Raw genomic sequence first — 288,358 nt, forward strand, 5'->3', positions numbered from 1 at the left:
TCTTGCATTACTTCTTCATTCCATTGTTTGGGGTTTGCCAGCTCACTTGATTTTCTTGTTTGAGTCATGTGAATTAGGAAGGCTTACTTGTAGCAGGCAAGCCTGCTACTCCTTGCTCATGCTCTTCCTGGTATCCATGGTTATCATTTACTTTTTCTACTTTTTGACAGAATAGTGAGAAAGTACTTGGGAAATAAGCTTACACAGTGAGTAAATTACAATTTATTACTACATAGTTACATAGGCCATCTGATGGTTAAATAGAAATACAATTACATGACTTCTCTAACCAACATATTTTCTTACTCCACCAAAATTTGCAAATATTCACAAGTGTCAGTGAAAAGGATGCTAAGAAACAGGCGCTGAGGAATTTAGCAGACTTTAAAGTAATGAATCAAATAGAATTCTTGAATAATATCATGAGCTGCTCCTCCAGAGAAAAGGGATATAATCCATTTAATAGGAATATGTAATATTTTACTTGGTTCTTAGGGGCAGATTATAAACTAAAATGCATTTTGTCATAAAATTGCATGTAAGACAGTTGGTATGGAAAACCGAACCATGCGTTTTGTTATACGACAAAACAAAATGTATTATATTTATGAATATTGACACATTCAAAATTATACACATTACACACAATTACACATTGCTTTCCTTGAATAGTACCCGTTCTACATGTCACAATCCAGGGTTCCTTCTTTATCATTGTTATTAAAAGAAAATGGAAGATTTTATAGAAGTAGTAGGGAATGAGATTTAAGTAATTTCTAAAAAAGCTTTTTTTGTTTGCAAGCATGCTTTGCCTCAAGATTATATGCATTTTATGAATACTGAAGTGTTGGATTGATTAATTTCTTTTATTGATTTCATTTTAACAGAAAAAAGGAATACATGGATCTACAACGAGTATGAAAAAAATGATCTTTAAAAAATATATAGGTAGCAAATAAATTCAACCTAAGGCATGTTTGGAAGGCATATTGTATTATGCACGACTCTGTCTTGCAAGAACTAGCTAAAACCAGGCCCACCAGCTTCACACAAAGAAAGACATTTCAATTTCTGACTCCAAGTAGCTTAAATAGCCTGCTGATTAGCAAGGTACTTAGGCAGGTAAGTAGTCTCAGTGAGTATCCCCAGCAAAGCTAAATATATTTGCCAAATCACTTACCTAAGGGTATCTCCTGAATTTTTTGAATTGTTGCATTGTTTACCCTGCTCTAGTTTCTACCAAGAGTGACTCAACAACAGTTGAGCAGCTGCTCGAGTAGGACACCTCTCTATCATACCAAACCCTGTACTTGGCCAATTTTTCATTGTTCCTTTTAACTCCGGTCTTTAGGTGCAAAGTGGGGATGGGGGTTGTAGGTTCGGTTTTTTGGGTTTGGGTTTTGTTTTGTTTTGTTTTTTTTTCAATCCACCCATTCCTTATCTGGTATTTAACTTGTAATGTTTGGCCAGGGAAAATCTTTTGATGTCTTCATCACATGTCATTAAGAACAGGTTAGACCAATGCATTAGGAGTGGGATAGGTGTTGATCATCCTGCCTTAAAGGAGGGGGGGTGGACACAGATGGCCTCTTCACCTCTTTCAGCCTCGTGATCTTGTTGTTTCTTTTTTTCTGGATTCAGGGTATATATTTAACCAACCCAGCTGTATTTAAACTAAGAGGGAATGTGATAGTTTTCTATATAGAAATTAAATTCCTCCTCATACTTTGGCACTCTAATGTAAAAAACGGACACCTTTGTCTTAGCTCAGTCTGTGCTTCATAGGACTTTTTCTCCCTTTGGTAAGCATATGGCTGAGACTGTGGATAGAGGAATATACAAAGGACAATTGGTTTTGGAAGCCTGCACCCCAGCAAGCACAGTATCTGTAACCATCTCATCAAATACACTTGAACTATCTAACGCAGGATCTTTCTTAATTATAAGAGTTAAAATGGGGAGGGGAAAGCTTAGGCTGCAACTTTCTTCTGCGAGGGCCAGCATAGCAAGGGCTGCAAAGGCGGGGTGAAGGATAGCGTTATGCCACTTCTCTTCCAAACATTACGGCTACAGTGGCTCTTGCAAAACACTTGTTGATTTAAACAGTGCAAGCAGAACTATTGACAGAGCCCATTACCTTAGCTGTCAGGTTGGAGTAACCAGACAATGGTAAGGTTGAGTTGGTTAAGTTATGTGTAAGTACACACATGGTTACAAATTGTGCTTTTCCAAACCATTCAGTGCATTTGCATCATCTTTCAAGCACCTATTCAAGCATGTGTTATCTTACAGCAAATACAAGCCCCAAGTTGGTTTATCCATTTCTCTCAGTTCCTTTTCTGTTTTTAATGTTTTGGGGGTTTTTTTGAAACAGCTTTACTGTTTAATATTTGGTTTTGCAACCATTATGATAATTATTACAAATGTATTTGAGAAACTTAAAAGTGGAATGTCTGGAGTGGGATGGTATAAGAAAAAAATATCAAAATGTAATACAATTGTAGCCTCTTCCACCTTCAGCCTTTGCTAACCTTACTATTGCCTGATGAGCCATGATTAAATGTTATATATAAACAGGCACATGTAGTAAAACCAAAAGCAAAATCTCTGTCTACAAAAACCAGAGATGCGTACTATGATCGTATCACAACTTCAGAAATGTGAACTATCTGTTACTGATATAGAGCTGTCTACTTAAGTATACAAGGAAGCTGGAGCTGAGACTCATTTTGGTGAGGTGCTAATTCTGATGCCCAGTGATTATTCAAAAATCAACACTGTTACCTCTCCTTCCTGATACAAGAAAGGAGAAAGAAAACCATAGAATTGCTTGCTATATTGTGAGCAATGTGTCATCTTGGTCCTACACGTGGAGGAATCATGTGGTAATAGTATCTGCTACTAAAGCCCAAAAGTGGGGTAAGCCAGTTCAAGGAGACCGCCAGAGTCTGCAAATCCAAGGAGCTGCTTGGGGAAGGAAAGGACAGACGCCCACAACTGATCAGGGAAATCTTCACCTCTTCTGGTTGCTCTGCATTCTCTGGCTCAGTCTTTAAGAATGACTGTTCCCCATCCCTGATGCCTTCGTCTGGTGAGTCAGATGAAGCTGATGCTAAGGTGCTTTCAGAGGGCATGCCATTAGGGTGAAATGGAGGTAGTCTCGGGGAATGGAAAACCTCTGTCCCACTACATAGCCCAAAAGGCTCAGGGACGATACTTTTTTTCTAATATTTGTTAGATTAAAATAATTCCATACAAAACTTTGGTTATTCAGAAGTTTAGGGTTGGAAGTTGAACCAAAAACATGCGCTTAAGAAGCTCTAATGAAAATGTAATTGTTTTAATAAAAGTAAATTAAATTAAAATATAATAATATTTTTAAAAAGCCAGCAAGCAGCTGAATGTCTGAATTTACAGAACTTGAACTTAAAACTCTTAACTCTATCCTGAAGTGAAGCCAGTCTCCTTATATTTCCTTCTTTATACTTTCTGGACTTTATTTACTTCAGTTAAAAGTTTGTAAGATCAAGCTTCTGTGCTATCTGTAAATCAGAAAGCTATCTATGGCCTCAAGTTTGGAAAGCTATTTAACTGGTTCTGTGACTAAATCGCTGTCATCCTTCCATCTTGATTTCATCTCTTTCATAATGGCATTAAGAACTTCAACATAGAGAGGTAGATCTTAAGTCTGCTGCATGAAATGTGCTACTTGTACAGACATGCTGAGTTTTTGCCTGTTAAAAACATGCTTCACCACCACTCTGATTTCTTTTTATATCTTCTGCGCTCTAATTACATGAGCTAGTAAATTTACATATGTACATAACTCTAGATTCACATAGTAAGTGCCGATGGAGAACACAGATTGATCATCCTCAAGGTGTAATCAGCTTAACAGTGAATCTAGAAAGTACATTCAACATAAAAGATGTAGGGCCACTTAGGCTGAGGATTGCACAATCATTATGATTTAGGAGGAAAGCATTCTAATATATGTGGTCAGTGATGAGAAGTAATTGTTAAATATGAATTAATAATGCTGCCTTAGAATAATTTTTCGGAGGACATCCCAAAGAGAGCAGCACAAAGGGTGTGTTTCAGGGCTTGTTAAAGTGTACATCTTACACTTGCTAATGGTGGGATGGCTTTTAATTCTGCCCTTCCTCAGCAGTGCTTTTTATTATCAAATTCTTGTGAAGGTACAAAAATTTATGCATTCAAGCACAGGAAATCAAGGGAAGATGACAGTACTGCACAATTCTAAACAAAAGGTAAGTTAACACATTCAACACTGTAGTTACAAGGGGAAGAGAACATCGCTCTTTAAACAGCAAAACTATAATGAAACACTTCTGGCTCTATTTCTTATATGTAACTCAGTTATACCCCTTAAGGTGTATGCTTGAGGGCTGTTTACAGTTTTGGTTAAAGTCGGAGTGTAGGGGTTAGCTGGGCTTTTTTCATCCTCAGTAGGAGGAACAGCAATGTCTTTTTGAATAGACTGCATGAATATACAGAGTATGTTGTAGCATAACTATTGTTGAGCACATGCTGCAGGATGAAAATATGGGAGAGACTGAGAATAAAAAAGACTAGCAAAAATATAAAAGGGAAAATAAGGGGAAAAAAAAAACATGGTTAAAGAGAAGAGAGATTGGAGAAGTTGGGAGAGCAGTGTGAAATAAAGCAGAGTAGCAGAAAGAATTTTGTTTTCCACAAAAAGTACCACAGAGCCACCAAATCTCTGAGGCTGGAAGGGACCTCTGAAGGTCATCTGGTCCAGCCCCCCTGCTCCAGCAGGGTCATCTCCAGCAGGCTGCCCAGGAGTGCCCAGCGGGCACTATCCCTTTCCTCATGGTTGGAATGTGGTACCACCTGTTCAGCAGTCCCATCACGGTGTGTGAGAAGAATTTTAGGGGCAGAGTTTGTTTGTCTGATCCAGCACTTCATGTGGGCACAATTGCTATACGTAGCTGAAGGAAAGCGGCAGAAGCAAGTGGGCTGGGTAACTGGAGGTGCAGGTCCAGCAGGGTCAAAATGCAAGGGTTTTGGTATGATATTACAATACAAGAAAACTATATACACTTCTGGTACTACTACAGCAGTTGTGCTTTAGCTCTACAGGTGTATTACCATCAGTTGAACATTATTTCGTCTTAGCACGAACTGCTACCAAAGTAGCATGAGTAAAACGAGTCATTTACTCTAGTATAAAAATATTTGCACAAACAGTGATTAAAATTCTAATTCTTACCCTATACATTTGTAACTTCCTTCAAAACATTTCATAAGCTGAAATTGATCTTGCTTGATTTCTTGTATTAAAAAAGTATGGAGCTTTCAAGGTTATCTGATTTTAAAAAATTAATATGAAGCAAATTATTGAATTAATAAGACATCAACATACAAGAAGATGTTTGATTAGCCACTTCTTAATTTACAATTTTGTTATTTGAGGTGCAAAAAATATTTCTTTATGTCAGAAGATTTTCTAGGACAAAAAAATATCTTCTTTTTAGTTTTAGCACATAAGCACTATATGCCTAGGATATATTCTTCACCGCAAGCTCTTAATGAGTCCGGTGTATCACTGTGTCAAATGCAAATAAAGCCAAGGTGCTGTTGAAGGATCTGATCCAGATCCTAGATGCTTTAAAAGAATATAGCACCATATAAGTCAATGTCTTATTTTGAGAGGGCAGAACTTGGTAAAGGGCTAATGGAAGGAGGATAATCAGCAATAGTTTGGAGATGCAATGCAAGGTCACAGGGGCACAGTAATTGTAGTAACAACAGGCTCTGTGTATCGTGACAGGTTTGTGTGTGTATTGTCTAAAGGTGGCGGTGGCTGGGGGAAGCGCTTGGTGGCTGGAAAAAGGCAAATGTGTCCACCTTCAAGAAGGGAGATCCAGGGAACTACAGGCCAGGCAGCCTGACCTCAGTCTGTGGGAGGATTAAGAAGTAAATCCTCCTGGATACCATGTCCAGGTGTTTAAAAGACAAGAAGGTGACTGGGGACAGGCAGTAAGGGTTTACAAAGGGCAAATTCTGCCTGACAAATATGACTGCTTTTTATAATGGGATAATTGAGTCTGTGGAGAAGGGGAGAGCAGTTGATGTCATTTACCTTGACTTTAGGAAAGCTTTTGACACAATCACCCATGGACCTCCTTTAACCACATTGGGGAGGTATGAAATAGGTAAGTGGAAGATAAGTTGGGTGGAAAATTGGCTGGACTGTTGGGCTCAAGGGCTGTGATGAGCAGTAGCAGGTCCAGCTGGTGGCCAGTATGCTTCAAGGGTGGATACTGAGGCTGAGACTGTGTAACATCTTTGTCAAAGACCTCAGGGATGAGATGAAGTGCAGAAGACAGCAAATTGGGAAGGAGTGGTCACTGCACTGAAGGAACCTCAGCAGGCTAGAGAAATGAGATTCCTCATGAAGTTCAACAAATGCCAGTGCAGCATCCTGCATCTGGGAGAGAATAGCCATCCACTTGATGAGCTGGGGGCCAAGTGGATAGAAAACAACTTTGCAAAAACAAGGATTTGGGGATCCTGGTGAGCAACGAGTGACCAGCAGCGTGCCAAGGTAAAGGGCATCCTGGGCCACAATAGCAAGGGAAGAGCCAGCAGGTTGAGAAAAGCAATTATTCCCATCTATGGAGTACTTGTGAGATCGCATCTGGACTACTGTGTGCAGTTTTGAGCTACCCAGCACATGAAAAACATGGACATAAAAAAGCAAATCCAGAGAAGGGCTGCCACGATGGTGAGGGGGCTGGAGTACATGATGTACCAGAAGAGGCTGAGAAGGTCAGGCTGTTCAGTCTTAAAAAGAGAAGGCTGATGGGAATGTTATTGTTCTCTTCAGCTACCTAATGGATAGGTTCAAAGAACACAGAGCCTTCTTGGAGGCCCACAGTGGCCTTTTCGCTGTGAGAGGCAGCACTCACAAGCTGGAACAGACCTATTAGATGTCAGGGCCAGGGGATGGGGGGTGTGTGGTGTGTCACAAATGTGGTCAAAGACTGGAACGGGTTGCCCAGAGAGGCTGTGGAATCTCCATCCTTGGAGACAGTAAGAGCTCAGCTGAATATGACCCTAGGAAATCTGGCATAACTTCAAAATTGGCCCAAATTGGAGCTGAGGGTTCACCAGAAGACCTTAACAGATCCTCCCCACCCCAAAGAGGATGAAGATGATATAGCAGGTTTAAATGATTTTAACTTTCATTTTGTTTTCCTTGTGGGTTTGAGTTAGGTATATACTGTGTCAACGAAAATCTTATTGGTTTCATAAAGACCATATTTAAATCCATTTGGGAAGGATAATGAGTAAGTAGGGACTCAATTCCCCATAAAGGTAGACAGAGTGATTCTACAGGGTAAATGCAGCTGCTCATGAAAAAGGCTTTGTGCACCACCAGCTGCGTTACATATAGCCCTGGCGTCAGCAGGTGCACATAAACCCTTCTTCACTACGTGTTAAAGCTGCAGATAGAGCTTTATGAGACAGCAGGCATACCTGAGTGGCCGACCAAGTTCATCAGCATTCGACAATTTGTTCATAACCTTTCACCTTATGGAAGAATAACTTTAACTTACTTGAAAATCAGTTAGAAACACACCTCCAAATGCTAGTTTCACTCACAGTACCCCATGTACCAATTTTTTAAGAAATACGTTACATAGAAAAGGTAAGTAAGAAAAAAGAACATTGACAATATATGGTTATACTGATCAGGAAAACATGGTTGCGTTCAGATTCGGACTTTTTTTCCTGCTGATTTAGAGAAAAAAAAAAGTTACGAGAGGAAATTTAACCAAACTTCACTGAAAATTCAAAATAATTAAAAACTCTCTGTGTTAAATTTCACACTAGGAAAGGTTTGTAGATCGCAGCGAATGATCAAGTGAATGTATAAAGTGATGCTGTGAACAAAATAGCCAGCACAATTAGAAGTATAAATGGGAGGAAGATGCATATGAGAAGATGACGGAAAGTTTGTATTACTCTTGTTTAGAATGGATGAAGCTTCTGTTGAAAAACTAAGCCCAGCTCCAGTCAGCACAATGCAGCAATGGTGGCACTGGAGAAGGTTCAGAGAAGAGCTGTAATGCTGAATAAAATCTGGCACTGAAATGAGTTTGTCAAATCTGTTTCCCATCTGGAAGATGGTGCTTTCCCTTTAAAGAATAGCAGTTAGGAGTAACGTAATTACTGGTCTTCGCACAGAGTGATATTTGTAACCAGGGGTTTGGGTTTTGGCCTTAGATGACAAAATGTATTTGGTCGTGAGTTAGAAGCTTGTAACAACTTTCAGTGGGTCTGAGCATATGTGTGTAGTTAAATGCCCTCCCTCACCCAGTTTGACAAGGACACTCAGCCGCATCAGACTCGGGCGGGTTTTGTCAATGTTGAGACCATAAACTTTGTGTTACGTGGGCTTTTACGTTTGTACTGCAGAGAGTTAAAAGGCCTTCCTTGCTCTTCCCGGGGGATTTAGGTACTCGTTTAATAAAGACTTTTGGTTATGTTAAAGGAAGTGTGAAGTTGGAAAAAATCGACCTTTTATAAATAAGAAATGCTGGAATTAAAATTACCTGTGCGGTTCTAAATTGGTCTGCTCATGGTCATAAAACTAAAGACATACTTTTTTTTTTCTTCCAGCAGACCACTGTTTCACTTAGCATAGGAGAACGAATGAATCACGACTGTGAGGTAAATGAGATTATTGCCTGTATAACTGTTAGCTTATTTGCTACGGAGATTTGCACAGATATAACAAACGAGGCCAGAGGAAAAAGCTCTGTCTCTCCAGAACTCTTTGCCCCAGGTTTTTTTCACATACAATCTACTCTCATTTGCCACGTTATTTCAAGGTGATATTCTGATTTCTCCACACCCCAGACAGAATTAACCTTCAATCTCTTTGCTGCCTGCCAGTGTACAGGCAGGGTGGAAGAGCTTCCTGAAGACAGAGTTAATGTCTCTGCCGAGTGCGACTGATGGGGAGGAACGCTGAGAAAGGTTGTCCCCTCCAGCTGCTGCAGCCCAACACTGGAGCGTGCTCGCTTGTCTTCGGGAGATGATGCCCGAAGTACTCCCCCTAAACCAGTGGTATTTAATGTAGGTAGGATCTCTGGTTAATTTAGCAGCAAAGCTCTAATTGAGCATACACAAACTACAATCCTTCCACCTCCATTTCCTAATGGGACTAAGTTCAAGTAGATCTCTGATGGCCATCCCTCCCATACCCGAGTGCTTTCTCCAGAAGAGGGAAATATGACAAGTTTTCAGTGACTTGGTTGCAAAGACTTTTTTTAACATGGGGGAGGAGAGCGGGAAAGACAGTTTTACTTTAATTTGTTTGGAGAAACAATTGAACTATTTTTTCCTAATGAAAGAAAAAAAAAGCTTAAAAAAAATTGAGTCAGACACAAGTATGGGAAATTGTATGCAGCACAGTAGGGCAAAATGTAACCATCTGAAAAATAAGGGTTATGATCAAAAAAGTACTGGACGAGGCTAACTGCAGGCAGAGTTAGCCATACCACCAGTACCAATGTATAATCTGTGGATAGCTGCAGAAAAACTTGGGGCTGCACACCCATGTGAGACAATGTCAAAAATAACAATAGTTACAGTGTGTAGAGAATAGCTCGCCATTATCGACACATGTGAAAATGTAAAGCTTTTCTTTTAAGACAGAATTTCTGCGTTGTGGATTGCTTCTTGAACTAAAAAGCAATGTTTAACAATCACCCTCCAGCCCTTAATAATTTTTAACTCACGCATTCACTCCTCCAACCTAAGAAAAGCCTGCACCTTCATCCCCTCGCTCTTGCGAGAGCGATACAGTTGATGCTGTGTATTTGTGACACAATTTTCAGCGTGTTTTCGTTTCTTTTTTTTTTTTTTTTTTTTTTTTCTCCCCGGGGGCAAAGAAAGGAAATAAGACTGTTGCCCCGTCCCCCTGTTTTTGTGAATACGGGCCACCGAAAGCCTCGTCAGGGCTGGTTGCTCCGGTCCGCTTGAGAGCGAGGTTCCTCCGAGGGCGGACGGCGAAGGGCCACATTTAAAGTCTCGCCCTCCGAGGGCGAAGGACTTTTTTTTTTTTTTTTTTTCCCTCCCCTCCCTTCCCCTTCCCCTTTCTCCCCGGTTCGGGTGCCGAGGAGGAGGCTCCCGGCAGCGCTGCGCAGGGCTGGGAGCGAGCGGGGCGGCTGCCATTGTCCCTGCGGGCGGGGAGCGGGGCAGCTCCGCGCTCCGCCGGGCGGCATCAGCGAGGGGCGGCGGCGCCCCGGGCCGCGCCGCGGTGCCGCCCGCCCGCCCCGGCCCGGCCTCCCCCAGCGCGGGGCCCGGCCGCTGCCGCCGTGCCCGGGGGCAGGGGGGAGTGACTTGTGCCTCCCCCCGCCTCCTCCCCGTCCGGCCCTCCGCTGGGTAGAAGGAGGGGAGGAGGAGGAGGAGGAGGAGGGCGAGTGGTGGGAGGGTCTCCATTGAAATAAACAAGCAGGCAGTTATTAAAACGGGAACATGGCGGCCGCAGCCCCAGCTTCAGCTTCATCTTACAAAGCGAAGGTCAGCGCCGGCGGCAGCCGCGGCGGGAGACGGCACTGACCCCGGTAACGGCTCCCGCACGCCCCCTCGGCCCCGGCGCGGCGGGGGGTGTGCCCGAGCCCCCCGCGCCTCCCCGGCCGCCTTGTGTAACGCCGGGGGGACGCCCGGGGCCGCGCCGGTGCGCGGAGGGGCGGCGTTGGCGGGCGGCACCGCGGCCGCGGCGAGGCGGCTTCCCCGGCGGCGGCGGGGAGCGGGGCGGGGGCCGCGGCCCCTCCGCGGGGAGCCGGGGGCAGGGGACCGCGGGGCCGCCCCTCACCGGGGCATCGTGCTCGCAGCCCCGGGGCGGGGGGTCGTGGGTTTACTTCCCCGGGACGTCCCCCGTTTCGGCGGAGCGGGGCGAGGGTGGGGGGGATAGGGCACTCCACCCTGCCGGGCCGGGGGGGGCTGGTTTCCTGCTCCCAGGCCAGGCGGAGGTCGGGTGCCGCCTCTCCGCGCCCCTGGCTGCGGGCGGCAGGGGGAGAAAGTGCGAGGAGCCGGGGAGGCGAGGGGTGCTGCGGCTGGTCCGGGGGGCGGGGGCTGCCCTGCCCGCGCGGGGCCAGGATGGGGCAGCTGGGGCGCGGGGGGCGATTTTCAAGGGGTTGTTCGGGACGTTCCCCCCCTTGCCCCCGAGTCCGCACCGACATGGAAACTTGGAGGGAGGGTCTCTCCCCGGTGACAAAAGGGGTGATTTGGGGAGCAGGGCGGTGTTCGCCCCCTCCCCTTCCCCGGCTGACAACGACTTGGTGCGCAAGGTTGCGGGCCGCTCCGTTTTCCCTCCGCGGGGCCGAGCCGGCGGCCCCCTCCCCGCGCCGGGCAGGGGCCGCGACGCCCGCTGCCCTCTCCCCTTCCCCCTGCGCCGGGGCCGGGGCGCCCCGCCGCCGCTCCGCGCCCGCAGGAGACGCGCGGGGAAGGAGGGGGCAAAGCGGGCAACTTCTCTAACTTTCTGCGCGGGGGTTGCGCCTGCGTGTGCGCGCCGCGCAGCGCCGAGCCGAGCCGTGGGGGCGGGCGGCGGGGCGCCGCAGCCGCGCAGGCAGGCCGCGGTGGCACAGCTGCGTGCGAGCGCAGCCCGGGGCGGCCCGGCCGCCGCCTCCCCGCGGCCCGGGGAGGGGTGGGGGCCCGGCCGCCGCAGTGCCGTGTGTCTGCGTGTGTGTGCGCGGGGCGGGGAGCGGCGGCAGGAGGAGGAGGAGGAGGAGGAGGAGGGGATGGCAGCCGGCTGGGCGCGGGGTCCCTGGGCGGGTGCTGCTGGCGGGGCGGGCGGCGCCGCTCGCTCCTGCTTCCCCGCCGCGGGCGGCGGCCGCGGGGCTGCGCGCAAGGGGGAGGCGGCGGCGGCGGCGGGCGGGCGGGCAGCTCCGGGCAGCCCCCGCCGGGAGCGGGCCCCCGGGCGCCTGGGGCGATGCCCCCCGCCTGCGCGGAGGACGGGTGCGCAGGCCCTCCCCGCCTCCGCGGGGGGCGGTGTGTGCGCCGCGGGGACCGCGCCGCGGCCGCGCTGCTCGGGGGCTCCTGGGCGAGGTGAAACAGGAGCCTCCTCCCTCTCCCGCGCTGCCCCTCGCTCCGTCGCCTCCGCTTGGGCCTGAGCGTTTACCCCCAGCCCGGGAATCACATGGTTCTCCGTCCAGAGAGGGGCGTTCAGGCCGTGCAGTTTGTCTGCAGGAAAGCTGCCCGAGAGCCTGGCAAAAAAGATTGGGGAGGGGGAGGGGGGGAGAGAGGGAGGGAGGGGAAAAAAAAATGGCAAGGAGGCTGCTGGTAATCACCGGGAAATAATATCTGAATCTTAGTTTGTGTTAGCCTCTCTACTTCTGTCCCAAGTGTGCGTATGTGGGAGCCCACTGTCTAAATGCACTTGTAATTTAGCCAGGAAAGTCTCCTTGTAAAAGGAGAACAGCCTGCTTCTTCAGTAGTAATCAATTGGTTTTGTATTTCTTTTTTTTTTTTTTTTTTCCTTTCCCTTTTCAGAGTAGTAGGAAGCAGGTGAATAGGCTTTAGAACTGAACTGGCAATATTTTTATGGTATTTAAGTATAGTTTGAACTAAGCATATAGCGTCTGGCTATGACAGTTACAGCAGAGCTCTATTGCCGCTGTAAATAAGTAAGCAGTTTAAGACTGCCAGTCTTTTTACTTAAAGCATTTTTTTTGTTCTTAGTTTGCTGCCATTGTGGCTGAAGGCAGTCATTTGTTTTTTATCCCTTTGGGTTTTTATGTACTGAACTATAAAATCAACTCTAGCCAGTTAATTTCCTGGCTTTTTACAACCCGATAGTGGCATTGGGCCACCTCGTGGGCTCCTCTCGTGGGGGAATCCTCTGCCAGTGCGTAAAGGGAGGGAGCTGCTGGTCCACCCTGTTGGATGCTCTCAGAGAAATGACAGTGTTGCACACCATCGTTAACATCATACTGAAACTATTATTCCCCAAAGCAGGGCCCTTGTTTGCTTACATGCAGCTTAAGACCACTGTGAATGGAAACCGGTCGTTTTATCGCAGTTGGTGTAGGCACTGCACCTCCTACGTAGTTTTCAGGACGCTTGCTTGTTTACGTCAGCGGTGGTGTCACAAATAGGATATACCAGGCTTGTGCATATTTGCACGTACAGATGTGTACGCAGGCACGTATGGACGCTCGTGCATTTGTGTCCCTTATTTTGGCATTTGCGATACAACTACTTGGGGACTGGAACATAGAAGTCAGCTCCACTGTGTCACATGAGATAAAGAAAGATGTAAACTTTCCCCGAATGGTTAATCCTGAAGTTTGAGAAGTGCTGTGATAAGCTTAATGTTCATAGCCAGTCTTGGTCATCTATGGTCTCGAACAAAATACTTTGTCATGGACTCAACCCTCAGAAATATCGAGAACAACTTTAAAAAGAAAGGTTGATCTTTTTAACATCCTGCAAATATTTGATGAATCACGTAATTTTTAATATGCTTGTATCTCGTTTTGGTGAGCATTATGCAATAAATGCCTGACAAAGGTGGTGTAAGCATCTCATTTTTTTCAGTCACCATACTCTTTAAAATTTCACATAAAAACTGAAGATTTCTTAACTCTGTATTTTCTCAAGCTTGTGGCCTTTGCTAGGGAGAGGATCCCTGTGTGACATCCTTCATCAGTATCTCTGCAATGCCTGAAGACACTTCTTTTAGTAAATCTGTAAATCTCCTTGTGTTCCTTGTTGTGCATCCTGGTGGTGTCGGTGCTAAATTTGAAACTTGAGACGTTTAAGGACGGAATACTTTATTGCTATCAAGAATGATACTTTTGGAATAAGACAGTTCAGTTTAAGTTTTTAAACTGGAACTACATTATTTGCGATAGAAAACAGTCAAAAGATTATGCCTGGTGGAAAAATGAGAAAGTACTAGGGATTTACTCACATATAGTGTAGTGTATTGCGTTAAACTGAAGCTCTGAAGTCAAAATTAATTATTTAAGAATAATGTTTGTGTTTTTATACTCATTTAGAATGTAGCTTGCTCACTGTAAGGCTGAAAGGCTCTGTCGAAAGAGGCATGTAAGCAGTCTGTAGTGTTGATGTTCCCAACTTTTCCCTCCACCTTCAAAAAAACAAAACCCAGTAAGAGCTAGTCCATCTGCAGGGAGCCCAGGTTTTGCGGCAGGAAGAACAAAGTCGGTGAGCGAGCCAGCTGCTGCTGCAGTGCCCACTGTCTTCTGCTCCTTGCCTTTGTTGCCGATGTCACTGTCTCATTGGCAAAACCTGGGCTTCTGCGCTCAGGCCGAGTTTCTCTAGCACCTTACACCAGAACTGCAGAAATTGCAGAGGCTTATGAGGTCTAAGCCTTGAGGATGCTGTCAGTTCACGTAAAAGAAAAAGCCGAACTAAAGACTGGTACCAAATTCAAGTATAAACGTAACTCTCTTTGTCTGCTGAATGCTGATAGATTGTGCCTTGGAGAGAGGGAACACTGAAACTGTTCTTGCCACGTTCATTTTTTGTCCGTTTGCTATGGTTGTCCTCGCTAAACAATGCAGTTCGTATGCAAGTAGGTATAAAGTATTAAAAAAAATTCCACACATTTCTTCACTGTTCTTATAGATGTTAAAATGCTCAGAATTCATTTATTTCTATGTTTGGCTTTGGAGGTCAAAGGTTAGATGTGGTGTTACAGTATATACTCTTCTGTGTGAAACAACATTTTAAATTAAGAACAGAGTAACACTGATATTTACTTCATAGAAGGTGTATTACAGCATCCATTCATCCACCCATTTTCTACTATTAGTTAATTTAGTTACAGATGGCTACTCTGGCAGGATCTCTTCTTTATATTTTTAAATGAGATGAAGTTCACTGCACTACTTTATTTTTGTTAGTTGTTAAAACATTCTCATGCTCCTGGCGGCAGATAATGACGAGTCCTTCAATGTAATGCTGGGAGCAAGGGAGGCGGGGAGGGAGAGGGGGGGAAAAAAACCCTCCTGAGCATATGGAGACATCCAGAAAAAGATGTGCATCGTCAGCTGTGATTCCATTGTGTGCTTGCAGACGGGATCAGAGCTCTTCTTCTCTTGGGAATTTAAACCCTACAGAAGTATTCTTCGGCTTTTACCCGTCAGGATAATCGAGCTTAGATAAGATATATTTCACATATTTATTACAGATAATATTTTGATAATATTTTAAGATTTCAGGGAATAAATACAGTTGCCAGGAGTCCTGCTCTGTGTTGGAATAACATTTTGAGGAGAGGCATACATATTGGTGCAATGGCAACTTTGAGTAGTAGTTATTATAATTTGTAATATTACATCAGTGGTTACATATTACTAAGGCATCTTACCAGTTCTATGGTTAGTAGTTTGTCAGCAGTATTTACATTATGCAAACACTCCCTATTTTTAATGATTCAGTAGCTTAGCCTTTTCAAAACATAACAAGTAGAAATGTGACATGAAAAATGGCAGCTTGTATAGTTTAATCAATTTAGGATACAGAATAAAAAAAAAACTGGCGAATTTTTTAAACAGGGTTTTAAAACAAAGCTATTTTGTCAGTGTTGTGAGTATTCAGAAATAGTATTTACATGATGAAAAAACTGAGTGGAAGAAATTAATTTTCTTTTATTCAGTCCTGCATTTACCTATTACCTAGAGCAGTGTTTCCTCTCCTGAGCATTTGGAATACTTCTGCTGATTTTATACAATTATTCTGAGCTGATGAATAGTTTGAAAAATAGATCTTGAACGTGGTGGATTTACTGCATTGCATTTTGTTACTGTTTATGATTTTTCAATCTTGTTCTATGGAAATTGCACGTTATTCAAGTTAAAGACTAATGGAAATTTTACTTAAGAGTTTTATGGAAATAAACCAGGCACAATTCCTATGGAAAGTGTATGGTCACTGGGGTGCTTGGCATTTTGAAGTTTGAAATTAGTTCATTAATTTAAATGTCTGAAGCTATACAACAACATATTAACAATACACACATTTTTTTCTTCTGCAGCTGCATCATTATACCATTCCAAGTCTTGCATTTCCTTAAATGGCTTCCATAACAATCTCCCATTAATACAGTTGCTGGCAGATATTATTCTTGCTTTGCTCTCATTTTAGCAGTTACAACTGATAGTAAATTTCACTCTTTCTGTGAGCGTGCTCCCATTACTTAGATATTCAGAAGCCTCTTTGTAATGTGCATTTGCTTTTTGCAGCTAAGATGCAATGCCCTCTGTAAAGCCTAATTACATTTTTCTGTTTGTTTTTGAACTTCAAGAAGTTGCTTGCTGTTTGGAAAGGATAACTGTATTTTGCTAAAACAGTCCACATTATATGGAAACCATTAATGTATTAATGAAAGGGCAGAGAACACTGAATTTGTTGATTTATCCATAAATCTTAGGTAGTATGGATCACATGAGCTTCTATGGGGGGGGGGATCGTGGGACATAGTGAGAACATATATCTGATGTAGTGATGACTGAGAGTTGCTGTTTTGATGCTTTTTTAGTGAGCTATGTAAGACATATTGTTGCTCTTTGGTAGGATTTATAGTGGGCATATCACAATTGGCTGCTTTATTGGGTGCCTCAGTGGAAAAGTCTGGGATTGAAGAATGGGCATGGAAAGTGAAATAACATTTTACTTGTTAGGTCAGAATTATTATGGAATTTCACTCTTACTCTGCCCATGCTGTAATTCATCTGTGTGTGAACGGATTTAGTTTTTCATTGCTGTCAGTATTGATCCCTAATGAGCCTTGCCCATGGATTTTGAAGAAAATCACTCCAATTAAAAACAATGCAGTATGTCACCTATTTGTACCTCACAGATTATGTAGGAGGTACTAAATTGCATTTAAAAAGAAAACTTTATGAGGATGGAGGAAAGTCTGCCTATGAATAAATTTGATAGTATATACTGACACTTTTACTACAGGTATTTTTAAGAACTTACAAGTTCATCATATGCCTGTGTGATGGAATCAAATTAAAAAACAGTCAAACAAAAAAAATCAAAACAAAACAACCCCCCAAAAAGCTAAACAACAACTCAAACCCCAAAGTCGTATGTTTTAATACTTGTGCAAGTAAGAATTCAGATGTCACCTGGTCTACGGTGGAGATTACTTTTCTTCATGCTTCTTCTACCATGCTTTGAGTTCACAAGGTAGCTCTTCAGTCCTTATTCTTTACTATTTCAAAATTAGTGTCCGGACTTGCTGACCAACCACTTGTTTTATTCTCAGAAATAAATGTGATTATTGTAAACTAATTTCACTTGCTACCCTTACACAAATTTATACCTGGTCTCCAGAGATATAAGCAATGTCCTCCTCCTTTTCTATCAGTTTCCTAAAATAGATTCTTTGTGGAGGAAGATTACGAGTGTATACAGATAAATACATTATTTATTGTAGCAGATTTCAATTACATTCTCAAGGAGAAAAGCTCTTATTCAAGTCTAAATCTTCATATTTTTTCCAAAATGAAAATTTACAACCAGAAATATACTATTTTATTTCAGTGTGGCCAGAATACTTGTTGCCTTCATCTTAAAAGAAAAAGTCAACCAGTTGATACTTTACTGGCTATAAAATGTAGGTCTAATAACATAGTTGAAAGCTGCTTTTTTTTTTTTTTTAATTGCTTTCCAATTTGTGTTGGCATTTGCAGTGCAAACATACTTTTGCTTGCTTTGCTGTTTTTTTTTTAAGGATCATGGCTTACTTTGACACAAAGATACTGAATTTTTAATGAGGCCTCAAACTATTTTCTTGCTACAGTTCTGTGTGAAATTCGTGTTAACTGCACAATGGTGCGATCATTTGCGGCACCTTTTCTTCTTACTATAAGAATGAGGGAACCTGAAGACCGTATGCAGATGAAAAAATAAGTTCACTAAGCTTGCACGCTGTAGGTGATGGTCTCTTCTAAGTATGTCTGAAAGTGGTAGTCGTTCCCTCCCTTTTGTCTAAACCATAGTTTGTAGAGTTGATATTGTGTGTTTTGTTCACAACTTACAGTTTTTATGGGGTGAGAAGGTAACACATCTTGGGTACGTGGAATATAGATGTCCCTTTGCACTGGAAAAGAAAGAAATGACTGTGCATGAATGGAAAATAAAGACGTAAAGCGGTCTGAACTCAGAGGACGGTGTGGTGTTCTGGGCCCTATCAGTTGCGTTTAACTATTATGTTGACCTTTAAAAACTTTTCTTTTACCCTTTGGGGGAGGGAGGATTGAATGGTGATGTTGGAAAATGGCAGGTGTGGAGAACGATGTCTGTGCTGTATTCTTTTTTTATATCGCAGCTAATGCTGATAATTGTGTACTGTTTGAGGCAGAGACCCGTTCTTCATGTAGGCCTTTGTGAGGCCTACCTACAGGCCTTTGAGCACCACCATTAACAGCATTATGTTCCTGTGAAAGCTGGCTTTATGCAAGAGTGGTTTCTCTTGAGTTTTGAGGAGCATCCCAGGAACCTCCTGATTCTTGTGGGAATTTGCATGGGAATAGGTACTAGCATTGCCTTTTGTTGCAGTGTTAGTTTTCCTTTATTTCAAGCTTCAGAAAGGGTTTGAGAAGGGAAGGCAAGGACTAATAGGTAGTTTCACTGTCCCTCACTTCATGTTCTTCGCTTTTCTTCACTGATAGTCTAGTTTAGTTAGAGGAATAAATCTGGAAAATACCAGGTTGGGTACGTAAGCTTGTCACTAGTTGCTGTGTAATTCAAGACTTTTACTTGGGAAGAAAGATCTCCTTAGTATTTTGAAGGTCATGCTTCTGCTGTGAAACTATCATGTATTGTCTTGGTTTTCAGACAGTATTTTTAAATGTTTTATTGAATAGAAGAAATGAAAATCAGCAAAGCTTGTACTTTCCATCGTCACTATGCAGAGCCCTGTGGGCTGCAGCGTAACGGTCAGGAGCCACGTTACTCATGTGCAGACTCTTCGAGCTGCAGTGCTGGAGGCCGCATAGATCAGGAGGTGGGACCCAAAATAAATCAGCGGTAGGAAAATACCAGTGAGCAGCCACTCTAGTTGTCAAGAAACAAAATGGCAGTAGTCATTCTCATTTTGCTGGCATGCAGCAGCTGAAAGACAGGAGCTGAGTGGGAAGCATTTCTGTCTACACAGGCACTCTCGTCATTATGGCTCCCCTGTAGAAAAGGGCTCCCCACCATGGGCTGGGGCTTCAGCCTGCATCTGCGGGTGAGGCAGCGGCTTCCCTTCGGCATGTCTCTCTGAACTGCAGGTGTCTAACAGACACTGTAAATCTCACTAAATCACCAAAACATCTAGTAGTGTTTTACTTAAAATTTTATTCTAAGACAAGGTGATGTTTTCTGTCAGTGAGGACCCACTCGAAGCCCATGTTTGTGATCTCTAGAGCTTGTGTGCTTTTTGGGCATTCCTGAGGAAATAATGTATTCCTATCTTCTGTGTATATATTTTATATAAGAATACTTCTTTGTTAGTGGTGCCCCTGAATAGCCTGTTACTGTAGTGGTATCCTGCCTGTGATTGAAAATACTTAGGCAGAGTTTGTTTGAAGAAGGTTTCTGTGAGATGGCAGAAACGACAGAAAGAATTGCGTTGTTTCTAAATTCCATTTCTCTTGAGGCATAATTAGTGTGCTTTTTTTTTTCTGTTGATGACTCTTGTAGTGTATCTTTAATTTTCTTTATGTTCTACCTTTTTGTTTGTCAGAATAAAAACATAGAAAACTCTTCTTTGGTAGCTTGCTTGGATACATTTGACATAAACTACTGTTTGACCTACAAACAGAAATGCAGGTATAATATTTATGTGGGTAGTGGCATGCTCCTCTTCCCTGAAGAAATGTGTGTTGCTGTGCAATGTATGTCCTCTGCTCTACTGGACTCTTAAGCTCTATACTAATGAAGAGCTTTCAATTTATTTGTCCACTGGTAATCGTCACTCGAGTCAGGAGTGTTGTAAGTGGAGATTCAGAGAAGAAACATGCTTCTGTACATACAACTTTTAATAATGGTTGAAAGACATTTTATAAGAACATCAGTTTCTCCTTTTTAGAGATTTGAAACTAACGTGTTATAAAGTCAACCAGCCAAGCAGTCAACCAAAAAAGGAACCAACCACTTTCACAGAGGGTTCCCACAGATTCTTTTGTGAAAATAAAGGCTGTGTACGGTGTAAGTTAATGTAAACATCTTAGTTGCTATCACTGTGTATTTGCAGTAGGCAGCAGGTAGAGAGGAAGTTGTGTGCCTGGAGTGATTGCGCAACTAGAAGGGGGTGGTAGTTATGTCTGGAAAAGCAGATAATGCTCTGCAAAGTTTATGTTTCCCTCATTGTGTTATGCTTAAAAATGCGATGTGCTAAGCATCTTATTTTTCTATGCCTGTCTCCAAAAAAAAGGCTAATATTTTTCTCTCAATTTTGTTCCTAGCACGCTTGAGATGTATCTGAGTAGTGAGGCCCGCTGCATGCACAGCCCGTAGAAATCATTGCCTGCCTCGCTGAGTCTTGGTGAGTTGTCTATATCCTATTGTGTTTAATTGGACTGTGTTACAGTTTTATCTTCTTCACTGGGGAATTTGGTGTGAGATGCCATAAATTGCTTGTGCGGATACAGCAGAACAAGCCTTGGTTTTAAGTAATGTATGATATTATACAGTGAGTCAAAATACAAACATTTTAGAGACTTTCAAAAATAATGCCCAGACTAGTTATGGAAGCAGGGACCTTGCTTTAGTGCCAGGACCAGGAATGGGACTCTCTGCTGAGAAGGGCTGAAGGGATCAGCATGTGATATTCTTTCACGTTAAGTTTGTTTGATATTTTATACTGTAACTAAGGAATTGACATTTTTTCAAATGTGCTGATTATGGTCTGTCGTATGGCAAAGGTTGAGTATGAAATAATACAAGCTTTTCCATCCAACTATCTGCACTAATAAATTACTTAAATTGAGGGTTGAAATTGGTATAATGACACTGATGACTTAAAATCCTTGTTGCTCAAGAATTACTGTCTGATGACTCCATCAGGCAGTGCTGTGCCTGTTTAACTCTGCTCACAAGAGGGGATAATACCGCTGAGAATTAGAAAAAGGGACCCCTGCGGATTGTTTAAATGCAGACTAATAATAGTTTGGTAGTGCAGTGCAAGAAAGTAGAATATAAATGCTGTGTTTTTATTTTAGGTATGTTTAATATATCAATATACTCACTTGGTCTAAATCTTTTACAAATATGTGTTTGAGATTTTATGTGAGAACCTTTTCAGGGTACTCATGAATAAATGTTGTCTTTTAACATGTGGAGTGACTTATTAAGGTCAGAAATATGTGTTTTTGAGGCTTGCGTGCTAAATATAGAGGTGGGAAATGAGCCCACTGAAAAGGTTTTTAGTTGTTTGGGGGATAACTGTTTATAAAATGCCAACCGTTTATGGGTAAAATTATGTATGTCCACATCAAGTATCATTTCCCCTTTTGTTAATTATGTTGAGCAATTTTTGCAAACTAATAATGCTTTTCTTTAAACTTACTGAATTTTCTAGCATCAGTGAATGAAAACAGATTAAGAAGCTTTCCACTGCTGCTGTTTTTTTCTGCCTTTTCCCTTTGCTGTACTGATAAAACAACTTGTAGTTCATTGCGTTTGGTGAAGTTTATAATACTGGTTAATAGTTTGTTTATGTATTATATTAACTTGAAAATGCTCAGCCACATAGATGTTATTACTTATTTACACTTATTACTTATACTATGTTACTTATTATTTATTTACACTACTTATTTGGGGTTTGTGATTATCATAATGTGCACGTGCAGGTCTTCTCAATAATAAGCTGCTTTTGTGATCATTTAAGCAAAAAAAGGAAATCGTAAGAATCCAAAATATTTTTTTTTCTAGTCACTGCCAGAATTCTCCAAAGTGAACATGAAATTTTGTTGTCAAGTTGATAGTATGTTTTCAGTTGTCTCAATTGTAATTTTCCATTAAAAAAGGAATGCATTAGGTAAAGGCTGGGAAAGGTAAATATTCAAATAAAAGCAATTTGCATATAATTGTTTTTTTTCCTAATTAATGTATGTGGGGAAAAAAAACCAACCCTTCTCTGTTGCTTAGTGTTGCTACATTCTGCACCAACATTATAAATTTGGTTGTTAGTGTGCCAGAAAGTAAACTAGTACCTTTACAGATGCTGACTAAAACATAGTTGCTGTGTTTGAGAAGTTCAAGACCTTTAATAAGAGCAAATAAGAGAGAAATGTTTGTATATGAAGTCTACGGTGATGACAGGGAGGAAGAAACCACTGTAAAAAATGAATGTCGTGAAAGGATTTAGAGGGCAAGGATGAAGTAGAGAGGTAGTTCTCCACTCAAAATATCCTTTTGCTCTAAAGTGGGTAGTTACCCATGTGTTCATGTGATAGTTCAGCAAAAGTAAGTTGCATAAGACAAAGAATAGTTTCAAATTTTGGTTCCTTTGAATCCTTGGAAATTCTTCCATTGATTTCTGAATGTCCAGGATTTCAGTCCTATCTTTGACATACTCAGATGTTCACCTTTTCCATCACAAGATCAGAGAGGTGTAGCTGTTTATTTTAACCAGTATAGCCATCTGAAATTATACTAGCATCTGAAGGATATATCAGCTGGAGTTTCATTTAAGAAATCCTGGCCTTGGCTTTTGACTGGAATTGCTTGTGGAATAGGTGTTGGGTTTGACTGTGTGTTGCAAGACTGTACCACCACTGTGACTGAAATTGTGCGTGTTCAGCCTGTCTACCACTGTATTAAGTTTTTTTGAAAGTGAAACTACTGCTCAATACTTACTGGATCTATTTTTATATGATATAACAGATAAGAGTGTGAATCTTGGACTGGTTAAATGGCTTTAGAATATGTGTGTATGGACTGATAAGAAATAATGTAAATGACAATTTGTGGCTGCTTCCTTGGAACGTTGTTAGTTGCAGTGGTGGGAAGTAGCTGCTGTATGCTACCAAAAACCCATGCAATTAGCATGGTGAGAAGTTTAGACTTTAAAAAAAAAAAAAAAAAGATAAAAATACTAGCTTTAGTTCCTAGTCTAAAAGTTTTCAGTCAGAACATTTGGGTTTTTTTCTGTTTCCTTTTCTTTTTCCATAAAATGGTTTGCTTGCTTTGTAAGGAACATTTCTCTGCACAAAAAGAACGTAGATTAGAGAAATCTCAGTTTTCTGTTGCTCTGGATCTGGAAAGTCTGTTTCAATCTAACTTTGTAGTGATTTCATTGGCGTTTGTGTTGTAGTTAGTGTCAAGTGTGATAGAGAATATTTGTGTGCCTGTTTGTTCTGAGTTATAGTACTCCTTATTGTTGTTTACAGCAGGAGTAGATAAAGAAAATTCTGACCGATGTCTCATTTTTGACTGTGTCTTCCTAATACATGTGTGTGTAAATGGAATGCTGTCGGAAAATAAAGTGCAATACTGAAAATAGAATGCCTTATATTGAAATGAGTTTTAAGAGCCTTCAGTATTAGTTAAAGGATGCAAGTGAGGAACCTACAGTAGGTTCCAAGTGTCAAATCTGAATGAGAGAGAGCTCATTTCTATCAGCATGCAAAGCCATGCTGGGATGGTGCCTACCTAGTGGCCTGGAGTGAGTTCAGAGCACCTTAATTCCCACAGGAGCTGTGTTTCTGGAATACCTGAAATAAAGTACAGGTATTGATGACAGGTGTGGATAGTCTTACTGAATCAGGTCATCTTAATTGCAGAGGGATCTGTGAGGGGTATTTAATCTGTGTCGAATTGGTTTGTGATAAATAAAGGGAATGTGTTCCCATTCCTAGACCTTGAAATTGGAGAGTTGTGTTTTGCATGAAATATGATCAGATTTTTCTGTTTTCAGTCCCTCCTGTTCAGTAGCAACATTAGTTAACATGAATTGCCTATAAAGATGCCTGTAAAAGTGTATGCTTGATTATAGTGAATTTAATGCAATGAGTGTTAAAATGATACTCCTAATCTGAGAGTGAAGTTCTGTGTGGGTGGTACAATGAGAACAAATGTATTGAGAAATGAGCATCTATTAAGATTTATGCAATTGCACCCCACAGATTTTGCCCCCCCCCCATGGAAATGGGAGCTTATGGAAATCTTTAGGTTTTATTTTGTGGAAAAGCTGAAATTTACACAAATGTAATATATTGCATTTCCTTTAAAACTGATGAAAATTGAGGGTATTGTAGAGAAATCTAATCATGCTTGCAACTAGCAGAACTAGATTTGTTAATAATGGAAGCAGTTTTAAAGTATTTTCATAGTTTTGAGGCCACAACACTGAAATTTATTCTAAATCTGCAGTAAACCATTCTTAAATATGTAAAACTCATTAATTACTGTGAATGGATTTAAATGGAGTGCTCTGTCAGTGAACTTTTTACGGATTTGATGGAACCAAACTTCCTATATATCCAGGACTGTTGAAAACACTTCCATTCAATTGATTGAAGCTTGCCTTTTGTGTGTAGCTATATCCTGGGAGATTATTTTAAACATTTCAGTTTCAGTGAGATAAATAAAAAATATTTAGGAAATGAGATTGCTAACTTGATTTTATTCACTTCTTAAATATTGGTTTTGACTTAGTAATGGGCTTTGCTAAGATTTTTTCATTTTTTACCTTGATAGAACCTTTTCATATGGGCAAAGGTATAGTATATAAGCATTTGCAGAAGAAATAGCTGTCATTATCATCCGTGGAAAATCAATATATATTTTAAATATAGATTGATGACATGGTACCACCAGTATTGGAGCCTGGGAATTCTAGAGGGGTCAAGAACAGGACAACGGAGCACTTGCATCATCAGAGAAGATGAGATGCATTTACTTGGGCAGATTTTCCTCTGGGCCTGTCTTTAGCCCCTGAATTGGGAAGAGTGAAATATTTACCCGGCTTGGCTCTTGACAGTAAATAGTATTAATTAAATACAGGGCTTGAAAATGACACTGGTATTTCAGATTAAGGGCAGTAGTTTTTGCCTTGGCTTTCTGGAAATTGAATTCCAGTAGTCTGTTTATTTGACAGCATTATAGTACAATAATTTGAGGTTCATGGATATTTCTGTACATTAAAGTGGGTGAATTTTTATAATGTCACAATACTGGGATGTTAGGCTCAGAAGACTTATGTGACTAGAATAGTAAGCAAATTTGCAGCTAGTTAATATAAAGTGTGGCACAGCGTGTCTCGTTTCCATCTGATTAATTTATATTAAGTGGATGGGCAAGAAATTACAGGTTTTCTTTTTAAAACGAACTTTGGATGTTGAAAAATTCAGACGAATGGTCTTAGATAAGTTGCAGATGTTAAGAAGTTAAGTATTATTGAAATACTTGGAAATATTGGTGAGTTTTACAATATCATTGTGAAGGGCTCTAACTATTCAAAAGGTCTTACAAAATCCTCCTCTAGTCATCTCACCACAAGCAAAAAGGCGTAGTGACACTCCAACATATACAATATCTGTCAGTGTGTAAATGTGTTGGTAAAGCTCTATGTACAATTGTGGCCATGATAAACAAAGAATATGCTCTGTTCTCCTGGTCTGACATCTCTGTTTTTATGGTCCAAATTCTTTCCTTCTTTCGTTATCAGTACTTTTGTTTCTTCAGTAATCCCAGTTCAATAAACTACAGCATTCTGTGTACACCAAACTCTGTATCTTTCAAGATGACAGCAACAGGCAATCTAGGAATACTTAAAATTAGAATTGAGAAAAGAATTAGTTTTATAGTAGGTATTGCAAGTCAGTTCATCCTTGAGGAGAACAGTAGTAGTGTCAGAGGGAGTTAAAATGTTTCCATTCATGTTTTTTCAGGGTGTTTTTCTTTTGGTTTTATTTGGATATTCTCACTTAAACTTTGAATCTTCATCCTTACAAGTAACACAAGGAATTGAAGATCCTTTTTTGTATTGTATTCCTTTGTCCTTCAATCTCTAGGTACCTGTTTTACAGCTATAAAAGAGTGAGATGTCTCCTGTATTTCTTTGTTCAGGTTGTCAGCTTGAAGCTCTACTCTGTGGTGCCACAGTTTAGTAGTATTTTAAAATGGGATAAAACCATCTACATTTCTCTACAAGTAGGTGGCCAACACATATGAAATTTCACTTGGGTTAATTTTTATGGCCTTTCAGTTTTCAGTTGTGGTTTTTTTGCTTGGCTTCTCTTCACAAATCCTGGTTAACTGTGTTTTTATTGCTCAGTCCTGCTGAACAGACTAATGTAAAACTTCTTCTGTCTGGAGTTACAGTATGTAACTTCCAGAATGTATCCTGCAGTGGAATAGGGTTTGTGTGCAGCTGATGGTACATGAAGCTTGCTGTGTGACTGCTGATGTTTAAAATATTCCTTGTCTCTGACTGTGATTATAGTCTTTCCTTCCTTATGAGCTCACTCTTTTGTTATTATCCAAGTTCTAGGCTCTTGATCAACACTGAAATATTTGAGGAATCAATACATGTGAATCTATTGTATAACACTATGGTTGCCACACTTAAAACATACTTGACATGAATCCACAGAAGCAAAAAACCCAAAACACCCCAAATTAGGCCGTTTTATATGAAATATCACATGCTATTCTGCCGCTATCACACCCCAAACACACTACCACTGCTACTGTACACCACAGGCTATGTACCACAACCTAAGGGGTTAAATCAATTTGTTCTGTTAATTTTCTGGTTTTGTTGGTTAGTGTCAAATAAGCTGTGTGTATAGCACATCTGATTCACAATAGTATGTGTTTATTTTTGCATATCAGCATGGAACCATGCATATGGTGCTCTGGTCCAGTTTTAGGTACTGTGGGCACTTCTTCAAAGGAAAAAAAAAGTATCAGCTTGCTGATGATGAACTTGATTCCAGTAACAGTAGTTATCAAAGTTGCCTCCTACTTAGTCTTCCTCCTATTTGCTTCATCACTCCATTTCTGAGCTATTTCCTTCCGCCCCCAGCTTCCAGGAGAAGTGTTTCGTGTGTTGTGGCCTTCTGATACAATCTGATAAAGCTTTGGGATAGTCCATCCTCCTCCACCTTTGCCATCAGTCAAAGCACTCAGGCAGCAACATAGGAGGAGCGATGTTTTGGGTCAGAACAGCTTGATCCATGGTTGTGAGATTCACTAATAAGGGTTGGACATATTTGTGCGTATGTGTGTATTTTGAGGGGGAATTACTTAACTGAAATTGTATTTTTGGCTAGCTTGAAGCTATTAATGAGTTGGCTTGAATTTCATAAGTAGCTTTGTTAAGGAAGGGGAAAAATTTCCTGCTAATGAGATATGCTGTAAGGGCTCACTTAGGAAATTCTGAAATTAAAAGTTCTGGATTTCGAAGCTAGATTGACGGGAAGAGTGTAATGGTGTATAAGCCACAGGGAAACAGCCTGGCTACGGGTTACGGCTCTGAGTGAGGAGCTGCTGCGGGTGTGCGAGGTGAGGGCTTTTGCTGGGCTATGGTTTCAGTGGCACAGCCTGTGCCCTGGGTAGAGGGACAGCTCGTGACAGCTCGGATAGCTTGTCTGCTTCCCAGTGTCTGGTCTCGTTCCCCGGCCGCTGCAGTTTACCTGCTGCTCCTGAGTCCAGGGTCTCTCCCCATTGCACCAGGCTGGGGACGGGCAGGTTGCCGGTGTTTTACAGCTGTGGCAGAGAGTGGCTCCCAACATCACCCGCTTCACCTGGGATGGCTGCAGGGGCTGGGGAGCCCTTTCCTGTGCTCACATGGGCACCAGCACGCAGGGAAATGGGTGGTACGCCTGTCTGCGGTTGCCGAAGAGGCAGGAAGGCAGACAGCTGCATGCTGCCTCCTGAACATCAGACATGGGTGCAACAAGATGGAGGAGGGAGTCACGATGCTCCTGATTTGGAGCAGAGGTTTGCATTTGGGTCTTCTGCCTCTTAGGAGATTGCTGCTGTCTCTGGGCCGCTGAATGTTTTTGAGCAGAGCCTTTGTCAGAGAACTGAATTTCCTATGTTGGTGGCGAGTGCCCTGTCTGTTGTGTGTGCCCCACAGTAAAGGACAGTAGTTTCTTTACTGGCCTACTTTTATAGATCTGCTACCTATAAGGTTGTTGTCTCAGACAAGGTACTGCAAAGAAAGCTAAGGTGTACATTCATAGATATATTTAGCAATTAAATCCCCTTGTGGATGCTCTTAATGCTTTGAGATAGCTTGCTTCATGTCAAAGTAGGGTAAGCTATCTGAAACAAGGGCATTTTTCCTGGTGAACTGAGAATTTGTGCAACTTGAAACAGTTTTAAAATACGTAATTTTTTTTTCCTGTTCAGTGGCTGAAATGAAAAATCCATTATAGGCACAGCTCTGTTCCTCGTATCAGAGGTATCATTGTCCATAATTAAATGGATACATTTGACTACAAAGGTATGATACAAATTAAAGTTTCACATGATTGCCACTGCATATGCCATCTTTCTTTCCAAATCCTTTGATAAGGTCAGTGTGAAGTATTTACCATGTAAAACTGATGAATTCTTGAAAACCTGAAAAGATCAAAATGAGACATATTTAGATCTTCCAGAGCAAATGAGAAGTAAAAAATGTGAACAGTATATAATGTGTCTGGCAAAGGTAGAAATAATCCCTTAAAAATTTAAAACTACTAATTAGTGAGTATTTTGTGTTATGGTGGGAAGGGCCGTATGCCATAACTTTTCTTGCTGTTGACGTGATTTGGGGACTGTTCTTACTGTTCTGATTTTGTGGAAATATCATTGTATAAGCATAGGGGTAACTTTTTCATAATGAGCTGTACTCTGTTCTGTTACGTTTGTGTAAATAATTTTTGCTCAAGTTGTATTGCAGAAGCTGAGAAAGGAAGACGGCAAGCCTGCCCTTAGAATTTCCTTGGGGGAGGAGGGACTTTTTTAGAAAGATGAGATTCTGAGAAGCGAAATAAGAGGGTTTCTTGCAGAAAGGTTGAGCTAACTAGCAGTACAAGAAAGGTGAAAATGTAAGATCCAATTTTGGGTCAAACCTTCTTCTGCTAATTGAAAATATTTCTCACTTGCATTAGCTGAATGTAAAGATGACACTGTGTTTTACTGTTTTTAACTGATTTTGCCTACCACTGGCAGGGAAGGAAGTCACTAAGAGGGAACTGGTGTTTTCTTACACAGACTGTGTCTTGAGGAGCAGAATAAATTAGTGCAACATGGTTTTCTGTGAGGGTGCATACCTGCAACAACATGCAAATTTTTTATTTAATATTTTAATAATTGAAAATATGTGGGGTTTTTCCTGTGTGTGTATGTTTGCTTCTATGCTGTAATTTGTACTGATTGTATTATCAGTTTTTAGCTTTGTCCTGTTGCTTTGTTCAGGGTACCAGGTAATATCAGCCACTCTTAATGCCGTGCTGGTGATGGGCTCTGTGGCTCTTACTGTGCCAAGCTTCGGCTGTTCTTGTGTTGTGTTGACGAGGCATTTAAAACGATTTATGCAGGCTGGCTGAGGGTCGACTACAGAAGTTGAATATATTGTTACCTTGGACAACTTTTTTTTGTTTGTTTAGTAAACAAATAATTCAGACAAGCTGGCAGGAACCATTTGTAGAATTTGGGGACTTACAATGTTCGCCCCTGCATGTGATGGAAATTTCCCTATAATTATGCCCATGGGAATGATGGTACACGGGTAACAACAGGGATATGGAGCAAGTCCTTGTGCTAGAGAGCCAGGAGCTTACTCTTCAGTGCCAGGTTTGCCAAAGGTGTACTAAACAAGTCACTTGAGCTGTAAGTCCCTCGCTTTCTTAGCTGTAAAGTGGGGTCAACTCTTGTTATTTTCTCCATGTGCAGAATTCAGGTTCATTGGTGTTTGTGGATTGCATAGGGAAAATAAATAAAAACATATTTATGTATTTCATTTCCTCAAATGTAAATAAAGTGCCTGCTTCTATCTACCTATGTTGTAAATTAATACTGAAATTGTAAAAACTGCTAGTGAGAACTCGCCTATTAAAATGCTGAAGCAGTGGCCTTTTGCTATTTTATGAAACAAGAATCAACCCAGATTGTTTTGAGTTAGCAGTATTTTTGTCTGCTTATGTTATGAGATAAAATATCGAGTATTGACTTAACTTCACATTTCACAGAGGAAGAATTAAAAATTATCCCTGTGAAGGGTGAACTATGGAGTTACTCTTTGAAATTCTAATTTAACACTTCAGTAATGGGTCAAGCCTGCTCTGAATCCTCTGTGGGATTATTTGATTTGCTGTCTGGTTAACCTCAAGGAAAATGGGATGTCTTTAAATTACTAGAGGTGCTAGCTATCACCTTATAATGGAGCCACATGGGGGAATTTGTTGTTTTAAATTAGGATTGTCACCTGATGACTAAGGGATTATATGAATGGGGTTTATTTTTAAAGTCTGTCTTGAAGTTGAAAGTTGCAATTTTGTTTTCTTCTTTTACTTACCATTAACTGTATAATTGGAGATTGATATAATTGAGGGATAAGGGGAAAATGTCTTGTTTACCTGAAGGAGGGGGTGGGGTTAGGGTTTTAGTATTTGTTCTGTCTTTACTGTTATTTATGCATGGAGAAGTTTTGCTTATGTGTTTCTTTCATTTGCATAAAAGTTTTGTGCCCCAACAAGAAGAATATTTTTATTTTTTTAATTATAAAATTGATTATTAAATGACATTCACGTGACTGTGGAACTGAAGGGAGAAGTTCTGCTTTTTATAAGTAGACAAAGAAGCAGCTTGAATATTTTGCAAGCTTATGCATGTAACGTTTATTGTGCCAAAACCTTTAAAATTAATTTACAAAAAGTATTGAAATACAAGTACTCAAATGTTTTATGCTGTGTCATACATAAAGGGAGTATTTGGCAGTTAATTAGTATCTTGAATTTGATGGGTTAAAGGCAGGATTTCAGTTAATAATGAATTCACTCCATTTTACTTTTCACTCTATGTTGGATATTCTGTGCATATTGCCGTTATAATTTTTTCAGCCGCAGTTCACCTTTGAAAGCCATATAGCATACCTAGTCATATTTTAGCAGGTTACATATTTCTCTGTCTTACAGATTAAATTGAATTTTTAAACATACATAGTTTGTGATGTCATAGGGTATAAATTAATACAATGAAAAGCTTAACATAATACATCATGTTAACAGCACTTAGTGTCTCTTCAGGAGTACTGAATGGAGACAAGCTGTGCGGTGTGCATTGCATATACTGAGAAATTTCACAAGACTTTCTGACATCAGTTTTGAAATGAGTCGTGGGCTCAGCTCCAGCGCTGCTCTGAGCGTAGCCTGTCCTGCAGAACTTTCCATTGCCAGTCTGTCACATACCACGTGCCTGTATTTCACCTAAGATTTGTGATTTGAGTAACTGCAGCTATACATTGTTTGAACTGCATATTTAACAGAATTTAATTACTGTTTCTTCTGAGTATTTTGTTTTGTTCTTTTTTTTAACAACACAAGTATTCTTATTCTTATACACTTCCATGAATATCAATTTGTAATCAATTTCTAATTTGTATATCAACATGTTGTGGCATGTTTTTGAAGTTGGTAATAGCTATAGAAATGTAAGTCTTGACCAGGTCTGAGGACTTGCAATTTTGGGAGGAAATACTGGGTAAAACAACATAGTCATCAGCTTTGTACATGTGTAGGGGAGGGAAATTTTTTAGGATATGAAAGTTATTCTGTGCTTTCTAGGAGCTGAGAGAGATGTGAATAACATAGTGCAATAAGGATTATAAGGATAGAAAATATGCAGATTTATTTCACCATATTTCCATTAAAGGCTTGTTTACAAAGGCAAAAAAGCCCTTCTTCTGTCTACTGGATTAAAGTGCATATAGCGAAGTGCTAGTTGCAGCAGAAGCAAGCAGGGCTGGGCTTGCAACCCTCTATCTGAAGAATTGCTAGCATGCACGAGTTGAGCTGCTTTGCCACTTCAAGCTGGATAGCTTTCTGGTGATAGGAGAGGTCCTACAGCTACCCATTTGTTAGTTACTAAAAATAGTGGTGCTGGAGTAAGGAGAGTACAGCAGCACAGCACCAAAAAACCTCCCCAAGATGTTACCAAGTAAATGCTTAAGCAAAACACACCGTCTCCCCATGGTAGGCAGAGTTGCAGGCCAGCTCATCCCAAGTCTGCAGCATGCCCTGAAGGTCATTCGGTTTGAGCTATTTGGAAAGAGGATGGATTCAAGATGTAGAGGTAAAAAAGCTTTTGTAGGGAGTGCTTGATTTTGCTTCTCTTCGTTTTCCTAGAGGGGAAATATAAACTGAAGTGTCTTCTGACTCCAGCTGTGGTAGGGGAGTATGGGAGTTCACAGAGGCAACTTCCAGACAGAAGCCTCAAATACAAAATATTATTGTGAAATAATTAGAAATCTTTAGATCAGGGCTGCTATCAAGTGTGAAGAAGAGTGCTTTTATTATTGGTAGGTGAAGTGCATCATCTTGATTTGTCTTTCCCTTAACCCTGAGGTGACCCTTTGGAAGGCGAAAGGTGGTTCAAACTCCTATTAGCTGAGATCTGGAGATCTCCTGAATATAAACTTGTGTGTTTTGCCAAGTTGTATGGCCACAAATCATCAGGCTTTCTCTAGAATTTCAACTTGGCCTAAAGCTGGGGCTCGAATAAGAAAAAAAGAATAGCACTTAAAAACATAATTTACAGACTATTTTGCGTGACAACATTTTGCTTTTATTAGCTACTGTTTTCTCTCTATTTTTTTAATAGTAGCTCGGTGGTTTAGGCTGTATGTCAGATATGTCTTCTCTTCTGTATTTATGTACAAAATGCCACTAAGAATAAAGGAAGAGATACAGATTTTTTTTCAAGCTTGCTTATAGCATGCATGGAGAAGTGATAAATGTGTTCAAAGTCCTAATGGAAAACTTCTTCAGTATTGTAGGGGATTTTTTCTGATCGTGGTTTTGAGGGGTCATTTGCCATGAAAGAACTAGTCACTCGGCAAATCTTCCACGAGTAATTTGGATTGTATTTTGGTAGGTAATTCATAAGACATCTTCTCTTTGTGATCACATCATTTCCCCCAATGTCAACAACAACTGCTTTCATGGGAAACCAGTAGTAAGAACACGGATTGATGTATTTTTAGTTTTCTTTAATGCAGTTAAACATCTGGAAGTAAGCAGAGCCATCATCATGTGAGCAGCCAGCTTTCTACAGAATCTCAGGAAATACTCTTGACCGCTTTTTGCAAATGGCTGCTACAGTTATCTGGTGTCTATTTTTTGTTGAAGATACTCAGTTTAGTGGCCTGTACACATTGTTAGGGTCAGTTTGACATCTGGCCAATATTCCTTCCTGCTTACTATTAAGTACTTATTATTGTGCTTGCTGCTCTGTGTGAAACTAAGCTTCATGATGGTCTTGTGAAGTAGGGGTTGTACAAGAAAGTTGGTGTCAGAAATCAGGGTAAGAACCCAAACTGTGCGTCTCCCAGATATTAATGGGAAAATCAGTAGGCTGATTGCTAGTTGCAAATAAGATAGTCTAATTTGTAAGCATTGATAATAGCTCAGTCCACCGAGTTTCATTTGTAGAAGCACACTGACTGTATCGCAGAGTGAGAAGTTGGTAACTGAGTAGTGTCTGTGTAAATAAGCTCTATCCTAGTGAACTTTTTGCCTTCAGACCTGTGCTGTGTTTGTATTAGCTGGGTCTTTAAATACAGAATAAATGAACACGAAAAATAACTCTGGCAACAACTAAGATGAACACTTCATAAGGTGTTTAAGAAAAACAATCTTGATTTCCCTCTCTCCCCCCCCCGCTTCTCTGCCTTCACAGTCTCTGCTTTCTGCTCATGTCCGGCTACGATAATATAGTAAAGGTCTGAGCTCTCGCAAGTAAGGCTGTCACATTGATGTTTAACTGACTTTGAAGCAGTGCAGCTGTAAAGGGGAAATGAATTCTGTTCTCTGTCAAAGCCTGTAAAAGAGTGTTTGTTTTAGCAGCTACTGAAGATGGAAGTGTTTATTCCATGACTGCGTTGGTTGTCAAAGCTGGACATATTTTCCTGTATTAATAATGTTTGGAATTTTTCGTTAGTTATCATTTCCGGTTGGTTCTTGAAGGGAGTATTGAGATGCTGATCACTGTCCCAATCTTTTTAGCTCTTCTTTCTGCATTTGAATGGAAATCTTGGAATTCCATGGGGGTGTGGGGGTGTGTGTGGTGTGGTTATGTGCACGCATGCATGTGTAATTACGTATTATATAAAACTTTAAAAACAGTTGCAAGTGTCTGATACTTTTTGATCCAAAAAGGCAATAGGTTTTTGTACAAGAGACAGAGGGGGGCAGCTCTTCCAGTTTGTCAGGTGATGGAAGACTGTACCTAATATGCATGAAATGCAACTGATTAGTCATCTTCTTGCTTTTTTTTTTTTCCATATGACTTCTGTGACCGGCTTTTGTTCCTGATACACAGAATTCTCTCTTGATATGAAAATACTGACTAGGATCTGGATACTTACTGAAACATATGTTATTCTGTGTAATTTATTTCAAAAGTAGCTTGTCACATGCACTTACCAAATCTTAGCCATTCAACACAAACAAAATCCTCCTGAAGTGTTTCCAACACATTGTTGGTGTAGTGAGGGGGGGGGGGAAGGTGAAGTAATGGGGTTGGAGTATTTTTGGTTTGTTTGGCTGTTTAAGATAGATCATCTAGAGCTGAAACTTAATTAAGTATAAGGGTTTGAAATTGGAAACAAAAACCAGGCTAAGTAAGCCTGTCATGATCTTGGCATCGTTAGAAGAGAGAGCAAGTGTTGAGGGAAGCTGAATTTGTGCTGGTGTTGCTTACAATGGTATGTAACTTACTAATTACCTTTGCTGTAAAATGGTTGGTAAGAAGCCAAAATACTGCTTCCCCAGTTCCCTAGGATCCTTGTTTTGAGAGGATTGCACTTCCCGGTGTTTTTACAAGAGTTACATGGATGCCAAAATGTTTCCCAAGCTTCTCTTTGATGATCAGTACAATGTAACAGGGAAGGCTGACCAAAAATTACTGAGGAAATGAGTAGGAGAGAGATACAAAGGTGCGAGAATAAATGAAAATGATAACTACGTATTTATTCATCTTCCCTACCCTCCTCATTTTTAGTCTAGTTTCTAAAGGAAATGAAACTCATGTGATGATGACTGAGACAAAACATGTTTATGTGCGCTTGTGGGGTAGTGTGTGTTTGCCGTTTCCTTCCTCTGCCCCACAGCCACTGTGCTTCTACAGGTTGCGAGAAAATACGTGGTCAGGTAGATGACTGCCACCCTGTTAGTGAACAAAGGACTTTACCTGTTGACAACCCTGATTCGGCATCAGAAAGTCATTATGGGAGAGCAAAATTATGGATGGCTGAGGGCACAAAGTCGGTCAAGTGCAGAGGTGTTGGCGTGTTTGTCAAACTAAATTTCCATGTGCCTTACTCTTTCTGCTTGTCAGCTGGAGATGGAAGCATCTTTTGATGCAGAGGAATTGTAAGGTTTAAGACTTTTATATTAAAAAACAAAAGATATGTTTTATCAAGACACTGTCTTATGTGCTTTAAAATCTATCAGTAGAAGTCATGTACAACGTTAATATAATCTTCTGAGTTATATATGGGTAGTTAAAATTTAGAACTCCCTTTCTTTAAAGAAAAGTGTGAAAAGCTTTACATACACTGAGAAATTCAGGTTGAATATGCAGATTACAGATCCTTCCATTGTACTATAGTTATTGCTGATACTTGTAGTTTTATTTTTTTGTCTGTGGGCTGGCCGTAATGCCATGTCTTAACATCCGTTATTTTTTTTATAAGTCTCTGTTGATTTTCAAGGTAGAGGCAGGAGGAAAATATACAGTGTTCTCTGGCAGTGGGGCAGTGCAGGCCTTCATTTGTCCTTCCCCATGTCTAACATAATGATTTTGACTGTCAGTTCTGCAAGTTGTTTGTTTCAGCCTCAGATAATCAATCTGATTAAGTATCTTGGCAGTATTTGATATTATACAGAAAGCATTTGAAATGGCAGTGACTGAGCAACTGCTCGTGTGGAAAGCTTCATTTTAATAGTCTTGGTAAAAAACCTTACTGAAAAGAGTGAGTTGGGTATAGATATCTGTATATATATGCATGTATATATCTTCTAGCACGAGTGATTGTAGACATAAACCACTATGAGAATTTTTTCTTACGTGCTTAGTTCCTGTTTGGATGAGTGAAAGCAGTGAGATTTATGTAGTTAGTCTATTTTAAGTGTTACTCAATAAAAAGATTGAGTAGAACGTTTTCTGAATGGTAACACGGTATAGACAGGTGTCCTAAACTCTAGCTGTTACTGTCCAGCTTTGTGTTCATCAGAGATTTCTGTGACGTAGAAGATGCCCTCGGTCAGGTCTGACGCCACTGGTGAGACCAGCTGTACTTCAGGAAAACTGGAAAATGCAATGTCTTCTTACTTGCCCTGAACAGAGGTTCTTCAGCATGATTGCAAACCAGCTTTAACCGAGGCTTCATTAATTCCTAAATTCAGTGGTTGGATGGCTTTGCTTGAGTTTATTTTGCAAAATGACACCTAATAAAGTGTCAGAAAAGCCCATCACTTGCCAGCTCCCACTGGGACTCACCAAGTCCAGTGCCTGCTGCAGTGTCTCTGCTAGCCAGGAGTCTTACTTTCATCCCTTTTGTCTCACCTGTCTTCATTCCCTTTCTCACTGTAGAGTCAGCGTAAGAAAGGCTAAAACTTTTCTACTTAATAACATCAAGGCAGAAATTAACTTTACAAAGAAAAAAAAAACCCAATCAAACTGTAAATAAATTTACTTTCTAGGGAAAACTTTCTTCATTCACCTTTCTCAGCATTAAAAGTGAAATGGCACAGTGTGCCTGGTATGTGAGTAAATGCAAGCCTGATTTAGCTTCCTGACTACAGCAGAAAAAAATTCAGGCATGCTTTTTAAGGAATGGTTATTTAAAAATAATGTGTTTTTGTTGCAGCATGATTATATATTTAACAGGAAACTAGGTTGCAGTCTTTATGACTAACTCTTATTACTACTGCTCCCTTGGTTTCCAGGAGATGATGACTATAATGCTATATAAAATCTTCAGGTATGTAGCATCATCTCAGACAATTTTCTTTTTTGTTGCATGGTATTTGTTACTGCTCCATCATTATTTTGTAAGGAAATGTATTAAATTCAAACCCTGTATTAATATAATGTTTTCATTTTCCTTCTAACTCCTTGTTGGTCTGGCTGGACCATAATGGGACCACATCCTGAGGTTTTTTTGGTTTTTAGTGCTTCATATGCACAAGTACAAAGTGTACCTGGAAGTTGTGTTTTACATGGAAGAAAAACACGGGCTTTTTAAATCAGTAAAATATACCAAAATAATTCACTTTTTGAGATGAAATCAAACAGGGAATTATTGAGAAGAATTTTTTTCCTGTTGCCTATATTTTTAAAAGTTTTTTTTTTTTATTGACAGAGGTAAGTATATAGTGAATAGCATTTCTCAACCCTACGTCATTTGCTGCATAGGAACAGTGTTTACTTACAATAACTCTATAAAGGATTGCATGTGTAATTGCTCAGAACTCCAGGTAACTTTTCCAAAAAGGTTTGTTTGGGAAAGAAGCAATTTGGGTCCCGTCCTGCGCAGACTTCCATTTGAGAGTTAGAAGCATTAAGCATTCGTATTTTTCTAAAGACCACCAGCACTGTTTGGTTACTTGGGTAGCAATGCAGGTATTTTCTTATAGCTGCATGTATTTTATGATTGTTCTTTAAAATACCAGGAATGTTGCTGTCAGCATGCCTTTTAGCATCGTGTATTACCATGATTTGACAGCTGACAAAACAAGCATGCGAAGGCTGACATTTGTGCCAGATGTCTTTCATTATATATTTTTATAGGCTTAATTTTTCATGTGTGCACTTTATATATTGGCAGCTTTAATATTTTTTTGCAGATGAAGCTTAATTGTCTTTCTTTTATGCACATTTATATTTTAGTAGATTAAAATTTTACCGCAAAATGTAATTTAAATTGCTGTGCAGAAAGTAAAAGCTTACTGAAAAGGTGACCTAAAAAGGTCTGACCATTCTTTAGGCTTTAGAAAAAAGAGTTTAAAGCATCTTATTCTGATAGAGAAGCTTTTGACCACCTGAGGAGCTTAATGCTGTATTTTTCCTTTCATAGCCTTTTGGTGGCCCTTGAGAAACTCTTGTGATGCTGCTTTAAGGAGCAGACAGAGTCCTGTTATCCATAATCAAGTGTGTAATTTAAATTTTTGCATAGACTTAGCTAGATTCTGATGATAGGTGTTATTTTATGGCAGTCTCTGAATCCTTGACAAACAAGTGAAGTACTACTGAAGCCTGAGTTGTCTCTTGGCCTTGGCCCTTCTGCCACTTGGTTTTCTAATGCATCTGGGAAGCATCTCCCAAGGAGGAACTACACATAATGGAGTCCTCCGATGGTCCCATAGCTCATTCACAGCAGCTGTCAGCCCCTTTTCACAAGACTATCTTAGGAAATGGGAGTGAAGGGAAAGAAACATGGTTTAAGGCTTTAACAAGTGTCAGAATTTAAGCAGGGTAGGGCTAAGCCAGATTTTTATTTTTCTTTTCTCAAAAATAGTGAGATATCTGATATGTGCTTGCTACATATGAGGATGATATTGTGGTTTCAGAATTTTTTCAGACTGTGTAGATGAAAGAGATTCTGAAATAACAAATAGCCAGTGCTATGGCATTTTCCTCTGGTGACAGGGACTTGAGTTGTAAAATTGCCAACTTGTCCAATTCAAGTTAGGGTTATTACTATATCTGTAGTAAGCACTAGGACTGTTCAGTGGGTGGTTGTCTATGCTCATCATCACTCAAAGGTTCATCCTGAATCTTATTATAACAGGACTCTCTTAAAACTGGAATGTTCTTGCAGAGGAACTGCTTTTGGTAAGTTAGTGGTTTTTGATGAACACTGTCTTAGAAAATGAGTGCTGCTAATCTGAAGTTCAGCATTCTGCAGTTGCAGCGGTGCCCCCTTCTCCCCGCTACCTTGCAGTGGGAAGATACATGGAAAGGAACAGAAACTGGGTGCCATCGCTTTTGCCCTAACGAGATTATGATCTTCTTCCAAATGAGATTTGATTCTGGAGGAAACAAAATGGTGGGGAAAAAGACCAGTGGTGACAGCAATAAGATGGTGAGGGAATCCAGTAAAGTCTGCTGAACATGATGGAACAAAATTTCACGGGTATTTTTAAAACAATAAATATAATTGTTGACTCATTTATGTATTTCCTTTTACATAATGTCCCACCCACCCACACACACTTGTTTTGCTCCACTGTACTTTACAAGACTCTCTGTGTTTGTGTGTAATGTCGTTGCTGTAATCCTGTCCTTCCCTCTCAACTTCTCCCTTAAGAGCTTTCAAATAATGGTTTGAAATGTTAACATTGCTCTTTTTCAAAAATATTTTTCCTCAGCTTTCAAATGAGCACCACTTTGAATTGTACTTCCGATACTTTTCATTTTTCTCCATTTAAGAAAATGAATGGAGTGCTCTCATTCTTTGTTTTCCTTTTGGTAACAGAAACCATAAAAATGAATAGGACCTAATTTGTGCTGGCATTACAAAACTGGTAACTTTACGTGCATACGTTTGAACACCATTCAGAATTCTAGTTTTATGAAAAACCTTCTCTCATCTCCCTTTACCAAATACAGAATTTACATGCATTTTAATACAACATAGTCTTGGAGATAAATGAAGAGAAGCATGTGGATGTGGAAGGGCAATAAAATGAAAAATTTGAACTGCAGAAGGCTTTAAAAACTTAAGATACTTGTTTATTCTACTCAAGTGACAAATGTTTTTGGCAAAGAAACTGTTATGGCATGTTAGTTCAGTTGTAAATGTATTAATTTGTATATTTGACTACAAATACTATGATGGATATTTTTATAACCATTCGTTAAGAACATATTTTATTTTAAAATATTACAGTCTCCAAAAAGTACATAAATTTCTGTTGCGCTGTTTACATCAGTAATAGCCAGGAAATTCTAAATTAAGACATACTCTTTCTTTTCATGCACAAGGTATATTCTAAGGTTTCTTGTCCCAAATCTCCTAAATCTAGAGCTAAAACAGTGACTTCAACAGTCACAAATTTCTGTGTTTGTTTTAGTATGGACAACATGTATGGCATTGTTTAACATAATTTTGTGAATTAAGTGTTTATATACTTTCCTTATATCTTGGGATTTGGTCAACAGAAGTTAAAAGTCCAGCCTCTTGTGATTCAAATAAAGAAGTAAATAAATAAATTGTCATAAACTCTGGCAGAAGCTGAAAGATTGGGCTATTGCATCCAGCGCCGTTCTACAAATTAAATGAGTGTTTAGCTGTCTCCCAAGTGTAATACACAAATGGATGTTACTAAAATATGCACTGTTATTATCAGGCAAAAGAGTTATGAGAAAAACCCTTTAGAGTAACAATTTTAGTTTTCACATAAATGCGTTTTATTCCTCTCCTACATGTTGTTTTCCTATCTTTTTAGGCTTTTTCTGTCTACTGGTGTTATATCACTTGCACACTTGGGTTTTAAAATGCTCTTGTGAAAGTATCACTCTATTACTTCCAGCTGAGTAAGTACTCAGTTGCACCTCATAAGCTTTCCAAGTCACGTCTCGCAACAGTGACAACCCTGTTAGGAAAACAACTGAGTTTTTAAAGCCCCGTTCTTGTTCTCATGCACCACGTTAGTGATGCTTGGAGCTGATTGCGGGCCTATCGATGAATGGTGGTGCAGTAATTTCAATTATTCCATTCAATGGTGATGTAGATGTTGATCGGTTTTCAGATACTAATCCTGTTCCTTAATATAGCAGTTGGCCACATGTGCGAGCTCGTCCCATTAAGGAACAGCCTTCGGGGAAAATGAGTCCTGAAACATTCAGGCCTGGAGTTTATATGTTTCCTGGGAACTGGAAGGTAAAGAAGAAATGGGTGGACAATTTCAAAGGCAATGACAAAGTACCAATGGCCTGTGCCAATGAAAAGCAACTAAAACATCAGGCTTTTGTAAGGCAGAGTATAAGACTTATTTTCTCGATGGCATTTTATGAAATTTGTCTTGTACTTAAATTTTTAAACAAAGTTCTTGGGCCATTGAAGTGCTGTCTGTAGTGAAAAAATGTTGGAAGGATATGCAAGACTGTTTTTATTCTAGCGCCAGTTCTACTATTCAACCTTAATGTCAACAATGTTTGTCACCAGGAATGTAATATAACCAATAGCAGAGTAAAATCTCAGCTCAGCTGTCTGGGGATGATTCCTCTGCTGTTGTAAATTAGCGGGAATTCTTGTGAAAGAAGCTTTCCACATCGGGAGTGCTTTGGAGAGTATCAGCACAGGCTTCAGCTGCCTTTCATTTGCCTGCCTTAACTGTATGTCATGTCCATCTTTGCTTCTAAAAGTTGTGTGTAAATAATTACCTGTCATCCTACAAATAGCTCAACAGAGCTGCGATTGCAAAGCCAGCTTTGAATGAGCTGTACACAAAAGGACAAGTAGTTTTTCTGTGCATTTGGTTGTATTTGAAATTATTTTTTGCTGGAATTTTTCATTGTGCTGTTGTTATTTGGCTCTGTAATTTCAGAAGACTACTATACCTAAAGTTCACATCCTTATGTAAACTATTAGTACTATTATAAGTCCATTTATTTTCTAACATTTTAACATTTTCTGCTGAGTTATGGATGTTTGGTTTAGTTATCTTGCTTCAGCTAAACATTTTTGTCTGATACTGCCAATTTCATGATCTGTAGGGAAGGTATGTTTAATTTAAGATCCAAGGACACTTGTGAAGGGCTTGTGTGTGTTCAAAGGCAGAATTAAGAATAAATCCTCTGGGTTTTTTCTTTTTGGCCTTTTTAAACTACAAAAATGTGTTTTAATGGGTTTCCTCAATGCTGTAATGTGTGGAAGCTTTGTATTTTTTTTTTTTCTACCTTGTTCTTAACCTGCTTTTTGTTGCATCTTTCTTTTAGTTTGGCTCCTATGAAATATGAGAGTCAGATTTCTAACATACAGCGTGTTGGAACAGGTTTTACTGCATCTCCTTTCTTCTCATTTGTGTGTTTGGGTACATGCAGGTTTGAGAATTATCTACCTTCGCTTGCTGACCAGAACATTTAATTTCTTCACAGGGTTAAAAAGAAAACCTACTTTGGTAAATCAATACAAATTTACCTGTCTTCAGCTTAAGCTGTAGTTAGTAGTTTTGTACGTTTGATAGACTCAACCTGCTTATTTTAATTAACTCTTGGAAGACAACAGTACTGAGAGGGAAAGACCTCAGCCAAACCAGGTGTGTATTCCAACTGATGGGGTGGCTAACATTTTCTGCTTACTGTCAGAAGTACTTCAGAACTATGTTACCTTGTTTTCACATTAAAACTAGGTTCAAGGCTACAGCCTTGAATACTTGTTCTTTTTTTTTTTATATCTCTTTTCCTTCCCTCTCCTCCTTTTTTAAAAAATAATAGTATTTATGTATGTTCATGTAGAAAACCTCAATGAATGAGGCTTCTAGAGTTGAGAGGTCAGGGTACTCCTCAACTGTGCAGCAGAATTGTGTATTTTAACAGTTTTATGTGAATTAGATGTGAAGAGTATCTTCTTTAATTATAAATTGTGGGTGTGATAGTGTTTGTTTCTGGTGGGATTTTGAGCAGATCTACTGACATAAGGGTATGCTTGAGGTTTTGGGTTTTTTTTTTTTAAGCATTAGTTGAAATTTTTTTGACACTAAAATATTGTACTATGGCTAGAAAACAAAAAATAAAACCTGTCAGCCAATCAAGATTTTTTCAATTCTGTTGAAATTAATGAGGAAATTAGAAGAAATAATGAATTCCAAGGGCACCTCTAATATATATGCAAGACCGTTTTAGGCCTGATTTAGTAATCTGTGATTTTTGTGTTCTGAAGGACTGCAAGGAGAAATGTTCTTAAAATTCATTTTTATAGTTCTTCTCTCATGATGTTTATACATGTTATTTCCTAAAACCTCTCATTAGCTGTCTTAAGATAAGGCAGAGGAAAAAAAAAATCTGATAATGGTCTGTAACTTCTTAAATTTTGCTTTATGGAGTTAGCTGTTTAGAGGACTCATGTTTTATATTGTTTCACAGAAGCAAAACAAAATCATGCCATCTTTTTAATAAGAATGGTAAGTTCGACAGTTGGAGCAGTTGCTCCAGTTGTCTAGGTTTCTAATGCCCATATCATGCTATCTGGTTTTGTGTGAGCTTCTTATTTATTTTGGTTTACTCATTTATGCATTGTTTTTTTCTTTGAAAATTTCCCTTTGGAGATGTGTTCTCTTTGCTGAGCTAATAGAACCACAAGAGAAATGCTTTCTTTTTTGAAAGAGATACAGTGTCACATTTTAATTCTCTTTTCTTTTTTCTTCCCCCCCCCCTTTTTTTTTTTAACTGCCAAGGTTCCTCAAAATGGAGACAGTAATGGTTTGTTACTTGAGAAACTTTTTTGTGCTCTACTGGGGCATATATATCTCTTGAGAGAACTTTACAACACTTCTATAAGTATAAATGTGCATCGCTAAGTACCATCAGTTTTTCGTTTAAGAAACCAGGAATATACATGTTTGCTTCTGCACCAGCATTGAACTGAAGAGTTGCTGGATACCAGTTCCATGCTTAGTTCCCTAGGTCGTGCTGCCTGTGCAGAAGTATTGATCTTTAGGGTGTTTAGCAATCTTTGCGAGTTGCCCCTGTGTACATTGCAGGATTTGTCAGACATGAGATATATTGCTCTGGAAGAGGGGTCATTTGTCACGAGGCTGCATGTTCTCCTGTTTGGGGCTTTTCCGAATGTTATGAAGCACAATTTAAGTTTTGCAGGAATGCTCAGCCGGTAATCTCAGTTGTCTAAGTTTTAACATATGTCGTATTATCTTTTTAATACATAAGATGAACCTGAATGTTTCCAGCTGTTACTTGAAATCCTAGTTCACAAGGACACTTGTTTCAAGAACTGAAATTTATTGCATTTTTGTGACAAGGAATAGAAATAAATATGCTACCGTGTATACTTGTTTACTAATAGCATAAATTTATGGAAGCACAGCGTTTATGTAGAACAGTACTACTTGGAAAAACATTTAGGGGAAACAAAATCTTCTTTTTATTTTATTTTTTTTTTACAAAAAATTATGAATACTTAAACTGAGGGATTGCTGATGTGCCTTTTCACCATATCACAGAGTAGGGAACCCCTGTTCTGTGCTTTTTTGTTGTTGTTGTTTGGGTTTTTTTGTTTTGTTTTTTTTGTTACATTCTGCACAAATCCTGTGACTTCTTGATTTCCCGAATTACCTTTTAAACCTTTTTGGCTGCACGGAAAGGGCGCACTGACTTGGCACTTGCTGCGGTCATAGGAAACCCAGAAGAAGATGCTTTGCGTGGTAAAGTGGAACCTGCTGTGTGTTCTGTTGTTAACAAAACTTAAAAGCACAGATGTCTAACTCTCCAGTTGTAGCTGGTGTTTGTACGGTGTATGTGTTACCTAGGGAAGTTGTGCTGGCGGTGGCAGAGTACACAGAGCAGCATTCCACCGAACTTGTGACTTTGTACCCTGAAAGTGTTTAGCAACCTGTAGAGATTATAACAGTAAACATTTTAACCAACTTTGAAAAAGTTGTTATTACAGGAAGAAAATAATCATTTAACCTTAAATAAACACTTTCTGAAACTTGTTAGCAAAAAAAAAAAAAAAATACGGTTTTATTCTTATTTTGTGGTTTTGTTTCTGGGTAGACTGTGCACACGTGCAAAGGTTTTGCCTCCTCTTTAGTATAATAGTTCATCATGTTGGCCATACTGGGCAGTTGGTAGCAGCAGCATTTTATGTGTAGTACAACTACATAAATTCCAATCGAGTTATAAACAGCAAAAAAAGTTAGCTTAAAATACAGCTGAGTTAGGAGGAAAAAACAGATTTTGACAGCACAGTGTAAATCTGACTGTTCTGTACAAAATACAGTCTGGAACATACATACCTACTTATTGCCAATCTTACGCGTGTGTCTTGGCAAAGTGCATTGGCTTTTTATCAGGTGGACAAAGTAAAAAGTAAACTTAATAGGTATCAGGAAGGCTAGAAGCTCAATTCTGGAGCAATATATGATTGCCAGGATGTAGTTATTATGAGGCCATAGTAAGTTTAATAACAATAATAATAGAGAAATTGTTAACAATTTGAAATCCCTTAAGCCCATGTGGAGGTGGGTGAGGCTATATGAACAGCATCCTTTTTTCTCTCCTTATAGCTCTGTGAGTATCTTTGGAACAAGCTTGCCTTATGTGTGACTGAGTTGGCTTTAGTGGTTGATAGGTTTTGAATGTGATATACTAGAGGAGCATGTTGTATTTTGGCTATTTTTGTTTTACTGTTTCTGAAGGTGGACCCTTTAACATGTGTTTATTTGTCAGCCATGCATAAAATTGTGGTCCACTACGCACTCTAGAGTATATATAGATCTATGCCACATTCAAATGAGCGTTGTGTCTACGTGAAAGGTTGGCATGCCAGGTTAGCTCAAAAATACATGTTACGATACAAATTTAGGTGTTTCCTCAATTTTTGCAGTGGGCAGAAATGGCCCCTGTGCTTGGGCTTGGCTCAAGTTAAGGGAAAACTTCCTGCTTCGATCCTGCCCTTGTGTCTCATGTTTGACTCTTGGTAAATACAAACCAGTCCATTTCTGACAAATATCTTGCTTTATATTCTCACTTTGTTGCAGGGTTTAAGGGTGACTTAAGGAACAAAATGATGCTTCTGATTTGTTTGCCAAGGATAATAAATTCTGCTATAGAATTCCAGTGAGTCGTTGAAACTATAAACTTAAGTATTGAATAGAATGGTGTTTCCTAAGCAGTTATTTAAGCAAAACATTGTCTGAGTGATGCTCAAAAAACATCTTTTAATTGGCTTAGAAAGCTAATTAATGAGAGGGCCTTCAGGTCTTGAAAAATCCTGAGAGTTTATATTTGCTTTTCAGATGTGAAAAAGGCTTATATAATTGATTAGTATGAGCAGCCTCAGCCTTTCAGACTATAAATAAGGAACATAGCTCCAAAGACACCAATTTGCCAAAATAGCTTGGATATGTTTGAAAACACTATTAAATAATTACTAGTTTTGACTTAGGTACTGTTTCTATAGAACCTCTAATGGGTATTGAATAGATATGAAAGGAAAGGTTAACTGTTTGACTTCTTAAACATATTTATTTCTTTTTTTAACTTAAACTGAGCCAGGGTTTTCCAGGGTTTTTTTTTAGCAATGGAACAGCTCTCCTCCTTCAATATGTTCAAGACCACCGTGCACTTCTAATAGAGACTTACAGGGAAAATACTCTAAATAGGACCATGTGCTGACCGTGGCCTTTTCGACCACCATTTGGAAACTGCTGCTTTTTAATATTTATTTGTAAGCCTATAGTATAACTCTTTTGGCCACAGCATGAACATGTGTTTTAATAGTGTTGGTACTGTAAAAACCGTAACACTGACTGTCATGATTTTCTTCTTAGATAAATATTCCACTATTACTGCATTTTTCCATCTTTTCCATATTTGATCTGCTGTATTGGAAAATGTAAGTTTTTACACTTGAGTACCTGTACATGTGGAATCATTTAAAAAAACAATAAATACATTTCCACATATGGACTTTTCATGGGCCCTGATTTTCAGAACAGCAATTAAATACATGCTCTCTTTTTAAGAAAACATTTACATAACATTTAACTGAGTAACATACGCTTTGTTAAACAGGGGTATCTCCTGAGCTGGAAATTAAACTCGCTAGAATTTTTTTCTTTGATTCAGTCTTTATGACATGTGAGTAAGCCCAGCTTTTGTAACTGATTATTATGGACATATATCAACGTGGATATTCTTAAAGTACAATTGCAGAATTGCAAACAGTAACTGTAAAGTTAATATGGTTAAATTTATTCTCATGTTCCGGCTAAAAAGGGGTTGAATGAAATCTGAGCTGCTTTTATACTGAAAGCTTTCAGGTTTTGGTTGATGGTTTCTTACACGTATTTCATCAAGAAGACTATAAATACTTGCAAATAGCAGCAGTGAGTTAAAGAGTTTTTTTCAGTCTAACCATATTGCTGTTTCTGTGACATTAGCAGACCTCTTGAATCTAGTGGCTTTTGGCTTTGATTTTTAAAGGCGATTTCTTGTTACGGAATTATTCCATGGTGTTCGCGTTCAGCTGAAACCTGGCACACAAGGTGCGTGCCCAGATTGCCTGCAGTAGCTGTACGTCCAGAATACCAGATGTGCGTTGCTGCCCGGGGATGGTACATGTGCTTTGCCATCCAGCGAAGATACAGCAGATGAAGCAGCATCATCTGTGTCTCTGTCACAGATAGCTGCGCTCTCTTCTTTACCTGAAGGTAATTAGGAGTTACTTTTTCTAGGGAAGTTCTAGTTAAGCTCTTTGGCTTTTACCATGATGTAAGGCATAAATCATTGGGTTTTATTTTTGTTTCTTGGTACCACAGTCTGTGTTTGGTGCCAATCAGTAGGTGCTTAGCCTGAGAACGTCCATATGTACAATTTGCCCTGCAGACTCCCCTTTTCTAGTGCACCGCTGCCTTGTGAGCTGCCCAGGCCATATGTCTTCCTGTGCCAATCAAGTGCCAGGCTGCTGAGATGCTTGAGGTTTTGTGTGTGTGCTGGAGGGTGCTCTCTGGCTGCACTTGATTTTTGTGTCTCATTATCAGCAGAGCGAGCATGTCCGGTCTTGTTGGTGGCCTTGGGGCAGCTCTAAAGCAGCAGGGTAGTTAAAACCAAAGTGTTTGGTCTTTGAAATGCCTCTTGCTGTATGACAGTTGTTCAGAGGGCCTGTTTTCTAGCATTCCACCCCTCCTCTTTTCTAAACTCTCAATGGAGACTTTGTGGAAAGTCTGTGAGGCTTTCTGAGACTTCTGTGATACCCGTCTAAAATGATTGTTAATGCAAAAGCTCATGAAGAGCTGGTGTGACTCTGAGATGCTGTTCTCAGTAGCAGACTCCTGCTTTGAAGTTCACTCTGTCACATGTTATGGCTGCAAGAGCCAGCTCCAGGAGACAGGAGATCTGTTGATTGAAAGAAACTTCATGCCATGAAGAAATGCTCTGACCGACCATCCACCTGTCTGGGCTGGCGGTTATTCCTTCTCCCTGAAGCAGGAGAGATCAAAGATTCCCAGGCATGGCCCAGCATTATTTGCTTTCACAGAGCTGGCTAAACAGGGGTATGAGAGAGTTCATGAGGGTTTCTCTAAGCAGGGACACCTCCTGTGTCAAAATTACATCAGTTCTGTGAGATTGTAAGGCTGGAGGATTACATACCTTGGAGTCAGTACTGCATCCTTCATCTCTGATTGAATTAAAATATGACTGTTTCTGCGATGTTAATGTTGGCATACTGGTATTTCTTGGTAAAGATGATATTTTCTTCTACCAAGACTGCTTGGTGTCCGATGCAGGTCTGAAGTCTTCCACCAAGGTAATTTTATTCTCCATGTATCTCTGTAATAATAAAAAAGTGCTGCTTTTTCTTCTTAGCGGATTTTTTCTTTCATTTAGGTATTCCTTGAAGAAATCTCCTTGTTAAAGGTTCTTTACTTTGAGAAATCTTCCCACTTTCCTCTCTTATTGCATAAGAAGTGCTGATGGAACACAGGACTGAATTCATTTGCCATGAAAAATGATCAGCCTTTCTCCTTGGCTTCTTGGTCAGTTCCATCCAAAGCAAAATCAGTTATCCTTGAAAGGTCTAGGAAGGTTCCAGCATCTTGTTTGCTGAGGCTGTCTCTCTGATTGCTGTATCCAGGATGTTGTCAAGCCTTCTGGAAATTCTTGTTGAGATGTCATGGATATCATATGGGAAGATCTCAGTTTTCTTTGATATTCTGCAGGTGAGCTACCGAGTTACTCAGGTCTTGTTTAGCTGTTCTCATTAATGTGCATAGTATGAACTGTAGCAGGTCTCTGTCTCCCTTCTAGAGTTGCATAGAAGGGCAGATAGCAGTTACCAGTTTTTCTTTAAAAGGTGTAAACACTTCTTTGAACATTTTAATCAAACCATACAGAGCCACTGAGCTCTCTAGCCTGTAGATAGATTAGGTGAATATAAATAGAGTTGGGAAGAAGTTTTGCTTGCAGAGCCTGGTGACTGTGCTCACGAAAGCCTGTTTCTTTCACGTGGCTTTAAGACATGTATAATCCCAAAGCTGGATGAATCTTTCATGTTCCGAAGTGCAGCAGGGCAGGAATGCCCAAATATAGTGTTTGGATGGGCTCATCATAAGTGAAAAACTACGTAGACTTTGGTTGTTGCCTTGAGAGGTTGCACAGAAAGGCTAAGGAGTCTCCATCCTTGGCGATATTCAAGACCCATTTGGACATGGTCCTGTGCAGCCCACTCTAGCTGACCCTGCTTTGGGCAGGGGGTTGGACTAGATGATCTCCAAAGGTCCCTTCCAATCTCAGCCATTCCGTGATAGTGTCACAGTGATTCCAGTGTAAATTTCCCAAGTTTGGGGATGAGGGTAGGATGATGGGGTAACTCCATGCAATTCGAAGCAACAAGTATAAAATTTCAGGCAGTATCTCCCTTTGAGATTATCTCTGGTTGGGTAACGTCTGCAGCTCTGGGCCTTCCTGAGGTAGGATCAGTTGAAAGCTGCAGCTGTGGATGAGGGCTGGGCTAATTCCCACTATCTACCCCTCTTATTTCTCTCAGTGTGATCAGTTGCTCTTTTGGGTCTGAAAATGGACCACTTCTGTCTGGAGAAGAAATAGTTGTCTGTCCTATGGCCAGAAAGCATAGGATAGAGGTTGATAAGATCATGAATGACACGGGAGATTAATAGGCGGACAATTGTCAGTTGATTCCCCCCCGAGCCCAAGAACTAGGGGCACTAAATAAAATTAGCAATGGTTCTTTATTCAGAGTGTGGTAATTAATTAATTCAAAAAACTATATAAGTCCTTCCTTTTGAGGCAGAGGGATGTAGTTTGCCTTCTGCTCTGGTGGTGCCTTCATTTGTGAACTCTATTGTAGCACAAACCTTTGTTCTGTGCTTCTCTATTCTGAAGTGGGAGGGGAAACAACAAAGCAAAAGGGAATTCAGAGTTTGCGGTTCTTTAGACCAAAGCTGCTTTTTCTCATTAATACTGAAAAAATATTTGGTATCTTGAGGAAGACTAGCGTATTACCAGAAGGAATCTTCCTGTGGCAATGAATTGAGAGTATGTGAATGAGAGTGTATTCTTCATCTGGAAGTTGCTTCAGTGGGAGGGTCCTGGTCTACTTGTATCTGATTGCTGTACTCGTTTGCCTTTTTTGAGACATTTGTATATTGTTTTTCTTCGCAGTAAAGAAGATAAAGTTAATGAAACAATAGTATTACATAAGTAAAAACCTCAATCATAATGTGTTTGCATGACACTAGAATATCCAAAGCAGCACTGATGACTGTCAAGCTACCATTTCCCATGTTTCAAAGTCTTGAGTGCGTAACCTAAATTGTATAGGTTAATAACTAATAACTTGTGTGGGAACATTCCTGTGTTTAATTAGTGGGAAACAATAAGGTGGTAATTTTGAACTGCAGCACTGATGTCTTAGAGTATTTGACTGAACTACAAAATTGTCTGCCATCAGTCTTCGGTACGATGGATAGTTCGATTTAGGTTTTAAGTTGTTTGGATGGGCAAGAAAAATTCTGGTCATGACTGGTCGTGCAGCCTTTTCCCTTGTCCAAGACTTAATAAAATGATTCTCTTTGTTACTCCCTTGTGGAATATCGGCCACTGTAGCTGCACGCTGAATATGGTTTTTTAGGATCATTGTGCCATGCCTGGAGGTAAGGGATCCTCTGACCTGAACGGTGACTTCTGGAAACTAAATTGAGAGGACACAGGAAGAAAGAGTTTTCTGCTGACCAGTTAAAGTGATTCTGGCAATTCCATTGCTGCTTTGGTGGTGAAGTGAGCCTAGCTTTGTAACCGCTGGTTATGACTATGGTATGCTGCCAAACGTTCTGCAGGAATGCAAGAGAGGAGAAAAATTTGGACTTATACAGCTTATACATCATCCAAAAGTGAACGGAATTTCATGGGACAAAATGGAAACAGTTATATAGCCCACGGGGATTTCCTCTGCTGAATATCAAAGGTATACTGTAAACCACTGAGGTGTAGGCACTTCTGCTTGAAAAGGTTTCAAGATCCTTTATGATGAAAGGAGTTAGGGAGTTGAAGTATAAGGGTTACTAACAAGTCTCATTAGAAAGTACATAGCAGTGTTTTTTGAAATGTCCTATTGACCTCAGTAGGTCTTTGTTTTATTTCTTTTTTTCCATTGTTGCTGTTCAACATTGACACTGTGTTGAAAAGATACTGTGGTTTGATGTTTTTGGGTATGCCTGGCATTTTCATCTCAGTGACCTGGCTTACACTGGGCCAAATTCAACTTTGGCAAACAAATGTCCTGAAATTACTAGAAATTTTATTCTTTTAAAAGCAAGTCTTGAAATTACAGGAGTATGCACGTCACGGGTTCTGAAGTTTTTAGGCATAATGCATTTGTTGGTAGTTAAATGTGTTCATTCCAGTGCTTGTGTATTATGTACTTAACTGTTGGGCAAAGAATTATTATGATGTGTACTAGAAGATTATAGTATTTTCCAAATCTACAGAAATTCTAACCAGATTCTTACTACCCTGCAAACAGCAGTCTTGAGAATAATAGAAAACCCCTGCAGGGTGCTATTAACTTTCCTAGTAAACCTTGCAAGACAGAGGCTGTCACCTTATGTTTGTGTGGCTCGCAGAACAGCGAGGCTTTAATTCTAGATAGGATCTTTGAGAACAATTGAAATATTTGCTTTATAAAAAGGGGGGGGGGGTGGAGTTTGAGGATGTCTGAGTCACTAGCTCCTGATTTTCATTAAACTTCTCAAATATCTGGGATGCTCTTCTCCCTTTTTTAGCCTTGATGGACACTGGCCAATTGGGTCAAAATTTGTTAGGGAGAAGTCAGGCATGTTGCAATTTTGAATGTGTTGCTTCCCTAGGTACCCATATGGAAAACCAAAAAGTTTATTAAAATTGTAAAAGGCAAATACAGTTGATAACTTTGTAATGAAAATTTTTTTTGCTGTGTGTAGATTCAATCAGGATATGACTGGAACTGTCTTAATCTCATCTAGCAAGCACCTTCAGTGACTAATTGTAGCTTAACTTCTGGAGCTGCTGTTTAGAGACGTAAGAATCAAACAGTTAATGAAAAGCAATGTGATGAAAAGAGTGCAGTTGAAGACTGAGAAGTTTTCCAGTTCTCATTTAAAAGTGGGGGGTTTTGTTTTTTGTTTTTTGTTTTCCTTTTTTTTTAAAATCAGAATTTCTGAAAATGATAGTTCAGATAAATCAGGTGATTTTTTTTTTTCTTTTATGTTTCTCTGAAGTTAAATAAGTGGAGATACAAATGTTTGTAATAAATCTTAACTACTTAAAAGCTTTTCAGAAGGTAATATTCCTAAAGGTGGCAGATTTCACAGATGTAGCCATTCATATCAATACCACTGGTAAACAAAATACAGAAGGAATTGCAGGTAAAGAAAATGGAGTTCTTTGCCGGCAATGCCATCTTCATAGCTTTTCTCAGCTGAACTGCACACAGTGCTCCACAGTCACGCGGTGGAATAGCAAGTGGTTTTACTCCACCAGCATGGCCAATATAATCAACATTTACATGAACAAGTAACAGATAACTGCAAGAGGATTATCTCTGACATTAAACCTGTGATCTCTAGAAGCTCAGTGCACACATGTTGTCAAGAAACAGATGGCAGTACCACAGCCAGCCCGGGTACATAACGAGAAGTGTTAGTTGTGTGAGTGGAGCTGGGAGTGGAGGTTTGTTCCAGGCAAGTTGACTGTGGAGTCGCTGGAAGACATTTCTTCAATCCCCCAGTTTATGTTGCATCCAGTCGGGTGAAAAAGGAACTATATTCTTCAGCAGATGCATGTTGGGTTCCTCCTTCCCCCCATGATTTTTTGAAATACTGTGCATTTTTTGTGTTTTACATGAGAAGCTTAAGGGACTTGATTTTTTTTTTTTTTGGTATTGATTTGTTCCTCACCTGTGCACATTGTTCTAGGTATATACCTTATGAAAAAGTCAGTATAAGGACAAGCTAAAGTAAAAATAGAAGCAGTAGTATTGTTTTAGTAGAACATATTAAGATGGCAAAGGATGTAACAATAAGAGGCATAGTCAGAGGGTCTGTATACAGAGGTCTTGGCTCCCATTGCAGCTAGACTGGCTGTGGCATAGCAAAATTACATACAGGAATGTAAGGAATTAAAAGTCATAAGATTACCAGGAGTTATAAGACTCAACTGAGTCTAAGTATAGAAGAACATTTTAATGCCTTATTAAAATCAACAGTTAAACACAACATGCAGAAAAAACCCAAGACCTAGAAAGTCAACTCAATAGCACAAATTTTTTGAGCAACAATATATTAGTAAAATAAATTTTGAATCCATGCTCTTAATAATCCAGTGGTAGAGTTGTGTAGCAAGGGAAACCTCCTTTGAGACTTCGGTTTAGCAGCTAAATCTTTTAAAATTATGCATTACTTGATATATGAATCAAATGAAAACAAAAGGAAGTAGAGAATTAGAATAAGCAGACTAAACTAAAGTCAAGAATTGGAATAAGCAGACTAAACTGAACACTTAATACTTGTACTAACTTGAGTTCAGCACAGGTTCTGTACGTGTAGGACTGTGTGCTTACTAGTTGAGCTGTCTTGTTTGAAGCTAATGGTTAATAGCTTAAAAGTTGATTAACTTGTCATACCAGTCTCACCATACTTTTGTTTTTCTCAAACTAGATGAAAGGTTCATTTAAGTATGGTTACTGTAGTACTGCATTCCTGATGATGCTGGTAGCTAATGACACTCTTTGTTGTAGAAATCAGGAAATGTGGGTTGAGCCTCTGGGATCTGTGTGGCTGGAGTATGAAAATATTATGTCCTAAATGGCAAGGTCTTGCTGGAACAACTTGGTATGTAACATAGCTAATAATACATGTCTGTAGTTTTTGCTTTTCAGATTAATCTACTCACTTGCTGTAGTGCTACTTTGCTTCCACCCATGCCAAAATAGTACTTCTAAAACAAAAAAAAATCTTTTTGTAGTAAGACTTCTCTGCATTTCTTAGGGTGTTTAGTATAGGCATCTGGCTTCTGTCACCAGTACTGTCTGATGGCATTTTTATTCAAAATCTATTGGACACACAGGTTCTGGTTGGTTAAATGGGCTGATATTTAACATGCGTTAATTTCATTATACTAATTAAAACAACCGTTGTGGTATGCAGCCTTATATTCCATTTGCATTTTTAATTTAAATACAAAGAAATTATTCATAAACGTTTACATAATAGAATGTTTGCCATAAAGTGCAATTAATGTATGCCAAGCTCAAGCGTTCTTGCTGTGAGACTTTCTTGCCTGTTTGGCTTGGGTTTTTTTAAAGTGTTCAATGAAGTGTGGGTGGGCCAGAACTGGCACTGGAGACTAGAGAAAGATTTCTGGATTTGCGATTAATATAACTGAAATATTAGGATCCTTGTGTTCTTAGAAATTTCATTTTGATGATGTTTAATGAAAAGCAAGATGATTTTACTGAAGTGATGTTGACATGTTTTCTTAAATGAAATACGTGGGTAGTACGCTGGATGCTTATGGAAGATTTATCCTAGATTACTCGTTCTCTGTCCAAAGGAAAGAGTTGTCTGTGGAAATACAGCCCCTGACAAAGTATCTCTTGGGGCTGCTGCTTGGGTTGAGAGCATAACTTAGTCTCCTTTTCAACATCTGGTCTCCCTAGTAAGCATTGCAGCCCTTGGAAACTGTATTACGTACTGGCCTGTTATATCTAGCTGCATTAAGGACCAGCTCCTCAACCGTGATCACAGGGGATAATGTGGATAGTTCAGTTCTGCAGAAACTAATTTCATCTGATCGAGGACACAGTAGTTGTTCACATGATAGACGTTGCAGTTTAACTCCTGTCTCCCCATGTTGACTCTTAAGCAGTTGTTGTGCACTTCCATGTTCTAAGGCATGTCCTTTGGTACAAAAATGTAAACAGAAAGATTAAAACCATAGGTTTTCAAGCATGCCTGAACAGATTATTGTTGTTATGGTGTGTATACAGTCAATTTTGTGGGATGCCTCTTGTGTGTTCCTCATGTCTTCACAAGAAAAAGTCATCTAGTTTTAGCAGGATTAACTTACTGAGAAAACCTGGTGATTTTAGTTTTCGTGAAGACTGAAACATAAAGAGAATGTACTAAGGAGCAGTGATGAGTGATGGCATCCCCTTGTAACATACCTATCCTCTCTGGTCTTCCTGGAGATAAGGAATCATCCTTTCATCATTTTCTATAGGTTTACTAGACAGTGAGGTTTGAAGAATTATACAGTGGTTCTAAAATAACCTTTCAAATAAACTTTTAATATGAAAAGGAATCTGGAATTTCTTTAGTATCTTCTCCACCCCTGTGATCCTGTAGAGTGATGCAAAAATCCTAAAAATATATAACAACATTAAATAGTTAAGTAGACTTATTTAGCGAGAAGGCTAAAAATGTTGAAAGGGTGAATTCATCGCAGATAAGAATGGAAAAGTGGGTGAGTTAGAATATGGCAGTTGAATTTTTGGGAGTAGAGTGGAAAATTAATATTCCTAATTGTTCTGTAAACTGGCAACATGCCTATCCTTCTAGTCTTGTCTGTATTTGTTTATTCAGGTTTTAAGTCTTTTTGTTATCTCTGACAGGATTTTTAGAAAGCACTCGCTAATGTAACTGTGATTCAGTGGAGTAATGCTTTCTTCGTTTTATTGCCTTAAAAACAATTTTTTGCTGTCTATTGAATACCATCTTGGTTTCCCATCTGTGTTAAACAGTTGACTTATAAAGGTTGCAAGCGATGTTTGGCCATAAAGATATGGCCACATTAAAAATACAGCAGAATGCTTCTTTTGTTTTCAGTTGACTGAAGCATTTTTTTTAGCTACAACCACAATTTCTGTATGTTGAAGAGAAGGAGGGTGTAAGGGTGACTATTTCAGCTGTAGGCAGGGATGGAAAATGGTTACTGTTTCAGGATCTTGGTTTGGGTTTGGTTTTTTGGGGTTGGGGGTGGTGGTGTTTTGGTTTGTTTTTTTACTTTGTAGACCAATATATTAAAACCCAAACCAAAATACCAACACCCTCTTGCCCCAACCCCAAAACTGTTAGGCTTCAGATTATAACTTGGAGTTACAAATAGGTACCCCCTGATAATAGAATGAAGTATGTATATCTAGCATCTCTTAAATTTTCTAGAATGATATTAAATCTGCGAAGAAACAACAAGGTGGTGAATATAGTGCCTTTTAAAGGTTTTGTTTTCCAGTTTTTTTGCATTACTTTTTATCTTGTTTTATTTTTTGCTTCATGAATAAGAATCATGAAGTTATAGCCAATGTTAGAAAGTCTGGCTATTTTCAAATATTATCAAATCAAATCTAGGCATTCGTGAGGTTGGAGCCAAAGTTCCATGACTTGCCAAGGCAAGATAGATTCAGTAGTACAAAAAAGTGAGTACATTGTCTTCAGGAAAGCATTCAAGTCTCTGATAAGACTGGAATTCTGCTGTTGGTTACATCATTCCTGAGGAGCTACATGCATACAATGGGTATCTTGCCTTAGCTCTCCTAAGAGAAAGCCAGTCTGTAGAAATACTTTTTTTTTCTTTTTTTTTTTTTTTTTTTTTTGGCTAGAATACTCCTATGCCTTTTCTGTTTAATGTGTGCAATGCTGAAGCAAATCTGAAGGAAAATTATTATATAAACAGATCGTTCTAAAATATCATTTAGAACTATCAGGACAGGATTTTACCATAGTCTTTTGAAAATTCTCCTTTTAGAAAATCTGTAGTGTATTTGGACTACTTATTGGATGCGGAGAAAGAATAGAAAACTATTAAAGTATACATTTGTTAAGCTCTGTGTAGTGTGGTTATTGCATATAGTCCTGGGTTCAGACTCTGAAAAGTGGTAGTGCTGGTTAAGAGAGACTAAAATCAGGCTCCTGCCTTTTTTTTTTTTTCTAATCATCTACATTATTTTGGAAAAGTTAAGGGGAAATAATGGAATAATTGTTCAATAATTTAATTAGGATTTTAACATGACATTTTTAATATATAATCAGTGCTTTGGATTGATTCAAACTTGGAAAACTTTGCCCTTATAAGGGAGACGGATGGAAGAGGAGCCTAAAATAGGAGGCTTGGCACATGTTTAACATCTTCAGGGGGTATGAATGTAAGGACTGTTTCTAGCAAGATAGCCCTAGAAAAATCACAGCATTTTAATCTGTTCAAAGTTTTGGGCAGCAAGATTTCCCAGTTGTGTGATAACCTCAAATAAACCTGCTCAACTTCAAAAAGCTGGAGAACTCCTGGTGCAGAAGGTAATCTGGAATTGTTCTATCTAGCTTTTTTTAAAAATAGAAATATGAAGTTAATAAATCCCTCTTGTAATAATCTCTGAAGTAGCCTGTGCGCTGTCAGTGCTCTTATATCCTGCTGTTCTGGGATCTTTGCACCTTAAGCCATAGTAAAAAGAAAATATAGGTTATGCCTGCATGGCACCTACTCTTTCCCTCTCCTGACCTACTCACGTTGCTAAAATGTCCAAGGAGTAATGAGCTGCCCTTTTTTCTCAGTTAGAATTAAAGTCTTGCTTAGTCTGGAGTAAGGGAACTCACTCTGGTACAGTGCAAGCAAGTTATTGTTTGTCCATTAAACCTCAGTTTTCTGTGCATACTCTTACCCTGTTATATGTATTCTCCTTTGGCATTATTTGTGGTAACTGTACAGCATAGATTATCCCTCAGTAAAAAGTGAGACTATCTTACAGTGAATGCAAGGTGCTGTGGGTGTAATACCGTACACCAGGACTGTGTTTGTGCTGGCCACAGGGACCTTACATCCAGTACAGAATTGTCATCGCGAGTTCAGAACCAAACCCAGTTATGGATAATATCTTGCTGAAGGTTTCATCTAGAGATATTAGAGCTAGACCTTTATCATTTAAATAATGCTGGAAGATGGTAGCTTGTATCCAATTAAAGGAAAAGCGTATGTTGAGTTGAACTGGCATGAATTCACTTAGCCCAATGTAAGTGTCACCACTTTTCTTTGTTACAACAAACATTTAATCTGTTTATATTATTGCACTTTATAGGCGTTGATGCTTACAAGCCTAGTGGGATATTTGCTAGGCAGTTATGCTAATAAGCATGCTAATAAATCTATCCACTCAATATATATTAGGGTTAGGCCTTGGCTAGTCCAGGCTTTAAAGGTGTGATCCTGATTGATTTACCTAGCTCAATCTAATTAACACCTCTAGTTAATGGAGTTAAAGCCTAGGGGGAAGCTTAAGCATTAACTTGTGAGGTTTAGCACTTTTTGAAGAACAATTGCTTTGTCTTCGCTAGAGTTTTAGTAAGGAGTTAATTAGATCAAAACAGGTAACAGATCCAACATCACTCTTAATTTCCAGGCAAGGTAGTGCCTTAACTGTGCGCTTCCAGAATTTCAGGCTTTCCGTGATTCAGTGCAATTTCTTTGTTCTCATCAGCTTTTGAGACTTGTGGGTAATACAACACAAATGTGATGAAAGGTGCTATGCTTTCCCTATATACCAAGATACCCTTCTCTTAGGAAGGATTTAATGGCCATTCAAAACTCAGAAGTTAAATGTTTAAACTTGTTTTGCATTAAAAGCAATGATTATGATTAGGCTGTCTGCCTGTCTTAGGGTTTTGTCACTTGTTAGTTTTGAATTATTAGCCCTTTTCAATAAATGTTGGCAAGTATCTCAAAGGGAGGAGGAATAAACATTTCAAAGACATTTATAACAACAGAAAATCGAGGAAAGGAGAGAGACTTTATTAGTACCTGAACTGAGGAAGAAAAGGCGTTAGACCCAAAGGAGTTGGCATAGATTAGGGTGATTTCATAAATGTCTTGGGCATGCAAAGAGCTTTACAAAGTCAATCAACCACATGGCACAAACCTGTAGGAAAGTAGGCTTTTTTTAGTCACAGTGCTTGTTGTAGGACTATGTTTAGCAAGCACATGTTATTTTACAAACAGCTTTACCTTAAGCAATCTGCATTAAACAAGGTGGTGATTGGAAGTCAGCAATTCGTTGTGTGCATGTTGAATTAACTGATAAATTAATTTTACTTTAGATTTCAAAGGTGCATTCAAGATACATTACATTGTCATTAGTAAAGTCAAAGCTTAGTCTGAGATGATGGACTAAAGTTGATTCAGAACAAAAGTTAATTCAGAACAGGCTTGCAAATTCATTTATTTATTAATGTTATTTTGTAGACTCTTTAAAAGCTATTCTATAGGATGATTGAAACATCTCTTATTTGGGTGTAATCCTCCATATAAATGGTCTCATTTCTTTGCTAATAAGACTTTTCAAGTAACTTGTGTCAAGGTGTCAGATCAGAGAGGTTTTCTTTCCATATACAATAGTGGAAAAAATATTTAGGTGCAATTGTAGGGGAAAGATGCTTCAACTTTCTGGGAAGCATCAGTCTGTCATCACAGTTAGAGATGGTATATGAAGCTAGGCTAATCTAAATCTTTCATGTCCTTGTTGTTTTGCGGAGTGACTTGATGCCTTGATTTTCTCTATTTGGGAACACGTATAAGACTTTTCTTTGAGTCTTGACACCAATTAGAACATTGATTATATCTTTATTACTCTTCACTGTATATGAAAATGAACACGTGTATGTACATAAGGGTTGCATAATGGCATCAGTAGGCTGGTCACTTTTCTGATGTATGTGGAAGTGCTTAGCAAAGGGCATTTTTTAATGAGGCGTTTGTTTTCTTTTTCCCATAAGACTACTGCTTCATATTTGTAATGTTATCTGTTTGTTTAGATAATCGGGAAGAAGTGGAATTTTCTTTGCCTGCAAATGTGTTGTCTTTTCTGTTAATTCAGAAACTCATTTATTGTGTGATGAGATGAAGCCTCTTTGGCAAATCTCAGAACTATCTGATATCTGTTTCTAACATTGTAACTGCCTTGGAAAGGTTTTAATTTAAAGCATTTCTTATGTCAGTCAGAAATGCAAAAGTGATAAACTGATGTTTATTGCTTTTAGTTACAATTTTGTTAAAACTTTAATAAAATAAAAAATGTATAAAATGTCTTAGAACTGCTATAATAAAACATCTTTATAAAATTAGTCATCTTCTACTTTGAGAGAATAGCTTCATTTTTTCCTTGTTTCTCCTCTCTGCTTAATTAATGAAAGGGATCAGTATGGCTCCTGTTGTTTATATCTCTGTGGACTGAGATTATTTCTTTGTCCTGCTTTACTGTTTTATTCACTTTATTAATAAGGAAAATAAAGTTTGGTTTTTTTTTTAAAGTTATGTGGGTCAGAGACAGATTATGATACTAATTTAATAATGCCCTTTTTATGCGTGGCAGATCTTTATGCACATGAGGAGTAATGATGGAAACAGGCCAGGGTGGGTAACATACACTGGAGTTGGTGAGCAGAGGTGCAGGGTGCCAGCCATTCCAAGCCAAAGCATTTTTATTCCTGATGCCATCAGCAAACCAAACCAGCCACGTTTTTATGGAATTATGACCACATTCCACAGAGAATGTTGACAAAATTTAGGGATTTAATGTATCTTCGAAAAACAAAGTAAAATTATTTTGGAGAGCTTTAGCGACACTGGCCTTTAATTTGAGAAGAGTGATGGAGTTGTCGTGCCCTACGTGATGGTATGCAGATGGCAGTTCTGTAGCTGTGCTAATTTGAGTACAGCTGTGATTATCTTGTGCTGCAAAAAACTGAAGTAGTCCCCAGTTTTGCCAATTTGTGCTTCTCATTTGAAGAATTTTTTTTTTTTTTTTGGTGTTGTGGTTGGAGTCTTCCTGTTTCTATTTGGTTCACTTTCCATTCCAGTAAAATAAAGATGGTGGTGAAGGAAGTGAACTTTCTTCCCCAAAAGGCAGCTAGATGAAAATAAGCCAAGGATCAAGTTAAGGCATCTCTTGGGAAATCATTGTGGACTTTTTAGAGTGCTGTTCCTGGTATATGGACATCTGATCCAGGTTATAAATATATAGCAAAGAAGAAAAAAGTATGTATACAAACAGTGATTAGGTTTTTTCTCCTGTGTTAGAAAAGTGAACAATTTATATAACACAAAAAATTCCAAAGATCATGAAGCACTTGATGAGATTGTTTTGGGGTTTTTTGTTTTGTTTCTTTTGTTTGTTTGGTTTTTTTACGTTATTGACTGATACTTTTTTAGGTGGGGAAGCTATGGTAGTTAGAAAAAACATGACCATTAGAGATTTTGTCTTGTTCTTTTCAGTTCCCTGGTGAAAGGAGATTTTAAGGTTCACCTCTTGGTATAAGGGAATTGGAAGGTAGTGTGCAGTACTGCAAATTCAGTGAATGTTTTTGTGTGAAAAATGTAAGCAAAAATATAACAATGTTTGACCCAAAAATCTACTCTGAGGATCATTTGCTTCCCTAAGGGAATCTTTGAAAAACAAACAAAACAACAAAAAGCCCATCTCACATGCAGATTTATGATTGGAAAACTGAAACAGATCTGAGCATATTGAGAACATCTGACTTTGTCAGAAATGGTGTCATTAATTATCTGTGATTTTTCAGATGACCCCTGAGGGAAATTATTTTAAATGTTTATGACAGAGCATAAGATGAGGATCTGCTAAAGTCACACCACAGGTGAGAATGGTTGACCCTCCAAGAGATGAGGAAGAGGAGAAGAGAGGAGGATATCATGGGAGATTTCAAGCTGAGGAGTACATACTAAGTTTCTCTGCAGTAGTACCATAACTTTAGGCATTCTAAATATAGAGATGGCAACTTGCTTACGGAAGACGTTTTGCACCCTACTCTGAAAAAAGGCATTACATCCCATTGTGTGAAATAAAGAAAGATTGTACACACAACTAAAAAGTGCTGCAAGTTTAAAGGCACGATCAAGTCTGAACCAGTTGCGGGGGGGGGGGGGAGTACATATCTAAAACGAGGTGCAGATGAATTTGTGTATATTTGTGTATTTTACACTGCAGAAAGTGTGAAACACACAAATGGTAAGCCACATGATTTGAAAAAGAATTGGTTTAAAAAAACCACAACAACAAACCAACACTCTGCAGATGAAAAATGATGGTTTAAAAACCTTCAATATTATGAAGAGAATTAAGGGAGTTTGAGAATGGTGTGTAACAAATCAAAGTGGTGGGGGGAGGAAGAAGACAAATCTAAATCAGAAGCTTGTGGTTGTAGAAAGCAGCAAAAGGAAAAAGCAAAGCAACCCAAAGAGAAAATTGTAACTTAGCAATTAACAATACAGAAAATGAAGACTGTACTTCTCTTGTATTTTAGTTTAAAAAGAAAAAAAACACACAAAAAACCCAAACAACTACACAACCAAAACTCACTATGTTTTGATACCATGAGCTGATGATGAAATACTTGCCTTTCCTGTACTGGCTCAGCAGGCTATGAAACAGCAGAGTAAAGTTAGGCATACTGGGTTAGTTTGCCAACTTCTGTCCATAACTTCATGGGATGATCTGCTGAGCTGTCTGTACCGATAATGTTGATTTTTCTTTTTTATTCCATGCCCTCCTCCCTCCCCCAAAATTGTCACATGTGAAAAATTTAGATATACTTGGAAGAAATTTAATATTGTCTTGGGCAGGATGAGTTGCTTATTCTAGACTTAACAGCCTGACTCCAACCGTAGATAAAATCTCAAAAAGGCTGACCAAGGACTCGATTAACCAGGAATTAAAACACAGCAATATAATTGATGCTAGCTGATATAGTTTATTTGACAAGTTCATCTCTGATTTTACCTGGAGCAACAATTAGTAGTTTTCATGTAATATGCGAAGTTACAATATGTTCCAGACACAGAGCTCAGATAAACTTTAGGTGCCTAAGTGGAGAAGTTGCTGTCCAGCTCCTTCCTCTCCCCGGCAGCAGCTGTGCAAGGACAGTACAATGTTTCCTTAGGCATTTTAAAGAAATATTTTTTTTTTTTTTGTTCTTTTAATCCAAAGCCACTGAAAAGCAAAACAGAAACAGACCTGAGAACCAAGGGTAGGAATCAGGACTTTCTTCTTAAAAGAGCTCCCTAACTCTAGTCTTTTTTTTTTTTTTTTTTTTAAATCACATTTGCTATCACATTTTGCCCATGTTTCTTCGAGCCATTCTGCACAGTGAAATGCATATACAGAAGAGAGCAAATGTGAAGCATTTGGATGCTGCAGGGATTAAAGGTATAATTAGAACCATGACTGCCATTCATTCTGGATAAATTTTTAGATGGCCCTGTGGACCATACAGTTTGAGTTGGTGTTGCACAGCATTTTAAGAAATCAGAACAAGGCAAACTCGAAGTGATACATACCTGCTATGTTCTAAATGGAGAATCATTGAGCAACTAGTTTAGCAGAAAACAGTGTGATTTATTTGGTCATATGCCCTTTGATATTTGTGACACAAAATAGGACTTTGTATATGAAAAATGTCTGCAAATGATGAACAGTGAAGAGAACAAGCAACTAGTCCAGAGCCATATGGATCACTTGACAAGTGGTAGCAAGCTAACAAAATGTGCATTTGAATGCAGTCAAATATGGAGTCCTACATCCACAAACTAAGAAAGGTGGCTGTTGGAGGGGTGTTGGTGAATCCAGGAGCTGAATCCAGGAGTTCCCAAATAATCTTGGTGAAAAGGACTAATACAAATGTGGTTGTGTAAACAGAAAGCATGGAGCAGAGGAAACATGTGTTGCAGTAGTCAGGATGTTGTATAATTTCTGTATTAAGCTGTGGTAATTATTTAGTTTGCTGGCACCCACAAGTTGGGTTCATAAATTGGAACTGGTCCAAGTCAGATCTTTTAATTAAAGAATCAGAAAAGAGCTGAAAGAGGCGAGAACCTGGGTGTGCTTCCCTTCAAAAAGACAAGGCTAAAGTTGGAAGAGATGACCTGCCTCTGTGCTCCTACACAACAAACAGTAAGTTTGTAAAAAAGCCCGTAAGTTAAGCAAACAAATCTATAAGCAGATCCAGGGGCAGGGAAGGCTAGATAAATTTAATTCAGAACTAAAGGTGCAAGCTTTTATAGGAAGGATAACTACAGCAGAACATTACATTGCCATATATGGGAGTGGATTTCACAGCAATTTTTAATCAAGATCAGATGTCTTTCTATGAAGAAAAGCACTACTTCAAAGATTAATTCAAAAATTAATTTACTTTTATTGCCTGTAGTAAGATTGTTGGATCACAATAGATCATCTGGTTTACTAATCTGTGCACTGTAATGTGATCAGGTGTTTGCTTACTATACACATTAATAGTGTGAGTCTCCTTCTAAAGGAACCCAAAAGGGAAGGTGGAAAATGTCATCATATGAAATCCCCAGTTCCCCAGCATGATAAACATCTGGCTCTTCATATGAGACTTGAATTAGTTTATTATTTTTAGTTCAGAGACATCTTGAATTGGGGCTGTGTAATTTAAACATTACACTTGTATTCAAACTTGTGCTAGTAGTCCATAAATGAACAGTTCATCAACAAATATGATGCCAAAGAACCAGAGTTGCCTTTGCAGTATATTTTTAATATATTTCACATTTAATTGAGAAGTTTTAAATCAAATGCCCATTTTCCCAAAATGGATGCTTTATTCTTTCACACTTCATTTACTTTAACTTTAAAACAGTCCCTATCACCCCTCCCCAAAGTCTGATTTATTAATATTTAAATAAATTTTGGCTGTAGTCTTTTTATATATATATTTAAAACATAGAAACCTATTTATATATAAGATATATAAACATGCAGAAACATATACTTTTTATATATATATATATAAAAATAAAACTCAATGCATAAAAAATCATGGCCTGTAAAGCTGACAACCCACATAAAAGGGGCAAAGAGTTGGAGAAGGTAATATTTTAAGCCAAACTGTTAGTATAGTATCTATAATTTGTGCTGACAGATCTCAATATGAATATGAAATCTGATTTTCAGTTGCTTCCATCTTTGTCAAGTTTTTGTGGTAGATGTCTGCCTAAAGCTGAATTAATAAATACTTGTTCTGAATTTTTCTGTGGAAAATTGCTAGCTGTTTTTGTGAACAAGACTGGTTAAAACTGTATTGTGTCCTTTTTTAACAGTTCTGTAGACTGTGTGCTTTGGAGTGAAAATTTATAATTTTTTTTGAGGAAAAAAAGCCAACATTTTGTAATGCATTTTCTTCTGTCCCAATGAAAAAAACAAGCAAACTTGGCCAGGGCGTCAGTTTTTAAGATACTTTGATGTCAGTAGATGAAACATCAGAAGGTGTTGTCCTTAACAAGTATACTTGCACTTTGCTCAGCTGCTTCCATGAAATAAATGCATTATCTGCATGGACTAGCTCTGACCTCTTTTCTTTACATTTCTTACTCAGGCTGGGCTGTAGTGCTTGGCCAGGAGGCTGACGGCTGGGTCTGGGGCTGAGAAGGGAGGGAGAACTATGTTGGGTCGAGCAGCTGGAGAGGCATTATGGCCAGCAGACCATGCTGGTGCTGCAGGCTGTGCTGAAGAGGAGGTGGGGAGCATATAGTTTCAGAAAACAGTCTTATTTAGGAACGAAAACAAAGATTAGAGACTTACCATCTTTCTGCTTTTTGTGATATCTGTGAAATGAACTCATATTAGAAGGTGGCTGTCTTGCTTGCTTTTGCTTGACCCGTGAGCTCGAGGCGCTGGAGATCTGTTCTGGGACTGCAAGGTATTCGCTCGCCCTGTCTTCATCATGCTTGCAGTCATGATACCAAGTGATGATTTGTTATTGTTGCTGTTTCCAAAACACAATAAATGACACACCAAAAATAGTGGAAGAATACTAAAGGTGCAAAAGCTATGGAGCAGAACTTAGAAATGCTAAAATTCAGGTTATTTGTGCAAGCGTAGCTCAGTTCCCTGACTGCGCATGCATCATGCCACAGGCTTTGGCTTTGCCACTGCATACAATTTTACTACCAGGCCCCTGTTTTATTTAGCACATGTGATGGACCCGTTCTTCATAGGGTGCTGTTGGATTGCTGTCTTACTGGTAGGAGAAAATGGATGGCGAGAATGGAACAGGGCGAGGTTCGCAGTCAGCACATAGTCTCGTGGCCAAGGCAGTTGTGAAGACTTGAGTTCTGCCCTGGGCTCTCCCGCTTCGTGTGTGATGCTCACATGTCACTCGGCTTTTTAGGAGGTCGGCGCTAAATGTGCATCTTGCTTGTATGTGCTTAGCTTTGGACTGATTTGCAAAAATGCTGAGCATTCAGTCTTTTCAAGGAGAAGCTGTACTTTGAGTTAGGAGATGATGTGCTTTGAATATTTGAACAAATAGATTTCTTAAGTACTTTGGAAAGTAAGTACCTAAGTTTCCATAATAACCACCTACATTTATATACTTACCTGTTGCTTATGCTGGAAGCAGGCATAATGCTGATCCTAAATGTAAATGATGCTGTGAGTGAAGCAGGTCAACTTACTGATGAACTGCATAGAAAGTTCTCTTATGAAAATAATACTTGACACTGAACACTTCTGAATCCTGCAGTAAATGGTGCGTGCAGTCATGCAATGGGCAATGAAGGTAAGACAAAACATTGAATATAGTGAATGTTGTAGTGAAGTACAGAGGGCAGCACAGTTGGAAAAGGGCACGTGTGTGGTTAAATGCATTATAATTCATCCATGTGAGGAGACTGATTTGCTCAGGCAAGCAAAGTTAGGTCCTAACTCGAGAGCTTGATTTTCTGTTCCTGTGCTCTATTTGTTTGGGTTTTTTGGGGGTACATTAACATGGAAACAAAGTGAATGAGATGATAACCCTTGTTGTCACGTGAAACCCGTTTTTGATGGTGCTAAGGGATTTTGTGAGGGCTTTTTTGTGCTTTTTCCTCTCATGGTTTTATAACTTAACAATGTTGAACGCTGGAAAGTTTTATATGGATGGAAAGGAAGCAGTGTCTCTTCAAGACACAAAGGTAATAGCAGAAAGAAGTAGCCCTAGGATCACTTACTTCCACTTGCTGTCTGCAGATGGTTTTAATGGCTTTAGTCTCCTGCAGATACTCAGTTGCACTCACGCCAAATTAACTACTATCTTGTAACTGGTTATAAATACCAAGGGATAAAGCAACTCTAAAGAAAGCTAATTTATGGTTGGAACTCCAAATCTTCTCTTGTAAATATTACATGTTTTGTTTCATTCCCCTGTCAGTCTCAGTTCATTGCCTTCAGCCTTTTGTCAGCTCTTTGCCGTGAGGGAACCCAAAATGCATTGCCTGAGATCAAAGGTTCTGGGACGCGGCTAGGACCTGTAGGGGTATTGCAAACACGAGTAAGTACAGAACTTGCTAATACTCAAAAGCGCATGTAATGGAGGGGTTTATTCTGTCTCTGTGCATGATTAGTGCACACGTGGTACCTGTGGTGTGAATGCTCATGCTCTTTTTTGTGTTTGGGTTTTTATTTTGTTTGTTTGTTTGTTTGTTTTGGATTTTTTTGTTGACACCCCCCCCCCACCCCCCCACCCCCCGCCCCTTGTGTACTTTGAGAAAAGTCCTATAAGCTCAGAAATAAAATTAGTGCTTTGGAACTGAAATGAACCTTTAAGAATGGCCATTGTAGGAAAGATTTGTACAGCGTCACAGAGTTTGGTTAGAAGTTGATGTACCTCTTCCTTCCCTCTCTAATGAACAACCAAAAACTTCATTAGCTGCAGTACTTGGGCACAACCAGAAGTGAGTTATCAGATCATCTCAAATATATGGTGTGTATGTAGAAGAAAGGAAACCAGTCTGGGACAGATAGCACAGAATAATTTTTGTGCTCCCCCATGTGAAGGGGCTCTGCAGTTCCAGAAATCCAGATGTGCACACAGTAAATTAAAATGTATCGAATATCCAAACAGTAAAATGAGTAAACCTGTAAGCATTAACCAGTATCACTTGTGGTTTGGTCTTTCTGGTGTTTTTCTTCTGTTGGTGGGTTTGAGGGAAGGGAGAATTGGTTGGTTGGTTGGTTTGTTTGTTTTAGGGTGTGTTATTACTCGAAAGAAGGCATAGTGTCTGTGTGTTTTCCACTCTGAGATGGGGCGCGAGTGTTTTTTTTCTTGAAACCAAAAAATCAAGTTTGTTCTAAGGATATAAAAGTCCAAAGTTAGAAAGCCAAGAGAAGATGAGGGAATAAGCAGTTATAGTAACCATGAAAGATGATGTGTGCACTGGAAGAAGCACCATTCTTTCGATGGCTAATACTGTCATATATTGAGATCATATAATGTAATTTTATTATGTAAATTTTGCTGCTCCATTGTCAAACCAGTCTATTAAAAAGACAATTTTGTTTAACAAATAAAATAATTTTGCTCAGAAGAACTTCAGCAAATGGATAATTAACCAGCACTGTGGCAGAGCTATGCAAATTTTTGCATGCATTATTGATAGTGACAGCCAAAAAAATCCCAAGTAAACAGAAAGGGACAGTTGATTTGAGATTAATTGGTATACAGATACTTTTCTCTATAGACAGAAATATGGTTCTTGTATACTGAAAGCATGTTTTCAAGCAGTTGCTTGCTTTGTCATTTTAGGTAGCGTTACGGAATTTGATTCTAAATATGTTAAGAGGTACTGCTGGAAAAATACAGTTGTTAGATTCCCAGCAGTCAAACAGTATCAGTATTCCCAAAATGTGCCTTCAGATGTAAGTGTTTTCTTCTGGGTCTCAGCCTTTTCACTTAATGATGCTTGTGACCATGTGTTCTCAGAGCATCCCACTGCATCTTTCGAGATGATTTACATAGACCTAGATGTGTTTATGTCTATATTTTGAAACAGAAATAGATAAAGACTTACAGGTGCCTTTTTGGTATCAGTGCAGCTGCTTCTTGCAGGGAAAGTAGTATTGAGAAAACTCAGGGTCAAACCTCCCGAACTTATTTGTTGATGTTGCTGCTGTTAACTGAACTCTGTACAGCCACGTGCTCCTGTTGTGCGCTTAGTACTGTTCCCTTTCCTACTTGAGCTTTCTCTTCCAGCTCTGAGTGACTTTAGCATATCTCTGAATAAGGACTCAAACCCAAATTGCTACTTTTCTAAGCGAGAGATTTTGAGCAAGTGTCGTCGTGTGTCGTCCCCGTCCCCCCCCCCCCCCCCCCAGCTGTTTTAAAGACTGGTTTTAGAAACTCCATGTTGCTGCATCTTGGACAGAATATAACCTTTTTTTGGTCCAAGTCCATTGCCAACTTTAAAATTAAAATGAAAGTGAACATTTCTAGTCAGTTTAAATATCTTGTGGTTTTTTTAATGTTATATTTAAACATATATGTAATGACTGTTTAGTTTTGCCTCCCCTTTTTTCCTATTCCAAGGAAGCTCATATGGTCAGGTACTTAAAAATAACCCTCTGAGAAAAACTCCTGGAGTCATATTTACTCGTGCAAAGCCCCAGCTGAGATTGGCCTAACGTTAAGCTGTGGAAAGCGTTGGGTTGCTGCTTCCGCCTCCCCGGGGCCAGGCCTGCTGATGCTCCATGCTCATGCCCATCCGTCAGCCAGCCGCTGGCTCATCACAACAGCTGAGTTTTCCTGTGACAAGCACAATAGGTTGACTTTCTTTGCTTGTTTGTAACACCGTAGCTTTCAAATAACTTGTCTTCCCAGCTGGGCAATAGCTCTGCAGCAGCCTTCCCTATAGCCCAATAGCCTGCCCTATAGCTTCCCCTGTACCCTTCCCCACCAGGCCCCTGTCTGCTCCTTCCCTAAAAAAATGGACAGAATCTTCTTAAGACTTTTTAAGACATATGGACTATATTTCTGACACATTTGTTATTTAGAATATTTAAATTAATGCTTTAATGATATTAGTATTATTTGTCTTCTTCAGGGCAGTGGCTGCTAAAGTTGCTGCTAATTGCTGTGGAATTGGGGTGAGTGGAAGCCATTGCAGGGAGCCTTGTAGGACAGTATTTGGAGGTACTCGAGCAGTATTTGTTCTTGGATTTAGTTGTATGGTAGGCTTGTATTTGCATACAGATTTTCTTTGTTTTTCCATGAATCTGCTCTGACTAATCCTTTGGCCTGTATTTCATTAACAGTGTTGACTGCAGAATGATGGTTTTGGTAACAGATGAAACAAAACTTTTCCTTTTTTCCTTTGCGTGTGCATGTACAAAATAAAAAGTACAGGATGACCTTTTTTATTTGATAATTGAGAATGTGCCTGACTTTGTTAGGAAAGCCATAGTCTAAGAATACGATTCACTGGTCTTTTTATAAATTAATGTCAGTATGGTGTATCGGTTCTCACTCCCACTTATCCTCTTATTCTCTCCCCTTCCCATCCGCCACTACTCCCTCCCTATTTTTAGAGGCAACACAAAGCTGTTTTGCTTCAAGTGAGGGACAAAGATTAGGAAAGTTTTAATGTTTTGCAGCAGATTTTTAAAACGTAGATGAGCCACATTTGTGCTTTGTACTCCTAAAACGGTGCTAAATTGTTTCTATGTTGTATTCATGAATGCTGGATTTGTTTACTTCTAAAATTTTTACTCCTTACCCTCAAGCTATCAGCAAATTATGGCTGAAGTTTGAACTGGCAAATCTGTGTGCGAGGAGTACAGATTCACTCTTTCTCCATATGAGAAATGGTGCTGTGTAACATTCCCTGTGCTCTTTGTGCAAATAAAACTAAGTTCAGAGTCTCTGTGCTCCTGTGATCTGTAGGCTGCATAGTGAGGAGTATTAAAGAGGAACGTTTATGTGGCAGTGATAAAAATCACACGTACTTTCAGGAGACCTAAAGACCCTGCAGATTTTATTAAACTTTGAAGAAAATCACGTGCATGTTTGCATGTTTATCTGTATTGATAAATATATGTAACTTGCACGGAAGGGTATTGTTAAGACAGCTAATGTTCACGTTTGTGTCAGATGGAAGTTTGCAGCATTGCAAACCTAGTACTGAATGAGGATGCTAGACTTTTAGCTTATGTGAAGCACACCAAATGTTTCACAAGAATTGCTTGTTTCAATGGTAAAATAATTATTTATAGTACTTAATAATGTGGGAAACATTTGTGAGTTAGTTTGAAGTTCCTTGTATCTTAAAGAATGCAGTAGAATCCATTGCTAAAAAAATGGGAGAATTCAAGCAAATGCTGTCAGTATAGACAGATACAGAGCAGTCTTAGCATAGCAAGAATATTTCAGTTGAATAAAATGATTAATTAGTTCTTTCAGTTTTGAAGTCTGAGATTAAAAAGTGTTGCGGGTGCTGTTAGTCATAAACTTCTGCTATAGAAAATGTAAGAATGCCATGTTTGCTGTGTTTACTGAAAGTGGAAGTTTAATATTTTTCCCTGGATGTAATATTAGCATGCACCTGATTCGATGTGAGAAATACCTTTTTAACAAGGCAGCACATTTTAATCAGTTCATCAAAGCCATCTGGGAGTCTATCCTTGTTGTAGTTAAAAGCAAGTCAATCACTCCACCCTGGTAGTTTTCTTCCTTCCTGAAAGCCCTATCTTCTAAAGACAAGTTCATTTTTCTATCTCAGGTTGCCATCGGCACCCTTTCAGCTTAAGGCCTTGCCCTGTCTGTCCCCATGACAAGTTCTGGCTACCCTGCAGTCATGAGTGAGGTGATGAAACTGGCACTTTAAGTAGCATAGGTGCATGCAGTGGGGCTTGGAGCAATCAGAGTTATTAAAATTTCAATGGTTATCCAGCTGGCTTATCCACCATTGTAGGAGATCTCGTTTTGTATCCTTATACAAAGCTCACCTAGCAAAAAAACCAGTGAGATCTTAGATTTTAATGAGAGTTTAATTTGGCGCTGCCATTGGAGTTTTTTTTTCTTTCTGTGTTGAACTGTCAGTTCAGGTTTTTGCACCCTTTTTATAAAGGGTTGCAGTAACACTCGTTCGAAGACACCAAAGGTTTGTCTTTTGTGAAGTTGATATTGATAACAGGTTGTAAAGAATTAAGGAATCTACATATGGCTGAATGGATCTGGGCTTTTACAAAGCAGGTTTGACACCCGGCCAGTTTTGGTCTCTGCAGACCTAATAAATGAAAGAGATTTTTTCCACTGCCCTGTCACAGAAAACAAAAATGCAGCTTACTGAATTGGCTGTTCACTGCCAGTTTAGGAAAAAAATTGTCATTTTCTTGCCCTGTATAATAAAAGCAGTACTAATTAGTAGAAAGCACTAAAACAATCTCATATGCTTTTTGTCTAGTATTTGAAGCTTTAAAAAAATGCTCTTTTTTATGTATGATTGTGATAAGAACTTTTGAGAACTTCATGTTCTTAAACTTCAGCAATCAAACTGCATATTTTCAGGCAGCTCTTAGAGCAGACAGGAGTTGTTACAAGAGTCTCTTTCAGAGTTAAACTGTTGGTTTGCAAACTCTTTCTGACATCTCCTATGAAAGCAAAATAGTCCTTTTTAAATTCAAAATAAACCTATAATTGGTTTATAGGGCCTTGCACTCAAGTTGATGGCATTTCTGTCCGTCTGGGATGCAGAAGGAAGAAACGGGGGAAAGAGAGCCCCTTGCATCTGGTTAGCAGGCCCAGCTCTGTAATTGTCTGGAGATCAAAGAAGCATTTGATGGTGGCCGTTAACACCTTCCAGCATAATATCCCCAGCTCCCTCTCTGCCCGTCCTCCTAGGGCAGCTCAAAAAGTTGGCACTCTGAAAGACCTACCTCCTGAACAGAAGGAAGATAGATGGGAATGAGGATTTGGGGTGCATGGGAAGTGGGGTGAAAGAGGAGGTAGAAGAAATGTGAGGTGGGAAGCCCTGGTGTTACCAAAGGATGATTTTACAAAACCTTTTGCAAGCTATTGACAGGAATGGGAGGCTGACTGTCCTGCTGACATGCGAGAGGAGAAAAACAGAGTTAGGCATGCCAGCTGGCCAGTTACTTAAAAAAAAAAAAAAAAAAAAAAAAAAAGGATCTAAAGATGATTGGTTTGCGTGCTCAGATGCCCTGTGCGTGTGCGGTGGTATGAGCCACGCCAAGGGTACGCCACAGATGTGGTGCAAGAGCTGAGAGTCTGCAAGGCCATGGCCAGGCGTGCGCGCCGGCGTTTCCACACATCCCCTGGTGGAGTGGCTACTCAGAAAACTGGAAAATTCAGTCATCTCATTTGCAGTCATTAAGACAGTAGTAAAACTCGCCTGCCTGGTTAGAAACCAGTCAGGTAGCAGTCATATAAAAGGCCCTTAGCTTCCCAAAAAGTGGCTGAAGGGAGGAGTAGTGCTCATGTGAGTCAAAGAGTGGATGAGGTGGGTCAATAGTCTGTGAAAGAGAGGATGGAAATGTGGCATGGGGGTGTTCAGGGCGCTCTGAAGAGGTGCCATGAGTGTGACAGACAGTTGTACCAAAGTGTGAAGCGCTCTTTACCTCCTTTAATTTATGTGTAGTCAGAATTTCTTTGCACCCTACCTTGCATGAGAGCAGTACTTTAACTTGATGAAAGCTGTGGACTGCAGTTGCACTGAGCTGTAGATACGGCAGCTTTTCCATTTGCTTCCACTTGCACTTCAGGAACACTTGAAACAATTAAAATATTTTCTCTCTTGTGAGAGAAGCAACTTATTCCATTTGTGTTCAGCAGGAACAAAAGCAGTTTCCTCATTTTTGGGGGTGTCTACAGAAAGATCCTGGAACCAAAAAAGAAAATGAATCATCAAATTTAGTCATAACATTGTAGCTGTTTTGATTTTTAGAATAACCGAGTAGCATTTTTGGGGCAGCTTTTTTTAGCCAGCATTAGAAATGATATGTATTATATATGCTCTATAGTTTTATATATACATGTGTGTATATCTATATAAATACATACGCATAGTATCTGCTACCTGATTTTTCAGTAAATTGAGTAGAATTATCTCATTTTAAACTTGTATTTAAGTGTTGTACATTCTTTTTACTCAGAAATTCATGGGATCAATATATAATAATTCTTTGTTTTCTGTGTTGTAACTGCCACTGGAGGTAAGTATTAAAACCGTTACACATTTGGGGAGATTATGTGATAAAGAAGCTGTTTCTTCATCCAGGTTCCATAGTGAGTTGCTGGTGAGCTGGCTTAAAGGAAAAAAAAAAAAGGACGCTTGGCAAGAAATCCAAAAATAATACAAACCAGGCAGCTCAGTTTGAACCAAAATACTGAAGTTGCTGTTGTTGTTTTTTCCGCTTTGCTGAAAGACTTACAAAAACTTCCATAACTGCTGCACTGTCCAGCTTGAAGTGTATTAAGTGTGTGGTGTTCGTGGTGTCTAGCCACGCTGGCTGAAGATGAGCAAAGTACCACTGAGGCCACAGATAAAGAGTGGGGCTTGCTCTGGCCATTGACTCTACTGGGGGCTTTCTTCAGCTCTTGCACAAGGACCCAGGCCAGGCAAGGTTTATCACTAGGTGCTTCCCTAAGTTTTTGAGGGTGTTCCCCCCTGTTACTAAATTTTCTCACTGGCTACTGCTACAACCCTGTGAAATTGAGGCATTTATAATTATGGTGTATGATACAGTTCTGCCAGACTATAGATCACTTACCATGGCTATCGACCATGGATTACAGTTTGGAAACTGCTATTTGCGCTATTCAGAGATTCTTCACCCTCAGCAGGAGAGAGACAGGAGATGGCGATAGTCATCGGGCTGCAGGTGCAGAGGTACGTGGTTCAGAGGGGTTGTCTAGCTTAGACAAATACACTCACCTGACAGCAAACATGCCTGATTTCTAGTCTTTGGGCTAGCAAGTGTTAATCTATCTAAGCGAAGTGGAGAAGCATCAACAGATGAGTGAGGTGGTTTGGTATGGCAGGATAAGTTGAGCTAATCTAATAGGGGCAAAAAACTGGTGACTTCTGGAAAGTAAAGTCCTTTTCCTTTTCCCTGTCTTCTCCACAGTCTTGGCCAGGTTGTCATGTTGTCCCCTTGTCTTGCTGGCTGTAAAACTTCTCTCAGCCCTTGATGCAGTTTGCTAATATACAAAAAACCAGCGAACAGTTTTATGTCAGATTTTGTTAGCTGTTAGGTTGGCTCAACACCCTGGTGTAACAGCACACTTTGAACATTTCTGTCCAGAATAATGTGGTGGTGTTTGGGGTATTTCCGTGAGAGGAAGGATTTGTGGGTTCAAATAAGAGATACCAAAAAGGAGATTATTAAGTTTTACAAATGTAGCCCAGGGGGTAGAGGAGAAATCAGCATATTAGATCAGAGCTGTCAAGCTTTGAAAATACTCTCTGCTCCTTCTCATCGTGGGTTTCAGGCTCAAAACCTACAATTTCTGGAGCTAAGCACAATACTGGAATAGCAAGATGGTATAAAAAAGGATATTTTATTCAAAGAATCTCACAGATTGGGCACAAACAGTATAATAGAGTTTAATGATCATTGTTTTATTAAGGAACCTGTGTGTGACATGCATTTTTGTATGTTTAGGAGCAATAAAATTTCTCAGTTCTCCTATTTTTTATTCTCTGCTCAATGGAGAACTTTTCCTGTGTCTTTGGCAAATGTATTAATTTTATCATGTATTTTTGAATTTCTGAAAGTTATCTAGGTGAAAACTAAAGCATAGTTTAAAAATAGTCATAAAACCCGGTAGCAAAAAAGGTTTTTTCCTCGCAAAAATAAATGGTCACAGTGTATTCCTGTTCTAAGCCACGATAATAAGAGGGGGATAACTTTAAAAAGATTTGCTTTGGTGCAGTACTGTCAAACGTGTGCCAGGAGTCATCTTCACTCTGAGGTATGGCCTAAGAGCCAGTTCAGTGGCCAGAGAAAACTACAGGTGTATTTGCGTTTATTCTGAGGAATTTCTGTTAGCTTTCTATGTAAGATAGCCTTATACCTCTGCTGTTAGTCAGTTTTGCTTTGATTTAATAAAAAAGAAGTAGAATCACACATAGGTATGTAACTTCCAGTTTTCACAAATCTGAGACATAAGTGCATTATTTTGAAAACTTAACAGACTACAAGTAGATTCATTTTGATTGATACCATATGGATAACATACTACTATATACCCTTTACTATTTGCTCTGCAGCTATTTTTGGCACTGCCATTCATAGACTAAGAAAAACAAATTCTCTTGTAGAGTACATGAAGTGAGACGAGCTTAAATATTGGTATAAAATAAGCGCTTATGAGGTGACCAACTAAAACCAGTCAGAACAGTGCTTGAGGTGCTGGAAATTGCCATAGATCCTAAGAAAGTCAATGGGGGACATGACTTGATGTCCATAAAGCCCTGATACTTTGACTCACTTTGCACCCAGTGTTTCCCTGGATGCTTGGTAAAGAATGGAAGAGGCATTCAACCTTAAAAATATTTAATTGAAGCTAAATTCCCTTCGACTTGCGATGGTGCTGGGGATGGGATTAGCAGTAGAGGGTGTTGTGGGTGCTTCTTGTGTCAGACTTGGCTTCCAAGACACAGGCTTCTTTTCATACGATAACGAGCCGCATGATTAAGGATGCTGTGCCACAGCAGTGGGAAGTTCTAGGTGCTGTTGTCAGTATTGGTAACTCAGATTTCTTTTATTTTATTTTTTTTTTAAATAATATGCCTTAATTCAATAAAATCAATGGAATACAGGTATAACGTTGCTATTCCATTTTAATCTACTTTGCAATGTGAGGACAAGCTGTGAGGAGCTGTGTGCAATGTATTGTGGAGCAGTAACCTTAATGTGGGAGTCTGTTTATTTGCATAAGAACCATAATGTTTTATACTGAGCTCATTGTGTCATGTTACTTGAACAGATTGAAATAAAAGAGTAAACTACACTATACAAGTTGATCAATGCATAAAGTAGTTTTTGTGTTGATGCTAGGGTAGCAGTAGTTATATTGGATATTACAATTCTTTGAGATATTTCTTGAAATTAAAAAGGGAAGCATGATTTTGGGATTTTTGATGATTGAAAGATTGTAGTGTTGTAGGAAATTATGTTCCTTATGATAATTTAAAGAACAGCTTCCCTAAACAAACTTAATAACAGAATTAATTTTCCTATGTAGAAAAGAATCCCTCATCAAATGATGGCAGTACGTTGATTATACCAAATACGCTATTTGCATTGTAGTGTGGCTTTTGTGATAATTGTATTAGTAACAAAAAGCTGCTGAAGGTTTTCAGGGAGTAACTTGTACTACAAAAATGCTGAAAAGTACTTAAAAAAAAAAAAAAAAAAAAAAAAGGAGGGGGAGAATCTTACCTTAAAATGAATTAATGGTCTTGGATGGATCTTTCCTGTTGGGCGAGATGTTCAATACACTTCAGCCAGCTGGCTTAAGTCCTTGTAAGAATACACTTGTCCTAAGGAAGATTAGTCTTTTTGATGATTAGTTCACTGCACTGAGCCTCACCTTATTCTTGACGTATATAACCGAGTGTTTATATATTCACAAATCTTATATAAATACATGCAGTCCTAGAGCCTTTGCAAGCATTTCCATTATCAGTGTTTTATGATTTGTTTTACATTAAAGCTTTCCTACTTGATGTAGTGTTTTAGCCCATAAATATTGATTTCGATGACAAAATAATTAGGTTAGTTTACGTTAAACAAACAGATAGCATTTTTGGAGGTCTGCTGGCTTTTAGATTAATTTTTAGGAACACTATATAGTGGTTTGTAGGAACTAAATCTATTACAGTTGCTTATAGTTGAGAGACAACTACCAGTGCCTGATATTTCTCATCATTGGGCAATGCTGTATGAATGGAAGTACTTTCTTTTCCTTTTTCTTCATTGAAAAAAGTCCTTTGCTGACAGCAAATATGTTATACTCTGCCAAATGAAATAGTGCATGAAATTCTGCTCTCTTTTTTTAAGGAAGAAGTTTCGTGTCGTTTCCATGATTGTACATTGAAGTACTGAAGTTTCACGCAACCTAATTGTATTTTTCATCTTAACTGTAACTAGTGATCAGATAATTATTCTGGCCTTAAAAAAAAAAAAAAATCTAGCTATTACAGATGCTCGATGGCTGGTTTCATTACTTAAATTGAATTCAAGATATAATGAAATTATTTATTAGCATTTTTTGAAAGCGGAAATGTGCTTTTAATGCTTCATTTTGTTTTACACACTAATGTTGAAGCTTCTCGATTTATTTTCATAAGAATAAACATGGATGTTCTAGGAGTGTGCATGTGGGTCACATACTTTTTTTTGCCATAGTTAATAAGTGCTTTTTGAAAATTAGGTACATCAGATGTCTCTAGACTAAATACGGTCTCACAGGAATAGTTAGTCATTCCTTGGAAATAATTATTTCTTATTGAAAAATAAATGTCATAGTGCATTTAATCCGTACTATAATTTGCATCCATCTGTAAGCATGTGACATTGTTTTTCTCTTTTCTTCGTCTGCTCTTCTGGACCATGTTTGTACAGAAGTATTTACAAGACCCATTGAGAAATCGCTGTCTTGTTTGCTATTAAGAGCTCGGTAAAAAAAAAAAAAAATCTGTAAATTGGATTTTGCTCTAAAAGAATGTGTTGTCTGTTTTGAGAGGTTTTCCTCTTTCTGTATATTACTTGACAGTAGACTGCATTTGTTTTTCATGCAGGTATAAATAACTGCTAAATAGAGAAAAGGAAAGAAAAAGTTTCCCAGAGTTTCATACAAGAAGGTTATTTCCCTTCCAGACAGGGGCAGATGATCACAAGCAATAATATTGTACGAAGTTACCCTTCCTCTTTGTAACTGATACACGACTGCCCCTAATTTACTGCAAATGTGAAGTGAAATGGATTTGCTTAAATTATCTCTTGTTAGCTGTGCGTGGCCTTCATTGGGAATGAAGCTAACCCATTTTACTTCAGATTTCTGTGGCCTAGAAGTATTTTGTGAGCAGCTGTAGCGTTTCAGGCAAGCATTGGTACCTCTAGGATGAAAACGGTGGCATCCGAAGAAACGCTAGCTGGACTGTGTGCTGTCGTCTGATGATGCTGTTTGAACATCGGTTGTAGGCATGCAACAACACTGATGGTGAAGACAAAAGCAGCTCGCGTGGCGTTCGCTCTGGCACTGGGCACTGTCCACCCACAGCCGCTACTCCTCAGTCTGACCACTGGTCTCGGCTGTTAATGGTTGCACAGTTCTCGTTTCAGCGAGCTGAATGACCTAGGCTATTAAGGGCTGAAAGGGGAGTGACAGGAATTGCAGTAAGGAAGGCTGCCTGATGCTTCCCAGTATAAGATACTGGTTGGAGTTTTTTATAACTTTGAAAAACATTAGCCTTTGGGGCTAGGCAGTTGACTCTAGCTTAATTTTTGTTCCTGCCAAAATTATTTAGCTATCTGTAAGAATGTGTGGAAAAAGTTATTTCTCATTGTAGGTTTGTTTGGTGTTTTGTGGGTTTTTTGTTTGTTTTTTGTTTGGTTGGTTGGTTGGTTGGTTGGTTTTTTGTTTGGTTGGTTCCCCCCCCCCCCAAAAAAAAGAACCTCTCTTTGGAAATGCTCTGTGTGCCTCTGTCTGAAGCAGAGACCAGGCATTAGATGGCAGTGTGGAAAGTGCTGGTGATAGGCACTGGAGAAGAAGAGGGGCTTATGAGTCACGGTTTTGCCTTTGTCAGCACTGCAAAAATCTCAGATCTAACCAAACTGTAACCTTTTAAAGAAATCACAGTTCTTGCATGCCGTCTTGAGCATGTGAGAGCTGCATGGCCTGGAAGGAGAGGGGAAGCCGATGTCTTGTACCCCAGCACCTGAGAGCCACAAGCAGACCCATGGGGCACTGGCACGCACGAGGCCCTGGCGTGGTCCTGGCCCCCAAATACTGTAGACTGTGAACAGGGGAGAGAGACCTGGGGTGAGAGTGAGAGTTAACACAGCGGTGTGTTGGGGAATGAAGGAGGGAGGAAGGAGGGGGCGTCAAGGGGAGTGTGTGGCACTGCTGGCCAAGCCTGGAAGTGTCTGAGCCAGAAGAGGTGAAAAGCCTTGGGGAGTGGGGGTGAGGAGAGACTCGGCAAGGGCGCTGAAGGTGGGAATGAAGAAGGACCAGGGCTTGAATCAACATGGGCCAGAGGATATGGCTTGAGGAAAACAAGCAAACGAGTTTGTTCTGGAAGGTCCTTTTCTATAGAGATCTTTGAATATAAATAAACACTCTTTGATTTCAGCAGGAGCTCCTTGAGAATATGTTTTTAACCATCACCTATGGCTAGTCCCCATGCAGAGAATTGTTTTGCGTTTGCAACCAGTTTACTCCTTTGCCACAAGAGCTGCACGGTATACCTGAAGATTTCGACCCCACTGCTGTTCTTTGTAGGTGTCAGTGTGACCCCGCCGTACAAGGTCTGATGTCTCAATTTCTTTTTTCTAGACGTGGCGAATGCAAACATTTTTGCAGTGTGGCAGTGTCCAAGTCAAGGAATGTCAAAAACTGAGCTTGTCTTTGCAAAGCTCTTTCATTTGGCCCCTTGTGAGGAAGCTTTACAATTCAATGGTATTTAAACATGCGCTGACGTGCTGGTTTTTTTTTCCGCAGGACCCCTGCTTCGTTTCATGCACAGGATGGCCTTCCTCTGGGAATGAATCCGGTTGATGCGGTGGAGAAGGCTGTTCTCTGTAGTACCCCTGCCTCACTTCCAGCAGAAGTCGGGACGTGCGTGGCAGGCGAGGCAGGGGATCACAGGAGGCAGAAGCCGTTCTGGTGCTCTGCGCAGCTGCATGCTGCCCCAGCGAACGGGACTCTCTTCCTGGCTGTGCTGCAGACTTCCTAGGTGATGCTAGGTAAGTTGCTTAATCCTGGCTTTTCTCGTGTCTTTGCTAACTGTATGTGTCTTGCGGATGACTTGAGATCTTTGGATTTGATTTGGAAAAGTGCTGAGCACTGATAAGTGTGAGTGAGGCAGTGGGGGTTGAGGTTTGAAAGTGCTATATAAAGCACAATGTAATGCTAAGTGCTGTAAAAAAATTAGGTCTGAGTTTTGCCAAGCTGGAGACAAAGTTGTCTTCAGAATTGGAGAATCGTTTTGACCTTAAAGCTGTCAACGCTTTAGTTAGGAAGTTAGCAATAACACTGTTATTCTAAGTTAGGAGTAACAGAGTAATAGTAGGACTAACCATTATGTTGATGAAGCCCTCAGCTGCACCATTGAATTTACAAAGAAATTACTTGTTCTGTCTTCCAAAAAAAAAAATGTGAGTAGCATGCAGTAAATAAGGTATTGGACCATATGCCAAATACCAAGAGTAAAACAGATTTCTGTTTTGATTAATGGTAATTCTGTACGCTGAATGAAGCAGAGGTGCTGTGGAAATTGTGTGACATAACTGCGGTATATACCGTGCCACAGAAGTAAAAAAAGGCAAAGTTTAGGTTTCTCTAAAACTTACTTCTGACATTTTCTCCGGTGAGTGCTTGCTTCTGCAGATTGGTTTCAGGGTAGATGTTTGTATCACGTAATATGATTTGGGGTGCGAGAAGCACAGCGTTTTTAGATGCTGTCAACTCAGATAATATACATACATGAAACCAAAATGAGGTGTAAATTCATCATTCATCGCAGGCACATGCCTCCTGTGCCTGGTTATTGTATCGGATACAAAGGAGACAGTGTTTGTAATGCCCACTATCAGAATGGCTTGAGGTCAGAATTCCATCAGCGTTTCTTCAGGCTCAGGGTTTGTATTTTCCCAGTGTCATGTCCATAGCTAGCTACAATGCTGCTGTAATCAGTAGATAACAGAATTTTTTGGCCAAGGCATGGTTAAGCTAAATATTGTTTTAACTTAGCTAACCTGAATGCAAAATATCTAATGTTAGATCAGATATTATGAATTAACCAAGAGCGTGTGTTCGGTGCCTAGAAATGAGTGTGTTTGCCAGATAAGCTGTTACTCTCTATTGCAGGAGAGAGAGAGAGACAGTAAAAGCTATGAAGCTTTGATAATGGCTAAATCTTATATTAAATACACAGAGTAAGAATGCACGTTCCCCTTCCGGCCTGCTCATGGGGGATCTACTGTACATGGCTCTGTGAAAGGCTGCAGTAATGCTTTAGGCGCCAAGCAATATTTTTAAGTGCTGCTTTCTAAGAAAACCTGAGATATTTTTGTTTGACTACTGCCATGCAGTGCGAGTCGTTCTTTAAATCTTTAAATAACATCAACAAAAAAGGCAGGGGGGAGGGGGGAGCGGGGGAAACAATCTGTATTTCATGAGCAGGAGTTAAAAATGAAATTATTTGCTTTACCTAGAGCATTCAAAATTATGTTGCAATTAGACTGATGCAATAGCACACATTACGAAAGGATCGCACAATTTGCAGAGCCCGCTGGAGAAAAGCACGGGACTGGAACAGCAGGGGTGTTGTGGGCCTGCGGGGCAGCGCGCTGGCAGAGCTACGCGGGGAAGATTATCGGCTAATGTGGAGAGAGGAACGCCATGAAAAATAAAAACTCTGCCGTTCCTGCATATCCCATAAAACGGGGGGGCGAGGCGGGGGGGGAGGAGAAGGGCGATTTGTTTTATCAATGTGCCTACTTTATTTCGGTGGCACGTCTAATCCAGTATGGAAAATGTTTTCTGTTATGTGAAAGAAAGAAAGAAAGAATGGAAATGGAAGCTAATTTTGAGCTAATATCTTTTGAAAGCTGCTAATAATAGTGGAATTTTATTCAGCGTGCTCTATTTCTACAATAGAAAAGTAAAATTCCTTTGGGTTAACTGAAACATCTGTTGAACAAATTGGTTCAGTTTCATGAGTCTGTTACTAATTCTGAGAAGTAGATGGTGTTTTATAAAACCAGTAGAGTTGGGGGGTTAGTGCCCATATTCTTTCCATTTTTTGCTGTTATCAAAGTAGGTCATTTTGAAGAGTTATGTTTTCATGAATACAGTAATACTGTGGTTAATATTTCTAGTATTTCAAGCTTGACCTTTGCTTTAATGAGTTTTCTTCACCATTTTTAATCAACACTACTAATATTCTTTAAAGTCGTGGGTTTCCAGCTTTTTATCAAGTTCTTAGTAATGAAGTAACTGAGTAATTTTTAAAAAAAAAAAACCCACCCTCTTTCAGTGCATTTCTGCTTGTATTTCCTTGTTTCTGCCATTTTTTCTGCTGTTTTACTTATGAAGTTTGAATGTTAACAAAATTTAATTGCTCCTACTGCTGTGTTCTCGTTTGAAGTCATTATTCTTTGTAACTTCACAGTTGTGGGAAGAATACTGTAGGTGACAAATTGGTTTATGGCTTCGCATGGTGGAAGCTAAGAATGCCATAAGAGTTGATGAGCTAATGTCATATGCATTAATAAAAGAAGAAAAAGGGAGAAATTAAAAACAGTTCCTAAGATTCTGTTCCTATGTGTCAGGAATGCTCCAGTTTAATCTCATACCCATGCACGCGTCTTAAAGCAGTTTAGGTTTCTCAGGTACATCTCCTATCAATATCATCACTGAAAGGAAATCACAGGTGTAATGCTAGTATGCAGATCAAATTAAGTTCTGTGTGCTTTACTGTTACAGATATAAAATCAAGGCAAGTTCTTGTGTGCTGTATATAACTAGCTGTAATACTGTGACAGATTTAAAAGGAAAAGCTGAACTTTGATTTTAGACAATGAATATATATTTGTAGTGCATATATTATGTGGAAAATACAAGACTGGCATTAAGCATGTACATTGAACGTAGTTGTAAGTTACAGCATTTTCAGCTTCATGCTCTGGGTGTCTGACTGTTCAGGGTAACTCTGTGTATGAAGGATATGAACAGCAGTTGATAATACTTTCTAATGTTACTTTTACAGATAGTTTCCTTTACTTTTTGTTATGGCTGTTTTTGATGTTTTAATATACTTTAATTATGTGGTAATTCAGTTGTCTAATGTAGAAGATAATGCAGGTATAAATAAGGGACGGCAGTGTGGGATATCATTGCTTTTGAGGGATTGCTGGGTTGAGGAGGAATGGAGACATATAGTCGAGTTTTGTGAAGGTGCACGTGAATCTTGGCAGTGCGAGGAGCTGCCCCACTGTTGATAAGATGTTCCAAACAACCCTCGTGTCGGTTTTGTCCTTGGTGCAGCTCGCTGAAGTTTCAGATGACACGCATGAAATGAAGTGAGGGGGAAGTTTTGTGGCTGAAGTCTTGTGCCAAGTCTTTTTGAAGTTGTATGCAGCAGCTGTGCTGTAGCTAAAGAAAGGCTTTCTTTGCCTCCATCATAACATCTGCATGATCTTTAACAGAAGAATTATTCCACTATGACGTATCGTTTAGCTAATCTGGGTTGCCTTCATTAAGTCTTTTTTTCTTTTCCTTATTAGAAATGCTTGCATTACCTTTAGGAATAAGTTTGCAGAGATCTGGACTTGAGTGCTTCTGTGTAGAAACAGTAAGCTTCAGTCAAAAAAAAAAAAAATCAAAAGAGTAGTTGAGACTTCGAGTTTGAGTCTGTAGCTCAGTAAGGCTCTTAAGGTACTCGGGCAGCTTTAGACTGCACCCCATTAATTGAATTTTTCTATTTTCCTCCATCGTTTGGAGGATAGGGGATTGAACACAGGGCCAGTTTTTGCAAAGATGGCACAAATGCAGCGTCATTGCAGCTAACCTTGGTCTCACAGCTTCCAGAAGCGTGGCTTGTGCCCTCCCTGCTGAGGTATTACCCCGTCTCCCTCGTGCCAGCGCCGCTGCCACCACGGCTCTGGGGTGAGTTGCCTCAGGGAGCCAAACTAGTGGTCAGCTAACCGCATTTTTGGTTGGGTTAGTTGACTGGCTCCTTAACTCTGTGAACTTGCTAACTGCAGAGTTGGACAGATGTCTGTGCTGAAGATGGCCTGGAGGAGGGACAGCAGGACCAGCCTCTTCTAGTCACACATCAGCTTGTCTGACACTTCAAAACTGGGCCTTGACTTGAGGCAGGAAGAAAGCAATTGAGGGATGTGCTTTTTGAAGAAGTGCATGAGTTAAACTGTATACCATGTTTACTTTGAAAGTTAAGTGAAGAGAAATCAATAAATCAGGTGTAATTGAATTTGAAATTCTAGCTTTAGTCTTTCTTTTAGTTGAAGGTTTTTGCATAAGGACTTTTAAACTGAATCTTTATTTAATCTTCTTCCAGTTTGAGACTAAGAGGTCTGTTAGCGCTGCAAAGCTGGCAAGTTCTCACAGTTAAAGGGTGGGATCTAATGGTTATAAAGAAGTTGTGGTCTTGAAGAGCAAAACAAAGGTAGCAGAAATGCTGACACTTCTCTGTGTTAAGGATTTTGGTGATCTTGACTGTAACTGTCTTGCATTTATAGCGGGTACTTGACTCTCAAGCGGTGTGTCACAAACTAAATCTGGAGGAATATGTTGTAAATTAAATGTGGGTGGGTTTTTTTTGTAAGTAAGAATTATCACATTTTATCATCAGGAACTACTGGATATGCATTTGCTTTTCAGTTGAACAATCTGATCAGTCTTCCTGCTGTAATCTCTTAGGAAAATGGCTGTCAATGGAAAAGCAGAGTGCTGATTTATATAATTGTACTCATTGCAGAAGTTTGGTTTGTGAGATGCAATTAACATAAATAAGCAAAATAAGAGAAAAGGCACAGGAAACATACTGCTGCTTATTAGGGTTGTTAAATGGTATTTTCAAAATTATCTTCTAGTCAAATAATGATTTTGTTCAATTTATGCCGAGAGGACTGTGTTACTCCCCATACTCAATGTCTATGAAATTGAACGTATACTTGCCACAATGAAGAATTAATACCATACTGTGCAAAATAACAAAGCTGCTATTACAAATTACTTCAAATACTGTGTATTGAGGGGAAAAAGATAGATCTGCCGGCATGTGTAATTCAGAGCGCAGCCTGCTTGCTCAGGGGAACGCGATGCGCCTGCCTCCCTGTCCAAGAGTGACCGTGACCATGTCACTGGGGGCTGAGCACGCCCTGGGTGACAGCTGGGCGTTTCAGCCTCACACGTGGAAAACATATGTGTTTCCTAATGCCTAAGGAGAACGGTTAAGTCCTAGAAATAGAGATGCTTGACAGCAGTAGTCCAATATATGCATTTTATCTCCACGTTTAAAAATAGTTAGTAAAATAAGATCTTAAGATCAGTCTTCACAACTGAGCACATTTAATACATTCTGGTTCCAGCAACATTACTGTGAGGTAAGGCGAGCAGCCGAGGACTTGCTTCAAAAACAGGAAGTGCCCACATTTATATAAAATTGCATAGTTTCAGCTGTCATAAATGTGGTTTCAATGCAGTTGCAGGAGTAAAGCCCGAAGTAGTTATAACCAGCTTACTTCCTCTTCCAGTCAAAGTGCAAATAGCCATATAATTAACAATCTGTGGCTCATTTTCTCTAGCTGGGTTAAGTATTCTGTTTCGCCTGTTCAGTCGCTGTATAAACAGAGGGAACTTGAATTGCTTAAGAACATTTTAAAACACAAATATTCTTGGTCATAACCAGGTCTGCAGATTCACAAAACAGGATCTTCGATTGCCCCTCGAGCTTGGCAGCAGAAATGAGACCCGTGAGTGTGGCTGGCGCGCTGCCAGGCTCCTTGGAGAAGAGCAAGCCTTGCCAAGTTGGCTTCTTGCCATGGTAAACTGCATGGGGCAGCAAAACCTGCTGCAGAGCTGGTAGACAGTTTTTCTCTTTAGGGACTTCCCTTCTTACATTCCATTACAAATTGGCTTTATTCAAAGTCTTTTATCATTAATTTTTTGAGGACTGATTGCTCAGCTTTTTTCTGAGTTAATTCATCCATCCTGCCTTTGACTCTGCTCATGCACTTAGTATGGCAGAAAAGCATGAGTACAAAAGGGTAAGAAAGAGTTCCTCTTCTGCTCCTGTGCCCTCTTGGGTTGGTTCAAATATGTTTTAGGCTGCTTGGGGCCTTTGAGGAGAGCCCTAACTTTTCATCCAGAAAGGGCCTGTCATCACTTCTCTGTCTCTGCTGATATCAGGCACTTCAGCAGCAAATACCTACTGAATATTCCCTACGTACTCTGCTTGCTGGGAAGGGCCGGTGAGGTGCCTTTCCAGGGGAAAGGGAGCTCTCCCAGGAGAATTTTTCCAGGGAAGCTCTGCTTGGTTACTGAAGCTGCAGCACTTGCTGCATACGGGAACCGACAGTGGACCTTTATTTCTTGTGACAGATTCTTGGAGAAAGGCTTTTTTTCTTCATGTGAGGGGTAGCACTGCATTTTGCAAAGCCCTGTAAGAGTTACCTTTAGGCAGAGCTCAACAAACATTACACTGTCCTAAACATAATATGAAACATTTACCTTCCCTTTCCTAGCTTCCCTCTTCAACTATCAGATAAATAGTGGAGAATACTTACTCAAGACCTTATGAAGTATCAAACATTCATAGTGACCATCTTTTGACTTTATGCCAGAAAGCTAATAGTCCTTAAAAAGGACTATTTTAATAATAGTCCTTAAAAGAACTATTTCATCCTCTGTTACCCAAGGTTTTCCCTTCTTCAGGAAAAGCTGGCTAACCTGTTTTGTTGTTGTTGGAACAACGAGAAGAGCTACATCAATGACCAGAACCTTGACTCATCTTTCTGAATGAAGTTTTAAAAGCAGAAGCAGGCTTAACTGCCTCCATGTAAAAGCTAAGATACATCTGACAGCGAAGGGAACAGAAATCAGGACAGAGTTCTGTTTCGAGGGTCGTAGTGTTTTTAGCTGTAATTTATCAGGGGAGTCAAGGGAAGAACAATGAAAGTGAGAATTCCTTTGCGTCCTCTGAAAAACCATGGCTGTTAGATATATTCAGGTGTTTCTTTCATTCTAAATAAAATATGGAAACTTTCAGGGCACAGAAGGTTTATAACATTTTTAATTGTGTAAAGGATTCCTTCCTATTCTTGTTTTCCAATGTTTTAAGAGAACATACAGCTGCTGCTCTGAAGATGATGTTCACACAGCTGCTGCTGCTGCTTCTGCTTACTCTGTGTCTGTGTGTGTAGGTAATAATTTATTATAACATCAATATAACATTACCGTCAGTCATTCAGAAGAGCTTTATCTTAGATGCTTGCCAGAGTTACTCATGTGTTTCTTTGCTTAGCGTGACATGGCCATATTTTCCTTCATGGCTTAGTTCCTAGCCCAAGCAGAGGCGATGAAATGTGCTCACATTGCACTGTGTTTTATCGCTGAGTTAAGGGATTGGATGGAGTTGTGTTGTAAAAGAGGACAGTAGGGCCAGTCAGTTCCATGCAATGAATAGATTGCTCTTATTCGTAGAGGAGTATGGTCCAAACAGTGGTCTGTGGGCCAAGACCAGCCTACAGGAAATTTCCATCTGCTCTGCTTTTTACCAAAGGAGATGGAGAGCAGCTTTGCAGCAGCAAATGCTGCCCAGCAACTGGACAGTTGGAGGCCTGCCACAGTCCAATTTAGAGGGCTGCCTCCAGGGGAGTGGAAGAAGGTGGAGTGGAAGGGGCCAGGTAGAAGAGCCTCCCTTCTCTTGTGGTTCGGTCTTATTTCCATGGTGACATCTTGACAATATTTCTAGGATAGCTACCTGTGGCATGTGCAGGCTGGTCAGGCTGGTGACTACCCTGAGGACTAGGAAGTGAGGACTGTGAGAATTAGCTGGTGGGAGGATCTGCATCCAACCACCAAAATATAATTGCAAACCCCTCATAATAAGCGACCTCTTTTAACAGAAAACCGCATCCTTTAAAACAGTTCGTTAAAAACGCCCTTATCAATTACAAGCTACCATGCCATGTAAAAAGCATCTTATTTGCATATGAAGTAATTCAAATGCAAGCTTCTAATTGCCATTTGAGAAATCAAATACTAATTTTTGAGTGGATTTTGATATTATGGTTTTATATTGCCTTTTAGGAGAATTTCAAAATTAATTTGAGACTGTAACTATTAAACCTGAAAAGAACATGGGAAGCTGGCAAGCTCTGTATATATATATATATAAAACAATTTTTTTTTAAATTTAAAAATTGTACTTGTACTGTTCATTGGCATGCAGTGATCATCTATAAAGTTTTTATTATCCTGAAGTAATACACATACCCATTACATGAGAGCACTGAATACCTTTTTAATCTAGGCAGGTCATCCCAAACAAATGCCTCTGACAATTATCCCCATACTTGGTTGTGTATTTTGATCATCATAAAGTTAAATACTAAATGAACATTTAGATTTTTATATGATTTATATTTTTTAACTTTTGCATTTTTTCACGTTCACTGTTTTAAGAATTTTCACGCTTAGGAAACCATTAAGCTCTTGTAATAATGAAGATGGTTCAGGTGAAAATGAAATAATAGAAAAATCATGTACAAAGAGGGTGCTAGCTTTAAGATCTCAATTTACTATATTTCTCTCTTTCAGCGGATGGTAGAAAAAACTTTTAAGTTACTTTTGTGTATGTGTATTTATACAAATAATCTGGATTACTTCAAATACAGTCAAATAGAGAAATATATGCATTGCTGTAAACAGTCATTGCAATTAGCCTGGCCTCTAGTATGTATGACAGAATTGTTTTTAAATAAAAGTGCATGAAGACAACTCGCCTGCATCGCGGTTCCCTTGTGTCATTGCTCTATGGACCTACGTGAAATCCAGGTACTTGTAAATTCCCCTGAGCCTCATCAGATTCCTGTAAGGTTTCTGGCTCTGGAATGAAATACCTGTTTGCTGGGGACAGATTGTTTCTTCTTGTCAGGAACGAGGCCCTCATGAGGCAGCTAACCAAATCGCTAAGATCAGTGTTGAACTCTCCAAATTGCCCTAGTAATATGAAGAATAGTATAAATTCATGCTCACTTGCAAACTTTCTAAAATCATTTCTTGCACTGTAGAAAAATGAGAAGATAGGCACAAACTTAGACAAAATAGTAAGTGGCTTTATAGCGTTTCCATGCTAGTGGATCACCTTGGGGTTTGAGTCAGGTTTCCTGAGTTCTCAGCTTCAGTCCTTCAGTCTTGTTGTCTCTTGCAGTTGTTTGAGCTCTGCTGTTGATCAAACTTTTCTGCCAAGGTGAAAAATTTCCCTGTGTTCAGACATGTAGATACCTTTGCGTACCTTCAGCCTTCTCATTTGTGTTCTTAAGAGTCAGTTCTGTTGCCTTGTTTTCTTTGTTTCTTCTTTTATACCAGGATTTTTCCACTGTTCTTTGCCCATTCTGCTGCTGGTAAGTGGAGTGGGTTTCCTCTAAACATCATCCATCTTGCTTTCCCCTGGATGAAGGACTATTCACTTGTTTCTGGCCTGGATCATAGGTGACGCTAGTCCCATTAGCAGATGTCTGAATGCTGTGTGTATATGTGCACACATTTTATTTATATATATTATATATATAACATCTATGTTGTATATAATTTGATATAGTACCTAATAGCTAATGGCTGGTGTATGATTGTTAGTATTAATAATTTTGTAATTAATTATTTTATATTTATATATAAAATAACATCTGCCAACATGTTTTCCAGTTGGATAAATCTGTTCCATTGCTTTAAAATGTTGATTTCTATTTTACCTTTTTTTGTTTGTTTGTTTGTTTAGCAGAAATACAACATTACCAGCAGCTTTGTCCGTTTTCTAAAGATCAGGCATTGACTGAGACTGATCAGTTTATGGAAGTAGTATATGACTTGATGGATAGCATTCTAAAGAGATGTGCCTCAGTAAAGAGTGTGTAACAGCTTGGGTTCAGTTACTGTGTATTTTTATTCTGGTGGGACTCCTATCTAGCAATATTCTCATTTAGAAGATTTCTGTATGTTTTTACTCTTAAGGTTCCAGTTCTTACCTTTAATAATTAAAAGGTGGTCTCAGGGCTTCTCCCAACTTTTGTTTGTTGTTTGTTCTGTCAAATCTGGTTTCCATTTCAGATAGAGTTCTTACATTGTCCTACAGCAAGAAAAATTACAGGGTTCAGTAAAGTTGTGACACTTCAAAATTCTGTTTGTTTCTGCAGGATTTTAAATTAATATTCTGTCACTGTTGTTAATAAGGGACACAAAAATGCAAAAAAAAAAAAATCAGCATCTTTACGGGCATGTGGAGAATTATTCAAGTGTTAGGTAGGCATATAGGTCGAAGGTCTACCTTGTCTGGAAGTTTGTTAAAGCTTTGAGACATGAACGATGGCTTTTTGAGAATGGAACAACTTTTTTCTAACTGTATTTGCAGAACAGAGACATGGAAGTATCTGCAAGCACAAACACTGGTTTAGAAGTGCATATTTTGTTTTTTCTGCTTTTGACAATATATGTGTGCCCAGACATGGTTAGGTCTGAAACTGGTAACAACGCATAAATGCAATAAACTTTGCTGGCGGATGCCAGAGTATTAGACTTGCTTTAGGAGCTACTAAGTAAAATCCTGTAGTCTTTGCTGTACAAGAGGTGAGATGATGGACCGTTTTGGCCTTAGAATCTATATTTTGATTTATTTGTTTCGGGTAATTTTTATTCTGTCTTTTAGTAAATGATTGGGATTTCATAACTTTTTGAATTTTGTATGTGAACATATTTTATGACCTGCTTAGAAATGGTTTAATGCTGTTATTTGTTTCATTATTCTCTCCCATATATTACTTAACTGATCTTCTCATGGCATGGGTTTGCTTTTGTTCTCTGTTACATTTATGAAGGGTTTAGCATCTAAGAGTCAAACATGAAATGGAGCAATGCAACTATTCATGTGAGTGCTGACTTGTGTTTATATCCTTGGAGACAGAACACACTTGCATAAATGCTAGATTAAAAAAAAACCCAAAGGATTGCAAATCTATCACAATTCATAGATTACAGTAAAATACTATGGAAAAGTATCTCTTTATTTATCTGTATGTCCTGTTAGAAAATAAATGGGGCCTGTGTGTCTGTTTTGCTTTGAAAACTGTCTAGCAAAATCTACGAGACAGACTTAAATATTGTGATACTACTTCTAGGTGATCTGTTAGTATAGCCAGCTGTTTAGTTTGGTCCATCTAAATTAGCTTTCTGTGAAATTATAATAAGGTCAAATATTCTCCTTTATTTTTAGCCTCATTTCCTAAGGAAACAAGGCTCGTGAGGTTACACCGTGCACTTGTGTACATCCACACGCATCTCCCCTCAGTAACTTTTGAACCTATTGGTTATTTCGATCACATTTTGTGGCACAGCAGAGGTCTCAAAATTCAGATCCCACAAGTTTTGTGAAAACAAGTAGCTGAGTATAGGTGGAAGCACCTAAAGGTGGCTTGACAGAGGGAAAGGTTACAGCATGAAATAATCTTATTAGTTGCCTGGGAATCCTAGTGATGGGAAAAGAGAGACTTTAAACAAATGTCCCAACTGTGGGAAAAGCTTCATTCAAAGCTTTCACTTTTCTAGGCACCAAAGTCAACCAACCAGGAGGTGTAAATCTGTGGGAGACGAGGCTTTAATTAATTCTGTTGTTCATGGGACTGCTTGTTCCTTAGATATTTTAATAATAATAATAATAATAATAATAATAATAATAATAATAATAATAATAATAGTAACATAAATGTTTGCACACAATCTATTTTTGCATATTCATTTTTTAAGGTAAATATGTAGGAATATTCTTATGACAATCCTAATTTTCAGAGATAATTTTTGTTTTCACTGTGAACATTAATTTAAATGTTTACAGAGCATCTTCTCTCCCTATTAGGACAAACTGAGCGGTTGCTTCCCCCTGCTTTTAAAACGATGGGTACTGTGAATGCTATCCAGCCCTGTTTTGCATGTGCTTCTGGATTGCCACTAGCCAGAAATGCTGGAGCATTTTGTGGGGAGAATTCACGGCACTATGGTTGTGCTCCAAGGGAGTTAACTGGGAGGAACAAGGTTGGTACAGTATGCTTACTGAATATGGAAATAATAATAATTATTAAGCTAACCAACAAGAACTGTATTCTTAATAAACCGTGTGGGTTTTTTCAGTGTAGTCATATGACTGTATAATACAAAAATTGCTTTGAGAGTGGGTCAAAGATTACACATAGCAGAGACTTGTGTGATTGGTTATGAACAAGCGAAAATAGGGTAAACTTTTGACCCGGCAGCAGCAAATGGAACTGTGTAAAGCACCTACAGATGGCAGGATTTAACATATAGTTGGTCTCTCGCCCTTTCACAGCAATTATGATCATATTACACCAGGCACAGAGGGGAAGGCGCTCCGTAACTGTAATACAGTGCGTCTTTGAAAGTTTTGAATATGCAGTTGCATGTTTCATTTTTGTAGAACCATCAATTAGCTTAGCAAGAAGAATTCCACTTTTGTTGCTTGTGTTTGACTCGGCAAGCTCCTGACCAGCGTGCCAAGTCAACAAAAAAATCATTTGAACGGTCTGAATAATTTTGATAATTCAAACTGCAGCAGATTTATTGCTAAGCTTGAAAGACTCGGCGAAGGCTTTATGCCCTTGTGCTGCTGATGTGGGGTTGAAGGGACAAGGAGAACGTGGCTTCAGAGAGAGGTCTGGGAAACAACGCTCCCAAACCAGCTCCTTACGTCCTCGTGTAGATCTTCCTGGTTGAGTTTTAAGTTTGCAAAACTTAAATAGCAAAAAGACCAATTGATAAACTGTGTTTATTTGCCAGTATTGTGGCATTTAGACAATTCAATGGCTTTTGGTTTTGTTCGTACCTATGAAATATTTCACAAATCAGAAAAAGTGAAAGAATCTTGTGAATTAGAGACAAATGATTGCCGTTTTCCTCTGAACTTTTCAGTTAACAAAATCGGAAGCCCAGTCGCACTTTTGGCACAAAGTGATAGTTCTGAAGTCATCCAAGCATATTTCATGTAATTCACTGCCTTTCGGGGAACTGATTGAAGCAGGGGGGATGTTTGTGTGTCTGTGCGTGCGCGTGTGTGGAGTTCTCCCGTGTTTGGTTTTATTTATCACGCTTTGACGTATTGGCATTCGGGAAAAAAGTCTGAATTACAGAAGGTGTGCTTCCTTCTAGTTGTGATCCAGCCACTATCTCCCTTTCCGTCTCTTCGCTTTGCCTTCTGGCCTGTAATCTGATGCGTGTGCCAGATGTGGGGAGGTGGAGCAGAAGCGATCCAAGCTTTTAGACCATTTCATGGAGGGAGTTACTTTATTATATCTGCGGTTCACAAAAATTTGCCTTTGGTTTTCCAGAATGACTTGTCTGGAGAGTAGAAATTGCAAGCATATGGTAATAAGCTAAATAAGATCCTGAAAAATGCTTTTTGGAGGAAGGGAGAATTTTTAAATACTGATAAAATAGAGTGGTTGGTTGGGTTTTTTTCTTCTTAAATCATGCTGAAGCTTGCACTGTACATAGACGGCTGGGTTTAATTCCATTTCTTTTTGGAGACAAATTGTATTCATTTTAGCCATGCCTGTACCTGCAGCAGAGAGCTGCTGATGGAAGCTTTAAGGCACTTAAACGGCTCAGTGACTGCTACTACATGAGTTTGATCCAGGCCCACAAGATTTTGAAACTTTCCTGGTTGTTAAAATACAGTGAAATGAAAACTACTCTTCTCAAATGCCAAACAGCACACGCTGTCGTAGACTAATTCCTTCTACAGTTTTCTAACCCCTCCCCACACTGAAAAACCCACCACCACCAAAACAAACTTTCAGTCATTTAAAAACACCACCCGTACATTCCCCTCTTTTACTGATGAGCTGCCTTCAGATACCCAGGTTTGAGCCGCACGCGAAATTTGCCTGGACCTGTTGAAGCCCCAGCTCTTCAGAGGAGGCTCACGAGCCACGGTGCTGCCCTGCGCTCCCTGCCAAGGCTGCGCTGCAGGGGTTACAGCCGGCCTCTGCCAGAGGTAGTGGGTTGGCAGAGTTACCCACCTCGTTAAAACGTAATTGAGTAATCTTGATCTAAAGGTAGTAGTGTAATTCTTCAACGTGAGGCGGTTGTCTCTGTTGTGTTAATGACTTTTATGAATTAGGGCTGTTTGCGTGGCAGCTATTCCTCCTGAAAACAGGGGCAATTAGTGCCAGCTTTCCGCCTCCTAAGTACCAACTTCATAGAGGTATGCTGGCTTTGTTGTACTTGGGAGAAAAAATAAAAGCAACTCAGCAAAGCAAAAATGTTCTTAATATATGGAGTAGAAAGGAAAATGAATTAAAGAGATGGGTTTCATACTTGAGAAAGGAAGCGATTTTATCTAGTTATGTTCTTTCATGTTCTTTTTGAAGTACAAAAAGGTATTGAAATGTTTTTACTGAAATGTTATCATTGAAACATTATTGAAATATTATGGGATTATTCCCATAATTTCACTGATGAAAATAGAAATCTAATTGAAGGATGTGTACTTTTCACAGCTATTTTGTAAATAATAGACTAACTAGTTTTGTAATGCAGTAACTGAAATATCTCCAACAATTACTTGTACTTACTAAGTATGGTATATGCTTCTATAAAATGTAAAACATGTTAACACACCGACCAAACTAAGGGATATATTAGACTTTTAGTATACTATGTACTATATATGTAGTGTATACTACCAGTGACACATTCTTTGTAGTGCCTGCATTTTCTTCTTTTAAATTCTGATCGTTATTTCTTGCCACAGTATAACAGAGATGCTCATATTTCCTAATTGTTGCTGGAAATAAAATAGTTAAAATGACTCTTCTAGTATTGCTCAAAGCTAAGTACGAAGGTTTCCATTATGAGTTGCACAAAAAATTCTTATCTACCCTTTGGTAAGTAGGTGAAACGCCTGTGTGCAATACGCGTAAGCTTAGTTTCCTTTCAGTGTTATCTAAATATCTAATTTAGTTTTCCTTTCTATGTGTTCTGAAAGAGTAACTGACAAAAGCTATCATTTCTTAGACTGCATCTCACATACAGATACAAGTAAAGCATGACGGGCTTTTTCTGCTCCCAGAAGACAACTTTCTAAACCTGGTGTTTCCTTGTTGTCCTGTATTGAAGCATTGCTCACCCGTGTCCATACTTACCTGGTCTAACTCAGCTTTGAAATTAGTGTAGCGAAAGGGCACCATCACTGCTATACCAGTAATATTTAGGTTACTAGAAGTGAATTATTGTCACAGGAATATTCTGGATATTGAGATGTTTTTAACCTGTCATTAAACCATTTTATAATCGTTACAAACAAGTTAATACATAGATTGTAGTTATAGTATTTAGTACAACACCTAGTTATTTGCATGCTACTCACCAAACTAAGTGCTGGCTGTGTAACTGGAGAATAAAAGTAGTAATTTGCCCATACAGATCTAGCTAAAAGAACTGTTTTTACCGATACGTTTATTTTGCTACTGGAATAGTACACAAGGTGCAAATTTAGACCTTTTTTTTTTTTTTTCATAAAGCACCGAAATTAAGGTGAAATATTTATTACAAGAAAGTGTTGAATTTGGCTCTCTTCATTTGTAAATGAGTTAAGACCTCAAGAAGATTCCTGCTCCCGAGGTGTGTGATCTTCTGAGAGAGATTTTCTCTTCAAACAACTCCCCACCTAGGCTGTGGAGATCACTGGCTTTGCACACTGTACGTGACATAACAAATACCTTGAAAATGAAAAAAAATAAAGCACCTTTCCATAGATGTGGGAATTGGATTGATACCGGCCTTTAGCAGAAGAGAGGGAGGGAGGAACATGATTTTTGTGCCCCCACCCATTGGCTCAGGGTACAGTTTTGCCCTCCTGACAGCCAGCCCCGAGGCGCAGCGGGAGCACTGGTATGGTGCAGATTAGTGAAAGCTGATTGGCACCGAGCACCAGCCCTTCCCATGTTTGTAGACGTGACCACTTAGAGCTAATAAGCTTATAATAATTTCTGCTTAAGCAGAGGTGGTGAAAGTAGTAGCGAAAAAAAGGTAAGGAGCTTAAATACAGCGAAGGTATGGGGCAAATTGTGGTGAAACATGTGCTGTGTGTGGTAATCATAATTGTCAGGCTCCTTTCGCATGGGGGCTTGTGTTCATCCTGGTCCTCGATGCTGATATTCCTGTTTACACGTCAGCTGTAGGGGAATCGGAAACTGAACTCCACCAAGAAGCATTACTTATCTCTCCATTGCGTCAAAATATTTTTGCAGTTGGGCATAAATATCAAGACTTTCATCGGCTTCTTGTAAATCCTGCACAGGGAAATGTTTAGTGACCGCTTAGACACAAACAAGTCTATGGGGCCAGATGGGATCGACCTGAAAGTACTGAGGGAGCTAGCAGAAGTGCTCACCGAGCCACTTTCAACCATTTATCAGCAGTCCTGGTCAACCGGGGAGGTCCCCATTGACTGGAGGTTAGCAAATGTGACACCCGTCTACAAGAAAGGTCCGAAGGAGGATCTGGGGAACTACAGGCCTGTCAGCCTGACCTCAGTGCCGGGCAAGGTTATGGAGCAGATCATCCTGAGTGCCATCACACGGCACGTACAGGACAACCAGGGGATCAGGCCCAGTCAGCATGGGTTTATGAAAGGGAGGTCCTGCTTGACCAACCTTATCTCCTTCTATGACAAGGTGACCCGCTTAGTGGGATGAGGGGAAGGCTGTGGATGTTGTCTACCTGGACTTTAGTAAGGCCTTTGACACTGTTTCCCCCAGTATTCTCCTGGAGAAGCTGGCTGCTCACGGCTTGGATGGGCATACTCTTTCATATGATATATATATGATATATATATGATATATATCTTTCATATCATATGATTCTGTGATAATCTTTGCTGGGTAAAAAACTGGCTGGATGGCCAGGCCCAAAGAGTTGTGGTGAATGGAGTCAAATGCAGTTGGCGGCTGGTCACAGGTGGTGTTCCCAGGGCTCAGTATTGGGGCCAGTTCTGTTTCATATCTTTATCAATGATCTGGATGAGGGGATTGAGTGCACCCTCAGTAAGTTTCCAGGCAACACCAAATTGGGTGGGAGTGTTGATCTGCTGGAGGGTAAGAAGGCTCTGCGGAGGGACCTGGACAGGCTGGATCAATGGGCTGAGGCCAATTGTATGAGGTTCAACAAGGCTCAGTGCTGGGTCCTGCACTTGGGTCACAACAACCCCATGCAACGCTGCCGGCTTGGGGAAGAGTAGCTGGAGAGCTGCTCGGTGGAAAAGGACCTGGGGGTGTTGGTCGACAGCCGCCTGAACATGAGCCAGCAGTGTGCCCAGGTGGCCAAGAGGGCCAATGGCATCTTGGCTTGTATCAGGAATAGTGTGGCCAGCAGGACCAGGGAAGTGATAGTGCCCCTCTACTCAGCACTGGTGAGGCCTCACCTCGAGTACTGTGTTCAGTTTTGGGCCCCTCACTACAAGAAGGACATCGAGGTGCTGGAGCGTGTCCAAAGAAGGGCAGCAAAGCTGGTGAAGGGTCTGGAGCACAAGTCTTATGCGGAGCGGCTGAGGGAGCTGGGGTTGTTTAGTTTGGAGAAGAGGAGGCTGAGGGGAGACCTTATTGCTCTCTACAACTACCTGAAAGGAGGTTGTAGCGAGGTGGGGGTCGGTCTCTTCTCCCAAGTAACAAGTGATAGGACGAGAGGAAACGGCCTCAAGCTGCACCAGGGCAAGTTTAGATTGGATATTAGGAAAAATTTCTTCACTGAAAGTGTTGTCAAGCCTTGGAACAGGCTGCCCAGGGAAGTGGTTGAGTCCCCATCCCTGGAGGTATTTAAAAGATGGGTAGACGTGGTGCTTCGGGACATGGTTTAGTGGTGGACTTGGCAGTGCGAGGTTAACGGTTGGACTTGATAATCTTAAAGGTCTTTTCGAACCTAAATGATTCTATGATTCTATGATATGCACATTTTGTTTTACTGTCTGAAGGATTCCATTTGCACAGAGGAATGTATTTCATTTGGTCTTCTGAATGATTTTATATTTTGAAAGCTTTAAAAATTCTCTTCTCTAAACCAGATTGCTTTGCTGTGGATGACTTGATTGGAAAATAGTACATGCCTCCCTGCCTGCTTTGCATTTGTTGCTTAAATGGGGTAAATTCAGCTTGGAGAGGCTTGGGAAGAAGAGAAGGATTTAAAATTATTCCCCTTTAATTAATCCCAGGAAAATTCTGGCAAATCTGTCTTATCTTAGTGCATGCTGTATGTCTTTTGACTCCATTTCATTCTGGTCGCATAGACAAAAATCACTTTGTTGGTTTTTTTTTTCCTCGCATTGATGCTTTGGTTTGTCAATAGCCAGGTTTTGGGTTTACCTCATTTTAGCACATGCAGAATAAGCAGTGTGTGTGGTTTGTGATTTTTTTTTTCTTTTTAAAAGCTTGTTTTCTGTAAAGGAAACATTCCAGTGGTGGCGTTAGTTAAATCTAGCTTTGAAGTGCTGACCTTTTTAAATAGTGTTTTACTACGCATTGTTTTATGCCGGTGGTGATAACAGTGGTGATAATTTTTTTCCCCTGTAAAATATAAACCTTTGGTTTGTTTAAACATCATGTTATTTGAACAGAGTAAGCTCCCTCTGTGTCAGATTATTGTATGTTCTTTCTTTGGGGAAAAAGAAAAAGAAACAAACACAAGCCAAACAAAGAAACAACCCAGGCTTATTTCTTTGTTATCTTTCTTGGCTAACACATAAGGACCTTGGGTCCTACTACTGGTGCACTTCAGAGGGAAGCTAAACAGATGATTTATGCATGTTATATGTTTCTAAGTCCTTAGCAGTCTGAGACAACATAAGAACTCCATCCTGAAAAGTAAAGAACATTCTGATCTTACTCCAAGAAAACATTTGCACATAATCTTTACAGTTAAGGACATGAGTGGAGCCTTGGACTTAATGTTAGGTAAGACAGTTCAGAGAATTGAAAGATTAAGCATTTAATCCAAAACAGTATTGCTGTGGTGTTAACTAACAATTAAACTGTCTTCCCACAGTGGTACATTCTCATAAATATTCTCATATTTCTATATCATTTTGGGGTTGCAATTAAACAGTTTTCTATACAAACCTTTTTGCATGTTTATTTTTTATTTAAAGTATTTTTCAGAAGTTAAAGTGAAATATTAACACCAGGGAAAACACCACTTTTTAGCTCATGAAAATATAAAAAAGTATCTTAAATTGCCTAGAATTTTAAATGTGCCTCAGTTCTGTTTTACATAACTTAAGTCCTAGTAGTGTACCTTCTTCTGGTAATGTTGCTGTAAGTAGAATTAGTCTTTCTAAAATTAATTATTTTCTGGTTGGACTGTTCAAAAGGTCTCATAAAATCCACAGCAGAAAATAATCTGCTGAAGTACCTCTCTGTACAATTCATATAATAGTATACTACAACTACTACTACTTTCTTCAAGTTCCGTCTGGTATCTGATCTGGTCTCCAAGAAATTCTCAGTGTGAAAGAGGACAGTTTTGTTGGTCCCTGTTCAGTAGATCCTGACAGCTCTGCCTGTGGAGCCAGTGCCCTTTCCAGGGTGTTTGCACAAGATAATTCTGGGGCATTTCTGTACTGTCCTGGTACCACATTCCTAGAGTTAGTATTTTTTTTTCTCCTTTCCCCTCATGAATATGTTTAGACTTCTGTATTTGTAAAAGAACAAACATCCATCGTGCTTTCTTCTGAGTATTGTTGAAGTTCAAGGGGGTATCTGACTGTTTTCATAGTGTCACTGTAAGTTGCAACCTGAGCAAAAAGGCAGCGTGCCTAGTATTACCCACTTAAATACACCTGGCTTACTGAATGACCTTCAACAGGTCATTTTATTTCTCTGTTCATTCTGAGATCTATAAACTGCAGATAATAAAACATATATCCACCTTTGCAAAAGCTCTTTGAAATCCATGAGTAAAAGGTATCCCGTAAGGTCAAAATATGAATTATTTATTGCTACATGACATGCACAGCATGCAGACTGGAGGGTTATAGAAATCCTGTCTGTTCCTTTTTCTCCTGAGAATAGAAGTCATACCTTCAGAGCTCTACTTAGAGAAGAGGTATTCGTTGTATGAAATCTAATATAATCTTTATGTGTATGAGTATGTAATAATACTGAAACTTTGGTATCTCCAAAGAATTGGTTTCTAGTTTTAATACCCAGCTTCCTCTGACAAGTGCAAATGCACTTTTCAAAATAATAAACACTTTAAAAATAAAGAATGACTTATGAGAAGATTAGAAGGAATAGTCAGAGGTGGGGGGAAGATTGGGTTTTGAAGCAAAGGAATTAGAATGTCATGGCATCACAACTGTGGTAGGGTTACTACACGGTAACAGATCACTTCACTTCCAGGTGATTACGAATACTCGTACCCATGATCCATTTCCTAATATTTGAAATGCCAACAGTGTGCTTTGAAAGAAACTGATTTTTCTTTTAGCATGTTTCCTAGGGTTTGTTGTAGGCCCTACTTGTCATCAAAGTATAGATGGGGGAAAAAGTTGTGTGCTTACTATTTAAATTATTTATTTTATTAATTTAGGCATGTATTATTCAAGATAAGCTATATATATACGTATATGTATATATCTAGGTAGATATAGATATAAAACAATACAGAAAGCAAGAATAGGCATGTTGCAAGCCAGTTAGGGCTTTACAGTTCAATGTGAACATCTTCATCTGTACTTGGAAATCAGTAGGCAACTAGCACAGATTTTGAAGAGCCGGTATACAAGTTTCTGCTGAGATATGCTACTTTAATAATTGGGTTTCTTTATATCAGTTTTGGCCTCTGAAAGAGTTTAAGGAATGGACTTCAACAGAGCACACTTAAATTATCTAGCATTGAGATCCATGACATAGCATAAAGTGCTTGGCCTTTAATCCAAGTCCAAATATTAGGTCAGAATTGTACCCAGCTAAATCCAAAAGAGCTTTTAACTATTTGGGATAGGCCCAGACTTTCTAATTCTGACAACAGAGGCAAGAGGGTTCTTGCACAGGTTTTAAAACTCCCCTGGGGATAACAGACTCCTGGATAACTTTGGTTCTCTATGGCACTATTGAATGAAATGCAGTTGTTAGAGCTGAAGCCACGTCCGGTTGGGAAAGACTGGGGAGATGTTACTAGAAAGAAGGTTGTCGTGGAGAAGGAAAGCAGTGCTATGCCTAAGTAAGAGATTTTTAAGAAAATTGTTCAAAGAAAAATTACTTCTACATGTCTCAATACAGTTTGTTTAGAAGACTGTACTTTTAGACCATAGTAAATTGTCTGGTTAAAAGGAGCCATCTGCTTGGAAATATTTCCCTTCATGTTGCCTTCCATCTTGATTCCCTTCCATTATGCTTTAGGCATCACTTTGCTTGTTCTTTGTATTTATTTGATACTTTCATCTAGCCCTCTTCACAGCTGTAGAGTCTGAGGACTCTGCTAGTCTGATTTTTCTTATCTGCCCACAGCTCTGACTCTGCAAGTGGCTGAGATACTGCGGGCTATATATTAATAAAGGTAATTCATCTATATAAATTTACATATAATATAGATACTAAGTGAGTGTGATGTATTAAGGATTGCAGGGATCCTGTGTCATGGAAGCTTCCTAAGTGCCTAAAACCTAAATGGGTACTTTATCTCCTCCTCTTCTTTCTCCTTATTCTTCTCAGTAATCTCCATTGCAAATACAAATGTTAGTGTCAGTGTTATGTAGGCGTATACCCGGCCCAGTATTCCCTTTGCTGTTTTTTCCCCTTGTATTATGAAATATTTAAACGCCATGACAGTATTGCCATGACAGAAGTTTTTTCTAAAACCCTGCTTTATTAGAGAAGAACAACATTGCAGCCAGGAGCTGTAATCTCATATTGCCCGATTTTCTAAAATTGAGGCATTTTAATTGACCCTGTTACTTAATTCCCAACCCATCACTCATTACTTCCACTGGGGGCTCTCCCTTGTTGCTCCTCTCAGAAAGCGTTCTCACATATACCCCTCCTCAGTGCCAACTAGTCTATGCCTATATATAGTATGTACAGCTAGCATATTCAGAGTTGTGTTAAATCCAAAGTCTCCAGACAGCAGGTAATTTAAGAAACTGCATCTCTCTTGGCTAATAGGGACATAGATTTGCCGTTCTTTACTGGCCTCTTTCCTTGTTTTTTTAAAATTTCTTTTACTTCAGATGTCTTTGCCTACTGATCTGTAAGGGCTTACATTTCTGGATGGTAATCACTATATGTTGCACCCACTCCCATGTAAGAGTGAAAAAATGAAAAAGTTATTTTTTCAAGGCCTTTCAAGAAAAAAAATCCTTCAGCTGATTGCTAATACCTTCTTTGAACAGTAACATCAGCAAAAACAGTGTCAAGCATGCTGTCGCGGTTTCACCCCAGCCAGCAGCTAAGCACCACACAGCCGCTCGCTCACTCTCCGCCCCCCCCCGGTGGGATGGGGGAGAGAATTGGAACAGTGAAAGTGAGAAAACTTGTGGGTTGAGATAAGAACAGTTTAATAATTGAAGTAAAATAAAATAGAATAGTAGTAGTAGTAGTAGTAGTAATAAAAATAATAATAACCTACAAAGCAAGTGATACACTATACAATTGCTCGCCACCTGCCAACCGATGCCCAGCACGTCCCTGAGCAGCAATTGCTGCCCCCTGGCCAACTCCTCCATTTATATACTGAGCATGACGTCATAGGGTATGGCATAGCCCTTTGGCCAGTCTGGGTCAGCTGTCCTGGCTGTGCCCCCTCCCAGCATCTTGTGCACCGGGCAGAGCATGGGAAGCTGAAAAGTCCTTGAGCAGTGTGAGCGGTACTTAGCAACAACTAAAACATCAGTGTGTTATCAACATTATTCTCACACTAAATCCAAAACACAGCACTATACCAGCTACTAGGAAGAAAATGAACTCTACCCCAGCTGAAACCGGGGCACATGCTTTTCAAGAGAATCACTCCAGTTTGAGAACAAAACTCCCTTTAATATTAATTAATAGCCTTAGTTCACTTAAATTACATTCTATCCACCCCTGTTAGGCTGTTGTCTGGGAGAACAAGTGATTGTCCCTGAACCGTGGCTCTCCTGAGCTAAGTTAGAAGCCACTTCCAAAATCTGAGTGGCTATCAGAGTGTCTGTGTAGATGTTCCAAAACAACAGCATCCCAAACCCACACCTCCCATCGTATGCAATAAGGAGAAAATTAACCTTCCAATGTCCAGGACCCTACATGGCCTTATCAGTCAAAATTAGTACTGCAGCATCATCTGTAAATCAGTTGATACAAATGCACGTCATAGAACAAAACCGCAAGATGTTCTTGAAACATTGCTCAGCAAGCGAGGCAGGCTGGATTACCCTTGGGCAGTGGCAGTGGCCGTATACTTGGTGTTGAAGGTGGCCCCACGGAGCATCTTGCTTCTCAGGTGGAGGCGTAGTTCGGAAGCACAGAGCACATCAGTTCTCTCATGGTTGCTTTGGTTGTCTGTTGGCTTGTGGTTGAATTTCTGACTTTTGAAAGCCATATATGACTTTACGTCCAGATTATTTCACAGATCATCTCTGTCTTCTTTTGCCATACTGCTGTTAAAACTGCCAGCACAATGTTCTCTGTGGGGCCTTTTTGTCTTGATGTGTTGCATGCCCTGCCTATTTTCTCTGTAGTTTTGGGAAAGAAATTGCACAGGAGAAAGGACAGTTAATTTCAGGGACTTGGCTGATCTCTTCTCAGAAGGATACCCTCTTCACTCAAGGTAAATGGCTTATACAGTGTTATTTATTATTACGTTATTAACTTGAAGCTTAGAAAATGTGGGTTCTTAAGCACCTGGGACAGGCAATTTGTAAAAATCTAAATAACTTTTAAATCTCATATTAAGGGTGATTTGCTAAGGGTTTTAAGAAATAGTCCTGTGAACTGTGAAGTACTGCAGTTTCAAGATGAGAGAGTCATGACAACCATGTGTTTGAAAGATAAAGATGGGAGTCTCTTTGCCAAAAGCAAAGCAATGAAATAGCTGTGTATTCTTCCAAACTTGACTTTTCTCCCCATTTAACTGACTGTGTATCATCTCGTGCTTCAGTACAACATGCTCAAGTGCGGTCTTTAAGAAAGTGAAATGTGCTGTCCACATTGTGATATTTTTGTTAGATTAGAGAAAGGTAATGCTTTTGAGATTCAATTTAAAATGTGTAAACATGTTAGGGGCCGCTACTTTTACATTGAGGGAAGATCTGTCAGCCCTGCTATTTGCATTTGGAATCAGTTGTAATGTGCCTGCCATCTATTTTCAAAGATTGCGTTTGACTTAACTTTTCATATTGATGTACAATGTAACATTGATATGTGTGTGTAGGAGTTTCTCAGGATGGGACAGGATTTGCTATATGTTCTAAATATTTCAGATTAAAATGAGTGTATGCTCTTTCTGAGACTTTCCTTTCAGTCATACATATGCACCTACTTTGCAGTCCATTTTAGGGAAAACTTAAGACAAACTGAAGTTGAAAAGTAGATTTCTGTTTTGGAATTCAGTGTGTTGAACTTTTCTCTTAGAATAGACCCAAGTCCTGACATGTTTCCTCTTTTATCATAGACTTAAATATTTAATGCTAACCACACTGGGGGTTGTTTGAGATTGTGTAGCATTTCAGCTCAGAATTAGGTCTCTGTTAGAATGTTATATCTTGTTTCTACTGCAAATAATTACCTGCTTACCTAAATCTTGCTCTTACTTTATTTAGGTGAAATTAGTATTGTCTTCCATGTTTTAATGCTGCCATTTGTTATTACTGGCATTAGTTTGCTAACCTGCACTTTTGTCGGACGAGAAGTGAACAAGCCCGGTTTCTGTTGAACACATAGCTGTCATTGTTTTAAATATTCCTTAATACCCTGCATTCAGTGATTGCCATTGTATTAGCGCAAGGGGTTTTTTTATGTTTTTCCCTCACCAAGTAAAATTTGAAGTTCTTGAATTTTCACAACACTTCAGTTAAATCTCAATTTTGTCACATCAACCTTACTATAAAAAGGAGCACAGACCAATTGTCCTAAAGTTGATTTTTATTTCATATCAGAGTATTTAATTATTTTATTGTAAATCAAATGAATTCCAGCTGCTGCTAGTTTTCCTTTCACTTTTTTGTTTTTCTTCGTAGGCTGGAGTCTCTAGCTCTTGGTTTTCTCATCAAATAGTGTTATCTCTGACAGCCCTCGTAGTTTTCAGAAGTATTTGTGCTTGGGCTTAGTTAAACAGGGTTTTTTTCATGATTCTGTCTGATACCGATAGAAATTATCACCAGAACACTGTAAAGCTCTTAATAGAAAAGCTGACTTTCTTTAGTTTCTCTTCCGTACCTCATATCATCCACTGATACTCTGGATGTTTAATAATACCAAAATTTGGGGCATGACCCTGCTTTACTGTGCACTAAATTCCTAACAGTTAAGGCAAGAGTTCAGTCCTCAGTGTTTACTGTTCATCACTGTTCACCATCGAGCATTTACACTGACTTAGTGCTGTTTGACATGTTTGTAAGATTTGACTAGAGTGGGTGATGCAGCCTTAAATTAGCTTATCATTGATTCTCAAATTTGTAAAGAGTAACTGTCCCTGTGTTCCAGTGTCTCCCATGTGAAGCTAGTTGTAATCAGTAGTGTCTCCCTTCTTCAGTGAGGTCTCCTGGAGGGATGTGAAAGCCCAGAATTTCAGGGTCTGCAAGATGTAGTCTCTCTGTGTTTCCTCCTTGCTGCTCACGGGAACTGGCTTTTCAAATGCACAGTAATGTCGGCAAGCCACTAGCAGTTAGAAGGCGACTACTGACCATAGACGAGACATGAGACTTTTATGACTTACTGGGTAATGTTAACTTTCTCTTTGGAGAGAGGTCTAGGTGCAGAGACCCACGTATTCATCAGCAGGTATGGTAGAGTAATTTGCTGTATCCTGAACTAAAGGTAGAGGTCCCACTTGCATTAAACACAACAGCAACTTTCTGTTTCAAGGAAAACCACAGGCAATGTATCAAATCTTGCTGAGTTCACACAGTGTTGCTGTTACAGCCAGATGGAGCGTTACACTGTGCTGCCCTGCCTGGTTATCAGAGACCATGAAATTTCACCAAATGATTTCTTCCTTAATCCTCTACCTTGATTGAGCCATATGATGTCATTTAGAACGATATTTGTTTCTAGCTGAGACTACATGAAAGAAAACCTGCCTTATCCTTGAATGAATTAATATGATTTTATTCCACTATTAATAATAAACATTTTCTAGGCTGACTTTCATCTAATTTAAACTTGTGTCTAATTTAAATCTCAGCCATTGAGTCTTGCCAGCTGTTAGTCTGCAGGTTTCAGGAGCCTTTTGTTATCAGAAGTCTTTTCCCATATAAGTGTTTCTGTTCTAAGATGAGGTGAAAGAAAGAGTCTGAGCTGATTTTAAAAATATATTCACTGAAAGGCACCTTCTGTAGAGCTCAAAGTCCTTTCCTTAAAAAAAAAAATCCTGGACTCTTCATAATTAAGCTACATTCTGTTAAAAACGGATGGTAGCACTAGATGTTATTACATTTATGTAACGTATTGTGTTAATACAACATTTATTTCTGTGCTGTAGTATTTCTATTCTGGTTCTGGTTTTCTCTGCTTGCTCAACTTCCTGTGCCGAGTTCCTCTCCGTGTGCTGTCAGCGCGGGTGGAAGCCGCCCGCTGTGCTGAGCTTGGCCTTCTGCGGGTTGAGGTCCATCTTCACCAGGGAGCACCTCGCTGTGTACGACCTGTAGAGAGCACCAGCAAGCACCCCGAGGCAGAGGCTCTGAGGAGAGGATCTGACCCTTTTTTAGTTGGCAAGAGGAGAAAGAGCTGAGCCAGGAGCTGACCATTTCTCGATCACTCTGACAGAACCCCATTTTCTTCTTTCATATTCCTTCTTAATTAAAGGTAAGGGGGTGAAGCAGTAAAGATTAAAAAAAAAAAAAAAAAAAAAGAAATCCCAACCATTACTCAAAAATCTCAGTAAACAGGAGTCATCAAACTTGTATTTAGAAAAAGAAAAAAAAAAAGCCGCACAATTGTCAATGGACATGCCCATACAGAACTTAATTGCTATATATAGCACACACCACAGTATTGAATTCTCCAGTTAGATATTGCAGAAACTTGCACAGAGAATACTCTGAGTGGGTGGCTGCGTGCACACTTAGGAACTTAGGAGAGCCCTGGTAAGCTGTGTTCAAGAAGCACAGGCATTTTCATACTACGATGAGAAGTAAACAGTAATATCTCAGTGACTGAGAGAGCAGGGAGTGTCTTTTCATTGCCCTCATATGGACAGAAGTCGCAAGGTACTTAGCACCGTAGGTGTATGTACTGCTAATACAGAGATTGACTGTGCGAAATGCCAAGTGCTCCAAATTCCAGTGGAAGTACATTTGACACGATTCTTGTGTCCCTCAAGAGGAGATGCAAAGGTCAGAAAAACTAGATTTTTTTCCAGTATCCTATTTATTTTTCCTCAGCTGGTAAAAGGAAAAAGAAAAATCTATTTAGTTTTCAAGTAGTGGTGGATTAGGAGTTCCTGAACTGGTAAAATGTTAATATCATTGGCATCTAAGTCAACAGGTTTCCAGTTTTGACTTGTAAACCCCAGTGTTTTTGTTAGTGGTCAGATAGAGAAATTTAAAAAATTGACCTAATATTTGAAAGCTGTATGCTTGCTTCTACATTTATTGAAACAACACATGAAAAATCATTGCACTGTCTTTGTTCCTGACCTGAGCAGTAATACGCTTATTGTGCTTCTTGGAAGTCAGTCCTAGCAGTTTCTGCTTGTCGTTCTCTGTGCCGGTGCGGGGCTTTGCCCTTCCAGTCTTTCTCACAAGCAGTTCTTAATGCTGCCTAGTCAGCTTTCCTAAAAGTCAGCGGCCTCTTGCCTTGAATAAAGCCTAGCAAGTTAGCTTTGCAATCTTTCAAACACATTTTGAAGTGTCTTGCTATTCTGCCAGGTAAACAAGGGCCATCACTATAGCTGGTAATTATGGTACCCCTTTGGGTACTCCAAGCTGAGAGGACTGAGGGATTATGAAGGTGGAATTGGATCCTCCTGGATATGGTATAGAGGGTGAAAGAAAGGACTAAAAAAATCATGTTTTGGGACTAAAAAGACTGAAAAGATGTTTTGGGATTGCTTTACGAGTCCTTGCCTCAGGTGCAGGTGTGTTAGAAGACGGGCAAACAACGCCAAATTGTGTCGTGGTATGTCCTCGTCTCTGCCCAATTCACGCTTTCTTAAGGGAAAATAAAGGAAGAAAAAGAAAATACAAACTCAAGAGAACTGTGAAATGAATGCAATGAAAGCAGTTTTCTGTTTATCAGTTTCAATTATTTGATCATGCTAAAACATAAATTGTAAATGTTTTAGTGAAGGTGCAGCTTTCCTGAGTCTAGTGCAAAGCCGCCTGTGGCTGGGCAAACAAAATGAAGTATTAATTAAATATATTTCTTAGAGAAAACGTAGATGAACCTTTTCTGCTGTGTGAGATGTTTGTCTTATCCTAATATAAAAAAATCTGTAGTGTCAGAATTAGTTTTAAAGGTCACCTGCTCATCCCCAAATTATGTGTATGATTCCTGTGAAACTATTTAAAAGGAAGCAACAATTCTCTTGTTTCCATTGGAAGCATGTATTCGCTGCCTGATAAAAGCAAAAAGCCTTTCCTCCTTTGCACTTGCATGTTTCCTTATTTATATTCAGACTGGTGTTTTCTAACAGGAATATTTTTTTACTCATTTCTTCTTTCCCTTTTTGTCTACAATCCGTCTGTGCACTGCTGTGGTATGTTCCCTCTTCTCCATTCGCTGTATCTGTACTCTGCTCTTCACTAAGCAATCTTTTTAACAACATCTGTATACTTTCACTCCTATCAGTCTTCAGTTCGTATTTTATTGCTACAACGACCCTTTTTTGTTACCCCCTTTTTATTTACACATAATTCCTTCCCTAATGCTGTGATTATTGTGTTTGTGCTCACCATATTGTGTTGTCTTTGAATTTCTCATCTTATGGTTCCTGTAAATATCGGCAGTACAGTTCTATCTATGGTATCTGACTGGTATGCTCCCATTTTTAATTTTTTCCTTAGATCTGTACTTCACAAGTGAAGTATTTGTGTGTGTGTGTGTTCTTGTGAAAGCTTATTTTCCTTCTGGTGCTTGTCTATTAATATATTTTCTTGAACCATCAGAGTGGCTCTCTGTAATCCTCACAGTTTTTCCCACATTTGTATCATTTTTCCAATTTAACCACTATGCTTGATACACGTTCCTTCAGCTGAGGAATTAATAAGGAAAATGCAACTGGCAATTTGTTTTAATAAAAGAAAGTTAAGATTGCAAAGCATTTCTTGTTCTATTGGGCTTGAAGTTATAGGTAGCTTTGAATAATGTTCATTTTGCTTACCCTATATAGTGTGGTGCCTTGAGATGGAAGGACATACTTAGAAAAAACTGGCAAAAAGAAATTCAATTTAGTGTATATGTTTAAATGTTTTTCTGCTGAATATGGTGTATTATATAGTCTCCTTATGGAACCAGATTATTTCCTCCTGGATTTGGGATCTTTCTCACAGATTATCTCTAAAGCATGGAAAAGGGAAGAGTAGAAAAAAGGATTTGTGCTGCTGCAGTAGGGGCCCCGTTCCCATTCCGTGTCCAGCTCCTCTGCCGCAGAAAGGTTGTGCCTCAGTTTTGGTCGTAGCCCTGGAGTAGGGATCCCCCAGAGCCTTGGGCAGGGCCACTTTCCTGAGTAAGGCTGTCCCTAGGGAGAGGAGTAAACAGAAAAGGTGACAGGGCAATGCTGGCAAAGGTGGTGTGTACCGGATAGCCACTGTTCCCTCCAGTTTCCACCTTACTTTCCTATAAGTACAACCACAGTCTGTAACTTTTTCAGTTTCTGGAGAAACCGTAAGTTTATGATTAATGTTGTCTTTAAGGAGAATGATCTGGTGTAATGGGAAAAGATGGAAGTAGAAGGAGAAAAGGAGATAATTCTGTTTCCTAATCAGATTGGAAAAGAGTAGGTACAGGGCTGCAAAAGTTGTTTTGCAGACTTGAAAATTACTTTAAGATCGTTCATCTACAACTTTCTTAAACAGTTTGCAAACCCCAACACCGAAACATCAGGTGAAAGGCTACGCTGGTCCATGCCCTCCTGTTCTGCCCAGCACTGTCAGAGGGGAACAGACCGGGGGGAATAAATTGGATATCTTTATGCTATGTGCCAAGGTGACAGGGAAACGGTGTGCCAGTGTAGAGGAGGGAAGGTTTGTTCTGCTTTCAGTCTGTGAAATGCTTCAGTGAGGGTAGGACAGAGCACTATGTTTGCCTGTATACTTTGCTTTTTACAAGCAGGAAACCTTCTGAACAGTGAGGTGCAAACCCACCCCAGGACTGGCGCTCTCTGTCAGGAGGGATGGGAACTCTGAAGGTGAAGCTTAGGTGGGTTTCCCCACTGGGTGTATTTAAAAAATGCTTAAGATGATTGTCAGAGTACTGAGTTAAAGCAAGATAAAGGATGTTGCTTTTTTTTTAAAAAAAAAAAAAAAAAAAAAAAGGCAAGCACTCACACTGGAGGTTACAGCGCAAATCATTTCTTATTTGTGCTTTTTTGTATTTGCAGGAGAGTTGGGTGCTGGGAGGAGTTGAACCATAGGATGTTGCTGAGAGGAGAGTATTTATTGCAGCAGAACTAAAATTACAGGCAAAAAATTAAAGTACTCTAGGGGAAAAGCAGTAATTCTAGCATGCCAGATATTCAGTATTAAGCATGCTTAATATTCAGTTTAGTCTCATGTGACATGTTTATGACCAGTGTGTGTGCCCCAACGAAGGCACTGCCTAAAAATGTATTTGTTAATTAGTTTTGGCGCAAGAAGTAGAGAGAGTGCATGGATTCCTCTTTTCCGCCGACAGCACAATTTGCTTTTTGGTAGAGGAAGATGCAAAATGATTTCAAGTGTGCCGGGTTTGGGTTTCTCCTGGAGTCGTACCCTTAAAATCAGCAGAAGGGAGGGAGGGGAGTTACTCTGTCTATTATTATCAAGCTCTGCTAATGTAGCCCGGGCGCCACGTGACTGCAGAAAAGGCTATTATCTCAATGAAAAGGAAACTGCTTTTTAGAGCAGCAACAGAACAGAAGCAGGAGGAATTTTCGAGTACTCCACCATGCTGGATTGTCAAAGGGGGATCTCTCTGATCAGCAGTTAGGGAAGGATTAGCGTGGCCAGTTTGTCAGCTGTCATTAGAAGCAGATGACAGAGATGATAAGCTGCTGTGTGCGCACGTCCTCACTCAGCATGTGCTTTGGTTTACATCAAGACATAACACTGGTTTGGGATAATGGAGAGCTGATATTTTTAAGGCTGTAAATTTACTGGTAATTGTCTCCTTTTTTTTTATTTTTCCTTTTTTTTTTTCCCTCCTGTTTTTAATAAAAAGCCACTGTGATGGATGGGGAATTTATCTACATCTTGATCTGAAGACGCAGAAAAACTAGTGAGATCTGCCTTCAACTGCAAAGGCTTGAAGACGACAAGGTGTGTTTCTGAAGTGCCGTGACTTCATTGTTAGCGCTCTCTTTTTGCACGTACGTGTGCTCCCGCGTGTGCATCGTAGGTGTCTGGGTGTTGCGGGGGTGGGGGGGGGGAAGGGGAGGTGTCGGGTTGAGGGAGTGGGAGGAAGAGGTAATTTCTTTTTGAGCAAGAGAGTTTAAAGATAATATTTCTAAATAGCAAATACAAAGAAATAATGTAAATTTGATTCTCCGGTTTCTGTAGTTTCCCCCCCTTTTTAATGGCTACAGGTGTACTTGTGGTTGCCTGTGACAGTTTTATGGGTTTATAAGGCTAAATATATATCTTAGTCAGTGCACAGGAAATATTTTTGTAAGCAAGTTTTCTGGCATCCAGAATAACACACAAACCCATCTATATTTTCCCCCTGTCAAGAGGAGGTGGAGCCCGAGAGTGTCTTTTTCATTGCAGTAATTACTATTCAGTGTTCGGTAAATTTTATGCACATGAAAAAGTACAGAGTAAGTCAGACTGAGACATTTTTGCAATAAAGCTTTCTCTTTCTGACCAAGAGCTTAAGTAGACAAAACACACTGAAACATTTGTAGTTGTTATATAACTTTCTCTAATCTTAATAGTTTTCTTTACAAATATGTGAACCCGTAAACAGAATGACATTCAGTTAATCTTCAGACCTCCTATTTATCTCATGGTTATGCATGCTGATGTCATTAAATATCTTGGCACTATTTACCTTTCTTTTAACCTTGGGAGGGCAACATTTAATATTGCAGATTAATTAAATAATAATATCCTCTGAAAAACGTTATAGATGGTTACTTGTAGTAAGTGAAGATAGTATGCTGTCTCCCCTGCTCGGGAAGTTCTTGCAAGCTTGTTGGCTTTATTTTCCTGTCGTACACAGCATTAAGCCCAGCATTGCTCTTTACCTCACAGCAGTCATACTAATCCCGGACCACAAAAAATAGATAAAATGAACTGTTTGGATTTGCGTGGGAGTGCTGATCGTCACTTCTCTAGAATTTTGTCTCCAAAGTTAAGGGCAGGATTGCAAAGATACATATAACAGGTCATTACTGCAGTGCACTGGCAGTTTGCTGGAAGTGTGTTTTCCTGGATTCATATTGAAATAGTGGTGGTGACTATCATGCTTAGAATCCGTTTAATAATTAACTACATACATACAGGAAATGCCTTAGTTTATTTTATTTGGGACTTTGAAAAACTCATGCTACTTTGAGATAGGAGGGGGGAAGGAAAATATTATTGTTTTTCAAATTAATGTAGTATGTGTTTGAAGAGACTTTATTTCATACTGTGAGGGCAGAGCCAGAAAAGTAAACAAGTTAGCGCTATTTATTTGCTTGTTCTCTTTTGTCTCAGTTTGATTATTTTAATTGCGGTATACCTACATTTTGATACAGAGGCCTGGAGCAGGCGGTGCCGTTGAGTAGAGGCTTGAGAGCCCGTCACGTTCACGGCACCAAATGTCGAAGCCGCAAGAACAATGAAACTTCCTCTCTGCTTTTTGTGTTTTCTTCCTTTATTTCATTACGGAAGATCTAACAAGATAGTGGAGGCCGAGTAGCACTTACTGAAGTGTTGGCACTTACGTTATGTAGAAAAATAGGTTTTTGCTGCTTGTACAGTCATTTTGATTTGCCCAATGCCTTTTAGGATGTATTAAGGGGTGAAATTTGAACAAAATCAACCTTTTATGTAGACTGTGTTTTTCAAATGGCTCTGTGTTTGCACAAAACTCAAATTGGGGTGTTTTCTATCATAAGCAATTTCTTATGGAAGTATGGTATGTAGCATATATAAAACTTCAAGCATTATCTTTGACGAGAGTAGTTTTGTTTGCCTGCACTTCAAAATCCTGTATGCTACTGTAGTCAACAAGATTACACTAGTAATGTTCAAAAGGTGTTGCCCCCCCACCCCCTTGTCTTTTCTTCCCCTCTCCCCTTGTCATCTCTGTAAGGTAAATTGCTTGTGCAAGCAAGGAGGGAAGGCATGACTGCATTGCAAAATATGCTGTGTTGTAAGAAAAAAAAACGTTCTTGGAAAGTCTGAGCTAGAGGACTACTTTGAAAATTACATTTCACTCCAGAGTTCTAAGCATAACATTTAATAAGAAATGCCATTAGGAACTCAACTGGCTGGTTAGATTTTGCAGCACCATTTTATTTATTTATTTAGACTAGTAGCAGGGAAAAAAAGGAGGAAGGGCGTGAAAACAACCTTGATTCTTAGAATCTACTTCATTAATAAGTTGAATAAATTTGTTAGCACGCTACTATAGAATAGCCCCATAATTGTAACAAGAAAGTTGAGTTAAGGCTGAGGACTGTGTCTACAAGCCAAGTTGTCTGAGCTGAGTGAAGGAGAAGAACATCAGTAAGTTGATAATCATCGTACCTGCAAGGAAGTCCTGATGGAGTCATCTTACTGCCTGCATTCCTCGTTAGCTTTTCTTACTCGCACATGTTCAGCTGTGACAGGCCTAGAAGGATGCCTGAATTGCACTAAAAATTATTACTAGCAGGTAAAGCTTTAGTCTCTGAAGGTGAGGGGTAAGATTTGAAAGCCTGTGTCTTTCAGAAATGGGCTGCTCTCGATAGCCGCGAGTCTGTGGCTGACCCTGCGGATAGCTGGAGTTGTACAGTGAGGGACTGGGAAGGGCTAGCTGGGATGTGAGGATAGAGAGCATAAGGAAGACAGATGAGGGTCCTAAATGAAGAAGAAAACCAAAAGTTTATGATAAATGAACTTAATTTGCAGTGTGTGTTGTACCTGAATCTCCTCTTTGCTCTTCCCATTTCATTTTCTCGTATGCACACTGTCCCCAAACAAGCTTCATCAGGATACTCTCATGCTTTGAGTTTCCATTCCCGATAGCATAGGCTGTTGTGATGGAGCAACCATCTAATGCAAGATTCTTGTGAAGAAACTTCTTTTAGAACCGCATAGTAATAAAATGACTTTTGTTGCTTTTCTTGACGTTTTCCCAGATGTTCAGTCCAACTAGTTTTAAATGTGTGTTATTTTTTACTTTGGGCCAGTGTGTCGCAGGCTTCTGGTTAACTCCTTCTACGAATGCAGTGGGTGTTTCTTCCACTCTTTAGTGATGATTATATTCCAAAATAAAAAATACTTGGAATATGTGCTAATTCTTTCTTGGCACTTGTGATTCTTCTTTACCATAAATGGTTTCATTATTAACAGAAATTAATTTCAGTTTATTTTTACAAAGAGAATAAAATGGCTGATAATGAGCATTCAGCTTTAATAGTAGAGTAACCTTGTTCTCTTTGGGCTGCAGGATGCAAGCATAGTTGTGTCAGTCCTATGGAGTGATTTATGGCCAACAAAAGAGAGAAATAACAGTTTGACATCTTCCTCTAGTAGACTAGGAGGAAAATCCAAGCTTCAGCGAAGTCAGTGATAAAATTCTGATTTATTTCAGTTGAGTCATAACATCCCCTTAGAACTCTTCAATTTTTTTTCCAGAATGTCATTTCTGCTGTTAAGGGAGCTGTAGTAAACCTTATAGGATGTTCTCTGTAAGTGTTGTGGAGGCCAAAGGTGTATATGGATTTAAGAAGGAATTAGGCACAACTGAAGATAGGTTGAGAGGGAGGAGGAGGACAGCAACACCACAGCTAAACTTGAACCACTGATTGTCAGGGACAGAGAGGGGTGATATCAGGGGGAAGGATCATTCTGCAGCTGCCTTGTACTTTTTCCTGACGCATCTGCTATTAGCTTCCATGACAGACTAGTCACTAACTAAATGTCTCTTTCATTTGACTCATGCAGCCATTCCTATATATGTCTTATTTGGTCGCAGTCTGTATTCATATATGCGTGTGTATATACACACACATGCACACTGGTGAGTACAAAGCTTGTGTCCACAAGGTTTTGTTCCTTTGCAGCTGACTAACTAAAGCAACAAGATGAGTTGTGTTTTCCTTTTAAATGCTTTCAAATGACAATTAAACCCTCATCTTCTTTTGTTATTGCTGGTTGCAGTATTTTACTAAAGCAAATAGAAGAGTATGAATGAAGACCGACATGAAATTTGAAGTCATTAATAATTGTTATTCATGTTGACAGATCAGTTTTTAAACTCATGGATGTATTAAGAACATATTTGATTGGGGTGTACAGGCTACTATGGACATTTACTTTTTATCAGGTTAATCGTACTTCATAAGTGTTTGCAAGACAATTGTGTGTGACTGACATAATTTATTCTATTAGTTTTGATTTATGTGGTTAGTAACAACGTGTGTAGTTAGTACTCTCAATGCATTTGCCAAGAGTTTAACATACATCTAACACATCTGTATTTAGTACAAAACTGCAATTCTGCATGTTGGGAAATGATAAAAGTGTAATCTCTTATGCATATAGCTGTAGTCTCTCAAAAAGCATGTATTAAATTGGTTGTTCTTCAAACTTTAATAAGAAAAGAGTAATAAATTTTTTTCTATTCCCAACTCTTACACTGCTGCTGCAGTATAAACGGATGATACTGGCATGGGTACCAGTATCAGTAGTATCCACCTGCTGAGGGAAACTACCTGCTCATGCAAATATCGGATAGGAATAGGGGCCAAACCCCGTCTGGTCTCTCTCGTAACATCTAGGACCACATCCTTGTCACCAGGGCACCCTCTGGGACCAGGGCTGAGGCAAGCCACGTGATAGGCTGAGGAGGATGCTGAGTTTTCCAGGGAAGATGCTCTAAATGCTTATCAGAGGCAGAGAGGATGGGTAAGCCAGGCACCATACTGAAAAGGATGACTTGGGTATACAATTTCAGGAAGTGGTGCAGGGTTCTGAACGTCGTGTGGGCACCAGCCACATCCCTGACTGACCGAGGATGTCAACGTGAAGTCCAATTCACCTCATAGCCAGCTGTTAACATCACTATAGCCATGGCCATTTGTGGAGCTGAGTATTAGCATTCACTACAAGAAGGACATTGAGGTGCTGGAGCGTGTCCAGAGAAGGGACACAAAGTTGGTGAAGGGCCTAGAGCCCAAGTCTTATGAGGAGCTGCTGAGGGAGCTGGGGTTGTTTAGTCTAGAGAAGAGGAAGCTGAGGGGAGACCTTATTGCTCTCTACAGCTACCTGAAAGGAGGTTGTAGCGAGGTGGGGGTCGGTCTCTTCTCCCAAGTAACAAGTGATAGGACGAGAGGAAATGGCCTCAAGCTGCGCCAGGGGAAGTTTAGGTTGGATATTAGGAAAATCTTCTTCACCGAAAGGGTGGTCAAGCACTGGAACAGGCTGCCCAGGGAAGTGGTTGAGTCTCCATCCCTGGAGGTATTTAAAGAATGGATAGATGTGGTGCTCGAGGACGTGGTATAGTGATGGACTTGGCAGTGCTAGGTTAATGGTTGGACTCGATGATCTTAAAGGTCTTTTCCAACCTTAACGATTCTATGATTCTATGATTCTATAACTTGAATATAGGTATGTTTGACTTTGGTCTCTTGTTAACTTGCAACCTTCTGGAACAAAGCAGCTTGAATTCTTGATTCTTATATTGAAAATTTATTGCTATAGACTGTTAAACTAAATGCATGCTTATGCGAGCATCTCAATATTTTAGGAAGAACTGTGGAGTATATAAGTGTATCTTGTAGGTACGCGTGGAGTAGAAATGCTTTAGATAATGTTTAGGTACACTTCCTGCAAATCAGAGTTTTAATTCAGTGCTTGGCATTCGAAAGAATGGCCCGAAGTTTCAACATGCTTCCTAGGAATAGGTGGTTGGGTAGAAGAGAAAAACAAGCCCTCTTAGTGCTGCAGCTATGTGAAAATCAGAAACATGAGTTCGATTTTTGATTAGGCACCAGAGAAGACACATAGAGCTGGGCTTTCTGAACTGCAGCAAAAATTTCAGTAAGATCGTGTGTTTTCAGTAACAGTATCTACTCCGGGACAGAAGGGACATTATTTTGAGGACCAGGTTAGAGCTATGAAAGGTGGCATGCAACATAACCATCTCTTGCTGAGGCTCCAGTGCGAGCTTTTGTTGCACATCACACAGCACCTGAGCGCGCAGAGATGCCAAGCTGATCCTAGTGACCGGGAGGACCGACACCTCTCTAGCTGTGTGAAGTCATTGAAACTGAGGTTGATAAGTGACGGAACTCAAATTCAAATATGTTAGGTTTGATATCTCTGCGTATAGGTTCGATAACTCTATGTATTACGTACTGTATACAACTGATGCAGAAACACAATGCTGTGCTCTCTGGCTTGCCCTCTGCTTTTTACTTTTTAGCCTGATGGAACCCAGTTTCCTGAGCTTTTTATTGATGGAATATGTTTTATCTAAAGTAAACAGACTGGTATTTGACAGGCAGTTAGCTGGAGTTAAATCCTAATATAGGCATGCCTATGCCACAGAGATGCATAAATGCCTTTGTTGATTGTCATCGGTCATATTTTTCTCACTGCTAAGACAGGCATCTTGAAAATCACACTAAACTGTATAAGCTTACTGGTATTGTAAGTAATGTATACATTTGTATCAGTTATATTTATGAGATTAGAAAATGTTCCTGGATTTGAGTTTTTCCACGGTGCCTTACACTTGTGAGAGCAGCTGTTTCACTCTTCCCCTCTCCCTGGTCTGGTTTTCCCCTTGTTCTTTGGTGGTTTTAGGGGGTAAGGTTGGTGTGGGAATTTAAGGGGACAACTAACAGTTTTGAAACTGAGATTGGCAGAAGAGGATTCAGTAGGAGTTAAAATATGCTTAACTCACTGTTTCAGAAGTACCAGCAACTGGAAATGAAAGCTATTTAAATACGAAGTTTCCTATTATATTATCCTTTTCTATGTTAGATTTGCATCATTTCTCAGCTATGCTATTCACAAAGTTTTACTTTAAATCACAGTAGATTTGAAATACTGTGCTTCTAAATTAGTCTCATAAGTTGTTAATAATTGTGAACTATAAGAAAAATTCTAGGTTAAATAAACATCTTATGTGGGAACTTGGACTCTTCCTTTTCCAGTGAAAATGCTTGCAGGCTTAATATTTTTTGCAGCCACAGTTTGATACTTATCAAATGCAACATAAGAGGTTAAATGGTTTTAGAACTACTTTTGGGTTTTGTTTGGTTGGTTTTGTTTTGTTTTGTTTTGTTTTGTTTTTTAACTTAGCTACCCACCACAAACAAAAGTATGCAAGAGTGACTGGCGTATATACAAATAATGTTCTGGCACTGCATTTTGGTTTTTAATCTGGTGTTTTAAGGGGAGCTTTAGTGGTATCAAGCTGCATTTCTTTTGTTGATGAGTATTAAGAAACAATCTTTGATAACAAGAGAGGTAGAATCCCAAACCTGAAATTACGATACAGTCTTGAACAATTTTTTGGAGTAGTACCACCTGCCTCCTCTTTGACAATGTTTTGGTGAAAACAGACCTTTTCCTCTTTAAAAGTGGAAATGGAGCAAACCTCTTGTACGTTATATAAAAAATAGTACTTTCTTCCTCTGATATTTTTGCTCTGGTGTCTTATTAAAGCCTAGTCTTGCTATTCCTGGGCATATTAGAGGTGGCTGACGTAGGCTAATCCGTAAGCAGCTGAGTGAGTGGCTCTGTTAAGAGCCTTAGCCTATGGGAATACGGAAGGTAGGAGCCATCTTACAGTGCTGGGGTCGGCCTGGAGGGGTTTTTGCAAGGTCTCAAGCAAACCAGGGGTTTCTCAAAACTGTGGTTTTGAGTAGCTGAGAAAAACCTCTTTCTCCTTCAAGATTTAGGTGGATTTTAAAGAAAGTCCTATTAAATACCAGTCTATAACACTGAACATTAATGTTAGCCATTTATTTGATTGTTACAGCATGTGTTAAAGAGCTGCTGCCACCCATTTGCAGCCTAATGTGTTTATTAGACGGTCTTCCCAGTGGCATCTTGAAGTGTCTTTCAGCTAAAAAATTCATGAGCATTATTGGCTTTCAGGCTGCAAATGGAATACGTCTTCTTCTTACTGTCTAATACACCACTCTAAAGCCATTACACAGGAGTAAGGGAAAAGATATTGTTGAGGAAGGAGCCTTTGGCTTAAACATTTGTTTATAGTCTGGTACAGCTTTTTGTAGACTGAGCAAAAATGTGAGTAGTAGGTGTTGGAGACAGTTTTCTGTTCTTTTATACACGGGCTCAATGGCATTTGCTAGTAAATTATGTTCCTTTTCTTAGTTCTAGTTTGTGGAGTTCAGGAATAAAGTAGAAGTTAGTAAATATTACCGTAAATCTTGTTTTAATGTTACCTGTAATAGGCTCTCTTTCACATGAAATCGTATCTTCTAAATAACAACTGTTATTTTCAGATAGAAGAGGTTATGGGTGGACGTCAGATTTTAGTACAAATCCTTTAAAGGTGGCTAGAGTTTTTCAGTGTGCTGCTACCACCTTCCTCATAGAAACTCTGGTTTCTATTTTTGCTTTGTACTGCGTGGCTGTTGCAGGGTGGCAAAGATTTGAGGTAGTTTCATCTATAGCGAAAGTGGTCATGCTGCTTCAGGAAAAAAGCATACCCTTGAATAACTTAATTTGTATTTTTAATATGAAGTTACCATCACCAACCAAGGTATTGGACATCTTGCTTGTTTTGGCAGGCTGGCATTGTTTCATTTGGGGTGTATCTGAATTCCGGGTGTTGGGTGATGAAGGATTGGTATAGTAGTTGGTTGTAGAATATGTGCCTTAACCAGGGATGCAGGAGGATGATTTAATATAACTTTAACTTTCTTTTCTGTTGAACTTTTTAGCGGTCGATCTCTTGCTTTAATTTAATTTTGCCAGACAATACAGTCTTCTTTTTTTTTCCTGCTCCTTTGATTTCCCTTGATTTTCACCTCTGTTTTTTTACTCATTTCCAAACCCTTATCCATGTCTCTCTGGATTTGTCAAAATACCTGTGCAAGAGAAAACTTGCACATGAGAAGGCTGAGCTTTTCCGAGCGCAGTGCGTGCATGGGGCAGGCGGGCTCAATTAGCTGATTGGGATTCTGACGGGTGCTACAATGAAAAGTGCTGGGAGTCCAAGCAACCCTTCCTCCTGAACCGCTGTGTTTCACCAATGAAAGGGTGGCCGTAGGCTCCAGTGGCTCCAGTCTCTGATCATAGAATCATAGAATTGTCAAGGTTGGAAAAGACCCTTAAGATCATAGAGTCCAACCGTTAAGCTAACACTGCCAAGTCCATCACTATACCATGTCCTCGAGCACCACATCTATCCGTTCTTTAAATACCTCCATGGATAGAGACTCAACCACTTCCCTGGGCAGCCTGTTCCAGTGCTTGACCACCCTTTCGGTGAAGAAGATTTTCCTAATATCTAACCTAAACCTCCCTTGGCGCAGCTTGAGGCTGTTTCCTCTCGTCCTATCACTTGTTACTTGGGAGAAGAGACCGACCCCCACCTCACTACAACCTCCTTTCAGGTAGTTGTAGAGAGCAATAAGGTCTCCCCTCAGCTTCCTCTTCTCCAGACTAAACAACCCCAGCTCCCTCAGCCGCTCCTCATAAGACTTGTGCTCCAGACCCTTCACCAGCTTTGTTGCCCTTCTTTGGACACACTCCAGCACCTCGATGTCCTTCTTGTAGTGAGGGGCCCAAAACTGAACACAGTACTCACCAATGCCGAGTATGGGGGCACAGTCACCTCCCTGGTCCTGCTGGCCACACTACTCCTGATACAAGCCAGGATGCCATTGGCCCTCTTGGCCACCTGAGCACACTTCTGGCTCATGTTCAGGCAGCTGTCAACCAACACCCCCAGGTCCTTTTCAGCCAGGCAGCTCTACCGTCTTATCCTGCCTCTGACAGCAATTTCCTTTTGAGGCCTGGGAAAGTGGCTAGCAAGTATTGCCTTCTTCAAAAGGGTTGAAGATTGCAGTATGTATCAATTTTAAATATTTTCCAGTTCAGAAATGCAGCCAGCGAAAAAAGAGTTCATAAGCAGGAAAAAATGTGAAGAATCAGAAGTTGCATGTGACTTCCAACTTTCCTCTGGCTTCTACCAGAATTAATGCTACACAGAGTACATTGGTAATTTTGAAACCGAGACTTAAAGCTTCTAGTCATGAGAACTTCACAGGAAAAAAGTATGAATTATAAAGGATGTATGTTTGAGTTTATAATTAACCACAGGAATATGAGCTGTTTATATTTTTAAATTGGGCTGTTAGAGAAAATTTTTGCCAAACTTCTCACTGACTTGTGATATTTTTGGTCAGTAAACAGTAATTTTGCAGTTTGTTACGAATAAAACAGTGGCTTTAATAAGTCACTTCTATATTTATCAGTTGTCTCTACTCTAAATGCATGTATTGGTGTGCTGGAAGGATGGTAGTGTAGTACTGCTACCTGATTGTCCGCTATATGGTGCTTTACCTTTTGTTTGCTACTTTTCAGATTGAAATAGCAGCTTTGAAGGTGTAATCCTCATTTATTCTTTAACTGCATTTGTTAGGCTTATAATAAATCTGACAGTTTAACAGGCCTTGTTTGGAAGATGGCCTGCCTTGATAAGAGATAAAATGCGCATCATCTTCTTCTACATTGACTCTGGATGATTAACTGGATTCACTGATGCTGAGGATCAGTGCTGGAAGGTTTACTCTGCATGCCATATTCCTTCGTGGCATTTGAGGAGTGGAGATGTTACAAATTCATGCAACTGATTTCTGCTAGATTTTTTTCTGTCTCCTCCTTCATGAGGCCTCTGGTTTTCTTTTTTTCTCCCATGTGTTTTATTTTTGGGTTTACATTTTTTTTTTCCCTTTGAAAGATGAGTGTCTTGTAAAAATATGTTTACTATTGCTTTATAATTAGGTTAAGTCTCTCTGTGTACTCTAACAGAGCGGTTGCTGGTGGAGGATGTGAAGGAGGATGTGCTGTCACGACGAGTGCAGAAGCTATTGTTTTATTACTGATAACAAGAAAAAATGAATTGAAGCCTCTTTCAGGCTCTGTTGTTTCGGTCTCCCAGCATCTGGTAGAAACTGGTTAGGTCTCAATGACTGTAATTACTAACATATACTGTCCAAGATTTTATTCATTTAATTTTTCAGTGTTTGTGATTTACATTTAACAATTGGAAAAATTAGACAGTGCTTTGGCTACAAGTATTTTGGATGCTTAGGCCGGTGGTAGTGAAATGGAGAGAGCAGGAAAATACACTTATGGTGTTAAATGTAAATACAAAGAAAGTATTTACTTAACTGAGATGTCCTGTTGGTACAGGTCATCTGTTGGAGCCTAAAATTAGTTCTTTAGGTATTTTTAGTAGTAATAATTCCGCTTCTCTAATTATTTCCTTCCTTGTATGAAAATGCCGCAGTGAGTGTATTTATCTTTCCATTGCTCCGTTGCTCCTCATTGATGCCCAGTGGAATTGAAGCTTGAGGGGCATCTGAGTCGGCATTCGAAGTTCAGCTTTTAGTTATTGTTGTAGGTTTTTTGTAGGACAAATGGAAAAAACTTTAATATATATTGAGAAGAAAAATCTGCTGCCACCACTGAAGGCAAAATACTAATCCCACAGTGGGATATTATGTTTGTATTTTGGAGTGCAGTACAGCTCCCAAACAACTTACACAATAAAAAAGGGAGTGCCTGGTCTTGCATGACAGTTTATTCTGCAAGACACGCATTCAAATTCAGCTTTGTAAGACATTTTCTTTCAAATAAAAATTGGTTTAGTTCAGCATCTGACATATCATAATGGTATTTTTTTCATTAACTTATGCCTCCGTCTCTCTCTCTCCTCAATGCAGTGATTACTGCTGGTTTTGTTTTTAATAATTCCCAATTTGGTTAATCCTTTTCTTACTCCATACTACGCTAAATAAGCCTTACCCACTTTTTCTTGATTTTTTTGTTTCAGAAGACATATGGTAGAGCTGATATTACATTTCCATTTCTTCTAAAGCACTAAATGAACCAAACTGTTCAATTTCTTTATCTTTCTTCTTTCTGGAAATTCCTGCAGAGATGTATAAAAAGATCAGAGGAACAGGATGAATGCTGCTTTCTAATCTACGGTAGTTCCCTATAGGGGAGGTTTATTGGAGTAAAACTTTGAGCCTCTGACTTGTCATTCTACTCAGAGTGGCTTCAGTTTTGAATTGTCATGTTTCCTGGAAAAATTCAGACTTCAAGTTTGGGCGTTTTGTTTTCTCATCTGAGAAGCTATCAATGTGGTTCAGGAGCCTAAGAATATTTAGAACAACTTTAAAAGTCCCTAAATTATCTTGTTAAAAATATTAATTTATTTAATGTTAACGAATTTTTGTGTATTACAAAACTACTAGTAATAATGAATAACAAAGAAATTTTGAGATGGATAAATTAATGTATATGGAGGGAGTTATGGCAGAACCTAAAAAGCGTTATATGCAGTTTAGCTGCTCCTGACCCACAGATGTTTGTTTGTATGTCTACAATTCATTTATCAATTCAGTCTAAACTCATGAGGTTTTCCCCTTCTCACTTGAAAGTTTCCTAGGTGGCTGCTCTTTGGTACTACATGTGCTCAGAAGTACTTTCTTCTGAAAAATGTGGGTTTAGTTCCTTGCTTATGTTGCATTACATTTGTGCCAAGACCCTCCAGAGATCTTAATCTAGTAGTATGCATAGGTCTTAAATGTGAATTAGCTCATGGAAAAAAAATGAAATAGCTGCTTTCTTTTAAAAAGACATGAGGAAACTGGGAGGGTGCTCACCTCTTTGACTCTATTTGGCATATTAGAGTCATTGCTGAGAAATGGGAGATACAGGTTTGGTACCCTCCTCAGCCTAAGGGGGTGCAAACCTCAATCCCTTGTGTCTTAGGACAGTGTTTGAACTACTTACACGTGAGTTTAGTGGTACGGGCTACACACCTAAAGATTCCTCCTACACTGCAAGAGCTAATTAACCTTGCCATTTTGGCTTCATAATTGTCCAGTTTTGGCAAGCAGATAGCCTACCACCTAGGAGGCTGTCCTGCGTGATGAAAAATACAGGCTTGAAAGCCCTCTGCGAAGAGGGAACTGAATCTACATCTCCCAGTTTCTGGCTGTTTCAGTTGGTACGTAGTATTATGAAAGAGCAGGGCAGCAGCGTATCTATCCACGTCTTCTAAAAGGTAATTCCTCCTCATTTCTCCTAACTCGGGAGAGGATTTTAGTTTCTGAATCCCAAGAGAACAGCGGAACTTCACCTATCCCAGTCAGCCCCTAAAATCCCTAGGGAGATAGGGTTTGGGGGCACATCCTTTTGATTTTAGTACTATGTACTAGATACTGCTGAGTGACTTTCATTTTGACCTGTGAGATTTTTTAGATTGCCTTAGTATCGTCTGTCTAGCTCTTCACTTTCCAGGGCACCTAACTCTGGATTTTGCATTCTGCTCTGGAGCACAGGCACCGACAACACAGGAGCTGCAGAGCCTATACAGATCTTGGAGGTATAGCACATGATATTTAATGAAGACATAGGGGAGAGCAGAAGCTAAAATAGTAGTAGGTGGTAGATTTCCAGAAAAACTTGATGATGAGTAAAAAGAAATGGGTAACTCATTCTAAGAACAAACTGATAATGCTGCTGAGAAAAAGATGTAATGGCCTGTAAGTGCAAACAAAATTTAAAAAAAAAAATTGTTTAAAACCATTTACTATGTTTAATAAGGAGAGAAGAAGGTGCCAGTTTCATAATAATGCTACCACTTTTGTTCCCTTAAATACAGAAGGATGAAGTTTAGATGTTTATGGTAGGAGGTTAGTTTAATGTGTTATCTGAAGGCTGATACTATAGACCTAGTTGGTATTCCTAGTGGAATAGCATCAGTGTGAATGCAAGAAGAATTGAGCTATGCATTGGTGGAGCTACAGGTGAAACTTTGGTTCCTGCAAAAATAAACTTACCTTTGAAGCAAGCCTGAGCGAGTAGGTGGGAAAACTGACAATAACTATTTCTATTTGCTTTCTTGGGGAGGAAAGGGGAGTGGAGGGGGATGTTCCCCCTAAATGCTTACCTCTGACTTCAATTCTTACTACTTTTGGGGGAGAAGATGACTGTTGAATGTTTGACAGGTTTTCGTCAATTATTGTGCTTGCTTTTCTCAAGAAAAATAGTTAACCGATTTACATTTCTCAGATATTACTTGGGAAGCATAAGAAACGATGGGATTCCCCAGCCTAATTTTTCTTCTGAACTTTAGGTCACCATCTGAGTCTGGCTCGGAGATCAGATGATCTCAGGAATGTACAGCTTTCATCATGCTGATGATTTTTTTCTCACCCTGGTCAGTGAAAAATTTAGTCATTGGGACAGAGCCCCAAGGACAGTTCCAGCTCTCCACTGACAAGAGACGTGGAACTGCTGTCTCCTCACAACTTCTCTTTAATTATCATCACAGTTTTCTTAATAGTATCTCGCTCCTTCCTTGGAGCTCTACTTGGGATATTTGTGAAATTGCATATTTTCAAAAAAGTGCTTAGCTCCTAACCAGTTAGACGAATGTATATTTCTACTTTTGTATCTAGATAAATTAGGACGTGAATGACTGCTGGGGCTAGAAATCAGTGAAGACATGTAGTTGTTCAGGAGCAGCCAGTGTCACAGTCCACGCTGGAGACTGCGGTAGATATTTCACTCTCTGCAGTAAGGTTGGCTTTGGTGTGGCGCTGTGAATGCCCTGACTGGGGTCGCTGGGAGTTCCCCAGCAAGTACAGCGTGATGGAGTTTGTGATGGTACATCTTCAGTTTGAGAGCTCAGCTCTGCTCTGCTGCATAACCAGGGCCTTCTTGCTCTTGATGAAGTGGGTTGTTCTCAAAACGTTGGCAGTATATATGTACATGTAGATATACATATGCATGTATAGACATAATTGATAAAAAGATAAGCCAGGTATTTTTCAAATAGGATCTGATACCATGCATGTCAAAGACCAGCTGGGAGCTATATATTTCAGGCATGATCTAGTGTTTTTCATGAAACTTGACCAGTATCTCAAAAAAGGAAATTGCTCCACTTTCTCCTCAACCTGATTAAAAAGAAAATATTTTGACTACAAAGAAAGGAGTTTTTATTCCTGGTGTTTTGGGGTTTTTGTATTCAGAAAAATGTTAGATGGTGTTCGGTTCTGAATCTGAGGCAGCTCCAAGCCTTTGTTTGCTTGCTCCAGTTTCAATAAGTAACCTTTCTCAGCATCCCTGCAGAACTGCTTAGATCTCAGTCTCCAGGCTGTTTCTGCCCCTGTCTTCATTCAGCCAGTTCATTGGGAAAACTAAGATTTCCAGTGTGAACATCCTATTACCAACACAAGCTGTGGCTGCTAGATTTTACGCAGTGTCAAAAACAAAAAGTAAATGAGAAGGGGACCACAGTTTTAACCCACAGCAGTTTCCTCATGGAGTTCAGTGCATGGCTGATGGGGCCAGCAGAGGGAAGGGAACTGCTGCGGCAGAAATGAAAGGCTTGGAGGAGCTGGTGGACCCCCTTGTTTTAATACCAGACCAAGATTTCCATTTTATGCCGGTGTGAAGTGATCATGCAATTATGGGCTCCAGCTCTTATTTTAGCATGGTATGAATCACCTCCTGGAGACACTCACCTCCTTCAGGGCCCTCATGTTTATTTTTCTGCTAATCCCAAACAATACAGGAGCTCCCTGAAATGTCTGGCAACATCTCTCTGCCACCATCCTTACAAAACTGGCAGCAACCAGGCAGATGGTGAGCTAGCATCGCCCTGCATTGCATGAGCTTTTTGATCATTTACATCATCCCCCTATGCCCTTTGTAATAGTGTTTTCTGCCTCTAGAATATTCGTACTTATTGAGGGGTATGTCATCTGGGGCAGGCGAGTTTCATGTGCTCCTATGGTGCATAGGACAACAGACGGCCAGGAGCAGGGCAGGATTTCCATGGGCTGTTTATTGCACAAACTGTAATAAGCTTGTGTTGTTTTAACACAGATAGCTTGGCAAGTTATTTTCCTTATGAGGTAGATTATATGTACAAAATATTTACCAGTTCCTCAGTGATCTCTAGTGTTCTGTTTCTCTGATACTGTACGTGTACTTGTGCAAGCATTATCTTCTGATTTTTAACTAAAGCTGCATGTGCTACCTTCTCATGTAGCTGGGGTACATGTTTCATTTCATGTATTTCAGTTCTGTTGTGTTTTTCTTGTCATCTGGCGCTATGGCTTTCCCTTTATCTTTCCTCATTCAACCTTACAAAATTGCCATGAAAATTCAGCAACCCCGGCACGAAACGTACTTATCTGTTCATACATAACTGGTAACAATCAAAGCAATGACACTTTGCTCGCCCACCACAAATTTGATTCTGAAGGAGTTTTGTATAACATTTTGTGTGGTCATAAACACAGTATTTTTATTGGTACCTTTCAAACAAACCCTATTTCAAATGAAAGAATTGCCAAGTAAAACCTGAGTTGAGCATGGAACAAGACAATTAGAAATATGAACAAAGAACTCATGACTTTTCCACCATAACCCTTTCTTGCACTTTCTTCCTTTTAGTTGCTGATATGTGTTCAAGATGAGTGGGATGGGAGAAAATACCTCTGACCCATCCAGGGCAGAGTCAAGAAAACGCAAGGATCCTGATCAGCTTGGACCCAGGTTAGACTATTTATACCTGAAGACGTCGAAAGACTTAAAAAACCTCTTACATGTGCACATATTTTTCAGTTAGAAAATGACACACTTGCCATTTTCCCAAAGAGAAGTCAGTACCAAACTACTCTGATTCAGTAATTCTGTGTTGTTGTGGGTTTGGGATGGGGGCAGGGGGTATTGTCTTTTATTATTAGTTTGTTTTGAATCCAGTGTAGTGCCAAAATACAGAATTTTGGTGACAATATAGGAGCTATGTAAAAAATGTTTTTTGGCTAATCACTGCAAGGAGTCTTCAGTCACTCATCTGACAGTCTAAGATTTTTTTTACCACCTCTCTTGTACATCATAATCAGGGACTTGAAAAACATTTTTCAGTTTTATAGCATTTGCATTACCAACACAAATAAATTTTAAAGCATAACCACTCATTCAGCATTTTTTCTTATGACTGTCTTGTAATTTCAGAAGGAGGCAGGGAGTATGGATTGTTCGGTTTAAGTTTTTAAGCTGTTTTATTTTCTCATACGCTGTTACTATATGATACTCCTTGGATTCTCAATGCCATGTGGAGGGATACTTGTAAATGTTCAAATCCCACCCCCCCCAGTTAATCCTCTGTGTTGAATTTCAAATCCCAAACCTCTTTTGAAACAAAAACATGACTGCTGGGAAAAAATAAATAACGTCTTTTTTAATGCTTCTTTCCTTGTTCCAGAGGAAACCTTTCTGCTTGAGAAACTTGTAAGTTATATTTTTTGAAGTGAGAGAGGGCAGTTCTCTCTGTTTTTGTTAAACTACTCTCAAACTATTTGAAATAATCTTTGAGCTGGCCAGAAGGCAAGCAAACTGACATTAAATACAACATTTTTATAAACTTCTTTTTCAGTCCTAAAAGAAGCACTGAGAAACGCAATCGTGAGCAAGAGAATAAATACATAGAAGAACTTGCAGAGCTGATTTTTGCAAATTTTAATGATATTGACAACTTTAACTTTAAACCTGACAAATGTGCAATCTTGAAAGAAACTGTGAAGCAAATTCGTCAGATAAAAGAACAAGGTAAGAAGACTAATTAATTGACTTTGAATATTTTCTGTGTTGATTATTACTTTATTTTTGGCAAACCCAATAGTCTCTTCAGCTTTTCTGTAGCAAATTCCCAGGTTTTTCATTAATCAGTAATGAAAAATGCTGTAATGTCATGTGAACGGAGTGTGTTAAGTATCATATTCAGTATTTTAAAAATAAGCTTTACAGAAAATTCAGAAATTGCCAAGAGAAAGAGAAAATCAGCCAGTCTGATGTGTGCATCTAATGGAATTGAAATCATTTGTGCTTTTACAAAAGTTAAACCAGCAGATGGCTTTGGGGAAAAAATAAAAAGACTATATATATGTTCTTACATGGATGATGAATCCATGTAAAATAGGAATAATCCAGAAGAGTGGGGTATGAAAGTATTCTGCATCCCCCTTTTGCTTTCTTTTGTTGGTAGGAATAGATGTTGTGGACTAAATTATCTGCGTCCCTTAAATGATGACATCATATCCTCAACTACAATAGATTTGAAACTATTCTAATCTCTAGATAGGGTCCTGTTATAAATGTAAACCAGAGAACGTGACAGTTTTCTTCCTGTTCTTTGTCTAGAAGATTAGTTTTGTGTTTCTTTTCTTTTGATATATTTCCTCTTTAAAGAAAAAAAAATCTTTTAGAAACGTCAAATTTTTGGAAGTGGGTTTTGTGGCACAGGTCTGTCTGGGCGGGCGTGAATAGCACTGCAGGTGTTTGGGGCAGATTCACATTCTTAAAATAGGTGCATATCGTTTTTCTTCTAATTTAGAAGATTGCAGTCTCTTTATAAAACTGTGTTTAGAGCGATTCCTTTGGTTTTCAAACACTTTAATTAACATCTTTCACTTTTTCAGTATTCTGTGATTTCTGTGGGAAAATAATGCTTCCTTTTCCATACTGTATGTGTGAAGTTATAAAAGTGAGGATTCTGTGTTGCATAATTTAGGTACAGATTTCTTTCTAAAACAAGTAGGTAAGTAGAGCTGTAGTTTCAGACATCAGCCTATTCCAAGCTAAATGGAAAGTGGGAAGTGTCAGATTATGTGTCAGCTGCCTCCAAAGTGGCTCTAATTGATTAATCTTCCTGAATGTTCCTATTTCTCAGCTTGTTCTCTTCTTATTGCTACTAGGTTGCCATAATTTTTAAAATGGATATTCTAGTGAAGTTGCCGAGCCCCATATTACAAGTATACCTCTTAATCTGGCACAGTGTCCATCAACATGTTGCACCTTGCAGGCTTTTAAGATTTAATTTTTTTCCTTATTTTCTTTTCTTCTTCCTTTTCTCACTTTCAGTTTTGGATTTTTGTTTTGCTGTCACCAAGAGGCGCGTTCTCCTTATCCTTCCTGAGAAGGGATAAGGACAAAAAAATTGTATTTTCCTGGGAAGTGGGTGCACAAAGAAAAATCTGTTCATCTACTTGGTAATTCTCTCAGCAGTTCTAGAACGTCTCGTCTGAAAATCTGGCTCTAACTAATGGCAACTTTGGCAGATCTAGGATTTTGTTGTTCAGGACCAGCATCATAAAAACAGTTTTCATATTTTTATAAAGTGTTCACACTCATCAGATCAGGTTATACGTAAATTATTTAAGTCATCGCAGGCCAGAATTGTACCAGAGCTGAATGTGTACTTCATTTTCTAAGCTCATAAAGTTTTACTGTAAAAACAACTGAAAATACAATTCTAAAGACAGACTAAAATGCTATGAATACTTTTTATCTCCACAAGTAGAAGTAGTTTGCAACCCTTGAGCAATAAAGATACTAAATTACTCTTCATGATGTTGATCTGTTACACGAGGTTCTTCAGCTGAGAACAATTAGACTGTCTGATAACTGTTTGTGTCTTTGCATAAAACTCATAGCTGCTACAGACTAGACTTTAAGCCTCTCTAAGGGGCATTGCAAAACACTGAGACCTTCAAGGTGGTCATTATTATAATCTCAGGATGTAGAAACAAAAATTAGAATATTTGAAATTATTCCTTTAAACTAATTTAAAAGTTTGATACCGTTTTCTAGATAGAAGCTACATCTCTGTTGTTACAGCAAATTTAAAAGGCTTTTCCTTTTAAGAAAAAATTCAGATGACAGCATATTCTGAAATGCAGTGTTGTTTTGGAACAGACATTTCGTTAACAAATAACACTCACATATAGTAAACATTCAAATGCACAAGCAGTACAGTACACCCGTACTACTTTTGAGTGCCACAAAAAAACTGACCTAAGCAAGGCAAACAGATTGAAGACCTAATGAGGCTATTACTATTGCTGTCTCGTGTTTTTTAGATAGTTTATCACCTCACATTGGGAATTCTGTGCTTATATATATTCATCATTTAAATTCATTAACTTTTAGGTTGTTCCAAATCTTTCTGATTGCGTTTCCACTTCCAAGACATGTTAGAAGACCTTTACAATGGTGAAACACCTGCATTATCTTAACAATATCTATTTCTAAAACAAAGTAATGAAAATAATACTGTACTTGCATAATGTGCCATAAGACTCAGGTTAAAAATCGTATTTTCTTACAGTTAAGATGTTTTATTGATTTTTAGTGTTACACTAAATACCTGTAAGAGAAAACTAAGTCAACGTCCTGAAATTCCTGAGTGATTCTACGCTAACAAGGACAAATTAAGATGGCTCAGTTTTTATGCAGTGGGTCTGCTCTGCATTTCTCCAAAGACAGATTAGACTAAATTAGTGAAAACTTATTTTACGGTTTTATTATTTAGAAGTTTTAGTAAAGAGGTTGGATTTTTGAAATAAATACTAAAAATTCTTCACAAATACAAATACACAATTCACGTCTATAAGTAGAATTGCACATTAAGGTCTAACTACTTATAAAAGCACAGTCAGTTATAAATACCTTGTAAAGCCACTGAAAGCAACAAGTTTTATAGCTGCTACTGAGATTTGACAAGGAGACTTTATTGTAGGTTCTAGGAATGAAAATGAGGAAGGAAGAAATACAGATTGATATTCATTTCCCATGTCAAGCTTGCTGGGCTAGTAGCTGAAAAAAGTAATAGATTTTTTGCTGTAATAATACTATATAATTTAGTATAATGTTATCCTGATCTATTTTATATGCAAATACATATTTGCAATACTATATCTGTTATCTTTGTATCATTTCTCACAGTATATGCTTCAAAGATTCTTCAGTTGTGGTATGTTAGAGATTCAGTTTATTACAATTCGAAAGCAAGTTATAAATATATGCATGTAACTGAATTAATTAGAAGTATTAAATATATTTGGAAGATGTAACCATTTCATGTAGCTTTAATCTGGGTTTTAAAATGTTTTTAGTACTTGGGAAAATGAAGACAAGTTTCTTCACAAAAGCTTAATTTTCTGCTGAAGATTTTTACCATATTATCTCACAGTGATTGGATAGGGATTTGTGGATGTCCAGAGGAGATGAAAAATTGTGATTTTAGCATGAAGATGAAACAGAAGTTGTATTCGTGTAAATCTTAAGTGGATATTTCTACTGGGGATTTGTGTTTCAAGCACTTGGGAAAAAAATCATTCCGTTTTTTATTTATAGCTTAAAAGTGATATGAAATGGTGGTTTTATGGTTGTGTTACATTGTCATGAAAGTGTAAGCTCTCCTGTTATTTGCAGTCTATGTTAAGTTACTTTGAAAGAGTAATAGTCGTATATGTTACAGATGTGTTCATAATGTACACAGATGTGTGCAAGCACAGTAAGGTCCAATATGCATGTGCTTAATTAAAAAAGCTTGTTTTAGGCAAGTGTAAAGACCACTGGGGCTTTATATGCCACACACTCAAGAAGCAATAAAGCCATTTGATTGTACTTAAGAAATACATTTAGTAAAATAGTGTCTGATTGATTTTAGGATCCTACCTTACTTTTAAGAAACATCTTCAGCACTTAAGACATACTCATTTCAGTTGTATAAGTACTGCTGAAAATGTTTTCTCACATCTGAAGACAGCAAAATTCTGACAGCAAATAAAAGGAGTCTGGATTCTCTTCTTCCTTAGTTTACAATCAGTTGAACTGTTTTACATCAATCTCATTTGATTTCGTATCTCCAGTAGTCCTTTTCCTTGTCTCTTGTCATCTGCCTGATTCCTCTCATTATGTTAGCGTTTTTCTTTCTCATTATTGTTTTTGGTTGCTTTGTCCCCCTTTAGCTGATATTTTTTTTTCCTTCTAGGTGTTAAGCAGGATATAAAAATTAAACCTTTGCCTTTAGTTTAAAGCTCTTTTTATCCATCATGCTAACCTCAGTCTCAGCAGGTAAATAGCTCACATTTTAAAGCAGGGACTATTTGTTACATTTCACTGCTTGAACATCTCCTGGTTCAGGCTTTAAAATCTCCTTTTCTTCGTTACCTCGTTGTGCTTTTACCCTCTTCTCTGGATATCAGCAATGCAGTAGGTACAGAGAATACCGAAGATCACCTTAAGCTTCTTCAGCAGTTTCTCTAGCTAAGCAATCTCCCCTGACCCCTTCAGTAGAGTGCTGAAGAATGTGTCCTGACATCAAGTACGTTTTTTTTTTCCTGAAGTCCCCTGAGTACCTTTTATTAAACTCCAGGTCTGCATCTCCTATTTTTCTCCTTCTACTCTCCATGCCTTTCTGTTTTCTGTAGCCTTTTTTTAGGATGGCATCCACCTGTCTTATTTAGATTCGCATATGGTGGGATATAACCTACTGTGCCAAAGTATCCCCAAATGTGATTTTATGTCTCAGTTCCATTTTCCTGCAGAGTCCAGCTTTCATGTGTCACCAGCTTCTGAAGAGGTTTTGTGTTCTGTAGATCAGCTTTTCAGTAGTACAGGGATATACAGGGTGGCGATTATCAGTCTAGCTGTTAATGTACACTTTTGAGTTGTCAGATCTTGTTTTCAGAATAGCCTTACAAGATAGACCTTGGACAGAACGAATCACCATGTGAAAGCTAAACAACGCTGAGAGAAGTACTGGGCGAAGAGAGACATGCAAGAGCTATGGAACCTGTATGAATTAAAAAAGAAGGCTTGTTGTTAACCATATATATCTTCTATTTCTGGTTTCACATTTGATAGCAAAACCACTTTTTGCTTCCCCGTAGCAGTACTACTTTGTAATCACAGGGTCACTCCCGCAGATAGCCTATTGTTGCCTCCAGCGCCAGTATGCAAGTAAAATCTCTCGCTAAAGGAAAACAGCATGGTCTTAAAGCTGTAATGAGGTGTTACTTTGGCTGCTGCTGCTTTGAATTTATCAGATCTGAATTTAGATTCATATTTCACAAGGTATTTAAGCAACTGCCTAACTTTAAGCAGATGAGTAATCCCTGTTAAGTCAGTGGAACTACTTAAAGGTTTAAAGTTATGTGCATAAATATCTTACCAAATCAGGATATTAAGACAAGAGTGTAGGCAGACTTGGGTTTTGTTTGTTGTTTTTTGTTTTGCAAATATTTCAGTTGGTCAATTTTACTTAATTATATATTTTTTTATGTTAATCGTATTTGAGATGGCAGAATATTTAAAATTGATGCCAATTTTTGAATCTTTTTTTTGAAGGAGTTCCGCGTGATAGGGTTTTAAGACTGAATTAAGTGTCGGAGGAATTTGTTCTGTGAAGTCGAACAATTTATGCAGAACACTTAGAAAAAAAATCTATTACTGAATTTGCTTTGCCATCTCCTCTACCTACAGCTGAGAGTGACACGCTGAAAATGGCTTTGATCTTCCTCTGTACATTGTAAAGCTTCTCGGCTAAATATCCAGTTATGTTGGCTTTACTACTTGCAGACAACTACTGATTCACTGAGGAGTTTAAACTGGGTTTAGGTAATGCAGACCATCAGTTTCTTTTCTGGCTCTGATGAAAAGTAGCCATTAGCCAGCAGACCCATCAAGTGGGAAATTTCCTGGGGTTTGCTTATTTTACTGGAGTTGCATATCATGCAGACTAGTTTGTTTAGACCTTATCTACATGTAAGTTATGGCACTTCAACTACACTGGTAGTTTTCTGTAGAAGCAGTGTTATAATTTAATTAATATGACTTATGAGAGGAGTAGCTGAAGATGCCTTTATGACATATAGTTGTGTCCACACTGGGCTTAAACTGTTGAGAGAGTTGGGATTGTTCAGCCTGGAGAGGAGAAGGCTCTGGGGAGATGTTATTGCAGCTATATATATATATATATATATATATATTGCTTTCAACATATAAAGGGGGCTTATGAGAAAGACAGACACTTTTTACCAAGGCGTGTAGTGACAGGACAAGGGGCAATGGTTTTAAACTGAAAGAGGGTAGGTTTAGATTGGACTAAGGAAGCAATTTTTTTACGATGAGGGTGGTGAGACACTGGAACGGTTGCCTAGAGAAGCTGCGGATTCCCCATCATTGGAAGTGTTCAACGTCAGGCTGGATGGGGCTTTGAGCAACCTGATCGAATGAAAGATGTCCCTGCCCGTGGCAGAAGGGGGTGGACTAAATGATCTTTAAAGCTTCCTTCCAACCCAAACCAGTCTGTGATTCTCTTGCTTCAAGAAAACAGACAAAAGTAATCATCAGACTGGTCATCAAAATTGTGAAACTAGTGTAAAATACATGCACTTAATAGGATTTAGTGGATTGTTGTAGTTTTTTACTTCCTAATCATGTTTAAAGTCCTGTCTGCTGTTTTAGAATAAATACAGCCTTGTTCCTCAAAGTTAATGAGATTGTTTATTTGTCATCTGATTAGGAGATCTAGGTTAATTTTTCAATGTTTTTCTTTGTTCTGACTAAGAGCAATAATAGAGTGGTCCTAAAGATGTTGATGTGCAGGCTGTGGGCTAACCTGCGGGAAATGAGGCAGCTGTTGAAAGCCCTGGTTCCACCATCCCTGCCCTCCTCCGGGCCAGGAGTTTCCATTCCCTCCCTTACCCTGGCAGTAGCATATGTGTGGTTGTGTGGTGGACCTGAGCAGTATTTTTGCTTTGACCGGGAGGAGAGGATCTGTCTCCCCACGGGTCCTTGGTGGGGCCCCCTCCAACATGGGTCCAAACGTGCCAGCAATGACTGAGCCATGGGCCAACACCCACAGCTGTCTTGACACTGTTGGGCATTGCAGGGAGTCAGGCGGTGACTGTCACTTAACAAGATGTGTCTCTTGTCCGTGGGCTTCAACTTTGTCGATGATGGGTGACTTTAGTTCTAGAGATAATTTGCTTGAAGTTTTAGACCAGAAAACTAAGTGTTGATTCCAAGTTGTGGCTCAAAGTTGAAGAGAAACTAAATGTTCACTCCTAACTGTTAAGATCGTGGTCTTTTTCAGGTAGAAACAGTAATTATTGGCAGGTGTTAGAGGAAAATGGGCTTGTTTGTTTTGTATCCTACTTGTATTTGGCTTTTCTTTCATCTTTATTTTGTTTTCTTTCATAACTTCTAAATGACCAAGAGAAAAAATCATTGAAACTAGTGGAGCATGGTTGTTTATTTTATGTTCTGTAGCTGCAAAGATGGTTGCAATCTAAGAGGTCTATAACACCGACGTTGGAGAATGCTACAAAGGATTGAGCTTCTTTTCCTATATTTAACATGCTTTGGTGGATATGTCTCAAGTGTTCCCTCTTTGTTTGTTGCAGAAATATTTTCATTAAAGTTTTGGTTTTGTTACTTTAATATTTAACAATCATAGAATGGTCTATGTATTTTTTACTTCTGGGAGTGTAGTTAAAATGTCTTGTATAAGAAAGATGGAGACATCTCTTCCTGAAATTTAGGATTTTGGAGGCTACCTCCTTGCAGATAGTGTGTTCTTCTCAGGCTGCATTTAAACTGTCACTGAGCAGTTTAAACTTCAAAACTTTACAGTTTTTCTTTTGCAGTTTATCATGTAATCTCTTACAAACTGTAAACATCATAAATGCATGTAGCATTTTAAATTTGGGAAAAAGGTAAAATACAGAAATACAGGCTGACATCCAGCCCTCCACAATATGAGCTAAGCTCTTGAGTCTAGTGTTTCTCACCAGCTGCTCTTGTCTTCAGAGGTGTCTGGTCAATAAGATATACTGAGTTTGGGTGCTAAAGAAGAATTGGGGGCTGCTGATTTGAGCCTTAATGTTTGTAGTCTCTTATTGCTGGAAGGTAGGCAATGTAAAAGGTGCTGACCATACCAGCACCAGGGCTTGCTGTGTGCTTTAGGTTAGTGAATGCAATGTACTAATCTCAGCAACATGTAAAGCAAGTAAATGAAGAAGGAGACTTCATGTTATCATGACTGTCTCTGTGGAGCTTAATTTATGGAATAGCAAATTAATTTACTGAGAGTAGTGATGATACTTCAGTCAAAATAAGATCATCTATTATAAGGAACGTAGCTTTGTTGCACAGCTTTTATCTTTTCTTTTTAAAGACTGCAGCCTGAAAAGTGATAATATAATATTTACTCACAATAGGGTGCAATGCCTTTCATACCATGTTTGAATCCTGAAAACCTGTGGATTCACAGCACATTAAAGAGGTATTGATCAAAGGCTCCTCTGTGTTCAAACTAGAACCAAGCTAATTGCATCTGTTCTAAGTCATGCATTTTGTTATTTCTTGAAAAGATTCTACATATGGACAACTGCACAGTTAGTTAGAAATAGGGTCCTTGAATGTGAGACAACTGAGGATATGAAAAACAGTTACTACTTCAGCTTTCAGTTTCTTTTATGAAAATCCACAGTGTGCAACTGGGGAAAAAAAACATGGACTGAAGTTTGAAAGATGACGTGGCAAATGATCATGTTCTGTCGTGTACACTGTTGAGCTCCTAGTAAATGTCCTCAGACAGATGGTTGGAGAGCCAAGACATATATGCCTTCTGTTGCCTTTCATCATTAAAGTGTGTTGGCACATCTGTATGTGTTTTACAAGACAATGGGTACTCTTGTGTCTTTACTACACACTGTATGCACACACATACTCTCCCTCTTCTCTCTGAAAGCAAACCACTCTTCTTTAGCTTACACAAGATCAGAGGAAATGTCAGAAGATGGAGACAGAAAAGTACATAAATCTAAGTTCTGCTAAAGTAGAAAACTTTCAAAGTAGATGCTCCATATCTGGAGATGCTCCAGATATTGCCATGTTATGTGAAATAGTATCCACGTGCCCCTTTGGAAGAAGCAGCAGTGTGGTACCTCTGTTCACTGAGGCTGTATTCATCTTGAATCAGAAAGGCACGTCCCTGCAAACCTGGACTTGCTTACCAACGCAAAGTGAGATGCAGCCACGCAGTTTGCCTGCCACAGGGCACTCTTTAACAGGCAAAGGCAGGATACGGCCTAACACCTGGAATCTGTGGCCAAAACCAGATTTTTAGTGGAAAGTTAATTGAAATTTCAAGCAACTTAATGAAGAAATGGGTAGGTTCTGTCAGCCCTCCTGAACAGATTTGAATGTCCTTCAAAATATATATTGTAATTCAGTGGAAGTTCTTGGCATGATGCAGTAGTCACTTGGTGAAACATTTTGGGATGCATTACAGAGATCTGGCTAGACAGTTCGAGCGGTCCCTTGTCGTCTTAAGATGTGTGAGCATGAAGAGCACTGGCCTTTTACTGGTACTTTTTTTTCTGAGGCACAATTTCCTAGAAAGAATTGGAACAACCTGCAGTTCCCATGATCCTTCTGCGGGAGATGTCTTCCAGAGACAGGTTATTCTATGTCAAATTAGGTCTGGGCCTATGTTCAACACTGAAGAGGAAGTGTGCTTAAATATAACAATTGATTCACTTGGAAATGGGAAAAAAGAGGAGGAAGAGATGTCAAGGTTGTAAATTCTAAATATAGATCGGAAAACTCAGAGGGACCTTCATTTAGACTTCTCTTGGTTTATTTTGGTATTGGGTGGAAAAATATCGAGGTATTTTGTGCCAGTAACATAAAATTCTTCCTGTCTTCCTTCTTTTCTACAAAACCTTTTACCTCCTTAGCTTGGAGGAAATATTTGAATGTTTGAGTTTATTTTTCTGTCTTCAGTTATTTCTTAATATCCCCCTTGACTTTTCTGAATGCAATACTCCCTGTCACTAGCTGTCAAAAGTGATATTTTATGTAGAATGGATTTTCTTGTATTTCAGCCTTTACTGTTTTCTCTTCTTTTTAATAATTGTCCTGCATTTTGTTTTCCACTTCTTCCCCAGTTATGCTCTCTCTTGCCTTCAGTCCAGCTTTAGCCATAATTTTGGGACCAGCATCACCGTACCTGTGACAGTTTTATTCCATTCACTCTTGTCTCTCGGATACTGTTTTTTCTCTGCAGTGCGGCACTAAGAAATCATCAAATCATTTTAGGGAATGTGACAAAACTTACTAATAAATCATTGAGTGTTACACTGATCGATATCAAGGGTTTTTGTGATTACCATTAAGCCTGGAAGTTGAGTCACTATCTGTCTAACTGCTAGAGATGCTGATTTTAACTAGACATTATAATACAGCTTGTCAGGCCATTGTACTTCATGTTTGAAATACAATTATGTGTTTGTAGTTGGCAATCTAAAATGTAAAGGTGCCCAATAAGCTTTTTTTTTTGTTGTGTTTTTGTATCAGTGATACAGGCAGAGAAGCCAGTCCATAAAACCTTTATTAAATATAACTGAGGGAGAATACTGGCTTTCTCACGGTCATTTTGACTTACTGTGTAAGAATACTCTTCCTTTCCTTGAGCTCTGTGATGGTTGTTGGCATTGTCATTCTTTCTTTCTTTCTGTGAAGCTCAGACAAGGAGCATATATCCTTTATCTCAAAAGCTTAAACCCTTTCCAAAGGTGGGAGTTTCGGTTTCTTTGGCCCAGATCTACAAATGGCTTAGAATATAGATACTTAACTCAAACCCCTGTATCCTTAAATGTTTAGGCTGAGGCGGACCCATAATCCTGTGGAAATAACAACTATTATTTAAAAGATCTCACCTGTTGGTGCTCTGGTTAAAGCCACGTTTGTTCAGCATGCTCAATGAGACGATTGCCAAACGGGGGCACCTCACGCCCACCACGGCAGCGCCCACCGCCACCACATGGAGCATCCTTTCCAATGAGCTGCTAGTCGCTCACCGTTAAGGGAACTGTTTTTAAGGCGGATCAAAATTTTTTCTCAAGAGGAGAACTGGTAAAGCTGACTGAGAAAATAGAGAAAGAAATACTGTTTGTGTTTAATTATTTTTCTGTTTATGGATTATACTGACTTATTTAAGACCAGGTGCTGATCCCTACTTCATGACTCTGAAGTAGAGAACAAGAAATGATAACACCTAATTAATTAAGTTGTAAGTATGGTTCAGTCTATTGAAAGGAGCCCATTTGTACCTATCGGTTCTATTAGCAGGCATTTTAAAATGTGACAGAACAAATTAATGTAATTGAGATTAAAAGTGACTTTGTCTGGATGTAAATCTTAGCAACAAGATAAGCCAAACTTTTCTAGGGCAACGAAAAAAGATCTTTTCATTTTAGAGAATATCTTAAACGATACGTGTTAATAGTCATTGCCATCCTTCCAACAGCCGTGCTGTATTCATAACGTACCTGAAGTAATGTAGCCACTGTTGAAATACATTAAATGAATCTTAAACATAGTTTCATAAAGGATTTGGGTTAAAAAATTCCTTTAAGTAACTAACATGCAGAAGCAAACAGGTTCTTTTAGGAAGGGTTTGTTTTTCCTTCTGTTTTCCTTGCAGTAATAGGAACATTTCTGAATTGACTTAAATGTTTCGCTGAGGCCTGTGATGGTGGCTTAGACAAGCAAGAAGAGGGGCCCCAGCTTCTATTTCTGAACACTGGGCTATTATAGGAAGAAAACTTTACTTGTCCTTAATGATTTAGAGCTTTTTAGTAAAAGATTTATCTACTATGATCTGCACTATTAGAAGCAGTAGGAGTCCTGCTATCCATGTTAGCATGGACATATTAAATTAAGCTTGTTTCTGTTCTTCCTTAGCTGTCTTCAGTTATCTGTGCTCCATTTTGGCCTATGCTTCATTATGGAAACTTTTTTTTTTTTTATGGGCTCATAGGGAGCCCATAATCCATCACATTTCTTCTGGTGCGCTGTATTAGGTCTCTTGAAAACTTTTGCAGTCGTCAATGGCAATTTATAAAAGCAAAAAGATCTTTGCCTGTTGTTGTGAATAATCTGGTGTGTCACAAAGATTTATCATCAGCATCCTAAAATAAAGAAGATATTTTGTAATCATGGAGATGTGGTATTCGAAGAAAGGGAGTCATCTGTTTCCTTTTAACAGTTGGTTGAGTACATAAGGGTGAGGCTTCAAGAAACAAGAGTCTGGCTAAATTAATATTCCTTTGCAGTATGTTATTTTGGCTGAAGTTTTGGAAACCTATAAGTTTAATTAGCTTGGCAATTGCATCTGCAGATTCTAGTCTAAAGAGTGTTAACCCTTGTATTTTTATTTTCAAAATCTTGCCTGTGTGTTTACGCATCAAAGACCCAACTGGAAAACTGTTAACTTTTGTGAAAGCAATATATTATTTCTGAGACAGTGATGGAGCCCTGTTTTGAACAAAATTATCAGATCCTGCCGTATTTCTTGTCTTTGAAAACATCAGCTCAGCCAAAATGTTAAAGAACATCAGGCTCCCACCACTTAGACATTCATATTAATGCTGTTTTTAGAGATGAATTATCAAAACAAGATGAGGTTACTCATTAAGTAAATAACTAACACTTAAAAAATTGTAAATGCCAAAAAATACAGTAAAATTTTCTGTCCTAATTCAGTACATACCAAAGAAAATGATGACTTCGTTAAATTGAGTGATGCCAAATATTTATATCTAATATTTCAATGCAGAGGTCAGTTAGCTTGGCTCTTTCTTCTGAAATTCAGCCATATTAATGTAACAGATTTTAAGTTAATGCTGATGGACGCATGGCATTTGTTATCATGTACACTTGAGTAGTTTATGTGAGTGTTTTGAAGTCATCTAAATACCAATAGAGGCAAAACTGTTTTGTGGATATGTAAGTGTTTGTGTTTACAGCTACAGATACATATATTTGAATCTGCTTATCTGATTCCAGAATAGAATAATAAGGGACTGATTAAATTGAGGGTATTTTTGGGTGAGGCACTGATAGCCAATGTACTTGATCTAAGTACTATTTTAGGCACTTACAAAATATTCTAAATTGCATCACAACCAGTCAGAGATTTGAGATATACCGGTAACTGCACGTTCCTAGGAAGTGTAAATGCAAAAATAACCCCCAAAACCCCAGCATTTAAAAAAAAGGCATTTTAAACCAGTGAAAATTGTGAATTCTCAGCACCATCCTGGATTTTGGCCGTTTGATAGGGAAGTCTTCTGGGCAGGCAGCACCTTTGATGATTAATTTATTTATGCTCTTTCTCTAGCGAGTCAGTATAAACTGGAGAGATAGCATTAGTGGTCTTTTTGGAGAAAAGAGAAAGAATATATCGTAAAAGCGTAGGAATATACACACACACACATTTGATTTATCAGTTTGCAAGTTAAGCACACCCTTTCATTTTAAATAAAAGCGTATGTTGAATGTACTCAAATATTTTATAAAGCTAAGACCTGTCTAAAAATTCTGCAGGACTAAAGCTACACCTGGTTATATTCCTTTCCACTTTTTCTGAAAACTTAGTGGAAAAGGTGGATGTTGCAGCATGTCCAGGGCCTCAGCAGGTAAAGGTTGTGATAGAAGCTTAATTCCACATTCAAGAGATCTTCATGAAAAAATGCTTTCCACTCACAATGTGGTAGCTTGACGTATCCTCACAGTTTAAAATGAGGCATGGGGTGAAAAATAGTTCCTGGACCCAGGGTTGCTTTTAGTCAGCTTAGATTTCACTTAAATGGTAGGATGACAGTTGTCCTTCTGTGTCTTTACTGATAAATAAAAATACTAGAAATAATCTCAGCAGGGAAATTATTTTACTTGCTGTGTTGTTTTGTATTTTTATTGCATGCTGGGGCTGGATCAAGCTGTTGAGGATTTGGGGTCCCGGATAGGACACTTTATTCTTCAGTGAAGCAGCAGCAAGTGGTTTGTAATTCTGGGTTTTACTTCAGTCCTCAGTCCTTAACTTAATGGAAGCTAGTGACCTTCTGAGGTCATCTCAGGTGTGAATAATCTCTGCCACTGCATTAAGTAGGTAAGTCTGGGAATAGTAGGTACATATTTCTGCAAATAATGCTATTTCTGTAAATAACATTGTCACTTTTAATTGCCGCTGTTAAATCCAAGAGTTAGCAATCTTTAGAGAAGCTACTTAAGTGTATTTATGGAAGGTGAGACAGCCTCAGTGCTCTGAATGGAGCTGTGTGCTGGGAGCGCGGCACTGTGATACCCCCAGCTCATGGGGCTTGGAGCCGACCGGCTCCTGGGGCGAGGGGAGGAAGGAGGGGGCACTTCCACCACTGCCGCCAGTCCTCTTCCTCACTTCCAAGAAGTAGACCATTGAGTTTTGTAATAATGAGAGAAAACAGGGATCGTAGATGTGACGACCGAAAAGACAGGCAAAATGAGCATGGGGAAGAGAAGAAACCAAGGAAAAGGTAGTAAAATGTGTATTAAAGTATTTAGCAAAAAATACCTACAGAGATACTAGGCTTCCTTCTGTCCAGCAGTTAAATATTGTTCTTGGTCAGTTGAATTTCATGATTTTTGTCCTTGTTGCAGTTTAACTGAGCTGGGGGCAATTATTTCTCAGGCAGTACCTCTTACAGAAGTTATACTGGGTGGCAAAAATGCTGACTTGTACAAAAAATAAATGATGGAGAAATGTCAAAATGATTAAGACAAATGAAACTAGTATTAATTTTATGTATTATTGCTTCCATTTCTTGCTATTCCTAAATCCATCATGGTTTTTCAGTGCTTGTTTTACTTTCAGTGTCCGTGAAAATGTTACACACTGGCTACTGTTACTGAATATTCCAAGAGCAGACATCACTCAAAGCTTGAAAAGCTCCATGAAAGTTTACCTCTATTTGGTGTTTTTGTGAGAATGCAAAGCTTTTTGTAGAGCTAGCGTCTTACTGATGCTTCTTTACAGTGGGAAGGTGGGGCAGATATGTGTGGGATGGGAGAGCAGCTGCGCCGATTAGAAGCTGAAAACACTGCAAAGAAGAAATCGCAGTGTTGTAAGTGCTATTACTCCTGAGCGAGTAATGGAGCTTACAGCTTTCTGCGGGCTTTTAGCTTAAACCCTGGGGTCATTTACAATTGAAGTGTGCTTCCACCAGCGGTAGTAAATATGATGCTAAACCATGTGGGTGTGATGAGTGGAGCTGGGCGTGGAGAGGTGTGGGGCGCTGCTGGGCTGGATGAGCGAGCGGGCGGGTGGGCGCGCGGCCCTTTCCAGCTGAAGGGGAGCCGAGCTGTGCTAACAAGAGGGCTGTGTGTCGGGGAGGTGGGCAAAGCTGTGCTCTTAGATTGCTCGCCGTGAATAAACGTGCTGAGAAAAAGTGCAGCTGTGCTTTTTTAATATGCACTGCAGGAGATTTCAGCAGCCTGATGATATATCGTGCATTAATGTTGAAAAGATAAACACATTTAGAGAGCACAGGAAGGCCTTGTGTTTTTATGTTAGCAGAATGCTTCCTAATGAATAAGAACGTGCTGCTGGCTTCACAGCGCCATATGGCAGCTTTTCTAATTTTAGTTCGGTGCAGATGCATAATTCTCCCTTGTTTTACCTCCTAAAACCTTCCTGAGATGTTGCATAGTTTTTCCTGTAAGACTTGATCTATAGTTTCTGAGGGAAAAAATGTATTCAAGAGTCTAATAGCTTCTTTGCTCTGGACAGATGTATGCTGTACGATGAAAGAGCAACCTCACTACATAATCACTTCCCTAAAATAGTAGCTAACTTTATTCACAGGGATGGGATAAGCTGGTCTTAAAATTGATTGCTGAAAGAGTTGCTGTTTCTTAGGCACCAGTCTTTTGAGAAATTACTTGCTTTCAGGGAGAAAAAACAACTTGTGTCGAGGCAATGGGAATGGGTAAGAAACGTGCATGTGGCTATCAAGCTCCATGTGAGCCATGGATCATAGTGCTTTGAATTACACAGCTACAAGGCAGAGCTGCTTTCCCTGTGGTTAACCAAGCATCAAAATAACTTACACGTTCTTCACTGCTTTGCTTCCTCATGTGTAGTGATCCAAAACTACTCATGTTACCAAATACAGTTTTTCTTTTTGTTGTTTTTTTCTGTTTTTTTATTCAAGTCGATACATTTGAAGGTACTTTTTGTATAGCCCTATTCATGTCAAAAACCCCCTGTCCACGACCACAGTGAATATTATTACTTAGCAACAGTCACACACAGATGTTATTAAACCTACTATTTCAAATGTTATTAAATCTAATACTTAAAACTGTAATGTCAACTAAAATTTAACAGTTTGCAAAGTATACTTTCTATTATATGTTAACATTATTTTTTAATACTGTGTCTACCCTCATCTTTGGCCAGTTACATACTTCTACTCTTTCCTTGACTGTTTGTTTGGATTTTATTTTTGCATGGCGATTCAGGAGAGATCAGAAGGACCACACAGGGTAAACTTACTGACAAATATGAATGAGGCAGGACAAAAGTAGTTGGCTAATGCATACAAAAATGGAGAAGATAAGTTGTTTCCAAGACAGCTGTAGTGTAAATTTTAATTGCATGTTTAAACATTATACAACATCTACAATCACTTTCAAGAGATGTTGCTGTTACTGTTACAAGGATCTTTCTTGATTCATGTGATTTTTCTAACATGCAGAGTTAAGCTTTCTAGTATCCCTTACAATAAATATCTTTGCTTATATTTTTTACTTGCTTTTACTTCACCTTTTTATTTTTATATTTTTTATATATTATTATATAAATGAGGGTATATGATTTGAGATGGGTGTGACATTTCAATAGCAATTCCAGAAAATTATGAAGAACAGGAATTTTACGGGGAACCTGAGAAAAACTTTTTAAAACAGTATTGGATAATAAATTTGATTCTGTCTGTTAACAGGTTTTTTTCTCTCGACCTTTTTCCTCAGCAGTTTGCAGAGCACGGGTGCTGCCCTGTCCGGCGTTTCACTAGCATCTCTTTTTTGCTTCTTTTGTTCTATGATGAACTTTAAGTGCTTCTCTTACGAAAAATAAACAAAATGTGTGTTGATGCAAATTTTCTCTTTCAGATTGGGCTTCATCTTTTTGCAATCCCTATAGAGGCTACAGTTTTGTTCTTTACTTTGAAAATGCATTTTGGTTTTGCAGAGAGCATCAAGGGGGAACTATTTCTGTAGCCAGTTTCATTAAGGAAGTTGGAGTAGAGCTTGAATACAGCCAAAGAGAGCTTTTCGGGTGGTTCAGCTGGTCCTGCCTGCCCACCTGTAGGGAGGGAGGGTTTGAAACACAACCAAGAGAAGGCGATGCCCGTCAGTAGCACTTCCAGAGTCTGCTGTCAGAAATCCAGAGAGAACCGACATAGCTTAAGTTGGGAGGATGGAAAACAAGGAAGGCTTCCTAAGTTAAAGCATAGCAGGAGACTTCGAACTATTGCTTTTGGCTTCTCTTTCTCTGACTTATGAATTTCTGTTAAACTAATGTGATTTCACAAAGGTTTGCTTTCAGAATCTGGAATGAGCTTCAAATAAAGCTTGAGGCTTTCCCACTGATAAATTTGTCAGAAAATATTTGTGAGGGCTTTTTTTTCCTTCTTTCTTCTGTATATTACTGTAGAAAAGTAAATACAGTTTAAATACCTCGTTAGGAAGATGCTCAATTGAAAATACTAATATGTATTTTAGTATATTACTGCGTATACAATTGTAAACATATCCGCAGTTTAAAGTCTAAATTACACACATTGCTAAAATGCTACGTAATTGGATGTATATGTTCTTTGTAGTATCTCTCTCAGGAGTACTTCTATTTTATTTAATTTTTTTTCTCTCTCTAGGCTAAACTCTTAATTGAGCGGAGCTAATAATTATTTTATGTGTGTGAAGTTTATTCCGCTGTAATTTAGATAAAATATGCTTGATCCCTGGTAGCCATACTCGTAAGGATGGGACCAGTTTCTAATGTAATGATCCCTCTCCATTGGAGAATTCCCTGTGTGGAGGTGAAGCCATGGGAAGCCCTTTTCCACGCTGCTCACTTCCTCCGCCGGCACAAGGCTGTATTTCTCTTTCCATACTAAACCTCTGCTCTGCCTTAGCCGCCGTGCCTGTAGGATGCCTGGTAACGCTTTCCTGGCATTTCACATTTGAACAGGGGCATCGCTGTTCTAGGAGGCGGCATCGCTGGAAGGTGCGAGATCAGGGAACCGGCTCCCGCTCTCCGTGTTAGTGGCTGCAGTGGAAAAATCTAGCGGCTGTGGTTAGTGACAGGGTAATACCAGCAATTCCCATGGGGCTGGAAAAAAGGCTTCTGAGAGGCTTTGCAAGGTTTGGCCTCTGCTGCTATTTTCCTAACCCCTAACATTCAAAAATCATTAATCTAGTGTAGAAATAATAAACTCTCTGTGCTTTCGATATGTTTGTAGGGCCCCCAGTGAACCTAAAAAAGATAGGAGAAGTAAAAAAAGGAAAAGTAAACTTTACATTTTTGCACTGCTACTTGCACTGCCAGGAGCTGGAACTGTTAAGAAAAACAAAAAATGCCAACTTGTGATAATGCACGAGTGTTGTCGGCACTAGAAATTCATGTATCAGTTGTTGTTTTTTTCCAACCTTGCTGCAACAAATTTTTGTTCTCAATTAGCCCCGCATGCTGTATCGCCGAAGGAAAGATTTGCATTTCAGGAGGTTCCCCATGCCTGTCGTTCAGGACAACACCGCTGACAGGGTTTGCACTCACTTTTCCTGTATGTGCTGATAGACCCTTCACGAGGGGCTTTGTAGTTCAGTCAAAAATGGATAATTTACTGCACAGCTTAACGTTATCAGTAGCTGCAGTTTTTAACATCGACGTAAGTTACTGCTGGTCCTGTTTAGAGGCTGTCTGAGGACATGGTTTCCTATGCAGTGCCGCTTAAATAAATGTATAGGGACCGGTGGCCTGAACGTGTAGCCTCTTCTAAGTTCTCCGGCCACTTAACTTCTTACACAATGAAGTTACAGATCCAGTTATGAAGTCCATCATTTGGGAACACTTGTGATTTATAATGCTTTTCGGAACGCCCAACAAACATCATGAGTAGTGTAGTCTGTTGTCATCATCACTGGGAGAGGCAGGTAGGCAACGTTTAGGTCTAAACAGCATTTTCATACACTGAAGGGAAAGCAGCCACTTTCAGAGACTGGATATGAGGCTTGAGAGATCCTTGGTCTGACCGGGTATCACAGCTTCTGTGTTGATTACCATTACAGTAATTAAAAACTTTTTCCTTTTTCTTTGTATAAAACCTCGCCTGTGTGCATAAAAGAGAACAGTTGTTTTTATAGATATGTTATTGGTGGTTTGTATGAACTCCTTGGTTGCAAGAGTGACAAAAATGTTCAGCAAATGTTTTGTATTATGTGAAAAATAGTCAGTAAAAGTAGTCTTTGTAAATTGGTGAAACCAGGAAATAGCGTGTAGTGAATGTGCTTGCACGCCGCTGCTGTACCATATCTGCAGCCCCTCCATTTCTATCGCATAGGGTATAATCCCTTGTTCTCCAGTACTCAAGATGGTATCAGTGGCTGGAGCAGTGAGGGGATGAAAGCAGGAAGCTGGTATCTGTATCCATTATAATATTTTGCAGTGTGAAACCAGGGATCACTTTATGCTACCAGGAACAGATGGGAAACAAATACCATCGCCGACTTTATTAAAAGCTCAACCCTATTTTTAGAATCTTTTAGAATTCTTTCACAATTTTTAGAACATGTTTTCAGTATTGTATCATCATATGGTGCCAACTCTGCTATATTGTAGTGTGGGAAGGATTGTTCAGTTTTTTTCTGCTACAACTAATCTCTGCTTTTTGCTAAAAGAAGATGAAAGAAAAGGGGGAAAAAAAATCCCACTGCAGTCCTCAGTCCAAAACAGAAATACTAATTTTGTATCCTGGTGAGTTTAAGTGGCAGAGGAAGAGTTAATAGTTACTTCTAGCATATTTGTTTCTATCAGATTATGCTAATTAAAGTGATTTAAAATTATTCCATTAGTTGCAAGAGTCCATCTTCAGAACAATTTTGTTTCATCATTATTCACAATGCTGTTATATTGTGTATGAACACACCCTAAGAAGACGGCTAAGATGTTCGTGACTCTTTTTTTCATGAAAGCCAGAAACCGTAGAAATCTAGGACGAGACAGCCTGAGTGACCAAAGCCTTGTTGCCAGTGGGTGATCGCTGATAGGAGAACACCCAGGGGTTTTCAGAAGCAGTTCCTTTGCTGTATGTCTAAGTAGCATATATTCACACTGACCTTATAACCTCTGCCAAGGAAAGAGTTCAGAGGAACTTTGGCTGCAGTATTGCAGATCTAGAGATAGTGCAAAATACTGTACATTTGGATACATTTTAATTTGTATGACTGATGCTTCAGTTTTCACTAAGGGTGATTTTCCAAAGGCCCTTTGCTTCATCCACACATGGTACTTTCAATAATTCCTACAATGAATCTTATTCTGGTTTATGGTTGTAGAAGGCATAAATTCTTGTTATCATAATTTCAGTGTGCTTTCATGTTTATTATTGCATAATATTAAAAATAAAAAATCTGTAATGATTTTTAATACTCTAGATTGCAGTATAGCCCTAGCTTTTACATAATTGCTTGGAAAATAATAAAAGAATGTTTTGAGTATAGAACTGGCAACAAAAAATTACTCAATTCATTAACTTATAATGTAGAATGTGTATTTTGCATAGTGTTTTTATTACTTTTATTACTTCTCCCTTAAACACCAATATAATTCTTGGAATAGAAAAATTAATACAGTCCATTACTTGATAGGAATTATAAACACTCTTGATTCGAAAGTTCCAGTATGTATGAATATGCCTTATATTTGGAGTTGGGTGTGATCTGTGATATTGTACATAACATACTGTAATACGTGTCATTATGCTCCAGAAGCCTTAAATCATTGTTTTCTTGCCTGTAATTTTCAAATACAGCACTTGAAATTGTATGTAGTTTTAGTAACATATTGGTAAATAAGGCAGTATGAAAATTATGTGATAGCAAAAATGTGGGTGGAGGCATGGGAACAGAAATGAGACTGCTGTTTCTCAGTAGTGAAACAGTAGATTGTGGACTTATGTTTTTCCTTCTAAATATAGCGATCGTGGAAAAGTTGTGCAGCTGTGAGCTTTGCATGCTCTTTTAGATCAGTCTTTTAATACACCTTGAGCCTGGCTTTTGCTCATTGCACCTTCATGAGGAGCCCGTGTCTTTGCTCGGTGTTATGTTTTGTAGTTTATTAAAATGTCTAGCAGAGGCACAGCAGGAATTATTTCATTTGTGTCACAAAACTTCAGAACTGAGAAGCAAATATACTAGTTATGCTTTTGTTGAATCATTATGGGAGACTATTTAATCTCGTTTTCGGTATTGTTGCACTGTAACCGTTTCATAGCTGGTCTCAATACTCTCTGGGCTGTTACTGTATCATTTAAAGAGCACTGCTCTGTCATTTAATACATAGTTTTCTTCATTGCAGAAAAAGCAGCAGCAGCTAATGAAGATGAAGTGCAAAAAGCAGATGTATCATCTACGGGTCAGAGTGTCATCGACAAGGATGCTCTTGGACCAATGATGCTTGAGGTGAAGAGCACAAAATTCCTTTATTTAAGCCTGTTCTGCTCGCCTTAGGATGAAGAGCAGTGTAACGAAATGAGAACGTGCAGTTGGGAGTTGCTGTAAAAGAATGGTCAAGAGAGACAAACCATCCTGGCTACTTAGGTGTATGTCATTTAAGAGCAGACAGCATATTTCTATGGCATTCAGTGATGAAACTCTCTTTAACCTGGGGTGGGGAGAGGCAGAGAGAGAGACGATTCAGCTGCTTTGTAACGCAGACACCTTGAGGGGCTTCAGTTGGTAGCAAGTCTTGGGTGTCTGCATGTGCGTGTTTTATTTGTTCTAAACCACAAGAGATTTGGAAGACCTGTTCTACCTAAACATTGACTTACATATGCAGTAGTATACACGTGAATAATACTTCCTCTAAAATTGCATGTCATTGCTGTACTGTTTTAATGGTTTATCATTTCAGCATTTGCAGCATGACTCTTCCCTCTAGAATATGAAAGTAGTCTAGGAGAGCTTTTCAAGCCATGTATTTCAGTTTGTTCGGTTAAGATTTCTGTCTGATTTAGCTGTTATTTTGATATCCCAAAAGGCTGCATGGTTAAAACCTAGCTTCTAAATGTATTAATAGCAATGTTGGCTAGGTATGTTATCTGGGATCCTAATGTCATATGCTACTGTCCTTTGGCACTACTGCTTTATCTGCTTAAGCTCACTTGCAAACTGTTTATTCCTGTTCTGACTGTGGGCTTTATCTGTATGGACGAATAAATGTTGCTTGAGATAAAACACAAACTCTGAATCAAGCTAAAGGAACCAACTTTGGCAGAAGCATAATTATCCTGTAATTTCTGAATGTTGCAGGAACAAGATGCATGTTAAAACAGTTTTAAGTATTTGCATTATTTTTCATGATTTGTTAGATGAAAAGATAGTTTTCTGTACTACGTATGAAATAAAGGCTCCAAAATCGCAGTACTAAACATAAGGAAGATTAGACAGGTTGGAGTGAAAACATTCTTCTTTGAAAAGCGGGGGTAACAAATTAATTGATTTAATTTAATATTTATTATACATGCTTACTGAATTGAATGTTGTTGGTTTTGCTATCAAACAAGGTTAAACATCCATCTCTTACATTGCTATGCTAAAATTAATCTTTAACTTTATTAATTTAATTGTAAGGAGCTGTTTTAATCACAGGGAAAATAAGGATAAGATTTTTTTTTTTTTTTCCCCTGGCTTATCTTGCATGATTGGCTATTGCAGCAAACATGACATGTAAAATCACCCGTCTGTTCTGTTATTCCATTTAATTTAGTTTTCCTTCGCAGTAAAACCATTGCATATTAACAATGAAAGATAGTGGAACTAAATTAATAAACCATGGTCCTTTTGCACCAAGAAACTTAAAAGGACTGAAAGTTGTTATATGTTTACTGTGAAAAGACTACAGATACTTTCTTTGTGTCTTTATCTCCTTAACGAAATGCAATTAAGTTATTTCATCTTTACAGAACCCCTCTATAAAACCTCTTCAAAAACGTAGCCTTTTCCATTGCTAAATAATAATAAAAATGGCAGTGCTGATGAACAGTTTATTAGTTGATTTGGTTTAGAAATGTAATTGTCTGTTTTTATTAAAGAATAAAACTGAAGAATCCTCAAAATAGTGAGTGTTTCCAGCTGAAGAGAGTGAGTAAAATTCATCATACAGCTGCCTGTGAGGAATAGTTTAACATATTTCTTGGTTGAAGCAGAAAGTAGATAGGAAGAGAGGGTGAAAAAACAGTTAAGGGAGAGCTGACAGCAGCTCAAAGAACACAAATGTATTTTCCATTCCTGTATATAATCTAAAATAATATCTCTTCTCTTGTTTTCTCTTCCAGCATGTTGTCCATTATTTGTTCCCCCGTTGTACCAATAGCTCTGAAGGACAGTTGTTTATTGTGGTCGCATTTATCTGGGGACAGAATTAAGAAATTATTGCAAAAGCGGAAGATTCTAAAAGATTTAAGTGGCTTGGTGCATTAACTTGCTCAAAAGTCTGCTGCAGTTTACCTACAAGATTATTAATCGAATAGAAAGAAACGGGAGACTGGGATGTAAGGCCCTGTGCTACTTGAGGCTCAGGTGACCACTTCTGTGGTCAACCCAAGAAGCAGCTGTGAGGAAACGGCAGAGAGCACTTCCTTGCCAAAGAAGTTGCTATAGTAGGAAAATAGTAGGGAAAACTGAAGATTATTGTGGAATGCCAGTAACTGTCATAATCTCTTGCTTGCCGTCTCTGCCTTTGAAAGTTTTCTCCTTAGGACTTTGATAAACATCTGCTATGGCTTTGGTTTTGCAATCCCTTTGAATTGATGTAAGCGTGGACCGCTGCCAAGCAGAATGGTTCAGCCAAACCCACACCCTTCTGCCAGCTCTAAAGGCCATGTGGTTTCATGGTGGGCCAGTTCAGGGGACTGATGTGGCTAGCATCTTTTTTTTTTTTTTCTTGTATTAGGTTTCAGCCAACTCGGTTCTCTGGTCCAGCTCTTCGTATCCTCAGACAGTACCAGGAGCTGTCATGGTGTAGTGAGGACTAAACCAAAGACGTCATGCTTCCATTGGCTTCAAGCAGTGATGAAATGCAGTCTAAGACACTAATCCCTAGCAGAGATGCTGATAGAAAATTGTATTAGAGCCTCAATTAATTAAATCTTGTGAATCATTGTTAGTTGAACTAAATACTAGTCAGCAGTAAAATGTCATGAATGCTACGAAAGCGCATGGAAAGGAGGGAGCTCTGCAAAGAAAGTGAATTAACAGGAGAAGCCGAGAACGATCAGAAATGAAAAGGCAGCAATGATAAAAAACAAAGTCAGAGATTAGAATTTGTGACAATTAACAGGAGGAAAAAAGACCTGGTTTATCTCAATTTAGAGGCAGTCAGGAAAAGTATATACGTGTACATTTATTTGTGGGTTTTATTATTTCGTAATTTAAAAATAGAACAAACAAAGCATTTGGCAACCAGGAGCTCAGCCGCTCTGCTTGTGTGTTGTGCTTTCACTATCCCTCCCCTTTAGCAGAATCATTAACTAACTTAGTTTGGGAAGGACCTCTGGAGCTTGTGTAGTCCCACCTCCCACGGCAAGCAGGTCTGACTAAAGCAGGTGGCTCAGGTCCAAGTCCAGCCGAGGTTTGCATATCTCTGGGGAAAGAGATTTCACAACCTCTTTGGGCGGCCTCTTCCCATATCTGGCCACCTTCGTGGTGAATTTTATTTTTTTGTATCTCTATGAAGTTTCCTGTGTTGCAACCTGTGTCTGTTGCATCTCGTCCTTCCCTTGTGAACCTCTGAATAGAGCCTGGCTCTGTCTTCTCTTCAGCCTTCTGCTAGGTGGCTGAAGACAGAAATAAGGTCCCTCCTTAGCTTTCTCTTGTACTGTCTGGATTTGCTAATTGCTCAGTAGTGTACAATATTTTTAATATGTATCTGTAGCCTGTGTACTTGAGAACTGCCTGCTAAGACCAACACGCAAGCTGTACAGTATACAAGTTTGGTCATACCAGAAATGCTACATGCCTGTATACGCTTGCTATGGCAGCTTCTCCTTGTTAGACTGTTTTGCAGTGAGCTGAGTTCAGGTTTAGTACGGATCCGCTTGCTTTTAATGAACCCATAGTGAGTCGTGGGTTGTCTGTTTTTCTGATTTGTTTCTGTCTCTGGAGATGCCTAACTAACAACTGTGCTAGTGATTTCCCACCAGTCCTTAGAAAGGTGAATAAATCAGGCAAAGCTGCAGAAGTCTGTATGGGTTAATTGTTAATTGAATGCTTAGACCAAAAGCTTTGGTGCTTTTAAGTTTAAAAGGATCCCTCTCTATCTGCTTATATGACATAAAGTTAGAGGGATGTATTCTGAAATATTTCTACCATCCACAGTCATGCTTGCATCTTAAGGAAAAGAAAGTTTGCATAAGAAGTTCTTACTGATATTCAAATTTTTAATTTATCCTCATCAGGTAGAAGTGATGTAGTATTTGGCTTAGGCTTCAGATAACTTGATAACTTGTCTTGATAACATCCAAGCAGATGTCTTGGAAAGAATGCTTCAGCTAGGTTGTCACCATCACAAGAGATGAGAGGGGAAACCAATCAGCAGAAATGACTAATTTAGACACTTCCTTGCAGAAACTTTAAGTCCTTTGGAATACCATGGAGCTGAGTTGAAGAGGTGAAAGCCTGTTCCTGTTCCCTGGATCATGTGTGGACCAAATTAAACTGCTGTCAAATAAAAAAAAATGAAAGCAGTCCTGGGAGTAGGGACTAAAGCTGCACCGTCCTGGATGCTCACTGCCTGCTTGCAGCTCCCTTTGCCCTTCTCTGCTTTTAACCCCTCATATTCCTGGCTGCATGGGGCCTCACTTCTATGAGATGCATTGCTGGGGATGTGGACAGAGCCTTTCTCGTTCTTTCTGGCAGTGTTTTCCTTGCCTTGTGTCAGCACATCTTACGATGTTTTCCTGGGATCAGTCCCGCTGTGGTGCATAGAGGGGTGAACAGGCTCTAGATTTAGCAGAGCTAGCTTCTGGTCCAGGTTTCCAGCTGCGTAGGCAGGCAGATAGGTAGCAACCTCTTCCATTATGTATGTTTGTTTATTTGGAACGGGGTGGTGGTGGTTTGTTTTCATGTGTTTTCATTATTTTGCAAGGGGTGCACCTTTCTGTGCTTTTACACTGGTTTCATGTAAGTAAATGTAGATGCTCAGTCTGAAATGTGTCCTTTGCTACTACAGACGAGAATATAAGAGCTGGGATGGATGCGGAAAGATTCAGCTATGTCTTCTGAAGGAAATACTTATTTTCTGGATATCTCGTTATTAATCTGATTGTTTGGTATTATGTTTCTCTCTCTTTCTCTCTCCTCTCTCTCTCCTTTTTTTTTTTTCCCTTTAGGCCCTAGATGGGTTCTTCTTTGTAGTGAACCCAGAAGGTAATGTTGTGTTTGTTTCTGAGAATGTGACACAGTACCTAAGGTACAACCAAGAAGAGCTGATGAACACAAGCATATATAGCATCCTGCACGTAGGGGACCACAATGAATTTGTCAAAATCCTGCTGCCAAAATCTTTAGGTATATGTCTTTTCCTCATATCATACCATTACTTATTTAACTTTGGTTTCATAAATCAGCATGTCAGTAACAATGTCCTTCCACTACTTTGTTTCATCATATACACTCTGTTTAACATTTTTAATGTATATATATGCTGTATGAATGATTAATAATATTCTCAAAAGCATCCTCTACTCTTTTCAGATTCTCCTTTGTTAAAATTACTCATAGTAACTCATGTTAACTGATATTTTTAATGGATCTCCAGAGGGAATAACTAAAAGACAGCATTAGCTATATGAACTCTCTGTCTAGGCTGGTTATTGTAAGAATGGCCCAAAAAATGGGGAATATAAAAGAAAAACCAGAAAACTCCTTATGGCAGAATTTTTATTTCAATGGTTTTAGTCTCACCAATATCTACCCTTATCTTTGAAAAACTGTGTTTGTTAGTTGCAGCCATTTTTTGCATTTATATTGATATTGGGTTTAGTGTCATTGTTTTTTGGAGGAGGTGAAAAGACAGGGAAAGTCAATACTAGGCACCTCATTTACTCACAGCAGTTTAAAAACTTTTATGCAATTCACTTTAGCATTTTATGACTTTATTTATAAACCCCTGAAGAATTGAAAATGTAACACTTCTAATGGATAAACCCCGTAGATTACTGCCTTTATTGCATTTTATGACTGAAGAGGGTTTTTTTTACCCTGCTCTTTCCTTATGTGGTGTTACATTAATACACTCTGACTGATGTCCAGTACCTATATTTGTGCATCTCAGGATTTTGTTTCCTTTTTTACTTGTCTTAAGCACTGTGTTGGGCTTTAGTTTTATCCATCACTGCATCCAGCTCATTCTCATCCCTTCAGTCTTTCCTGTTGTAGCTGAGACAATGTGTTTCAATATATTCCTGATTGCATTGCTTCCTGTTTTTATAAATACCTATTGGTTTCTTTTCTTTCTATTTCTAATTTGGACACAGATTTTTATACAATGCTGCCGTCTCTTTTGTATTAATCACTTTTAAATTCAATGGACAGATCCTACATACTGCCTTATTTCTTCCAGGCATATAAATTAACTTGATCTACCCAGTAGGCTTTTCACTGTGCTGTATAACTTTTACATGCACCGATATTTAGACTTTTATCCTGCTTTTCTACTATGTCGTTATGAGTCACTTGAAAAAAACACGATAGCTGAACAAATTAGCAGTGCTCTTAAAATAGGAGAATTTTATAAACTACCTTGTTATGTGCTGGTTTGGGCTCTAATATTCAAAATAGATTGTTGTTGTTATACAAGCTTGTTTCCCCACCAGTTTGTGGAGCACCTTGATTAATTTCCTGTGGATAAGCAGCAGAAATGACTGCTACCAGATTTATCTCACTATATGATCTTTGCTTTGCTTAGTGAACGGGGGATCTTGGTCTGGTGACACTTCTAGGCGTAATAGCCATACCTTTAATTGTCGGATGCTGGTAAAACCTCTTGCTGATTCTGAGGAAGGCCACGATAACCAGGAAGCACATCAGAAATACGAAACTATGCAGTGCTTTGCTGTTTCTCAACCAAATTCCTTCAAGGAGGACGGTGAAGGTAATTACTGCTTTCAGTTTGTGTTAGTATTTTCTCTTTCCATGCTGTTGTGCGACAGCAGTTTCGGTGCAGTTAATAGTGTGAGGTAAAGTTGATAAAGTGGCTTCTGAATCCCGAAAAATGGAAAAATTGTACGTTTTTTGTTTTGTTTTTCATTTAACTTTAGAAGTGTACTTGCATCTTGGGTCATGAGTGTGTACACTTGCATGCACCTATTTGTTAAACCAATGTAACTGAAATTGAGAGTAACTGTTTATATTAAAGAGATATCCTAGTTTTATATCACTGCAATTGTAAGAAGAATGTATCTGACTGGGAGGAAAGTTCAATTTTTTGAGTTCTTAGGATTTGAAGACAATTGCGGTTCACCATGTTCTTTACCATTTACTACTTCAGCAGGTAAATTTCCTTAGATTGTATTTTAAGTATTCAGATAAGTAAAAATGGCTTATTATGAAGCTGCTTTCTCAGGGACAGCGAGCATTTGGGGCATGTTTAAGAAATGTGGCTTAGAAGGTACAAAATGGTGAGTGTTGAAGAAATGTGCTCTCTGTGTGTGCAGTATATTCTTTTTTATTACTTATCTCCTGAGGGGCTGAGCTGCTTACAGGTATATGCATAAACACATGCCAATAATTATGGGCTGTGGTGGAGTCCTTGATAATTTTTCTTCTAAAAAAGGAAAAAAGAAAAAAACACCTCTCCAGTCTTGTTTAATGTTATAGGAAAGAATGAAGATGTAAAACCACTGAGCTCTATATGTCCTTTTATTGGTACAAAATCTATTCTTTTGGTCTAAAAATATTTAAAGAATTTTTAAAAAATACTTCTGAATTCTTTGTAGAAACAAAATCTTCCTCTTCTGTACAAATTACTGAAGTAACATTTTTCTTTTAAGATTTGCAGTCTTGCTTGATTTGTGTTGCAAGAAGAGCTCCAATGAAGGAAAGACCACTTCTTCCTTCATCAGAGAGCTTTACTACTCGCCAGGATTTACAAGGTATTGTGAAATACGAGTTTTTAATTTCTTCCCCACCCCCGCAAGGGGAAATTGCTGTAACAAATGTTTTATCTAATATCAGGCAAAATAACTTCACTGGACACAAGTACCATGCGAGCAGCTATGAAACCTGGCTGGGAGGATTTGGTGAGAAGATGCATTCAGCGGTTCCATTCGCAGCACGAGGGAGAAATATCTTTTGCCAAGAGGCATCACCAGGAAGGTTAGGTTTCATATTTTTAGCACTTTCTATATTTAAACTGGTTGTCATTTGTATCTCTTGGTTGTGTTCTCTTTGTTATGTTTATATGGAACAGTGAAAGGCTACTGACAGTCCCTTTTTCAAGCTGATTTGCCTAACACACTGATGGCTCTCTCTGGAGAGGTTTTGCACTTTTCTCTCTGTTTTAGCCTGCTCATTGTAACTATGCCATATTGGAGGGTGCTTTAAATCTTCAAAGCGTTGCAAGTATTTTAGAAAGAAAGACCCTTGCATGTTGCCCACCAAAACATTCAGTACCCATTATTCTTCAGAACCTCAACTCACACATTGCAGTTTGTTGACCTGTATTCCTTTTCTCTACCAAAATGGACTTTTACTGTCACATTTCCTGTGAGAAACACTCAGTGTGAATTATCAGAGATGCAGCATTTGTGCTGTCTGGAAACCTACGTTGTTGTACTGTATGTAGCTGATAAGTGTTATGGGATACACCACAAGCACATCTACTCAGTCAAGATTGTGGTAGGTAAGATGTAGGAGAGTACTGCATTGTGAAAGGTTCCCCATGAGGTTTCCGTGGTAGTGACTGGGTGGGGATTTTTCTTTCCATAAAACCCTGATACTGCTAATTCTAGTAATGGATCCAAATTACTAAAAACAAATAACCCTTTATAGTCCACAGGAAAGTCCTTTCAAAACCAACGGGGAATAACTGGAACATTTTCAGCACAGGAGCATCGTTCTTTGGGTTCATGTTTGTAGAACAGGGTTTACAGCTGGCAATTGGCATGCTGTCTTGGAAATGAAATTGTTACTGGAATCTCAAATTATTCCACCAAATACACCAAAAAAAAAAAAAAAAAGCTTTAGTCATGCAGCATTAATATTCTTTAATATGTTCTGCTTTCATGAAGCCTTCAGGTTTCATGTTGGGAATGTGGGGGCACAGAAACACTGTGATATTTTAGACAACAGCTTTTGGGATATATAGACTAGGAGTGCTAAAAGTTCACAGCCTTACGCTGTGATTTCAGACAGAGCTGAAGAAGGTAGTATGCAATCAAAGTTACAGCAGGGGTTTAGAGAGCGGTTTCAGGTAAGGACCTGTCTGTGCCAAAGGTGTTTTAGGAGTTTCTGTTATGGCATCCAACCACTTGTTACTTCCGTCCCATTCAAATGGTTCCTGACCAAATTAGCAGCTCCTACATCCAGTGCTTAGGTTTGAATGGGTCCTCTCTAAGCTATCTGTGAAGTGATAAAAATATACGTGTTTTGGAGTTTACACTTTATCATTCTTCAGGAGAGGCTTAGGATCGTTATATAAACTGTAGAATTAGTCTAAATGAGGGGGCTCTTCTTGTGGAAGCGAAGAGAGTGAGTGATAAGAGGAGGAGGAAAAACCTCTGGAATTGCTTTGCTGCAAAGGATCCAGCACTAGAGAAGAGTAATGGCTAAAATGTTTCCTTCCCCTGCCCTGCAGTATAGAGAAGAAAAACAAGGCATATCTTGGGCAGTAGCATCTTTGCACTTGACTGAAGAATGCCTTGCATTTTTTAAGTCATTATGGTTTGAGAATAGAAGCAAAGAAAGTAATGGTGTCCTACATGTACAGTGTTGCAGTGTGAAAAAAAGAATCAGCATTAGCTTAATAAACAGCAAAAACCACAAAGCTTTCAAAGTAACTCTCAGTATAAAGTGCAAAATATATGGTAAGTTTTTATTGGCCGCAGTCAGAAAAATAGCATTTCCTCAAGAGGAATACGGAAACATTCTTGTTTGCTTAAAGAATTAGTTTGGAAAATGATTTAAGTAGAGATTTCACTTGTATCCTGTTGGCATTGAGTACTGGAATTTCCTGATGTGGTATATGCTAAAGTTAAGAGTTTTGGACCTTCTGGTGCCCAAAGGTTAAACTGAAACAATGACATACCTAACAGTGAAATTCTGCTTTGTATTGTTTCACAGTTGTAGGTTTTTGTTTTTCTTTACATTTTTACTCTGAAAAACCCCTTCTGGTTGTTTAAATTGTGCTTCCTGTTTTCTCACTGCCTAAATAATACTTTAAAACCTTGCAGAACAATATATAACAGTGCGGGGGACAGGGGAAGAAAACAATCATAACCAGTCCTGCAAGGCTGAAAATCTGGTAGCTCTGTAGAGGAGACTATTTAATAAAGCCACACTCGGAAAACCATGTCATTTCATTACAACAGGAAATATTAAAAGACAAGCAATGAAATGAAGATCAGATTATACTACTAATTAAAAAAAAAAGAAAGAGAACCAAAACCGCAGAAAATGTGTATGTATGAAAAAATAGGAAATTAAAAGTATTTGTAGTGCTTCATTCCTATTTTTTCCCTAGACAATTATATGAAAATTCTGAAGTTAAGTATTTCCCTCCTGCCATATCTGCTAGGAATTGAAAATGATCAGACTTGTTTCATTGATGGCAAAGAGTGAAGAGTAGAATAAATGTTTGGAGATTTGTTTTTCCATAACATGATGTTCATTTTTAATTAAAGAAATGTCACAAGGGTTTACAGAAGTTAGAGAACTGAATTTGCTCAAGTTCAGATTTACGCTGAAAACTTAAGGGCTGCAAAATATGTGCATTGAAGTAAACCCCAAAACTGAAATGCAGTCATATCTAACACTGGGGAAGGATAGCACAGCCCCATTTTTGGTTTAGGTAATTGTATTTGTAATTTGTTTGCACTGTATATTTTTGTATTTGTACTTTAAAAAGTAATAATTTCTTGTTCCAGTTGTTCTTATTTCTAATTGTTCTCGTGTAAGAGATTTATGTACTTTTTAAATTAAATAAGTAGTTAGAGTAACTGTTACAAGATAATTTAAGCAGGCAATAAGGAGGAAAATATACAGGCTAATGGAAACAGATGATCTAGAAACTAAAGGCATTTATATTAATCATCGTGATGTAGATGATACAGATGAAAAAACGTATGAGGAACAAAGGGAGTTAGACACATATTTGATGAAAAGTGAAATGGACACTGAGGAGTTCTTGGTGCACTCCTGAAATATTCTGTATTTCATAGTATTTGTCCTGTACTTGCTGTCACTCCTTATCAGTTTTCTTTTGATCACCCTACAGCATGTGGGATCCTTTATTTTATATGCATCCCATCTATTTATTTTCGAAATTTTTCTTCTGTGTTCAGTTTGGTTTGGTTTGGTTTTTTTGAAGAAATTAACACGATGTCTGTGGTATCAGTGCTGATGGATTTAGAACATCAGATGTTGAGCAACTAAGCTACCTGTACTGTAGTACCTCATTAATTTAATTCTGTTATTTTGCTTGCTTGCAGTGCTGAGGCAGGGACTAGCATTTAGTCCTGTTTATCGGTTTTCCTTGTCCGATGGCACTATCGTTTCTGCCCAAACGAAGAGCAAGCTCATCCGTTCTCAGACGACTAGTGAACCTCAACTTGTAATCTCCTTGCATATGCTTCACAGGTAATCCTCACTGGTTTATTACATCCACGCTCTGCAGAGAGACGGGGAAAGTAAAAAGTTGCCAAAGCAAATAGATTGTTTAAGGCTGATAGATGTTCAGTTGACCTAGAACTGATAGCATGAAAACAAAATAAGTTTTTGAATTCAGTGCTTACAGTAGGAAAAGACTGTAAGATTGTTTCAGGGCTTACAAATGGCATGCTGGATTTTCACATCAAGATCTTCCATTAAACATACAAAATTTCCTTTAATCTCATGTTCTTAATTTCAGTATTTTAATTTCCTGTATTTTGCATAGTAGACACACAAAACTTTCCAAATGTAATTAAATCTAGAAAACTTTGAAGGATTAAATTCCTGTAGTTCACAGTCAGTCATATGTTGGGCCTGGGTCTTCTTTAAAGAATATGTTATGATTATTAGAACTGCATTTTAGACAAACTGCATATTTTAATTCCTTGTCTCTCTTCATTCCTTGTCTTTTCTGGTGCTTGGAGTAGTGGCTTTCATATGTCCAATCCTGAGAAATGTCACCACTATTAGTTTTTAAGAAAAAACGCACAGACAATAATACGTTAAAGTCAAGGATAAGTAATCACTGACCTCAGAACTTCCAACATGAAATTTGAATTAAGTCATTGCATGTCCTGGCATACTTGTGGCAGATTTTGTTTCAGGTTTTATTTGCTGATTACAATTACAATGCTGTCTCCCTGTATCCACAGTATCACTTTTTTGAGAGGAAGAAAACACCTCTAAACGTAATTAAAACTGAAACCATTCTACAGAGATTGTAGATTTGGAAACTGACCTGACCAAAAGCTGTCTGAAATTAGTTTTCTTTGGATTGCTGAAGATGCTTGGTACTTCATGAAGTGCTACATTTTAAATTTTAAAAAGCACCATTAAGTTAAAAATGGTACTTGCAGATTTTCTTGCTATTTTTTAGCAGAACACTGGTACTATTGTATTTGTAATAAAGTTTTAAAAACCAACCTCTCGTTTTATAGTTCATGTCATTCACTTTTGCCTTTATACCTAAGGTAACAAATACAGAGTAACAAGCTTCGCTACTCTGCATGCTTCAGTTCTTTCACTTCTCATGCTTTAACAAAATGTGAAGGTTTATCTTGTGCAAGCAGGGATGGCTTTCATCTCATGGAAAACACATATTAGCAATGTTCCTTTAGTATTTGTTTTTGAAAGTCCAGAGTTGATTTGATTTTTCTCAGAACCTAATTTTTTTCGTCCTAATCTACTTGACACTGTCTCTTTTATAGCTTTTAGCATTTGGGAATATGTCTGATTTTTCTGATTTAAGTTTTAGCCCAGAAGTAAAAAGTATAGTGCATCCTCCCATAAACTAATTAAAATCTCCTGAGGAAAAGAGAAGTGATCTCCAGGTGCTCTCACAAGAGCTTTTTCTCTGTGTGTGTGTCTCTTCTGTTTCCTCTGTCTTACAGCCTACATTTCTAAAATATGAGTTTCAGCTCCTATGTGTGGGGGTTTTTCTTTCTTCTCCTCTTTTCCTGAACGCCCATGCAGGACAATTGCTAACAGACTGTTCCCATTCTGAAGTAGTATCCAGTAGTTCTCTTGGCTCACATGCTTTTTTGGAGCAGTATTGAAATACTCTGGCAGTGTAGAAATGCGACTTTTTCAACTTTCCTTTCACTATGAACTTGGTGGGCAAGTGGCCCACTCTGGACTTGTGGTGGGGCTAACCCATAGAAATTCAAAACTCCTTCAAACAGCTGTCCACAGCTGTCTTGTAAGACGTGTTTGTTTGGGTCATATGCTTCGGATAAGATTTCTGTCAGTTCTAGAAGTTAGCTATTGCAGAACTGTAGGGAAAAGATATACATTAAAGGGAGAGAGTCTGAAATTGTAACCTATCTACATTTCTAATGACTGTCATTTAAATGAGGTATAATTTTGTTTTTTCTCTCTTCCACTGATTTGTTAATGAGGTACTGAAAAACCATACTGTTAATGTGCAGCCATGTTGGGAGTTGCATATCACTTTTGTCAAATTGTCAATTTAATTGTAGGTTTGTTGTGTTATTTTAAAGCAAGGTTTGGGATTTTGCTGCTTCTTCTATAATGTAATTGCAAGTTGGCCACCGTCATTTTAGCTAATGGGTTGTTTTTCTTCCCCTTGCCACATAGAGAGCAGAACGTCTGTGGAATGAATCAGGATTTGACTGGACAAGGAATGGGGAAGATATTGAACCCAATTAGCTCCAGCAGCCCTGCCCATCAGGGCATGTGCAGTGGGAACCCAGGTCAGGATATGACCATCAGTAGCAATATAAATTTTGCCATAAACGGCCCAAAGGAACAAATGGGCATGCCAGCAGGCAGGTTTGGTGGTTCAGGGGGAATGAACCATGTGTCAAGCATACAAGCATCCACTCCTCAGGGTAGTAACTATGCACTAAAAATGAATAGCCCCTCACAAAGCAGCCCCGGCATGAACCCAGGGCAGCCAAACTCTATGCTTTCCCCAAGGCATCGTGTGAGCCCTGGAGTGGCAGGCAGCCCTCGCATCCCACCCAGTCAGTTCTCCCCTGCAGGAAGCTTGCATTCACCTGTGGGAGTCTGCAGCAGCACAGGAAATAGCCATAACTACACCAACAGTTCCCTGAACGCACTTCAGGCCCTCAGCGAGGGCCATGGCGTTTCTCTAGGATCGTCGTTGGCTTCACCTGACCTAAAAATGGGAAATTTACAAAATTCCCCTGTGAATATGAATCCTCCCCAGCTAAGCAAGATGGGTAGCCTGGACTCTAAAGACTGCTTTGGACTATACGGGGAGCAATCAGAAGGTACAACTGGACAAGCAGAGAGCAGCTGCCATTCAGGAGAACAGAAAGATAACAGCGAAAGCAACATGCCACCGGTTGTCAGTGGCGAGAGACCTGATGGACAGAATAAACTGCACGATGGAAAAAGCCAGACAAAGCTCTTACAATTGCTGACCACCAAATCGGATCAGATGGAGCCTTCGCCTTTGTCCAGTACCATGGGAGACGTTAGCAAGGACTCCACGGGAGGGTTGCCTGGGTCTGGTTCAGCACATGGAACCTCGCTCAAGGAGAAGCATAAAATTTTGCACAGACTATTGCAGGACAGTAGTTCTCCTGTAGATTTGGCCAAGCTCACAGCAGAGGCCACAGGCAAAGAACTGAACCAGGAGTCCAGTAGCACAGCTCCTGGTTCAGAGGTGACTGTTAAACAGGAGCCAGCAAGTCCTAAGAAGAATAATAATGCACTACTTCGCTACTTGCTAGATAAAGATGATACTAAAGATATTGGTTTACCAGACATACCCCCAAAACTGGAGCGGCTGGACAGTAAGACAGACCCTTCCGGTAGCACAAAGTTAATAGCTATGAGGACGGAAAAAGAAGAGATAAGCTTTGAGCCTAACGAACAGGTAAGCAAATCTTTGCAGTATGTTTGAATGAGATGTTCTAGGCCTGCATTCCTGCCATCTTAATTTTTTCCAGACTTCCTCTAGGAGTAATCTCTTGACACTTCAAGAGGCTGTTACATGTCTTTTGAAATCCAGTCTTCACTCAATTTTCCAGCTGGTGTTACTAAGTTGTGATCATCACTCTGCCTAAAAGAACAGACTCTGCCTGGGAGGAGATGGATAACTCAGGGACTGAACGCTGGGGAACCTTTCCCAGATGGTTGTCAGATGAAGAGAAAATACTTGTAACTGTTGGTTAATGCTAACTTATTGACAGCTTTTCCCATAGGCTGTTGTTGAACTGCTGTGGGCTAGATGGGCTCTTGACCTAGGCCAGCATAGCAACTACGCTTCTGCCATGTAAAGCAGGTTCGTGCTCAAGGACAGGAGTTGTTTGAAAGGACTGATACCAACTTTGCATTACTGGTCTTTGTGCTATACTTGAGCTGCAAATTAAAATCAAGGCAAATAGACTTCCCTTGTTTCTGTGCCAGTTAGGGGGGGTTTGTTGTTGTTTGTTTGGTTTTTTTACCTGAAAAGTTTTTATATTCAACCCCAAGTTCCCATGGATGATTAACTGTTCAGTGCAGAGATCACTTCTCTCTGTGCAAGGTTATCTGCATTGAATTTTGCATTCAGAATTTGTGTTCTGTGCACGATTGCTTGTTGCTCTGCTGCCCAACATACTAATAAACTGTATGTTGTTAGGACCTGTGCTAAAAAGTGTTATTTCACTGGCCTTCATGCAGAATTCACTTTCAAAAAGCACCAGGTTCACATCACCCAGAATGCTTCAGTTTTCAGAGCTTTGTAAGAAAAAGGGATGCAGCAAAAGCAATTTGCTACTTCAATATTACGGTTTATTTTATTTATAAAATGGGTAATTACAATATCAATTTTAGTATAAGGCATTTTCTGGGGAGTTTATAACTAGCTGGAGTTAATGATCCTTAGCTTTGTCCTACACTATCAACTCTCCCAGCTGGTCATTAATCCCTAGGCAGTGCCCTGTGCATGAAGCTTTAGTTTGTAAATCATGATCAGATTATACACTGTGCAAATGTTCATGATTCTCATTCATAGCCATATCCTTCACTTTTAAAATATTGTGTATTTTTAATGTGCAGACTGGGTTTGAGCTTGTTTATTTTTGTAAATCTGTTGTATTTTTATTATTGTGTTTATATAAATACATCATTTTTTATACTTTCTATATTGTATTTTCAGGCTGAGGAGGGATAGACAACATTTTCTTAGCCCTAAGTCACAGCATTGAATTTTTTTTTTCACTTTGCCCTTTTGGCAGTCTCTAACCAGTAGACAGTTCTTTCAACGATGGTTATAACCACAAATGTAGAGGCCAAACACACCACTACAGTGGGGATGCAGCATTGTTAAAATCTCAGTTATCCAAGCGTCTCCTAAGGTTGCTTCACTTCTTGTGTTTCAACAGAATTTAACAGCTATTGCCATTATGTAGAAGCAATTGTGGTTTTTCAATCCTTCCCATGCTTTAGGGGGAACTGAGCCAAATTACACTAATTTCTACAGGGATTAATCCTCAAGCCTGGATGTTAGTTTAGTCCTGAATACAGCTACTATTTTGTAGTGCCTGTAGAGGGAGGGCTTAGATTCTCCGTGAGAACTTATGCTTTGTTAGGCTAGAAAGACACAGATATCAAGAAATTCACAGCTGAACTGGCAACAATAAACTATTGTAAAAATATTTAATAGACTTCAATTCCTAGTTCAGATCTTACACATTAAAGTCAATATTGGATTGAAGGCAGAGATCCTTTGGTTCTCAGTATTTGATACTGGACAAGAACATAGAATTTGGTAATCACCAAAAAAATTATGTCTAAGTAGATAAAAATCATGGTCTTCAGATGGTTTACTCCCCAAGAATTAAATTTGTCAAAGAATTAAAATTTCCTCTTTCACGATCTCTGTGGAGTAGACAAGAAACAGCTTAGCTTGTGAACCCATTCGCAAAGAGCAGGTTTTGTCCCCTGTGGAAGTTGGCTGTCCAGTCCAAGGTAGTCCTACGAGCTCATTTTATCGTTGATGGAAAAACAGAAAAAATACTCCGGGATTTTTTTTATCTTATCCTAATGTGTGTCTGAAATAGGGAAGGTAAGCTGCTCTCTAGTGATGTTCCCATTGACTAGTGGTAGCCTAGATGTTCAGTTTAAACTAGCTGCCTTACTTTTTCATGACTAAAGATAGGCAAGTTGTGTCTCACCCTAAATGTAAATATGTAACTATAAGAGTGGCTTTCAAGAAAGAGACTTCAGTGTCTACAAGCATTGCCAGCCTCAAGCATTTGAAAATCAGGTCCCCAATATTATGAACTTTGTAAAGTGAATAGTCTATTCATTTTTTTATTTTTAGGCTTCGTGTCTCTGAGGTCAGGGGAGGGATTTGAGGGTGTTGGCGTATGGACTATGGATGTATTGCCTTTTCTTAAAATTTGAAGACAGACATTGTCTCCCACGAGAAAGGGGAGCAGAGGTACAGGAAGGTCCAGGAGTCGGGGCTATTCAGAAAACCACGAAGCGGTGCAGGAGTCGTGATGAAGTGGTAAGGGCTGAAGTGTTGGGGCTTCCTCAGCACTGAGGTAAGGGGAAGCCAGTCCCACAGCTGTGATGGAAGGCTGCTGGATAATGACAGAAGGGCTTTTGTAGCTCCCGCTGGTTGTAAATAGCGTTCTAAAACCTACTTAAAATGCAGTGAAACCCGGAGCTGAATAAACAGGGGAAGTCCAACGTGGAGTAGGAGATGAAATGGTGGGGAATATAAAATAATGTAAGCGTTTATCTAGCTGAAGGCCAGGCCTTTAAACAAATAACCACTTTACCCCAATTATAAAATCACTGAAAATATTTAGCATCAAAAACTTTTCAGCTTTGGAAGACGGTCTCCCACAGGAAGTGCTCATTGCCTAAATTTAGATCAAAGCTGGAACTATTTAGTACAAGACTAGAACACAGATTCTTGTGCTAAATTCTTCCATCCCCTGCGTCCTTCCCCCCCCCACCCGCCTTCTTCCTCCTGTGTGTAAAAATTAGCCGTGTGCTTGTGTTACCTATTTTGCAGGTTTATTTAAAACTTCTCCTCCCCGAGGAATGTTGTATTTTTAAGTAATTAGTCACTGGAGTGTGCAGTTTCTCTGGAAACCGCAGCAGAGCGGCAGTGGGATGGCCTCTGCAAGGGGGATCGGGGTGTTGGGAGGCAGCAGAGCCATGACGTTTTCTCCTTTTACTTTTGGTGTGACTTTCTGAGCAGGAAATGCTTTGAAGTGCACCCCTGTACTAAAAATAGCAGTCTTCTAGGTAGTGTGTTTAAACATATACTTCTGCAGAGAGCAGCAACTGACAGGAAGCCTTTCTCAAATGGCAGAGAATATTTCCAGTGCTGCCGTACCTTTTTCCCTTCCTTGGTGGGATGATGGTTATCAAGCTGTATTAGGCTGATTGCTATTCCAGTTAAGGCAGCTGTGGGGGAGAAGATGAAAGAGAGACCTGCTGGGGAGGCTCAGCGGAGCTTTCCTACAGCACCAACAGTAGTAGGACTGTTGCTATCAAGCACCACGAGTACTCGTATCGTTCTCCACTATTAAAAAGGGAAAGCGGTGGAAACTGATTTGCTACGGATTTGTTTCATAGGGCATCCCTCAGCAGTAGGACTACAGCTACGGTGGAGCTGCCGTGGTGGGACTTCATTCCACACCCTCCTTCCCTGTGCTGTCTCTCAAAAAGCTCCTCGTGCTTCTGGCTGCAGCCAGCACACGCTGCTGCTGGTCGGGAGCAGCCCGTGTAGTGGTCAGCAGATGGTCAAATCTGACAAGGACTGGCTAACAGCCCAGGGGAAGGAGAGCGAAAGCGTAGGGGGACGTCAGAGAAACGTCATGCGCTGAACGGTGTCAGGTATTGCCTTGCTAAAGAAACATTTTGTTTAGCCATATTGTTTTGCACTGCAAAACCCTTCTGTAAATTGGGTGTGGATTATTATATTCATATTACAGATGAAGAAACTAAGACATAGAAATGTGAAGTGGCTTATTCTCTGAGAAAACACTTGGCACAGTGCAGAGTAAAAGCCTTATCTCCATAAGTGCACTCTGCTCTTTTTTAGCCAGCAGGCAATATAGACAGCCTGTTTGTCTGACAGGGACTTTGCAATGCCGCAGTCTCCACCAGTGCTGTTCCACAAATCATCTTAAGCATCTACCTTTTTGTCCTAAAACTCAGAAACTGTTCTGGTGTTCCTCGCACACCTTGTCAACTCCACTGTCCTCTTGCTCTATGTGGAAACTGGTATCTTCCCAATACTAAAATATTTTCCTTATACATGCCCCTCATCTTCCAAAAACCTATTTCTTGATGTCCAGAATCCATTAAATTAATGAAGGACATTGGTTTCTTCTTGAAATTCTATCAAAACCTTAGAATGGGGATTCCGTTTTCTGAATGTCTTTCGACTAGAGTTCTGTTTCCAGAAGTTAGTAGTAGATTAGCCTGATAATATAACAGGCTTTTTAGCCAATTGTTTGTTTAATGCAGTTACCAGGGAGAAAAAGACTATATTGATTCCACTTCTGATTTACTTTTTCCTTCTTTTTGTAATCCTTTAATTTATGGCCAGTTTGGAGCAGGGATTTGGGTTTGTTTACCTTTTGCGGTCAAATGTTTTGCCCACGCTACAGAAGTAGCTAATGAGGTATAGTTTCAAGTGGTGTCCCCACCAAAAGACATCCTGCTGTAAGGAAGAAGGCGCAGATGCCTCTGTCATACGTCGTCGTAAAGGAAATGCATACATGTATGAAGTTTGGAATACAGGGTCTCAGTGCAAGCCACGGGCATTGCCCGTGGTGGAAAAGAGGTCTCCAGAGAGTTTAGGATCTTTTCTAGTCCTTTACAGTCCATGGAAGCTAGACTTTGACATAAAAACTTTTGTAAGCTGAACTTCATGTTGAGGTGTAACTGCCTTTCAGTAAGCAATTAACACTTTAATCTACCTTTCTCTAGATGATGGTGATAAGTACTTTGAAAGTAGGTACTTTTTCAACTGCAAAAATATTTTTAAGCACAATTTGTCTTACACTTTCTGGCACTTAGTGTCCCAGCTCTACTGAGATTGTTGTCATTGCGTTGCTTAGAGATAGTGAAAATATGTTCACGAGAACTTTCTTGTGATGCTTAGCTCTTTATCAGGCATATTTTTTTTTTAATTTATGACAAATAATTGTTTTACAGGCGGGTTAGGGTGTGCCGTCTATTTACATAAAGTTCAATTTAGACCATTAACAAAATAAATATAGAATATAAATAAAAGAAAAATCCCACGAAACTAACCAAGTAAATATTTTAATGCTAGTTTCTGCGCATATGCTGCCATTTGAGGGTGAGTCTGGAAAGACTTAGGCTAACATCATAGCTTGGTGTTAATTCTAAATCTATTTTGGAGCTTTTGCAGCAGTTGAGAATCCTCATCTCATCAAAAAATAAAGATGAAATATTTGATATTGATTATGTTAAGTAAAAAGAAGGAAGGTTACGTATTTGTGTTGTTATAATACATCTGTTGTATTTGGCCTTTCTTTGCCACTTCCTGAGAGGAATTAAAAGCATCTTGGGGAGTGCAGTTTTCTGACACATTTGGATCAATATGTTCTTCTCTGGCTTTGTTTTGGGTTTGGTTATTTTTTTACATCTGATATTTAAACAAAGAATTGCAGGAGCCAGAATGTTAAAAAAAAAAAAAAAAAAAAAAAAAAGAAAAAAAGACACAAAGTCCCGCACAAAACCGAACAAAAAAACCCCCTGCAACATACAAAACTTCCCTTCACTGTTGTCTCAGATATGTTTAATGAAGGCCATATGTCTTAATTCCCCCAAAGAGTACTGAATCATCCTTCTATAATTTATGATACTCTATATCAGTCTCCTCTACTGGCTCTTGCAGTCTTCTTGTACCACATCTCCCAGTGCTCAAAATGCGGCAGCTATAAACATCGCTCACAGCTGTCTCTCAGAGCGCCTTTTTGAATTTGCTTATCACCTGTCCGCACAATGATTTAGGCTTCCTGTAATCACATTTGATTCCTCCTGGCTCTACCTTTTCTGTTGGTGTGTTGTGTCCACCCGACTGCCTGTAAGTGCCTGGAAGGCAGCGAGTCAGCAGGGGGATTTGTCAAGAGCAGGTAATGTCGGACCAACCTGTTTTCCTTCTGCAAGAGGGTAGTAGGCTTTTTGGCATAGGAGTAGCAGCGTATGCCATGTGTCTTGGTTTGAGTAAGGCTCTTTGGCACCCTTAAGTGTGGCATTCTCGTAAGCAGATTAGAGTTGCATGGTCAAGATGAAACTGCTGTGAGTGGGAAGCTGTTTGGAAATCCTTACACACAAAGTCGTTATTTAAGGATTTACTGTCAAAATGGAGGTCCTGCAGGAGCTCGTGCAGCATCTAGAGCTGCTCAGTGTTTTAGTTAACCTAAATGACCCAATGAGAGACTAGAGTGTATGCTTGGTAAAGCTGCGTGTGCGGACACTTGAATGTCTGCAGATACACTGGAGGACAGAATTCAAATCCAGCTGCAACCAGGAGATACGGAGGAAAAATCTTAGGAGAACATTCAGGATGAACAAACGCTACTTATAATTAGTCAATAATAATGTCACAAATTTAAAAAACTGAGGGGACAACTGACTAGATAGGACTTTTTCAGAGCTGTGTCTAGGGATTGCAGTGAGCACAAGATGAGTGAGAGTCAGTAATGTCAGGTAATTAAAAAAATCACGGGCTTTTCTGGAACGTGCCATCAGAGCGTACTATGTGTAGAGTAAATTTTCTGCTTTACTCAGCAGTTGTAAGGCTTCATCTTAAGTCCTATTCTGGACACAGCACTTCAGCAAAAGTGTGGATCAACTGAAGACAGTCCACAGGAGCAACAAGAGTAATGAGAGGTCTAGAAAACAGGTTATATGCTGAAGAAAATTCAACAAGTGGAGATTGCTTATTAACTTCAGCTTAAAACCCAAAAAGGCACATACTTTCTATACAGAAAAGGTTAGAAAAAGAAAGGGAAACGCAATTTGTTCTCAAGATTCAAAATACGGCAGGAAGGAAGGGCCTAAATTTCAGTGAGGGAGATTTTGCATTGACACTGGGGGAAAAAAGCGAGTAGTAAGAATAGCAGAGTGCTGAAACCAGTTCCCTGGGGAAGCTGTGGATTTTCTGTCACTGAATGTCTTTAACAAGAGACTATATGAACTTCTGTAGGGAATGGCATACACTGATTTTGCCTCGAGGCTTTAAATGTCTTCCAGTCCTCTGATTCTGTGATTTCCTACCATTTTACCAATAACACCAGTCTGCAAGTCACCCACATGATGCCTTTTAACAGAGTAAACACTTTCCTCTTTTGCACCGTATATTCTGATCTGTAAGATTAGGAGGTGATGCGGAAGGAGTGAAGAGTAATACCGTGTTTATCTGCAGCCAGTTATCCAAAAAGGGTATATAGAGGTGTAACCTCGAGGCATCTTATCCACCTTTGAATAAAATAGCTGGGCTTCCCAGGAGCAGGTTAGCTGTGGCAGCAGGAGTTTAGTACGGACTAATGTGCAGTGCTTCCTAGCTAGGCTGAGAGTGCCTCAGTAGGTAGTTTAAAGCCATCTCAGTTGTTTCTACATTATCCTGTGATCTGCGGCGTAAGCTTGCTCTCAATAAGCAACAAGTTCGCAAATGCGATGGTAGGACAAAAAAGAACAGGAAGAACTGTATTTCAGTTGTGTGCATGTTTGTGGTGGTATTTCTCGGTTCCCCATCCTTCATGGCTGGCTGCTCACTCTCTGCCTCTCTTCCGTCATTGCATATTTCCTAATGAAGGCGCTGATTTTGAGTAGGTTTTTGTTATAAATACTGTCATGAAATGTTTCCTGTGCAATTTGGTGTAACTGAGACTGGACTGCCTGTTGGTAATTATTACCCAAAAAGTTTTACCCTATTTAAAGGTTTAGGAGTGGAGAATATACTTGTAATAATTTCCAAATTTCCAAAGATTTTAATTCTGAGGGTTTATAGACAGACCAAAAAAAAATACTGGTGAAAATCAACATTTTTAAGAAAAATGTACAGGTCAGTATTTATGTTAGTATAGGATGAACTTAATTTTTTTCCCATCTTTATTTCATGGTAAGTTTCTACTGAATTGAATGTAATTAGATTTCTCTTTTTTTTCTTATTGTAGAGAAGTTATTTTCACTGATTTGGGAAGTTGTAAGCAAAATAAATTCCTAAATCTAGTAACTAGTTGACAGGTTTTCATTTATAGGACTTCATTGAAATGTGTTTTGCTTGCCAGTTAACTTATATAGAGTTATTCAGTGTTAAGGTTTTGAATGTAACAAAGAATATGCATATGGGGAATTGTTTTAGCCATGAAGCAACTTTTCCATTGTATGCTTTTAATCAAGTCATAAAGAGACTAGAAATATGACTGTACTGAAAGGAATATTGGTTATACCTACATAAACCCCCATCTTCATCACTGTTGGATCTCTTCCCCTGCCAAATTATCCCTGCTGTCTGCACCGGTCACAGAGTGCACAGGGAGAATCTCCCCTTTGCCCGAGGTGCAGATCATGTGGCTGTTTGTACGTCCCGATGCTGGGGTTTTGAAGGGGTGCCAGTGCCACACCAGGCTCCACAAACGCAAAGCCGAGGAGCCCTGGTTAGCCTGCCTTTTTGACAGCTTTGTGAGCTTCCTCCACATCAGGCTTCTCGCAGGAAGCATCCGAAGCCGGTGCAAGGCGTTAACAGTTGTGGGCTGCCTGGCTTGGCGTGAGCAGGACGCCAACAGCAGGCGAGCAGCGACGTGTACTGTGGGTTTGTGTTTTTTTTTTTTTATTGCAGCCAGGCAGTGAATTGGATAACTTGGAGGAGATTCTGGATGACCTGCAGAACAGCCAGTTACCGCAGCTTTTCCCAGATAGCCGCCCAGGCGCGCCAGCGGGCTCGGTCGACAAGCAAGCCATCATCAATGACCTCATGCAGCTCACCAGTGACAGCAGCCCCGGCACGGCTGTGGCCACCCAGAAACCAGCAATGAGGATTTCACAGAGCAGTGAGTCCGCCTTCTGCGCGCGTGTAGGCAAAGCTTGCGAGCCCCCAAAGTGGTGGTCGTGGTGCCCCTGGGCCGGCCGGGGAGGAGCTGGGCAGCTCCTGGTCCTGGTCTGGTCTTGCGTGATGACATAGCGCCATCTGCGGTCGTCCCATTTCGAAAGACACGTGAAGGTTATGTCTAATTCACTCAGCACCCTGGAAGTCCGTGCCCTCTGAGGAGTTTTAAGGGGTACCCTCAAAATAAATGAAACGTCCCCTGCTGTAGTTAGAGGTGATGCTGCTGTCGTGCAGACTTTGGCATGGAGAGCACGTGCATTTTGTTCTGACGCACATCACTCCTTTCCAGCATCCCTTTCAGTAAATGGGACGAGATAGGCTTTTCTAAGCGTGAAGGAGAGTCGTCTTCTAAAACCACAAGATTAATAGAAAGCTGTATGATTAAGAGGAATGCCAGTTTGAAATTGTGGCTTTTAATTGAGTCCCTTCCAGCTGACAGTGTTCCTTAACTTTATTAATTAACTTACAAATCAGTGTTGAAATGTTGGTCTACCACCATAGAATAATGGAAAGCAAGCAAGACAGGAGTCTCATCGGCTACGAATGTTGAAGAAAATAGCATAAAAAGCCACTGCTTCATTTTTTTCTCCTGTTGGCGGGGATGGCAGTATCTATTTACTTCCTTAAATGTACGCTGGTGGTTTTTTTATAAAACATACAGCTTAGATAATATTTTTAGCCATTTTGATGATATTAAAATAACACTGTGCCACTTTCAAATGAACTCAAATTACTTAAAATGTTTAAATTAATATTAATATTAATAATAAATATTAACGTTTTAATTCATATTAGAATCACTACAGATCCTTAAATTATCATTTGTTATCAGCGTTACTCAGAGAAAGATGCTTGGATTTAATGTACTCATTTTTGTAAGTATGGGGTTACTAACAGTAGCAGCGCATAAGTCAGAAGGATATCTCTGCACATCTGAAATCTTTAGCGTATTCCTTCTGAAGCAAGGTCTGACGGTTCCTTCCACTGTAGCCTTTTGGCTTTCCAGAGTTAACCTGGCTTTAAATCTGCTTTCAAAGCTACTGGCAGTACAGTAACAGTATGATTGTAAATGAGAGTGTCTTGGTGGTTAGCAGCAGTTCTGTAAAAGCAGCATCCTGTTTCCCATGTAAATTAAAACCCTAAAACCTTTTCCCCCAGCTCAGTCTTGTGTCTGTGCCTGATTCCCCTAGGGAACTTCTGCCTTGTTTTCAGTAGAATAGCATACGGAAAACAGGTGCACAGAAGTAGTGAGTGTCTTCTCATATGCTCACAGAAAAGCAATGTAGAATGAATGTCAAATCTTATGCAATTCCAAAATAGGTTTCAGGGGTTTAAATTTTTTTTTCTGAAGAAATAACCAGCTTTCATTTTACAGGTTTTACATGAAAAGAATCTGTTTAAAAAAAAAAATATAAGACTTGAAAGCTGCTAGATTTGCCAAATTGCTAGAATTTGTTGCGTGGGGGACAGGGAGCCTCCTTCAGTCGCATCCTGACCAAGAGTAGAATATGTGATCTGAGCACCATCACATCTCATCAACTGTGGTGTTAGTTTGTGCTGCATTTCCAGCTTTCCTTTTTGTAGGATCAGTGGGTGCTGGCAAAGCTACCCACGTAATGACTTACTCATCTATGTGATTTTTCAAACTTCTGGGGCAAACAGTTCTGAAACTGTCACTGAAGTTTGGTTTTTGTTCAATCCATAGACTTTATGATGCCCCTAAGCTTGGGAAGGTCATTTTTGTCTCATAATAAGTAGGTTTTGTTTGCTTGTTTGAACAGACAGTCAAGATAAAATCTTGATCTCGTGGTTAGGAATTAGGTGTACGTGATGTGATGTATTTCCTATACATACATTATTAAAAAAATAAATAAATACAACGAATTCCTGTAGTCTGGTTTTATAAAATAAGAAGAAAAATCAGAGACCTTTGTAATACAATGTTTCTGTACTTTTTAACAAGCTTAATAAACCTCATCTAAGTTCTCAAATTCAAAAGTATCACTACTTTGATCTAAAATAAAAAAGAAGTTCTTTAACTTCTTTGTAATGTGATGAATATAAAAATGCAGAAGTTGCTGTAAGGATGCCATTATATCAGAGACTCTCCTAGGGGAAGCTATCAGGAAGTATTGCAAATAATAATTTCACAAAAATGGTTAATTTATTTGTATGTATTTTGTTGGTATGATTGGAAATGGAATCAGAGGCACAAGGTCAGTGTTTGATTCATGTTTGAGAACTAGTTGTGCACACAGGGGATGTTTTCATGCATTGGAACATTGCCCAAACACCAGCTGAGCCAGATGCTTGCCGGTCAAGGTTTGAAGCTCACTTTTCTGAGACAGTCTGCAGTTTTCTTTGCAGAGCCTGATTTTAAGAGCACAAAACACCTCAACAGAAGAAAACAGTTATATAAAGGTGACAGTAATCATCAAGCATGGTTCTGTTTACCAGAATGTTATGTTGGCACATCTCTAATTCTGGACCGCTTATTTGTTGTTGCTGAATCATGGAAGTATTTATTTTTATTAATGACAAAAAATGTAAAAAAAAAAAAAATTGTAGAAATGGGGCTACAGGATCCGATATAGATTCAATCTGTCCTTAATTTTGGTAACTTCTTCAGGGGCACAGCTTATGCTGGAAAACTTTCAAAACCGAGATAATTCCTAACAATCTGCCTCAGGATGACATCTGCATGCAATTACAGTTCTACTAGGTATAAGATTAATTGGCAGTAGTATGCACATCACATAGTGGTATATTTTGTTGTAGTGGCTCTTCTGTCAGTTAAATTGCATCATTTAAAGTTTTAAAAATATGCACGTTATCTGTTTTAGTGTCAGAATGTTCCATTTTGAAATTTACATAAAAATGTCAAGAAGGGATGTTTCTCAGACAGATATGGAGTGGGTAAATTATGCAGCACTAAACAGCTCAGCCCAAGAGCTTAAAGTGTGTTTGGGTTCTGGGTTTTTTTTTTTTTTTTTAACAAGTAAAGTTTCCATTCTTGTAACTTTGCTTTTTTCTTTGCTCCTCCTGTCTAGCTTTTAATAACCCACGAGCAGGGCAACTGGGCAGGTTATTACCAAACCAGAATTTACCACTTGACATCACACTGCAGAACCCAACAGGTGCAGGAACTTTCCCACCCATAAGAACGAGTAGCCCCTATTCAGTGATACCTCAGCCGGGACTGATGGGCAGGAATGAAGGGATGATAGGAAGTCAAGGAACTTTAGGCAACAGTAGCACAGGTAAGATGACTTTCCATGTTTTTTAAATATACTTGAGACAGACTATACTGCATGTGTAACGTAATGTCGAGGTTACTAGAAGTACAGGTTATTATAAGGACTTTCCAAAAAGTTTGGGAAAAAATTGTGTTTCATGGGCTGTTATATATTGGCATATGTATTTTGAACTTCTGTTTCTGCGTATTTTTAGTCCTGCTCTTCATGCACTGCTTTTCACCTACCTGAAAACTTCTAGATGAACACATTGTATTGGCAGTTAAAGTCTGTTCACATCAATGTTCCAGATTCAGCTGAGGCTTAGATAGGTAAAGATCCAATTTTTCTGCCTCAAAAAAGCAAATAAATGAACCACTTCTGTGTAGAGGTAGTTCTTTCAAAACAAAATTGTGGGCAATACTGTTGCCTTTATGATGTGTATCTCTGCAGACCTTGGCTTGGCCCTCGGTTATCCTTTATGTATTAGCCTTGGTTCTCATTTTAAATTAAAGAAATGCTAATGTTTATATCATTTTCTGAAACAAACTTTTTGGGAACCATCAGGTGTTGCAGTGGTATTGCGTCTTGTCATGGGTTATGCCTAATCTGGGGTACGTTGTTTTCTTCATGTTGCCCTAATACTGTACAAAGATACCACAGGGGGTTTCACAAGAGAAGTCTGGCCGATTGACTTATTTCAACTAGTACGTAGTCTGAGACTGTCCAAGTGTGCAACAACCACTAAGAACTCTGACTAACTAAATGGGTATTGTAAGTCCTTTCAGCTGGCTATATTCACTGTCAAAATTTTATATTTAGTTTGCATCAGTATTACAAAAGACATGCTGCCAGACACTGAAATATCCTATTTAAGCAGTTCAGAGGTCAACTTTTAGTCTTTCAAGTGTCCTATTACTTTCATGTTCTGTATACATACTAGAGGATGTTATTCGTCTTATGTATACAAGTTAGAGAGTATTATCTGTGTTCCTGCCATTTGCTCTAGCACACCACATATTTCAGCTGATAGAATGTGTACACAAATAGAACAAACCTGAGGATGTAACACTGAAGCAAGTTTTGTACAGCAGCTGAAGCAATGACCCTCTTCAGAGTGTTTTTCTCCTTGGTTATATATCACCAAATAATAGAACAGATGAGTAATAATTATTTGTGTGGCTTTTAGTATTCATTTAAGGATGTTGCAAAGTGCAACCGGAGAGACCGGTAGTCCAATCTGAAATCAGTGTTTTTATCTGCTCTCTTGACTGTATAAAATTGAAATGTATAAATACTATGAATGCACCTCTTTGGGTTTGGGGGGGTTCCGTGTTGGGGTTGGGTTGGGTTTTTTTGGCTACTGTCAGAGTGTAGTACTCTATATATTCCAAGTGTAAATAAACTGTATCAGTTGTTTACAGTAGATGTAGGAGGACTTCCCCTAAAATAACGGTAATGAACTTCAGCATCTATCGGAAAGTTCCTGTGAGTAATTTCCCTGCACTGTATATTGGTGTGAAATTATCTGGGTGAGCCTTGAAGCTAAGAAGGCTCTAGGTTCTGAATGAAAGGACTTGCCAAAAGATGTTTGCAGAATGTGAATTTAAATTTAATCCTAATTTGTAAGCGTGTGTAGTGATAACATGTTGTTACTCAAATCTTCATTCTCACTTAGCACTTGGAAAGTAAAGCACTGACATACACATCAGCAAACGTGATTCATTTCCTGAGGAAGGAAGTTAGGGCTATCCACACACCCTCGGCACCTGTTGCGGACTACATGTGGGAACACTTACTCTGAACAGCATTTCGGAAATGATAAAAGGATCTTCCTCATGTAAAATGTATAATAATCTCCAGTCCCTTGACTAAGCAGCATAAGGCATGATTCTGTAGCTTTGCACATCTGGACAGGCAGTTGTGGTACAATGTGCTTTGAAAACTACTGCATTTTTATCGCTAAAAATGTAGCTCATCAGGCAGTTGTAATGCTAAAGCTGTTCTGAATCATGTGCCGGTACCTAAGTCTCTTTGGCTTTTGTGCAGGAATGATCGGTGGCAATGCCCCTCGCCCTGCCATGACATCTGGAGATTGGGGAAGCCAGGCTCCTGCTGTGAGGGTGACCTGCGCACCCACAGCTAGTGCCATGAACAGGCCGGTGCAAGCGGGCATGATCCGCAACCCCACGGCCAGCATCCCTTTGAGACCCAGCAACCAGCCTGGCCCAAGGCAGATGCTTCCATCTCAGGTCATGAATATGGGTAAGTCAGGGCGCGTGTGGAGTTGTGCTTTTTTGGCATACGCTGGGGTGTCAAAGTTGAAGCCGAAAAAAACCAAAAAAGAAAAAAAAGACTCACTTCAATTATAGATCTGATGAGAACCATGTTCCACAGTGGAAGTGGGAAGGCAGGCGTGTAAAGCATGAACTTTTAATGCATATAGTGATAAGAACAATTCCTGCTACTCTGTAGCTCCACAGTGGTGTGGCCAGAGAAAGAGGATATGAAGTTGCTCTTGTTTATTAAAGACCGTGGGGGTTTTTCAGAGGAAATGCTAGGAACATTATCATTGTTCTTAGTCACTTTTAAAGCAGGTACATTATTATATTGACTCTATATGCTGTCTTTTTTTATGCTTATCTTACTAATTTTTTGCATCTATGGTGGTGTATCTGCTGTTTTGTGGTTTTGAACCACTTCCGAGTTCTCATGTTATTTTCTCAAATTTTAAAAGCAATTTTAACAAAAAAACATTATCCTTTTAAGTGTAATGTTACTGAAGTCTAATGTTTTTGTTTGCTTTTACTGTAACATAGATAACTCAGTGGAAAGTATTAACATAAAAGTAGATTCTTTTTGCAAAAGTTATGTGGTCATTTTTCCTTGATTAGGGCCATCTGAATTGGAGATGAACATAGGAGGACCTCAGTATAGCCAACAGCAGGCACCTCCAAATCAGACTGCACCATGGCCAGACAGCATCTTGCCTATAGAACAGGCAACTTTTGGTAGTCAGAACAGGTGAGTCCTACTGTCGCATCAACACATGGAGAAATTTTACAGGCCCATATTTTGTACGCCTCATGGAAACAAAGCCCTGCATAAAATACTCACCAAATGTATATCAATTTAATGCTTGTAGTATTTTATACTCGTGCAATGTACACATGTTCTAGTACTACTTAGAAATGCTCTCTTTGCCATTTAATGTGTTGGAAGAATTGGAAGTTCTGTATCGCAGTGCATGCTGCCGGTGCTTTGGGTAGTTGCGCCATTTTCACCTCTCGAGCTTCAATATGGGCATGATTCTGTCTGGTTTTGCTGGTTTTATTGTTAACAATTATACTTAACACTAAACGTGGAAAAATGCCAGAGCCTTTGTAGTCATAACATAGCTGTCTTTTCCTGCAACGGGGTAGCAGTTTAAGTAGTGCAGGACATCATTAATTTCTGGTTTGTTTGCGGTTTTTTAATTGACCTGAATTCTGTAAAAGGTGAGGAAGGAAAGATGAAGTAAAACAGAGGCTGCCTCTTTCCTGAAGTCAGCTCCTTCTCGGGTCTCCAGAACCACAGTTTGATCACAAGTTATTAACTCATATGTAATATATTAAGTTTGTTCATTATTAAGACTTTTAAATAATGCCATAACTATGAAAAGCAATTTACACTTCTTTAAAAAAAGGCATGTCTTCTCCAAAAAGTTTGCCACTTAAATTAGAGACACTATATACATGTGGACTGTATAAGTGATACAAAATGGACAGATAAAGGAGAAATGTTGAAATATTTTGAATTGCATGAGTTGGGACATTTTTCAGTAGCAAATGGGAGGAGTGCTGAAAAGAAAATTAAGAGGAAGCAGTTGGAAAAAAGTGTGTTTGAAGAAAGATTCATCTTCTGATTACATTCTCTTAATTTTCATTATGAAAGGAAGTCCAAAAATATTATCTGTAAATTGAAGTGCGGCATTTTCTCTGTTACTTTTCTAACTTCTTCATGCTTTTCAAGATGTCTTCTGGTGCTAATTCTCCCCCAGTTAAGGTGTCCATATGCCAAAAGCACTGCTTGCATAACTTAATTATTCACCTAAAAAAATGACACTGTAAAATAAAATACAGGGCCATGTCAGCAAACCAGGCAGATGATTCTTCCATCTTGTTACCTTTGCATTTCTCATAATTTCCTTGTAGCTGAAGATGGTGAAAAAAATTCCCATTGCGTTGCATCAGAAAGTAATCATATTTTGATCATTTACACCCAAACAGAGATGATGAATTGTTTGGTGCTGCCATTTCTTATTTTAATAATCCCTGGGATTTGTATTTTTATAATCTGATTATTATCATATTAAATTTTATGAAAGTTAAATCATGAGTAAAAATAATTCTTTTAGAGAAAAATTAAACATTATCATTGTGGTATATAGAAGAAATGGGGAAAAAAACTAAAGTAATTGTCATTGTTTAACATATAGAATTTGACAAATGGTTTAAACTTTTTCTTACCATATGTAATCATGCTCATTTACAATTTGAGGGAAGTTTTTTGGCTAGCCCCATCGATTTTTTCCAGATCATAGATGCCTTCTTATAAGTCACCTTTAAAGTTTGCAAGCAATTTGATTCCAATATGGTTTTTGGGGTTTTTTTTTTGCTATTCCCTTTTACCAATTTATAATTCCATCTGTGCGAGTTATAGAAACTTCTCTATACATGAGATTGATTAATACTTTGCAATGTTTTCAAGGTACATCATATATATCCTTATTTTGATTTTTTACAGTCTGGGATCTAATTAAAAAGAATATGTTTTTGTTAATTTTCCTGCTTGCCATCCTTTGGGTTTTTAGGTGTATAGCCTGACAGTGCAGCTCTTTCCTTCTGCTTAGCTTTGACATAGAGATTAGACTTCCATGGCAACCATATATCTCATTATGGAAACTAAATACACAAACATGTTTCTTTGTTTTTCCAAACAGACATGTAAAATGGGTTCACATATAGCGCTCTTTCCTCCCTCCATGTGTCACAGCTTTTGTTGTCTCTGAATAATTATCTGGGATGAGATTCTGCCATCATGTGCATGTAGTAGCTGCCCTTGCTTGCAGAATGCTTTGCTCTTTATATTTTCTATTGTAGTCTTGTAGTATTGTGTGTGACGTAGGGCACGTGTGTGAACTGCAAAACAAGAATATGTCATTTGGCTGCAGATAAGGAATTATTTCAGGTTTAGTTTGTTTCTCGTCAGTTTTGTCCTTTGGGTTTGGAATAAACCTTTATTCTGCCTTTGTAACTGTGAGTGTGCTTTGCATACAAATTCAGGGGTGAGGTACGCAGGATTTATAGAGCCAGCATACTCTGCCTGACAGTATCCAAATTCTTGCTGACACCCTTCTGAGGCACATAACCAAGTGCATAAACTGGTACCCAAGTGTGCAATTCCATAAGATGGGTTGAGCTGATGCAGTGTTTTGCTGCAAACAAAAAGGAGAATGTCCTTTTCTCCCTGCTCCCTCATGCTTCTGGCCAGCTCTTCCAGATGTTCGGTTTGTGCAAGCTCAGACAGTCCTCGGACCCCTCTGTGACCTCTTCAGCTTACTTAGTCTGATAGAAAACCAGTTAAGAAGAGTGTCTATGGAAATGAGTTTTTCTTCTACTTGTGATAGTATACTTAATCTAACATCTAAAATTTGAAGTTAAAATTAGTTTAAAAAAATTACTAAACCTTCTGTGTTCAGTAACTATATTCTATACTGACTTCTGTGTTCCTCTGTTGACCCTGTAATATGAAATCAGCACTCGGGCGTACCTTTGGCATGCGTGCTTACTTGTTGGACACACCGTGCTTGTAGGGTCTTGACAGGCATTAAGCATGCTATTTAGTTATTTCTTTGAGTAGCATAACTTTGATCCAGAATAGTTCTCTAAACAAAATTGGCAGTAATTAAAATAATTTCTGTCTCCACTTGGTAGTTCAATTTGAGTACTAATCCTCTGATATTATTTCTTGCTTTTCAGCAGCTGTTTACCAACGCTGTGTTCATGTTTTCACAGGCAACCATTTGGCAGCTCACCAGATGATCTCTTGTGTAATCATCCTTCATCAGAGTCACCAAGTGATGAGGGCGCTCTCCTGGATCAGCTTTACATGGCATTAAGAAATTTTGATGGTTTAGAGGAAATCGACAGGGCTCTAGGAATACCAGAACTAGTTAGCCAGGTATACTGGACATTGCATTGCATGTTTTTGGTATTGCATTTAAAGGATATGTTTTCAAGGTGGAGGTAAAATGTGTGTTGAAGGAGGGGATTATAAAACACTTCTTGCAAGATAGGATGGAGTTACATATTTTGGTGGGAGTCCATCTAACGGCTCAGTCTCACCTGAAAAGCTTCCTTCAGCCCCAGGTTTAGTCTTCCTTCCTCTTCCCTGCCACCCTCACCTAGCTCTCCTTCTAACCTGTGCTGAGCCACTTCGCTTTATGCAAGTAACCTGCCCTAAACCAAAAAAATTAACAGGCTTCTGCTTATGTGGTGTTCAGAGGAACAACTGTATGGGAGAAAGGTAAGATCACAGCCAGCAACAGGGTATAGGAAAGAAGAAAAAAAGAATATGAAGACGTAGGAGCAGAGGAGCAAGATCAAGACCTCTGTGTGATGGGGAAAACAAGCTTTTGGATGAGCAACCCTGTAACGTGTAATTTCACCTGTAGTTTTTCCCTGAGTTGATTAATGTGTGTTAAGGGACGAGTTTCACCTGAAGCAGCTGATTTCATTCCAAGCACTTAAAATGGTAATTTTTTTTTTTAAATTACAAACATGCTTCCTAAACTTTGCAGCATGATTGCAGTTCCGTTCTTTTTCATCTGTTCTTTTTCCCCACAGGTATTTTTTATTAGCTTCCCATTGGTTCTTGTCCATTTTAGTCTTATATGATGCAAAAAAGTGTGGTTAAAAAAAAATAATGGGGGGGGGGGGAGAGTTAGCGCTTGATGTCTCTGGCATCAAAATTGTATTTCCAAAAACAGTTGTACATGTCTCTATAATAATTTAATATTCTCAGACAAGCCTAGAATACCTATTTCATTTCCCAGCACTTATCAGCGTCCTGACCATAACTTCTGAATTAGCTCTGCATTTTAGATATGAAATAGGATCAATGAAATCCTGCTTTGGACATGAGAAAACACTCTCCAGGCCTATTTAGTACAAACAGAACTCAGTGAGGTGTTAAGGTGGAGATATAATTTATTGGTGAACTTCAGTTTTGCAGTGTGAAACTTTCACGCAATATGACATAGCTTTTGGAATACCACCACCAAAAAAATATGAATAACGTTTTATTTCAAACTAAATGGTAAATATCGTTCTATTTAATTAATATATCAGTGGAAACAGTTAAAGAATTTTGCAGATAAGAGAACTGTTGCATTTTAGAACATGTTTTTTAAATATCCATCAGATGTTTTATAGGAGCTTAAAGTCTTTCTTTCATGAGGGCACTGAAATTTAGATTAACTTGATTTCCAAGGTCAGTGTGGAATAAGCTATTAAATTATTCTGGCTAGAGCAAATATTAAGGGAGTATCTAGAATGGAGTTTAGAATTGTGTTAGCTTTTTTATGCTAATGGATAATTGGTTTGTGCAAAAGTGTCCTGAAAGAATTAGGCACTCTGTTCACATTAGCTTCTGTAATAGTTTCAGGCATCTTTATTTGAAGTCATTATTTTCTTTAAAGATACTGATAAAAATCTACTTTCTTATCCTTATTCATTTGTAACGTCTTTTAATTTATGTTGGATTCAATGGCAAAAATATGCTGGCAACACTTCGTTTACAGATTTTCATATAGCATTTGTCATCTCAGGTGTTTATTCATTAGCAGAATGATACAATGGCTACAATGGCTATGTTAAGAACATGACAAAGATCGTGGGTCTTCGTTTTAAGAAAAAAAAAAGAAAAGAGAGGAGGAATTTTTCTCCATTAATAAGTTTTGACACTCAAAAATATAATTCTGTTTAATTTTAAGTTTTATATTTAGGTAAAGAAAATGTGTGTGATTTTCTGTTTAAAAACATTCACAGCCTAGAAGGTTGGTTTTGCAGGGTGGCTGCATTAGTCTCGTATAATCCTGTGAAAAGCCGTGTCCCACCAACTGTTCCTATTGTTCACATATTTCCACAGAGCCAAGCTGTCGACCCAGAGACCTTCCCCAGCCAGGAGTCGAGCATCCTGATGGAGCAGAAGGCTCCGGTGTTCTCCCAGCAGTACGCGGCGCAGGCTCAGATGGCGCAGGGCAGCTACGCGCCCATGCAGGACCCCAGCTTCCACGCCATGGGGCAGCGCCCGGGGTACGCAGCGCTGCGCATGCAGCCCCGGCCCGGCCTCCGGCCCACCGGCATCGTGCAGAACCAGCCAAACCAGCTGCGGCTCCAGCTGCAGCACAGGCTCCAGGCACAGCAGGTACGTCCCCTTCCGTGCCCAGTTTCACGCTGGTGCAGGCGGCACCTACTGACTGTCAGTTTGCTCCGAATAGTCCAGGTCTTAAGTGTGTACCCTGTTTTATTATAGCCCAATTCCACTTTTAAGCTAAAAACACTAGCCCTAATGAGTTTGCCGAGACGGTACCTTGCGCGTTCTCTGTTTTGATCTTTTTTTGCATCTTTCCATTATTCTTTCTGTAGTACTGTGCAAGAATGTGCCTAGTGTTTAAGCCTAGGTCTCACTAATTCTTTGAGCAAGGCTACAGTGGTGCCTTTTGTTATAGAAGTCTTTTTTTGTTTGTTATATCTTCACTCTTCCAGCAATCTAAATGCTTTTATTGCTGCCTGTTACCTACATCCTTTTTTTTCCTTGGCCTTGGTCTACTTTTGAGGATCATTTTAAGTTGTTGTTTCTTGTTCATTTTTAAATATATAAGTTTGTAATACTATAAATAAGATATTAATGCTTTTCTAGTGGAGGAGGAAACATCATTTCTGCCTTCAAACATCAGGATAGAGTCTAATTCAGAGTAAACTTCAATAGTCTAGTCCCAAACTCAAAAAGGACAGGAACTGTAAAGGCAGCACGTTTGGTAAACAGCTTAATGCCTGTGTTGTTATTTGTATGGTGTATTATCTCCTTAAGAAACAGGATTCTGTGAATGATAATAGGACTTGAGCAGGAAAATTAGTCCCTGCTTGAATATGTAAAAGTAGGTCCTCAAACCACCTGATCGGGAAGTAGATGTATAGAACCCTGAAATTTTATAATTTCCCTTTTCTTGTTTTCCTTCCAAAAACTTTGGGTTTTGGTGGTTTTTTGGGTTTTTTTTTCTTTAGAATCGGCAGCCACTGATAAATCAGATCAGCAGTGTCTCCAATATGAATCTGTCTTTGAGACCTGGAGTGCCAACACAGGTGAGAGAAATAGTACTTTAAAAAAAAAAAAAAAATCACTTTGTTTTCTTCTTTCTCCCCCCCATTAAATACAGTAGTAATGCTATATTATGGTAAATACATACAATAAATTCTAAAGCTTGAATACAAATAATGCAGTCTGTATGATAAGTATTTTACTGTTTTATTTCTGAGAGTCTTGCCCATATTTACATGGGGTGGATGTTTGTTTACTAGAGATACGATATAACTGCATTTTTAACCAAGCTTCTCATTTCCTAAAGATGCATTTTTTTAATGAGCTACTCTATTTGCAATAACAAATTGCTGCAACATTAAACACTGGTATTATTTCAGTTACTGACTCTTGCACTGTTGGAAGTCTTTCCCAGCAGAATTATTAATAGGATTATTTTCTCCCATTTAATGTTATTGTTAGTTGTGTGGTGGGGGGAAAAAAAGAGCTGGAATCTTCCAGATTGCTCCAGTGGAGATGCCTCCACTAGTCAGGTTGCCTTAGAAGGGGTTATTGATAGGTGGCGGTGGTTTTCCCTGCAGGGCCCTATCAACGCGCAGATGCTGGCGCAGAGGCAGCGGGAGATCCTGAGCCAGCACCTGCGGCAGCGGCAGATGCAGCAGCAGCAGCAGCAGGTGCAGCAGCGGACGCTGATGATGCGAGGGCAGGGCTTGAGCATGACCCCCAGCATGGTGGCCACTGGTGGAATACCAGCAACCATGAGCAATCCGCGGATCCCGCAGGCAAATGCACAGCAGTTTCCATTTCCTCCAAACTACGGTACTGTTCCACCCTCCCCAGTGCATTTCGGCAGTCCTTACTCCCCCGTGTCCTCCCCAGTGCTGGGTCCAAGCCCCCCTCCCACAGCCCCTTGCCTGGCTCCCTGGGAACAATGGGAACTTCAGGCCCCTTGGCAGTCCTCAAATGCGACGTGGTACCTTGCAATTTCCCAGCTCTAGTACCACGTATTCTTTGAGCACTGCTCTTTTTTTGAGCAATAACAGAAGTGCGATGTGTGTGTTTGCATATATCTATGCATATAAACACATACAAATGTGTATGCACACAGGAACGCGTATATGTGTATGTATTGGCTTGATGGACTCTGAATTTTGACTACACTCAACAAACCAATATATACAGTAAAAAGTGCAAATGAAGAAGAAGATACGAATTGATGCTGGCAAACAGCATAAGGTGACCAGAAGCTTCAGCAGAAGCAGAGCTGTACATAATCCTTTCAAATCGTTTTTATATTGGTGGGGATTTTTTGTGGTTTGGTAATGAGGTATTGCTTAAGTATCAGGTAGATTCTTCCCCCAAAAAGATAATTCTTCGTGTGTGCATTATAATGTAAAATTAGCAACTATTCAGTTTAAATAAAAATTTGTTTCAGATTAGGTATTCCTTTCCCTGTCCTTAAACTTGTGTGTAATAGGATAGCTAATACCATTTTGTTTGTATGTTTTACAAAGCTGTATACTGCTTTGTTCTGGGGGTGCATGGGGCAGTGACCTCCGTATGGTTATTGTTATACAGCTTCTTTATTTATAAGTATTGTATAAATTGTATTACAAGTATCTTAAATAATATGTAATGTCCAAGTTCTGCTGATAGAACAAATTATGTCCATCCAATTCTGAATTTGCTATCTACTCTTATTGATCTGTTATCGTTTACACCAGTAAGAAGTTAAGTCATGCAGACAGTGAATATAGCAGTATGTTTCATACCACCTGATTCTTACGCCAGCATTAAGGGTGGCTTGTTTCTGTTGAGTATGCTGTTCGTGATGAACTTAAAAAGGACCAAATGACTTGGTTTAAAACAAAACTTCTGCACACAATTGGCATATAACAGCTTAAATGAGGTTTTGTTTGCACCTGGCTTTTTTTTTTATTTTACAAAGTCATTAAATGCTTGCATAAAATGTCATTGCCTCTTTTTGCAGGGACACAGAAATAGAGATACTAAGATTCTAGCAACCTTAGAAAAAGTTGAAAATTACAGCCTAAATGTTAAAATGGGGTGCCATGCAGTAAATGAGTCATGCACAACTTTCACCAAAACGGATTTATAGACAAGCAAAATGTTTTATTTGTTGTTTTGAATGCAGTTTCTGGAAAAAAAAAAGTCACTTTACCAGTGTTTTTGGTTTGGTCTGTAGAGAGGAGAGAGTGCTTGTGTGATTAGGACGCACAGGTAGCCAACATACTTATGCAAAATGATTTTTTTTAAGGTTATACGTAAGTATTAGTTGATGATGTCTTGCTTTTAATCTAGATCCCACATTAAAATACGAGGTTATAGGTTCCACATGACATAAGGAGGACTGTGTAAAGATGTGTCTGCAGGTATGAGCTCTTGGCTTGTTTTAACTTTGAATGTACAGTGTCTAAATTTCTCGCTTTCTTCTTCAGGTATTAGTCAGCAGCCTGATCCAGGCTTCACAGGGGCCACCACTCCTCAGAGTCCACTGATGTCCCCAAGACTGGCTCACAGTCAAAGCCCCATGATTCAGCAGTCTCAGGCGAATCCTGCCTATCAGTCCTCTACGGAGATGAATGGGTGGGCACAAGGGAATATGGGTGGAAACAGGTAAATCCAGAACAAAATGAAAATGAAGAGTAATGGGGTCACTTACGGTCTATACTTATTTATGGGGTTGTATATATGTAATTGTTTGCTTATGTGTTTGTTGTTAACTATCTATCCTAAAAGAGATTTCTTTTCAATTTGGCTTGACGAGTTGGTTTAAATTCTGTCTTCATACAAGGCAAAGTGAGTGCATAGCTAAAAGACCTGCATCCACACAATGCATTGCTTTGCCTGTGATAACTGATAAAACACTGTGTGTCCTTAAGAAGCATCTCCGCTGCACAGTGAGCTCCAGCCCCTAACATTTGTGTGGATGTATTTCTTCTGCATACGATTTTCATGTGCTCCCACACTGCTTTCCACACGGCTGGATCAGCTGAGCCGGAGCCTATGCATTCCCTGCTGCTCTGGAATTGCGGTGACTGGTATCACCTCCCACTTTAAATGCTGGAGTGCAACCAGGTTCAATCCATTAGTGCTTGCACATACTGGGGGTCAGCATACAACTGTCATTCTCTAAGAGCATTGTAGCATGCCTCATGCATGCAGTCACCTTTTCAGCTGAGGCCCATGCCCCAGTCGGCACAGCTCTAATAATTAGTCTGTCCACATTGAATGGGTTGGGTGTTGAATGCTATCAATAGGCAGCAACGAGCTTCCAGATGGCAACGATCTGTGCTTTTCACTGGAAGACAGGAGGAGCTATCAGATTGGTGTACAGCCTGTATCACTTGACACTGGGGTGCACACAGTTGTCTCTAGCACAGTGCTTTTGTCATCCTGAAGTTCTCAGGCTGCTCTTACTATCCCAGCCCAGCAACAAATCGTTTTCCCACTGGTTGACAAAGATTTAATAAACCCAGAAAAACAGTATTTCCGTGACGAGGCTGATCCAAGTTCCCCTTAAAGCAACTGATTTATCTCTCATCCTCGTCCTTGTCCATGCTTCTTCCACACTGTCTTCCTGAAGCATCTGCAGGAGGCATAGCTACTGCTGTCATGGCTTCTGCTGAAACAGCAGCAGGGGCAGCTCGATAAGACTAATGGTTGGCTTGCTAAACTGCAGCTCTATGGTGGAGACATGTCAAATGCGTTTACACAAGCCACTGAGTATTCACAATGATCTGTAGTGTACTGTTTCAGCCATCCAGATAACAACTTAAAAATGGGGTTAGGTGGCCTGAAAAGACATGGAATTGGAAGGAAGAGAATGGTGGGATTTTCTGAGTTTGGTCCTGTGCCCAGAATGCCGTTGCACTCCACCAAGCCTCACAGTGTGCAGCAATAGCCTAATGGAGTACCCAAGTGCAAGGTTGAGCGTTAACCCTGAAAGATGTCCTCAGCTGTGGGAGTAGTGCTTCACAGGGAAGTAAAAGTCAGCGCCATTGATACAGAGGTGGTTACTGTGTGCCATCCGACACGCAGCAGCCCTTCCACAGCATTTCAGTCTAGTGCAGATCCTCCAAACAGACACATTTTCAGTAATAATTCCTTCATTGACTGTTGGATTATGCTCAAAGAGTAGAGAAGACTGATATGTAGACAGTGAAGTGCATTTTAGGAAATATGAAAAAGTCTCTCATATGACTTCTGACATAACGGGAAGGAAGATACTATCCAGAAAGCACTTGACTTCGAATAAAATCTGGGATAAGATCTTCCAGTTACTCCTCCTTAAGTTGTTCTGAAATGCCCTTAAAGGAACATAGAGGGTAATGGTCTTAGACTTTATGTTGTTTCTTACAGTGCCACATTTTCAAAACCTGATGCTAAGATGTAGTAAATGAATTTCTGCACAATTGCATGTCTATATTTGTGAGCCCACTTGCCATAACTGTATGTGCAAATCTGGTATTCCTATGTGCAAATAGCCTCTTTTGCAAAAAGAAGGTGTATTAGACCAGATCCAATATCAGCTCAGCAGTCCTGTCCTGTGCTAACACTGGAGGGAGAAAAAGGGGTTTTCCTTTCCCTCCAAAAATTACTTTCCCAAACATATTTAAAATATATACAAAGCCCATTTAGACAGCTACTTGGCTGTTACTGCACAGGCATAACAGATTTGTACTCTGCCATAGTTTCACACGCAAAGGCATGCATTTTTGTGCACCGACATGGGACCTTAAATTTTGAAAATCTATTCGTTAGACATTAATGTAGCTGAAAAGTAGTCTTTCCTTTGAAGCTGGCATAAACAACAGTATGTAAAAATTCTAGCTTAAGATATATTAAAAAGAGAGTAGTTTCTTAGTGGCTTCAGCATTCTAAGTCTGACACATTGCTTTTTCCATTCCTTGCTGTAGCATGTTTTCACAACAGTCCCCACCACATTTTGGGCAGCAAGCAAGCACCAGCATGTACAATAATAACATGAACATCAGTGTATCCATGGCAACCAACACAAGTGGTATGAACAACATGAACCAGATGACAGGGCAGATCAGCATGACCTCAGCGACCTCTGTGCCTACATCAGGGTTGTCCTCCATGGGTCCTGAGCAGGTGAGAATTTAAGGACTTGAGATGACAGCTAGAGGATTTTCTTTGACTTCCAGTAGTTTTTCAGGTCCGCTGCGTTGGGCTGTAACTGCTGTAAGCCATTACGTTTCTTTTACTAGTTTTCTTGAGAAATGATAATGATAAAAAGGCTTTGTTTTTAGCTCTGCACTCAGATAACCAAGGTGACTGATGAGGTAGAGAGCACCTTTTGCATCTAAATTTCCCATTGTGACCACTGTAGCTAGCACATGTAGTTGGTCCTGGACTTCCATGGGAAGCGTGTGCTGATCTAGCTCCTGTTCTCAGTAGGTAAGTTTCTGTAGCACAGTTGCAGGTCACCAGTGTCCTTGCTAATTTTCTCAGCAGTGGAGGCTAGGACTGAATGCCAGGCAGCTGTCTCCTAGAGATAAGAGTGAAAGATGCTGGTGTGGGTAGTGTGTGGAAGATGCTTCTACTGCTACTGTGTTTGTAGTACCAGACTAGAGGCAGTCAACTTTAAGAACTATCAATCTGGCACCTTCACAAGCACAAAATCCACACTTTTTCTAATGTGGCACGTTTAAAATAGATTGCTGAATCAATAGGTAAGTAACCTGTTCTTTTCTGTTCAGAGGAGGTTTGCACACTCAATTTTATTTGAGACTGCTACTTAGGGCATCTGAAGTAAGGAAGATAAGATTTCTGTTTGACCTGCAATTAAACTCACACAGTACATTAATAAATATTTGACAAACAAGTCCTCTTAATTAACAGGCTCATATGTTTGTTTCAGAGCTGAACTCCCATTTGTTCAACACAGACTTAAAATTACGGACTTTTCGTAGAAGTATTGGCAGGAAAGTACCTCTTATGTCTTCAGGCAGTGTCTCCTGCTATGGTGGACAATATCGTAAACCTTTCTTCTGAGACCATAATCATAGAATCATTTAGGCTGGAAAAGACCCTTAAGATCATCAAGTCCAACCGTTAACCTATCACTGCCAAGTCCACCACTAAACCATGTCCCTAAGCACCACGTCTCCCTGGCTTTTAAATACCTCCAGGGATGGAGACTCAACCACTTCCCTGGGCAGCCTGTTCCAATGCTTAACAACCCTTTCGGTGAAGCAGTTTTTCCTAATATCTAATTTTCCAGCCTAAATTTGGTAACAGACTATTTACTTTTCCAATATTGTCCTTTAGCTTAAATAGCTCTTTTCTCTTCTTGTATTTTAGAAAGAGCCATTCTATCAACATGATTTTTTATTGTTGCTTTGAGGTTGTTGGAGCGTTTTGTTCTGAGTTTCTTGGGGTTTTTTCTTGTAAGTTAAACAAGCCACAGTTCAAGTCTCTTCAAGTTCACAAGTTCTCACAAGTTCAGTCTCTTCTTGTAGGCTTTAAATTCCCTTTCCTTTTCTGCACCTGTTCCAGTTTGAATCAGTATTTCCTAAGCACCAGATCCATGTGCATAACACTAGTTCTTCCCCATTTCTCTTGGAATACTCTGACAGATATAGCCCCAGATCACATTTGTCTTTACAGCTGCCGCATACTGGTGACCTGAAGTAATTCTGATACTCCCAAATCTGTCACCTTCTCTGATATTCCCGGTTGCTATGCCCAACTATAGCAGACTTTTTCATAATTATCAGTTCCCAAGTGCATACTGTTGCACACGTTTAGTGCAGTAAAGCAACAGTAAAACCAAAAAAAGAAGAGTGGGGATTTGAAGGTGACAGCCCCGTCTGATTTCTCAGCCTGCCCATGCTACATAATTTTCCCCAGGAACCTGAATTGAGAAACATGCATTATAGAAAGAGATCTGGTTTTATTTCAGAGATTTCCATGCAGACTACTGTTTCCACTAGCACAGTTGTCACGCTGCTTTTCCTTCCTGTTAGACTACAAGATCTTGTTTCAAGATAGCATTTATCTAACTTCCAGTAAGCTGAATAGGCTGAGGTTCTTTATCCATCTCAACATTTGTTTTTCAGCCCATCAGTCCCTTTTGTGGATCTACTTTAAACTCCACTGTTGTAACCCCCTTTTAAAAGTATGAACAGAGTAACTAGAGACAGTGATTTAACAGTGACTGCACCAAAGCTGTGCGGAGTCGAGTTCCGCTTGCAATTTCTCTTCCAGTCCATGGGTTGCCTTGGCTCTGTTGGTGACAATGTCGCACTGGAGAGCACGTATTAAAACCCTTACAGTGATCCCCAAATCCTCCTCAGCACGTTCTACATAGATGAAACCTGTGTTCTTTGTTCCCAAATGTATTACCTTCCTCAAGGGCTGTGGCTCATTCTGTAACAGTAACCTGTTTTCTTCATGATTTACTGCCCCAGCACTGTGTCATCTGCAAACTCTGCAAGCAAATGTTTTATGTTTCATCTTGGTCAGAGGTGGCCAACTGGCAGCCGAGGGGCCATTTCTGGGTCACAAGACAGTACTTTTTAGTCCTCGCGAGTGTTTGCTGTGCTGCTTCACGTTTTCTTTTCAGAGAGACAGGAATAAATTAAAATGTTTATATTAATACTAAAACTGGTTTCTTTTTTTCTGTGTTCAGGGGATAGTGTTTTACAATTTGGCATCTTTATTTAGCAACTGACCTGTGCTAAACTTTTTCTTTTAACTGGTGGTTTTCAAAATGACTATGTTTTCTTTAGTTCTGCTGACTGTTGCCATTTCATTCATTCTTTTGGCTTTTTTTTATACTGTCACCTACACTTTTACTTACTTATTCATTGCCATTTTTTTGTTCCATAATACATAATTTTAACTTCACATGCTCATCTCTTTCTAACCACAGTGAATAACAGTGGTTACATTACGAATGTGTTTCAGCTTTTGAAAAAAAAAAAAAAACAAAAAACCAACTTAACACTTCATATGTTATTAGATGGTTTTGGAAGTAATATGTATTACTCATTAGTAAAAAGCTCTGCGTGGGCTTATTTACCTGGTGACAAGCAAGTATATTACCTTTGGTACCAAACAGGTTTGTTTGGCTCTGTCTCCTGTCTCTCTTTGTGGCGCTATACTGTATCATACAGGCATATCCAGAGCCCAGAAATACTAAGTTTGGTGTTTATCTGCTCATACTGGTATGTCTCCAGCTTCTCTTGTTTACTGCCTAGGCTTCCAGCATCACCAAGTAGAAAAGGAAGATTTTGCCCAAAATGTTGTGTTTTCCCTGGGCTTGCTATTTATGATGCTTAGAGAGTCTTTTATGTACTTGAGGGATCAGACCTTGTCTCGTTATCATCTTCTCCCTTATAATTACGTTAAAGCTCTCTAGGCTGCTCTTACTAGTGTGTCTTCTAGGAGGCTGATATCAGGAATGCTGAAATGCTAGCGGCCAGGTCTACAGGTTCCTTCTGTCCAAAACAGCTTCCCCAGGCATCGAAAAAGTCTAAATTTTCCCAGTGTTGCACCATTCACACAACTGACTGTCTCCTCGTCGTCACTGTCTTCTTGTTTGCACAACAGGCTGTTGCCGTGTTTTTGCCTGTTACTTATTTTACATCACCGATCCATGTTATTTACTGAGTTGTCAGAGAAGCAATTTGAAACCTATGCAAGAGAAGAGACTTTTCAGTATATGAACTAAACCACTATCCAGAGGTCCACTCAGAGCAGATGTTTATTAATCTGTGCAGGTGCAGTACTCCCCAGGCCAAAATTATCATGGCATCTACAGAGTTACCTTGAAACAGGATTATGATTTTTTTCAGTATATTGGATGAAAGGAGCTCTGGAGTGGTAGGAAACTTTTCTTATTAGACACCTGGTATATAATTCTGCTTTATTAGCAGGAGGCCATATTAATGTGCTTGATTGCTAAGGAATTGTAAAATATCTTCTGTCTTATTTTAGTCAGATTTCATATCTGATAACACCACTTGACCTGTCTTCAGAAAACTATAAAAACCCTCCCATTTCTTTGTCCTTCTCAATACTTCTCTGAATTATTATTGCAGTCAGAAAAGTTAATGTGTGAATGTGGGGTGTTTTGTTTCAAGGACTTCTGAAGCAAATGTATTCATATAACAAAACAGTAGATTTTTATTTTTTTTTATCTGTTACCGTGCCAGTCAGGATTCTTGCATCATCACTGGCAAAGAGATTCTATGATAGGAACTTCACTGGTGCCTTTGCTGCTTTTGTGGCTTGCAGCCTGGAACCATCTTCCTTTGCCATACTCGTCCCAACTCTGCCATGATGCAAATCTGCACTCATCTTTTTGTTCCAAAACTGCTCTTGATTCAGTATACAGTTTTTTATTCCTGCTTTTTATTTTTTCCTTCCTTTGTCTACTGAACAAATAAAAACGGCATTTGTGCCTGTGCATTCTGATGAATGTTCATCAACAGCAGAAAACGCTTTCCTAACGTGGATTCTGTTGCTTAGTCAAATGCATGTAGATACAGCTGCGAAGCTGTCTGTTTTCTTTCTCTCCAAACAAAATAGTGTGGTTGTCTTCCCTTCCGATTTAAATTTTCAGATTCAGGTTTAAACAGCTGCCCATTTGTATTAAGAAGCAGAAAGCATCACTAGAAGGCATGCAGCACTAAACAATCGATTTCTTCAGAGTTGAAATTCCTATGGCAAAAATATTTAAGTTTTTAACCTTTCCTGTTGAACTGCAGTCTTGTCTCTGGCAGCGTTTGAAACCACCTCTTTAGGTGGTTGCACGTGATTTCATTTAGCTTTGCAACGTTTTGCAAAAAATGAGTGAGGAGCAACAGAAACAACAGTCAGGAGGGCCTGAAACGAGAAGACTTTGGTGTGGTAAATTCAAGACAGTCTTCCCGCCTTGCTGCAGCAGGTTGCTGTAGCTGAAGTGAGGTAGTGCAGCAGCAGAATCTCCTCTCCTTGGCAACGAGTCTCCTGAAGGGCAGGTGACACAGAAAACATCTTTTTCCTTCCAGCAAGATCTGGAGGGGCATATCTTCACTATTATCACATCCATCTAGTCCGAGGGAAGTAACAGAGGGAACAGAGTCAACAAAGACTCCCTAGGAAGAGGTTTCTTTCCCTGTAAAACTTCTAAGGAAAGCTGGATTTTCTAATATTTCAGAACCATGCTGAAGGGCTGTCTTTTGTATTTTATACCAGTTCCTACACGGTGAGATTAATCCTTTGATTAAGAAAGCAATGCTGTAAATTTGGCACGCCACTCTTTCCACATAACTAAGCATGACAGACCCTTTCGTTGTGCAAAAACCACACAGCTTCAATACTTTCCCGTGGCTGTGTTCAGAGAATTGTTGACACCATCCGTTTAGGAAAGCATGCAGCTGCCAGTTTTCCCATTTAATGCTATCTTTCTCCCATTGCTTACGAGCAGAAAAATAAGTGTCATTAAAACTAAGTCAATAGTCAGTATAATTCAGCCTATATGTTATCTCATCAGGCTTTGAAAAAATTGTGTGGTGGTTTGCAAGCAGAAAAGCCGTGTGTTATTGAGGTTAGGAAAGCAGTTACGCGTTTCTGCTTTCAGGACTTTCATAGCAGACATGTCCTCTTCAAATAAGACTGACCTAATTTATGGAGCCTGTTTTGTAAAATCTGCACAAGGGTTATAGTATCAGGAATGAAATCTTTGTTGTTGACCGTGAAGCAGAATCATATGAGTCAAACACATGCTGCACAAGAAGGGTGCTCAGCTATATAGTCACTTCCCTGATCGCAACATCCTCTCAGAAGTGGATGTTGGTATATGCAAGTAGCATAGTGATTTATAATGCTTCTTTTTAATTCCCAGCCCTCTTCCCAACGTATTTTTTAATTCATTCTCCTTAATATCTTGTTACCAACAGGTTAATGATCCTGCTATGAGGGGAGGCAATCTCTTTCCAAACCAGCTGCCTGGAATGGAGATGATAAAACAGGACGGAGATGCAACACGGGTGAGAAATGACATGTACAGGCATACAGAGGCAATGGAACTATGAATATACTGTGGTATACTTAAAAAGTTACAAGTACCCAGGGTAATAGTAATTAAGTTTTTTGCAATTAATTTTTTAAGTCCGCTTTTGGTGACATCTATATTAAGTTCCTTGTTTAGCTCCCACTAGCATTACCGGAGTGAATAATGCAGGATACATTTACATTAACAGAATACATTACATTATTGAATTAACAAACAGTCACATTCAGCAGACTTATATATAGTTGTATTTGCTTTTTACAGAGCAATTACACGACTATTTGCTGATGATGGGAAAGACTTACTGTTGATTTCTATCTGCACTGCTGCACGCTTAACCCATTTCATGTTTCATCCTGCCGGAGTGTTTTTCCACTTCTCATTGCATTATACTTAGGGCAAAAATCTCATGAATTATTTAATTTATTGCTTTCTGTACAGTGCTGCTTCTGAGAAGAGTGGTAGAACTGAACTCACTTCCACACAAATTTCCAACTGACAGGGTAATTAGCGTTTGCTTAGGTCAAAAACGATTTGTATTCCAGACAGTAACAGTACGAAAGGAAAGACATTGTGGCGTTCTTGGCGCGTGGCCAAGTAAACGAGGTGGTTTCCACGTGCCCCTCCGCAGCGGAAGGGTTTTTTTATGGCAATAATCGTCATTTAAGATAGGTTTGTTACAACAAACCCGGTGTTGCGAGACCTGCCGCGACTTGGAAACGAGAGCGCAGCGTTTCCCCTGCCCGGTCCGAGCGCGGCAGCTGCGCGGGCCCACCCTGACGTCAGAAGCTGACCTTTGCGTACGGCGCGGCAGCCTGCGCGTCGCCACCTGCGCCTCCCCTGCGCGCGCCTTGCGGGGGGGGGGGGGCGGGGCCGGGGGCCGAGCGGCGCGCGGGAAGCGCCATCTAGCGGCGGCCGCGGGGGGGGGGGCGGGGGGGCTTCATCTGGTCCTGTTCTGAGCTCCGCCGTGGCATCCACACGGGGGCTGAGCCGCGCCTCCTCCCGCCGTCCCTGTCTGGCCTGCTCGGGGGCCCTCCCGGGCACCGTTCTTTCCGGTCGCTGCCCCGTGTGCGGCGTTGAAAGCAGAAAGATGGAATTAAACAAACAATTTTTCCTCTTACGCTGAATCCAGCAGCAAAATTCGCAGTTTTCTACTGTTAGAGAAAACAAATTTGAATAATAGGGGAACTTAACAAAAAATTTGACTGCAAACTTATCAGGATTAATGAAAATGAAGAATGTGAAAGTACTGAGGAAGAAGTAACCGTGCGTGTATTTTATTGCATCCCTTTTTTTTTTGCACACGTATGTGTTTAAAACTTCCAGGAGACCAGTTCTTTTCACGCCTTCGTGGTTCATATCAAAATGCAAGTGCCTGTCTCTGACAGGGAAGGATCTGTGCATAGAGAGTCTCTTGTACAACCATTTCACGGTCACTCTGACGATTAATAAAAAGATGCAGTATGTCCTGCTTTAGCGGAAGCTGTCATGTACCAAGGTGTTATCTTCCTACTTCGTGCATTCCCTAACGAGTTAAATTTCATGTGCTAAGAGAAGGTAGACTGTCAGAGAACAAAATACCCGGTACCACTGAGGAAAGAAAGGGAATAAGGCTGTTGAGGGGGAAGCAGACGACAGAAGAGGAAGATTTTAAGGAATGGTTGAAGAGAGAAGGAAAAGAGAGGGGATGTGGCAGAAAGGGTACGAGGGAGGGTGGGGAGAAGTCCGGGAAGAGGGTGCAGGTGGAAGGAAACGAGCGGCAGGACTTTGGACAGGGAATCTGTGGGGTTCAAAATTAAAATAATGGAGTCGGTGCCATGACGATGAGACGGACGGTGGCCATGCATGAGAGCAGTTTTGTCTCACCTGGAGAAAAGTAACTTCTTAAAGCCTCTGCAGTTATTGTGTAAGGGTACGTCAGACTGCACTCTGTGATTTTACTTTTATTCTACTAATGTAGCTCTGACTGTCAAGGAAAATGTAGATGGTTTATATGCACTATAAATACCTTTTACTGAACTCTGAACCGTAATAGAGGTTAAGTAGCTACTATTTTCATGCATGTGTGCTATAAACTACTCCTACGTAAGTTTTTTTTTTTTAAAAAAAAGCTCAAGCTGTGTAATTAGAAAGCTGAGGAGAGGATTAATGTGCTTCATCCCTTGGCAGTTGTGGCTTTAACATATGAAAGCTGAGAAATTCATCTGACAAATGAGAAACTGAGAAACTCATCTGACAAATTTGAGGGTTTTTTTCAATGTTTCATAACGTTGATCTCAACAACTGTATCATTTAAAGGGATAGGTTCTGTTTAGAGTTGAGTAACCAAGAAATAACATGCTATTGCTGAAATCAGTACAACTATGGATGTCAGATCTCTACATTTACTGTTTTGTTTGCTTAATACCGTTTCACTTTGTTTTAATATGTTACGGACAAAACTTCTACAGCTTAAGACTTGCAAGGATGATACTAATGTTTAACAGAGAAGCTGTTTTTAAAGTAACTAGAGGACAGAGAATTTTCTGTCTCAATGCACAAAGTACTCTTCATTTGTAGAGCTGAAAATAGTTGCAACTGGAACAGTTTTATCATATTATTTTGCCATTATTGGAACAAATTTGTATTAACTAATTTCACATGGTAAAAGAAAATTTTGAACCTGCTCCTATTTAAAAGTAAATGTCTGAAGAATACTGTTTGTAGCTGAGGTTTTTGAGGGGTGTCCAGTTTAACTTAATACAGTATAGCAGGAGTCTTATAGTCAATGATCTTCGGGGTTTTCAGATTACTTCCCTACTCTGAAGTTGCATACATCAGCTGTGGAAGTTATTCTGAGCAATTTTTCCCACATGCACTGTCAGCCTGGAAGTCACTGACATATTTCTTTAAAGTCCTGTTTGCTTTGGTTATATTGAAAGAAAAAGGGGTAGAGAAATGTTTTTCTAGAGGTACACTTGTGACTTCTTTGTCTTATTCCCTCCTTCATATATTTTATCACTCTGTGACTCAAATCTTTCTTGAGTTATTAAAAAAAACTTTTGCAGTGCATGAATTTGTTTCCAGTCACTGGTATAGTGGAGGCATTTATTTAGCATCTCTGTAGAGATACTGTTTGCTAAATGTCCACTCTGAAAATAACGACAGCTTTGGATTTTCACTTCTGTTCAACGCTTCATGATCAAAAAGCGCTTACAGGGTCCCCCAACTGCCTCGCAACATGTCAGGGAGAAGAGCCGAAGTTTAGCTTGTCCACATTAGTCAGGATTTGAGGGATGCGAGTGTGGTGTCTCTGTGCTCTGATGAAGCTAGGAGGAGCAGGAGCAGGACTGACGGTGTTGGGCCTCCGGACCGTGCTCATGGCTGGTGACCCCCAGAGAGCTCCAGCTGCACCAACAGGGCTGGGAGCAGCAGGTGTACAAAGCATAGGACCTTGCTTTCCTGAATTGCAGGGTGGTTCCTGATGCTGACTTTCTTTGACAGTAGAGATACATTTCTAAGCCTTCTGTGATTGCAGAGGAAAGAGTGGTAAAGCCCAAAGCATGGTGTAGACAGCTTCCAGAAGGAAGCCTAGCAGCATGCACATGGACCAGTGAGAAAGCTGCCTACCGCCAGCGCCAGCCCTGAGCAAACGGGGCCTTCCTTGCACACAACAGGAGGCTGCAAGCAAAGAGCCGCTCTGCTGCCAGAGCCGTGGGATACGAGTGAAAAGCAACCCCAGGGGAGGAGAAAAATGGGGTTTTGGCTGGATTGGCGCTCTGGCCTGGCTGACCATAGCACGCCATGGGAGCAGGAGTTTGCAAGGGGAGGAAAGCAGAGAGGCACAGATTGCAGTCACTGGAAGGGACGCTCTTAAAACAACTGTGAAAACCACATCCTGAGGTTTTGTTAAATAAGAAAGAACAAGATAATCAACTCAGCTGAAACCAGTTTGTATTCTGTTTATGTAAAGACACTGCAAGGGTAGTAAGTATGATGTAAAGAATGTATCTACAAATCGGTAGCTGAAGCTTTTTTTACCTCTTTATTCCCTTTTTTATTAAGCTTCTTGGAGGGGAAAGTGAACCAAGGCAGTTGTTTCCTTTGAGAGTGATACAGCAGTAACACAGGGAGATTCTACACATACCCCAAGTGTGAGACTTCTCTTAAACCATATTCCTGTGCCTTTAGCTGGAGTCTACAAGAGGCAGATAGATGATGCTAAGTTGTTATAATGTCCATCATAATTGGAATTAATTAAGGACCTAAGAATACAGTGAAATTAAACCCTCACTGATAACGACTGGAATTAAGTCACAGGTCAATTGTATCAATGTACACAAAGAAAAGTCTAGCTTTATAAATTCAAATTAATTTTCAGGCTTAAAATAGGACACCAATATATGATCCATGATGGATGCTGCAGTCCAGCATCCAGCTCTCATTCACCTATCCGTCTTCACTATCGCAGCAGGAAGAATTCATTTGTTTTTCTCCAATTTCTCTTTTTTTGCAGAAATATTGCTGACCCTGAGGGTAATTTGGTTGCTCCTTTCTTCAGCTGACTGGGCTTACGGCCCCAAATCCTTACTGGTTTGAAGAGCTGCGTCTGTTTGTCATGACCCAGCTGAGCTGCCAGCGCCAGTGGCGGCTGCCTGCTGCTGACAGGACTCAGCCCTGCCTTCCCGAGGGGAGCCGGGCGGTCGTTGCCGACGAGCAGCCTCTTCTTTGACAGTCTGAAGCTAGCGTACAGACAGTTGCTCAGTCTGTTCACTGCATTCACCTTAGTGCAACTTAGATCTCTCCTGCGAAGTAAATGTTGACAGGCAATTTCCATAAACCATGTCAGATTGAATGTATTTAAATGTATGTATTTAAGGAAAAACAACCATGCTCTTGTTCTGTTTCTGTTTAGTTCTAGACCTTGGTTTTTTTTCTTTGTTTTCCTTGGCTTACTCAGTCTGGTGCAAAGGATTCAGTTCCGGCTGAAAACTGGTGTTTTAGACTAAGGCCTGCATTTTGGGGCTGAGAGGAGGCATGGAGGAGGGTGTAGAAGCAACGTCTGGTACATACAGAGACCTCCAACGAGCGCGTTCCACTGACGACAAGTCAGAGAAGATGAACCGATGTAGAAAACTACACAGACCAATTTTGAATGGGGTTAAAGTTGTAAAACAGATGAAAATTACCCTGTGAGAGGGCTGTTTATAAGGGGTGTTTGGGTTGGGTTTTGTGGTAATGTTTATAATGCAAGTTATGAATCCAAAAATACAAGTTGGTTACATTCTTATTTAATTCAATTCCTAACGATCAGCAAATCCTGATTTTTTTTTTTTTATTTTTTTTTTTTTCACCTGGCTCTCCTGAGCTCTTGTCATCTTCCTCCTCTTTCTAATAGGATAAAAAAACAGGTTACCCCCTTGTTTCCCTAGGTGTGTTTCCAGCAATCTGGACAGCCAGTTACTGGATGCTGAACAGCAAAGTTCGATGGTAATGCATGTACTGATTATGGTAGTGGCAGAATTGGTGCGTAATATCAAAGAGCTCAAGATACCTGCTTTAAAGCATGATAATTCCTGGTTCCCATCCCCTCAGCTGGGAAAATAACAATTCCTGTAATACCTATAGCAGATATCACTACAGACTTCACCACTATCGTGTGTTTCTGATTATTTTAAAGCAGTGTGGACTACGAGGACATTTTGTAAGGTACATAAAATCCAGTTTATATGTAAACAAGCAATAATTTAAGTTGAAAACTTAAGTGTTTTACTTGTATAATTTTTGTGAGATATACATGTTGTGAAGTTGATTCCAAATGAGGTACTTCAGTATTAAATTAGATATCTTCTTAGCCGTGTGTGTCTCCTGGAAAAGTGTTTTGTAAAGGATCACAATGCCTTGATTAGACCTAATTTGTAGGCTTGAGACTTCTCATTTTCTAAACCTTGTGATTCTGCTCATAATGTCATTTAACTAACCTATATTATATGCAGCCACTGTAGGAACCAATTATTGATTTTTGTATGTTTATATCCTTTCGTAACAAATCTTAGAAAAATTAACTGTTACTAAGCAGGCCACTGTTAGGGGGTGGTTTTTTTTTCTTGCCCACTGTGGTTGGAATAATCTTTTACTAAACTGACATCAGTTTCTGAGGACTTGAAATATTAAGAAATTGATGTTTTTGACCTCTCTTTTCTTTCCGCTGACCCCCAATCCACAAACTTTTTAACCTGAACGCAGATTTTTTGATGTCATGTAAAATGCAATGCATTTTATAATATCTCATCAGCCATGCCTTTTGGGAGCGAAAGGTTTATTCTGTTGCCATTTAATTTGTTTTGGTTTTCAGGTGGGAGTTCAAATAAAATAGCAGCTACCCTATATTAAGGCTGAGAAAAATATGATGAAGGTGGTTCGAAATAGGCTGTTTCTGTAGAAGGCTTTTTGATGAAAGCCCAGGAAAGGTACAGTTGTGTTTGTCCCTAAGAAGGCCAGTGCCACCGTTCTGGAGAAACAACATTTTTCAGCTGTCACTGTTCTGTTACCAAACTCAAACAGAATCTTTATTCAGCTGAGCCATCCTCTTACGTGCTGATGGGAAACCAAAATAACTTTCAGCCCTGAGCTCCACAGCCTCATTACTGCAACGGCATTTGTGTTAAACTTGCATTATATATCTGACAAAAAATTATTTATATAAGGAACGTATAAATCTGAAGGAATGAACTTCATGCACCACAAAGTGTAAATGGGTTTTAAAATAATTTTGTTTCTGTTCCATTCTTTTTCAGTTCTTAACGATAACCTCTGCAAATAGATTATTCTTTTTCACAGTGGACAAAATAATTTAAATTTGTCCCGTTTCATGACAGACCTGCAAACCCTTATCATCTGTAGTGATTATGATACTTCTTCATCCATTGCCATTTTGAGAGAAAGGAGATTGTACCTATCACTTTGGCTCCGTTTGGGTTCATCGTGACTTTAGTCGTCTTCTAACTAATGAAAGAGAAAAGTGAGTGAAGGAATCTTCTGATCATATTGATCACTATAGAAACAAAAAAGCCAAATCAATTCCCTTCATTATCAGTATTTTTCATCCTGTATACAGTAAATTTGTCGGAGAAAGTACTTGGGTTTTGTTTAACAGAACAATTAATCAGTGTTCTACTTACATTACTAAATGTGAAAGGCGCATAATGTGAAAAATAAGCATATATACATGGTCGTACGACCTGTTTAAGTGTTCATGTAATGTGGTAAGTTTAAAAAGTGAAGTGAGCTGTTTTGCTACAATGAATTAATTTGTACTCGATCTTTAAAATATTGTCCCACACCGGTATCCCTTTGGGCCTGTATTAATTAAAAGCAATGTTTTTGCAGTTTATACAATACATTTTTTAATCTTTGTTTAAAAGTGGAATTCATATGGGCTTAACAGATGAATGGGTGGCACAGCTCCACTTGCAGAACCCAAAGATACACAATCAGTTTTGAAATGCAACTTAAGCCATTAATTGTTGGTGTGAATTTAAAAGTTTTCTAGTATTTGTATGGTAGTATGCTGCCTAAGAGCAAAAGCATTCTCTGCACAAAAGAAAATTTACTGTAGTGGCTTTGATTTTAATTAGAATTTTCTCCCTGGTGTTTCTTTGTAGACTAAAACAAAATCTTTTAAGTTTCTTACTACAGGTAAAAGCTATGTGCAAGAACCTCAAAATGCTAAAATCTAGCATAATGCCTTAGATCTGTTTTTAAGTCTTGTATATTCCTACATAGCTGTCTGATGTATTATATTTGTATAGTGAATTGTGTACAATTTTGGAATAAGTGCATCATCACTTAATCTTTATGTTGTTCAATAGAGATGATGGACACATTTCTTCAAACATTTACTGTCATTTAATTTTTTCCCTTTATGTCATTTGTGGGTTTTATTTGTACAGTTCATCATGAAGTTGCATCTGAGATGTGTGTATATGAAAAGATTATACAAGGGTAAAATTAAGCAATATATAAACTATGGTTCTTCAGGAGAAAGCTTACAGTGTTTCAGGTTGTGATTTATTTTCAAAACGGAGTTGACTCTGAACATCACTTTGTTCACCTGCATTGATGTTTGTATTTCTAGTGTGAGCAGTTTATGCAAAGGTAGATATATTCAGAGAAATTTTAAATACATTTATGCAAGTTAATATTGCTTTGCTGATGCTATTTGCTTATTTGATGTTAAATAATGCTATTGTAAATAAAGAATTCTGTTGTTATTGCATCATTTAATAAATTTTAATGCCTTCGGGTTTTACATGGCTTTAGAGATTTCAACGTGTTTCTGTTGTGTCTTCATTTATTCCTAGAAGGGCAGAAGATGTAGTACTAAAGCACTAGAGCGTAGATGAATCGGCAGGTTTTAAAAAGGCAGCAGGCTTTCTATGTTGAAGGCTTTTATGTATTCCAACTAGTTGCTCCCCTCAAATCCTTTTATCTTTATAGTGCTATATTAATTGAAGATGTTTATCGCATAGCTTAATGTGAGAGTACTCATAATGAGTTCTTTTTTTATCACAGTCAGGGCAAAATGGGCGTCTTTCGTGACGGTTTCAGCAGAGATAGACCTCGAATGGTGCGAAGTGGGACGGAGTAGAGTTAAGGGCTGGTTCTGCTTGCTATGCCAAATGGTTCAGTTAAGACAGTTGGAAATGTTTGATCGATAAATTTAAAACAAACATACATAAAAGCAGCTACAAGAATGCTTGCTCATCGGAATGATCAGCTGCTCCCTCTGGGAAATGAGTGAGGGAGAAAAACTATTTGTATTAAAAATTTCTAGAAGCTAAAATACTCCAAAGAGTGTTTATTTAAAACGTCCAAATACTCTTACCCTTTCACCGTTCCTACCAAAATAACAAGGCTTCTCCTGCAGTTCTTGTGGCTTCAGAAAATGATGGTGATCCTTGGATATGAGAAAAACACTGCCACATTAAGGAAAGCAAGGAAGGAGGATGCTTCTTCCCAACCTAAGTTCAGAAACAAGTAGAGAAAACGTCTGTGTATACCAAGAGGAAAAATGTTTCCTATCGGAACTTCACCTTTAGGCATGATTATCCCCTATACTTTATTGATATTAAGTGAAAATTCTTGACAATCGTTTTAGCTAAAACTCCTGGCATCAGTCTAAACACGATGAGCCAACGATGACCTCTGATGTAACTGACTTTATGAATGAGAAGTGCTGCCTTTCGCTTTGTGGATCAGGCTTTGTTGACAGAGACCAGTCACAGGGATGGAACAGGGAGGGATGCCTGGAGGCTTTGAATTACTCCCCAGCTCGTTACTCACTGCTTACCCTGGTTCTCCACCTGTTGTACCCAGTATGAGAGGAGGGCTGTGTGTCGCGTCGTTCCTGGGGTCAGGCTATGGCAAGAGAAGAGAGCAGCCAGGGGTATCTGCCCTCTGCCTTTGCCTCTTAGGCTCCGAAGCGTGGAAGTAGAGATGCTAAGTACAGCCTGAGTGTGCCTCTTGACCGAATTCTCGCCCTGTCTCCTGAAACAATAATCGCAGTGAAACTGTCACGATAAATTCATTCTTGTGCTGAAGAAAGCAGAACCCAGGGCAGCCTTGAGAGGTTCTGTGGCCTTGTGCATGTAACACGTATGTACAGCACGTGTCCTCTTACCTGTTTGTGGCTTAGTGTTTCTAGGTGCTTGTACACCATGTACCCTCTCTACAGGGGCAGAGTTTACACCAGCAGAGGCTATTGCTCCGCTGCTCCCTGTCCTCTCCTATAGCCAGAGCAAGAAATAGCTTCTGCTCTGACCTGATCTAAATTGCAATTCAGGTTATTTCTGCAACAGCATCTGGTGCTGTGACTGGGATTCACATGTCCTGCTTCACTTGGGAGGCCGCAGGCTGCTCCCTGCTGAACCCCCAGCGCTGCTCGAAAATCCTCGCTGGGGCTTTGGCTGAGGGTTGTCTGTAGGCTCCTGCAGCATGCGGGGGCTGCTGAATCCCAGCTTTTAATGCAGGTCAGTCCAGAGTCCCATTGAGAGTTCCTGCTCTTTAGCCAGCTAAAAGAGGGAAGAAAGATCACAAATTGATGAAGTCCTTAGGAGAGGTAGGTCAGGAAAGGTCCAGGTCGGAATTACAGCATGAATGAGCCTGGATGAACGGTGGTGCTTGAGAGCTGGGCATTGAGGTCTTTGCTACTTAGGGACAGACTCTTGGGACATCGCCCAGCTGCAAAAGAAGTTGCCCCAGCAGTTAAAGACTCGGGTGGTGTGACCAACCCCATTAACCCTTCCCTGTCTCTGGTTCCAGTCTGAGCCTTTGGTACCACTGCTAATGACCCCGACCGCAGCCAGCATGGCAGGCTCATGCTGGACGTGACCAGGAGGGACCCCTCCTGTGTCTTGTTTCCTTCCCTTTAGTCTCTGGTTCTGGATAGTTGCCTTGGGGGTGAAAAACATGCAGTTGATTGTTTTGAGGGGATTAAGTCTTCTGGAGGATGCCTGAACCTCTTCTCCTGGCCCTTTGCCATGGATAGGTCTCAGCTTTGTACTCCCTGGCTGAGGATCCAGGTGACACAGGCTCCCTCTGGCTTGACTTTGTTTGCCCTGAAAGAGTGAAAATGGGACCCAGACAATCAGAGGAAGCTCCACTGCCCCCAAAGGCAGCTCCAACTCCTTGCGTGCATACACTGTCCTCTCCAAAAGCCCAGCCGTGTCGGTGTCCTCTGTGTGTGTGTCCTGTGGCTGTGTGTCTCTGGGATTTATGCTCAGCTTCGCTACCGGGCAAACCTGCGAACGGGAAAGTGGCAGCCACGTCCCCCAGCCTGGGCAGAGGCCCCCAGGTCCCTGGGCGCTGGGCTGGGCGCTAGCAGCCGGGCAGGAGGGTCCTGAGCTGGGGCTGCTGGAGGAGGCGGCTGCTTCTAACATCCCACAACGGTGTTGTAGCCAGCAGGAGCTGGCCGAGCTGTAAGTATCCCTGAGGTAAAATGTATATAATCCTTATGTGATGGGAGACTGATCCTTTGCTAAAGTGCCCATAATGTTACGTTTGTAAGCAAACTTCCAGAGCATTATGGGGGCACCCAAACAGGACCGGTGCTAGTAAATCCTCGGGTTAATTGGAACAAGTGGATTGGAAAAAAGGTGTTTATAGAACATTAGAAGAACACTCAGAGTTGCAAATGGCTGAAGCTGAGGGCCTAGAGATCCAAATTTGTAGTGTGGGGGATGAAAAGAGAGGTTTACCAAAGTATGTACAAGACCTCCTCCTCTAAGTAACAGATCACTTCCAACTCTGAAATGGATGAACAGTGTTGGCTATAAAGCAGGAGGGAAACTGAGAGAATCAGACTAAGGCTGTGCACTCTACAATTTGAATTTTCAAAGTTGTGAAGAACTAGGTAGAAAGGGAAATGCACAGTTGCAAAGGAATAGCCTCAGCTTACAGAGATTTAAACCTGATAAAGCTGAGTAGTAGAACCAAGTAGTACAGAGGAAATTGGTGAATTATGGGGGAACAAACATCATCTAACTCAGCAAATAACGTACCCAGTGGCAACGGGAATCTCCTGTGGCTCCTGTCGTTAGACAAATGCATACCATCCTGCTTGTGCACAAGGGGTGGCTGGGCAGGACAAGCCAGGGTCAGCCAGTATGATTGTCAGTGGCACAAGAGGTCCATGTGTCCAAGGATGCTCGGATAACTCCCTGATCCCATGGGTTATATGGTTTTTTACTTTCTCCTCCCCTGAGGAGCTGGAACCCTTCTGGGGATCATTAAAAGGTTCTGCCTTTAAGAATAACAACAGTTTGGGCACAGGGGACAAGGCCAGGTGACAGTTTCAGTGCCATCCAACGTGGTGTTCCCCCCCTCCCCTGAAGTCAGGCACTCAAGGCAGCAGCACTCAGTGGTGAAGGGGGCTCTGTGCAGGGGAAGGGGCTGAGATAACGTTCAGACCCTCCTTCCACCAGAGAGCCAGCGGTCAGCCTTATTCACCAGGGCAGCAGGAACTTTGCTTTAAATGTTTCAGTTCATACTGAATATGCTCTAAACGAACTGCTGAGCCACCACTGACTGAGGTGTTTAAGGATGAAGAAGGTGGGGAAGGCTGGGGAAACTGCAACACCCCTCCCAGCCCCATACAGCTGCTGGGGAGGTGGAGTTGCTCCGGCTCCTGCGATGCACCCAGGGATTTCTGCCTAGGAGATGTTCCTGAGAAGGTAGTGCAGGAGAGGTGGGGAAACTCTCCTATTGCTTGAAAAATGTCTCTCCCTCCCTCGTTTCAGGCTATAGTTCACTTCATCACTTCACACTACAACTACTCAGGAGACTGGAAGGACCCATGGTGAACCTGGCCAGAGTAATTTACTCAGCTCCCTGCAAACTGTGGGCAAAGCAGCTCTGAGAGACAAGAAGAATAACAGATATTCCTGCCCGCCCAGAGGCCCAACCTGGCAAAGGGGGCGAGGATTGCAGCTATACGACGCGACTGGTTTGCTCCAAATTTTAGATTGGTTTGCTCTAACTTTTTCTTGCATACATATTTTTCAGTTACTTGTCTATTCTCAATGTATTTGGAGAGCAATGGATTGCTTTAGTGAAGTCACTGAGCTAATGATGACATCATTAAAATACTGCTATATCTAAAGATATGGCTAATACTGGAAAAGGAAAGTTGAAGCACTTTAATATGTGATTTTCCTTTTTTTATTAGTCCACACCAGCAGAAGCTGTCATGCTGCTCTCTGTCCTCTCCTGTAGTCATAGCAAGAAGCTGCTTCTGCTCTGACCTGAGCTAAATTGTAATTTGGATTATTTCCACGACAGCATCGTGTGCGGTGGCTGGGGCTCCCACATCCATGCTGCAGCTCCTTGTCAGTGCCAGTGCTGGGGCACAGGGAGCCCACAGGGGGGAGGCTGGGCAGCAGGGTCTGCTGCGGCACTACCGTCTCGGGAGGATCAGGGGGCTGCTTGTAGGTGTAACCTGTGTGTTTGGGAATGTGTAGGAGGCAGAGCCCTTTAAGTTTGGAGTAAGGAAGGTGTAGAGTGGAAGTAAGAGTGATAATGAAGAGCTTGTGTCCAAACTGAGAGGAGGATGGGCGGGCTTAGGATGCAATTTTTTGGATCAAGAAATCTGGATCAATCCATGGAGATGACATCTGTGACATCTGTGTTAGGCCACTTTTAGGTGACTGACTGCTATGCAAGCAGCCTGCAGGGATGTCCCTGGGTGCTTGTCTTTAATATGCATCCCCACACCACTGTGGAGAAGGAATACCCTCTAAAATCCTTCCACGGGGGAGGGAGGCTGATAGACTGCCGTGATTACTTCGTAACAAGCCATAAAATCATAACAAAGTCCCAAAGGAAAACCTGAGCGGCACTTGGTAGCCACAAAGCCAAATGCTGCAGGCACATGTACGTTGCTGGTCACAGCTCCCTGCTCTGACGGGGGGGCGAAGGTGGGAGGCTGCCGAGAGCCCTGTGCTCTGGCTGGGTGGCTCTGGCCTGGGGGACATCTGTAAGGTGCCACAGAGCAAGGTGCTAAATACCAGAAGCCATGGGAGCCTGGTGCAGCACCTGAGGGCTGTCCTCAGAACTCGTTTTAAGGCTTTTCCTTTTGTAGCCATGATTTCAGAGTGAATTTTCCCTTCACATGATGTTGCCCCCGCTGCTGGCAGCAGGGATGCTCTGTACCAAGGGGTGTCTGGCTGAACCGAGTGTGTGTGAGCCGGAGATTTCCCCTCGAAGTGAGTCGGCATGTCTGTTTGTCCCTCTGTTTCACAGGCCGAAGAGGCGAGCGATTTCCCTGGCCAGGCTGAAAACTCACACCAGGACTAGCACCTCGAAACTGGTTTTATTTTTACAGAGCTGCTCCCCGGGGTGCGCTGGTGAGCAGAACCAACGCCCGGCTTGTTTTGGCAGCCAAATTCCCAGGCGTTCCCCAGAAAGGGCCGGAGCATCCCAGCCGCAGGGACAGGGCTGGCGGCGGGGCTGGCCTGCCTGCTGCAGGTGGCTCTGCCCGCCTGCACTTCTGCTCCCCCCCAACATCTCTCCAAGAGGTCAGGACTTTTTTAATGCAATAAATGCCTTTAACCTCTGAGGGGATGAAACCCTCTAATGATTATCTGCAATACAGTGACAGCAGTGCCGCAAGCCCTTTTCCTCTCCTGGGCTCTGTATCATCAGGCTTCTAGAAAAAGGAATATTTTTATTTCTGGGCATGTCTACAATTTAACTAATGATGAGAATTTAAAAATGTTTGTTGTTTTCATTTCTCCAAAATCTCTGATGTCTCCTCCACAAGGCCCTTTCCCTTTTCCTGGGCTGTGACACCTGGACACAGGGTAGCCAGAGGATTCCAGATTAGCTGGCAACACTTAATTTCTAAGGGTAGCTCAAACTTTTCTGTGCAATTAGAGCTCAAAGGCTTACTCCTGTAAATCCGATTAACTCTGGTACTACTTTTATGCTACTGATGCTGCATCAATAAAACCATGTTAAACTGCCTGCCCGAAACTGTTTCCTAAAGCAATACAGCAACAGTTCTGTCTTAACAAATAACAGAGGTTTGGAACAACACAGAGAAAGTAAAAAAAAAAAAAAGACTGATAACAACAAAAAAATCAGGCTATTTAAGCTAAGGGACTATCTCAAGCAAGTTTCAGAAGGCTGCATTCCTGCCTTGTCCTTAAGCCTCCTGTGCATATTGGCTGTCCCTGGTGTATTCAGTACTTTTGTCTTGCAAAGGGAGGGGAGGTTAGGATGGAGAAAGAGGTGTACGTAGGAGAATTAGCCCAATACATTTAATGCAAAGTACATAAACGCTCAAACTCAAGTTTGGGGACAAAGCAGCGCTGGGCTGACTATGGAAGGAGTCTTGGGAGTTGGGAGAGCTTGGATCAGTTCTGGGTCTCTCTCGGTAGTGCTGTGTGCTTGGGTTCGCTCTCTTATCGTTTGTGTCCTGAGTGAAAAAAATAAGGGGAAGTTCCAAATCGAAGCTTTTGGTAGGGAGGAATTACAGTGCCGGAGGTCCTGTGCTCTGAACACCCTCGTTCCCCCAGGCAGCCGGTGATTCTTTCTCGAACTCTCTATTTCAGAGCACTTCACTCAGGCCAGATAAGAAATAAAGACTGGAAGGATGGCTTCATCTCTGGTCAAGTGCAGTCAGCGACTGTGTCTGGAGCCACCGCCTCTCTGTCTGAGGCTGCTTCAGGTGATCCCTCATACATTCCTTCTTTGAGATGAAGGCAATGTTTTACAGAAGATCACATGGAGCTATGTTAATTAAATTTTATAGCACACTGTAACCACTCAAACGGCATCTAAACCTCTGGGAGTCAGACCTGGCTTTGTTTTTTCTCCACTCCAGCTGTGTCTGTGTGTAGTTTGGCTCATGCTATGCCCCAGGGAGCCCTATGCTGCCGTGCTCTGAGAGCGATCCCTGGGTGCAAGTCCCCCTCTCGCAGCACAGCCCACCCCGTCCCTTCCCTCCACGCCTGCATGTGCAGCGGCACCCAGGCTCGGCACTGGCAGGGAATGAGCTACCCGGGGGGGGCTGTGCAGTAACCCATCCTGCTCATGCCCTGCCTGCCATCGGGTTTCGCCCTGGACTAAAGATTTCTCCATCTCCTTGCACAAGCAAGGATGACATCCTGCAATGGGAAGGTGCACACCTTGCACACCCTGGGATCCTGCAACTCAGGCCCCGTTTAGATCCTCTGGGTTCCCTTTTGATAGCAACTGCAGCACGTAGCCACCTGGGAGAAAGGGGAGATGAGAAGAAGCAGAAACCCCACGAAGAACAGGAGAGAATCACCCAGCACCTGTGCAAGGGGCAAGGGCCAGATGTCTTCCCTCAGTCCCTGCTCCTGCCCATTCTGGGCAGGTCCTGGCATAGGCCTGGTGATGGAGCCTGGGAAACCCCAGCAGGAGCCCTGTGTCCTGCCAGGCACCCAACAGGCAGCACAAAGCTGAAGAAAAATCACCTCAGCAATGCCCATGAAACCTCCGGTGGCCGAGAGCGTGCTGCGGCGTGTTCAGGTCTCTGGGGTTTGAGATGTGTTTTTTGACTTTCCATATCCAAAACCCACACCTGCAACCCCCGAGACAGTGCGCGGGGGCTGTGGGTCCTCCAGGGGAGCAGGGAGGCCTGCGGGCAGGGTGCTCACACACTGCAGCAGGTGCTCATCCGTGGGGAGCATCGCTCCCGCACCCCGGCCTCCCGCTCCGGGGAGAGGCAGAGCCCACCCGGGCTGCGGCGCGGCCGGTCGGCCGGGGCTTGGAGAGGCGGAGGGCAGAGCCGGCGGCAGGGGAGGGGGGTCCGGGAGGGTGCCCCCCACCCCGCCCCCTCCGACCTCGACGCGGAGAGGGGCGGCCCGGCCGCTCCGGGAGTAGCCGCGGCTCCGCCCCGGGGTAGGGGCGCCCGTCGGGGCAGCCCCCCCGCCCGCCCCCGGGGCTGCGCGACCCCCGGGGCGGGCCGCCGCCGCCCGCCCGCCCTCCCTCCATCCCCTCCCCGGGCCCATATAGCCGCGGGGGGCCGGCGGCGGCCGGCCCGCTCGCCCCGACGGCGCCGGGCGGCGGAGGGCAGCGTGCAGCGGCTCCCGCGCTTCCATCCCGCCCCTGCCCCGCAGCAGGACCCCGGGGGTCTGCCCCGCCGCTTCCCGGCAGCTCCCTCCCTCCCTCCCGGCCCCGGCCCGGCATGGCGCTGTCCCTTGCCGGCGACTCGGTCCCCGGAGACGGCGGAGACGCGCTCGGGATGAGCCCCGCCAGCCTCGCTGCCTACTACCCCCCTTTCCTCCCTCCCGCCCAGTACTTCGAGGCGGCCCCCGACTTCTTCCAGCCCCTCAAATCCCTGGGCGGGCTGGTCCCCGCCTCCCCGCCTCTGCCCCCCTTCACCTTCAGCAGGGTCCCCGCTTTCCTGAGCCAGCCTCCTCCCCTGCCCGCCGAGCCCTTCCCCGGCCTCCCCCTGCCCCTCTACGCCAAGCCGCCGGCCCCCTTCCCCCCCAGGGAGGGCTCCCCCCGCGGGGCGGGGGCCCCGGGCTCGCCCCCGCCGCCCTACCCGAGCCCCCCGCGTAGGGCTGCCCGCAGCCCGGGGGCCGGCGGGGCGGCGGGGCAGAGCTACAGGTACCACTTCACCGAGGAGGAGCTCAACGCGGTGCTGTACGGGGCGCTCCGGAGCAGCCAGCCGGCCGGGAGCCTCCACGCCATCTCGGGGCTCCGGGTGCTCCCCGCCAGCCCGGGTAAGGGGGTCTCCGGCGTGGGCGCAAGGGGCTGCCGGCGGCGGCGGGAGGGGCAGCGGGGGGAGCGGCCGGCTGCGCGCTGGGGTGTAGGGACGGTCCCCAGAGGGGTGCGGGCGGTGCCGCGGCAGACAGACCCACGGGGCATCGCCGAGGGCACGTCGGGCTTCCCTTCGCCGCGGGTTTCTCGCGTTACGAGCCCACGGCGGGGAAGAGCCGGCGGGGAATTCGAGCTGCGGCCGATGTCGGGGGCGGCAGGACCCGCTCCCTCGGCCCTGCGGCGCCGGGCTAAGAAGGGGTCCCTCTTCTGCAGGTGCCGCGGACTCCTCCTCCGCCCCGCCGCTCGACAGGGACTCGCTGCAGCTGCCCGAAGGTAGGGGCCCGGCGCTGCCCGCGCCCCCGCCGCGGCCGAGCCGCGCTCAGCCCTCAGCCCGCCCTGTCCCCCGCAGGGCTCTCGGTGCTGCGGGTGGCCTACGGGGACGTGTCTCAGCTCGGAGTCTTCTGCACGGACCCCATCCCCAAAGGAGTCCGCTTCGGCCCTTTCCAAGGCAAAGTGGTCAACACTAGCGAGATCAAGACTTACGACGACAACTCGCTGATGTGGGAGGTAGCGGAGGCACGGCCGGGCTCCCCCTGCACCCCCTAAACGGGGACAGCCTGCAAGAGGGGCTCGGCCCAGCGCGGGTGGTGGGAGCGGTGCGAGCGGGACGTGTGCGGGAAGGGTCGGTCAAACCTGATCCCGGTTCTCCCCGGTCTCCATCCAGATCTTTGAATACGGGCGCCTGAGCCACTTCATAGACGGGAGGGGCGCCTCTGGCAACTGGATGTCCCTGGTGAACTGTGCCAGGTTCCCCGAGGAGCAGAATTTGACGGCTATCCAGTGCCAGGGGCAAATCTTCTACGAGAGCTGCAAGGAAATCTTACCGAAGCAGGAGCTGCTGGTGTGGTACGGCGACTGCTACGTGCAGTTCCTGGGCATCCCCATCAGCCTGAAGGGCATGCCGGAGGGGAAGAGACCCCCGCAGCACCCCGAAGGTGAGCCTGCCAGCGGCCCCTCGAGGAGCGCTGCCCCTTACTCCCATGGACCTGTGTCTGGCCGGGATTAGATTGGCGTTAAGGGAGGTAAAGGAACGGGGGCATCACCTTTTCCCGGGTGTATTTCACTTTGAAGGCTTCCCGGTCCCCGTGGCGAGCCGGCGGGGTGGCGGTGGCCCCGCAGCCCCTCTGCCACGGCTCTGCCCGCCCTCCCGGGGAGCCGGTCCTCGCCCTCCCCTTCCAGCCCCGGCACCCCACAGAGCGGCGTCCCCTCGGCACCGGGCAGCCCGGGGACTGCACCCAGGGCTGCTGCCGGCCCGGAGCCGGAGGCACCCCCCTCTGCCCCGGCAGCTCGCTCCTCGGTCGCGGTTCCTCGGGGAGGTAAAAGCGTTCATCTGGCCATCGTAAAACATCTGGCGGTGCTGGGCTGAGTTCGCCTCGGCTCCGCAGCGCCGTTCGTCGAGGGGGATCCTGTTTTGGGCGGAGAGGGGCTTTTGGGGGGCATTCCTGGCTTGGTCCTATTTTATCCCACGATTGCACACTCCTGACTTAACGAGATTTTTCGTGCAATTAACACTCTCAGTCAATGGGACAGGCTGAAATCGTTCCCACCCGATAACGCTGATACTGTTTGCAGAAGAAATGCCAAATGCACCTACACCGGGAGTAGTTCTGCCTGTAACGTGCAGAGAAGCAAAACTTACGTATGGAGAAAACAGATTTGTGCCAATGCAGGGAAAGCTGGAGCGGGTGAGGGATGGGTCGGCCGGGTGCAGAGTAAGGGAGAGAAGCAATTTGACATGGAATTTTGGCATGGAAATTTTTGTAGCTGTTATGTTAAGGTGCCTGGTTCAGATAGCTGGTAAATTGTTCATTTCGTTTTAAGGCTTAAGCCAAAGTTACTTTTATTAAAGGCAGAAGAGGATGTGTAAATGCTTGAAAAATTTTCCGTGTTCCTAAATTCAGCGTTTAAGAACAGTTTGAAATACAAAAGAAAACCAAATAAACGTGGTTTTGTTCGATAGTATTTTGAAAACGATATAAAAGCCGTGCAGATATATTTTTCTTTTTGGGGTTGGGAGGTAAAATTTACGGGCGATATTGGTACAAAATACCTGGCAACGTTCCCCTGTGGGGAGCCGCGTTTATGTGGGACTCTGCGTTGGTTTTTCACATATTCGCTCGCTGTTTATGGGGATGCAAGGATTAAATCCTGTCTTCGCTGAAGTCAGGAGCTAAACCCAATAATTTGATCAGGCTGCGGGCTGTAGTTTGTTCCCCTCCGTTAGAAAGGCAAGGGGGCGGTGGGTACGCTTAAGGGACCCGACGTGCGTTTGTTACTGATATTGCCAGAATCCATTTACCATTATTACCCTCCCGGAGACTGAAAATTCCCAGTTGGGTACCAGCTGTGAGAAGGAAGCAGGCCTGAGCTGAGCCCCTTTTGCCGTGGTGTAACGGGGGGGTGGCACTGTCCCTTCTGCCGTACAGAAGCCGGGGAGAGCTTTAAGTGCGATCGCTGCGGCAAGGTTTTTGCCTACAAGTACTACCGGGACAAGCACCTCAAGTACACTCGCTGCGTGGACCAGGGGGACCGCAAATTTCCTTGTCACCTTTGCAACCGATCCTTTGAAAAAAGAGACAGGCTGAGGATCCATATTCTCCACGTTCACGAAAAGCACAGACCTCACAAGGTGAGCCCGCTCCGGGGTCTCTCCGCGGTTACTGGCTCTTCTGGAGGGGCTGATTTAAGGAGTCCCTTTTGGCCGAGGTAAGATGCTGATGTTGTTCCCCCTCCTCCGGTTTCCCTGGTGGGACCGTTCTGCCTGTAAAGGAAGAGTTTGCCTTGTGCAGCAGAGCTTAGTTGAAGAAATTTAATGGGTTTATATTGGCAAAATAAACCCCACAGCCTCAGTGAGATTTTGAAAAGAAACAATATTTCTCCTGTTTGTTTTTTTTTTTTTTTTAATGCTTGGATGTGGGTTTTGCTACTTTTCTTACACAGCGTGGGGCTAAATTGTGTATGAAGGTGCTCTGCATGTCCAGGATCAGGAGAGACGATGTCCCTCGCTCCCCCCTTTCGGTCTGAGAACCCACAGACATCTGTGGCTGTTGGACACAACAGGAGTTAAAAGTTTTACATTCAACATGAAGCAGATTTTCAATTGATGGAAGCAAACCCTTGCTGAGATACTTGCCTCCTCTCAGCTAAACACCTCTCTGTAGCACTGGTTTTCTCCAGGAGCCTTGGGGGTGGAAAATCAGACTTTTCCTAAAGGCTTGGGAAGGGCAAGTGCCAGTGCTTGAAATGGCACAGTTAAATCCGTCCTGAAAATCCTCCAAATACCGCTTTTGTAGATCATCCTGGAATAACATGAATTTTTCAGAAAAAGCTTTTATAACTAAATCAGTAATATTACAATATCAGAATATCACATTGATTTAGTAACAGATGAAAAATATAATTCTCTTAACCATGAGGTATTCAATATCATGTAATTCTTCCCCTCTTTCTTTCTTTCCTTTCTTTCCTAGAGCATTTATTTTGGAATGCATACGAAAGAAATACAAAAGAACAGCAGGAAGATAAGCTTGTTGTGAATATATTTCATTTGTATGAGAGCAGATCAACTCAAAAAGCAAAGTTGGAAAATGTGTCAGTAAAAAAAAATTACCTTCTTTCAAGATCAGTCATAGCTGAGCTTATTTTGAACTTACGAAAGATAACTTCTTTCAAATTATTGTAGGGGGAAAATTATTTTGGAGGTCATACAAATTGCACTGAATCAGCGCAAGTCTCTCAGATGACTTCAGCCCCCTCTGATTTGGGTTTTGTCCTGGCGCTGCCGGCCACAGAGCGCACGCCGCGCCACGAAGGCAGCAGACGAAGTGCTGCTTGTTTCACTCCTAAGGAGAGGCACTTCTGACAGGTCAAGCTGCAGGCTAAGTGCTGTGACTGACTCGTCATTCCTGAAAAATGGTTACTATTTTAAAAGCTAGCCTTAAATATTTTGTTTTAGGAAGTTTTATCTTATTTGTTGAGCAAAAATTCAAAATTGCAACTAGAGCTTCATTTTCATTTTGAAGAAAAAATGATGATTTTGCAGAAATTTTCAGGTTGTGATTACTGAATGTCAATATTTTCTGTTAATGTTCTGAAGAAGGAGGCTTTTTAATGAAACATTTTAATGATGCACACAAAACAGCTTTGAAATTTTGCATTATTTCCCTTTCTAAAAAAAAATCTCTTCTTAAAACCGGATTAAAATTCTGGCTCTATTTTAGATTGTTACTGCTTAAATTACTACTGTGTTTGTATATACATAAATACATAAATATATGTATATAGATAAATACATGTATATACATAAATATACATAAATATATGTAGGAAAACACATGGACACATCATCCACATACCTAATTTTTCTTTTTAGCTGTGCTGTCGTGTGCTTCCTTTTAACTTTATCCCTTTTTTTCCCCGCCCCCCAGTGCTCCGTGTGTGGGAAGAGCTTTTCTCAGTCCTCCAGCCTGAACAAACACATGAGGGTTCACTCCGGGGAGCGCCCCTATAAATGTGTCTACTGCAACAAGGTATGGCAAAACCCATCCCGTCCCTCTGTCTGTCCTCTGCTGCGCTCAGCGTCACACCGCAACTGTGCAGTGGTGGCTCTTTCCATGCTCCATTTTCTTTTTTCAATTTTTCCATTTCTATTTAAGTGGATAACCAGATAAGTGAGTATATATTCCGGGCACAGTTGCGAGTTGAAGTGATGGGGCTGGCTGAGACTGAAGTAACAGGGTCTGGTCTCCATCTGATGTGGAATTGGTGTTTCATCCCAGCTCAGAGAGCTGCTGCAGGGATAAGGTCTAGGAAAGCTTGAGAGTATTTCAAATACCATGCAAGGCAGGCAGCTAGATCCAATATTCCCCTTTTTCGTCAGATGGGTAGTTTTTTATATTACTGACACTGCTTATGGAGTGCAGTGAACAAATTTAGCCCATAAGCTGAAAGTGCACGATATGATCTTGCACATGCTTACCTTGAAGTAATGGGGCAATTGACGTGCAACTGGGCATGGAGGTTTCATTTGAAAAAGAACATGAATAGAGCCATGCAGCACTGATCAAAACTGTGCTCAGCTGTTACTGCCCTTCACAGCAGGGATGATTCAGGTGAGCTCTCCCTGTGAGAGCAGTGGCAGCCCCCCAGCAGATGGAGGGTGGATGCACAGGCTGCTGCTGGATGAATATCAGTAGGGCTCCAGGTGCTATGGAGCGTCCATGCAATTCAGAAGCACCGTCAGCATGTAATAAGGTGCTCCTGATTTTGGAGAGAGAAGTTTTGTTTGTGACTGGCTGGGCTAACACAGAGCTGAGGCGTCCTGTAGTAAAGAACCTTAGAAGCAGCTCCTTTTGGCTGTTGTATTTTTCTCTCTCCCAGACGTCCTGAACACTTGTAGGCAGAGTTTAGGATAAAATGTCATCCTCTAACCTTCCGATCACAGGAAGAGATGGCAGAGCTTTACAGGTTGCTCTGTGAGCAGATCTCTAGGACACATGGGACCCTTGACCAGCCCCCAGCCATTCTGGTAGGACTGTTGCAGATTGGATCAGATTAAACCATTGGTCTTCGGGCTGCAGGATGCAGCTATCCTGGGACATAGCCATCATTTCAGTGGCTGGGAAACCGGGGACTATTGTAAAGCATCCTCACCTGCTCCTCCTACACAGTCCCAATTCCTCTTTGCCTCTTCTGCCTTTAACGGTGGCTGTGCTCTGGGACAGCTTTGCTTTCCCTGTCCCTTTGTTCGCTATCTCGGTGACATCATGAGACTAAAGGAAAATTGTTGGGCCAAGGTCACCATTCTGGCCCTCAAACACTTTGGCCCTGTTGATAAACATCTCCAGGGACTTCTCTATAGGGGTCTCAGATCTGTTTGTGCTCTAAGGTTCCTAGGGAAAAAGTATCCGAGATGTATTGCTCTTTGCTGTGAAAACTTACTTGTAATGATTCAGCAACATAATGGTACTAAAGAGGATTTTTTTATGTGTGGTCTGCAAATAGCGAAGAGCCTGAAAGTGTCTTTCTTGGGAAAAGAAAAAGCAGGGAGAACACAGGCTACTTTGCAACATTCCTGCTCAAGTCTTGGCGAGGGGGGTTTTCTCCCCAAAGGCAGCAGGAGTCTCTATGAGGGGGACAAAATGTGATTGTGTACATTTTGCTACTCGTGGGGGAGGAAAACAGGCTGGAATGTCTGACTGAAGGAAGAGCAGAGTATGATGGAGGGGGAAAATGAAACGTGAAAAGGTGGATGCCGGACTGACGGCATGGATGAATTCTGGCAGCTAAATCCCAAGCGAGTGTATGTAAACATGAAAGGGTTTAACTCTGAAAATGAACCTGCATTATGTCTCACAAACATGAAGGAGCTGCAAAGCTAATTAGGACAGTATTGACTTCTTATCCTTTGACATGTAGAAGATATTTACTGGTGTCTCTGGTCAGAAATCTTTCTCTGAGCTTCATCTAAATCCATGGGCTCAGCCATACCTGTATAGCTGAGTGCAATAGCTGTTGGCTTCTGGTTCCTCATTGCTGGGAGTTTTTGTTTTTTCTCCACTTATCTGAGGGTGTGAGCTATTTGAGGACTTCTTTTCAGGGTACGGTGCTTCTGACGGGGCCTGGGTTAGCTGAACCTGGGGATTATGTATATGAAAATAGATTACTTGCAACTCCTCCCCCCTTTCCGACCCCTGCCCTTTCAGGCATTCACGGCATCCAGCATCCTGCGCACTCACATCCGCCAGCACTCGGGGGAGAAGCCCTTCAAGTGCAAGCACTGCGGCAAAGCCTTCGCCTCGCACGCAGCCCACGACAGCCACGTGCGCCGCACGCACAGCAAGGAGAAGGGCTGCACTTGCTCGGTGTGCGGCCAGCACTTCCCGGAGCAGGAGGATTACCATTTCCACATGAAGATTCACGCTGCTCATTAGTCAAGAGCCCCGTGGACGCATCCTGGACCAGCTTCGCATGTGTATTGGTCTATGTGCGTGTGTTTGTGCGTGATTGTGTGCACACCGCAGGAGGTGGCATTCACCCTCACAGCGACTCTCTGGGTACGTCCAGTCTCTGGACCCTGGGCATATTTCTGAGTGCAGAGGACAGGAGTTTCTTGCCTGGGTGCCCTAATGCCACACTGGGGTGAAGTCCAACATGGGCTACCCCACCTTTCCCTTCCTCTCCTCCCATACCCTCATTTCCACAAAAGGAAAACAGAGGCAGGAGGGAATTTCATCTCCCATGAACCTTTTGTGCACAAGTATCACTATGAGGAGTGTTTCCGTGCCTGTAATGCACCATATCTACGGACTGCCTGGTGGACTGCCTGGTGCTCTTCGTACCAAAGCTTGTGTGAGGGGCGTTTTTATCAAGCGCATTTCCAAAGCCCATTTAACCTGTTTGTTTTGTTTGGGTGCTTGACCAGGTATGGGGTCTACTGCCCCTTAACGTGCAAGTCTTCTAATGACTCTCTATTTGAATATGAACTGCCTCAGAAATACGAACTGGTGGACCAGCACAGGGGTATTTAAATTCCATCGTTCAGTTGCTGGGCCACAGGGAGCTCCAGGGCAGTGAGACCGACTCGTCCAGAGGATGCTGGCCCCCAGATAGCCCAGGGGGAGAGGGGCAGGGTGTAACAAAATAGCTGCAGGCCTAGCAGAGATATTGGAGGTGGGCTCTGCCTTCTCACAGTTGAGAGGACCAAATATGAAGATATTCCCAAGCACCAGTGAGTTCTTAGCTGGGTTGCTAACAGTGAAGTGGCCTCTGTGGGCTCAGGAGCAGTCATGGTCCCACCACTGGGCTCTTCTGTCCTGTAACATTCTCGTGTCTAGAAATTTGCCACTACTGGGAGTCCTGGCCAGGCGGGCCTCCACAGTGAGTCTTGACACGAAGGCTGGGCTCCTCTGCTTTCTCCTGCCGGCTCTGTGTAGGATGGCTGCTGTAGTGTCACTCCTGAATGCTTTTAAAAACGCACCATATACTAGTTCTCAATGCACGAAGGTTTTAAAATCAGCTTTGCGATGCCTCTGTTTAGGAAGGGGGAAACGCTTCTTCTGTCGTAAATTTAAGATTTGAGGTGTAGGATAGACAATGCCAGGACTTCTCAGCCCCTGAAGCTCTGCATGTGAAATTCCCTTCCCAGCCTGCGGGAACGCCTAAACCTCCATGGGAGGACTGGAGGGTTTCACCCTCCCATTTCTCACTGACCAAGCAAGCAAGTCAGGAGCAATTTTTGTGCAGGTTTTCTGTTGATTTATTTTTAGCAAAAGGGAAGTATTTGCTCATAAAAATGCTGGGTTTTTTTCTATAGAAAGAGCTGCTCATTTAGCTATAGGTGAGAAGGTGTACTCTGGGATCCTTTTCTTGAAAGCTGGTTTTGTTTCTTTTGCACTCTGACTTGGAGAAGGACGCAGAATAACGCCTCAGACATCCTGTCCTTTCATACCAACAAGATTTGGCCCAAATCAAAACTGTTTCAAGTGCAAATTACAGCGGATAAAGGAATTGCAGTGTAAAATCCTAGGTGATTAGACCCTGATTTTTGCAAAGTATTTTCAAAATCGTTAATGAATAGCATTCCTTGGCAATGTGAAGTCTCATCTTGACGGAGGCTTAGCAAAAAGCCCGTGCTGAAGGACCACTGAGTACAGGGAGTGCTGTAACTGGTGCACCTGAGAGGGGCTCCCTGTGACGGTGGGGCTGTGTGTTGCATCCAGGAGGGGTAAGGGCAGCTCCTGCTGGAGCTGATTGATTAACACAGACCATTTGCTGTTACTGTGATGATGAGGTTCTCTTAATATCCTAGATCAGCTAGGATTAAAAAGGACTTTGCACATAAGTATCGGAGATAAATGTTTTTCTTTTCTGCCAACCTTAACAATCTCTTTAAATACAGCCTAGAACTGGAAAAAATGTTACCTGCACATTTAATTATATCATGCAGATACTGTATCTATAAATATCTATTGATTTGCACTAATTTTATATGGTTTATTGTGCCTTAAGTTGCTCTGTCCTCATTGTTTTTGTGCTAAAAATATTAAAAATATTTATGCAACCACTTACTTGTAAGTAAAATATTGAGGCCCAGCACCAGGCAGTATCTGAAGTAAGCAAGCCATTGGTATTGTACACACATGTAGGTTTTGGGGTAGAATGAAAATCGAATCGCATTTTGTTCTCTTTTTTTTTTTTTTTTTTTTTTTGCTTATTTTAATATCAAAGATTCTTGTAATACAGCAGTCTGAATTTTGTACATATTGAGGGCTGAACTGGTGAGCCCTAAGCAGGTAAAGTTCACTCCTGAGCAGAAAATTATCACAGTATTTATGTCTACAAACCATGCTGAAGTACAGGTGGGGGAACTGAATCTTACTTCCAGCCGTCTGCCAGTATGGAGGTTTTTTTCCCCCGGTGTACAGAACCCTGGCCAACAGAAATGTGAATTCTGTGTATGAAGGCTTTGCTGGTTCAGTCCCATAAATAACTCAGGATCTGGTGAAATCATCAACTACTTGGTAACGAAATAAATGTTATGACTAGGAATGGCTTTGAAGTGCTATGAAATGCATAGTTTCTTGTGAATGAAGGTTATTTTTTAAGTGGTGCGTCTTCTGTAGTGCATTTAGCTGTATGCATTTTCTTCTGCTTGAAGAATGCCCAAATACCTCGTACCAAAATACTGGCACCTTTCTACAGTGTTTGAGTTGTCTGTGAAAGAGCATGCGAAGGGTTTCGCTTGTACTTGTGATTGAAGGTACTGGTTGTCTTGCACATTAAACCTGTATATGTAAATTTTGATGCTAATTATTACGACTATTACAACGAGATTCATCGAAAGGATGAAAATAAATTATTGGAGGCTGCAGTGTACACTAATGGACTATAGGTTGTTTTCTGCCCAATGCATTGGAGTTGTGTATTTGTGGTACTGGCAAATGGATGAAGGGTGTTTTCAACATTATTTGTAAGTCATTAGAGAGTCAAGCTGTCTCTTACTGGGAATTGTAGTCCTTGTCCTGCTGGGCAGCAGCTGACTGCATTAGAAGCCAAAGGAACCCAGTGCCTTGATGGATTGGGCATTAAGTGTCCCAATAGCTCATGGAAGCTGGGGCCATTCAGTTCTGGATTGAGTTCACTCCCACTTGCAAGCAAGATGATGGATCCGGATTGAGCACTAAAAAAGCCATTTAACTACCTACCTTATAGCATTTAATTACCCTATAGCATCTAAGTACCCTATAGCATCATCCTCTCCCTTCTGACTAGCGAGTCCCAGCTGTGCTGGGGCTGGGAGGCAATGGGGGTGCATTTGGCCAGCAGCACACTTCCCAGCAGGGTGGGGAGAAATAAAGCAGCAGGGAGCAGGAGGGAGGGCAGGCTGAGCTGCCCTGCCAGCCCGCGGCAGATTTTAGCCTTCTGCAAGGAAAATGCAGCGATTCTTAGCGCAAACATATTGCTGTCCTTGCTGGACAAGGTTTAGGAAAGTTTCCGTTGTGTAGTGTACTTGTGCCCTGTTTGCATCCAATGATCTGATGTTTCCCTCCCCGGGGATTTGCACATTTACTTGCATCGTCTGTGGCCATGCTGCCAGCAGGCCAGTGACTGAGCAGCTCTGGCCAGCTCAGCGGGCTTTCAGGTATTTATACACACAGATAAGAAGGGAGGAGAGGGAGGGAGCGCCTGTGCACACTGTGTTTTTCCACCTGACAGGTTCCCGGGATGACTGCACAGTGCAGAAAGCCACTTGCATGAAGGAGGCTGCACTATTAAGTTCAATAGAAGGGAGAATATTTGTGACCAAGCCAACTGACCAAGCTCTATCCTTTGTGAACCCCCAGCTGCCAAGTCCCTCCTGAGCAGACACCATGGTACCCAATGCTCCTGCTGGACATTTCTGAGCTGAGGCTGCGGAAAGCAGGACGTCCCCGCACCAGACTGTGGCTTTGCATGCTGTGCTAGATCCGCCTCTCCCATTCCCTTCTTGCCATCATCAAATACAGGATGGCAGCGACGTTTTCCATGACAGTGACTATAGTAATACACTATGTGCAATAGGTACCCACATTTCTCACTCAGTTTGGCTTAAGCAGTGGCTGTAGCCTGGCTTCCCTGGCTGGGGGCTTATTCTCACTGCATTCCCCAAGGCAAAGGATTACAGAAACTGTACCTGACATGTGCAGCCTGGCTCTTCTTTCTCCTAACTAGGATTAAAAATGCTCCTGCCAAGGGGAGCAGCCAGTCAAGTCGTTGGGATGAATCAGCCCACTAGCTGATTTTAAGTGCTTTGCATTAAGAGAGTCAGGGGTTTTTAAATGTTAAATGGAAAGTGATCTAAATAGAAACCAGAGGATGAGGGCAATCTTGGCTGTTTTGGCGGGTTGGTGGGGAGAGAGATGAGTGTGCGTGAGGCTAACTCCTGAAAAGCCCCTCCTTGGTGAATGACAATGGTGAGAGAAAAACAAAAAGGTGGTCCCAGGGCTCAGGCTCTGAGTGAGTGCAGGGAACAAAAGGCCTGGCCACCGACATCTGGTGCCTCCGGCATCTCCCCACATCTCCCTGCTCTTCAAACGCCTGGTCCCCACCCCCCTGCCGCCCCAGCCCCTGTCCGGCTTCGCTCTCCAGGGGACTCAGGGGACAGGGAGGTGGTTAACCACCGAGGGAAGGCAAAGAGCAGCAAGGAGCTTAGTGAATTGAAGATAATGCCACAAACAAGTATTGATTAGTACCAAACTGTCCATTAAACAAGAGAGGTCGTTCACCAGGGGACCCCTGACTGGCTGTCGCCTCCTTCGGAAAGCTGCGTCTCAGGGTCCCCAGTCTCCTACGTGCCTCTGCAGCAAGCGCTGGGGTTTGTTTCATCCCTACAGACAGTCACCATCACCTTCATTTCCCTTTCTCTCCTCACACACGCACGTCCCCTTGCACCTTCTCCCTTCTGCCTCTCCTTAATGCACGTACCACAGGGCCTCGGGTGCATGAGGGATGTGGAGCCCCTCCTCCCTAGGGAGAAAGGGTAGAATCCATCCTTTGCCTTAATCCTAGCAAAGTTGGTGGTGTTCCCTCCAGGGCCGCAGGGCTCCGCATGGTTTGGAGGGTGCTGGCCCAGGGTGGTGGCGGTGGGGATGTGGTGGCAGGCCGCTCCCGGAGAAGTCTTGCTTTCCCACAAGTGACCTCACTGCAGTGGCCAGGGCAGCCCCACGGCCAAAGGCCAGCTGAGGGATTACCTGTATTGATTCTCTAATAGCTGTCAAGGTGGAGGGAAAGACTACTCTGCCACAAGCTCGCAGCTCTTAGCTGAGTGGGAGCATAAACACCCCATTAAAGGTTTCATTCAATAGCAATCTTTACTAAAGTAAATGGACAACAGCAGCCCCCCCCCCAGTCCCTAATGCAAGAGCCATTACGGAGCAGGAAGGCAGCACACAGAAACGCATATTTCTGCAGTATCAGTTTCACCAACAGTCTCAAACGACTCTAATGAAAAGTGGATATTTTTTTTCATTTTTTTTTTCCAGGGATGTGAAAACCCCAAGGAAACAACCAAAGGGGAATCCATTCACTTTCTTGAACCTCCCCCCACAGCGTGATGCCTGGCTGTTTCCCACCGATGTATCCATCAGTGAGCCGCGAGCGGGAGCGTAGGCTGGCAGCGTCCTGCTCTTGCTGTTACTGGGGATGGGCAGGGCAGGAACCACGAGCGCTGGAGATGGCAGCGCTGAAGGACGCTAAGGGCTTTCCCCTCCGTAAGCCATGCGCAGTGCTGAAAGAGAGAGAGTCTTGCCCTGGAGGGCAGCAATGCTCGGATCTTGTTTTCCTGGTGTGTCTAGAGCTGCCTTCTCTAAGGCTTCCTTCCCCATGCTGGCAGTAAAAGAAGGCTTCACACTATGCCAGGGAGGCTGAGACAGGCCTCTGCTGGGTGTCTTTGCTCCACACAGTGTATCAAGGCTCATCCAGACCTTTGCTAGTCAAAATGAGTTTTTGTCTCGGCTTTGATGGACCTACAGTCAAGGGTGGTATGAAACCTTGGATGGATATTACTATATCTATCACTCCACTTTATCACACTTGGCTTCTATTTAAACCATGCCTCTTCTTCTAAGCCTTTTTTCCTTTGTTTCAGAACTAGAGGGATCCCATGCACAGTTACTCTAGTACACACAAAACAAAATTCAGCATGAAAAAACATGTCAGCAAAAGGGAAAACTCCTGAAAAAAAGACATTTGGTTATTTACCCAAGCATCTGGGTTCTTTACCTGTCCCCCCAGATCCCTTCCCAAAGGTGTGCTCAGCCTAGTATTTTGGAGATTTGAGAAAGGAGGGACGGAGAGGGAGCCTTTCAGGTAGTTTATTTTTGGGGTTTCTTTCCATCAAGGAGAGAGTTCAGGTGCCAGATCTGCAGGCAGGCAGGGAGGCAGCCCCAGAGAAACCCACTCTGAGCTTAACTCCATGTGGGGAAGGCGCCTGGATTTAGGACTTTTAAGTGCCTTTTGTGTTTCTACCTCTTTATGACACCATTATCACCATGTTAACATCATAGCTTGTTTCTATATGCTGTTTTTTTTAACTGTATAGTAGTCAAATTAAAAAGGTATGTTGATTTTGGTTAGAGTAACTGGCCAGATCTATTCAGATGGTCTGTCTAACCCAGTTTAGTTGCTGTCAGTTTTGTAACTGTAAGACATGAGCAGTAAGGGTCTGGCATGACAAAACCAGTCTTCTTTTATGGCTTTGATTGATTTTGTCTCATGGGAGCTGTTTTGGCTGGGATGCTATTATGACAAAAAGGTTCTATGGGACAGCTAAAGGAGAACAGTTGTTCTTCTGAATAAGAGAAAATAATTTACTTTGGGGGGAATTCAGAAGAGAAGGAAAACTAAATTGACCAGTAGCATTTCAAACATCCCCCAAAATTCATGGAACTTTTTAGTCCATGATGTTTTTCTTTAATTATATCTGTCTGGTAGATGGAGCACTTCTTTTTCTAGAAGCAATAAGGAAATCAAAGTTATTATAAAATCTTTTAAATTGTATCTTTACTTTTTCTTCAGTCTATGACTTTGGGACTCATCCTCCTCGCAGCAGAATTTCATTAGGTTAGAACAAACAGCACTTCTGTATAATGTATAGCAATGGCCAAAGATGATGCATATTGTGTTTATACAGGTTTGTGCTTTTAATCATTGTCGTAGGAAAAACCCCACTTATTTCCCTAATACTTATGACACAAGGTATTAAACTTGCATGATAATAGTAGAGTTATACTAGGTGGGTTAAAATCAAAATTAAGTATTCTGGATTATAAGATTCCTATTTGCTTCTGCTTTATGTAACTGTGTGGTCGTACTGATAACCTCCTCCTCTACACTGTGTAGGTATTTTGCAAGCGTATTCACTGTTCTTAACAGAATATTGCTGACTCTTTGTTTTGCATTTGTGTGTATGTATATGCACATATACGTGCATTTGTGTACATGTAGGCATGCCCATGCATATGTATAATGTCTATTAAAAATGTGCTTTTGAAAAATCAAGCAATACTGATTCAAGTAAATTCAAGTAAACTGAATATAGAACTAATAACTATCCACTCTCAGTTTCATTACTCCTTTGGACGGCATTAATGTTGCAAAAGATAATGAATTTGCTAGAGCTTCTTTTCAACAAATGCCGTGACTTTCAAACTAGGTACTCAACAACACCAATTTATTTCCCAGCCCTGTCTGAACAGAGGATGAGCAGAAGACTTTACAGCAATGGCAGATGGCAGCCACTCTTCTCGCCCTACTGCTGATGACAGCTGTGGTTCCCTTGGGCCCCAGTGGGATAGTGGTTCATATCCTTTCCAGTCTTTACGTTGTGTTGATATTTGGCATCCCTTGCATTGTTTTTTACATTCCCTAGACCCTTCTGTAATATGAAAGAGCTGACAGTGCCCAGCTGAAGGCTAAGTCCTTTGAAGCAGCTTTGCTGGTAATACGTTTTAGCACCTGCTTTTGTGGAAGCTGCTCTACTTCGTAGTATTACTATATTGGTATTGATCTGCGCTGTGTAGGTCCGTATTTGTCAAGCTTTCAAAGACATATTATCAAAGATTTCTACATGGGAGAGTAATTAAAGGTCACCCTCATAAATAGTTATAACACCCAAGGCCAAAGGGGAGTTTTTACAGCCATTAGAAACTCATCAGAAGTTTAACCTGCCAGAGTTTAATCTGAGGTGCCGTGGCTGCAGCATGGTCAAGTCCTGCCATGGCCGGGTGGCCCCATGAGAGCCCAGGCACCGTGGTGGGGTCAGCACGGCCATTGACGAGACCAGGCCAACAGCTCTGCCTTTCCTCAACCCTTCTGCATGTACAGCCCAGCACGCTGCAGTTGTCCACGTCCCTTCCTCAGCCAGCACTTCGGTGGGATTCAGTGGCATTATATGTTGCTGTATACATACCGGTCCTCGGGGGGGCTGCAAGAGAGAGCTTTTAACCTGCTGTTGTAACTATTCGCATGCGAGGCTGCCACCCAGCAGCCCCTCGCCCACCTTCCCACCGGCCAGGGGGCAGAGTTAAACTTACTTTACTTCAACATCAGGCTCTTCACTGCTCCCTTTTCGTCATCACTTGCAAGGTATGGAATAAAAGAAAATTAAACAATTACACGGTTTAGTGGATTGATGTATGGCTGGAGAAAAAGGGCAAAGATTTTACAAATTCAATCCATCTTTCCCTTGCTAAACATGACATTTAAAGCTTGGGGCGGGTCACCTCAGTTAACTACCTTCAGAGGGGTAAAGAGGTCTTTTAGTACTATTCATCACCTTGAAGACTATGCTCTTCACACTCAGTTTCATGAGTTTGCATTATTTTACTTAAACCTGCATCTAATTCAGAGATTCCTTTTTTTTTTTTTTTTCTAGATAGCTATAGGACTATTGCAAGCTTCCACCCATTTCCATTCACTTAGATAGCAAGTTAATTGTTTTTTCTACCCAGATCTTTAAAGATTCTATCATGATCAAATATTTCCTTTCCCAGAAAGAATAGCTGAGGTGGAAAAAAGTCTATTTATTACTTCTTTTTGTATTTTATGCAGTTGCTGGTAAAATATTCAATTAACTTAAAATTATAAATGAGAACCTGTCAGATATTGTCTTTTGTGCCCGGTCATCTAGAGCAGGGCAAAGCATTTCTGAGTCAGCTTGAGGAATTCGATTCTCGGCGGGATTTGACTTGCTGAGGTGAGGGATGAACATTCATGGCTTTTCCAACACGTTTTTTATATCAGTAAAATACACAGACTTTTCTGACCACTGTTTTCAGATCTCTAACGTGCATTTGCAATGGAAGCTTCTCCTCCAGGTAAAGGACTTTTCTGTTATTTAGGCACGTTGTTCTTTGGAAGCATCATTTTGGGAGGGAGTGACATACATTCACAAATGACTAAATATGTTTAATAGAGAAATGCTGACTTTCTGAACTGCAGTTCGGGAGCAGGAAGGCAGATATCACAGACCCAGCCAGGGCACACTGGCAGCGGTGCCTTTGGGCAGACGGTTTTCGTACAAGAACAGAGGGTTGATGCTCAGCTCCCCCTGGGCCAGCAGATGGTAAGTGTTTGTGCCTGGCAAATTATTGTGTGTGGCAATAAAAAAAAAAAACTCTGGTAGGAGACTTGTCCAGCTGATTGATGGGAAAGGGTGGTAAAATCTGATTTATCAATAAATGTCATTTCAGAATTAAAAAAGCTGAGAGGAAGGTAGCCAGCAGGAACGTTAATTTACCTATGAAGGAGTTTCCTCCCCTCCTTCTGGGGGCTTATGGCCTGCACTAATAGGGTCTTGGGTCTTTTCCTGATAGATGCCTGAATGCAAGGCTGCAGATTTAAAGATAATAATGACAATGACTCTGATAATGGCCGGCTCCGTAGCCTAAAGCTGGCGATGGGGAGTGTGAAAGCATCTTGGCCCAGGCAGGCACAGCACTTTCCTCCCTTCCTGCTGTGAGATTATCTCCACCCTCAGGAGTTTAACCTGCTATGGGGGTCAACCCTCTTTGACCTGCTCTGTTCTGACACTAGAATTGACATGTAAAGGTATTTTAAAACGTCCCTATTGATTTCACTACAATGGCTCCTTTGCAGCACAATGACCCCAATCCTGGAGTTTCTGGCTGGGCAGGTCTGGTCTTGGCAGCACCTCTGGCTCCCAGCTGTGTAGGGCAGGCCCTGGTGCAGGCTGGTCTCTTCCAAGACCCTTTCTTGCTGGCTTCTGACTGCCACCTTCTCCAGGGCCCTGTCACAGCGGCCAGGACAAGGCAGAAGCCTGCAACAGAGGGAGGTGTTGGAGCTATTTTGGTGACTTTCTGTTACTCGGTGATCTCTCTGCTGAAAGAGGGTCTTCTCAAGGCAGTAGAAGTGGGAGCAGGGCTGAGGGACAGTCAGAAGTTTGGGAGACCTCGAATAAGAATACTTTAATGTCCCGATATGATATCAATTCACACTTTCCGGCCTTGAATCTTCAGAGGTTTTTGTAAAGACAGGTGGGGATAGCAATTCTTATTTTTCTGAATGGAAAAAAAAAGAGCCACAGATCAGCTAAATGATTTTCCTTGTGCTGCCGAGACTGATGCCAAGAATAAAGCCCAAGTCCATGTTAAAGGACCTCAAAAAAATTACTCTACAGAAGTGAGACACAAACATGTACTTCCCACAGCCAGCTTTGCCTCCTTCTCCCATTGTGGCATATTCTCCAAGGGAAGGAGCCTCAGTGCATGGCCTGGAAGGGAGCTGCAGCACATGTCAGCTCTACAGGCTGCTTGGGACCTGCCTTTGTTTTGTGTCCTCTACAACATGTTGCTTCTGCCAGTGTATGAGGGGAAAAAAGAAAGAGTGATAAAGGAACAACATAGTGCAGGGGAGCTATTCTAAATCTCAATGTCTTAAGCAGCAGATCAACACGTTTGTAACCACTGTTTACTATCTCTTCTTCTGCTCAGTCCAAAGCAAGGAAAGTTTCCCTCTTGAACATTTTGGTGTGTTAGTCTCTCCCAGGTCCTTGTCTTTGTCCTGCTGCCTATTTCTTCCTAATCCCATTTGTTCAGTTCCTTTTGACTTTGCAAGAGCAGAGCTTGCTTTTATGTGCCTGGTGATGCCTTTGCTGGATCACTGTATATGTGCCTCCGTAACCATACTCAGGATCCCATCTAATAGTCTGCTAAGCTAATAACTCTCCCTCTGTTGGAATTGGTCAGTGAAGAGCATCTATCCCCATTGCAGCTGGGGCTCTAGTAGCTGTTCAGAATATCCCAGGCAGATTGCTCAGTTACAGTTCTCCCCCTTTTAATGAAGTTATTTGTTATAGGCTTTTAGGTATACTTGGAATTTCCTTCTCCCGCATTACTGAATTTCCTTTTGTGCAGACTTTCTCCTTGGAGATGAAGCTCTTTTGTTATTTTAAATAGTGAACAAATTGATGCGACTTTGTACCTACTTAAACTTTCAAGATTATAATTAGCACATATATGGGAAAAGATCTAAGAAGACATACATGGTCTTTAGAAGAAGGACAGATGTCTGAACTGCTTGATTAAAACCCTACTGTCTGCTACACCAATTATGCTGCTCAGAATTTGCTCCTTATTAGACAGTTCTTAAAAAAGAAAAAAAAAAAGTAATATTTATGTTGAAATACCTACGGCCTGTGACACCTCTTATTTCCTCAATAATATTCAGTAGCTACTCCCTTCATATGCTACTCACAGTCTAGGGCCTGGTGGAAAAGCAGATAGGTGAACATCCATTGCAAAACCACTGGCTTGAGTTACAAGTGTTTTCTGCACCTCAGCCACTCAAAAGAGAATAGCCTGGGGTGGAGGGGCTCAGACTCTTCTCTGAGTGCTAATATTACAGTGTTTAGCTCCCGCATGCAGCATAATCATTCGTTGCTATTGCTTTATACATTTCAGATGTAAAAATGTGACAAGTAGAACATGAGTAATTTGAGACAGTGTGGGGCCTTTAGATGAAGGACAAATTCAACACAAGCCTGAAAACCAAAGATGAATGAAGATATTCCAATTAATATTTGGCCTGTATTTCAACCTTCTTACTATGATATTTACTGCTGAACACATGCACTTGACGAGTACTTCCCACAGGTGTGGGGGGAGGTTCCTATAGAAGAAAAAATTGCATTAGAAGATGCTCAGATTGTACCATGATGGGCATGCTGTAATAATCCAAAGAGATTAAACAGAAAAATGAAACAATTCCCATTCCAGTGAATCATCAAAGTTTTAGCCTCGTTTTATGTATGAGACTGGGTTAAAATGATAATGAGGGATGGGGCAATGGGAGACAATAAGCTTGTCAGTACTTCTTTCCCACCTGAGAACAGCGGCGTAAGGTACACAGCATTTCTTGAAAGAGGAAAGCTTCATTATTTCATTGCTTTATTTCTGAATTAAATACTTGTCATACTTGAACCTAGGGTCTAAAATTGCTGTTTTCTTCTTTGCTCCTGACCATTTTGATTCTTAATTCTCTTGTGTGTAAACATACATGTGTGTATTTAGAAAGGCATGGTGGGGTAAGGAAAGTAAAAATGTCTAAGCTAGAATGGGAATGTTGTGTATTTTCAGGTTTGCAGTTCACCACAGCTGCACAGAACACACAACATTTTGTGCTACCTGATTTAAAAGCCTAAACTTGCAATAACAGAATAACAAATCACACGCCTGAAGTCTGCAGTGAAACCTGAAGTGAAATGAACACCATCCCTTCCTTCATATTTTGCACTACACAGGGTTTACTTCATTAAATAGGTACATTGATAGCTTTTAATACATATTTTATATATGTGAATTCACAGTACTAAAGATAATGTCAGCACATTAATTTTCAGCAAATTTTTTATTTCTAATGAAGTAGAAAATTAAGAAAATCTAATAAAGCTGTGATACCAGTACCTTTTTAAGCTGTTATGACACCATTATAATGAGTCTGTAGTTACAAGACTGGAGGGGGGTGTGTGTGTGTATGTGTGTATACACATACAATTTTTAGGATTTTTTTTTTTAAATCACTGTTTTGCTAGCCTTGAAGATCAAAGTTGTATGTTTTAGCCAGAGGTCAGACTGCTATTCTGACCTTTGTTAATCTTCATCATTTTAACCAATCATTTCAGTTTCTGGATTTTTTTCCATCAGCAAGTCAAGGAAACTCTCTCTCTCTGTCCAACATTGGTCTGGACAGTGCTGATTTCTTTTGGAGAAAAACACAAATTTGAGGGCTAAATCCTACAGCGGGTCCTCCATGACCAGACTTCTCGATGTCTGTGAAGTTTGCCTTGGGAGTTTTGTGGATCAGCACAGAACTGAGAGACTAGCATCTCCATATCTGAAAAATTTTGTGCTTCTTCTTATGAAAAAATATCATGCTCCAGGTACAGCACTTCAGCTTTTTGCTTCCTTCAGCCATGGCATGTTTTACCTAAGGACACAATGAATTCTTCTGGGCTCCAGAGGATCATCTGGTTTCTTACTGCTACAAGAAATCCCAACAGAGAAAAAAAGAAGGGCAACTTTTCAAAGAGTTCCCAAAGGACACCCCAGGAAGAGTGAACTGGAGCTTTTTGTTGTCTTTTTAACACTCACTTCATGGCTTTGAGGTTTGGGTTTTTTTGCCTTGGTAGTGGGTTTTCAAGACCATAGATGTCCTTGGCTACTCCTCATCGATAAACTGTTACAAAGCCCCTGCTGTACTTTACTACAATGTCTGTAAGCCAAAAAAAAAAAAAGCAGGGGGACCCAGAGAGCTGGAAAGAACATTTGCTTTTCCTCATATGAAGGCTTCTTACCAGAAATTGATTTCTTTATTTTTTTAATGCTTTTTAACATAAATACACCCCCATTACACTTCAGGTTTCAAAAAGTAAGAACATATATGATTGACATCAGTAAGTACATCTGAATGGAGCATATGTGCCCTGTTCAGTGATTCTATTGAACGTATCTCATCTGAAGAAGTGTGACCTTGAGTTGTTTTTGTTTTAGTAAACTCAGCCTGGTTAGGAATCTTCCATTAATGTCCCAGAATGAAAGCTATAGCTCAACCCCCTGGGATATCGGGAACAGAGGAATTTCACTGTCCTTTATGTACTGCAATACATTTGTTAAAATATATGCTGAGTGAGATGGATCCTAACCTGAAATATTTCATTTGTTTTTAGGATGATACCATGCTCACCAAATCTTTCCTTCTTGTTGCAATTTTTTTTTTTTAATCTCACCCCTTATATGTATTTTAGAATAACATTTCCACATACTTGAAGGAAAGAATATAGGGAAAATAAATAGAAGACTTTTTTCCCCCCCTTTCTTTTATATATAACCATCTGTTTTCCTACTTTTCTGGATTTTGTTGTATTGGGTTTTTTTCCCCCCCTAGGCACACCTGCAGAATGAAAAAGATTTTAACACATGATGGAGCTACCATACTTGATAAGCAGGTTCACCTCGTTTAAGCTATGAATGCTTTGGCAGGCAACTAACCACCTGATATGTATTAATTTGACGTGGAGCTTCAGTATTAGAGGTCAGGGCAGGTTTGAACTAGCCTGTTGTTGCAGTCCCAAGGATTTCGGCAGCAACTATTGAAACAGGATGACGTGGATTGAAGCGGGATATATAGTTTGTGAACAGAGTGTTGAGAAAACAAGTGTGATGTAGAGGTAGGGCACTATTGGTAATTACTTAGATTGTCGTGCAGTCCAGGGGTGCCTAGAGGAAGGTCTGGGTTGGCTGACTCAGCCCCATGTTGTGGTTCCTGCCATCCTGACTCCTCTGGCCTGAAAAACACTGGGCTGTCCTTGAAGCCTTCTCCTGAGCTGTTCTTTCCCCCATTACACTAGGTAGAAATCTTCCATATGACCTAACAACATAACCACCTTTCTATGATCGCTGGCAGGCCTGGTTGCAGGGGAATGCATACCAGATCAGATAATGCCATTCATGGTGTCAGGAGCTATGCCCAGACAATGACTAGGAAGAACCTCACCCTCACCGTATGGTCCTTGAGGGCTTGGCTCCCATAAGAAGCAATATGGCCCAATGTCAGAAAGTGGTGGCCACTTGCAGCAGTATCAGGACAAAGAGAGCATCCCTTCAAATTGGTGCCTGCACAGAAGGGAAGGAGATGATGAAACAGCAACTCACCGAGTGTGTCTGGGGAAGGGTAGGAATAGCAATCGCTGTCTGCCTGGCCAAACCTGTGTTGTCCTGTCCCCTTGCTGTAGCCAGTTGTGCTCAGCGCTATGGCACTCTGCAGCGTATGTGAGGGCTTGGCAGCAGGCGCTGATTGCTCTTTCACTGCTGTCTGCCAGCAGGATTGCTGTCTGTGTCCTGTGATGGTTATCTGGCTTGCATGTTTCTAAGTGGGGTGGGGGGTAATGGGAAAGGGAGAAAAACAGGTAATAAAAAAAAAGGACAGGTAGAAGGTATCAATTGTTACCTGAATACCTGTGAAAATAAGGCTGGGTTTTTTAGGCATCTTATCAGAGCAAGGTAAAGGTCAAGGCAGTAATGGAGGGTGGGGAGGAAGCAGAAGACAATGAGAGAAGCAAAAGAGGAGGAGGGAAGAGACAAAGTGAAAAGCATGTTTGAGAGAACAGAAGGGAGCTGGGGCAGTGGGAATAATCAGGTGAGGTGGACTGGAGACTCGGTAGGTGTTGGGCCTTGGCTGCCTGAAGTTCTTGACCGACCCTGAGCACAGCAGAAATGCAGCAAGCCAAAAGCATCTGGAGAGCTGTGCACTTTTCTATAAGCTCTGAGTGCCAAGACCGCTGCAGTCACATTGCTTCTCAACACCCCTTGGTGATGGGGGAGAAGGGACGTTCATTAAGCCTGGGTGACCCATTCAAGCACGGACACATCGGCTGCTGCAGCCAGCCTTGTGCCCCCATGTGTGTCGCGGGGCAGGCGGCCCTTGGTGCACAGGAAGGCCAAAGGCCAGTGCTGCCTTTGTGCAATCAGTCTAGGCGCACTTTCCTTTCTCCTTATGTTTGACTTCATTTTGAAGACCACGCAAATCTGCTTAGTGTGGTTTAATGAATGAAAGGATTATTGCAAGCTGCTTAAATGCTTATCTTAACCAGTGAAGCGCACCTCCCCTGCCGTGTGCCAGCCCTGGGAGAGCAGCCAGGTTGTGTAGTGCATCCAGCCTGGCACACCCTTGGGTTGTTGTGCTGGCGGTGGCAGGGCACAATGGGACTCCCCTACAGAGCTTGGTTGTCAGTGGCAAAACTGGCTTAAAGTCTTCCTGCTTGGGGCCACATGTTTGTGAACCTTAGCAGGGAGGAGAAAGTGCTCACAGTCTGGGCTAATGTGGAATTCCACTTGCACCTTAAATCTGCAAGAATATAATTTCCTCACACCTTCTCTAGGTATGCAGAACCGCCTGCCAGTGAAGCCAGGTTATGTTGCTCACCTCCTTCTTGGAGTTCATAGTCCTCTGCTAGGGTTTATCAGCATTACCGCTCCTTTCCAGCTCACAGACGGGGAGCTGAGGCACAGTGAGGCTGTATGGCCTCTTACGCAGATGCTTCCTCCTAACTCCTGGTGCTTAGCCACCAAGACTGTGATGTTAAGCTCCTCGTAAGTTCCTTCCAGGGCAACATGACTCAAAATACTAACAAATGAGCAGTCCTGTATCTCACATACCCATTGTTGTCCCCAGGTACAGCTTAATTTCTCCTAATATCCTAAGAGAGGCTAGGAACCAAGGATTTATGGGATGGCTTTGGAGGGCTGTGTTAACGCACGAAAAAAAACACATTCTGCTGCTTCAGTACAGGCCATCATCAGTAAAGATGAAATCTTCATGATTTACTTCACACCCCTAGCATGGTGCTGGACTCAAAACTCGCAAGCACACATGCACACATGCAGAAGGATTTTACATAGGTATGATGGCAGCAGTTGTTCAAAACCAGATCTGCTTGTAGCACAGATATGCTTTTTCAAACTTCATCTGCACCTTTGTTTCAAGATAACCCTTACGCAATTACTACCCTGGCTTAATTCCTCCTACTGTATAAATCTTAGCACAGACACATGAAAAACGTGATTTCATACCTTTAGGAAACTGTAGGAGGCAGCTTGGAGCCACTGATACCCAAGTACTCGTTGCTAATGTAAACCTTCTAGCAAATGCAGAAACACAAAATAATTTTTTGAATTTTTCTTAAATTTTGTATTAGGAAATTTACCCTGATTGATAGTGAGATGCCAGGTATTTATATTTAAAACTTCAGAGAAATAGTAATACTTCAGGAATGAAAATGTTTTTGTAGAGTTTCCTATTGAGTACCAGGAAAAGTGTCCGATTCCTTATCAACCGCATGACCAAATGTGATAAAAGCCCACTTCTGCCCATGCTTTGTCTTCCAAACACTCCACCGTGGATTTGCCTGGAAGCATCCTCTCTAATGGAAGGTTCTCCAAGAAGAAATGTCACTCCCCATCAGTGATACTGATACACAAAGGCAGGCAAGGCAGGCACTGAAAGGCTCAGGAGACACTCCTGCGCTATAGAGCTGAGCAATTGATCCTCGCCACAGCACTATTAAGAGTCCTTGATACCCACTACCTCCGAGACAATGTATTGTACAGAGAATTGTGGTTTGTTGTCAGTGGCCTGTGGAAAGCATAATGGAGGTACTTGGTACTACAGGTTGTTTAGAAAGGCAGACATTAATGTGAAGAAAAAAACTGCTCATGTGATCAGAAAATGAAAACCCAGTGAAAATAAGAATAACAATGGCATTTAATTAGAAGTCCTTGTGTCCTCCCACTGGCTGTCCTACCTGTGCAGCTCCCCTCTTGCAGACATTCTTAGCACAATACAGTGCTTTTAAGGTCTGCTATTCAGATGCTTTTGGTCTGGAAGTTGTGTGTTTCTATTTGGAGAATAAATGGTGGATAGTTAACAGCAAGCATCAACCTTAGGTACCGACTCTTATCCTAAATTCCAACGATGCAAACCAGAAGTAGTTTGCATTGCTGAGAAGTGTGCTGCAAGCTGTACCTTTTACTATCGTTGCTATTGCCAGGACTATCTAATACAGGTGGAAGAATGGTAAAGAGGTTTTTTTCCCCCCTCCTAGTACTTGAAGAAAGCTAGACCAAGTCAAATGAACCGAACGAAGACAAGAGCAAAGCTTTTCATAACAACAGGTACAGCTACTTTAATGTTCAATCTCTGCTGAATCAGACTTTTTGGAGACCTTTGAATGCCATTTTCTCTGTCAATGCTGTTGTGAGAAAATAAAAAACAAACAAACAAACAACTACTGACCGTGAAAGTTAGGTCTAGCATACATTCATAATGAAAATACGTGAAATGGTGGCAATGGTCAATCACTGAGTGGGAAAGTGATAGCCTGAGAAACAGAGTTGCCTGACACATTTGGCAGCTGCTCTGGCCGTGCTGAATTCTCTGCTAGCACATTCAGATGATGCCGGGGAAGAAAAAAAAAAAACCAACTAATTTCCTTTTGCCAAGACCTGGGTAGTGTTTAGGTCTCCAGCACCAGTGCGGTGACAGTTAGGGGCAGAGGAGCTGAGGGCCACAGGAGAAATGCCACCACCAGCTCCGTTTTAGCCACCCGTAGTTAAACTTGCATTGACTTAGCTGGGTGTTGTTTTGGCTGTGCTGGCAGTTGCTGAAGTAACCCTTCAGCATTGAAATACCTCCACTGCATCATTAAAATAAAGTAAAATACACCAGCTGGCTCTCCCTGCCTCCAGCCAGGCTGAGGGAGGGTGCACAGGAGAGGGCAGGGGTCTGCCATGGCTTCCCAGTGCCATTAGCATTTTGTGCAGGAGATGACAAACCCTACATGCTGGGTACCATTCTCCACCAGCAATAGCTAAATATTTGGAAAAAGGCACTTCAGCACAGAGGTGCCACCAACATGCCTCTGTCACTTTAAGTTTTATTGCAGATGCGGTTAAGATGCGACAGGTGGGGACAAAATGCATCCCTGTACAAATACATTCGTGACTAGTAGTTTTAATTTTGCAGCTATGAAGAAGTATAGGTAAAAGAACAAACCCTACAGGGCTCTGTGTCTTCAGACAAAATTGCTATCCTTAGTTTGCCCTTGCACAGTTCAGCATCAGCGCATTATTGATTGGAATTAGGAAGTTAATAAGGTTTGGGCTAATTAATCAGATGGGTAGGGACTGGAACTGCACTGCAAGGCTTAATCAAGTCATCAAAGCTCTCAAGCCGTGAAGAAGGTAATTAAAGGAAAAGGATGCCTGTTATATAGTAACAGGAACCTAGGAGAGGACAAGAGCAAGATAGAGAAGCTCCATTTTCTTTTGTACACTTTTCTGATATAAATCAGACCAAATGACCCAGGTACAGTGCTCAGCTTCCTATCAGCAAATTAAGTTGGATGAATTTATAAATCACGTCAGAGAGGAATTTAGTCCAGCTAGTCTAATTGCCAAGAAATCTATGTTTGCTCGTAGAGGCTGGGTTTTTTGCAATATCAAGGCCTACAGCACAATCTCTTACTGCCTGGGACTGTTATCCCAAGGTTGCTGGGTATGGAATGAAGTAACATGGCGTACAAACCTAATTTTAGAAAAAACATATTTGTTAAGGCAAAACTGGTTAATGTGAAAGCATTATTTTGTGCCCTATTGAGTGCTTACTATAGAGGGCCAAATCTCAAACTTTCTTCACTCAATTGCTTTGTTGCAAGTAATCTAAGTACCACAAAAAACCTTAGTGGTTTCATTAAGAAGCAGGTTTTATAGCCTTTCTGATTTTATTTTGCAGCTCATTGCTGTCAGATTAACAATAATGCAGACGCGGAGTTCTTTTGGCAAAAAGCATGCAAGAAATAACCGCTACTGGCCTAAAAATAGCATTTAATATGTGTCTTCCACATTTATAGTCACTGGTGGATCTAATGTTTGATGCCAGCTAGCCACAGTGAGCTGAAATAGCAGCTTGCTAACATCCAGTGTCAATCTACGTGTTATTTTACTGGAGATTTCAGGAAAAAATAAACATTTTCTTTCAGTAGTTTATGTTTAGTTTCATTCTGTTTTCAAAACTAGAATCCTCACGTTTGAATCTTTTTACTATAAAAAGAAGTAAAATAATATTTTGGAGGAAAATTCAGATAAGTATTTAAAGAAACTGACACTGAAGAAATTAGTGTAGCACAGGAGTAAGTGAAGCATTTGAATTTTTATGAACTGACATTCTCATCCTATGTCGTTACCTGAGGGGATTTTGATTTCGCAAGTGCCTAGCAAAAAAAAAAAAAAACCCAGACAATGTAGTAAAACATTTATAACAAAGAAAAATAAGGAAGATTCGTTAGCTAGAAAATAAGTATAGATTAAGTGTGCTTCAATAACGCATTAGTGATCTTTAAACATATATTTTGGAATAGTACAGTTTAGGAAATTAAATTATGTTCATATATATATATATATAAAAATTATAACTACACCTAGGGCCTGACATATGGGATTCAGATGTCAATTTTTTTGTCTATTTTTTTTCCAGCTTTGGAGAGAGACAAAATCAGACTGTACCTAGTTCTGTAGTAGGGGATTAAATCCATATGTTTGAATGATACTGATTTATAAATTTAGCCTGGAGTGAGTGTTCTGTGTATTAAGGAAAAGTGTTCAGGTAATCTTGCCTATGTTTTCAGATGGAACTGAAAGCAGAAAATGTTAGAGCTATGGTGCATGTGTCAAGTTTTGAATTTAAGCTCTGTGTTTTGATAAGCAGTTGACAGTCATGAGCACAGGCTTGTTCACTAAAAAGAAAGCAAGCACTCTGCTCATGCCGAAACCTGCCATATGTCCCATACCCAAGCTTGGTTGTGCCTTGTCCCATCATTCAGTGATGAACGATGACTTCAAGATACCAGCAAAAATCCTGGCTAACAGTGCACAGCGTTTCACATCGGGACTTGTAACCTAGACTAAATGGTATTTCTTTGGAGGGGCTTTATCAGGATGATATTGAAATGTGCCTTTCTAATATTTATTGCTTGTAAGATGAAAATGAGCCTGTTAATGCACAATCACTGAAATTAAGAATGAAACGTTACTGAAATCAAAAAGGAAAATCCAATGATCTTTACTCTCTGTCTATAAAGAAGATACTGTCTTTAAAGGCTCCCTTTATGTCCTACACATGTACACTCGTATACATTTCAAGTCCTATTTGCCTAGGAAAGCCACAGTACGAACCAGAGAGTAACAGTGGCTTCAAAGAGCTCGATACAGAAAAATAAGGCTAAAAATGAAGACATCTTTACATACATTTGCTTGTTTGCTGACCCCTACATATCTCTGCTCACTAACACTTCAGAGAAAGTCTGTAGAAAATACATCAGCTCTGCTGGTCAATATTTTGGAAAAAGTCCATAATAAATACATCAAGTTTACTGGCTAACATTTTGGAGGAAATATAGGAAATATATCAATATCTTTTTCATGTGAAGTGCTACATCTTTCATGAAGCATCCTTGATATCCTCCAAAGGTAGGGAAAAAAAAGAAAGAAAAACGTCTATATTTTTATAAGATCTCAAAGTTCAAACAAATGCAATGTCCAGAAATAATTCAGGTCTCCTTTACACATAAGCAGAAAGAGGACGTAAGACCATTTTTGTCTTTCTTGGGAGGTAATACAAGAATATAAGTACTGGTTCAGATCTAAGGTTAAAGAAATTATATCTCTGAGTGGTCATTACTCTGTGTCTAGTGAAAATATGAGAAGACTACAAGTATAGAAAACTACTACTCCTAATACACTCTTCAATTTCCTGCCACCTGCATTTTAGGGATTTCACGAGCTGAGTTTGCATTCAGCTCTTTTTGCTGACACAGTCCTTGGAGGAACATTTTTACTGTGAGTTTCTCAAGTTGCTTTTGGAGCAACTTTTACTGCCGTCACCCCCCAAAAAACCCATGGCAATGAGTGTAATTATACCCTGCAGGAAGCATTCGTCTTTATACTGCATTTTAAACCTGTTCCCTAAAAAATTCATATTAAAAGAAACAGAAGAATCTACTTCAGGTCACACATGCTACAAGGAGGTAATCCCAAGGTTTACGTGGCTGGCTTTACTTCACCAGGTTTCATATCAGGAGGGGACAGAGTATGCCTGTACCTATGTCCCCACAGCAGCAAAGGAGCAGTTTCATCAGCTATAAATGAAAGGTTAATTAACAGCACAGGTTTCCACCAGCACTGGAAAATAAAAGGTTGTAATTGCAAGTAGGCCAATTCCTTTGCAGTATGCCAGGGCCCTCCTGGCCTTGTGAAGTGATCACTTTGGGAGTTCACGCTCAGCGTTCTCTCAGCAGGACTCTGATGGGTTTGCTACCATCACCACTCACCCTTCCCGCTTGGATGTCCCGTCCCCAAGGACTTGACATCTATTACCAGCTCATTTTTTATGGGTCACTGAATAGCTGTCACCTGGTGCCACCATGAGTCATATTCTAGACAGCAGTAATCCAGAACTGAAAAACTTAACAAAACATTAGCAGTCCCTGAACTATCCAGTTATTTCACCCATTGGTGAATAACCCTAATGTACACAATCTTCACCCAAACGACCTCTCAAGTGGGGCCAAATCATCCTTGCGTGCACTCTCACGTCCTCATTGAGGTAAAACTCCAACTGATTTAATGAGAATTTCAATAGTATAAAAACTGAACAGAGACTGAGTGAAGGACTTTTGAATTTCAGCCTGCTGTTAATATACAGAGGCAGTAATGCCCATACGTTTGTTCTTCCTGGTATGTAGGGTATATGGCCTAATGCAAAACCATTGCTCAAAGACCGGGAGAAAATAAAAACAGCATGAGGAAATATTAAGCTTTGAGAACACCACCAAGGTTTTCATTAGCCAAGTTTATAATAAAGATGACCAATAGATGTTTGCCTTTTGAATTGATCTAAAAGGATAGAAAGCGAATGTATATCAATCATGCACATAATCACTATTGTTGGAAGCACGCAGGGTCTATAGGTAGGTGATACATGAACATAAGCGCTGACACCATGGTACATCATTAATGCCGAGTTCATCACAGTAATCACCAATAATTACTGCAGTCTTCTGTCTCAGGCAGGCAGGGCACCGTGGCACGGGTACGGAAAATGGGACACTTACAACAACAGTGAGAAGCAGAGCTGTTTGTCATCAAGCAAGCTTTTAATAGACCATGTCAATCGTTCACTACCAAAGTAGTTTGAGAGTTAGCTTTTCAAAATTATATCCAGTTACTACTATCTCTGTTGCTTTGGAAATATCCAGTGCTCATAGCATAGCATGGGGTTAATGGTTTTTGTCTGTTCATGTGATGGTTTAGTGATGGTACCTGCTTCTTCCTCCCAGTTTCCGGCACAGAGAGAGCTATCTTTTAAGTGATATGTGAAATTGCATACCCAGTTTTAAAAGAGCAGTTGCAAATGCTGTAATTATTCATTACCTTGGGAAGATTTTTACATTTAAATACGTAAGAAAATAGATCTATTATCTCCACTATTAATTTGTATTTTAGAATCACTGGGCTTCTAACAGAGTGTAAACTTAAATCTTTCAGTCACTGAGTGTTGGGAAAATGTCCCTCTTGTTTGTGAAGTAATCCATCCAATCATTCAGCTGATATATGTTGGTTATCTGAGCTGATACCACCCGGTATTTCTCCGGAGGTACCAGTAGCATAACAGCCTTGTGTCAGGTCCTTGACAAGACTGTTTTCACTCAAAGAGGTGTATTTTAGCTCCTCCACTATCTCTCTCATTGCTTCAGCAACAGAAACAAATGACTGCAGTAACAGTGGTTGGTTGAATGACCTTCAGTCATAGTGTTCGTATAATACTCCAGGGCTGACAGGGAGCTTGCAGTTTCATGAAGTAATGTTTTTTTTATAAGAAAAATATTCATCTCTTAAATTCTTGATAGCTGGAAGATATCCTTCCGTTAAAGCACCTGATCACATATATTTATGCGTTACTCTTAGCACCACTTTTCCTTAAAAGAACAATGACATAGTCTTGTTTAGTCTCTTTATTCTAAATGTTTTAAGCAAAGACACCTTCATGGCTAGAGACCAACTCTCTTCCTGGCTATCTGATAGGTAAAAGAACATCTATGTTACTTAAGCAGTGCTATTTTCCATCAGTAAAAGAAGGTACTTATGCTGCTAGATTCCCAGGTAAATGATGCTATGTTGTACCTTATGGGCCATTCTTCCCAGCTCCAATGTTTCATGTAAAAAAATTGGTTTGATACCTGCTAGACCCAGAGTGCGAGTTTGGGGGATAACTATTGACTTATGGTAAACCAGGGTTGTGGCAGGACCATGGAACTGGTTTTTTTGGAATCAGCATAATGAAAACCTGCACTTGACTGAAGTGCTCTACTGTAGGCTCAACAAAGCATAAAGTCAGTCCTGACTAATTATGTGATTTACATCTTCATTTCTGAAAGTCTCTCCTGAACTTGTGTTTTTGTCTTAAAATCACATATTAAGTTCTGCTTCTTACCAGTCATTATTTGTCCTATGTTGATCTCGTGTAATAAATTTGCACATATTGTCGTTATCTTGTCTCTAAGACTTATATCCTTTAACAAAGGTAAAATAACAATAAGACATTTAGAGCTGAAGAACTTAAACCAGTATGAAATGCTGTGATTTGTCACAGCATTTGATTTTGTAGAAGATGGGATTAAGAGACCGATAAGCTAATATGCTCAGGAGGAGCCAGACGTGTCAGAGGGATGTTTTGCCATTCAGTAGTTTGATCAAATAAACAGTAAGAATAGAAGAGAGGAAGGGAAACAAACAAACAACCAAAAAAGATCTAATTTAACACACCATTTTTGCTTTGGAAATGTTATTTTCTCTCAGGTTGCTTCAGCTGCCTTGAGAAGACCTACCAGTCTAGCTGGAACAGAATTCATTATAGTTCCTATCACTTAGCAGATTTTAAATTGCCACAGAAAGGGGTTCCCCTCTGAGTTGAGAATGGAGTGCCAGTAGTACATGGAGCTATGCTTGGAAGATCCCTTCTTGAAGATTAGGATTGTATAACAGAAGGACAGACAAATGCTCTGGTATTTTTTTCCCCACGGGTATGACTGTAAGGCTGTTGCTGAGGCAGTGCAAGGGGGAGAAAAAGTAAAGGTGAAAAATGTTTGCAGATGTGTCTTGTAATTGCTTGTAGCATTCGCTGGGTGCACTGGAAGAGCATACAGTGGAGAAGGTAAACAATCCCCACCGCCTGCCTTTACAAAAGGTTAAGCTGGTCATCTGACTTTTACTTATGCTTTTCCTCTGTATAACATTTTTCCTGTTTTGTAATCAACTGTGATACCACATGAGTTTATCCATTAAATCTGTAGTAGGACATTTATTATGTGGTGGTTACTTCTAAAGAGAAATCCCTTATCATTTGGAATTGATGCTTATTAACCTTGGCCTAATTGTGGTCTTGAGCTGTCACTCATTTATTATTTATCTTCAGACCCTTTAACCTGCTTCTCTATCCATTTTAACAAAACAAGGCTACCCTGGAGGATTTGCCTGGTCTAAAATACATGCAGCTTTCCAGGTTGCAGATGGCTTTGAGTGTTAATATCCAGCAACATCACCTATTTTAAGGAGAGGCTGGCTTGCTGCACTAAGTGGAAGCTTTGCTGAGCCTCTTGAGAACAAACAAGCACAAAGTTTGTTACACTGACTGCATTAAACCCCTTTGTCTTGCCTTCTGCAGTGTTCCTGTTGCTGATATAAGTTGTGGTGCTAGTTTATGGATGCTTTTTGACTATTTTTTAAAGATTATTTTCATTTTTTTAATTTTTAAAAAAATCAGGTCAGTTTTCCAGTGTGATGCAGAGGATGTGCCCACAAGCAGCTGCATTAGATCAGCTAAGAGAGCAGCGTACCATTGAGTAGGAATTGGAATGAATGGAGAAGAGGGGGATACCTTACACTGGCACATCACCTACCTTGGGTGAGCCATGAACAGTTGTGCTGATCACTGCTAGGTTGCAACTTACTGTTGCTGCTGGGGATTTACTTTATCAGCTGTATGAACACAGTAAGCTGAGTTTCAAAGCCGACACAGAGTATATTCCATTCACATTGCCAACATTAAACTACAGCTGTTCGGGGGAAATGGCAAAACAACATTTGGAAATGAGCTCCAAAGAAATTTACATTTAAGACACTTCAGGAATTTTATTATCACATTGTTCAGTTCTTAATAGCACGGGAAGATGTACAACTAACAGACATATTTCTTGAAAACCTGTGTTTAGCTCTGTTGCCAGAGTTTTGCAGGAGCTGAGACTTTAATTTTGTTGGAACACAGTGCTAAGTGCTATAATTTCCAGTGCTTCTTGTACTTAACTTAATTCTGAAGGATTTTGTGTATAGTTTTAAAAAATATATTTTTATATGCATACATTTCATTGCTTATTTTTAGTATCACAGTGTATTTTGAAACTAAGCATTTCAGTTCTTCCTATCTAAAGCATTGAACTGCTTCAACATCATTTTCACCAGCGTCCTGTTAAAGAACTAGGGAATGCTGACTGATAAGTGAGTTGGTAATTGAAAAATACCATCTAAACATCTTTTTTTTTTTCCCCTCAATCAGTTCTGCTTCTCAAATTTCCTTTAAACATGAGCTAAATAAAAAATAAAATCCACTTTATGGACAGTTTAAGGGGTAGGAAATAATGCATTTCTGTTTAATTTTAGAAAGGTGAGATGGACCCTCCTGTACCTACATGCCCTGGCTGCAGAGCTGGCTGGCTCATCGCAGAGTGGAGTCAAAGGGCAAATCAACATGTAAACAACAAAGATGGTTGGGCCTGATGCGGGGAATGAGGCAAATTCCTGAAAATTCACCTGCATCTGACAGAAATGCACAGTGGAGGCAATAGCATTTCCCTGCTTCCTCTAAATCTGTGGCATTTTTAGAATTTGCAGGGTTACCTGCTTTTTATAGGTTAGAAAATATCTCTGACACCAAACCAATGGGATCTTCACGGGGATTTGCCACTTTGCTTTCTAGCTCAGGGCTGTCTGTAATAAAGGCTGGATAAAATCCCCCCAAATCTCTTGTCTGGAAAATTGCTAAGAAATGTTTCTTCTACAGCCTTCTGTTCCTCATTGAGGTGGAACCAAGTCTTTTTAAAAGAATAAAAGAAATCATAACCCAATCCCCTTCCCCACAAAAAAGAAGTGTACAAGGGTAGGAGAGATATGAAGATGTGACTTGGTCACTTAATGCACATGAACTAACAGCTACCTGCTATCCAACACAGCATTTTGTTCCTTCATTCCTGGTTGTGCTCTGCTTCCTTTGTGCTGCTACCGATGCTTCTTGGATTCTCCATAAAGAGGCAACTTAGGGAGAAGAAATGTTTTTTTCCCCCCTTTTTGTAGACTCTAGTATTCTGCCTGTCTCATCCATGAACATGGAGCCAGAAAAATGTCACTGATGGTGCAGGCAAGAGGGAATTTGTGGAAAAGTCTGCCTAGGAACTATAGGAATAGCAACCAGATGTTTGATAAATTTATCTGTATTATGAAATAACACAGGTTTTGTCACCCAGCAAGCAATGGTTTATTTATCCGAAGTGGAAAGCCCTTGGAGGAGATAGATTGAGGAAAATTCTCTTCCTCCTGCAGTAGCCCGCGGCTAGTGCAAAGCTGGGGCAGAGGAAGAATAGGTCTTCACCATCCCAGCCAAGTGTCCTAATCACTGATCTATTCCTTAGTCTGGGTTGGAGATGTCTCTCCAAATTCCTGTGCTGGAGAGCCCTTACCTGGTGAGAATTTCCTGGAGGGGGGTACATTCTCAGGTAATGTCTCCATCTCCGCAAATTAGCATGAAGTTTAAAAAACAAAACAAAACAAAACAAATAATCCAAAACTTTTGTTAGAAAATTCCTCAGTAGTTCCCACTTGAGACCGGTGCTTTTTGTAACAATATTTGGCAGCTGCTGAAAGGCTGCAGTAATGTCACTGACTATGCAGCAGCAACTCGAGAAACCAGGCAAAAGGAGGGTGATACCCTGGTAGGTGCTGTGCAGGAATAACCCGGTCTCAAAACACCTTGACTCTCCTATCCTGCACATATAAATAACACAGTAGCAAAACCGTGACTAGGAGGAGAGAACCTTGCACCAATCAATTAATCCTTGACCCATTTGCTTCTCTAGGTGGTTCTTTGGGGACTGACAAATAATGGATCCAATATTTAGATGCAATCAACACTGACATTATGAGAGTTAATAAAACTCATTATCCTCTGGCTGTGTGCTCCCCATGGCAAGGGAAAGGATGTTAATTTAACGTTTTTTTAATTAACTAACATTCTAAGTAGCCATAAGCCTCTGCCTCCAGCTAATGTTTAAAAAATGAAAAGAAAACTTAGAGCGAAGCTGCTTGTGTAGCGAAAAGCCTCAAAATTATGCTACTAGCCAAGCAACCAAAATGATTACGTTTCTTCATTTTTGAGAGCTTGCCTTTGGGAGATTATTTTAATTTCACTTTTTCTGGTCTCTTACATAGTAAAATAATGGAACATTGTTTATCCTAACATAGAAACTATACAAAATGTCATTTACCTGTTCTGTTATTGGCAAAATGTATGCATAAGTAGAGATTTGAGACATCTGGCTTATGACCAGTAAGGAGCGAAATGGAACAGGCAAATGGCTGAGGAGCTACCAATGTGTGTGGGGAGGTTTGTGTATAACTGCAAAAGAAAACTCGGGTCCTGCTGGATCTGAAAGCAGAGGAAAGGCTTTTCAGCCCCTGTAGCTGAAGTGGAAGGATGAGGGATCTGCATGGGTGGGATGTTCACCAGCCCTGAAGGGCAGATCCTTTCACTGAAGAGGAGCACAATTCTGTTGACCTCTGGACTGTGTTAGACACCTTGTGCAAACATTCATCTAAACTTTAATCGCTGAAAGCTAAGTGCCTGGAATGAGTTAATCGTGCATGTTCTTCTCATAAATAGTCACTGTAGACATCCTCTCGTCCCACCTGGTTTACATACCTTCTTGGGGTGGGAGGACTATCTCTGTGAAGGTCCCTATTCTGTCTCCACTGGCCGTGGAGGGAGTCCAGGTAAGTGCGTCAGACCAGAAGATCATCTGTTGGATGGCTGAGCAGAAGCAATTCCCACCCTTGCGTAGATGGGATTATTATGATTACTGATAAAACCTAGGCCTCTGATTAAGAAAGCTAAACCAGCAGCTTTCTTTGCTATCTCTCATAATGCAAAGTCTGTGGGCAAAGCTTCATTTTATGCAGATTTTACCCAGAAGGCGGCTCTTGGCATATACCCACCCCACTGTGCATTCAAACTGGCAGAGGATTATCATTCCCTTTGGTCATTATTTTGAACTTGTGAAAAAACATGATTTATATTGCATAAATTCTGCTGCCAAAGCAGTGTATCCAGCTGTGGAGTTCAGCATTGCCCCCTGCCCCTGGTGCCCAAAAAGCACTGGCTGGGGCGATTGTTGTGGAGGACTGGTTGTTCCCTCCTTACATCTCTTCATAACCACTCTAACACCCGTAGTTACAGATATATTGACACAACGGTAATAATACACTGGTACAGATCATTGTTTTTGAGAACAGATTAAGTCAGACCAACACAAGATGTCTTTATACCAACACAAAAGCATTGTATAAATAATATAAATATATATAAAAATAAAAAATATAAAAAATACATGCAAAATTTGGGTAGGATTAGAGATTCAAAAGTGACCAGGACAGAATGGTTTAAGAAGTTACTGCCTCCTAAATGAAGGGTTTAACTTTTAAACCACCCAAGTTCTGCACTGCAACAACTTATAAGCACACAGCCCTGCATTTCAGCTGTGAGCATCACAATTTTGACCTGGATCGCCATAATTTAAACTGTTGCAGGTAGATGGTTTGTGTTTCTGGCCATACTCTGTCTGTACCTGGATAAGTGTGACTTTATAATTTCAAACAGCTCTTCTTCCCAGGACAGACTACTACTCAACATTTGGTAATTGCAGTGGGTGTCTTAGCAAATTTGGGCCCACAGACACTATCACAGAACCATATCCTGCCAAAGCCCTTAAGGTGTGTGTAACTGCCCTGGTGACTCATTACATTAGCTAGTCCACTCACAGCTGTGAGCTAAATCCTTGGGAAATGAAAAGTCAGCCTTATTTCAATGACTTCAGTATGTCTGCATAGATTTAAATCAGAGTATTGCATCCACTGTAGTTTCAGTATCTCTTCTGTGTGTTATTTATAGGCACAAATCCACAGTTGTTTGAAAATAAGCCTTCACAAACTTTGGTTTTGTGTTAAAGGCACACTCCGCAGTCCATTCTGCTATTGGATCATTTGTCACTGTCTCCCTGCCTTCCCCCCCCCCGCCCCAACATTCATGATCCATTCATTGATAAATACCTCATGGACATCACAGAAAAGAGATTTTATCCCTTGGCAAACACAAATTCTTTCTTTACACCATCTCCTGATAGGGCTGCATATCACACGAAGCGTTTTAATATTTCCATGACAGAGGAACTCTAAGGAACAATACTTTACAGCCCCAGGGCCAATAAAAAATACTTTACTCTTATGTGCATTAAACCAGTTGATATAATGCATTAGACTGAAACTGGCAACGAAGCTGAAATCCAACTGAGGTCAGTTCTTTTTATATGTTGTTTCTGTATAAGGGCTTTAAGACACTGCCAATCACCTCTAATTGCTCTAAACAGTCTGCATTAAGTGTGATTACCCTGTTGAATTCCCACTGTTGTTAGGGTCTTTATTTTAGCAAAAAGTCTAAGCACTTATCAGATCTTCCTAACAAAACACTTTAGCTGCAGCCCAATACCTTAACCCTGCTGTGCTATTGTCTAGTTTCAACTACATCCTGCGTCTAACTATGCCATCTTTGATGGATCTATGTAAATATGGACTGAAAAGCCCTGGCGAAACCTTTTGTTAAGTAAATATGGAAATTCAAATAAGGACACGACACAAATGATTTCATCATAAAGCTTGTGTACGGTCCAGCTTTACACAATATACTTATTTACATGCCTTAAAAAAATCTTTGTTATCAAAGCTATATAAATATCAGTGAGACAAATTTTTGGTCACACAGGCTTATGCAAGTCTAGCCTCTAGGAGTTAGAAGATAGGCTCGAAAAATAATATAAAAATATAATTATAAATAACAAGAATGTATTTTAAATATGAAGGGTGTGTGTGTGTATACAGAGATCTTGTTTATTTAACATTTTTCTGATGAATCAAAAGATGCAAAATCCTGCTATAGAATTTTGCATCTGTAGGTACTAATATACTGCACTTCACAAGGTCTTCATTGATTTCTCCTAATACACTGTTGTCTGGTAAATGTTTGTGTTACCGTTCACAGGTTGGGGAAAATAATCCAGGCAAGCCTGAACTTGCTAGTCTGGTTAAGATAAGCACAAATAAAACTATAGAAGTTAAGTTCATCTCCAGCAGTGGTCTAATTTGGGGATCAAGGTTTCCTACCCTGGCTCCCACAGTAACAGAAAAGCTGATCTATTTTAACTCCCATTCATATGAATGCAACAATTCTGGTAGGAGAAATTAGACGTATGTTATAAGTACTCTGCTTGTTTTGCTGGCAAAGCCAGTTTGGAAAGTTCCCTTGGTGTGTGGTTTTGGAATCCCTCCTCATGGTGATGTTGTTTGCAGCATTGCCCCACAAAGCTGCTTGAGCACAGCATAGCGGGCTCTAACCCACAGCACGGAAGGAGAATTGTGTGAAGGCAAGAGGGGTGGAAAAATGAGAACCAGGAACTTCTCAAGGCCTTTTTGCCACCAGAGAAAATGGCAGTATAACTGCTTTCACAGCTTTATATAAATTGTGCAACTGCTCTCACCATCCATTCTGCTGTCATCTTCTGCCTTCAGGGGCAGAAGTTCCAATATGAAGGAACCTGAAGAGTCTTTAGGATGTCGCCACAGTTTGTCAAATCTCTTAGCTATAGATAACTGAGTTAGTTTAGACCACCGTTGTAACAAACGAACGGTGAACTATGTTGTGTTAGCCTAGACCACTGGTGTAATCAATGAATGGTGAACTCAGTGCTGTTTTGGGTATTTGGTGGCTCCTGCTGGCCTCTGTGGATATCAACATCCGCACTGGCTAGTTTAAAGATAAAGGTCTATGCATGCTGCAACTGCAATTCTGATTGCAGCATAGAGTTATCCTTAGAAAGGAAGGTGTATCTGAACCTATATTTTTTTATTTCACATTCTCAATGAGATGGGTTTGCTTCTTTCATCACTTATCTCAGATTGTGTCTCATCTATTTTATCTGCTGTTCATTTCTAATTTAATTCAACCTACTTACGATAGGATCTTCCTGCTTCCACCCAGGCCACGAGCTCTCTTTGTGTTCACCAGGAAGCCACAAGCTCCCTCCAAGTTCTCAGTAGGTTGATTCTGACTTGTCTCAAAGCTTTTCTCCCACCAAAACCTTTAATGTTCAGTTGCAAGCCTTTACCTCATTACCAACAAACCATCTATCTATTTAATTTTTGAGACAGTTCACATGGACACATTACTAATGTGCTTGATGAAAAACAGAGAGGAGTTTCGTTTTACAATATAAATATTTCCCCCAAAGGTCTTCAGTCCTCTATGCTCATAGCAAAAAAATTTGGATTCCATCAAGATATGCACGTAAGAAATGATGAGAAAAAGCCTGTTTTATTTTGGCATTTAAAATGTACATCACAAGTATTCTTATGAATGTCACAAGAAGTAGATATATTGTGTTATTTTGGTCTCAAACTCAGCAGTGAGTGGCTATTATCTATTTTAAAAGCACTATCGGTTAAGATACTCTGTGGCTTCTCATAGTGAGTAGATTAGCAGTAGATTAGCAGATAAATCAGTTCAGGAACCAGAGTTGTCCTAAAGGTGCTGGGAAAACACAATATTTGAGTGTCCCTTGTCCCAGAGACCTTTCAATGCAAATGGATGAGATAAGTGCACAAGGAGGAAGAGGAAATCATGAGACAGCACAGTGAGCTGCGGGATGGCAGCAAACGTTGTTAGTTACGGTTGCTTGGGGGGGGGGGGAGCAAAGCAGAGGGAAAGAAAACAAGGGAGTGAAAGAAAGAGGATTAGAATAGACAGCCAATGAGCAGAAAGAGGTGAAAATATTCACGCAGCTGTAAGATGTCTCTGGATGTTCAGTGACTCCTGCTTTGGCTGCTTTTGCAATTCCTTCTACTGCCCAAATATTAGTTTCACCCCAAATCATGCAAGATAAGTAAAGGAAGGTGCATCACATTTTCTATTGCTTGTACAATGGGCGTAGGAGTCCCTGAATGCTCTTTTTTTTACCCCATTCCTACCATGGTAATAGTCCTTCCTATGATTTTTTATGTTTCCCCCCCCTGATTTTTTATGTGTCGTCCCCCCCCCATTGGGAAGTATCTACTTGCTTGGCATTTGGCCACAGCCCGTGTTCAGAAAGCCATGCCTTCTCATGCAGGCAGCACCTTGTGTGGTCTCTGTGATACCTTTGTTAGTTGCTGTTGTTGTTATTACTATTACCATTGTAATATTGTATTATGTTACATTATACATGAAGTCTTTGTTATTTATTGCCCAGTGGTTGTTTAGATGCTCAGGGGATTCTTAGAAAGAAAACTGGATCATTCGATAGTTTTAAAAAGCTAAGACATAGTCTTTAAGTTCTCTCAATGATCACAGTGTTGAAAGCACATTTCTAAATGGGCTATCATAGGCATTAACTTTGCGTTCGATGCCGAGTTCCTTCATCACCTGGGCATTAAGTCCTGCATGAAATCTGGTGGCTACTGAGAATTCATTCACCAAGAATCTGTCCCATGTTATGCTCGGCAGTTGTTGGCTACAATAACCTGACCTGTCCTTCTGTAACTTGTTACTTAAGTTGTCTTATGGCTGGAGTAAGAATCAAGGGGGAGATAGTGCTTTTGGTGGGCTCATGGTTCGAAGATGAACTGAACAGCTTCCAATCTGAGCATGCGGTCATATAACTAATATTTCAAAAATAGGAGACTTTCCTGTCCCTTGGGAGGCAAGTAATATTTTCAGAGTAGAAAGTACTGCATAAGGCCCTAATTCATGTGTAGTCTTCTGGGTATTTTGTATCAGTTCATAGTCTTTTTACTATACTAAAGATTTCCAACTGTGTGGTGCAAATGCTCCTTTGAGATTCTTCTTTTGTGTTGGTGCTGCTCAATGACAAATGTGCAGGAGATACCCTTTTTTAATTCCTTTCTGGGTCTACAGTAGCTTGAGGGATGATCAGAGATGACTTTAAAGCTGATTAGTTTTGAGTTCCCTCATTCTCTCTACAAGATCATAAGTCTATGGAGTTTTCTTCTGGCAGTTCAGACACCTCTCAGCATAACTCGCTGACTTGCTGTTCTCATTTCACAGAGAATCTAAAACATATGTTAGTACTTGCAGCTTATGAATGAGAAAATAACATTACACGTGTTATGATGCTTCTTCCCTGTTTTGCCCTGTTGTTTCTTTGCGATAAGGCAGGAACTGAAATAGAAGTTGCATGCTCTAAGTGATCTGTTTAATAAACACTTAGTGTGAATTCAGAAGTAGTCCCTGGAGCAACTGTACCATAAGGAGGAGTAACGCGAGTACACAATTATAATCTCTTTTACCTGAATTGCAACAATAGGGACTAATTCCAGAAATGAAGTGTAGTTACTTGCTATTCACCAAGAGAGCACACAATCTTTCAAAACACACCCTGAAGTTGTCATGACTTAAAATTATATAATGGACTATAATCTGCCATATTCTTAAGCTGTACTCGTTGAATGTGGCCACTGAAGATGTGAAGTACCTGTTAACTATTAGTTACAGGTATTTATATAAGAATGACCAACTCCCTTTCTTCCTCCCCAGTGTAACCTCATTAAAAAATATCCTCCACACAAGTAGCTACTAAAAAATTAAGAAATTAAAGACCCACCTCAAATTATGCCAACTCAGGTGCAAAGATTGCCCACAAAAGCAATACTATAGAATGTAAATAGTCTCATTAACTTTAGAAAGGCTGATTATTAGCCAAAGGTCTAATACTAGACCTGCAGACCTTTTTGAACTCCTAGGCCTAATTTTCTTTCTATTTCCCCAAAAGCCAAGTCTTACAGACTCCAAACACAAACATCCACCTACTCAATCAAGAGGTTTTTATCTTCCTGTCCACGTCTGTCTGGAAGGGGTGTGTGCAGCTCAACATGTTTCCAAGACCTTACAGGACTGGGTCTCAGTTTGCAACGGCAGAAGAACACCAAGGACGGTGCATGTTCCCTTTTCCTTGGCATGTGGTGCAACATAATGGCCCAGTAGAGTCAATGTAGCTTAGGCTGACCAGTTTGAATGCTGCCCAATGTTTAGAATGCTACCAATAATTATAAGAAGTTTGACTTATCTGTTTGACTTGCCGTGACCTTATGTAACATAAGGCAATAAGGCTGCTTGTGCCACCAGACCACTAATGGAAGTGGTTCCTTGAGCAGCACTTTAAACTGGATGATTAACAAAGCCCTTTAGCAGAGATTCAACTGGCTTATGAAACTGATTTTCAATTGAATTGTGTATTATAACTAGATATTTCTTTAAAACCACATATTTTACTACTTAGCATATAAAAACTTCCTCTGAGTTTCATGGGAGCTAGTAGCTAGGCCTTTGGGGGATTTTATTCTGTCTTATTAAAACCAATAGTTCAACCCTCCCTTGCCCTTTCAGAATTTTCAACCATTGGGCCATGCCATTTTAACCAAAACCCTACTTCTTCTGCTTAAATATCAGCAGTAAGATTTACATTTATCAAGAACAGTGGATATCAAAGGCTGGCTCACTTGTTGGTTGTTAAAACTGTAAAAAAAACCTTCAGCCTTCTGGCTGAAAATACACTGTGTTCATGTTGTAGTCATGCTGAAAATGCTAAATGACCCCTCAGACTTTGTGGAGAAACATTATCTATTCAATTAATGGGCCATAAAATGATTTAGATAAAAGACAAGCCTGAAATGTCTTTAGAAATCCAAGAGAGGAAAGCTAATACTATCTAATTTCTCAAACTTCAAGGATATAAAAGGTTTAGGAAATGTAAAACATCACTTGCACAGGATTCTGCATAACACTTTAGGAAACCAGAAACTACAAACTGAAGGGGGAGGAGAAGTACAATATCCTATATGCGGTAAAACACACATTAATGCATGAACGCACACTGTCATTTTCCAGGGGCGATGCATTTAATACACTTTCCAGCTAAGATGACTGAAGAACAAGAAGGTCAAGTGATCTGACCGCAGACACTGGTCAATGGTTCTGTGTGATTGGAATTAGCACTTTTCTGGCTCCCACAAACCACTACACCAGGACCTCTCATAAATATATTTTTTTCAATCTGTGAAATTATTTATTAGTTGTCATGGCTATTATGCCATGATAAATCAGCAATTTTACATCTTTATTGATACATATGCAGAAAATGTTAAAAAAAAAAAAAAAGAAAAACAAAGACTTGACTTTCATTGATTTTGGCCAATTTGCTTTGAAAATTTCATCCTGTAGTGCTAAAGTTGCAATATTATCTCAGCTTTGCAGAAAACTACTTGAATTTTAATGATTTTTTTTCTTTGCGTATGTTTTTTGTCCTGAATATATTATAGTATAATAGTCCGCCTATTACCAGTTAACCAATTTCCTTTCAGCTTCACCCCTGTATGGAGATTCTGACCATAGCTTCCCTGTCTCAGGTTCAAAAAAATTCTCATTTAATCTTTGGCAGGTCCCTCAAGTGGACACTGCACAGCCTTAAGGAGCAATCATGATGTACAGAAAAGGGAATCACTGGAGCTCCCTATTGCCACAGACTTCATGGCAATAAACTGCAGCCAAGGCCCTCCGCAGTCCCGTGAGCTGTGGTCAGGATACTGGGTTTTTATGATGTTTGCTTTGGCTGACTCAAAATCATTAACCCATTTGAGGAAAACTAATGATTTTCCAGATCTAAATGTATAGATAGGAAAATGTAGGTGTCTCCAACCAAAACCAGCAATTAGCAGTGGTAAAGGAGTCATTTGCACTGTATACAAAACGTTATCATTGTCTTTCAAAGCCCTGAAAATACTCAGTGTACCACTGAGTCACACATGGCTGTGTCAATTTGGCTGGCTAGCTCATTATACGTATAAAGGCATAAACCAACCTCAAAATAGCAAGATGGATATATGTTGAGAGATATATGTAGGCAAACTTAATTTTCATGATTCCAGTCAATTTAATAGAGGTTCATTGCACCAGGAGATAAAACCCTGTAAAGTAGATTTCAGGTGCTGGATGTCAGGATAAGGAAAGCAAAATGCAAGAAACCAATAAAAATTTGTAAAGTGTATTAGGGAAAATGGACAGTGTCTCTAAGGATAGTGAAGTTTTATAAATAACACTAAGCTTGCTTTCCAGTGAAGGCGTGACCTGGGTCTTCCAATCTTCCACATCCACTACTGTCCCTCTCCACGTTGCTGCTGCACTGAGTCCCTGCCTGCTGGGCACGAGCAGTGCCTTTGCCTAGTTGGGAGCTGCTGGGTGCTGCCTTTCATCTGTGGGAGCACTGGCTGGGGTCGTTTCCCTCTAGTTCTTATGCAAACTGCAGCAACATAAAATCTTTGAGGCCTTTACCTCTCTCAGTTATGGTACAATTGACCAAGAAGTTCAGACATCACTAGAAGTGAGGGGACTGACATGGACAGACACTGCAGTTGTATTATGCCTCCTGCTCCTAAGAAAAAGGAAGTAAAAAATAAATGAGAGAACAACTTACTAGCTCTGCCTAGTGATCATGGGGTTTTTCTCACCAACAGACTAAACATTTTTATATGGCTGTGTAATAACAGCATGAATCCAGGAAACTGTAACTTGGTACAGGGGAAATGATGAAGGGTGCATGAGTTCTGTGGGCTTGTCTACCAGAATGACCAGCAGACTGCTCACCCTCCAACAGCTATGACCAGCACTTGACACCACTGTGCTGCTTCTGACAGTACCATTTCCAGGTGAGGTCTCCTCTCAGGCACTCTACCCCAGATGTGGTGTCATGAGAATGCTGACAAGTTCCTGTTGAGAGCTTGCATACCCTCCTCACATGTGGATGGTAAGACCAGGCTTTGTTGAGATTACTTTGAGTTTTCTGGTAGTGCAAACGCTGCCAGGGATATGTCGTGATTTCTGTTAGTGTGGTTTATAACTAGCCCACACTGCCCAAGTCCTTTTTTATGCAGGTGCAAATGCATAAATACAGCAACATCATTGTTGCCTATGAAGGCATTCCCGTGAGTACTGGAGGGACAACGGGACAACTGATAATGGTGTGACCCAACTTCATTGACAGTTTAAATTCTGTAGCATTATTCCATGACAAGTAGTATGGTCAAGGAAATGTCGACTGACACTGCTTTCCCAAGTTCTGGGCAGCAGTCTTATTGCCTGTGCTGTGACCTTGTGAGAGCTCATGGGTTAGCAGAGCTGCTCCTAGTTAGACCCTGTATGTTTGCTGAGATGCTGAGGCAGCTGGTGACACAATAGGCAGCTCTCCTCTGTGTAAGCCACTATCCACAATGACTCCTTTGGTCAGTCGGATGGGATGCAACTGAGTAGGTTCTTGGTTTTACAGTAGTTAAAAAAACAAGGAGTCATTCACAAGAGCATCTAGGTCAAACTACATGTGTTCGGACTAAAGTCCCTCTTCATTTTTCAGGGCTGATAGTATTTATTTTTGTCTTCGTCTTGAACCAATGTTCAGCTGGTGCATGCTGTGCTCTCCAGAAGTGAATTTCCATGGTGTGTCAGATGAGCCTTCCTTTTCCTTGGCTATATTAGCCAGTAGAGCTGATGTGCTTCATTGTTTAGTGTTTGTAAAGCTCTTTCCAGCTCTTTGAAGCACACAAGCTGCTAATTACTCAAGCCATGGCTGTTATGGTGTACAGGAGTAGGCTACTTGGTCTTTTGCTATTCAGGACAACAAAAGGTCATATGAAACATTTTTTAGAAGAATCTAGTCATGGTATTTTGCTTATAGTTAGTCAGCAAGCAACATTTCTGTAGGAAATGTCAAATTGTGCAAGATTTGACTTTTTGATATGAAAACAAAATAGACTGAAACCAGTAAATTGTTTGGAGGATGCTGTCTGTCTGCACTGCCATGGGGTGATGCTCTTGATAAAGATCATCTGTGGCGGCTGAATGTTTGACTGAAACCCTGGCACAGTCTGCCAGGAAACTTGCCCCAGATTTGACAGAAGTTCTTGAATATGACATGTTTCTAAAGAAACACTTGGGTGCGGGCATCTGTGCTCATCTGTGCCATTCGACTGCCTTCCTGACCCCTAGTTCCACTTTGGGAACCTCCCCTTGGCCCTCATCGCGCGGGAAAAGCCTTGAGAACAGGAACAGAAATTACTTTACTCACTTTCCTAATTCAGTGAATGAAGATAGTTTCTGAGCTGCCGAAAGTTCTCATAAAATGGTGCACTGATACCACCCAGAAGGTCTGAGAAAAACCTTTAAGAGGATCCCCCCGGGGTGGCTTTGTAGCTTAGAGCCTGTTCCTCAGGGTGGGTGAGGGAGATATTTCCCCAAAAACTTTGAAGCAGGGAGGCAGAAGAAGGGGCAGGGAGAAGCACAGAGCAATGAACTCCTCCTGTATCCACAGGTTTAAAGTTCATAGGGAAAGTGGAGAAGCAGAGAGTGGCACCGCTGAAAGTGCTTAAAATGGATGCAGAGGGGAACACAGAGGCAGATGCACCCAGAGTGTGCACAGGTCTGTGCCAGGAGGACCAGTAGGACACACTGGTTGGAAATGGAGGGCAGAAAGAGGAAAAGGCAGAAAGCAAAGGTGGGGAGGATGGAGGGGACTCTGTGCTGGCTGCATGCACATGGCCACCGCCTGTCACACGCACAGGTCTGCAATGCCAGTGCAGCAGTGTGCGAGCTGAACACCTCTACCCAGCTGTTTTCCCTTCTCTGAACTCTCAAAAACCTCAAATAAATTTATTTGCTTGTTTCTGCCTTTCTTCAAGTATATTTGCACATATGCTTTAAATTAATCCCCGCTCTCTAAGGATAAATTACTGGACTTCAGACCTTCAGGTGGAAGCTTCAACAGGCTTACAGTCAGGAGGCTGAGACATCTTCTTGTGAGCAGGGCTCTAACAGGACTTGCTCCTGATCTATATAAAGCAGCGAAATACAATATAGTTATAAAAGGGAGCAGAAATGCCATGTTATATTGATATATAACGTTATTCCCCGCCCCCCCTTATTTCCATAGCATGACTTTCTGGCCTGTAAGGGGTTACCATGATCTTTAGGTGTTGTAGATGACGTAATATTGCCCTCTTCTGGCCAAATATGGAAATTACTTTTTTTGGTTGAGGTTAAAGAGCACAGACAAGTCTTGCTCACGCGAGAAAACGAGATGGCTTGGCTGACAGCAACTACAAAACGCAAGTCATGTTAAGTTAGGCTTAAGAGGCCTCTGTGATAATTGCAGAGTGCAGAAAGCAGCAACCACAGCTCTGTAACCCTGCGTGTCGCAGAGCTGCAGGGATGCACCCGTATGTGTCACCATAACTCGCTGTGGCTGAAAGTATCAAGCACTGGTGCCTCCTCAGCCCAGGAACTGATTTTCCTCAACCTCGCAAATCCAGGACTTAGATAACTAAGAATGGACTGCACAATGCTTCTCCTGTGCATAAATGCAAGCACATGTTGCAAATAACCACAAATTTACATTGCTAGACCTAAGCGCTGAAAAGTCTAATGTAAGCTCCACAAAATCAGGAGAATGACAGTTATAAACTGGGTTTTTTTTTTTTCTTCTCCTGCCTTCTGCTTTTTAAGTGAGTTTTCTCAGCTACTCTTCTATAAAAAAATTCCTTAAACTTATAATGGGAGAAGATCTTATACTTACATAAGAAGAAAAAAGGGTCAGAATGCTGTGTTTGCTTGTTTTCAAGAGGTGGATCTTTATATATAAAATAAAACCTTGAGACTTGCATTAAAATTGGGAAAATTGACAGCATCATTGACATTATTTAAAAACCTAAGCTATTCCTTTACACTTGGGGTCAGTTTGTCCCTGGCCATTCCCTTTCCTGTCCTCCAGCACTGGGCTGCAGAATGCCAAATATACTCTCCTTTTTCAAGACTATGATTGCATTTAATATGCACAATTCATATGAAGGCTTGTCCCAAAATGCAGCAGAGCCCATCATAGCTCATACTATTACCCAAATTCCCATTTTTAATTATCTCTCTCTTTTTTTTTTGAACTTTATGGGAAAACATTCTATGGAAAATATTTGCCATTGCATACTGTAGAACATGCCAGTCTGGATAAATGAAGATGAATTTCTGGTTTCTGTCTCACTTTTGGAGTATATAACATAATTTAAATATTTGGTAACAAAAAGGCCAGTTTTTTTCACTGCAGCAGCAGAGGAAAGCTTGGAAACAGAACTCAGGTGCAACAGAGGTGTTTGCTTTGGACTGGAGCCATTCTGCAAGTAGCTGAAGAAGAAAGTCTTCTTCTAGGGACCAAATCTAGGATTTCTTCCACTATTGCAGCCACACAGCCAGTGCCACCAAGATGCTGTCAGGAGATGCTGAGGCTCCTGCCTCTCACAGAAGACTCTTGCCCTGCTGTCACCAAGGCCTTTCATGAGCTCCTTGGCTGGGGGGGATGGAGTGGCCAAGATTTCACCACCCATCTGCAGTGGGCTGCAGGTCTAGCATGAATAAAGACTTCCACTGAGTTGTGGCTAAAATCCCCCAGGTTTTAAATCCAGTCCTTTTTGCATTTCCTCAGTGATTATGCTGCAACTATACGTGCTCAGTTAACCAGGAACACTGGATGAGTGGCATCTGGAAGGGGGATCACTTTGTGGAAATTCATATTACTACATATACCACAAGTCTTAAAAGCTCATGGCTATTACAACTGTCCTAGATACCAGAGGTCCTCTGGCTCTGGTTTCAGAAAGGCTTTATTGCATTGTTCATCCAGATTTTAGCTCTCGAGGAATAGAGCTGCCATTTTTTTTTCAGCTAGAAAAAATACATTCAATAAATGATGATGTGCAGTGAAGTCTCGAGCAAGCAGGAGGCCTACAGACATATGCAATGAAGCCAGTGCTTTGGCGATTTACCTGGTCTCCTGCCACTGCTGTGTCAACCAAATAGCTCATCCCTTTGCCTTCTGCTTAGGTCCTTCTATGCTCTGAAAGTAATTTTTCTTGGAAGCACTGGGATGACTGTTCAGGCAAATAATATTGTTGCATATGCTCAGATTTCTTGATCTGTGGCTGTTGTGTGCTACTGGGTAGTACTGGCTTGCCATTTCACCCATGCCCCAAAATCCTGGATGAAGTCAAAAAGTCTCATGTACTCTTATACTGACAGTATTTGCAGCTAATGAAAAGAGCTCAAGTCCAGTAATAGGTTGGAGTAGCCTTATTAATGAGTTTTGAATGTCTGAGAGGCCCTGCTAAACAGAAAATGAATCTGAAACCATTTCTTCAAGCAGTCTGTCAATGACATATTACATTTGATTTTTCAGAAGCAATGGAAGTCAACAGTCCAACATGCTGCTTAGGACAGGAAAATGAACATCAGGAAAAACATAGAGCTGATAATAATTTTAAAAGGAAAGGTGCAGTTGCCTCAGAAATGGCAGAAGCCTTACAGACAGATTTCCACAGCCAGCAGAAGGAGACCTCCAGGTCACTCCCCGTAAGGTACCAATGTGGCTGGTCTCCCACTGGTGGTGGCTGCTGCCAAACAGGCTGCGCTCCTGCACCTCTCTGCAAACTCACGCAGTGGAAGGAGCGTTGGGTCCTGCCTGTGGACAGAGCTGTGGGACCTCTGGGCTGTGTCCTGAAAAGACCCTCATCCAGAGGAAGCTGCTGTGACCCAGGCATGTGTAGGGTCTCCATGTCAACACAGAAATAGATTAGGAGAGTTGTCTCTGGAGTCAGAAAAATACAGGAGAAAAAGAAGAGATTTGGAGGTAGTCTTACTTCATCCTTTGTGATTTTCTTAATCATTTTTTCCCAAAACAGCTCCAGGTTTTTTTGCAGATATTTAACATGGAGTCAGGAGCCAAACATGCATTGCGTTCATTCAGGAGCTGGGCTGTGTCTTGCAGAGCAGGACATTCTTCCAGCCAGCTTTCAAATCCTTTGGGTCTCTGAACTACTTGTTCAGAGCCACTCAATGTGTTAAATACAGTGGAGCTTTATTTGTTAGCTGGCAGAAGAGATAAAGCTCTCATCATTAGAGTGAAGTATATTATCCAAATGCAGAATTAGTAAGTTATTTGGTGGTTTAAATCACAGTGTTCATAAGAGGGTCACTACAGGTACATCTAAACAGCAAGACCTGAGAGAACGTCTACTTTGTGCCCAGATGTCCACTCTTGTTATGGAGCTAGGACAAGACTTGGGCATCTTTCCTCTCAAATTCTGATTTCCATGGGATCAAAACACAGCATAGAGCCAGGACTCATCCAGCCATGTCCCCCCAGCCAGAGGACTGAAGACAAACACGTAGCCTATATGTAGGTCATTGGTTTTGCTCATATTTATATGAATCCTGACCTTCAAGCACACAGCATGCAGAATTCCCACTGGTGTTCACAGGGTTTTTGGGCTGGTGAAGCCCTGCAGAATCATATCTTAAAGGCCTCTGTCTGGAAAGATCTTTGCCCCAAGTCTGGCAGCAGTTGTGAGGCTCCATGTGAACACAGGGGTCCCGCCACACACTTGTATGTGCAGGTTAAAGAGACATTTGCTACATGCAGTGACATGGTGACAGAGATGGAGTTCCCTCTCTTTATGAAGGAAGGAAAACCAGTAACGCCAGAGGGTCATGCTGCCATCCAGAGGGACCTTGACAGTCTGGAGAAATGGGCTAACAGGAACCTCATGATATTCAACAAGGAGAACAGCAAAGACCTGCACAATCCATGCACCAGTACAGGCTGGGGGCCACCCAGGTGCAAAGCACCTTTGCAGAAAAAAGACCTGGGGGTGTCCTAGTGGTCACCAGCTTGAACATGAGCCAGCAATGTTCCCTAGCAGCAAAAAAGGCTAATGGTATCCTGAGCTGCATTAGGAAGAGTGTTGCCAGTTGTGGAGGGAGGTGATCCTGCTCTTCTACTCAGCACTGGTGAGGCCACACCTGGAGTAGTGGGTCCAAGTCTGGGCTCCCCAGCACAAGAGAGGCATGGACATACTGGAGAGAGTCCAGCAAAGGGCAGCAAAGGTGATGAAGGGACTGGAGCATCTCTCCTGTAAGAAAAGGCTGAGAGAGCTGGGACTGTCCAGCCTGGAGAAGAGAAGGCTCAGGGGGATCTCATCAATGCCTATAAATAGCTGAAGGGAGGGTACACAGAGGATAGAGCCAGGCTTTTTTCAGTGGTGCCCAGTTCCAGGACCAGAGGCAATGGGCACAAACTGAAACACAGGAGACTCCCTCTGAACATCAGGAAACACTTTTTCTCTGTGAGGGTGACCTAACACAAGTTGCCCGGGGAGGTTGTGGAGTCTCCTTCCTTGGAGGTAATCAAAAGCTGTCCTGGGCAACTGTTTCTAGGTGGCCCTGCTTGAGCAGGGGGGGTTGGACCAGATTACCTCCAGAGGTCCCTTCTCACCTCAGCCATTCTGTGACTCTGTGAACTTTCTCTGATCAGAGTCATAAGGCCTAGGATATGTAATACCCTGATTCATCATAAGTTTCAGTTTATCCTGAAGCCATGGTGCACCTTGTAGTAACCGTACTATTTTGAAGATGGATGTCAGCCTGGCAGCACTGTTTGAACTGGTTCTGTGAGAATTTGTTGTTAAGGGTCTATGGTCTCTAAGGCAGGAACTTAACGTATGACAGTGTTGCAGAATTTGCCTTTAAAAAATAATTCGGCCTTCGCTGGCCTGTTTGGTATAATGTAAAATGTTTTATTTGCAGTATCTGTTTCATTAAAGTCTCAAAAATTGAGAGTTTCAAAGTAACTATTGCCTACTGCAGCATTCATTAATCACAGATGGTCTCCTCTCTATGCAGGTGAAATAAGGTCACTGCACATCTCTTTATATTCTTTTTTTTTTTTTTTTGGTGAAGATGAGGAATCTAATCCTCTCTTTTCCCAGAACCAGTTGAAGATTTTTTTCACTCCAGCTGATCAGTGTGGTGTGGCTCCAAGGACAGCTTTGGTGCATGACTTCAACAGAACCTTGGGTTGACTCACTTACTTATATGGATAGCAGATCTAGGTAAGACAGCAGATCTACAGAAAAATGTTCATATTCTTCAAACACCAGAACAACATGTAGCTATTATGATTTTGAGTTGTTACTCCAAAATGTCCCTTGATGAAATATTGCCAGCATCTCTCCTAAACAATTTTTTTTTTAAGTCAGAAGTGTGAACTTGGAAGCAATTTCTCCAGTAATTGTTTCTATTTGCTGTCATTTATGACATCCTCCCTGCAAATGCCATCTTCTGAGGGCATTACCTGCAGGTGAGTTGCATATAACAAACATACCTATTCCAGGTAACAGAGCGGCAATCTGCTGTCCAAGTGGTTTGCTGAGAGCACTCTTACTGCTGTATCACAGGCTGTGAAGATAACATTTAGCAGCTCTCACCCACATATTTCAGCTTTCTGAGTCCAGACTTCTGGACCAGGTGCCCAACACTCTAGATCTAATAAATGGTAAAATATAGTAATAGCTAGAAATGTGTCTGGTACATATTCCTGAATGGTGTTTGTACTACTGAAAATGCCTGGATTTGCACATCTTTCAAGAACGGTCAGCAACTGCAAACAAATGGACTCAATAAGAGCAGCTGCTGATTTTGTCAACATGTCTTTTCACGTCTTCATTTTCTTAGGCAATGTAGGACAGATGGTTCAAGTATTTACCTGCAGGTACAACTGCAGCTGGGGTAGGAAGGGTATATTTAAGGCAGTACAATCAACTTTCCAATCTATTTAAAGAGGGTTATCATTGTTTCTTACCAGTCAGCAGGAAGAGGGGATGAAAAGACACCAGCTCTTTCTGAAATAGAGCAGAAAATTGGGGTTGTTTTCTTCCTCCTATCCTGCCCCCTCCACGGTGCACACGAAAATACGCAGAAGTGCTCATGTTTCTGGAACCCAGTGAGGTATAGACTTAGAGCAAATGAAATAATAGCATGATAATGTAATATGTTGACAGGAAAGAGCTGTCAAAGTAATTAAGGCTTGGTTATAGATCAGAATAATCAAAGTCATCCACCGGCTAAGCACAGAAAGGGGAAAGTTTTATAAGGAAAACACATTTTCCCAATCTTGCTATAAACTTTAGTCATAAATAACAATGGTATTGAATAATTTGCTCATTCATGTGTAGTGTAGGCATAATGAAAACATTGAGAAGGGCTCTGGACATATGTGTGAGCAGGCAGAGGATGACGATTGTGGGGCCGATATATACATTTAGTTCTTAGATCAGATAGAGTATATATGCAACCAATACACTGTAAAGACACATGACTCCTTGGGGCATGTTCAGGATCTTTTTTCTGGCTTACTGTTTTTGCTCATGAATGTAAGTCTGCTGTAAATCTGGTCCTAGGTGAAACAGGTTTTTGTGTCCCTGCTGTGCCGTGTTGGCATTTGACTGAGAACAGTTGTAGAGTAATTGCAGAGATGGTTCTGTGGAACGTGACCTTTTTGCTTGGAGTGAGTTGGGTGGCTTGTGCAGGAACACAGCATTCAATCTGAAAAAGAAATTCAGACAAAAGAACAGGATAGAAGCTAGAACTGGAAGAAGGCTTCTCAGATCTTTCCTCTTCCTTTCCTTCTGAAAAATGCATATTTGAACTCCTGAAGACATGTCAGATTATTTCCATTTTTGAGACCATCAAGTGATGGTCTCATTAAAAAAAAAATCAGTAAACTTTTTTATTTGCATGTTTACAGAGCAGCATTTCAGATTTTTTTCTGTTGAGACACAATTTCATTTAGGCCTCCTGAAATTAACTTTTACCTTGTTTTACAATAGATCAACAAAGGCTTAAACAATGATGTATACATATGTGGGTGTGTATCCATGTTTCCCTCATGTTCTCCCTAGCAGATTTGAATCCCATCATGATTTTGGCCAGTTTTAGCAGCCAGGTAGTGATCTCAGAGGTTTTGAAGACAGGTATTGCCTTGGAAGCCTGAATGTGAGAAAGCTATGCTGTGTACTCACATGGGGAATCCACAAGTGGAAAGAACTTCTGGATGGCCGAACATGAGAAGACGCTTCAGTCACCACTCACATTTTTGACATTAAAGTTACTCGCACATAAGATCCAAGTTCAAAGAAAATCAGTTTGTTAAGAAGATGATACTGGCACTTTTTTAACACCAAAGCAATCATTTAGGTTTTGGCTTAGGCAAGGGAACTAGTAAATCAGCTAGCTGCTCAGTTCTCCTTCTGCAAGGTACTGTGTTTCAGTGAGGGACTTTCAGAACAATTGCCCTGATACAAAGGTCGGAGGCCGGTCAAGAAGACAGAAACCACAGGACAGAAAGCTCTGTAGGCATCATGGAATAGCACCGCTGGTGGCTCGGCTTTTGGGCTTACCCCAGGGCTGACAGGAGTGACCAGAGCAAGATGGAAGGTACTGAAGTACAACTCATCCAGCTGGGCACTGTTGCTGTCCATTTGTGCCTGTGATTCCCTCCAATTTGCAAGGTTATCAAGGGAAAGGTCTCGTCTCTCCTAGTTCATCTGTCCCCTTAAAAGTCAGCTGGAGCACCTAGATCCTACAGCCAGAAGCCGGTAAGTGTCTCCACAGCATGTGTCATCCTATCTTAAAATGAGTGCCTAAAGTAAGCTGAACTGCCTTCCTCGAGTGCCTCTTTCTTTCCATGGACTGACAAAGAAGTTCACAAAACCAGCTCAGGGTGCAGCCCTAAATTATAGATGGATTGAATTAGGTGAGTTGGATCCTCTCCAGGTTGTACGACAAAGCCAAGGAGTGACTGCGGTGCGCAGACCCTTTTTGCAGGGATTGCAAAGCCCGCAGAAAGCACTGGCAAATGTTCGATCAGTTCCTGTGCCAGGAGAACCGGGTCCCTGATTACACTCCAGCAGACAGTTAACTGCACTTTAAGTTCCTTCCTCATTAATATTTCCAGAAGTAGGAAGTGTTGCTGTAATGCTATTTTTTAACGTTGATTTAAATGAGTCATAGCATTTACAAAGACTCTGTTTTGTCATCATAGTTATTGACCAGTTATGTCTACTACACTACCACTGCCCTTTAAAAGATCACAGAGGTTTTTATTTTTAATGAAAACAAGCTTTAAAAATACCCTTTGAGGTACATAAAAATATCCATTTTCCTTAATGCAGTCAGCTGAAAATACCTGGACTTTCCAGATGCGTTCATTTCTGATTTCCCCCTTACCCTGTCCTCCCCTTGTGCTGTGCAGGGCAGCCGGGGCTGCCTTCCCCCTGCATGACATGGCGAGAGGCATTGCAGCGATGAGATGTTAAATGCCAGAGAGACGTTTTGCTGGAAACACTTTCCACGTGGCTCTTGCACATCTGATGCACAATGAAATACAGGCTACAGCGAATACACTGTCAGTAGAGTGTCCCCATGCTTCCTGGTTTATTCTTTTTGCTTGTTTTTTCGTTTCCACAAGGGCCCACACAGAATCACTTTAAGGGCGACTTACAAGTAGACGTATATGTATGCTCCTGCTCTCTGCTTCCCAGGTAATGATCCAGTCTGGAGGCTATAATTAAGAGCATGCACTGCCTCCTTACCTCCTTAGGGACCGCAAGAGAGGCTCACTTGCTTTTTCCATCTGAGAAATGAACAAATCTCCTTTCTGCCTGTCAGCTGTGAGGCAGACCAGGACCTGCTTCAAAGTGACCAGCCTGCCATCCGGCGGATACAGCTACCACATGAAAGATACAGAGTTCCTTGTATCACTGCAAACATGGGGCAAGACCCCACGGGTGCCCTGAGTCAGTGTAACTCCACCAGTTGCAGAAGAGATTTAGGACAAGGTCTGTGGTGTCCTTGCAGGGATTGCAGAGGGATTTTCTTTGCCTCTGCGGGTTCTTCACATCACAGCTTGTACAGGGTCTCTTCAGGCCTCACTAGCATGACTCAGTACTCCTGTGAGGCAGATGGTGTCCAGATGGATGAGCTATCTGCCTCATCTCAGCCAGCCAGAACAGCCAGGGAACTTGTGTGAGGGCAGTAGCTGGTACTGAGGGAGGTCATTAAAGGACTGCTTTCTAGAGGATGAATTTTGACATCCAGGACTTGCACATAGAAACTGTGGTATCTGACCTTTAAAATACAGTTCAATTAAGATGGACAGTCAGTATGCTTGTATCCATAGGTTCAGTTACTGAGACACAACACCACACAACTGTGGCTGTACCACTTCTTACCCTGGGCTGCTGGGTGTGAAACCAGCCCTTGGGCCTCCACAGCACTCCCACATCTGGAGCTAACAGGGTCCTGGCTTAGATTTGCCTGCCCTTGCTAAGGGACAGGCCCTTTTCCCATGTGTCAGGTGGTGTAGGGATGCTTTCGGTTCCCTCTGTGCTAGGGCAGCAGGCGAAGGCCAGCAGCCTGTCTTGGGTGGCCCCTCGCCATGCGGGGCAGCACGCACAGGGGTGCCCCTTGTCTGAAGGCAGCATGGAGTCTGGTGGCAGTGTGGGACTGGCGTGTTCGATACGTGCCCGGGAAGCACGTTTCGGTTTCCCTTCCACCTACACACTGGCATACAGGGAGAGCTAAGACTGCCATTGTTTCTGTTCAGGTCATTTTGTCTTGTGGCATGGCAGGTGGACAGGGCAGCCAGCTGCAATGGCACTGCATGGCTTTCTGAACACTTTCTTTTGTAGTTAAAAGCACTCAGTCCTCACAGGGCTGGAGTTCAATAAATGTAATGAACCAAAACTAGGTCCAAAGTAGGGCACTTGGGAGAAGAATCCAGCCCCATTTTCTTTCTCTGCCTTTTGCCTTTCAGTTTTAAGGATGACTGCAATGCTGTGGTCGTACTTTTGAATCAGAGTACATAGCATTGCTACTATTTGGTTTATAATAAAGATACTGTATCAGATTCCTTTCTTGTGTAGCAGAACTTGAAGAAAACGATGTCCGCTTCTGTTGGTATGGTGCTCCTCAGTCTGATGCACTCCTTCTAGCCACAATTTCCAAAGCGTCAGTGCTTGCTGTAACTGTCCCTGAGTAGAAGTGGAAATCAGAGGACAGACAAATGTTACCAGATAAAAAAATCTTTTTAACACTGTCATTGTCACTTTTGGTTTAGTGGACATTGAGGACCGTTGTTTTACAGTCTAAACTACCTTTCTCTGGAACATGAGGTTTTCCTACAGACCATCTCAAGGTGGAATTTATAGTTGTTCTTGTGATATTTATCCCAAAGATTTCTGTTTTCAGTGAGCCAGCTTGGGAAAGAAATCAGAGGTACTGCACTGTTCTTGTGCACTTTCAGCTCTTGTATGGATAAGGTCTTTGACTACATCCATCTACATGTGAAATGTTTCATTGTCTAACAAAACATTGATATAAGAGGTACAAAGACTAAAACAGTAAAAATTCACCAGCTGTCATAATTAAAGGTTGTACAACTTCTTTTTTTTTTTTTTTTTTTTTTGTAAATACAAACTTCAGTTCCCACATCTTCTTTGCTATTCATCTTGGATCAGCTAGGTTAGGAGTAGAATTAATCAAGTAGGCATTGCTATTCTCATCAAGTGTCTAAGAAACGATGAACTGATTGGCATTTCATATTATAGCAGGCTTTAACAATCTTTAAAAAATAATTAACAGTGATTTGGCTTGTTTGCCTATTGTTTTGAATAAATGCTATGAAACTGTGCTATTGTTGATGCTAATTTCAAAGGAGATTGCTATCCAGCTGCTCTTTAATGGTAATACCTCCAAGGCTGTGTTGGGAACAGTTTGATTCAGTTTGGATGAACTGACTGCTGAAATCACAGCTGCACCCTGAGCTGCCTGTTAAAACCTGCCCTCACTGTGCCCAGCTCCCTGCAGCCAGCCTCCTTCCAGAAGCTTTTTCCTTCTGCTTCACACCCAGAAATCCCTGACCCCATGTGCATACAAGCCTGGGAGGAGGCAGTTTTTCTCAGGTGTCTGCCCTGGCCCTGCCCTGATCTGTCCCCAGAAGGCTGGGGACATCCACAGGGCAGCTCACCTCTGAATAATCTGTTACAGCTATTTCCTGCAGCAGAGCATGAGGCAGCCCCATACCCACTGACGGCAACAAGAGTATCCAGCAAAGTCCCTTGCTGCACTAAAGTATTGGCTTATTGGAGGCAGAATCTCGCAGTCCTGAAATATCTCTTTTGCTAATATCCTCCCTCAATTCCCCAGGAGCAGCCAAGGTTATGGATACCCAAATTGATGGATGTTTGATACACATGTTTTTTAATAACTGAATCATAAAATATTCAGTAACCCTCGGGACTGCAGTGCCTGGTCTCTAGCCATGACCTAGCATAATTCTCTGAGCAGCTGCCTCTCAGGGCCTGAGGGCTTAATTTAGAGTCCATTGAGGTGAGCAGAAGCTTTCTGTTGGCACTGGTGATGCTGGATCTGGCCCAAAGGCACAGATCCTTCATCGTCTTATTCCTACAGGTGATCCTTAAAGAGTCTGTGCTAGGAGCATTAACTGTGTTACTGCTGTACCATGCTGGCCTCCCCAAACCTGAACAAACACCTCCTGAATCTCTTTGCTCCTCACGTATTACTTGGGAGGGAATTTGGGTGCTATTTTTCCTCTGAGGACTAGGATAGATAAGCATAGGTAGAAAGTCCTGCTATGTATCTAGATGACATTTGATGCTAGATCTGGTATGAGCATCCCCAGGCAGCATCACATCATGCAGGGCAGACCTATGAATTCTGGGGCTGTAGCAGACCTATTAACATGGCACAATTCAGCCTGCTTTATCCAGTACAGTTAGACAACCCCGTGTTACATGGTTGATGAAACATGACAGCGCACCACAAAGGGCTGCTACATAACCTGGAATAAACATTGGGCCTATCTCTGCTCAGAGGTCTGAGGAACAACTTTCACTGATATGAAAGTGGTAGATTTCTACATTAGCAATGAGTTAAAAATTCAAAACAGTTGCTTTTTCATGGTGGAGGCTCGTGTTATCTGGCCACAGACAAAAGGGGATAAAGTTGAGCAAATTGGAGAAAAGGTCCCCATGTTCCCCACAAATGCATCTGTGAGCCCCTGGGCCCAGGGTTTGTTAGAGTCAGGCGTTCTGGCTGAGTGTCTGCAGGTGTGAAACTGGGGTCTGCATGGGGAAAAGCTAAATGAGCAACTGGCAGAGCAGGGATGGGGAAGAGTAAGCAAGGGAGGCAGACACAGGCCTTGCAGGGCATGAGGTCTCATGGCCACACCACATAAATGCCATTTCTTAGAGTTTAATCACATACAGAAAAGAGGGCACGGTTAATCAATCAAACCTGATCAGGCAAACCGGTCTCAGAGCTGCAGGCGGTTCAACTCTACCTGTGTAGCTTCTGGCCCATGGACTTTGGATCTGCTATCAGGACATGCAGTTACAGAGAAAATTCCCAACTTGAAACTTGCCAGTTGTATCTGTTTGTGTTATTTTCAGCTGTGAATTCTGTTCTGCTTGGTTGCTCTGTGTCTTTAGAGCAGGTTCAGGGTAATGAACTGTAGTCACTGGCTTGTTTGTGTCCTTCTTTATTATCACAGCTCAAGTGAATGCCTTCTGGAAGGCATCATCCCTGAGGATATCACTCAGTGAATCAGTCTTGCGAGTTCTTGTAACGTACCTGCAGCCAAGCACAAAGAGGATTCGCAGCTACTAAACATTTTCTGGGCACTGAAGGAACAGCTTATCTCGCATGCTGTTCTTGGAAATGAGAGCAGCTTATAGCATCACCCCTGTTGCTTTTCTAGCAGCATCTCTGTGGCATTGGCGAAATGCTCTGCCCCTTAAACAACGTATGAATAATGCCCTTAGAGGGGGCATTAGAGGGAGCCTCTTTTTAACTATTTTTCCTTGGTTCTTGGAGGCAAGGCTGTGGGATTAAACAGTGCAGCAAGAGCCAAGGGCATGGGGTCAACATTCAAAACGGTGTGTGGCAGAACTGCAAAGCAGAGTGTGTTAGAGAGGTTGCAGAGAGGAGAAAACTGGCTGCAGCTGGACTCATCCAGGTCTTTCTCTGCATTTCGGAATGTTATCACTGTGTATTAATATAGTTTCTCTGTTTACTCAATATTTGGGCTACTGACAGTCGAACGGCCAGATTTATAGCTTAATTGATTGACACAGCTCCTATAAACTCACCCAGGTTTGTACCACCTGACAGTCAAATGCTAAAGAATATTTTTGAAGTGTAATTTTGATCATTACCTGCAATCAATACAAATGCTGTTTTTAATCATCAGAGTTAATGGGGAGATTGTCAAATTCTGCTGTGTCTCTCAGTCATGTTGTCTTCCCTGGCCTCCCCCACCCTGGGCATGGGTACCCAAGGGGCAGCACAGTCAGACTCAGCCCAGTTTCTGCTATTCCTGCCCAGTCCCTGGACGCCAGTTTTGCAGGGGAGGAGCAGCCTCAGGCTACCCTGCACTGTGGCTGTAGCTGTGATAGGTGCTTGGGAGCAAGGCCTTACTACAATCTCTTGACTTCCTGCCTGTAATGTTAATCAAGCTGTCTCCTTTGGGAGATTAAATTGGTAAGCATATTTTGCTGGATATTTTCCAAAGCAGCAATACCATTCTTTGAATAAAATAAAAGAACCTTTGAAGCCACCTATCCAAGTCCATCCTTAGGTAACTCACATCTAGTCTTAGCTCCATATTCTCAGTTGCTATTTAAATGATCTCCTGCATCAGGAGGTTTTATTGCCAATGACACTGATTTTTTTGATTTGTTTCATTTTTGTTCTGAATGAAATGGAAAATCCCATACAGATATGTTTATACATGTCCTTTATGTAAATTTATAAGGGCTTGAACATGGGGCTTGTAACAGAAAGTGTTGGTCAGCCTTAGCTGGAAGGGTTTCTTAGGCTTCTCTCCAGCCTAATTCCTCATACAAATGATTTTAACTTCAGTGGAACCAAAAATCCACCCGTATGATATAATTACCTAGTAAGCAGAACTTAATATTCTTTTTGAGGCAATGATTCACATATATTGTTCCATATCTGGCTCCAGATCTACCATTTTCCTTTTTCTTCAAGAGGTCTTACAATGAACATAGTTTCCACTATCCTGATTATCATTTCTCTGAGACTCAAAGTGGAGTGCCACTGTGATGGGACAGCCCAGTGGGTGAAGCTCAGGCAAACCTTACATGTTTTCTGATATTCTATAACAAAATAAAGCCCTCCAGTTAATGAACTAGTTTAAGAAGCACAATGAAGTATCAAGAATCCTTTCCCAGCACTTATATTAGAGGTTAAGCATTACTCAGACTGCCTGATCTAGGAGGAAAACTGCTCCATTTCCCTTCCTATTAACAGACACAACAAACTCCCTGAGCAGAACAGCAGGGAAGGAAGAAGACATAAATGAAGCTAGACTGCAGCCCTATCCCCAAAGGACCAGGAGGATTTTGAGATTTATTTTCATGCTTTTTTGTACTCATTGTGTTCCTAAGTTAGGAAGAATACAAAATAAAGGACCAAAATCAAGGAACTTGCTGACCAGGGATCTGTCCACTACCATGACTGTGGCTTGCCAAGGGCTAGAGATGAAGCCAATATGTTAGCTGGAAATTCGTAATCCATTTGATTGCTTGATCTCTTTATAACTCGGCATCCAGTTTTGCAGCCCGCCCTTAGCCCATTGCTTTAATAGAATAAGCTCGATTTAGTCTGTTCCTAGAAACATCTAGCAACAAAGATGTTCTCAAAGTAATGTAACAAACATGATAGGAGCAGCAAATCTGCAGCCAAGCTGGCCTAGTCTAAACTTCCTACCATCTAGCCTGGGGCAGAGAGAGGGACACAGTGAAAACACTCTTTATCAGGCTGCTAGGGTGGCTTGGGGACGGTGAGGTCAGGTACCCACTGCCGAGATGGAAGCTTTTCTTGGCAGGCATCAGGCACTGGCTTTTCAGCGAGCAGCAAGCGGTTGGAAAGCAGATAGCGCTGAAAGCATCCATTATTGTGACAACCTGCTTCAGGGCAATCGTTAAAAGGGCCCGGGTGAAGATAGCAGGGAGAGAAGCTTCCAGAATATTTTTTTTAGTCCTGATAACTGTACAGCCACTGACTAAACAGAGTGGATGTTTTGCAATTTTTGTCCCTCCTGTTTTTGTTTTGCCATCAGCTGTATGTTCTGCATGAGGCACACCGCTGCCATGGCACTTTGCAGGGACAAACTTTGTTGGTGTTGGTTGAATGAAGCTGCATTTCAGGTGGAGATTTTTTGTTTCTTTGTTTTGATCTGATCTGGCAGTACATTCTCTAGGAAGAAAACATGAATTATAAAAATTAATCACCTTTGATTTGGGATGTGCAGTGAGTGGTGTTGGTGGACAGACCAAAAAGGTGTCTATTATTTCTCCCTTTTTTTTCAGCTGTTCAGATTTGTTTGAGGGTGTGGAGACCATCTGACTCACTCTCACTATCAGCGGTACTACTAAGAAAATGACTCAAAAGTGGAATCACAATTCTTTTCTAATGCCAAAGTGTGCCATAGGCATCCTCTGTCATTTTGAACAGCCTGGGCACATGCAGAATGGGTGACTAATGCCCATAGCACAGGTTTTATTTCATTTGATTATGTCATCTGTAGTTTCAGCACTTTCCCTAGAGGACTTCTTCACTTCTTTATATTTAAAGGGTATTTTTTCCTAAATGAACATTTATTACTTCCCAGGTCTAGTCATAGCTGAGAAAGCAAGAAGGGCAAACAGAGACAGTAATTTCCTTTAAATACGGAATCCCTTTTGCTGCTATCTTTGACAGCGACCTGCCAAAGAAAGAGTCATTGCGTGGAGTTAGGGTGTAGCAATATGTTAGGCAGGACTCCTGAGATCCCTTTCAGCCTGTTTTCCACAATTTTACACACAGATCGGTTTCTTCTAGTCTATTTTCAAACGCACAACATGTCCTGTTCTGGGCTGTGTGCGGGAAAGGAGACACAGCTGGCAGGGGCCAGGGGTTGTCTTTTAATTCAATCTTTCTTGCTCTAATTCACTGAAGTATGTTGTTTATGTTTGCATGGATGGGGGAATAACGTTATTTGTGTCTGACAGTCACTGTGCTGCTTTTCTGGAGGGGCTGATTGCCTCTTAATAGAGAGGCACCAGGGTCAGCAAATAACTACATTTAAATATATGGTTATTTTACATTTAAAATAATCAACGTATACATAGACAAAGCAAGCACAACAGAGGCAGCCAGCTAGCCTTAACTTTGCCCTGTCATAATACTATACAGTAACCACAAAATCCTGATGATTGCATGGCTGGATTTTTTGTAATCGGTTCCTTGATTCTCAGTTTCCCAATTTATATTGCCTGAGCTTTGGATAATTACAGTAGTCCCTTAATGTATTTTACCCTTGAATTATTGACAAGTGCTTTCAACCTTAAATCCACTTAAATGTAGAATAGATTTCTGAAGCAATCATTACACTGTCTTGTGTGTCTCTTCTATTACCCTTCAGAGACTATATAAAATTTGTATATTTACATTTATATACAAAGGAAGTGTCTGAAAAACCTCTCTACTATGGACACATCATGAAGTATCTGAATGGGATTGTTACCTGGTCTCCTCCTCTGTTTCTTCTTTTTGCTTATTCATTATATCACATCTAAACTTGTCTTGCTTTTTTCTTCCTATTTTAACTGAAGTTTCTCTTAAGAAGGAATTTTGCACATATTTAATATGACACACCAGACATGCAATAGTAACAGGTACAAAAATAAACTTGACACTTTTTATTTAGAGAGAGATTCGATAGCAATAAAATCATCACATTTTTCTGGCTGACAAGGGCAGGATGATTCCTCCCACAGTCTCAGGCTGGATGATTTAGTTGATTTTGATAAGAATTGTGGTCGCACTCAATTTTTCCTAACCCTATATTAATTTTAATATGGTTTTGATCTGATTTAAAGGTACTGGAAATTATTCTAAGTACCTATGTTAGGGGTCTATCTGAGTCATCTCTTGGAGAAGTCATTCTCCTGCTTTGGACTATTGGGAATTTAAGAAGATTTTACTGCTGGGTATTTATAGGCAAAAAATGAGAATGACCCCAGTATTTTTGGTGCGATGACCTGTACTGCCCTGTCACTGTAAGAAATCACCAAATAAGCACAGTGTGCTTGCTCCAGGCACAGCTACTGCCTGGCTCCTGGGGCCCCAGGAAGGGACATTTCCCTCTTCTCCTCCACGAGTGTGGCAGAATCACCTTGGCTGACCAAGCAGAGCCTTCAAGGTCTACAGCCAGGTGTGCTCCTGGGGCTGACATCGCAGTGCCTAAAATACAGTTTAGAGCTATAAATGTTCTGGACTTGCCTTCATTCAGAGGAGGGAAGCAGAGCCAGACGTGGGTGTGAGCTGAGTCCCCAGCAGCCCAAATGAGCTCTGCCTTCCTGGCTGTGGTTCACCACTTATTGAGGTCTCCACATGCAAAGAGGTCTCACTCACACATCTGACATCCACACATCTCATCCACCCATGTCTGGCATATGCAGCGCAGGGAATACCCTACACACCTCTTGCTGTTTCCAGTGTGTCCTGGTTTCAGCTGGGACAGAGTTAATTTTCTTCTTAGTAGCTGGTATAGTGCTGTGGTTTGGATTTAGTGTGAGAATAGCGTTGATAACACACTGATGTTTTAGTTATTGCTAAGTAGTGTTTATACTAGCCAAGGACTTTTCAGCTTCCCATGCTCTGCCCGGTGCACAAGAAGCTGGGAGGGGGCACAGCCAGGACAGCTGACCCAGACTGGCCAAAGGGCTATGCCATACCGTATGACATCATGCTCAGGATATAAAGCTGGACGAAGAAGAAGGAAGGGGGGGACATTCGGAGTGATGGCGTTTGTCTTCCCAAGTAACCGTTACATGTGATGGAGCCCTGCTTTCCTGGAGATGGCTGAACACCTGCTTGCCGATGGGAAGTAGTGAATGAATTCCTTGTTTTGCTTTGCTTGCATGCACGGCTTTTGCTTTACCTATTAAACTGTCTTTATCTCAACCCATGAGTTTTCTCACTTTTACTCTTCCGATTCTCTCCCCCATCCCACCAGGGCGGAGTGAGTGAGCAGCTGCATGGTGCTTAGTTGCTGGCTGGGGTTAAACCACGACATAGTATTATGTGTGAATGTAATTCCCAAAGCACTGTTTTTAAACCTAGTCCTGTGTATTTGACACTTCAGCAGAAGCCTTTTATAGAAGTGCAGAAAATAGTCTTGATGGGAATAAATGGTGTTCTGTATTTTCCAGCTTAGAAGAATCTGGATTTAGACCTGGGATCATCAAATGGGTAGAACTCTTCGTGCTCAGAAGCGTACGAGTGCACTTACAAAGTGGTTAATCTCCATGTCAGCTGAGTTGTTTGCTGGGAATCCTTTGACAAAGGCCTGAGGGCCATCGTGTCTCATGTTTATGCTCCTCCATAAATTGTTTGCCTCACTGTAAATGTGAGATTACATAAACCTCTGCCATTGATGACTGATGGCACCTACTTTGGGAATGCTTTTAAGGGTACATCAGGTTTTCCAAAGTAACCTATAACGAGTGATACTTGGAAAGGAAAAGAATATTTTCTTATATCAACTTCTGCAAATGGTCGCTCTGAGATGTTACCTCCTAATTCACTCTTCTCCCTCCCTCCATTCCCTTCCCATCCCAAAAGACCCTCAAATCATTTAAATTACCGTGCTGGTGACCGATCCATTTGGACTACTACTTCATCTGCTTCTTTCTTCTCCCTTCCCAAGCAGTGTCAGTATCTGGATTTAGGCCTTAAAAGGATGAAACTCTGCACACTCAGCAACAGGAAAAAATGCATTTATAAATGGGTTAATCTCTTTGCCAGCTGAATTTATTTTCAGGGAATCTCAACCCTTTCCCCTTTCCTGGATTTCAATATACAGAGGCCCATGTAAAGCTAGAGATATAAATCAGGTCAGCTCTGAGATTAGAGGTGTGGGAGTGAGGCAGAGAGAACATAATCAGTGCCTGCATGCTGCTATGATGCTAATGACATGGTTACAAGGAGTAACTTTAATCCCAAATGTCCTATATGTGTTCTGCAAAAACGTGTCAAGCCAACCTGCCAGGATTTAAGATAAATCCACTGACATGAAGTGAACCATGGCCTTTGCCTTTTTTTTCTAAGTGGCAGATGTGTTTAAAAAAAAAACCCAAAACCTCATTCAAACACAGAGATTTAAAAATAGAAGCTAAAACAGTTTCAACTTTCTGGCTAGATGGCAGATCGTCTGGCTGTAAAAAATAATAAAAAAACTATGTCCAGAATGTATTTTAGAAAACAGAAAAAGTTTCATTATAGCAGTGAAGAATGAAAGCTAGAGGAAACCCATAATATTTCTGCAGTATGACCAGCATCACACAGGTTCTGGCCTTAATTGCCTGCAACAATTGTAATTCAGCCTATGCAAAACTATGAGCTGGCTAGCTGTGCAGTTCCATACTGTAATTATTACAAACATGAATAATTAATATTTGGGGAGAGTAGTCTTGGTAAAAAGGTCTTTTTAAAATTCTTTCCCAAGGTGCTTTGTTATGCAAGTGCACCAATCCCAGATTGGTACTTCTAATTAAATCAGAGATTTCTTCCAAGGTGAGCACGTTAGATAACAGGGACAGAAAGCAGAGTGGCCAAGCACACAAATCTTTGAACTTGTTTTAACCTCTTCATGATACTTGGTCCATCTTTCCTCAAGCAGATCAACTACTAATAGTAACAGTATCTCCTACTGCTTTTGGGACTTGTTAATGTTTGTGTAGGTTCAGTTTGGATCAGAGCGTCAGCCAGTTTACATGAGGAGCCCAAATTTTTAACACTAATGGAGGATTTGGCTTGAAAATGCCAGAGTCACAGCTACAGGACAAGTAACTGTAGTCAGCACAGCACAAGTTACAAGCTCCCACTAGGTATTTGAACCTTACTGGGTACTACCAATGTTTGGGTCCTGCTAGCTCCATCTTTTACCAGGTGCTTTTGTACTTTTGCACGTAAATTGGTAGTGTACTTTTAGGTTTTATTAACAGTGTTTTACTGATTTAATATAGCAATGTAGTGCAAAATTGTACTGATGGTTGTTCTCATGCTTATGGAGTTCATGGCTTTGGTTAATAATAGGATCTGAGAAACAACCTCATGTTTCACTGAAACAGGTAAATTAAATAAATGATTTCTTAATGGAGAAAAAAAACCCAGACAACCAGGATGCCCCTGGGAAGGACGATTGCATGACAAGAAAACATTTAAGGAATTCACTCCTTTCATTTAGCGGCAGATTTCAGGATGGGATCCAGAGTGCACACAGCTGTCTGGGTCCTGCCTGCCTCAGGCTCTGGCCTTCTACCAAATGGGTAAAAAACGGCTGGGGAGCGCTGGGGGGGACCACTCTGGTGCTGCAAGGTGAGAGCTGGGCTTTCAGGTGGAGACCCTGCTGCTGGTGGGGCAGTGGTTGTGGGGGTCCCAGCTGGGAGGAAGGCAGTAGGGAGCAGGGCCAGGATGCACCTCTGGGGTCAGGAGGGATCAGGAGCTGCAGGGAGAAAGTGAGTTGTGGGTCAGTCCCGTGTACCACAGTGGCAGTGAGCTGGAAAGCAAAAGCCATACTGGGAAAGGAGATTGGAAAGGAGAATGGACTGAGAAGGGCAAGGGAGGGGAGGGCAGGTATTTAGAGTTGACCCCGTAACCAGGAGGTCAACAGAGGAGGGAGGAACTGTTGAAAGGTGTATGTTAGAGGAGCAGGGTGACAAAAATGGTCTTTAGATTGATGTGTGCTTTTAGTACAGGGATACATAGACATTCAAAAAAGGACAGCCAGCATCCTCTACCTATTATACAGGAGGAAAGACAAAGTCCAAAGAGCCGGAACAGAGCCTACTTCAATCTGTTAAATAGTCAGAGGTGCAACACTTAATGCAAATGCAGATGCACTGGAAAATTCTGACTTACAGCTCTTCTTTCTTCACACTTGATGAGGACGAAACACTCTTCCTGGGGCCAGTCTGCATTGGTTCTGCAGGGCGAAAGGAGGCAGCAGGGTGGTGGAGTGTCTTGTGGAGATACACAGCCCATGTATGTTACAGAACTGTGAGTCTCCTTCCAACTCTGAGCAGGAGGGTTTGGGCAAAAACAGGCTGGGGAGCACACCGACAGGGTGAGCAGATCAGCATCCTCTTGTCATTTCAGTAGAAATATCAGCAAAACTTCTGGACAAATAACTTTTATTAATTGAAAATGCATTTGGCACACATTGTTCAGCTGAATGTAGAAAAACGATGGTGGCTGGAGAAATGAGACCAAATTAAGCTAAGCTTGGCTTTAGTTGAAAAAGCAACTGAAATAACCACACCTTTGATTTGGGAAGGTTGATATTTTTGTTAAGTTGTTTTACTAAGGAATGGAATTTTTTATTTTTACGTAAAATAAAATCTCTCTACTTGAAGTGTGCAAGTTCCCCCCGCCCCCAATCTAAGCTAATTACACAGATCTTGAATGAGTAAATCAGGCCTAAGACCTCAGACAGGTCTACAGAACCTATTCATGAAAACGCTCTGTTAAGGAGCCATACTTAGGTTAGATAACAAGACCAGTTTATTGTTTTTAAAAGAGGTTAAAAAACAAATATTTTCTTTTTTGCCATATATTTTATACCAGAAATTGGTTCTTCCATGAGAACATGACCATTTATTTTTGTAATCTTTCAGTTCAGCTCTGGGAGTGAAGAGATCTGAGTTTTATCTAAGTTCACAGTAGTGAAATTCTGGGTGAATTGAGAATAAATGTACATTTTTATTACAAAGTCCCCACTGGTTACAGAAGCATCCAATAGTCAAATGCTTCTTTATGCCCATAAATTTGTTTGTAAAAGCCTATTTCATAGCTTCCAAAAAACACAAAAAACTCTTGGGAAGACATGTTTCCTATCTCTTTTGCCAATCACCTATGTCTGCAAGCTTCTTAAAATTAGATTCAACTTCGAATACTCCTTACTCAAAGACATGTGCCTGAATTGCATGTGGATTGCAGAACTAAGGCCATGCACCTCAAGACAAAACCCCTGTGCTGCTTAGGCAAAGGCAATTTCACCAGCTGACGTATGTCAGCAAACTGGCAGCTACTGTGAGCGCTTGAGCATAATGACGATGTGATTTCATATTTATCTTGTGATTGTGCTTAGAAATCCACTTAGCTGAATTTAATTTTTTTTTTCCTGTTTCCACTGAAATTGTACATGGTAGGCAGGAGTTGCAAAGCCTTGTGCACAAGCATGAGATTTAATGTAGGACATCATGTGTATACAGATGGAGCTTGAGTCCTGAATCAGCAGACCTGCTAAGCACATCCTAAATTCCAGAATATGCTACAATGCTCCATTGAATAAAGACAAAACTTGTTGCATGCTTAATGGTAAATACTTTGCTGGAGTGGGACCCTCCCATCAACCTGTTCCAGGTGGTGTCTAATTCTGGAAATAGCTGTTCCCTGAAACATCAGTGTTACCTCCTGCACAACACATTTTACTTCTGTCTCTGCAATTCCCAATAACTTTGTGTTCTTATCTGCACACCCATGGTGAGATTCAGCACCAGATCGCAGACACTGAAATTTAGATACCTAGATGTAGGTAACGACATGGGAACTAGGTGTCTAAACTTTGTTACACTCAGCGGAAACCTAACCGGTGCAGCTGACAGACTGCTCACTGCTGGGAGCTATTCAAGTCACCCTTAAACAGCAGTCTACATGAGGAGCTCCAAATTCTATTGAGTTTGCCTAATGGAGGAATCTACTGCCCTTTGAGTGTCCTGCTTGATCTCCTGCTGAAGTTTGGAAAGGCACGGGTCTCCTCTGTAACTTGTGCCACATCTGCCACCTTTGTGCAATGCTCCCAGGTGTCCTATGACATCTCCGATGGCACTTGACATCTAGACTTGGCAAATGAGTGAAGTATTCTATCTTCAGTGACTAGAGCAGGAACTTCTACTCTTAGATTGTACGTAGCCACCTACATTTAGAGACTAAAATGTCCTATGGGATGGAAAGTATCAACATTTTTTTAAAGTATTCTCACATTATCCATACAAAATCTATTCCAAAATATTTATATTCTTTAATGCTAAAAGCAGCAACAGAGTCTTGCCTGAGTTTTAACACAGCTGATTAAAAATCTGTGCTTCCCTACCACACACTGAAATGGCAGCAGAGCACTGACTGTATGGTCTTTTAGGGAAGAGTAAGGGTTCTGTATAGCTAAGAGGTATCTGAAATTCTTCTCTGTCTACAGTGCTTTGACATTCTCCCTATAAACTCTTG

General features: G+C 40.7%; 2 protein-coding genes across 7 annotated transcripts; both read left to right on the plus strand.

Annotated features, from left to right (window-relative positions):
- The first annotated feature begins 10,493 nt into the window (after positions 1–10,493).
- NCOA2 (nuclear receptor coactivator 2) lies at positions 10,494–208,507 on the plus strand. 6 transcript variants are annotated; one of them, XM_087751698.1, is made up of 25 exons: positions 10,494–10,581; positions 20,496–20,575; positions 81,018–81,262; positions 112,871–112,968; positions 129,538–129,639; positions 130,523–130,695; positions 152,399–152,502; positions 157,431–157,608; positions 159,008–159,193; positions 160,092–160,193; positions 160,276–160,416; positions 163,749–163,896; positions 166,066–167,335; positions 176,291–176,501; positions 179,608–179,817; positions 181,840–182,055; positions 182,685–182,814; positions 185,847–186,012; positions 187,981–188,259; positions 189,120–189,197; positions 189,735–189,972; positions 191,613–191,790; positions 194,094–194,292; positions 200,091–200,180; positions 204,699–208,507. In XM_087751698.1, exons 5-25 carry the CDS (start codon positions 129,557–129,559, stop codon positions 204,708–204,710), a joined length of 4,392 nt encoding a protein of 1,463 aa, XP_087607824.1. In that variant the 5' UTR covers positions 10,494–10,581; positions 20,496–20,575; positions 81,018–81,262; positions 112,871–112,968; positions 129,538–129,556; the 3' UTR covers positions 204,711–208,507. The 6 variants fall into 6 exon arrangements, with proteins under 6 accessions (XP_087607824.1, XP_087607837.1, XP_087607806.1 ...); XM_087751711.1 differs by having other exon boundaries at positions 10,507–10,625; positions 112,871–113,018; XM_087751680.1 differs by having other exon boundaries at positions 10,507–10,625.
- An 8,389-nt stretch (positions 208,508–216,896) lies between these two features.
- PRDM14 (PR/SET domain 14) lies at positions 216,897–224,466 on the plus strand. Its single transcript, XM_087735119.1, has 7 exons — positions 216,897–217,437; positions 217,748–217,807; positions 217,884–218,041; positions 218,199–218,469; positions 219,961–220,163; positions 221,962–222,063; positions 224,239–224,466. Exons 1-7 carry the CDS (start codon positions 216,897–216,899, stop codon positions 224,464–224,466), a joined length of 1,563 nt encoding a protein of 520 aa, XP_087591245.1.
- The last annotated feature ends 63,892 nt before the right edge of the window (positions 224,467–288,358 follow it).

The sequence above is a fragment of the Nipponia nippon genome, unplaced genomic scaffold, assembly GCF_047370975.1.
Source record: "Nipponia nippon isolate SJK-2023a ecotype South Korea unplaced genomic scaffold, ASM4737097v1 scaffold_1, whole genome shotgun sequence".
NCBI lineage: Eukaryota > Metazoa > Chordata > Aves > Pelecaniformes > Threskiornithidae > Nipponia > Nipponia nippon.

Excerpts from the sequence above, each read along its gene's own strand:
- NCOA2 (XM_087751698.1), top strand. The coding sequence starts at position 129,557 with ATGAGTGGGATGGGAGAAAATACCTCTGACCCATCCAGGGCAGAGTCA. Across the intron at positions 152,503-157,430 it reads TTGGACCAATGATGCTTGAG|GCCCTAGATGGGTTCTTCTT; the intron begins GTGAAGAGCACA and ends TTTTCCCTTTAG. Across the intron at positions 188,260-189,119 it reads ACAGGCTCCAGGCACAGCAG|AATCGGCAGCCACTGATAAA; the intron begins GTACGTCCCCTT and ends TTTTTTCTTTAG.
- PRDM14 (XM_087735119.1), top strand. The coding sequence starts at position 216,897 with ATGGCGCTGTCCCTTGCCGGCGACTCGGTCCCCGGAGACGGCGGAGAC. Across the intron at positions 217,438-217,747 it reads GGTGCTCCCCGCCAGCCCGG|GTGCCGCGGACTCCTCCTCC; the intron begins GTAAGGGGGTCT and ends CCTCTTCTGCAG. Across the intron at positions 220,164-221,961 it reads AAAAGCACAGACCTCACAAG|TGCTCCGTGTGTGGGAAGAG; the intron begins GTGAGCCCGCTC and ends CCCGCCCCCCAG.